The sequence below is a fragment of the Channa argus genome, chromosome 3 (assembly GCF_033026475.1).
Source record: "Channa argus isolate prfri chromosome 3, Channa argus male v1.0, whole genome shotgun sequence".
Taxonomy (NCBI): domain Eukaryota; kingdom Metazoa; phylum Chordata; class Actinopteri; order Anabantiformes; family Channidae; genus Channa; species Channa argus.
In genome coordinates this window covers 24,148,343-24,436,700 of record NC_090199.1, presented here as the reverse complement: position 1 = coordinate 24,436,700, position 288,358 = coordinate 24,148,343, and the positions used below count along the sequence as shown (strand labels likewise).

The 288,358-nt window shown below is 39.0% G+C and overlaps 6 protein-coding genes and 1 pseudogene across 13 annotated transcripts in view; 3 read left to right on the top strand and 4 right to left on the bottom strand.

The window, feature by feature from the left end:
* Positions 1 to 124,892: 124,892 nt before the first annotated feature.
* Positions 124,893 to 128,107, bottom strand: c3h4orf33 (chromosome 3 C4orf33 homolog). 4 transcript variants are annotated; one of them, XM_067498801.1, is made up of 6 exons: positions 128,013 to 128,107; positions 127,197 to 127,390; positions 126,150 to 126,210; positions 125,997 to 126,048; positions 125,718 to 125,917; positions 124,893 to 125,202 (listed from the first exon to the last, which is right to left on the bottom strand). In XM_067498801.1, exons 2-6 carry the CDS (start codon positions 127,375 to 127,377, stop codon positions 125,106 to 125,108), a joined length of 591 nt encoding a protein of 196 aa, XP_067354902.1. In that variant the 5' UTR covers positions 127,378 to 127,390; positions 128,013 to 128,107; the 3' UTR covers positions 124,893 to 125,105. The 4 variants fall into 4 exon arrangements, with proteins under 4 accessions (XP_067354902.1, XP_067354903.1, XP_067354904.1 ...); XM_067498802.1 differs by having other exon boundaries at positions 128,008 to 128,077; XM_067498803.1 differs by lacking the exon at positions 128,013 to 128,107 and adding an exon at positions 127,947 to 127,965.
* Positions 128,084 to 144,993, top strand: sclt1 (sodium channel and clathrin linker 1). 4 transcript variants are annotated; one of them, XM_067498797.1, is made up of 22 exons: positions 128,084 to 128,154; positions 128,559 to 128,606; positions 129,298 to 129,365; positions 130,395 to 130,447; positions 130,599 to 130,671; positions 131,061 to 131,116; positions 131,732 to 131,867; positions 134,073 to 134,195; positions 134,361 to 134,426; positions 135,145 to 135,215; positions 135,890 to 135,980; positions 136,145 to 136,236; positions 136,890 to 137,067; positions 137,254 to 137,352; positions 140,372 to 140,443; positions 140,587 to 140,661; positions 140,781 to 140,923; positions 141,033 to 141,225; positions 142,736 to 142,932; positions 143,600 to 143,678; positions 144,433 to 144,528; positions 144,661 to 144,993. In XM_067498797.1, exons 2-22 carry the CDS (start codon positions 128,573 to 128,575, stop codon positions 144,718 to 144,720), a joined length of 2,055 nt encoding a protein of 684 aa, XP_067354898.1. In that variant the 5' UTR covers positions 128,084 to 128,154; positions 128,559 to 128,572; the 3' UTR covers positions 144,721 to 144,993. The 4 variants fall into 4 exon arrangements, with proteins under 4 accessions (XP_067354898.1, XP_067354899.1, XP_067354897.1 ...); XM_067498798.1 differs by having other exon boundaries at positions 128,119 to 128,249; XM_067498796.1 differs by lacking the exon at positions 128,084 to 128,154 and having other exon boundaries at positions 128,165 to 128,606.
* A 169-nt stretch (positions 144,994 to 145,162) lies between these two features.
* On the top strand, positions 145,163 to 201,152 carry dnah6 (dynein, axonemal, heavy chain 6). The gene is made up of 82 exons (XM_067499205.1): positions 145,163 to 145,255; positions 145,566 to 145,658; positions 147,358 to 147,434; positions 147,581 to 147,760; positions 148,145 to 148,480; positions 148,650 to 148,784; positions 148,904 to 148,997; positions 149,095 to 149,161; positions 149,453 to 149,642; positions 149,737 to 149,841; positions 149,954 to 150,058; positions 150,180 to 150,266; positions 150,363 to 150,483; positions 151,397 to 151,548; positions 151,878 to 152,030; positions 152,232 to 152,483; positions 152,996 to 153,124; positions 153,221 to 153,334; positions 153,450 to 153,593; positions 154,003 to 154,158; positions 154,417 to 154,467; positions 155,478 to 155,570; positions 155,668 to 155,787; positions 156,117 to 156,297; positions 156,444 to 156,540; positions 156,778 to 157,006; positions 157,801 to 157,965; positions 158,329 to 158,439; positions 158,600 to 158,725; positions 158,872 to 159,027; positions 159,904 to 160,065; positions 161,335 to 161,472; positions 161,755 to 161,922; positions 162,008 to 162,156; positions 162,915 to 163,022; positions 163,210 to 163,336; positions 164,297 to 164,509; positions 164,598 to 164,819; positions 164,936 to 165,058; positions 165,599 to 165,781; positions 166,072 to 166,215; positions 167,318 to 167,539; positions 167,840 to 167,987; positions 168,236 to 168,393; positions 172,329 to 172,460; positions 172,774 to 172,945; positions 174,850 to 174,996; positions 175,174 to 175,247; positions 175,354 to 175,508; positions 176,209 to 176,440; positions 176,541 to 176,693; positions 176,946 to 177,086; positions 179,512 to 179,754; positions 180,014 to 180,181; positions 180,981 to 181,216; positions 182,670 to 182,814; positions 183,103 to 183,219; positions 184,907 to 185,030; positions 185,155 to 185,351; positions 185,594 to 185,797; positions 186,376 to 186,501; positions 186,670 to 186,834; positions 187,419 to 187,486; positions 187,688 to 187,868; positions 188,082 to 188,261; positions 188,398 to 188,631; positions 190,589 to 190,724; positions 190,915 to 191,087; positions 191,390 to 191,580; positions 191,793 to 191,953; positions 192,323 to 192,411; positions 192,950 to 193,096; positions 193,224 to 193,362; positions 194,975 to 195,094; positions 195,241 to 195,362; positions 195,592 to 195,721; positions 195,865 to 195,992; positions 196,538 to 196,723; positions 197,426 to 197,498; positions 197,702 to 197,853; positions 198,036 to 198,258; positions 199,549 to 201,152. The coding sequence occupies exons 2-82, from the start codon at positions 145,589 to 145,591 to the stop codon at positions 199,650 to 199,652; spliced, it is 12,129 nt and encodes a 4,042-aa protein (XP_067355306.1). The 5' UTR covers positions 145,163 to 145,255; positions 145,566 to 145,588; the 3' UTR covers positions 199,653 to 201,152.
* Positions 201,153 to 204,532: 3,380 nt separating this feature from the next.
* Positions 204,533 to 243,182, bottom strand: LOC137124266 (neuronal acetylcholine receptor subunit alpha-7-like). The gene is made up of 10 exons (XM_067499081.1): positions 242,377 to 243,182; positions 234,025 to 234,164; positions 227,081 to 227,125; positions 222,580 to 222,689; positions 217,404 to 217,483; positions 215,148 to 215,315; positions 211,648 to 211,842; positions 211,047 to 211,133; positions 209,367 to 209,476; positions 204,533 to 209,177 (listed from the first exon to the last, which is right to left on the bottom strand). Exons 1-10 carry the CDS (start codon positions 242,435 to 242,437, stop codon positions 208,581 to 208,583), a joined length of 1,593 nt encoding a protein of 530 aa, XP_067355182.1. The 5' UTR covers positions 242,438 to 243,182; the 3' UTR covers positions 204,533 to 208,580.
* A 4,691-nt stretch (positions 243,183 to 247,873) lies between these two features.
* On the top strand, positions 247,874 to 251,347 carry LOC137123229 (neuronal acetylcholine receptor subunit non-alpha-3-like; annotated as a pseudogene).
* A 5,509-nt stretch (positions 251,348 to 256,856) lies between these two features.
* LOC137124267 (neuronal acetylcholine receptor subunit non-alpha-3) lies at positions 256,857 to 272,392 on the bottom strand. Of its 2 annotated transcripts, XM_067499082.1 has the most exons (8): positions 270,917 to 271,356; positions 263,544 to 263,695; positions 261,905 to 261,949; positions 259,457 to 259,566; positions 258,858 to 259,371; positions 258,371 to 258,561; positions 257,634 to 257,847; positions 256,857 to 257,419 (listed from the first exon to the last, which is right to left on the bottom strand). In XM_067499082.1, exons 1-8 carry the CDS (start codon positions 270,987 to 270,989, stop codon positions 257,288 to 257,290), a joined length of 1,431 nt encoding a protein of 476 aa, XP_067355183.1. In that variant the 5' UTR covers positions 270,990 to 271,356; the 3' UTR covers positions 256,857 to 257,287. The 2 variants fall into 2 exon arrangements, with proteins under 2 accessions (XP_067355183.1, XP_067355184.1); XM_067499083.1 differs by lacking the exons at positions 256,857 to 257,419; positions 257,634 to 257,847 and adding an exon at positions 272,326 to 272,392 and having other exon boundaries at positions 258,367 to 258,561; positions 270,917 to 271,357.
* A 12,166-nt stretch (positions 272,393 to 284,558) lies between these two features.
* The window catches only part of chrna6 (cholinergic receptor, nicotinic, alpha 6), a 21,537-nt gene continuing 17,737 nt past the window's right edge, over positions 284,559 to 288,358 (bottom strand). The window contains exon 8 of the mRNA XM_067499316.1: positions 284,559 to 286,295. Coding sequence (XP_067355417.1) covers positions 286,170 to 286,295 — 126 coding nt within the window. The 3' untranslated portion in view covers positions 284,559 to 286,169. The remainder of the gene's footprint in view (positions 286,296 to 288,358) is intronic.

The window sequence follows — 288,358 nt, the reverse complement described above, 5'->3', positions numbered from 1 at the left end:
ATTCACAATGTCACAAAGGAAGGCAAGAAACAATTCTTTCATGTTTTTTTTAATAGTATTTCCATTTGAGGTTTTCTGGCAGCCTTTCGAGCATGTCGCAATGTTGCGCCTCCCTTCTCTGCAAAGGAACATTTCTGCAGTAGCAGCTAACTGGAAAATTAGCAGCACTAGCTGCTGATCCTGACAAAGAAGCTGTTCACATATAAGTAGTGGATCAAAATTCACTTATTTCTAATGTATTTTCTTACTATTTGAAACAAGCCAGAGAGTAAAGCTTTTTCAAATTGCTCTCTCCAATGCCATGACAACGGACAAATTTACAATTATCTATGATTCATTTCTTAATATTAATGCCAAAAATGAAAAATTAATTTCTGTCCTTTTTATTTGTTAATTCGTTTTTGAATATTAGGACAATTTCTAGTCGAACCCAATTCAGTCAAAGCCAAATGTTTACACTTACAATTTTTTTTTTATATTTCATATTTCTATCTCTTACAAAGATTGAGAAACAGAGGCTAGTCGAATGTTTCAAGTGTGCCAGGTTTTTCCGAAAACCCTCAGGATTTAGGAGGCCGTTTTTGGAGGGCACGTCTTAATGGGTTTACGTTTTCTGGATGAACTGAGTTTTCATGTCCACCTGCATGTTACAGTCAGCGAGACCCTGATAACAACCAGCAGCATCTTCATGCGGCAGAGTGCAGAAGTAACAGTTTGACATGAATTTCCTTTATTTGTAAAAACTGTGTATTTGAGGGAGCTAAGGCGGCTTGTGGTTGACCAAATGGATTTAATCAAAGCATGAAGAGGTGAGTTATTAGCTGCTAGCTGCTCAGGTCCAGCTAACTATGTGTGTTGATGTAGCTTCAGGCTCTGAGTAGCACAAACCAATGTTAGTGTCTGTGTCTGAGAGCAGCACAGTAGACTAGCACCATGTTATTGACCAGTCATAAAATCCATGAGAAAAATTGTAGAGATGTGTAGGTTATATTCTACAAGTATTTTGGGAACTGCGGTTTATTCATTTTTCTTTTATAGTTTAAGAGAGCTGCCAACTTAATTTTGCAATAATGAGTGCGTTTTCAGTTTGCCACCTTGTGAATGTGGAGATCTTGCACCCAAGGGATTTAAAACATTTAAATCTCTTTCAAAGTTTATGCACTCAGTCCACAAACAGGATAACTGGCAATATCTAGAAATATGTTAGTAGAGGTGCATCAGGGATAATATAAAGTGTTGGGCTGCCAAGTCACTTAGATCTACATGATTTTTTTTGTTGTCAGTTTCCCCAAAGTGCACTGCTGAGGGGCTCCGTTTCTCTCATCTCCATTTCTTCCCTTCTCTCTCACGCCAACCACGATAACCATCACATTCCCTATATGCTGTTGAGAATTAAAACAGATACCAAGATATCAAGTCAAGTGTGGCTAATTTGGAAAGGACATTTGGAAAAATGTTATAATATATTCAGATAAACCTTTTGCCTAGAGGGAGGGCTGCGATACCCCCCCCCCCCCCCCCCCCCCCCCCCCCCCCCCCCCCCCTTCACTTGCATAGAAAGCAATTTCAGAGGGATCTCTGTATTAACAAAAGGCATTAAAAAAAAATTTGTGTTCTTCAGGGGACCTGAAGGGCACCGGTGGAGCATGTTTGCAAGGAAAATAAATACATACATGAAGGAAAAGGACCTGTAAATGCTGTCGATGTGAATTTGTGATTTATTGTAATTGTGATTTCTATCTCCCTCTCTCTGTGTTTTCAAACCTTGGCTATATTTATTTCACCATACTAACTATAGCTCTGCCCCTTCACCTCATTTCCCTGTAGCACGACTTCTCCTGTAGTGCAGAGAAAGAACAGCATGGAAACGTCGCCACGGTTCAGGAAAGAAGTTACATCTTTACCCCTGCTCAAGGTGTTAACACACTCGTTTAAAGATGGCTGTAATTGGGTTAGAAAAGAGGGGGAGGAGGGCGTTGTTGCAGTGAACATGTGGTACATCGTTTGAAACCCTCTCCTTCTGATTTGAGGAGGTGTAAAAAGAAGAAAAGAGAGGTTTAATTGATCCCCTAGTGGTGTATGTAGCTTGGCATCCCTCTCAGATAAAGGTGGAAGAAATGTTACACTGGGCTGACTTAGCCATTGCAGTCAAGCATCACTACACAATAAAGATTCAAAAATGTTTCTCTCGTTCTGTAATGAAGTACTTCCTGCTGCTCTTTCTTTAGCTCTAATGAAGACTCTTAACCACCAGCCAACAAACAGGATATAACGCTAAATACGAAATTATTGTACAAAGATGCAACTTTTTTTTTTTTTTTACTCACAGAAATATCTATTTGCAAATGTACTGTGACCTGATCTAAGGGTTTGTTTGGGAATGTGAAGAGACAACATTGTGTACATTGAGGTAGTGAAGGTGTACACACTTTACAGAGGTGTTGTTTTAGCAAAGCAATTCATTTAGACATAAAATACTGCTGTAATCTACCATAATGACAACTCATACTCATAATGTTCAGCCAAGGCACCGAGGAGAATAAAAAACACATGATTTTTATTTGCAGATGCAGAGGGGGGAGAGGTTATTGCTTAAAGCAAGAGACTTACAGTCTGGTGTGTAGGTGTCTTGTGTGTGTGTTTTAAGGAGAGGGGAGTGTTGCCTTGTATTGAAGATAGAACAGCAATGTCAAATTTGTTTAGGAAATGTGTTTCTGTAACCTGCGACAGGCCCCCTCAAAGTCACTTTCTATTTAGATGCTCGAATTGATAAATCAGTTAGTTTGCATGGAAATGTGCTCTCTTGACACTTTCATGCAGCCTTTGCCGATGTACTGTAACACAAACACACATACACACACACACACACACACACTGCCTCTTTCTGTTTCTATGCACAATGTGTTGCTTCTCACTTCCTTATACGCACACAGTGAAGAACACACTATATATATTTATTTATATATAAAACACCAAGTAGAGTTGATAAGTGAATGATCAAATAAATAAAGTCCCATGTTACAGCAGCCTATGCGTCTCTGTGCTTTTCTGTTTTCCTCTGCTCTAATCATCCACTTAACTCCCCCACTAAGGGGGAACAAATCACCTCTTTTTTTTTTTTTTTCTTATATCAAAAGCAAAATCAAACGAGGAGGAAGAAAGAAGCAGCTCCGGTGGGGATTGCAGCCATGTGAAATCTCATCATGTGAAATAGGTGCTCATCTGGCCAGGTCTCAGTGGTTCAGGTGAAAAATCCCATTACAGGTTGACACCGAAATAACCAAAACACATCTTCCCTAAGCTGCTTTGCTTTTTTTTTTTTTCTCATTTCCACTTACACCTTCTCATTATTCTCTGCCTCATTCTCTCATCCACTTGTCAGAACTTTTTACAGGTAGCTCCATCTTACCTCTCCTCAACTCTGCAGCCTGGCTTCATCTCCGTTGATATTCTTATCACAGGTCTCACATCTAATCCCTTTAAAATACACCCATCTTTATCTACACTACCTCTCTTTTCCCCCGCCATCTCCAGCACTCCTGTCCTGCTCCTTTGCGCCCTTTTCCACTTCGTCATTACTTTCAGTAATTTCATCACTTCCCCCTCCTCTGCACCTCTGTCTTGCTTTCTTTTTGTGTTTCTCCTTGCATGAAGACATCAAGGCGCTAACATGAACCATTTCCTTGGAGAGATTTCAACACTTGCTAACCAGAGCTTGTGTATTAATTTTTGACCTAGACCATCAGTGCCAAAAACTGTTCAAAGCAGAAACTTTGATGAACACTGTTTTATACATGTTTATTTGTATCAGTTTACATGTGCCTGCTCTTTCACGTTTTCTATATCAATCCAAACTAAAACTACACTTGGCCAAGCAGCCCATATAATTATTTATCTGTTTAGTTTTTTTTTTGGTCCTTTTGGCTCATCCTGTGAGTTCAGGGTCGCCACAGCAGATCAATGTTGATCTGTATTTACGCCGGATGCCCTTCCCTGACGCAACCCTCCCCAGTTTGTACCAGGCTTGGGACTCGCACTGCGCGGCTGAGGATGGGCTGTTGGGGGTTCAGTGTCTTGCACAGGGATACTTTAACGTGTGGTGGGGAAGAGCAGGGCTTGAACCGCCGAACCCTGTGGTCTGTAGACAGCCACTCTGCTTTTGACTCTTCTGTATGCTACGTCATCTTCGTTGTGGAACAGTTTTTTCATAAAGTTAGAAAACCTAATGGCATGTTCTTTGTCCAGGCAGCTACCAGCTTGCTTGATTTTGTGAGGCATTCCCAAAAATGATCTTTGTATCTTTGACTGAGACACTCAAAAAAAAGCCAACGCTATCTTCTCCATCCGTTAGCCTACATGAACCGTCCTGTGCCCATCTAGGACTAAAATCAAATAGTGTCCAAGTAGTGAAGTATTGCAGCATTACTTCAGATTATTAATTGTATTAAAAATACCATTTGAGAACTATAATTCCAGTCATGGCTGAAAAGATATTACTGTAAACGGTTACTAGTAAGTTATTACTGCCCACCATTAGTTACAGATTTCCCAGTGTAATTTCTTCATTGCCACTAAGGTTTATTGAATAACTTGTATCACATTAAATCAAAGGTGTATCACCTTGTTCCTTGTGCTCATAAGATCTGTTTTTGGTCGCGTAATGCTTTCTACCTTTCTCCCACAAAGACATTCATAATTATCTTTTTTATACAGCACAAAGCATAGTACAATTTTATGTCAAAAAATTTTCAATTCTAAGATCTACAACCCTGACTCCTCTGTGACATTGAAGCCAGCAAATCTAAATAAAGCACTGATCAAACTCTAAACTAGTAAAATTCCGCCACATTTTCTTGTGATATACAGTATATGGTTGTAGCAGCTTGATGATGTAATGACTACTTGGGTATAGTCTTGCAAACTATTCTCAGGGCGATGTGGCTTCATCCAGCTACAAAAGATACTAAATTACACTACATGCAAATTTACATATTCATGATGTCATAACAAACCTTTATTGTATATTATATACAGTATTGTATTGTTTCCAGTATTGTCTGGTGTTTCCCAGAAACTGAGCAATGTTCTGACCTGTCACAGAAGTTCAATGAGTCTCATATAAATAGCACCTCCTGTCTGCAGATTATTATACTGTCTCCTTGAAAGTGGATATTTCCTCTCTTGTTGTAGCAAGTGGACTAATCTTTGTTTTGTGTGCGTGTTTTACAATTGGAAATGAACAGAGCGTAGTTTGACCAGCACAAAGTAGTAACCTAAACCTCTCTACACCGGTGCTGATGGTGCATTCAGGGACAGTACACGATGTAAATCATCTGTGTTTTAGGAAACAGTTCCTGTGCAAAGGCCTGTGGAGCCAAGAGTAATTCCCCTGGAATGGCAGCTGGATTTCTGTCCTGAAAAGTCAAATGAAACTCATCGACCCTGGCCTCAAAATCAGAGATGCCTCCGTGCATCAAGTGTGTTAAAAGTTATACTTATAAAAGTCTTTTTTGTGTCTCATTAAAAGAGCCAACTTCTACCTGTGCACAAGTTGGTACAACATTTGTGTGCACCAAATACTGCATTTTGTGTTGTTACAATATAAACTGCAGTTTCTAACCTAGCTCTTACTAGTATTGTTATAGCAACCTGGCTAGTGCATTGGAATGTAGTCAGCTTACACCATGTGAGTTGGCACTATCGTTACAACTCCTTTTAGCTCAGCAATGCTAATATGTAAAAGTTCAGCAAACTCAATTTTCACCATTTTACATTGTGGTGTTACCAGCTTTTACAGTGACTTTAACGTTGATCATATTTGGTCATGGAACAGAAATGTCCAGGTTCAACCACAAACGCACACTTATACACAGTATGTTCAGCGCACATACAGCACATCAAACATAGGTACAAACATCCTGTATGACCAGTCACTGTTCTGTGTAGGTGTCTAACCCGTTCATAACTAATCCAGTATTATATTTATATTTTGGTGCTTTTACCAGAGTATCCTTGACTTTACATTTTGTGTCTTTTTACAACTCTCATATTCTGTAAACAAGCAGTGTGCTTGAACAGCTATGAGTGGCACGATTGTTTCTGCCCATTGTCGTTCATTGTCTACACAAGGGGGTTAAGTGTTGTGTGTATGTGGGTGAGTGCAGTTCTGCGTGGGTGCTTTTAATGCGCATGTGCTACTCAATGCAAACTAGCACGTTATTACATAATCAGATTATGCCTGTGTTTATCAGCGGCATGATTAATGGACTGGCCTGAGCGGAAGCAGAGAGCACTAAGGATTCATTTGGGTTCCTGACAATTTTTATGTATAAGCTGTAAATTATGGTCCCTCTACAAAATGTGAGTGTATTATTGAAAAGGATGCTTCCACTTAAAGTATCTTTAATAACGGTGATGTGTGTGTGTGTGAGAGAGAGAGAGAAATCTGTGTATCCAAGAACCCTTTTTGTTTGCGCGCGCGTGTGTGTGTGTGTGTGGAATAATAGCAGTATGGGTGGAGCACATACATTTTTAAATTGAAAACATGACACACCCGCAGTGATGATTTAGTATTGGGCCACAGTGTTTGGAACAGTGAATGCAGCCTTTGAACAGACAAAGAATGGGCCAGAGCGTTATTCAGTACTACATGTAACTGCCACTGTGGGAGAGGCACTTATTACCAACAGTTCGCCGCATGCCAAGGCTCCTCATACACAAAGTTGAACAGTTTTGTTCGGCCCCTTTATTAAGGCGGCTCGTTGATATTGGCCTTGGAAATGTTTGAATAGTGCTGCCTTTGTGCAAACTGCAACACTAAAAACACACAACCACATGCATCCTCTCCAGTGACTTTGCCAAATCATATTAATAATAAAAAATATCATCAATTCTAATATATTTTTCATGGGGTAGGATAAGTATTTCATACAGTATAAATTAACTGAAATTACCTACAACTTTTGGAGCTGTATGCTAAAGTACACATCAATGTGTCCTTGATTTGTTTTTGCTAAACATTTTGAACGTAGCTGTTTTTGGCAAGTAGCTACTTGTGAGAGTACGATATTTGCACACTTACGTATTGCTACTTCTACTCAAGGCTGCTGTAGGTAACTTTATATTTTTACTAGAAATGTGCAACAAAGCATTATCTTAATCTGGAGAGGTGCTGTGAAGGAGATCAAGACCCAGTAAGATTCGATCGAAGAGGCCGTTGTAATACAGGTGTGGCTGTACGCTGAGTGTACTGAGCTTTGAAAACGGAACAGAGATGGGTCGAGATGAGGAGGCTTAGAGAAAGAGAGGAGGTGATGGAATTGAGAGAAAAAGAGCAGGTACAGTCCACTGTGCCCAGGAGAGAATTAAATTATATCCCTGTGCTGTTCACCACAAACAGAAACTCACTGACAATCACAGTCGAACTATCAACTGTAGCCTGATTATCACGGGGTAAAGTTATTTCAGTGGAAGTCTCAGAGTGTCATAGCTTCTTGTGTTAGGCTATTGTCTAAACATATGATTAAATTAAACATATTTTGCCTACATTTATGTTACAAAGAAAGTTTTTAATACATGTTGGCAGTTGCGATAAGCGAGCGGAGAAGAGGACTGGCAGCGAACACAGAGAGAGAGATGAACAGAAAGAATTGAACGCTAAAGACAGAGATGGGAGCAGTAAAGAGAGACAGGAAGCAGGTTGTGGATCATTAACAGCAAAATTTAACTTGATTCTAATTAATAACAGCTTGAGAGATAATTTATACTATTACCCACTGACATAATTTTAATGCTATTTTATGTTACCCAATTTTTGCCCCCCTCCAAACTTCGTAACTAAGTATATTAAACAGGGAAATCAACGTTTTTTTGAACACGTTTTTAAAATGTTATTCTTTTGGAAGCAAATTTTCTCTGACCTCTAAGGTGATACATTTTTTTTTTTTTAAATAGTCATGCGTACCATATTTTAAAATTAGTTTGCTGTTAAGTTAGTTGAAAATAACATTTTATATCATCGGCACGTGTGTGCTCAAAGACAGTCAAACCAGTTCAGCCCGCCAACGTCTGCTAGCTGAATTCATCGAGAGGCATAAAACGAACAGGGCCCAGTTAGGTGAGCATGATAGCTGTGCTAGCATTTCAATCAAGTACCCTGGAAATGAATGGCAGAGGACACAGAGGTTAATTAGCCTCCTATAGGGCTAGCCACATCCATGCTGCATATCGTATTATCAGCCGTTATAGCCATCTGGGCTCTCATAACAGACTGCTAATCCAGGCAGAGGGACGTCTGATGGTTGACAATAACTCTAGAGAGAGAATGAAGGAGATAAAGCAAGAGAGAGAGGAGTTCTGCGCCTGTGTGTACATCGTATACCTCAGGGCAGGTCGCGGTTCACTGGCTGCCGTCCTCTAGATAAGAAAATACAGTAGTTTGTATGCAGATGCAGTAAATGATGAGTGCCCTTGGTAAAACCAGCTAAGACGTGTCATTTATACATTTTGACATATCCTCTGCTTAATGCGCGAATTAAACTTTTTGGATCGTTGACCAACGCAACTTTTTTGGGGGTGTTCTAGTTATCTTATTGGATTTTTCACAGCCTTGAAATAATGTAATCACCACAGTCACTTCACTTACTACGTTCAAACCATGAAATCCCTTTGCCGCCGATCGCTGTCTCCCTCAGCAGATGCTGCTGCACTATCTTGTCACATGAATTAATGAATGGTCTAGCTGGTGCTGATGATGTTCTCCTCAGCAGATGCATTTTGACTTGTTAGGCCAAAATAACAAGTAAAAGCTGACAAACTTCAGCTCGCATCAAGAGCGGAACCCTCAAGCATAAAATTGCAGCACACTTCATCTTTTCCATCAGCAAGTGCCATGAAATATGTAATAATTACGCTATTAAACATTGGTATATTCAATAACGAGCTGGTTATGATTCTGAGCATGCAAGCCTCTAAAGTAAAGTAATGATCTCGCCAGGGACGGGTACACACTAAAAACTACGAGGCTGTCTGGAGACTGAAATCCTCGAACAAAGTGCGTGTGAACAAATGTGTGTACGCGTGTTTGTGTGTGTGTGCGCTAATGATTGCTGAAAATGTGAGCAAAAGTTTTTGTGTGCGTGCAAGCACGTGCATACTTGTCTGTGTGCGTTTTGCTTGCGTTTAGGGTAATTAAAAGCTAATATGTGGCAGAATCGGCTCCTTGCTCTCTCCTCAATTAGTAGTCATCTATAAAAAGACACACACTTCCATTCTTTATGCTGGGGCTTAATTATGATAGATTTTCTTCTCATTCTCCTTCGTTTACCCCTGACTTTTTTTTTCTACCCCATCTTCTCTTTTCTATAATGAAAACATAACTAGCTGAGTCATTTTTAATCGCCCGTCTTATTATGGATTTTGATCAAAAGGAAGGTTTTAGCTTACTACAGCAGCTTGATTTAAAGACTGTTTTCTTTTTGTTCTTCATCATTATCGGTTTAACTTATTAGGGCTCATTGGCTTATACACAGAGAGACAAATGCTTGGAAATGAACGATATTTTTTCTCTCACACTTTGGCTGTACAAAGTCAATGGGCTATGATATCTACAAATTAAATGTGCTGTGCATTGAAGAATAATGTTTGCATTACATTTCTGCAGAAGTAATGCATTAACTATAAAATGCAAATCTCTTTGCTACATAAAAACATTCACAGCTTAATTTGTTTTTTAATAGAGAAAAACAGTAAATTCCTAAATGGAATCATAACAGGTTGAATAAGTAGCAAACGGACAAACTCCACTTTAATCTTACAAAGTACCACTCCATTTGTACAATTACTTCATTTTGTTGGGATTTTCTCTCTCTACTGTTACTAAAATGATTCATACACTTTAAGACTTGTCTCCAGTGGTATTTTGTGGTCTCAAGGTGATTTACACAACAAGCACCAACATAAGAACCACTTCAGCTTCACTCACTTTTTATTTCTCTCTATTTAAAGAGCAGGTAGTGGAGCAATTGTAAATACATGTAGCCATTTTTTTCCCCCTCCCTTCTCACTTTTGACAGCGTTGATGATTAAATGTTTACTGTATTAATTGTGTAGGTGGTGTGATTCCATTCTGTTTATGAAGAGCCATTCTGAGGACGTACACAAGCATGGCTAAAAGGCTGAGGGAAACACACTAGCATCACACATCAATGCCAGCTCAGACACTGATCTGAGCAACGCGGTAAAGAAAAGGATGATAGAGTGGTGCGCTTTCTCTGAATATGTATATTACTTGTGAGGAAACTCATCATCCTCACAGCCAGTCACACACACACACACACACACACACACACAAACAGAGACTCAAACATGCTAATGCTTGACAATTTCCAGGTGAGCTCACAACTTTAGATTGATGGCGCAGAGAGAGCAGCATATGTTTTGTCATCTCTCCGTTCCTTTTCTCGGTTTCACTCTTCCATTATCGCCACTGTTTTAGCACGTTCTATTTGGCTCAATCATAAATCTCGCTGCTCCTCTTCAGTTTCTCTGGCCCTCCTCTTCACTCGCCCTACAACCCCTTACGCATCCCACTCCATTTCAGTATATTACAGGCAATCTTTATTCCACATGAATCCACTTAGCACAATAGGGACTAAACAAATATGTGTGTCAAGCCCAGATGGCGTGATCTCAATCTTGTTGGACAAAAGGAGGGGTGACAGAGATTCAGGAAAGGATGATGGGAGAAAAAGTCCATTAAAAGTGAAGCATTAGCTAATTGGTAATGTGGTCGCTAATAAAGGCAGAAGTAGTATGTATGCAGACAAACTCTTCTTGGACTTCATAGCTGTACACAGCATAGGATCTATATCTATATAATTTCTGTATGCAATGTCTAATCAATTCTGATATTTTTCAACATGTTTTATAAAAAATCTGGTAACTGTGGACACTGCATCAAAAGGAGCACCTCGCAAAGCTTTCCAAATGTGCATCAATTATTAGGAGTAGTTGTCTCCAAAGTCCAAAAGCAATTAGAAACAGGAATCAGACCCCTGGATTAGCTGTTGTAACTAAATTTGAACAAAATTTTTGTTAAATTAAGTTCACATAAAACTACTTGTGTAAAATCTTACTCGGGTCAAAGTAAAAAGTAACTGTTAACAATGTAATTTCAGGAAACTGTTTTGTCCTTTTTGACCTTCCAATATAAGGCCGAGCGCAATGTGGGCTACGATATTTCATATCAGGTTTATAAAATAAAGGAAACTAACTAATTAAAACATTAACTGGATTTTTAAAAAAAATTAAATTATATAATGTCACATCAATTATGAAACTCACCATTTCCAAAACACATCAATCATTGGAGAAGCGTTTCTCAAGGCACCTGCTTTAGATGTTATGAATGCTATGCCATTCAATGGCAATCTGTTCTTATCAGCAACATTGAAATGGGTGTAGTCTTACCTGCCACACCAACAGGTCTTTATCATATGGTACTTTGTGCCAAAGTGTCATTTGCTTTTGGAACAAAATTCATGCCTTTGGCTAGATTTAGAAACTCAGCAGTTAGGGTTAGGAAAACATTGTGGGGTTGGTTATAATAGAGAAATAATGATGACTAAATTAACAACATCAACAAAAAATAACAAATCTTATCACATATAATCTACACATTTCTACCATACCATAGTATCAGAATTGTGTACTTTCATTCCCAGCAATGCAGCTCACTGCTCACATTGCCAATACTGCAACTATACTCAGAATCACATAATTTTAGATAAATGCATGTAGATTTTGAGTCTAGTGTATAGGTTTGTTTTATCTCTGCTCCCCTTTATGCACTTTGTTTGCTAGGTTTATGTGTGCAATAAATTTATGTAAGTAATGTAAATTAGTTTCATCCCCTAAATATGCTTCATTCAAAACTTTTGTTGATCAGGTTTGATGGATAATGTTGATGCTGCTTCTTCATAGTAACAGCATCAAAAAACTCACCGATAGCTGAGTTGTGTAATGCAAGTTGTAATTTAATTAATCCTGACAGAAAATTACTCCAAACACTAAAAGATCTGTTAAAGGCATATACCTTCACGTACACTCACTCACCAGCCAGGTACAACTTGCTAGAACAGGGTTGGACCAAGAATTGTCTTAATTCTTAAAGTTCTAGATTCAATAAGGTTCTGGGAAACATATCATATCGATATATCATCATGCAATTGCTGAACCCATTATCATAATCAAGAAACCAGTTTGAGAGCATTTCTAGCTTTGTGACATAACACGTTGTTCTGCTGGAAGTAGTTGTCAAAAGATGGGTACACGGTGGTGCTAAAGGCATGGACATGGTTAGCAACAATACTCAGGTAGGCTGTCACATTTAAATAATGCTCAGTTGGTACATTAGCACCAGCAACCTCAATTATTGATGTAATGCAGGATGGATCCATCTTTCATGTTGTTTACACCTAATTCTGACCCGACCATCCAAATGTCAAGGCAGAAATAGAGACTCTGACCAGGCAATGTTTTTCCAACTGTCTATTATCCATTTCTGGTGAGCCCTTGCAAAGTGGAGCCTCAGTTTCCTGTTCTTAGCTGACAGGATTGGCACCCTGTGCTGTCTTCTGCTGCTGCAGCCCATCTACTTCAAGGATTAATAGGTTGTGCTCTCAGATGTTCTTTTGCATATCTCTGTTGAAATGAGTGGGTATTTGAAGTATTATTGCCTTTCTATGAGCTCAAAAAAGTCAAGCCATTCTCCTCTGACCTCTGGTATCAACAAAGCATTTTCACCCAGAGAACTGCTGCTCACTGGATTTCCTCTTTTTAAAACCATTCTCTGTGAACCCTTGAGACGGTTTTGCTAAAAATCACGATAGATTATCACTTTCCTAAAAACTCGGAGCAGCCTGTCTGACATCAACAATGATGCCACTTTCCAAGTCACTTCAATCACCTTTCTTCTTCATTATAATGCTCGGTTCCAACTTCAGCAGCTCACATTGACCATGTCTACAAGCCTTTATGCATTGAGCTGTTGCCATGAGCCATGCTGTTACCATGGCTCGTTCGATATTTGCATTAACAAGCAGTTTGTACCTAATAAACGTGTACCTAATAAAGTGGCTGGTGAGTGTATAACCATGCAGTTATATTGTCAACTTGAATGGTAATAGAACAGATGGGCCTACTCTATCTAGACTGGAATTATTTAAGAAAAAAAAAAGGGCCAGCTGGCACTCAACTGCCACACCGCTGTCACCACATACTGTATATATGTTTTGTTGTTGAGCTCGCTTTTGCTAGTTAAGCTAAGGCCTTTTCTCTCTGCCTACATTCTTTACTGTTACAGTTTTGTGATAATCTATCCCAGGCAGCCAGGCTGAGGGATGAGTCAATTGTAAGGGAGAGGAGGACAACAAGGGAGAGGAAGAAGAATGACCCTGAGTCTCTCCCAGTAAAATCTAAGTTTTACCAGTCAGAGCGCGTTCTCTATTGACCTCTGCCCTTTATCGATCCACCCTCTCTTAATGTACTGTGTGTGTGTGCGTGTGTGTGTGAGATTTTTACGCCGAGGCAGAAAGAAACAGAAAGTAGCTGATGTTTTTTTTTGTGTGTGTGTGTACGTGCAAATGTGTGTGTCTGTGTCTGATAATCTTCAGTAAGTGCCTTCATAACCATAAAAATCCAGTAGGGAATATTCTTTTTATCAGCAGCAACTAGCTGAAAAAAAGGGAAGATAGCTGGCTACAGAAAGTACTTCACGGTGTGTAATGTTTGCACGGAGGTAGGGTGAAAAATAAGTGAAAATGTGGACAATAGACTGAGGCATGGTGTGAGGATACACATGAAATATTGTCAAAGTGAAGGGAAGGAGGAAAACATCAAGAGAACAAGAAATGAGAAGAAAAGCAGGAAGATAATTTAAAGAGGTAAAAGGCTCCTGGGATCACCAAGCATTTATCACCCTCACTCTCTTTACTTCCCTCCTCGCTTTCTTCATAAACACTTCACAAATTCACACGCATACACACATGAACATCCATATATACACCATTCTACCCTTCATCCGCACAGCTGCATTTTTTTTTTTTTTTTTTTTATCTCTGGCCTTATTCCACAGCTTATGAATTTTAATAGGCCTCAATCAGAACACCTCAGCACTGTTTTTCTATCTCCCAAAGTAATGGACTTGAACCACCTGAGAGTTCTTAGACAGCTCTGTATTCGTAAAGGAAAGGAAGTCAAAATGAAATAGGGAGGAGTGGAGGGATGAATGATAAGGACAGACGGGATGTGGATGAATAAGAGAGCGGCGAAGGAATGGTGGGAAAAAGAACGTGCCTGCGCTGGGATCGCAGATTGCGGGTAGAGTGTCAGAGACAGACAAATTGTGAGATACTGGAGGAGGCCTTGGCTTCAAAATGGATTCCTACTGAATGTCAACATATGTGTTAGTGTGCATTCTATTTCACACACCACATACACATCTATGAAAACACACTCTCAAATGAGAGTATGATTGTTTCTGGGTTGCCTGCCCACATTCCCCCTTAATTATAATCTGCACAGACAAATGGGTCTGCTTAGTAATGCAGGAGTACACACACACACACACACACACATACACACTGTGAAGGCGAGAAAAAAAGGACAGCAATGCACTGTTTTTGCTGATTGTGACACTGTTCTTTTTGGACTTGGATCCTGTATTTACACACACAAATGCGCACACCTACACCACACAGTCCCCCTGCAGATCTAAAACAAAACTGCTCTGCATTTATTCTGCTGGAAATTGTCCCTATTGTACCATCTTCGCCATGATGTGTAGCCATTTGTCGAAATCAATGGAGCCCAGAAATCGGTATTATTCTTTCAATGGCTCATTCTCTGTCTCCCCCCTCGCTCTCCCCCTCTGTCTGTCTGTGCCTGTCTTTGCTCATGGTTGAAAAAGAAAAGGTGATTACTCGAGAAAGAAAGGGGCTCAAACGTTAGTGAAAGGTGGTAGTTGTGCGTCTGCTGTCTCTGTGTATAGAGTTGCACCTTTGCACGTCTCTGTACTCGCCTTATCGCTCAGCCTCTTGTTTCTGCTCTCATAGAACTACGCAGAAAGACACACGCGGCACAATGAGTCAATGGCACAATGTGGCATGCTGCAAATGCTCACAGGAAAAAAGACAATCCACACACTACATGTGCCAAAGTTGATAGCCTGAAAACAATGCTTCATCACCGCTCTCGCCATAATCACGGCACTTTTAAAGATCTCGGGCTGAAAGACGGGAACGAGGCACAATGCATAAACACAGCCATAAGCCAGCTCTATTCAGACGCTGTGTAGCTCTACCAACTGTTAAAGCCATTCCTATCTCAACACCCCAACAATAGAACTCAACCAAGAGAGACTAAGGGATTCTATTGATATCGAGTACTCTTGAATGGTCGACTGACTAGCATTCAATGTCAGAGCAGATGGATGGCTTAATTGTGGACTGGTGCAAGAAAAAAGGCGGGAGAGTGTATTTTGTGTGTGTTTGTATATTCATGTCTGTTTCTGCATGTGTTTGTGTGTGTGAGCCAGAGGACTTGGGGAGGTGACAGCCGTTATCTCAGGCCTACAGACAGACACTTAGCCCTCCGCCAACCCTCAACCACTTGTCCCTATGGCATGCTCAGAAATGTCACGCGCTGGTGCTGTGTGTGTTTGTTTGTGTTCACACCACATCAGACTCCTTTATGTGGGATTCCTTGCACTGTGCGCACCACTGTGGGTGTGAGCCGACGTTTCCATTAAAATTATGTCAAATCCTAGCGCAACCACACAAATAAACTCTCCACTGACAATCCCAACCGACAGAAATGAAACCATTAATGATGACAAAAACCGCCACGCGCGGTTTCTCAAGACACTCTTTTTATGACACTCAATATGTGCAGTGTGTTTATGTGAACAGGTGTAGCTATGTGTCGTTCGACATTTATCAAAGATATTGCCAAACCAAAGAGGTGTAGGCAGAATCAAACTGAAAAAGAAAAAAACAAGATCTGCAATAGCAACAGGTGAAATTGAGTCATATTTTACTCGTATGGCTTTGTATGTTTCATGATGGGGGCACAGACTGTGTTAGACTATTATACTATGTACTATAATATCTCATTATATTTTTTTCCCTTTGAGAACTTAAATTAGAGAAGCCAAAGGGCTTTAGATCAAATAATGATCAATTTAATTTTTCATGTTAGCTGAGTTAGACATTCTACAAGAAAGCTGCAGGGCTCTGTCCTTGGCCACCTTACTTTTGCTTTATACAACTACTCAAATGTTACAACAATATATGCTTTTTGTCTGTAGGACGGTATTGAGCCAAGTCACAGTGGACTCTATTCAATGCCACTTTTTAGACAACCTTAATAACACTATTTAATATTGTAACATGAATTTAAATGTGTGTGCTAAAGCTACTAAACTGATAAGAATTTGGGGCCTTTTTAATTTAATGTACGGTCGTTTCAATAAAATAACAACAGAGTGTTTCCTCGCTCACTGATAAATTTCACTTTGTACAGTAGGTTTAGGGCTTGGTCAGTGAATGACAGGTTAAACCGACAGTGCACTGTGTAGCTGCATATCCAAGATGGTGCAATTGAAACTTATCTTTTGGTTGTCTTTCAGTCAAATAAGTATATTCAAACCATAGAACAGCATTCTTATTGAGTGAAGGTGAACTTCATGTGTGTATGGCGTGACTCTTCTACAACACACACAATACAATGGTTCTTTAGAAAGGCAGGGTCAAATCTGTCTTATGTACCCTAGACAAGGTCAGTTGATATCCCTTTATGTGAAAAATTCTGTGTTTATTGAGGTTAGTGAAAACATTAAAGTCGGGGGTGGGGGGTGGGGGGTGGGGGGTATTGTCTTACCTGGGAGGCACGAAACCGCGATGTGGGGGTTAAGAGGAGCAAGGACTAAGTTGCGATCTGCCTGAATAACCCTGCCATGGGTTATTAAGAGTTGAACCTCTGGTTGTAAAGGCAACAGAGATAGAGTTAGTCATACGTGACAACCACAGAGGACAATGAGAGACAGCGAATGGAGAAGGTGACAAGACTCAGTTTTTTTTTCCTCCAAATTACGATGTGTCTAAATGGCTCAGACAAAGCAGCATTTATGACAGCAACTGTAAAAGTCAAATAAATTCTTATTTGAATCGCCATGTTCTCACAGCTTCGAAGTAGGTGTGAATGTGTCTCCTATATTTCTTCTGCAGCCACACACTGCAACTGCTAATCGGACAGGGGATTGCTGCTAAACTTTCACAAGATTCATTGTTATTCACGACAAAATGCACCATAATCACCGCCGCCTTCAACATTGCATCAAAATCAAACTGAAATAACAATAACGCACCTAAACGTGGCTTCTCGTCTCAGTCAGCTGCACAAATTCTTTTATTTTCAGTAATTCTTGTTTTGTTTTTTCCACCGTTACATCGCCACTTCAGGACCTTTGTATCCTGTTAACACGATCCATTCCTTTCCTCCATTACCTTAACCCCTTATCCTGTTCAGGGTCGCAGGGGGTTGGAGCCTATCCCAGTTGTCATTGGGTAAGAAGCCTGGTATAGGTCAGCAGTCAATCTCAGAGCCAACACAGAGAGACATACAGCCTTCACACCTACTGTATGGGCACAAAGGTGGAATATTACGCCTAATCCCACCAAACACGTTGCCGTATTGCTTAATTTATTTTCATTTAAAAAATAGATGAATAATTTAGGCCTACACGTGCCTCATTAGACCTCATTGTTTATAATGAATATGATCTGTAGAGTGAAAGATGTTAAATTACTTAAGTGACAATTTGAGGCAATTACCCTGCAGATGGGATGCCCTGTATGTTAACTGCACTAAAAGCACATCCTCATTATGATTTGACATTCGACATCCACACCACAAAAATGTATTGTACGACAAATAATGTAAGCATGCTCACTAGAAGACAAAAAAAAGATGTTTGTATGCACATAATATTCTCACATTATTGTGGGCAACTCACTTAATGGGGTTTTGCAGCACAACAGATGAAAGAGCTGTCACTCTACAGTATGTCTAGATCACCACCCACATCTGTCTGCGGTTTTTGTCTTGTGGCCATCTGTTTTGCAATACCACCATGCAGAACCACAGGAAGCAGGAACAGATTTCAAGCCAGATTTTCAGGAAGATCCTTTAAATTGTTCAGCATTAATATTCAACATTAATATTTGTATAATTACCATACAGCATGACAGGTACATGTTGGATTTATGCAAACCATGCTGCCTACACAAACATTAGATTTAAGATGATTATTGTTTTCAGTGCCTTCACAAGCTATTGTTTGGGCCAAATAATAAGGCATTTTCTACACAAAACCTACTGTTATGTTTTGGAGAAAAGCAGGAAAACAACTGGCTTTAAGTTTATAACTCCAATAGGGTCTGACATTGTTTATCTGTGATTCACATTTCCTACCAGCTGCCATCAAACACATTGTGAATAGTGCTGCAATTTTCTATGAGGACAGGGAGAGTAGATGCACTTCATACTCTTTGCTGGAGTTTCTCCCAGTAGTGGGTCATAAAGAGTTCTCTTCGGCTTTGAACAAGACTCAAGACTGCTGTAATCATAAAACTCATTGTTGATGTTCCTGAGCAAGGTCAAGCAGGAAAAGAGTATTAATGTCAGCAGCAGACAGCAGTCTCATGGGTGTCAGTCGCAGAGAGCAGTTTTAATGGCACGTACACTGCAGACTATACAGAAATATTCTATAGCAGGAATCACAAAAGCTGGCCTGCACTTCAAAGGTGTGGTCAGATCAGAGCTTTGATTCCTCGGTAGCTGTACAATACATGGTAACAAGAGGCAATTTACTTTTATTAACAGACTTTTTATCAATTCTTATAAAATGCAACCACTTGAGTCATTGAGAATCGTAATGTCATTTTTACTTACCTATCATTTGTTAGTATGACCCTTAAAATGACTTTCTAGGGCATTTTCATTGCTCTGGCCTGAATGAGTGGAGCAATTTATAAACTTGACCTTTATTCCCCTTGGTTTGGTTTTCTTTCACACATAAAAAAAGAAAAAGAAATCTAAGCTCACCAAAATGTCAATACAGAAGATGTGCTGTCAACTTGCCTTTTAGTAAAAAATGCTGCTTTGTGCTGAAATAATGTCAGATCAAAGTCTCACCACAAACTGCTCCTGATTTTGTTTGGGATCAGATTAAGACCACATCCAGTAAAAGGACCCATCATTTTTGTCTGCAGCAGGTACATTTGCTATATTCATACCTGCCCAAATGAACCACCCCAAGGGGGAAAACAAACCAGACTCTGGTTGATCTGGACTAAACAAGCCAGGTTTGAAAATGCTGTTATTTTATTTTATGCATCATGATGATGTGATGTACATTTGTCCGCTTTACAACGATACAAAGATTTGTATTTATGTGTTAACCCCATAGAAAAATTGGCCCGATACCCAAGCGTGATACGTCTCACCTCATGATGTGTAGAAGCTATCCTTCACCAGCTGAACTAACCTCAGTCTGCGTATTCTTCATCAACATTCAGTAAAAATATTCTACCGAATACAGTAACGTATTCTAGAAACTTCTGGGCTTAACTCACTGGCACACAGAACTCAGCAACAGATGGGTAGAAGGGAAAGTCTGTTTACTTAGTTCAAGCAGGTTTGTTAACAGGCAGGCAGGGAAGGGATACAAAACAGGCAAGGTATGGCAGGTAGTTAAACAGGTGCAGACTGAGGTCAGGATCAGGCGAACACAACAAGGAAACTGGCTGGAGATCAATGACTGTAAGAGTAAAGACAATCTGGCAACTGACTAATGCAAAAGGGCAGGTATACAGTACATGCTAGAGGGGGTAATGAGGCAACGAGCAGCAGGTGTGCAGGTGGGCGGGGAAGTCAGGTGATGCAAGTGGCAGAAATACGATGGTAGCTGCAGGGAAAGTGGGAGTGACAGGGTCTGAAGTGAAAGATGTTAATGGTTCACAACAACGAGAGTAAAATAACAAAGACCTAATCACATTGAAAACAGATTTGTTGTGCAAAGTGTGTATATTTTTAGTATTCTCAGGGTCTGATGTATGTAAAAACATTTACCGCTATACGCACACACTGTATTAGCCTCAGCTCTTACAAACACACACACACACACACACACACACACACACGCTCCACTGGCTTGCTTGCTAACCGTTGCATCTCTCACCACTTTATGCCACAGACCCCAAACAAGCCATCTGCACTTGTTCCTGCCTCTGCCAGCCTGGTCCCAAGAGACAGAGTTTGTAGGTGTGTGGGTGTGTATGTGTGTGTTTATGTGAGAAGGTTTGTGGAGTGCAGAGGGGCCAAGGGTTGCCAGGTGTAGCAGTGATTTAAGGAAAGTCTGTGAATAAAATTGAATTACTGGCTAAGGGTGTCTTGACACGAAAAGACAAGAGCGCATGACAAATTAGGCAGGATAAGCAGGTAAGCAAAAAGATGACAAGATTGATCACATAAAAACAATAGGTGCAAAAGGAGGAAAGGTTTGTACATTCAGCCCTGTCTCTAATAGCATCCAAGTGTAATTTCAAATTAGGCTATATGCTAATATCAGCCTGCTATTATTCTGACAGTGACAAGCAGGGGTAGTGTTTGTCATGTTAACCATCTTTGCTGAGCATGTAAGGATACTCGCATCTGTCTAATTAACACACAGAGCACAGCTGAGGCTGATGGGAACGTCATTAGTTTTGCAGTATTTGATCAATGTCCTGTGTGTCATTCTTTGATTAATGTCTTCTCAAACGCCCATTATAATCCCTCCAAAAGTTGATATAAGACATTTTGTTCCTTAAACCACAGATCTCAATCTTGTGGGGGTGCTAGAGGAAAAGTAAGGAGGTCATTGGACTCTTTGATTTGGCAACCATAAAAACCACGCATAAGTTCTGTGCTAAATTCAAGGTAAATGTTCATTTTGGTTTGGACCTCGTGGTGGACATGGAGAAAGGAACCCCAGGACATTCAAATACATAATATGCATCCTCCCGGCACTATGAATATCTGCACCAAATTTAATTTATAATTATCAAGATGTGAGCTATAAATTACTGTACTAAATGTACAAAACCAACATGGCAACCTCTCTTACTAGCACTAATGTATGGACCACTAATCAGCATTTTTGTGTGCTTGTAATATAGTAAGTAATAATTATTTTAAACTTCAGGGGCCGGGTTTGTAATTAGCTTTACAGTTCAAAATTATTATCAGTATTATACCTTACATAAGGTATTATATAAAGTATTATTATAACTATTATCACCTGCCAAAAAATAAATATAAATATTTATGTAGTCACAAAGTGGTGACATGAAACCAGAGGAAGACGATGGGGAGAGGCAAAAAGCAAACTACAGTTTGATGCTTCTCCATTGCTGCCATCCATTAAAAAAAAAACAACTAACATTCCTCAGTCGACAGCAGTAATTAGCTAAAAGATAATCGCCGGAATTTTACACGTCAGCCATGGAGAAAACACAACACAACCCCATCTCATCTTCAACACACAAGTAAACATACATGCACATGCCCACACATAAATCGTATAACTGCACATTGCTCCCAGCATGCGTACCAGTATCTGATATGCAAACAGCTCCATCCAATTATATCAAAACATGTCATTTAGAGAAGGAAAAAATAGAAGCCTACACCAACAGATTTTGACAAGACTGTTCACCGTCCCTCCCTTTTCCCAAATACATGCACCTGTTTTTGTAGCAGATAAACATCCGCAAACATTCCTTTCCCATCAGGATTTAATTTTTTTTTTTTTTCGATTGCACCAGCTCCATACAGAAATCTTAATTGCATGTTCTCTTAGCAGCTAAATTTATGTAATTACAGTCTGCAATCATTGTAACTTCTAGTTAACAAGAACAGAACAGGTGCCGCTGCAAACAGTGGCGTTATGTCACAGTGTCAAAGGTTCCTGTAGTTGTTCGTGCATTCACACATACATCATAATATAACATTATAATGCAATTGCATATTGTTTTTTTGTTTTTTTTACTTTCTGAGAATAGGTTGGGAACTATATAAGTAGAGAGGTGGAGAACACAGTTAACGCAGTCGAGTAAGAAAGGTCTTTCCATACATCCACCTGTAACTGCTTATCTCGTTCAGAGTCATGGGGGCCTGGAGCCAGATGTCATGGGATGAGAGGTGGGATAAACCCTGGACAGTTCAGCAGTGTATCTCAGGGACATAGAGACATACACAGTAAGACAACCATTCACTCTCACATTCACACCTACAGGCAATTCAAAGTCACCCATTAACCTAACATGCACGTCTTGGAACTGTGTTAAGAAACCGGCGTACCCGGGGGAGAACATGCAAAAACTCCAAGCAAAAAGGCCACAGCCAGCAGGAGGATTCAAACCAGGGACCTTCAAGCTGTGAGGTGGCGGCAGTAACCACTTTGTAGCCATGCTGCCAGATTTAAGGTGTTTAGATGATAGAAACCATGCGAATAAATGATATAAGAAGCAAAAGCTCCAGCTACTAAAATGAACTTTACATAAAGTGACCTGGCGCTGGTTCTGATGGGTGAGAGAAAGGGGAAGAACAACAGAATTTCGATTCCAGACATACCTCCGAATATCCGTGGGACAGCTTCAGGAGTTGTTGGTGCTGCTGACACTGTATTTGAGAAAGCAGAGTAATGTTTTCAGGAAGCCAATTGACCTGGAGCAGCACGTTGCTGTGTCTGAGGTGAAATATTGCACTTTGATAAATAAATCAGTGGATTTATCCTACAGGTCACTGGCGCACACTTGACAGTGCTGCAACTTGAGTGAAACTTAGATGCTAACAACAGCAGATGGTGAATAATCTGCATGACTGTGGGCAGATGTAATCTTGTCTCTGTTTTTGTTAACGTTTTACAAAAAATAAAAATCTGAGTCCCGCTATTTAGCTAAGTATCGGCCAATTGTAATGGAGAAATGAGTAAAACAATGGTAATAATAATTATAGGAACAAACAAATGTGTGTGATTGTGTGCATATGAGTGCGTGGGTGTGTGGTTGTGCATATCCCAGGCTTGAGTTTGCATGAGAACATGTGTTAGTAAAACCCAAGTGGCACAGACCGAGTGCATCCAGAAGCAGAAAGAGAGAGGAGATGGAGGGAGGGAGGGAGGTAAGAAGGAGAAAGAGAGAGAGAGAGAGAGAGAGAGAGAGAAAGAAAGAGAGAGAATGGTTCTGTGTGTGTGTGTGAAGGAACTCTTTCATCTTCAACCCAGAATCCCCGGTGAGGTCTTCCATGCCAATCCATTTCCCGGAGTTTGCTTCAGTCTCACCCAACGGGACAACACACACACACACACGCACGCACACACACACACTTGGCTGGCTTTACCCCACTGTGAAAGCTCTGCAATCTTGCTTCTATACACAGAAAGACACTCAGAGACGCACACACTCGGCCCATTGGGATGACAGCTAGGAAATGGCAAGCAGCAGCTGGGGGGTCCCTTCACTCCTCTACAGAAACTGCAGCACCCGGAGGCATCCCCTCGTCCTATCTTAACACTTAGTGGCCATGTGTGCTTTGGCGTAGGTGTGTGTTGTGCTGTGCATTTGTCTGCTGGCAATGTGTGAAGTTGTCCCCCCTAATCACCACCATGGTACCTGTCGTGTTTTTCTCAAGCTTTGAGCAGCGTATGTGTGTGTGTGTGTAGATGTGTGTGTGTGTTTGTGTGTGTCGCTGTGTGTAGTGGTTTGTTTTAAGCTTTCAGACAGACAAACTGAAGCAGAATTAACCCAACCAGAGTGGTGAAACAAACCACACAGACCTAAAAACTGCTCTGCTTTTTGTCTCCCTTTGTGTGTGTGTGTGTGTGTGTGTGTGTGCGTTTGGTATCATAATCAAATCCACAGGCATTTTTTGAAACCTCTCTGTGTGCATTAGTGTGTGTTTGTGTGTTTGTGTGTGATACTAACCGCAGGCGTCCAAGTCTGTTCATTAGCAGGCTTAGCTAGCAGAGGGAAGCATGTAAAGATGACTGCTATTAATTTAGCATCTCACTGGTCTCCCTCTCTTACTCTCTTCCTCGCACACACACACACACACACACACACACACACACACACACACGCACGCACACACACACACACACACGCAGATGACTGCCAATTCATTAAGTGAACGTTTGGAGCCCCAGACTGTACCAACTGGTAGAAGCTAACTAATCTGCACTGCGCCAGTGGAGGGAGAACGAGCCAGAGAAACAGATAACATTCACCGAGGGGGACATTCAGCCTCTGAAAACAACTATTAACATCAACATTTGAGAAGGCCTCAACTTTAAAAAGATAAACACACACTCACAAGTGCCGGTGTTTCATTGTGCGTGCAAATCATAAAACACCTGAAATCAGAAAGCAACAGCTGGGTGCAGTGGCTCTAGCTTTAGTCCATGTTCTTCAGGCTGTTTATTGTCATTAGAGCTTAACCTCTATTAGGCAACATGCGTAGATAGACCAGCATGACTGATCTGGTTTCAACAAAATGCCAGTGATTTCACACTTGAAAGTATTTTAGAGTGTAGTGTAGCAGTGGCACTAACACTGTGTATTAAGGACTGTAGTATCAATGTAATAATCAGTTTTTGTCCTTTCGGTTTATCCGGTGAGTTCAAGGTCGCCACAGCGGATCATTGTCCGGATGTTGATGTGGTACAGTTTTCACACCGGATGCCCGTCCTGACGCGGTTCAGTGTGTTGCCCAGAGACACTTCGACATATATCTGGGACCGGGGATGAAACCACTGACCCCGTGGTCCGGTGACGACTGTCAAGGACTGTAGTATCAATAAGCTCCAAAATTAATTGTCCTGTTGTCAGTACTTAAGTGGAGAGCTGGATCTATTACCCAATATTGGATAAGTACAAAATGAGCCTTAACAGAAACACGGTTAGTATTAGGCAATAAGGTCGAGTGGTTAGGAAACGCCATTGGCCAAGGCAATAATGGTAAAAGACATCTCCAAAAAAGTCCACAAGGTTGAAAGTTGACCATCTCGTTGCCACTCTCTAAACCTTGTCTGCAGCCAGTGGTGGACTGAGGCTTCCTGAGGGATAGGGGTGAAAAAAATGGGCACCTGATACATTGAGTGGTCCCTCATCAGTAGAGAACAATCGAGTCTGTTTGTTAAAAAAAAGTCACATCCCATATGCAGGATTCTGAAGTCTCAGCAAGATGTGTACACATCTTAGAGTAAACCTCTAAGATGAACAAACCAAGATGAAAACATGAGATCAACATAAAAAGTTGGAGCAGTTCTTTTTTTCTATTGCTGGTGAATAGTAACAGAGTAGCAGTACAATGTTCAATAGTATGAATTAGTCTGTATTATAAAATTAGATCACTTTTAAATAGACTCTGCAACTCTAAATGAGAAGTATATCTGTTCTTCAAAATTAGTGTGACACCTGTGTGACATAATGAAACTTGCTTTTGAGATGGTCACGTGAAACGAGGCTTTGAAACATCTTGTCGCAATGCTTCTGTTTCAAAAGCTCGATGATTCAAGTCTAACATCAGCGCTTTATTGTGTTAGCTCAACTATAATTATCACACACATACAGAGACCATGTGACCACTGTATTTAGTGACTGACAATCATTCAAAATTGTGGTTACATTTTACCACAGTTCATGATGACAATGCTCAATGCCAAAAATGCAACAAGTCCTTTGCATGTGATGAAAAGAAACAGTCTGTGGAAATGTCTAACACCAGCATCATTCTGTATGCAGGCAGGGAAATTCTGAGTTTTCAACTTCTGATCTCGTAGTTTATGTCCAGTAAGCTAGCAGCCTTGAGCCCACACACACAGAGGGTTAACAAAATGATACAAACATGGGTTAATGACTAAAAGTAATGGATAGAATGCATTTTAGATTGAATTTAGAAATTCAATCTAAAATGATCAGAGCATTATTTGAAATGTTGAGAAATTCACAGTTCCAGTTTCAGCACACTCACCCTCATCAAAATCTTTCAACGACTTAAAGCAAACTATTATCAGCATATAATGTTCTTACATTTACTAACATTTATATTGAAGGTGGTGAAGCTCTTAATTCCTATAGAAATGGAAGGTGTATTGAAGAATGATGCATCCTATTTTACTTGTTCCATTTTGGGAAAAATCAGTGACACTCCATCCAAAGTACTCTGATCTGAATTCAGATGCTCAGATTAAATTAAATTATCTTACATTACCGCAGAGCTGCATTAAAAACACTCGGATAAACACTACGATCTCCTGCATGATGGAATTCCTGATCTATGCCTCTTTTGTGTACGGTACAGTATGTTCCACTCTCCACTCGTTTGAGTCACTCTCCGGTCCTCATTGTTTTGCCTCCAAGGTGAATCAAGGGAGAGGAATCATCAATCCAATTTTTATCTATCAGCCAGCAGGGAGTAAACAGCAGAGCAGAGAATATAAAAAGAGGCTCCACCCGCTGCTGTATGGCCTCGGTTGCCGTCGTGTTAGCCATTAGCTCGCCAGCTCGATGCGATTTCACTCAATTTTGTCTGTATATTCGCCCTAATACGGATGTTTTCCTTGAGTGTCACAGCATTCAATCATCATACATGCATTCCGTAATACACTTAAATAGCATTTATGATGTCATTTACAGAGCAGTATGGTCTATGGTCTGAAACACTAAAGTAAACACAACAGTTAAAAATAAGACATTCATTCACAGATGCCATAGTTCTAGTGTTTATTCCTTTGAGGCATTTATGTAAAATACACTCCACTAGCATGGCACTTTAATGTCATTCAGACAGTAGTGTTTTATAGTATAGAGACATAGAATATGGCAAATTGTTACTAGGATACATTTTCTAAATGTTCTATAACATTTATAAATAGGAGCCTTTTCACTTATAATGCACGTATAGACAATCAGAAATCTACTCCCTGCACTGAGATACCTCAACTCAATTTTATTTGCACACTCAAGTGCCCCATATCATTTACAGCACTAAACACTACACATGCCTTTATATCTGTGAAGTGATTTTTAAAATTAAATATGAGAATACTATGTTACCTTGCACAACAGACAAAGGACTCATGTTATTCAGATGAACTCGGCCACATGAAAGGTTCCCTTTCTGAAGCACAGCCCAGTTTTCTTACAGTCGTTTAATCAAAAAAAGTAATCGGAAACATTTTATTAAAAAGCATCGCCCCCACATCATCACATAACGAACAATAGAGTATAGAATGGACTTTGTCTTCCATCTCACCTAAATCGCATAGTAAGCAGTCGTTTATCATCAAAGAGAGCAACCTGCCTGTTTCAATGGCCAGTGTTAGCGTCCCTGAATGCAACTGTGCACAAAGATTTCTTCCTTTTTGATTAAATTGCATTTTGCCCTACACTGTAGTTGTAGCTGAACAATTTGAACTCATGTAATGTTGCGCAATCTGTTTTGAAAGATAAGAAGTAAGTCAATTAAACAGTTTAAAGATTGCATACCTAACTTTTCTCTCAAACCATATTTGTGGACAGGTGCTTCTGTGACCTCGACTCAGTGCAGAGACATTTGTTTTTAAACAGACTCACTTTTCTAACCAATCCAAAAAGTTTAATTATTTCATTTGACTGGTACATTTTGTAGCTTACTGTAATTTCATAAAACTAATGCCTATGATTAATAAATGCTCTAACACATGCGGCTCTTGCTCATACCCAATAATTCCCTAAGAGACTGTCAACAAGTCTATTATGTAGAAGCAATTAATACACTTTTTACACAGTACTAATTAATCTAATGGTACTTCCTTTTGGACAATTTAGGGATAGGCATTGATGGATTACTAAATGGGAGAGCTGGGCATAGGTCCACGGGCCAGAGCCTTTGAAGTTACCTTTCGCATTTCCTGTTTAAAATAGGAAATCAACAAAAAATTACCACAAAGAGATCCACAACAACCATAGAAGATGAAAAGGGTATCAAAAATGAACCTGAAACTATTCAAAACAGGTGCAAAATGACAAAAACAGACATGAAATTACTAAAAACTGTCACAGTATGATTAAAAACCAAGCAAAATAATTCCAAAAACATATACAAAACAATCGAAAGCATTTCCTGTTTTTCTGTTCACTTCCATGTCTCTGTCCAGGGGCCCATTTATTAATGTCCAATTAATAATTGCCTTTTATTGCTAAGATATGACATTGCCAGCATCTTAACAAATCTTAAAAAAAATTAAATCAGACATCAAATATTTCCAGTGCATCATTAGGAATATTCCTGTTGCCAGTAGCTTTCTTACTTTGACTTTATTCTTTCAATTTTTTGACAACTTCAATGATAACATTTGCATTAAAAAGGGTTGAAATGCTAAAACATTCCATCACTCATTTGAAATTTTCTTTTAAATTAGCAATTTCTTCCAATTTTTTTATTTTTTCAAAAGGTTTTTAGACAGCGGAAATAACTAAAAAGTAAATTTCCTACCTTTCTACTGTAGTCTCACAGGTACGTAGAGAGCTGTACACTAATATTTGTTTGTTTGTGTCTGGTGCTGCTCGCGTTGTGAAAAGGTTCATCTCTTCACTTTGTTTACTGGGAATTTACCAACACTGCTGTCATGTACGCTGCTAACTCATTGCTGCAGTTACAATTATGGGATGTAAATCCCTTAAGAACATTTGAGCATATCCAGTCTTGATCCATAGCAGGGAGCCTGTGTGTATCCGTGTGTAAGTCTCTTTCACCATCCCCGTAGCTGTGTTAATCATCCTCGCTGCCACTCACTCTCAAGGTCTTAGCGGCCCTCTGTCGAAAACTACAACCCACAATTCAAACAGAAACAGAAAATGGTGTTCCAGCCACATTAAGCAGCTCAGTGAAGCAGTGGCCGTGGCCTGAAACAGGGCACTCTGACTTCAGAGGAGTAGGTCATTACTTTGCTAATTCGACTGAAAATTAGTTTATAAGTTAAAATGAATATTCTAGCTACAGGAGCGCCAGCATTTTGAGGTTGAGCTGACTCATGACATTGATGCACGGCAACACTATTAGTGTGAAGATAAGATGACAAGAAGTTTAAGCTGAGACATAGGTGAGATGGCAAGTTGTTAATTTACTTTTACATCCCTTTATTGGAAGAGATGGGATGACATCGCTGCAGTAGGAAAGGTTTACTTTTCTAAATGTAATTAAACATGCAAACTTTGACAAACTTTTTATGTTAATATTTCACAGTGTGGGCAGCACAGGGGTGGAGTGGTTCGTGCGGGACCCTCATAGCTAGAAGGTCCCTGGTTTCAATCCTCGAGTTCGCATGTTCTCCATGTGCCTCTGGTTAATCAGGTTCCCTCTCATAGTCCAAAGACGTGCATGTTAGGTTAATTGGTGACTCTAAATGTGAGCTGATTAAGCAAAGAGCCACAACATTAAAATCACTGACAGCTGTTTTGGTGACACAACGTAAACCTGCATCATACAGTATTAAGCAAGTGATTTTATGATGTGGCCGACTGGTGTTTGATCTCCCTTGGTTAGTCACCGTCTTCCATTTTAAAGGCAGATCCTTGACTTCTGATCTTTCGCTGATTATCATTTAGGTCCTTTATTAAAGCCATAGAAACCCACTAACATGAATATCTATTTCGGTGACTGACTCTCCAAATTTCCAACTTCACTGCAGGTAAACACAATTTTCATGATTTATTTTTGAAGTGTGAACTGATTGAGCCAAACATGAGGAAAACTCAATTTCACACAACATTGATTGCCAAACGTCAGAAAAATCAGTTTATTAACAGGGAAATCCAAATAAAGACTCACATTGTGAACAAGATGGTGGGTTCCTCAAACGTGTAGCTGCTTCTTACACTCAATTTGACCTCCTCCGGGCACTCTGAGACATTTTTCTGTTGAGAATTCATTGCCATGGTTCTATGGACCAAAGAGCTTCTTCTTTCAAAGTTATGAACCATGAGTGTGTAGGAAGGGACCTTTCAAATTTCAGTTGAGTTTGGTGTGTGTTTATGTGTGTGCAGGAAAGAGATAGAGAGGTAGAGAGGGAAACAATGAGAGAGAGAGAGAGAGAGAGAGAGAGACTAAGAGAGAGAGAGCTATGTGGTGCATGTTGGACATAATTAACTGGATAGTGCTGAGAGTAAGATGAGGGCAGGGCAGCTTTAAAGCCTTGTCAGACTATACTGACCTTGGTAACAAAGGCTTTTTGCCCAAAGTTATTAACAATAATTGGACCTAATTATATGATGTATAAAAAGAGGAGGAAATTGCAGAGGAGTGTTCAATTGAACAGCCATTACAAAGGCTGGAAAACAGCACAATAACAGGTCAAGTGGAACCAGTACTCTGTGTGTTTGTGTGTATGTGCATCTGTGCATAAACCTGGATGTGTGACGGTGTCATGTGTCTATATCCCAAGCTTGGGAAGAGTAAAGATCCCCTTCATGAGTAGTGCAAAGCAGGTCATAAACCTGTGTCCTGTGTAAATTTAGAATAGCTGGTCATTTTTTTGTGCAGGGTGGAAAACACAAAATCAATTCATTACACTATAAAAGGCAACACATCTTTGCAAAAAACTGTTTCAGGTCTGATTATAGTGAGATCAAAATAAATTATTGTAATGAAGGTCCACAGTTTGAAATGTAGCTACTTTGTCACATACTCCATCTCTGAATATGCTTTTTTATTGGAGTCAGGTTAATCACATTTGTTTAAAACCCATTACAAATTTCTGGGAAATTATGGATTGTCCATTCTGAGGACTTAATCAGACATTAATATATATAACAAACACCTTCAAGACTTGCATACAGACTTGCTCTTTAAGCACAGCTGACACATTTTCAGTAGGGTTGAGGTTAGGAATTTTGGGAAGACCTTTCCAACAGGCAACATTTTCAATCCAGCGGAAATTATAAATCAAAAAGTGGAAAAAGCTGATCACCATGTTTGCCCGATTGTTAATGCGTTAGTGAGTTTAATGTGATATGTAATGTAAATTATTGAGACAATGTTGATTCAAATGGAAACTCAAACAAAAAATCTTTTTACTTCAGGAAAAGGCAATGAACCGTTTCCTGATTATTAAGGATACGCGTTTAACGTGTTATACGTGTTATGGGACAGAATAATACAAGAACGACTTTTCACACCAACTTGCCACAACTGTTAGTGTTTAGAGGTGGCGGATAATCTGAAAACAACTGCTCAGTCTGAACATGAGCGTGTAGATAACATGCTTAGCACAGCACAACCTCAGACCTGAGGCTTTACTAGAGGCCAGCTTCTGTATACTGTAGGCAAATACATTGTGCTGTATGTGTGGACCCCCGGTCACATCTGACCGTAACATTTTCTTCTACAAGCCTTGTTATTTGTTTGTGTGGTCAAACGGGAGCTTGTTTCTTGAACAGCAGCCTTTCAGTCCATGTCTGTGTGAAACTGACTTGACTGTAGACAGGGACCCTGGATGTTGCCCTCTGAACCAGTGTCCTCTACACTAAGAGACATAGTTTGGGTCCCCTTCCTACCTTAGAGTTTAACTACACCTCCCTGTCTTTTATCGACTCTGTAGTTTTTTAGAAATGGGTTCATGGGGCATTGCTACTGTAACTTGTGCAGATCCACCTTTCTCTCTCTCTCAGACCTACACTATGCTCCTTTCCCAATGGACTGTTTTACAGTCATTCTGCCCAAGCAAAAGAAAAATCACTAAAATCCTGATAGTGTCATGATAGTCATGTCCATAAAGAGTGTATACTTCCACTCACAACAGTAAGTCATCTCAAACCATATTTTATGTCTTTAACATATTATTTGTGCATATCAATGTGCCTTAAATGTACAATAACATACTGTTGGATGCTAGTCTACAGTCTTTGGTGTAATTTTTTTTCAGGTGAATTTCCAGTTTCTTCTGAAGTAGAAAACAGTACTACAAGTAATTTCAAAATCCAGTTCAATTCTGGGTCATGCTTACCAACAGCTAAAGCGATTGAAGTCTGATGTTTTATCAATAAGAGCAATTCACATTGGCAGTTGCTGTAAGTCTATATCAGTAACATTAGAAGAGTTTTATGTATGAAAAATATGCTTGGGCTATGATAGTTGAATTTCAAACGAATTCTTTTGGAAGGAATTGTTTAATGGCTTTTTTTTTTTTTAATAATCTGTGTTTAGGGCTTTCAAAAATGTTTTTAAAACATTTTAATGTCATTTTGTGTGGTGAGGTTATTTATTGATAAAATGCCAGTTCTAGTAGACAGGCACTATTTGATTATTAAAGATTTCTAAACACAAATACCAAAAAAAGCATAGTTTATTTTAAGTCAAAGAAATGGGGAACGAAAGAACGAGCCGGACAGGGGAAGAAGTGATGGGGCAGTGAAGGTGTGTAGGATTACCTCCAGAATGCCAAAGAGTGCTTGCGTCAGAGGGGTTTAGGCCTTCCAGCATTAAGCCTGGTCTCTTAATGATGAGGCTCTCACTCCTGCACTGATTAGGGAAGGAGAGAGACCAGCGTCCGGCTAATTGGAGTCAATTTCTGCATGACTGGGTAAGTGTGTACGTGTATTTATACATGTGTATAGTCACGTGTGTGTGTGTGTGTGTGTGTGAGCGAGTGTGGTTGTTGGTCTGTCTGCAAGAGAGGCCAATTGTGTCTCGTTTTCAGCCACTCTATGTAAGGAATGGCGGATTTCAACTCATTTGACTGCACGTTAAAAACACCTTTTCTGCCTGTCTCTATCAGTCAGTTAACCTAAGGGGAGAAACAGACCAAGCTAACAAGATGAATTTAGTCTGGGAAGCAAGTGAAGGGCGGACATATTGACAGACACTGAACACAATTGAATCAAATTAGTCCACAGTGTATTTATTTAGTCCAATTAATCCCAGGCTAATGCCAGAAGAGAAAATTGCCAATAAACAGCTCACCTCCACAGCACCTGACGACTTTTTCTGTGAGCTAAAGGGCAGAGTCAGGTGAAAAAACAACCTCAGTTTAACAAATTATTTATTAGACCATTTAAAATACAGATCAAACCACTGTATTTTACCAAGCCCCCCTGACAATGACAGTGTTTTACACTAATGGTCACGGACACAAATGAGCCCTGGCACTGAACTTCAACTTGTAACTACTTACTGCTGCTGCACTTTGTCCCAGTATTAAAAGGCAGAGGTGGCTGAAGTCTGATTCATCTCTTACCACAGAGAGGTACAAAGAAGAAGCTCAGCCATAGCAGCAAACAGGTGACCCGGCTGTTATGTTAAATGTATGTAGTGTGTATTCATCACTGCTTTATTGCCTGTGTGTATGCTTTTAATATTCTTTAGAATGAACAACTTGGAGTGAGAAAAAGATCTCTACTGTTATTATAAAATGAAAGTATAATTATCTTTTTTTTCTTCAAGTTGTTTGCATGTTTTATAGATTTAAAAAAAAGTGTATCTGGTCATTTCAGTACGACGTTATCACAACAATTTGGGGGAAAGATCATTGTTTGAGTACAAATATCTACTCACTAAACATGTAGTAACAACACCGACACTGATCAGTATGGAGGTGTAAACACCTATGCAGTCTTTATTCACACTATTAGTGGGTTCAGTTTGCCCCTTCTGAAGCATAAATATGGGGAACAACATCTTGAGACAACTGAAATAACACTCTTTTGTTTTCATCATAAAACTTTATACAAATAATCTCAATAGCAGGTGTTGCTGAGAACAGTCACACATCTATTGTAATTAAAAATGGTAACACTTTGGAAAAGAGGATGGTGCACAAAGCTGTTGCCCTGGTTACTTAGTGTTTTGGATGGAAACACTGGGGAGAATTGGTGTGAATAGATGGTCCTGAAGTGGTCATTAGTGAGTAGAGAGACCTTCAGCGGTCCACAATTTTTCATGGATTTGTGTGAACAATTCTAAAGGCATCATCAATGCATCTAAATGTATCAGTCTTCAACATGTCTGCTTTCTCTGGAGTAGAAACAGCAGAACAAAAAAAGGAAATCAAAAGTTTGCTGTGCAGCTGGAACAATCTGGTTCCTGCTGCAAAAAATTTCATACTAACATTAATGCAATTAATAGAAAAAAAATGATTGTGTGTGGGTAATCACTAGCTGGGTAGGGATTGTAAAAGAAAAGTAGAAAGATAAACAAAAAAATGAGTAAAGGATTTGGTGTGCTTTTACCGAGGTTCATATCTGTGTGACTTCCTTAAATCAAGTGAACACAATATTATGGAAAAGTGAGCTGAGCTGAAGTGCACTGAGCTGCCGACCTGCTGTGAGTAGGCGGGTAGCGGACTGGCGGATTGGCTCCAACATTGCAGTACGCCACTGGATTGGCATCGCTACTCGCTCTACAGTGCCTGTCCTCCTACTGGTGCGCATGGTGAGTTACCAAATCAAAGAAAGAACTCAAAGTGTGCCCTCAAGAAAAATGCCAGCATGCAAGCATAGGCATAGGCCCCTACGTTCCGTTTAACCCTGAATTTACAGGATAAAATCCACCAGGCATAAGTGTGAATTCTGTAGAAATGTGCATGTGGATTTACAGATATCATATAGCCACACTCTCACCACTGGATGCTGGATGCCCCTTTTCCATAAGGCCTATTTTTGGTTGGTTTTGCTCTATTTAAAGGGAAAAGTTGTTTGTAATAAGTTGCTATGTCAAGATATGTTTAGGGACTCCTCTACACTTTTACTTGAGGCAGGTTTACATGGGGATTGTTCTCCCACTTGGTTGTGTGTTGTTAGAGTCACGTGAGTCAAAATGTGAATTTTTCGACGATATGGAGATGATAACACTGTTGATGTTGAGATCACAGCAGAGAAAACGGCAGCAATGACATTTACAAATATGCTGCTGGGACAACACTGCCCCACTGATCATATGTGGGATTACAAATTGTGACTACGTAGCATTAATTTCTGATGATGTGCAATACTGTCGCTCCAAATCAGGGAACGCAAATGATATACATGCAAATAGGTATTTAAACAAGCATATCCCCCATGTTGTCCGGGAAAGGATGTCAAGACTAAGTCATAAGTGACTTGCAAATGACCTTAACAACCCTCATGGTGTTGAAGTCAAAGAGAGGATGAATCCACAGAATTTCCATCAATCAGTTAGAACTGAAGGAAACTTTTAAACGGCAGGTCACACATCTTCAAGGACCCCTAGCAAGTCCTGTGGCTATGAAATAGGGCTTTTGGCAATACTTTGACCTGGATGACTGAGAATGGGTATAGAGTAAAATATATCTTCTTCCCACACCTACAATATATGTAAATTTTTTTAAAGGATAAAAGTTTAAAAAGCATATCCCCTAAGTAAACATCAAGCCAAAAGAAGGAGGACAGACATCTGAGGACAGCTCTCAAGGCCTGCAGTTATCCTAAGTGGGCCTTAAACAAGATGACATTCAGATCCAGCAGAAGGACGATGGACAGAGCAGAAATCTGGTGATTCCTCATGTTGCTGGAGTATCAGAGAAGCCCAAAAGGATTTTCAGAAAACCCCACATTACAACACACTGAGACAAAGACTCTTCCACCTGAAAGACGATACACCTAAACACAAGAAGAGCAATGTAGTGCCTGCAGCCCAGTGCAGTGAAGATTGCTCAGTGCTAGTAATCGTTGATGACTTCACCCTGTTCCCACATCCCACCTTAACCAGTCTACTCAGGCCGGGGTGTGGAGGATATAACTGGGTTCCGCAGCCACTTTAGTCAGACTGAAGAAGCTGCTTCGAATAGTAGGGAAACGTTTCTAAGCAAGAACACATGATTGTTGACACGATTCAATCTTCTGATAACCAAACCTGGATGAATGACAATTTCCACCAACAGAGGATAAAAACAATAAAACTTTGATCACCAAGTAAAGAGCTGTGGAGTATTTAACTGCTTTGTCATTTAAAAACTACACTTTTTTCACAAATGCACATTTGAAAGGCTTCATTTTAAACCATGCTTTGAGGGATGGACTTTATCTTCTTTGTACTTGCAGTGTGTTTAACCATCAGGGATCTTTTAATAATGATAACTGAGATATCAAGGAAATGGAGCTTTATGGTTAAGGTATGTGTACGGACGATGGACACAGCCATTGGTAATGTGTGAAAACACTCCTGCAATGCAACACAGTCAGTGAAAAAGCTTCCTCCTTTCGAAGACTGTTCATCCAACTCAGTAGTGGAGTAGGCACAAGTATTGATATGCAAAGTGGTGTTTAAGGGTGAATCTACTTCCATTCATGGCAAACTGTAGGTGTAGAAATAGGGCTCACACACGCGCTCATTACCAGAATGATTAAGATTTAGAAATCTATAAGTCTGACAAAAAGAATGAGTATGCATATTTGTAACTCTGCTCATACACATAGCTCTAGTTGTAAATGTGCACAGTGCATTTGGCCTCTGGTCTGAGGTTATTGAACAGTCTCCATCTAGTGATTTGAAACACTTTTATATTCATCTTAAAATCTATTTAGACTAATGGGCAGTTTATTGATACTGTCTGGCCCTGATTTCCTCTTTATTTCTAATCAATTTATATTAATTTTTTATTTGAACTTTTAAATCAAATGTCATTTTCTATTTATGTGCCAAGGACCTAGTAATGCTGGTTAGAAAAGTCTAGAAAAGTACAGTACGTACATTGGATCCCAACCTTAGACACGGACATGTGGTTAAGTGTTTAAATACAGCACAACTATATTACTAAGTTCCCGGATTCCAAGCCCTGGTTTTTGTTTGCAACTACCCATGTAACCCAGTTTACCGTCTCAGATTAGAGTTGGGTTAAGGAAGACCAAGAAAAATTGTATATTCTTCTGACAGACTGAACCCACATGGTCCACAAGAACCAGGGCTGGGAACAACTGACCTAGTTGATGTCCATGGCATCATCATTTGTCTCTGTGTGTTGGTGTTATGAATATTAAATTAAAGGCAAAGGGTTGCATAATTGCATTCAGGTTTTCAAGAAATAAAAGTAACAAACTTCCTTTCATTTTCACGGCCAGTATATTTTTTCTGATGCTCTGTAAAAAAAAAAGAAAAAACATTTAGGGAAAAAAAATGTGGCACTGTTAAAGTTTGGCTCCGTTTTCATTTAACTAAGATGACATTGCCAGATTGCAGGGTTTGTAGGAACAGACAAAAATAATTACAAATGAAATGAAGTGATGCAAAGGACACAGTAATGATATAAAAAAACAACAATAACAAAACAGATGGCACTGTAGGGCATGTTGCCTATCATCCTCCTTGAACTAATCTATCCCGCTGCCCTATCAACCTTTGGTCTAATAGCATAATAGATACAGAACTGTAAAATTGTCCGGCGATAACCAGGCATAATTTGTTACTCAAAAAACTGTTGCACACAGATAGAGTTGAGAAGGCCTGAAAAAAGAAGGTAATAGGTTTTTTCTTTTTTGTGCTACAGTCTGTTTTTCTATCCAATGCAGGCCAATAAGGAAGCGAAATTACACTATTATTTGGCAACACTTCTTTTGGAACAAAAAGGACACAGGGTTCATTTCTGGCTGTCTTGCTAAAGTTTAAGGAAAACTTCAGGAAATGTGGTTAAAAGAAATCCCAGACTGCAGTTTATTGAGTGTAAAAAGATTCTTTAATATTGCAGAAGATCCAATCCTTCATTCATGTCATGAACCTCCTCGGAAATTGTTGACCACTACAGTTCAGCAGGAATGTGACACTTGAGATTGATATTTGCATTAGCACTAAGAAAATCCATTTCCACATCAACAAGAGCACAACACAAATGGAAAAAGAAAAAGTCCCTGTCAGGGTCACTGACAGCCACATAATACAAATACCTGCAATATGCATAAACCTGGTTGTATACATTTACGTGGCATGATGTGTGTGTAATGTTGATTGGACGAGACATCAAGAAACTATCACTTACTCCAGGTGAAATGAATGAGTCCAGCACGTGTTGTGGTGCCCTCTGCATTAAAAAGGTAGGGAGTTAACCCAGGTTTGTTAATTCTAAAACCAATCAGGACACCTCTGTCTGAGGAGCCTTGTCTACCACCTATTACTTCTACTGAATAAGTGGCATGAAATAAACAGCCAAGTCTCAAATGAAGTGACAAGGGAGCATGTTATTTATTCCCTATTATGAGGCTGATCCTTCAGTGCCAAAAGCAGCAAAAGCTCTGCATCTGTTGTTGACTGATCCGTCTGATTTTCTTCCCTGGTAGTGAGAATATCTTATTAAAACTTCAATTTATTGCATTTACTGAGTTTAATTTAAACAGTGTTTTCATAAAGCTTAGTCACAGTCTCTGTCTGGATATTTCTATGTGATATGTGTTTGCAGCTGCAGTGGGTGTTTTACATAAAGTGTTTGGAATCTCTGAAGTCCAATGTAGAGTTATATCAGAATGGTCACTTTGTGTAATGCAGCATTTATACATGCTCCAGTGGCTAATGGCCAGTTATCCACCCCCTCATTGGCTTTGAGCTTTTTTTTTTGTAATTCAAAGAAAATAAAGAGAATGCTTACAGCCACTTATCAAATTAATTGCCTATAACACTCTCTTTTCGGTTTAGTGTTGGTTTTTATGTATTGTTTTTGTCCCAGTCACATCGCTTTCACCTGAAAAGCACAACCCCACGCATCATGGATAATACTTCTACTAAATATATATATACTTTTTAAGTTAGGCAGTGCAGCTTTTTTAAACATTTAAATATTGCACTCCTCAATTCAACAGAAAGTGATGTGAACAGTGACAGAGAGGGAGATAAAAAAAAAAAAGACAGCTGCAGTAAAGCAATTGCAGATGCTTCCTATTAAAAATGCTATCGAGGGAAAAGCATTTGAAGGAATTCCAGGACAATATCAGCTATACTGTACAATGTAGCTCTAATATGACAAAATATCCATGCATGTTGGGTATTAAACAGTTATAACTATTCTATTCAGTAACAGATTTCTGTACTTGGGTGCAGCAGAAACAAGTAATGAACAAATTCTTACCTTTTATGTGGATTTTAAGCAGCAATACGGCAACACTGTCAATTATCTTTACTCTTATTTTGGTGCACCTGGTGAATGTAAGCCCAATATTCATTGTCTTTGAGCCTTGCTTTTGGTCTCCCCCATCTCTTGATGGAAGAATGTTTTTTTAAGCTGTTTATCCTTCCAAGTTTGTTATTTTTTATTTTTTATTTTTTTAGTATGTTGTGTTAGTTTGGGCTGGAGATTACGGTAGTTCAGTCATTGATTAGTATTATGTCGTTTATGGGGAGACGCCAGGAGCAGCGACCCATTGTGTGGTTGGTCCTGTGCTTTTCAATGTGTTATTCTTTTTGCCTGGGGTCTCCATTTCCCTTTTTTGCCCCCTTTTTTGCCCCCTGAGAGGGTGTTTGATTATAAATAAAACTTGTGGGTTAACTTTACGTCTCTCATCATTTTTCATACGTTGCATCCTCCGATTCCCAGGAGTCTTTTTTTTTTAATAGTTGAGTCTTTTTATTAGTAAGGGGTGTACCATTAGGCAGTAGTTATAAAGAGCTATAAAGGCAATTGGGCTGCATATTCAGATGACTATACAAGTTCATAACTACGAGGAACCACCTGGCAAATCATCACACTGTTCACCCAAAACCACACTGGAATATAACGAAGGATCTCTTGAATTTATTCTAGTAAATGAACATCAGCTCTTAACTTGTGCCAGCCAATTATCACTAAATGCCACACATTGAGTAAATAATAATAACTGGAAATAAAATTTTAGCCTATAGTTCTAATAAATGCAAGTGGCATTTATCAGTCATTACATGCTGAGCTCCAATCTTAGTCATAAGTGTTCTATCAAGGTTGGAATTACCGCAATGAAATCTGGCCTTTAAAACATTAAAGGCCAGATTTCATTGGAGAAACTGCATATAAGGTATGAAAAGTAGTCGTAATGATGATCAATCATCCAAAACCAATTTTTCTCACCCAATGAAAAAAAAAAGCCCAATTAAGCACTAAACAACCTAATCTGGCAACAGTGCATGTGCAGACGAAGCAGTTACAAGTTACAACTTCACTCATTTAACACAGTGGCTGCCCCTCCACATACATCATCAGCATGAACTGCTTGTCCTTTTCAGCCTCTGTGTAGAAGATTTAATGCAGTAAACATGCATAATGCATATGTTAATTCCTGTAAAATCAATGTGCAGTTCAGTATACAAATTTAGAATTAATAGCAGGTCAATAATAAATAATGTCAGCTTTCAGGGTCACAGGGAGGGTTGGTAATGACAATCATGTTTTGATTAATCACATTAACTATGCTATTTCCTTTGGCTTATTTTTGGGTTATTAAAATGTATTTATATCTGTACTACAACGTATACAGTCACTTTTTAATGTTTAGCAATGAAGAGAAAGTGTAGTTTCAATGGTAAAGCTTCTGTAAATGTCTGTTCTGTTTATGTCAAGTTTAAAAATGCACTTCATTCTTCTAAAGCAAAGAACTTTTATCTGGATTAAATGCTAGGTACTTGTTTAAACATAGTAGATGAATATTAATGTGATTTGATTGTGACCAGTTGGTTCTGGTCAGTGCCACTGTGGCCTAGTCAGGGATGACCGTTGTTAAGTGTGTGTTGTGTAAAGATTTTAGTCTTAGGTCTTAAGACCCAGTCACTACCAGCCCTTCTCACAAAGTTTGTTTCAAACATGTTTAATATTTAAACCGGACATTGGCGACCGATGGCATCACAACTGCGGCAGTAACTACAGCTTTACCTGAATGTTACGTTAAACTTATCTTAAGGTAATTTGCCTCGACAGGCTCTATTGTCTGTGCTGTTTATCACTTTTACCCATGTTTTTGCTTCTTTTGGTTCACACACACAAATTGTCAAGTTAAAAAGTCAAAGTTCCCGGTTTTGTGGGCACAAGAACACGTGAGAATTTCTCGCTCCTGCAGGATTTGGGGTGTGTCTAATAGCAGCCTTAAAGACGGCCTGTTTCCACAATTAATGTTTTCTTTAAATTAATACAAAGAATATTTACTCTGTTTAGAGAATCTCACAAGCAATACATGCTTGAAAATCTATCTTCATACTAGTTAGTTAGTTAACTTAATATCTTGCATGAATTGGGCAAACCTTTAGAAAAGTTTTCATCATCTCATCATTTTAAGCTAAAAGACTAGTCAACTCAACTCATTTATAGGTTCTGACAATAGAAATATTATAATATTAAACTGTACCAACTTCCTGAATGAGAATTTACAGTGTGCTGGCTTGATTTGAAATCATACCTCGTTTCAAAGGTCACGACTTTGTATAATGTATAACTGAAACCATCTGTTAAAAAGGAAGAGCCACATTTCCATTACAGACACTGCACCCCAGCAAGTCTGGAAGCAGGAGACAACTGCTTCTGAATAGCTGTTGGACATTGAAATGAAAGGGAAAAAATAATTGCTTGTGCTTGTGATGTTGTGGGTGCTTGATAAGTAGTAAGAGCTTTCCCTTATTTCTCTCACTTTATCAAATTAATTACATTCTGTTTTATAGTGATATATATTCCAAAGTGAGACATCTAGCATTTGAAAAACACTGGCACATTCTCAAAACAGAGTGGCTTATCTACATTCTGAATGATGAAGAGGTGGTATTTTTTTTTATCTGAAATGAATAAATTTCATTCCATTGTGGGAGGAAATGTGATATTATTGGTTGAGGGGTGTTCATTAATTCAGTATGCCATTAAGTATAACTGGAAACCTCTTAGCGAGTTTGCCAGTTTTGGGCATTTATTCGACATTTCTGAAAATCCATGTTTTTATTCTAACCAAATATCAGTGATAAGCACACCTTCAGCTAGAGACGAAGAACTAATCAGTCTTAGCTTGGAGTCAAAATCTGTAGATCTGGCTCTACTGAACCACTTTACAAGGAGCTGGACATCACATTTTGTCTGTCTTGTTTTTGTCTGAGCTCCCTGGGGTGATGACAAAGCAGTTCAGGTACCACAGTGCTGTAGAATAATTGGCCTACAGTTGCACTACAACTGTCAGTCACTGTGACACCTGGGAAAGGCCTGTGTCATGTACTTGGCGTATGGGAAAATATGAGTTTCTCCCCACTTCAAAATGCATTTCATTGACTTCCATTGTAGAAAAAATAGAACACAAGCCTGTCCCCTGATTGCCTATTTATTTACTTAAAATACCTTTAATCTATTCTCATTTGTTTCCATAACTTGTATACCCAAACAACTGAGTGGTTTTGAGAAATACATATGTTAAAAGACTTTATTATTTTTATGCACTGACAGCAACCCATTCAGTACATTAGTGCATTCCAGTTAGTACAGACTGAATATGTCAGCACTGTAATTATTTATTGATGCAGTATCTGTATAGACAGTTTATATTACAACAGTTACACAGAAGGTAACGTTAGTCTTGCGCCTATTAGGCCACAGGTCAGAATTTCATTGTATGTGAATAAGCAAAATTCTCCTCATTCACTTCAATGGGTGTGTTTTTAAAGATTCATTTATGAGCCTCTGCCGTAGTCTATGCGAGAGGCCTATGCCTTTGTGAGCATTTATACTTGTGAGATGCTGAACAGCAATACCTTCTATTAAAATGAAAAAAGAGAAACCGTTGGAGGAGATGACATGTACAACTACTAATTGAGGCCTAGAAACCTGAGAAATCACAGTTATTGTGGTTCATATCACAGGAACATGTAGTTAAATGTCTGGGGAGGTGCACGTCGGGTTAGGTCATAGGGTGGAATCCCCGGCTATGCTGTACCTACGGTGTAGATTTGACACAGGATAAATCAAAAGGAATAAATCAAGTTTACCAGAGCACGTACTAGCACCATAGGGGCTATGTCAAAATGATGCAGGCCCATGCAAAGAAAAAGTTAGATTTAGTTCAACTTTTAGTGCAATGCGGTGTAACTCCATCTGGTAAGATGCAGAACTGGCCAGTCACATGCGTGCAAGTGTACGGTGCTGGTGGCTGACTGGCAATGAGGCTGGGATCCACACTGAAGTATTTAAATGTGTCTTATCAATCTTCAAGTGTCATTCTGCTCTGTAGATTTGATTTTACTGAAGAACCTTTCCTGGTGTTGATAAACCGCAAAATGGCAGCCTATAAGATTGCGTCGTGATGTAGCATCTTGTTCCTCTTTTTTTCTTGTAAAATATAATTCGAGCAGGGAAAAACACTAAACAGATTACTGGTACCTGGTATTTAGACAGATACGTTTGCCAGGAGTTGGTCGGGGTGGAGGGATGTGTCAGCAAAGCTAAAAATTTCTTACAGGAGACCAGAGTGTAAGTCCAGTGTGAAGAAGCTGTTTGTTATTTTGTTTACGAAAGTCAAGTGATGAATTGGTGAACTGAAGCAAAAGCACATTTTAAAACCACTTCAACTTTTATAAGAGTTAAGTATTGTTGTCGACTTCTTTTATTCTAGTTTCCTTGAGTTAGGAAATGACCCTGAAAAAACTATGCCCTTTTAGAAAGCTTCCAACCTTGGAATTTTAATGTTATCAACCAATTTTTAGACACCAAAGTCACAGTCAGATTATTTTGTATTATTATTTAGGAGGCATACACAATAAAATATGAATTTCTCTTTTCACATAATTATTTTCGAGCCTCTGTGGAGACACAGGCTTGTTTAAACTCTACATGCTCAATAGGAGTTTGTCAGTAAGACTCCAACAAACAAAGCAGCCAAGTTTTTATTCCTACAATGTATTGTTCACAAGAAAAGTCTACAAAAATCACTGTATTCTTTCACTGTATACACATGTTGCCCACGTTGCCCTGAGTTAATCCAGCCTACATATGAGTGTCTCTACCAGTTGTATGAGAGGGTGGGAAGTTTTCAGCAAACTAATGAGCCTTAGCTCATTCAACGAAACTGATGAGGGGTCTCTCAGCTCCGACAGAGGTCACCATTTCTTTTTTGGTGTCCAACATCCAATTTCAACTTTTACATTACCTTTAGTGACAAGGACATATTGTAATGTGTTACTGTATAGTCCTTTAAATAGTATCATGTGTAATGCAATAACGGGCTGTTACTAAATTACTGTACAAAGTAATATTATTGGGAAACACTGTGGTAAAGTGGTTGGTGCTACCGCTTCACAAGCAGCAGGTCCTCGTTTCAAATTCATATGTGACTGAGGCCTTTCTGGAGTTTGCATGTTGTCCCCATGCTTTGCGTGGGTTTCCTCTGGGTACTCCAGTTACTCATTCACACGATCCTGAACACGTTTACACACAGGAGGCAACTAATTTGGGGTTCAGTGTTTTGCTCAAGGACACTTCGACATGTGAAGAGAAGCCAGGGATCAAACCAACAACTGTGGGATTGGTGCACGTCCACTCTTACTCCTGCGCCACAGTCACAGATAAGCATTTACAGAAAATGGATGATTGGATAATATAACTAACTATAAAAAATACAGGTTTATTAATACATTGCTATGAAAAATATTATGTAATACTTTTCCCCAACAATGTCACAAAATGTTACATTACATCAGACATTTTAGTCAACAACTCTCACAAAAACAGCTGGAAAAGCCTTGAGGGACTGAAACAGATCCCACAATAGTTTTCTCCTCTGATGAATAACTGATGCTTTCACTGAGATTTCCTTAATTAGGTGATTTCAATTTTCCCTTTCACTTTAAATACTGTTTGTGTTGGCTGAAAACGGCTGAAGACGACTACTAGCACCTGCATAATGTGTCTGCTAGTTAATCAAGATTTCCTGACGCACCAGCCAGAGAAAACCAGCCCTAAACTCCCAGTACATTACCTCTAAGCCTGTTTCAACAGTGGGACAGACTTCGTGTGAAGCTCAGCTGCACACAGAGAGGGTGCGGTGTTGTCGGTGATTGTGTAATGTCTGTGTACTTTACAGGGATTGAAGATATAGTGGGTTTTCATAAATATCATCTCTGTTGTTATTTTGTGGGCCTGATGGATGGTTGTGTGCAACATTCATTTTTTAGCCTCGGCTTTCACTCTCAAATCAGTATTTGTGTGTGAGATGTGTATATGAGGGCGTGGCTGTGTGCTTCTTGCATGTGTGTCAAAAGCTGGACAACAGCCCGCATGATTGATACTACATGTAAAATGAAAATTGGCCACGCCTGAATACTGTAATAAATTATAGCTGGGGGACAACAGCGTGTCCTGAGATGACAGCAGGACGTGCCCCAATACCAATAAATCCATATTTCGCCTTGTTCTCTGCTCATTTACTCTCTTTTCTTTCTGCCGAGGCATCATCGCCAAGTCACACAAGAGCAGGTTTTATCCTGCTTTACAGAAGACGAGAGAAATTTTTTCAGAGAGGAAAAAAAAAAAAATATGAGAGAGAAAATCTTTCTATAGGGAGAAAGGGAGGGAGGCTGAAAACGAGAGAGAAAGAGCTAACAATACATCACTAACTGGAGCCCAATGAAACGAGTGCTTGTTCGATTTTTCACTTCAACTGTCAGTATTATTTGCAAAAAATCTGCCCACAACAAACAACTAAAGCCATAATCAGCTTTTCTGACTGTTTTTTTTTTTTTCTTTTTAAATAGGGATCAACCGAAGGGCAGTCTTATCACACAAACAAACAAATGTGGCACTGATGTAACATTTTGGCAACAGCAACACCAACAGCTACACGAACTAACGCAGATCCGTTGTCAACCTAATTGTATGCTGCAATGTAGAGCGTGCGCAGGGGTCCGAGTTCCAACCGAGTTTATTGTGCGTCAATTCAGGCCATGCAGCTTTATCACCTATCTGTGACTGAATACAAGCTGGCGTCTTATGGATTTCTCTAATCTGATTGTGTCAGTATGCAAAAGGAACCCTGTCTCACCTGCACTTGCTGTGTGCGCAGCGTTCTTCATCCGCCTTTCTCTTTCATGCCGCGGCTCATTTTAACTGACAGCCCACTGAGTGTCATTTGATGGCGAGCTTTATTCTGTATAACTTCTTGCTGGGTTGCTCTTCTGTGAACTAAAACTGTCAAAATTATATTGTGAGCATTGTACCTCCAGCCTACCCTAAAATCATGTTCACACAGTGCTTTATCTTTGGTTAGGTCTGCTTGAGTAGGCAAAGGCCCTGAGCAGAATACATTAATGTACTGAGCTATGTGTTTTTCACTATACACTGACTCAAACTCTTTGGACTTCGTTTGAACTTCTGGATGAGAACTTTTAAGGGACATGACACATTTTGAAAAGTTTAGGACCGAGAGTCATTCTGAGCACAACCGAAGTTTTAATGACTTAACAACAAGATTTAACTGCCTTATGTGACAGGAGATATAATGGCAGAGGCCTGTGTGTGAACACGCTAGAAAGATTTCCAAAGCCAATATCCAAGAAAGCTTCATTCTTATCTACATGTGTGTGTGTGTGTGTGTGTGTGTTACTGTGCAAAAACGCATACTGCAAACGCAAAGCCATGAAAACCAAGACCTCACAAACACACTCAGACACATCCAAATGACATCTTAAATACAGACACATTAGAGGGAAATATTCCTTTGTGGGTAAATGGCAGTGCAGAAACACACAGCCACACTTAAACACACGCAGCGATCTGTTGTCCTTGTTGTTGTTTTTCTGCCGTGCCTTTCATGTTCAAAGCTTAGTGTGTGATTCCTGCCTCTCCACTGAGGATAGAGTGAGAGAGCATAATCTGTGTGACGGGGTAGAGGTGAAGAAAGAGAAAAAGAGGTGGCAGAACGAATGAAAGGCAGGGGAGAATGTATAATTGAGCAACCTTGGCGATCTTGCATCCTCATAACATGATTAGGACTAACCTGGCATCTAAATATGGGAGAGAGATATGTTCCTGTAGGTTAGTGTTGCCACAGGCGTCCATATTTAACATGATAATATTTCATAGCATTTGTTGATTGCTTATTTCCTGTAGGTGGATGCAAACAGGGTGTTTCTGCATCGGCTCAGGCCTTCATAAACATCCCTTAGTGGTGCAGATGAATCCATATCAAACGGAAAAAAACATCCAATAACTAAAGAGGACATTTATTTGGTGCTAAAGCGTGAGAGAAAAATGTCTGCACGGGTGCAATGGTCAGATTGTAGTCATCAACACGACCGTCAGCGGAGATGATGGGTCAGTAGAGCCTGTTTGTGTAACCATAATAAAGGGAGTCAGCGTAAAGTAGAGATGATGCTGAGCAGATATTAACAGCAAATAGGCTCCAGACTCATCTCTCTGTCTCCACAAACACATACACACTCACTGCACCTCTGGTGTGAGGCCAAACTCAGCAGCAATGGGGTAGAGTGACAGAAGCAGCATTTGGCAATATACCGTTGAATGACAGCACATGTATGACATTAGTACACACGTGTGTGTGTTTTTGTGTGTGTGTGTGTGTGTGTGTGTGGTGACAGAGACAGCTGGGCTTTAAACAGGAGCAGGCTGTGGGATAAATCAATGAGGCAGTGGGGTGGCCACCACCTCCCCTGTTACTCAGCAGAAAGGACCCCTATTCATGTGCTCAGGACACATCTCAGTGTGTGTGGGGGTGTTGGTGAATATCTGCCTGCTGAGTATTTGCCAGCTAGTGTTTACAGATCCTGCTGTGGATGCCGTGGTTCACTCTGTAGCAATCAGAACGCACTTTTCTTCGTCAGAATTTCTCTTTGTCTGATCCTCCGTGCTGTTATCTTCAGCTTTCAACTTTACTCATTCATCCTATTAATGTTTCCCTTTCTTTGTTTTGACACATATTATGAGTAATAGTTGGGATCCAAGACCAGAAATCGATTGCAAATCCAAAAAACCCAACAAAAAAAGATCCCCAGGCCTGTTATAATACAGTAGACTCCAAATTTCACGGTGCTCATAGATCAGCTCAGCTAACTCAGCTAAACTAACTAAGCCTGATCTTCTTTTGTACAAAGTCCTGGGTGTGCAATGAGTCAAGGAACCATATTATCAGAGTTTGTGGAGTTTAAAGGTTTTAGGGATTTAGGGAGTGTTTTATTAAGGTAGACTGGTGCATTCCGGTGAAGATCATACAGAAGTAAGTTTTCTAAAGACTCTTAGGGCAGAGGCACACCAAGCCCACATTACAGAACTAGCAGCAACAAATGCTGACTTTTGCTTCACCGAATGTTTTATTTGTTTGAACACAGTGCGAAGACTACAACCAAAATCCAATATGTTCTGCGCCTGCGTGGGAGGTAATATGTCAACATACTAGCAGGTGGTGGTAGTTTGTATTTGTCATTCAAAAAGTGAGGAGAGAAAAAGTGGGAAAAAACGACAAATGGTAAACAAAGTAATGTCATGCAGACCAGGCCCCTCGTGGATCCTCTTTAGCGTCTTCATTTCAGATCGCCATGCTGTTTTGACATGACGATAGTGAAATATGAGGAGGGCAGTGTCTGCTTTCTTGACTTTCTTTTCTTGCCTTCTTCACTGCCGTTTGACTTCTTGTGCGTTGATTCGCTAAGCCGAACAGCTACGGGGTACACCGCCAAATCAACACGCTGACTCGGATAAAAAGCCACTGATGTGGGAACAACTAGTGCCGACAGCGCAGAAAAACGCCAATAACAGATGCTTTCTGATGGCCAACCGTGCACTTGGTGTGTTGCGGCCCTTAAGTTCGTTGCAGAAGTCAATAGTAGTATTTTTGAACTAGTGTCCTTGTATCACGTTTGAGACATTTCATACTTTTGATCCAAAACAGTTTTGGGGGAGTTTAAAAAGGTGTACTTCCAAGCCCTAAGATGGAGGAGGTTGGTAAGAGTCTAGCCTCGTTTGTAGTGCAGCTTCCTTCACTGACCAGCTCTATAAAAAACAGAAGAGAGAAGACCAATGTCCTCTGTGAGGATTTGGGCAATTCTTACATTACTGGGTTTCGAGTGGGCCTGATGACTCAGTGGTACCCCACCAGGTGTGGTCCCACCCAGCCACCAAGGGCAACCTCGGGGCTGTTCTTAAGCCCAGACAAAAATGGGAGGGTTGCAGCTGGAAGAGCATCCGGCATAAAAACGTATGTAAGTTCTATGTGCCGAACACGGTCCGCTGGGGGGACCCCTGAAGGGACAAGCCAAAAGCCTTTCATCTTTTTGCATTACTGTGTTTCGTAACAGTAGTGGAAAAATAAACCATATCTGTCAATGACATGACCAAATGTTCAGATGATAATGTGGCAGAGGACTGTCAGGATGTATGTGGGACCAAAGGGAAACAAATACTGATCTGCCAGATAGAAGGAAAGTGGAATAAAGCTTCCCATGGTGCCGCTGTTCAAAAGAATGTGTTATTTTCAGGGATACCCGCAGTGTGTTATTCTCTTCTGTTATTCTCTCACCACTTTTGTAATTAGTGGCCTGTAGGTTACCAGGCATTTCAATTTAATGTCTTTGTTCCCACACTAAAGTCATAATTACATGTGTATTTTGAATGAATGGGTGTGTGAATGAGGAGCTGGATGTGAATGTGTGTTTTGTCATTCCAGATTATCTCTAAAGCTGCTGTTCTGTATCTCTTGGCTGCATTTGGAGGAGCCTTTAAAATGGAACAGACCTTGTTGACCCAAAAGATATTCTGTCTACAAATGAACACTCTAAAAGGATGTGGTCCCTGAACTATATTTTGATTGCAGGGGCAGAAAAGAGGCCAGATTATGCTGCCAAACATCCACTTTATACACTGTGCAAATCTTTAAAGATTGTACTTCCTGCTATTGAGTAATATCTTTATTTGAAGAAGACTGCAATAACCTTCCCTTTACACTGGCAACGATGTTACTTTCATTCATTTCCTCATCAGAAACTTCAAATTGAAATTGATTCACCTTGTGGCTTCTGGGAAGTCCAGGATGCATTGAAAACACTCATCAGCAGGGGTTAAATTGGGCCGGAGCCCACTGGAGCTGAGCTCCAGCACCTAAAATCCACGTCACACGCTGGCAAAGCTCAAATCCATCTCACTAATTTTATCGCAGCACTGGCAACTCTCACACTTTGCCTTGAACATTCCAACTTTCACACACCGTCGCACTCTGACCAAATAAATTTAAATGTGTCTTTGACTTTTGATGGGCTTTGCAAAACTCGAACTCTGTGTAGACAGGAAAAAAAACTAGGCTTATTAAAGCTACAGTCTGTAACTTTCTTTTCTAGTATTTTTTTTTTTAGTCCAAATATGCTCTTAATGTGGAAAGGTGCTGTCAAAGGCTTCTATGACCCAGACTCATTGAATAACTTGGCAGTAGTGTAGAGATATTCCCTTCCAAAGGTTTTAGAGCAAGACTCGCGCTTCTAACCAACCATGGAGGGTCAATTATTTCTGCTCTTTTGGTGAGTATTGTAGCATGCTTATTTACTGCATTTTCTTAGGACTAATGCCTGAAGGGCTGAGCAAAGTGTGGTGGACCATAGCACAGCAGGGGGAGTTTGATTCCCCAAAGTTACATATTTCAGCTTTGCTTAAACACTTGCCGCAATTCTATTTCCAGCAAATGTTTAAATATCACTTGTTCCAGTGAATCACAAGCTCTTTTTCTGGCATGTCAACTTCTATTTCTAAACAGCTGGATACAGCTATTGATCCTGCATTTTGGTTTTTCTAATTTCGAAAAAAAAATCACTTGGTCACCACAAAGACAAAATCAATCAATGCCAAGACACTTTGACTATAAATATTAGACAAATAAATGACTCATTCGTTTCATTTCTGAAGCCCTATGTTAAATACATATAAATTAAACCTCACCTCATTAAAACTCACTTACTTTTTCTACCACAGCAAACTCAAGGCTTATTGAGTCTTTGTTATGTAAACTACATTGCTTCAACATCAAAGTGTATTATGTATGGCTTTGTAGTACAGACGGTTTCTAGCTTGTGCATGGTCTCAAAGTATTGCAGTATAAACCCTTCAACATCACACTACCTCTATGGAAAGCTGAGCATCCTGTCATATCCTTAGCCAAGCCAGTGCAACCTGTTACAAAAGCAGGGTTCTTAGTCAGCCACCTGTTGCTATGGTTACAAAGACTGACTACCAGATATGTACTGAAAAATGAATTTCCTCTTGACCAGCATGCGTTCTCTTTTTTTGTGACAGGGACTCATCTTTGCCTGAGGAGATGATGAAAAGCAGATTCAGGGTATGGGAGGTTACGAGGACAAATTGACGCAGAGTGCCACTGAAGGCCAGGTTAGCTCACCTGAACAAGTACAGTATGGTTCTTAATGCATTAAAGAGGCACTTGTGTCCTCCCTTTTGTAACTTGCTGTGGTGTTGTTCATGCCTCTGTTCTTCCTGTCTTTTTTGTCCGTTCACTTGTGCTGGAGGAGACGCTGGTGATGTCCCAGCGCTGGGGTTACAGATGTCACCTGCACTTCATCCTCTCCTGCGCTTCATTTTCTCTTACAGTTGGGGCATCATTTCAATCAAAAAAAAAGTGTCTCTCTTTCTATTTTGACACCTACATGCTGTCAAGGACAGGCAAAAACAACACAGACATTGGCAGCTGCTAAGGCACAAAGCACGCTTTGATGGCGTGTCATGCAGACATCAAAACGCTTGGTGGACCTTGTACATCAAAGCCCTCCAAGTTTAAGAAGTGGCAGTAGTGTTGTTAGAAAAAGTACTGTAGAGACACTTCAGATGGTCCAAGTCAGGTGCTCAATAACACTGTGGAAAAAGGCTTGTTTGCTTTGCTACCTTTACTCTTTGCCAGGGAACATAGTTTATTGTGGTACTTGGCACAATGAAGAGGTTTTAACTCAAATCAATCATAAGTACAGGTTCTCTCTCAGTTGTTACTTTCTTAGCCGTGCCTCTTGGCCCTCGAGCACTTTGTTCAAATCTCCATCCACCTTTACTTTAATCTTACCTTATATGTGTATTACTTCATATTTGCCACGTACACCAACTCAAATCAAGTCCATCACTTGTTGACTCTTGGTATGATTTATTCCAAGGTGCAAAAAACATGGTAAAATACTGCCGACACTTTTTTCAAGTAATTAGGAAAGGAATTTTAATTCTGGAACAGCGCAGCACAGAAGGATTTCTAAAGCTCAATGGTGACAAACAAATAAAAAGTAATTATGATATAAAATATTTTTTCTGTTGTCATCTGATGTACTGTGACAAACAACCGTCTGAAAGGTATTTTGTGTCCTTCGAATTAAAAGGTTCTATCTGACATTCTCTTCAAAAATGTGTAATTCATACAAAACTTAATAACATCTTGTGTAGATTTATATTTAGTTTAACCTTTCATTGCCATGTTAACAAGGAAATAAATGACTCATACAACTCATACTCTGCCTTTGTCAGCTTCTTTGTGAGTTTAAAGGAGCTATAGAAGCCACAATCTTGTGCCAAATCTTGAGTTGGCTTGACTTTATTTCCATTGTCTAGCAAAGAAGCAAGCAAAAAAATTATAAGAGTTGTGATTAAAATAAATAAAAATCCGAATTCAACCTTAAGTAGCTGATGTCTTTGTGCTCAACCCTAATCAAATCATTATGTTTGCACAATTTTATTCCGGAAAAAAAAATGTGGAGCTGGTTGACATTTTTGTACCTGTTGCCAAAAGGAGTGTGGGGGCGCTACTTCAACAAATTGTCCTGTTTGTCATATAAAAGGGTGGAGACAAATGACCTATTTGGTCGTAAAGGTCAGAGGACTTGTCCATCGGGGGGATTTTTCTGCATAACTGAGTACTTGTTGCCACCTAAGTGATTGTGTTTTTTAATATCCTGTTTGGCCTTTAGAAAACAAAAAGTGGGTTTTTTAACATAACCAATAGCTTAATGATTGAAATAGAATTTGCGAATCTTAATGCCATAGGTCATTTTTTATCTTTGTAGGATGCGACACGAGATCACAGCGAGTATGACCAAAAGCTTAGTCTGTCAAATTTGACAGGAATCACTATCCCAAACTCTATCTTGAGCTTGCAGTCAGTGCAGCAGGGCTGTGGACACAAGGTGGAGTTTGCCTTCAAGCTGAGATAACAATGGAGAGCCAGTGCTTGTGACATTTCCTCTGTTTAAAAGCAGCAAATGTCAGCCAGAGTAAAACAAGCATCCAGTTTACTAGTCTGCTGCCTGCATAGTGAGTGTGCGTTTTTTGTTAAGATTCCACGTAAACTCGAATTTTGAGCTGCACATGGACACATGTCCCCAAATATTTTTATTCTCAGACCTGAAAATATTGACTCAATTGACATAATGGGAGGCAATTCATTCAATTTAGCTGTAAATTCCTGTTTTCACTACTTAAAAAAAAAACCTGTTAATAGATTGTAATGTGTAAAATTGGTGCTTTTCCACATTGAGCTAATTTCTTGGCTGGATTTGCGACTTCCTGCAGTCATCACTGTACGGTTCCCAACTGTCTGTTGGTTACATATTGTTAATCAAGAAACAGTTACAGAATTTAATTTGCTTAAAATATTGTCATTTTTATGTTGTAAGTATTAATTTGTGAGCTTTAAGGAAGCCCATTTCAAAAATATGCAAGGCTACATTCCATAGTTTCAGTTCTACAAAAATGTACATTTTATAAAGTAATAAAAATTATATATATATATTTCTATTTTTTGTTTTTTTTCAGTGCTGGATCTTTACAGTAAATACTCCAGATGGCCAATCCACCATTGGCTAATAATAGTTGTCTTCACTTAATCCCTGTTTTTAAATGCTTATCAGGATGTAGTGGGGGACATCTGTTAAGAAAAAAGAAAAAAAAAATACTGCAACACACCAGCACTGCTCTCTCTCTCTCTCTCTCTCTCTCTCTCTCTCTCTCTCTCTCAACAGTGACCAATCAAGCAAATATAAAAGGTAAAACAAAATCTTCAAAAAGGTAATCAGCATTGTTTTAGATACATTCTTGATATCAATTCCACAATGAGTTATTTCTTTTAAGTTTGTCATGGTTTGATTGAATGATCACATCAGTAGCAGGGCACAGGTGGACTAATTTCAATGAAGAAGCCTGGGGCCACTGAGCTGTTGAACTGAAGTAGACAGAGTGTGTTTTGTTTGTATGCTGCAACCATAAAAGCCCAGCATTTCACCTACTTACACAGATACATTGAAGTAAATTGAGCAGAACATGTTGTTACCATCCTTAAAAGCCCGAATGCACAGTGCACAATGCACAGAAAATTTTCTGAAATAGCCACTGAGTAATGCACTGTAGGAAGCACACACATGCAGATCGAAAGAGATTGTTGTCATCAAAATGATGCATCCACACAAAAACACTGCATCTCGGGAGAAATGTTTATTTTCAGTCTTTTTCTCTTCTTCTCCGCTCTCCGTCAAAGATTCTTGCCTCATCCAAGCTGAGCGCGTCGCTGCCGCGCCACCGTGGAGAGTTTGGAAGTTAAAAGACGGTGTTTATTGTTTCTAAAGGAATACGAGAATACACAGGCATTTCCTGCCACTGTTGCCTTTTTTGATGTGCAATCGCTGTTTATCTTTCTGCAGGATTTTAGTTTACATTGGAGAATACTCAACTACATTTTCTTCATGAAATAAACATCAAATGTGATATGCCGCACTCTCATTATAATTGCACTGAGTAAGACCCCAGATCGTTTTCAAAGATGCTATTAGTGGAAATAAATTGGACATGATACATTAACAAGAATAAACAGGGTTCACGCAGGTACACCAACAATACCTACTGTTTCACTCATCAAAATAATATTGTAATAGCGTGTTTAAAAAGTGACTCTTAAACAACCTCGTAGTGTTCCCACTGGGAGACTGTCACACATGGTGGGCTTCATGCTTTTTATGTTTTCTTCCAAATTGAGATTTTCTCCATCTGAAAAATGTGGCACAGGCTTTTATAGAATTCTGGAAAAGGAACATTATTTATGACACTTCAAATCACATTTGCTACCATGAACTTCGAATTACCAACTTGGGATTTTTTTAAAGATACTAATCCCTGAATTTAATTTCGCTACAAAATATATATTTATGGGACCTAATTTATCACAGCATGCAAACAAGTTATATACTTGTGCACACGAACTGCCTGTACTGACAAGGAATTATTATTCAGGTGAGTTATGGCCCTGCTATTGTTCGTGCTGGCTCACTGTTGTAATTTAATTAATCATTATAATATTAATTACACCTGTGCTTTTCGCTGACAAGTTAAAGTGATTGCCTTACAAGATTAGCAATAAATGTTTCCCATTTACAAGCAGCCGAACGTGTGTGGAGGCACATTGCAACATTGTCAGGACATGAGCATGTTCACCTTTAAAGCCAGACACGCACACACACACACACACACACACACACACACACACCTGACTCCAATGGATCTGTTGTATACTGCATGACGTCAAATGAGATGGATCATGTTCAACATAGAAATCACTAACTCTCTAAATCTCTGTGTTTTGCTCGAATTGGCTAAACCAAAGAAGCACAAGCAGCTAGTGCTTTGTATCATAAGTGGCTGTTCATATGGAGGGAAAATCACAGGACTTTAAAAACACACAGGCAAACATGGCTGATGAATCCTCGTCTGTGATTAGAACAGTGCAGTTTGATAAAACTGGTTCAGACAGTGAGCCATTCGGTAACGGTAACTTTGCTTTGTTGGAGTTTGTAACCCTGTAACTGAACTACAATAGTAATAATAGCTAACACGTTCTCATCCAACAGCATCAGATAATGATGCTTTTTATATCTTTTTGCATATTATATTGACCGCACAGGTACCCTACTATTGGACGCTCCAGGAGCACTGGTACGACTTTATTTACACACAAAGACTGCGTTATGGTTAGGGGAATCTACAGGGTAGGGTTACGTTAAGAGACAACATCGGTTAGGATCAGGCATAAACACTTCATTAAAGCTCACAGCATCTCACACTAGAGTTGAACCCTGGTCTCTTGTCTTGTTGTACCATCCACCACTCCGTCCACCTCGCTACAAGACTTATTTACTTTATTTTCTATCTCATTGCTTTAAGCATCAAATATTGAAGTGTCTGAGTTTCCTTTGAGCTCCAAGCTTCGATCACCAAGGCTAACAGGTACCTTAACCACCAACAGGCTGTGATAAGACAGTAAATGTACAAGCAACTCAACTGCCGAGCACTTAAATCGAGTTTAAGAGCTGCACAAAAGACATGCAAATGCTAATTACCTTTCCTGCCATACAACTGCAAGGAGATGCAATAATTTTAAGCTACAGTAAAGACCTGGAAGAGCATTACTTGGGAAGAAACCCAGCATCTGTTGATTTCTATAAGTTCCACACTTCAGGCAGCCATTGGCTGCACATGACTCACAACTGAATATTAAAACTGACTATTTAATTTAGTTTGTCCCAATATTGGTTCCATTAAAGGTCAGTAATAGCAGAATGATGGGGGTAGGGGGAGTTTTTCAGAAATAACAGATTTCTATGAAATAATAAACCGATAGAGCTGCAAAGGGCTAAACTACCTGTTCTACATGCGTGGTATCATGAAATGCATTTTTAATCTATTCATAAAACTCCTAAGCCTAAAAGGTGTTCTTGTAGCATCTGTGACCTACTGCCGATTGCTTTATTATACTGAGAAAAGTGGTTGTGTATTTAGTTTTAGCTGTGTTAAAGTGGTCACAAATGTCTAATTAACAAATGTCTAATTGATGAAGAAAACATGAGGTCTCAGTGTTGATGTGACTTTGCATCACTGGTAACACTCTCTGCGTAACAACCCTAAGGAATCTAAATATAGAGCTACTTTTAAGGAAAGAATTGATCAAATTAAATAGAAACTGCAGACAAACCTCACAAGGTTCAGTTCAACCAAAGTGTTTATTTGCCACTTCTCCCACAGAGGATAAAGAAATAAATAAAATAAAATAATTGAGCGCGAGGGCAGGTGTCGAACGTTACTAACGTTGTCACCTATAATAAGAAGTGTGTAAAAAGTGGAGAAAAACTGGTTCAACCTGAATGTGACAACAATAAATAAAGAAAAGTATCACACAAAAGAAGCATCGTAGCCACAGAATGGAGCAGATATTTATGGCACATCAGTGTTATGTAAAGGTGACCGAAGAGCAGCGGTAATGATGGACCAAACTATGGTACTGAGCAAGTTTACAACAAAACTGACTAAAAAAAAAAAAAAAATTTAAACAACTGTGCATTTAGAGAAAAAACATTTCACGCCAACAAGATTTTATGTCTTTACCATGTGAAAACTTTTTAACCTAAAACACGAGTAGCTGGTTTTTAAATGTAACTCTTAAGGCATTGAATTCTTTCATGTAGAAGAGACATTAGGTCAAGAATATCTGCAGGCTGCACAATTGTACTCGGTTTTGGAGTTTGTATCTTTTATGTGGGAGTTTATAGTTGACCTGGGAAAATGGTACATGTAACATTAAAGTAAAGTCTGACAAGGTAAAATGTTCAGTTAGACGATCAAAGAGTTGGTGATTATGAAAGAAACATAAGATCAATGCATCCAGCATTCCAAATTTTATGGCCAGTTGGGGTCCAACATATGTTGGAGATAAAGTTGGAGAGGCCAGATTGCAATGACAAAAAAATAATTCTCAGTTTGTCAATTTCTTTGGTTTGTCAACTTGCTTGAACTTAAAAAATATCTGGGTTTTTTAGTGCTTTCATCTATCAAGTTAATTTAAAACAAATAGAGTTGGGACAGAAGCATATTTACCTTTATGTTACCGCCATTGCTTTTATTTAATGGTTTCAGCCATATAGGAACAAATGAAAAGACAAAGTTTTTCACTTTTTCACAGTTCAGCAAATTACTTCCATTTTCTTCTAGGTGACAATCTCTTATGCAATACCGAGGGGTTCAAAGGTCACGCTCATACCACCCTTGGTCTTCACGTACTGAGATTTTCCTGGGGCCCCAACAATATTTTAAACTGTAGCTGCTAAAACACCTCCACTTTTTGATGCAGCATTGATAAATATACTTTTTGAACTGATCAACATTCTTTTATTGTCAACATTCTCTTACGGCGCAAAGTAGTGAGCCACAACCCATCTTTGCTTACAAAGCCTTTTAGTGGATGCTTCTTTTATACCTCACTTCTTACTAATTAATCTGCTAGTTTTGGATTCATCCAAAGAGGTGTAAATATTTTACTGTTCATTGTTTTTTTGCCTCTGCTTTAAATGTGCTGAAGGCTTTAAATTCTAAAATTGCTCATAATTAAAAAATACAGTTAAGTTGATTTGTTAAAACGTGTTAATTTTTTCTTCGTGCTTTGCCTTGTGCCGAGATGAATCAAGCTTCGGGCGAATTGACAAATTACAGATTTTAGACTGTATTGCGTTTAAGAAAGAGTCCTAGGATTTGTGGAAATTGGTTTTTTACTTTAAAATGCCGTTCACAGTTTCCTAGAGTCCAAAGTTACATATTGACAGACTGAACTCACTGACAGCACTAAGCTATTCAGTTCACTATCAAAAAGCAAAGAAAAGCAGCAAATCCTTGAGCAGCTGGAGTTACCCAGCTTGCTTTTTATTCTTGTTAAATGACTTACAGCAAAATCCTTTTTGTTTAATCTGCCTCTAGATTTACCGGATCAGATTTCATGCCACTTTAACGCTGGCACAACTGAATCTACCTAATATTTTAGGTGTCATCAAACATCGCCAAACACTGTACTGGTGCAGGTGCAGCGGAAAAGACACATGATCACTGCAGTCGGTTTTACCTGTGTAAACTTTTCTCATCCACTGTTTATCTGTTCATAGTCTTGGTTGGTTGAGAGGCTTTATATTGTTTGAAATTGCTCAGGTCATATTGCTAAGCTTTAATTATTGTCTTTGAATTTCAACGCTCTACTCTCGTATATGTGTGTGCGCGGCTGAGTCAGGAGGTATGCAAACTTAAATTATCTCCAGACAATTATGCATATATCATAGGTTAATTGAGCTAGAACTGCATAATGTGTTTATCTGTTATTGTTGTGGGGTTTGGTACTGCACTACTTTATCTTCGTGCCTTTGCATAATTGCTGTGTATGAATTTGGTAGAGGACTAGATGGACTGATCTGAGGCTGACTCATCTGTAATCATCTGGTGCGACTGCTGTGAACTGATCCACAAGTTCTGTTGACTCCATAAAAGAGTGTGCGCCTGCAAATGTATGGATACAGCATACAGTATGTGCTAGAAAGAGCAAAACAAAGAAGCATGTTGGCATTTATCAGCTAGATATGTTGGTTTTAGTGAATATAGAAAACTATACACACATCAACCCTCGCTGTGACGAAGCAATTAAGTAAAACAATGATAAGCTGTGATGAAAATACTGTTCCAGCCACTAGGTTTTGTCTCTAGCCTTTGATGTCCCCAAACTCCAGCCTCGCTCTGCAATCAGGCAATGACACCACAAACGAACCACTATCTCCGCTCGGAGAACAAACACATTCACCGAAACACACATAACCGCTCGCACAAACACACACAGGAACGCGGTCTCCAACAGACAGAGGGAGACAAGCACACAAACACACAGCCATGTTCTATCAGTGCCCTGGAATGGCAGTCATCTAGATATTGTGAGACAAAGCGGAGGGAGAGTCAGAGGGAATGAGAGCTTGTACATCAAAGCCAACTTGGTTGATAGTTATCGCAGCTCGGGGGCTGCATGGAAACGTGTGAAGCGACACATCACTCTCAGCAGGGCTTCATGATATTGGTGTTTGTCTGTGTGTCAAATTTTTTATCCGGCAGTTCATCCATCAATCTATACATCCAGTTTACCACAGGTTCCCATCAATGAAGCAAATGTGTGTGTGTGTGTGTGTGTGTGTGTGTGTGTGTGTGTTTGTAAGCATATACCTTCTCTAATGACTGCCCACGGTGAAAGGGCCTAGGGCAAATGTGATGCATCGTGTGATCCTTTACAGATGTCAGATGTGGAAATACACACATGCAACACACCCACATATTCAAATATGTAAGTTTAAAAAAAAAATCTGAGCAAGAAATTGTCCGTCTTAGCTTCCAGGCAAATGAATTAAATATAAAGCAGCCTATGGTAAAAAAATTGCATGAGAATGTTGTAAGGTAAATTTGAATATTTGATACCTTCTTGATGTGTGGTTTTACATGCATCTAAATGGCTCTAAAACTGTCCTTGAGCATAATAGTAGTGAACTGACTGCTAATGTCCACATTCCAATATATTATAAATAGAGCAGAATATAATAACATCAGCTTTATTGGGCAGGTATGCTAACATATAGAAGAAGCTAAATGCAGACAATATGAGAATCTTCATAAAGAAGACAGGTGTGTGTGTGTGTGTGTGTGTGTGTGTGTGTGTGTGTGTGTGTGTGTGTGTGTGTGTGGCAGTCCCAACAGCCATCCTTGTGTAACTACAGTACAGTATGAATAGCACCGATGGTGCAGCAAGTTTAAGGTCAAACAACATAACCATTGCTTACATGGCACCAAAATGGTGGTAAGTGCAACACACGTTTTAAACAGTCCACAACCCAGGACTCAAAGTGTCCAAAAAAAACATCAAGTTTTTAAATACTAATAGTTTAGGTCGGTAAAAATCACCTCACATCACTTTACATTACATCACATGACGTGCCTCACATGACTGGTTGTAACAACCAATGATCATGTGAGATCATATCAGTCTTTCCCAGTGGACTAGAACTCTGTGGTCCTGTGTGTGTATATATTGGGCACATAATTGCTATGAAACATTGAATTGACACCTACAATATCACGCCCTTGTCCTGTGAGTACTACAGTAAGAAAGTCTGAGGGTGTCTCTTTCACTATCAAATATACTACACTGACGTTACTACTAACCATGAATAGTTACTCACCTTGATTATTTAGCACTTTCAACAAATCTGGGTGAATGTGTGATGGATGGTTGGATGCGATACTGTGAGTAATTTTGTCTTGTCTGTGCTCCTGCGTCTAAGCTACACTACCCATGGTTGGTGCTTGCGGTTATGTTTTAAAGCCGATCGACACAATGGTAAAGGTAAACAAATAGCTTATGCCCACTTTCATGCAGATCATCGAGGAATTGCCTTGCATGCACTTAAGCAGTATTTTTTTTTTCTCCAGGAAGTTCTCCTTTACATTCATATTGTACAGAATTTGATGGCCACAAATTTTCTCTCTCTCTCTTTCTCTATCTTTCTCTCTCTCTCTCTCTCTCTCTCTCTCTCTCTCTCTCTCTCTCTCTCTATATATATATATATATATATATATATATATATATATACAGTATCGCTTTTCATCAGTGGACTATAATGGTGACAACAGCAATCTGTCAGAAAACTGTGAAACAATTTTTTATAAAACATATGAAAACAAAATGATGTGACACAGGATTACCCCTTCACACTCAATACTGAATTAAGATTTAGCCTCAATACAAATAGAACATGCGTAGTAACAAAAACAAGATTTCAACACTTTGTACTCAATAAAAGATAAAAGGAAAATGTTTTAGTTATTTTATGAAGTTCAAGGCCTTTTTTTTTTATCTTTGGAGAAGAGAGGTTTGGGCACAATAAGAAATGGTGAGTGGAGCATCTGAGAGAAGTAACAAGAGCTTTTAAATGAGCCCATGGCTGTGGATGAAGAGGAAGAAGAGAGCGGGAAGAAAAGGAAAAAGCAAACGGAAACCTTTCTTCCTCAAGGATAAAGAAACTAAAAGGAGGATATAGTTTGCTTTCAAGAAATATTAAAGGCACTTCTTGCTCAGCTCTAAAATTTAAATGTGCATATGTATTTATATATGTGGCTTTTATATGTGAAGATCAATGACTCTCACCAGCCTGGATGACACATTGACACATGATCAAACCCCGTATTCCTGAATATTAAACAATAGGAGGCTAAATCACGTTGATTGTCATGAAGAGACAGAGGCCGGTTGGGGCGTTTTATCGCTTTGCAGACGGTAAAAAGAAGATCGAGTTTTTAAGCGTAGAGAATTTACAAACTGCAGCAGCAGCGAGCCAAAGTGACAGAACAGAGGGGCAGATTTGCGGAGAGGGCAACACAGATGGGAAAAATAGTACTTTAAAAAGGAAGTCAGAGTAACAGCAAGGAGTCTGCAAAGGAGAGAAAGAAAGGGGTCAACGCAGACCAAAGCTGTCTTTGAGTGTATGAGATGGATGGTGCAAGGAAACATGTAATCTGGTGCTACAGTATTCATTTAGCTCCTGTTGGTGATGCAGCCATTTACTTTTATTTGACATATATGAATAATGGCACTCAGACACCACACACACGGTTCAGGGACGGAGAAAAGCAGTTGTGCTGAAGCAATGGTTGGAGGAGAGAGTAAAATGGTGACTTAATGAAAAAAGGAGATGCAGAAAAAGATTTGCGTGTTTAACACCAGTTGGGAGAAGGTCACCAGGTGGGAGGATGTAAATTGGGAGCCAATACATCTGTGAATGTAACGACTGAGCGTGATAGTGTGAATGTGTGAACGTGTGTCTGCGTGTGCTGGCAGGGCCGAGTGAGTGGATCTATAGAGAGGTGAAAGAAAAAGCTGTGATCTTGTATTTTAAGGACAACTTGTATATATCCTACTTTATTTGGAGTCTTTTGTCATTTGCTTCGAAACCAGTGCCTCGTGTGCCCAATTACTGTGCCACAGTCTTTCGACTCAAAATTGTGTCTGTGTGTGTATTTGATAGACAAAAACTCACAAATACCCGGTAAACATTTCATATGTAAAGATAAAATCAAACATTTTCAAAATCAGCTGTTTGAATTTACACCGAATGCAAATAATCGCATAAACGCCAGCAGTCTTCTTGACATTGGAGTTATCACCCAGTTATGGTCTCCTCCATCTCCTCTGAGAAATATCTGTGTTTAAGTCGCTGAATGCTTAGCTGTGTTACATAATTGTTAGTTGTGTCCTTTAGAGGGTTTTTTAGAGGGCTGCCTCCCAATGATGAGAGAGAATGAACCTTTCCCCCGGACCAGTGATGTAGATCTGAGGACGACTGCAAAGTATGGTGATCATTGTGCGGCTGTCACTGTAGACAACAATGTTATTATTACACAGAGTATTTAGATCAATTTTAAATATTAAACTGTGTATGAGAGCTGCTTTATTTCAACAAAGAAAATTAACTAAAACTGGGAAATTCTGAGACCTTACCTAGAGAGTTTTTACACCAAACAAGCACTGTGGATTATTTTTTTACCCACCATTTAATGACAATGCAGTCGCCTTTAAGGAATCTATGAAATCTAATCAAGTCCCAAACATCTTTTATGTTTTAGCTGCTGATATTGTACAGGAAGGAAAACCACACAGTTTATTCAGCATTGTACTAAAGGGAAAAAGTAATTTCTATGAATATGCTTATGTGCTTGTTGGTGGATCCTTCATTCTGATCTGGCACTGTGGATGTGTATTGACAAAGATCCATGGTTTAAAGCTGACTGTGACCTGGACTCCACCTCCTTGTTTCATTTTTTTCTCCTTTGTGAATATTTAATGTAAAAAACTGAGTTCCTGAATAATAAGCCTGTGCTAAAACTTTGACCCATTCCGCCACCTCTGTTTGTTAAAGTAAGCTAAAGAAATGCAGCCTCACCTTAATTGCATGGCAAATGCTTGCTTTGGTTGAATGCCAATTAGAAGCATCTGTCAGCTTTTAAAGAGGTCTGGCAATCAGCTCTTCCAGAACTGGGCATATTTCTTTTTAAGGCTTTTTTTAAAGCTGGTACTTAAATCTTTAGGAAACTCAGAACAGTTATCTTCTAACTGGAAAGTCATTCTTCTTTTGCACAGTTTATCTAAATTACCTTGGGTTTTTCTTTTTTCTTTTTTAGTAATTGATCAAAACTTGAATATAAAAACTTCATGATAATTTTCTTCCACTAAACTGCCGCTGCCTCTAATCCACAGAGCACCTGTGGGCTGCAATAAGGGGGCTTCTGGCTATGGCAGTGGGGTGTGGACATCTGTCTGGGTTGGCATGCAGCTGTAGCTGGCATGGTGTGCTGCAGTCGCAGCTGCAGGTACTGTAACTGGGTCGTCAGTGCTAATGTCTGTTTATCACTCCTGCAGTGAAGCTGGCGTGGCTACCTGCTGGTGTCTTCACGCATGAGCAGAACGCTCTATGGACCGCATCATAGTCCACTATTAGCCTTAATATACAATACTGAATATACAGGATGGCAATACTCCTGAGCTGATCCACTGTGTATTGTGAACTGCATGCACGCACCTTCAGATGACCTGATTCTTCTTGCCTTGTCGCCTCAGTCTTATATTTGCAGGAACCACATTTGTATAATCCCGTGTTCTGGGGCAAAATGTTGTGATTAAAGATGATGGACATACTCTGTTGAGGTGGCAGCCAATTTGAGCACTATTGTGCCACTGAATGGCAAAATTATCAGTCATTATAAGCCTTGAATTTTGGTTTAGAAGGTCACCTACATCACCTACCTACTGAGTATAATAGTTATTATGATCAAGACGTGGGAAATTGGCTACATCTAGCATTTATAATAAATATTACAGGAATTAGAGTTGCATTTGCTGACATCCTTTAGAGTCAACTCATTTTTCATAGCAAGGAGGTCAAAGAGGTTAGATAGGTGACAAAGCATTGGAATTTGCGATGCAAGACACCAGTTCATATCCTGTCTGATGGTGTTACTCAGTATTGTTACTATGTTCAATGTTACTTCTGTTTTTTTAACGGAGTGGAGCATCAGAGTTAACAACAGAGGCACATGATCACAACAGGAGACTCTCATTGTTCATATGGATTGTCAGGATCAGAATAACATACTTTGTGTGAATTACAATAATGGATTATTATAGACAATTTACACTTTGATGGAATCAGCAGTGTGAGTCGTAACACATTTGACCTTGACCTGGAATGGAAACAGATAGAAAAACATTCGACTGCAGTTTAAACAGTGTGAAAAAGCAACGCTATTAATATGTGCAAGTAATTTTAGATGTACACTACAACTGCACCACATAGCAAGCATACTGTATGCAGTAGTAGTACATAGCATGCACACTGTATAGTACTGTACAGTATGCATGCAATATAGTACAACCACATTGAATAAACCAGCTATGTACTGCACCATGAGGTCAGTTAGGCTGTGTCACAAAATTCTTTTTGGTCTATCTGCTTGGTTTGTATAGAGAATGTTTGAATTGAAATCCATGGAGAGACACCATGAATGTATCCTCTTGATTGAAGCTGGGTTCAGTCTCACAAAGAGGAGGAGAAGAGGAGGCAATATAGAGTGCATTCAGAAAGTTTTCAGACCCCCTTTATTTTTTTCAAATTTTGTCATGCTGCTGCCTGAATCATTTAAATTCTTTTTTCACGGAATAATCTACACTTAGTAACCCGTACTGACAAAGGGAAAACAGAATGTTAGAAATGTTAGCAAATGAAAAAACTGCTCACACAAAACTAAAACATCACATTTGCTCAAGTATTCGGACCAATTGAAGTTTAGCTCAGGTGCCTCCCATTTCTCTTATTTGCTGCTTAGATGTTTTTACACCTTGACTGGAGTCTACCTGTGGTAAGTTAAACTGATTGGACATGATTTGGAAAGGCCCACTCCTCTCTATCGAAGGCCTCACAGCTGACAATGCATACTGCATCAGAGCAAAAGCCATGAGGTCTGGAGGAAAAAAGGCACCACTCCTCACCTGCCCTATACCATCATACCTACAGTGAAGCATGGTGCTAGCAGCATCCTAAGCAAACAGCCAAAACAACAAGGAGTGGGTTAGAAATAATTCTGTGAATGTCCTAGAGTGGCACAGCCAGAGACCTGACTTGAACCCTATTGAACATCTCTGGAGACAACTGAACATGATGTCGGTCTGTCGACTGACGGTTCCCATCCAACCTGACTGAGCTTGGGAGGATTTGCAAAGAAGAATGGCAGAAAATCCCCCAGTCCAGGTGTCCAAAGCTTGTTGCGTCATACTCAAAAAGACTTTAGGCTGTAATTGCTGCCAGAGGCGCTTCAACAAAGTACTGAGCAAGGGATTTAAATACTTGTACTTGTAATAATGTGGTTGTTTTATTTTTTTATTCATTTACAAACATTTCTAAATTTCTGTTTTCACATCGTCATTATGGGGTACTGAGTGCAGATTAATGAGGAAAAACAATATTTAACAACTGTATTATCAGGCTGCAACATTACAAAATAGAAAAAAGTGAAGAGGGTCTGATTAAGTGTCTGGGCAGCATGTGCAGCATGTGCAGCCATTCAGCTATGGAGTTTAACGTTAGATTAGAGCCATACAACACTGAACATCGTGTAACATCACAGCATCCGGAGCAGACAGATCCTGTGATGTTGTAATTTGGGATAATCTGGTCCAAGAGTATGTGAGTGGTTCATCAATACAGTAGGGTGCAAAGGTTTAGATCCCCTTGTGTTTAATTAGGGTTTGTATTACATTACTATAATATTAAATGCAGAATTGAGCTCGTACAAATGTAAATGACTGCTTATATAGCGCTTTTATCCAAACGCACTTTACAATGGTGCTTCTCACTCACCCACTCACACACAAACTCACACCTATGGCAGTGGCTGCCATGCAAGGAGCGGGAATTGAACCACTGACCCTGTGGTCCATGGACAACTGCCCTAGGCATTAATTTCTGAAGCGACTTCATCAGAAATAGTTTACGGGGGAACTTTAATTTTCAGTATTTTACTCTTTTGGGTACACTCCTTGACCATTTCTATTGCTTCTGATGAAAATGGACCATATGTATATGCTGAATGTGGATCATTAGAATGTTCGGTTTAGGGTTAAGTTTGTAGACCCTTCCAATGGCATTGAAGGGGATGTTAAATGTAAGCCTCGTTTCATGAATGTTTGCCCTCAACCAGACTCGGAAGACTTTTTCTTTGCATGATGGTGAAAGGTTTATGACCTAAACCCCTATACCAGGGAAAATCTCCTCCTGTCAATATTCTACTCTTATGTGAAGACATAAGAGTGGAATATTTTCAAGGGTGGATTCGGCATGCCAAAGGATGCTTTGCCCGTTGCCTGGCAAAGGAGAACATTGCCATTGATCTAGATGAAGGCCAGAGGCATGATGCTGAGGCAGATTGACATTACACACTGTAAGTACAAATAAAGTCATTGCAGTTCAAAAATTCCTTTTTCTTCCTTTTTTATTTTTATTTATTTTTTTTGTCTCTTTTAGCCTACACATTAATTTGAGACAGGTTTATATGCCAGATACCTCCTCTGATTCAACCCTCCCTCCTTTTGCCAGGCTTGGTACCAGCACTGGCTTGCACAATTTCATTGGCTGGGGTTGGAAAGGTTCGGGGTCCAGTGCCCAGGGACACATAGACATAAAGCCAGGGGAGTCAGGAAACCAACACTAAGGCTTGTATTGCAGTTCATATATTGCAGTTTGCTTGTTGTCTGGAGTAAATATGCAATTATTTTTGTGTCCTGCTATGTTAGGAGCAAAATGACTGCTGTATAGTGTTTGTATGAATGGTTTTGTGTATCATCTGGTAGCAGTGTTTGGCTTTAAGCAAAGTTAAAATAGTTTTGAGTTGATTGATTTTGCTAGACAAGCCAACAATTTTGTGAACATAGCTTGAAGTTCAATTTGTGTTTTAGGGTTTTGCGAAAGGGAGAGAATATTTCAGGAAATGTGTTGTATCAATTCAAACAAACTGTTATACATCCATAGTGCTGTAAAGCAGAAAACCTAAAAACATACTGCCAAGGATGGTCTATTGTTGCTTTCAAAGATAAATGAATGTTAGTGAAAAGATCGAAAATGACGTTGAGTATTAGTTGTCCTCACTAAAATATTTTCATTATTTCTATATGTCACAGAAACACTGTGCAAGTTTGCAATGAGACGTACAGTCGTTTTCTGTTATATACTGTAAAGTTTACTTTTCCCTCCAAATCAAAGTTACACTGCACACTGTAAAAGCTTCTGTCATGGAATTTATTGTCATTTTCTTTCAGGAACTGTGAATAATTTCACAGCCTGATTATGAAAGCGGAACACACAGCCAGTGTGTCCACATGTTGGAGGAGAGGGCAGCTCAAAAGCAAAAGATGTTTTAAAGCTTTTCTCATTAGCTTCAGCATTTCCTCCTTACTGACAGGTATGTGTATGTACAGTAAGGAGGGAAAGAGCTTCCCCCCTTCCTCCTCACTGGCAGCTATTGATTGAGTCTGTGAAGCTAAAAAACAAGATATCACACAGCAACCAATCTCAGTTTGGATTATGTCATATCTCTCTCTTTCTAGCTTCCCCCCCCCCCCCCCCCCCCCCACTGCATCTGTAGTACAGATCCCCTTCACTCACATGGACAGATCCTTGAGGTGGAGAAAAAAAAAACTCACCGCACATCCCAAGTTATCGAGGTGCCAGTAAATCTCAACAAATCATTTTTAGGGACTGCCAATTATACAGAGAGGCTCTAAACTTGAATCACTTCAAGGACTTTTTTAAAGTCTCGGGTAAATTTAACTTTGGTAAGATGTTGACAGCACTAGTGAACTGTTCTCTGTAATATGCCATAAATATCTCAGCGGAATTGGCTGCTGTACTCAGTTCTGTCTAAAAGTGTTAAAAATTTAAACACAGGCAGCGTCGTTCTTTGTGTAAATCTGTAACTTCAGTAAATGGACCGACATTTGAAGGGTTGTGTCTCTGGCTTCACCATTGTACAGACCTACAGTTTGTGTAGCTTTGCAACTTTTCTTTTACCCGTCAATGTCACTGTGCGACCAACACCACTTGGCAGTTTACATAGCCGCCCACACATTTTAGCAGAACACCTCAGATAATTTGCAAAATGGGCAACTTCATTCAGAACTATAGTATAAATTACAAAAATGCAATTTTGCCATGTGGCAAAGACGCATGATTGTGTGAGTAGATTCTGTCTGAACAGAATCTACTCTCTAAAATTAGAGAGTAGATTCACTGTTACACTCTCTAAAATGCTCAATATTTCTACTTTTCTAATAAATCTTTCAACATTGCAAAATTGGCCAATTTATCAATGCATTTCCAAAGTTTGCATTTTGCACATAAATCATAATCAAAACATAAACAAATCAAGAAAGGAATGAAAAAGCCAGCATCATCTCTTCGCCTAGCTGGATTTGGCCGTAGCACTTTGTCTAGATCGCTGGCTAAATGCTTGCTCAAATGAGGTCTATACTGACATAGGGCCATAGATCCTGAACCTTTTACCTCTATAACAAAACAACATAAAAGTCCTTAGCGGTATTTCAGTAGTTCAACATTGTCTTCCTTTTGTTTTATGAAGGCAAATTCCCCTGTTGCCTGTTTATAGTTATACACATGATTGATGAGTTTACCATTAAGCGCCAAACTGCCTGCACACCTTACATCTATCTTTGAGTTTGTTTATACATGCGGTATTTAGAAATGCAGAGTCTTTAAGTGGCAAAGTGACATATTAGATTTCAGTGTCTAATGTAGAGAAGTGTGTTTATTGATTTGTAAAACACTGCGTATAGCGTTTTACAGAATGTGCGAGACTGAGAATGTTATTATAGGTGTGCAGACCCTCAGCGGAGGTTTTGATCTTTGAGTGTCAAGTTTCACCAGTTGTGTGTTATTTTTATTCTAAGTGTTTGAGCAATTTGTTCAAATCTGTAACAAATATGTTGCTCTTTATTGCATTTCCATGTCAGGGCAGAGATGCATCACCGAGTCAACATCAAAGAACTGGTGGCAATGAAGGCCAACTTTTGACCGGGCCAAAAAGTAGCACTTGAACACACCGCAAGACTACAGCCAACATCCAGCTAATAAACACAGTCTGTATAACTGGGTAACAGATCAACTGCAATTGTGGATGAAAAACTGTACGTAAGTAAAAGTACAAATCTGATGCTTTTTTCATTCGTTTTATTTTTAAACTACTCATATTGTAACATCACATAGAGACATTAACACCCTAACAGCACTGTAGTTGAAAGAAATAAAGTAAGGATGCAAATTTAGGGGAGTAAACAGTACAGATATATGATCTTAGATGTATCAAAGTGAATTAAATCTACAGTGCAGCCAGAAATGTATCCCAAGCACTTAACATGTTCCACATTTTGTTATCTTACAGCCTTATTTCAAAAAACGGATTAAATTTATTATTTTCTTTAAAATTGTCCAAACAATATCAAATAATGACAACGTGAAAGAAGTTTGTTTGAAATCTCTGCAAATTTATTAAAAATAAGTATTCACGCCATTTACCATGACTGTCTAAATTGAGCTCTGGTGCATCCTGTGTCCACTGATCATCCTTGAGATGTTTCCACATCTCGATTGGAGTCCACCTGTGGGAAATTCAGGTGATTGGACCTTATTAGGAAAAGCATACACCGGTCTATATAAGGTCCCATAGTTAACAGTGCATGTCAGGGCACAACCAAGCCGTGACGTCCAAGAAATGATCTGTAGACTGGGACACAGGATTGTGTAGAGGCACAGATCTGGGGATGGGTACAGAAAATTTTCTGCAGCATTGAAGGTCACAATAAACACAGTGGCCTCAGTCATCTTTCGTAGATCGGGCCGGCCGGACAAACCGAGCGATCGAGAGAGAAGGGAGGTGACCAAGAACCTGAAGCATTTCTCAGTGGAGAGAGAACCTTCCAGAGGAACAACCATCTCTGCAGCACTCCACCGATCAGCCTGTGTGGTAGAGTGGCCAGACGGAAACCACTCCTTAGTAAAAGGTGCATGACGGCCCACCTGAAGGACTCTCAGACCATCAGAAACAATATTCTCTGGTCTGATGAAAGAAAGTATGACCTCTAGGGCAAGGACCCTCAGCACACAGCAAAGATAACACAGGAGTGGCTACAGGACAACTGTGTAAATGTCTTTGCATGGCCCAGCCAGAGGCCAGACTTGAACCAGATTGGACATCTCTGGATGATCTGAAAATGGCTATCCCCATTAAACCTGATGGAGCTTGAGAGGTACTGCAAAGAAGAATGGGAGAAACTGCCCAAAAATAGATGTTCAGGAAGCTTATAGCATCATACTCAAAAAGACGTGAGGCTGTAATTAGTTCAACAAAGTTAATACTTATGTACCGTACATGTGCTTTTTTTTTTTTTTTTTGTAATTTCTAATAAATTTGCAAAGATTTCAAAAAAACTTTTTTCTTGTTGTCATTATGGGTCATTGTTAGTAGAACTTTAATAAATAAATAAATGAATGAATGAATGAATGAATGAATGAATGAATGAATGGACTAAGTAAAGAGTGTCCCAGCATATTTTTGCATTGGGCGCCATTTTCAATAGCTGTGCCATGTGCCCATCGCAACACATAATAGAAACATGTCAAATCCATGTTGTCGAAGCAATGTTACTCACTTCCTAACTGCACAAAAATGTTTATATAATTTAAAAAGCAGTTATTGGTCATTTGTTTTGCACTTTAAGGTGTGCTTTATTATTAGTTTGTAATTTTTCTGTACACATTTGACCTAATTTAGGTTAGTTCATTTATTTTTCTTGGTTTTGATTTACCTTCCTAGTAAGTTTATAGATTGGATATGACGAAAATGTAATGTAATGTATGCCGAAGTACTCACCTGTTCTGATTGAACAGGTGAGAAACGCTTTTTCATTTCCTGGATTCTCCATCGTTAAACGATTTTACAGAAAGTCATGAGGCACATGGGATTATTTTAGGGTTGATGAACCTCACAGGCATTAGTGCTAGGTGAGAAGTGTCACACGTCAGCGTGTCAGACGTTGCATGCTGTCAGTAACTTCATAGAGAAATGTCACAAAAATCTCTGAAGGTATCTTAGAGGAAAAAACTGACACTATAAATAAAATGTACTACTTTATAATCTCGGATACACTACATGATGGTGTAGCTGTTTCATACTATAATATGAGGTGTTGAGTGAAATCATAATAGTCAGTTATCACACTGACGGGCTTTAAACCCTGTTGAACGCACTTTATCATTTGGCTGTAAATTCCATATTATAAGACAAGTCGTTAGTTTGGTTTAAACCTGCAGAAGTCAGCAAAGAGGAACCAACTAAAATACAAGCACTTGTAGTCCGCAAGCAAACAGGTGTGACATAATGACCCGAGAAAGATAATAAATAAAGAAAAAGGAATGGAAAAAGGAAAGAAAGATGGATGCTGAAAGATGTCATGGTAGAATAAAAGGTCAGGGGGGAGGGGGAGTTGAGGCTTGTTAATATTGATATCTCCTCTCTTCAAAGGGCTCGTCCTCATCATTACAACACATCTCTCTTACTCTTTGACTCTGACAGAAATGAAGCAAAGATATTTTTATACCCTCACTTTTTTCAGCAAAGGGGGTCTTTATTTTTTTAATAAGAATTTCTTGAATATTAACTGAAAAATGAAACTATGTTAACATAAGGGAGATTCCTTCTTTTCATATATGGCAATAATTAGGTCCCTTGAGTCGAGTTGTGCGCACGTGTGTGTGTGTATGTGTGTGATATTAGGAGCCAGAGGTAGGGGACTTGAATCACATGACTTCACTCTAGTCAGGCTTGAGTTGCAATTTTGAGCACATGAGACTTACATTGATAAAAGCCTCTACTAGATTTTAATGCAGCATTTATGACTTCAGATGTGACATAGACTTGAGGCTTGAAAGGACTTTAAATATTAAATGCTTCCCTTTTTCTACATATTGTTTTGTTTGTTTGTGAGACGTGTTTAGGTTTTTAATAAAATAATGCGTGCAAACCTGGCAACCTAACAGGAGGCTCACGGACGAGGCTTGTTGAAACGTAATACAATTTAAAATAAAGAATTTTAAAATCAGTGGTGGTATGGAAGGTCTGCACCTTACAAATCAGTGACACCAACCACGTAACAATCCAACTTCACCACAAAACTCACATAAAACATGTGTGAATGTCCTGGCTGCCCAAAAAAGTGTAAAGGTCACCATAGCCGCTGCTTTGCATTTGTCTGCCTGGGAACCGCTTTTATAAAACTTTGGGGTTTCATTCAGGTTAGCAGAATATGTGTAGAATTTGATAGTACACACACTTTAACATGACATGCTAACATGTCAGCATTTCTACAAGCTGTTAGTGAACTTCTTTTGCCTCGGTTCACTGTGTCTGCTCGCCTTTTTTTTTTAGCTCCGACAAAGATTGAGACAGTTTAGCAAGCGTAGTTACACATGAGAAAGTTTTGCCTAATTTGCTGGGTAAGCAGGATGAGGTGTGTAATATTTGGCTTTAACGCATGTTAAAGCTGTAAGAAAAGGCAACGGCTGTAAAATGTTTCCACTCGCTGCAAAATGCCAGAGGGGTGCTGCAGGATGGGCGCTTGTGGTTTGGCCGTAGTGCTGTAGATTATTAATCAATGCGCATTATCTGCTGTCACGACGCTTGTAACTGCGTCACTAGATGCATATCATCAATACTGTCCTCAGTGTGTCACTGTTCACAGGGTCCTCTGCTCCTGCTCCTTGTATCCACGTGACCTCTGCCTCAGCACTGTGGTGTGAAAGGCGCTGCCACGCTTTTGTCTTGATGATTGCAGCTTCTCTTCCCTAACTTATGTCAGTTGCAGTCTTAAAGCAAGATGGATGTGTCTTTCTTCAATACGTGTGAGACAAGGACAGCGCACCGTTGTGCATTTGAAACATCTATGTCATCCCCATTCAATTTTTTAGTAATCCAAATATTTTCTCTACAACAGCAAATAGGTGACCTGAAGTGAAAGTCTGTTTAGGTTTAGTCTAGAAACAGTGAAGCTGTTAGTACATTTTTAATTTCCAGTAAAAGGCAAAATATTGTTTTCCCTGGAAAGTCCCCATGTTCTTTTTCGGTGTTTTAATTAGATTACCACAGCTTGTTTTTAGTTTTGCCTCATAAATGCAATATTATTGGATGAAACAGCGCTAAAGTACATCAAAAAGACACATAGTGGCTTTATTAATGAAAGACTTTGTTGTACTTTTATGACAAGGATTATGTCTGTTTTCAAGAATTTCAGTGTTTGGTGAATACAAAATAAATAATAAGTCAGACACTAGCAGTTTATTTGATAAAATTACTGTAAATTTAGAAATAATGTTTGTTTTGCTTTACTCAAATCACATCAAAAAAAATTTTCAATTCATTGCTTATTTACATTCAATTAGAAATATTACTGAAACCATAGCAATAATAAAGGAGAGGACTACATTGCTGACCTGTCAGGTAATTAAGTGTAATGTCCTAGATATGTGTAGATGATATTTAGCAGTTATTTTGGTAACTGGGAGTTAGTCATTAGTCATGAGCAAAAAATTATTGCACCTTCTTGAGACTCTCTGCTGAGAGTAATTAAGGGAAATTACAGTTTCTTTCCTTCTTTTTATCATTAATACGTCCACATTTTCTCCAACCCTTCATCTAAATTGACATCTGCAGACTGGCAGCTGGATCAGGTGTTGACTACGTCAAATTCCAGTGAGATTTAAAAGGTGTAAGTGAGCCGCAACAGTTTTGTTAATGTTGCAAATACAGACTTTTAGGATTGTGGCTTTTAATGGATTTAAATGTAGAAACTGGGGGAAATCATCAGAGTTTCGTGTGACTTTAATGGGTTACTTGACCCTTAGCAGGGATTCGACTTGAAACTTGAGACTTGAAGGTTGTGACTTGAGAATTGATTAACTCCCATTTCCACTATAGGCACACATGTAATAAAGCTTTTCACCGGGTTCTTTATCTTCTTAAAATCCTCATTCAGCCTTTACTGTCTGTCACACATTAGATACATTTTCCGATCGAGACAGTTTGCACTGTGTGCAGTGGTAATTTTATGCATAACTCACTTGCAGCCGCACCTGCAGTTAATGGAAATCAATTACATGCCTGTAGAGAGACTACAATGAGAGGAAGACTAATTGCTGTCTCAGTAACAGAAAGTTTCCACAAGTCATAAATAGATCATGGGATTTTCAACTGTAAATATGCAGCTTGCACCGCCACCGCCGGGTCCAATGGCACGAATGAAATCAGGAACATGTTAGAATCAAGCCCAAATTAAGTGTGGGCTGCTTATGGATATGCATCACACTTCTAGTTTGAGGATAAAACTGGCCACGCATAGGTAATCCTACCTTAATTGGAGTTTGGCAGAAATTTATATGGCGTACACAATAATCATCTGTGAGCTTGATTATGCAGATTGGGTCCAGAAACAGAGAGAACAGGATTTTACAAACAATGTACCTTTGTCATGTGAGGGGCCGGTCAATTTGGATGCTATAAGCTGTGGATTTGGCCCAAAAAAAAATTCCATTTTCACAAAAAGAAGGTAGAGCAAATATCATCATTTTGGATTCTACCCAGTAGTGTCCTTCAATTTCAAGTAGTGGTAATAAACTGATTAAAATGCCACAAGTGTTACGTTAAGTACACTTTTTTTTTTTTTTTTTTGGCTGTTGCCAAGATTCAGACGCATGATTTTATTTACCAACATTTAGCAACATGTGAATTTAAATCTGATGACAGTTTTAGGGTTATTTACTTAATTACTGTGATAGCACTGTCAGCCAAATGTAATTAAGCTTCTCTAACACAACCCTGTGTAGAACATACAGTAAGCAGCATAAACACGCAAAGAATTTTTTTCTATCACACTCTCATCTTCTCGAACATCCTTTCCTTTCTCCACAGACAATTCAATCAAGTTCTTTGATTGGTGGGGATGCGTAATGCCGGACAGCGCCGATGTACTGGGACTGACTTTTAAAAAGTCCAATATGTGATCAGAACCACAGACTCATCAATGAATGCGTGAGCTAATGTAAGTGTGCGAGTTGGGACAATTATACTTTTAATATTTAATGTCACAGAAAAGTGCTTAAAAGTTTAAACTCAAAACCTTCGTCTTTTTGAACACTTAACTGAACCACATGTTTTGTCAGCAATAAATGTGTGGGTGTAGTGTGATTTTCAGCCTTAAAACAATACAAATAAACAGTTAGAAAATAGCAACTGTTAAAGAAGTGTTTCACCCAGAGTATAGTTAAAGCTGAGTGAGGGGAAAAAAAGGAGGCACGCATAAAGCACGCCTGGTTCTTCTGCGCTCATATGTGCTAACGGTATGCTGATTCCCAGTTCTCCTGGGGATAGTGCTACTTTGATGTCAGCACTTCCTACATTAGCACAGAAAGGACCTCTGTGATTTTATCACAAACATGATGACTAAAACAATTTGATAGCACTTGGTTTGAAGAGGATGTAATATCCAGGAAAGAATATCAATACTGGTGTACTAATTGAGAAACAAATGACACAAAGCAATAAAAGAACGTTAATAATAAATCACGAAGGTCCAGTGATGAATAGATTTTATTTTTTGGTAGAAGGTGTTTTTGAATAAACATGCTATTGCTTTTCTGTTGAATGAAAATTCAGCCCTTGCTCTTGGGGTTTTAAACACAACACATAGTCCAATTAAACCATCGCATTTTGGCTTCAATGATGGAGCAAGGTTCACTTTGATGTGAGCTGCTGTGCTTGGACTTGTGGCTTGGATTTGTTAGCTCATTCATACTCTAAGAAATATTATATTGGTGGATGTGGTGGCACAGCTAATGAACAAAACTCACTTAACAGGGAACATTATTAATCACAAACAATGCATAGTCTTAATCACAAATTAGACTAAATTCACACACAACCTACTGTATTCAACACAGCTCCACAAAGTCTACAAATGCTAGTGAGATTGTGTGTTTTGTTCAAAACCAAATCACAATAAAAGCAAGAAAGAACAAGAACCACGAGAACAAACTGGAAAAACCTGTCAATCTTACACTGCCTCCTCCCTTCAGCCATCAAAAAGACAACTCTATCTGCTAAATATAGAATTTTAATTAAAACATTAGTTTTGTTTACTAAACTATATGCACTGAATATGGGCTACATGCTCCTAGTTCAGTATGAAAATTGGCTTGAATGGAAAAATGTTCCATCTTTCTCGCCTTCTGTCCCTTTCTTTTTAATTTTGGTATAAAACACGTATATGTTGTCTGATATCCTGAACAATTCATACCTGATAGAAAGAAAAGCAACAATAGCTGTTTTTATAAATGAATGCATACATTGTAAGTAAAATAAGTTGTAATACATATGTCTTAATGTATGACTTTCACAGTTCTGAAATTGTTGAATTGTTAAACTGTATTAATCTGTGTGTAAATTTTGGTGACCATTAATCAAAACACTAAATTAATATCTATTTGAAATCGCAATCTCAAGCAACAGCATCCCTCATCTCTGTTTTAATGTCTTTAAGCTTGTTGTTTTGGTTTCATTGTTGCTAACCTCACTGCTTCGGTTCAGTTTTCCTGCTCTTATCTTCATGCTATAGTTCCAATTCAGCAGGCTTTTGACTCAAAACATCCTGCTTAGCTATTGGTCATGCAAGTTTTTTTTTTTTGTACAGGTACAGTTCAGTTTTAACATTTTACAGATGTTGCTGTTTTTGTTGCAGCTTAAAAGGTCTTATTTCACAACTTCTTTTCTAAAACAAAACGTGATGCATGTAGCAATGTATAAATTGCAAGGTCGTGCAGAATTCATGGCCGATTGGTTGAATTAATTGTTGTAATCTTGGAAGGGTGAGTTGAACTTAGGGCAAGCTTGTACTGTACCTCACTTGTAATTCCCTTGGATAAATGTATCTGCCAGATGACTAAATGTAATTGTAAATGTAAAGACTGGTACCCAGTGCCCAGCTCTCCCCAAATAATGAGACCAGTAAACATTACTTCCCAGCACAGTGACTCAAATAAGCTTAATCTGGACCCCAAGTATAACCGGAATGATCAACAGGTCTTTTAAATTAGGTTCATAGCAAGTGCCTGACGTTTCACTTTGCCATAAACACTGGAGTCAACACTGAAGTGTTACCAACCTTTGGAAAGTTCAAATTGTAGAAAAATAAATTTAAAAAATTACTTTTATTTGTTTTAACATACATAGTTTATAAACGTAAATCTAAAATGGCTGTTTCTTTCCTTAATCTATCACATATTTAGAGAATAAAAGTACTTCTGTTAAACTTCTAAAGACTGTTTCATTTACAGCTGGTATATTTATTGATTTATTCATTAAAATATTACAGCCATAAGCAAGAAAATAAGAAAGTCCTAGTTTTTTTTTATTCTATTTGAGCTTTCACATAATTTTGTATCACAGCTCAGATGACCCAGTTTTATAGAAAGGCTGTTTTGCTTTCTACTTTGTTTGGTGAAATTTCATTTTTAGAATCAAATTGACCATTTCAATGTTTAAATTACACCTATCTCCAGCTAATATTGGCATGCATGATAAACTCTTTTGAATCTCTCAGAGCTTACAGCTCTTTATTTTCTCTGCGAGTCTTATTATCCAATAGGAACAGTGGGTGTTTTGTTCTAAGTGCCAATTACTAACACTCCAAGGTGAACGGGCCAAGCTATCCCATACTCTTCTCTGCACTTTCTCTACAACAAGAGTCCAGCCTCCAGCCTTCTGTCTGTCACTCTATCTTTCCCGAGCCACTTCCTGTGCCTTCCCCATATCTCCCCGCTGCTCACATGCTCAACTTTTCTCATACTTTCAATTATTAGCTATAATATCTCTGTCTATGCTTAAACGATGTGCATGTTCATTTAAAAGTACTAGAGCGTTGTTGAATAGAATAGATCCAAGAACTGTGCTGAGTTCCTGTATATGTGCATATGGATCAGTGTTTTTGTGTCTGTCTGAGTCTTTGTTGATCTTTATGCATGCTGCTTGTGTGTGTGTGTGTGTGTGTGTGTGTGTGCATTCAAGAGGATCTGACGTATTGCAGGAATAGCAACTTTCTCTTCCTTCTGTGTGTGTGATACAGTGATACATGCCGTATGCTTCCCCTCAGCGATCAAATCAAATAGGCCCTCATCTCCCAGTGAAGCTCATTCAAAAACGACAGTGGTGATTGACAGGTGCCGTGGGCGCTGCATGAACACACAGACGTGCAAATCCACAACTCGTATTTATCTGTCACAGCAAGGCAAAACAGCATGGCTGTGAGTTAGATCTCCACTTGGCTTGCATAATGCATTCAAGCATGTGTACACTCATGAGCGCTAAAGAGAGAAAGGGGACTGGCTCTACTTAGAAGTCATGATATTGTTGATTTTGCAGCAGCAGGATCCTGGTCTCCTTCTGCCCAGCTGCCCTTTGTTTCCTGTTTCTGCAAGACAGGAAATGACCTTGTTCAAGGGAAATTAAGATCCTCGCCTTTGTGCTAATAAAACAATATTGTCACTATGTAGGTATGAATACACACAGGCAAAACACATTCATCCACATTATTACCAGAATAAAGACAACAGAGCCAGTGTGAAATTGTGTGGGTGTGAAGAGTAACTGACATTAGCAAAACTTTATTCACCAGGATTTGAGCATCTACACAAAGGAAACTTATGTAGTAAAAAGAGAGAATGGATTGAATAGGTTGCTTCATAAAGCAGACTAAGAGAAACTGGGTTTGTTGTAAACTTTACAACAAAAGCGTGTGACTGGAGTGAGAGTCACCACCCGAGGCCATGGTCGTTTGCTTGGGAATGGTGCATTGCTCCCCTTATTCTAGGAGTGAGTTGCTGCCCCAAGTGAAGGAGTTCAAAGCCCCTTTCACACTTGCAATGGAATCTTGATATTCTCTGGACTTTATCTGGAGGTGGGATATCTGAGTACGCAAATGTCCGAGTGAGTCTGTATTATGTGAGTGAGCCCGTGCATGGAGCATGCTGGGAGGATTTAAACCGAGTGGACCAAGTGGACGTGTTGAGGACGTTTCACTCATATGCCACGGCGTCTCTCTTTTTCTTTAAATGTACTGCTCAGATGTGCTATAAACAAAACACTGTTTTTCACAGCCTAAGTTTTCTATTATGTGCCCCTTTACGCTCTGACCCCATACAGGAACCAAGCGCAGTTTGTATGTGAAAGAGGCATAGGTGTCTCGGGGTCTTCACGAGTCAGGGTAAAAATGGAGCATGAAGTAGACAAGGGGATTGGTGCAGCATCAACAGCAATGCACTGCATCACTGTGGTGAAGAGAGAATTAAGCCTGAAGGCAAAGCTCTCAGTTTACCAGCCAATCTACTATATGTTTCATGTTCATGAGGTCTGGGCAGTATCCAAAAGAATTAGTTTGTGAATACAAGCAGCCAAAATCCGTTTTCTCAATAGGATGTCTGGGCCCAGTCCTAGAGATAGGGTACAGAGTTCAGGCATCAAACAGAACCTTAGAGCTGCTGCTCCTTTGTGGTAAATGGAACCAGTTGAGGTGGTAAAGACATCTAATTAGGATTCATCCTGGGCACCTCCAATTAGAGGTCTGTCAGACACATCCAACTGGTAGGAGGCCCAGGAATGTCTCTCATACCCTCTCGAGCAGGAGCTGGATAAACAGTGGCTGAAGGAAGGGATGTGTGAACCACCTTGCTGAAAGTGTTGCCACAATGACCCGACCCCAGATAAGTAGCAGATAATGGATGGATGGAGATTCTACCTTAAAGCAGTATTAAGTGGTGTTTCCTGTCCACTTAAGACAAACTGTGACCGTGCGTTACCCAACAGCTGCCCTATTCACACATACAGCAGAACCAGTACCACAGCAATCAGTTGGAGTCGTGCGTCTTTTCATGTGATTAAGGTAAATGAGCAAATATAGGCTCTCTGTTAGCTCGGATTTCAGTCTCCACCAACTAAAAGAAGATGTAGCACTATAGTTGCTAAATGTTTGTTGTGTGTCTCGTTATGTGTCCTCTCCATAGCGGGAGAGGAAACCTAATAAATATCCCACTATGTTTACAAGAAAGTACCGTAGAGTGGTTGATTTCTTGGCTTTGTGTACTTGTAAAACCACTCAGATACTGCACCCAAGACATATACAGACATATACAGATACACTAACTACACCTTAACCCGCACTTCTCTTTGTTTTCCAATGTTATTTTACCTCGATATTCCTCTGTAGAGTCTATAGTCTGTGTTCTCATGCCTCTCTGTAAAGGATCTCAGCTCAATTCTGTGCTTTGTTCAATTTCTTTCATCTTTTGTTCTTTACAGTTTCTCCAGGTTGCTGCCATAATGGTTTGACAGAAAAAAACGCATGAGAATTTTCATTCTCGTAGGATTTGTTTAGGTGCTGTCGACTGATGAGGATTTAATGTCCAGTAACTCTATAAGCAAAACAGTTGAGGACTCGGTATCTGCAAGCCTTCGATTGTAAGTACTTTTAGGGAAAAAGTGGCATTGGACATCTCTAGTAAAAACCTGGATGATGTGAGCAGTGAGACTGAACAGAAACATAAAAGTTGCAAGACATAAAGCCAATACAACCAGCCGAAGGTGTCAAAACACTCACATACAGCTGGACTGTAGAGTAAGGCGATAACTCTTTGTGGGTTCAACAACAACAGCGACGCATTTAATAATAATTATTATTCACTCATCTGAGATTAGTTTGCTGTGGTTCAAGCAGTCAACATAAACATCTTCATATCAAACTCAGGATATCAAGAGAGATCACATAACTTCCCAATGGGATTCATTACATGCACTTCCCCACTCTCCCACCCTGATTTCGGAAACCAGTTCTCTTGCTAACATCACAGTTAAGAAATCAGCTGACTGTAACCTTGTTACCTAAGTCCATTTTAACGCACTGATAGTAACTTAGAGCTGAAAATCCAGGCTATTCTCAAAACCCGGCCAAATATATCCACTCAAAAAATTCATTGTTTCTGGAGTAAGGCACTTATCCCAGTGTCTGGTGCATCTAACCTATCTTCCAAACAAAGAAACCCGTGCACACATAAACACACTAGTGTTTTGTTGTACTGTAAGTCAACCTCTAATGCTGTGTTACATTTCTTTAATGACAAAGCTGTGACACTGGAGGGAATAGAGCACTGCAATATACTGTAGTTAACTCAGCTTGTGGTCAAGTAAAGCTTGGTATTTTGTGCACCGTGGGATTTATTACACTAGCTGTGCAAAACATAGGCCAAAAAAACAAAGGAAGAAAAAACTGCTTAAACAGTCCAAAATTCACATATTTCCTATACTCATTATTGATTTACTGTAAGAATATTTGCATTTAAATTAGAATAGTTTTACAGTGGCCAGCTTCCAGACAAATAGATCATTTTCATGTTCGCTTTGCAGCACCTCAAGTCTAAAAGTTTTTGCTATTTTCTTCTCCAAAGCACAGCACTAAATCCTCCTTTCAGATCTTTGCAGGATGAGAGTCTAACTCCCCATTTAGTGATTTTGAAATAGAGAAAACATGCAAGGAGCATTGAGATGCATATAAAATTTGACTCAGTATGCCACTGGCCTGCCTTTTAACTCTCCCACACTCTGCGGCAGAATAACTCAGACTCGGCCTACCTGGGGGAGGCATTGATCTCACAACTAGAGGTTGAGAGGGAAAGAACAAATCAGTGTATGTGTGTGTTCATGTGTTTGGAAATGTTAGAAAAAGATGCTGAAAAGGGAAAAAGGTAATTCCCCTATAGTGGGAACAGAAAATGAATATAAAAGCCACACAAATGGACCAACGATGAATACGAACAAGTGAGGAAAGTAGTCGAATAGTACAGTAAAAATAAAAAAACATTCCGCCTGTAACAGGGCTAACACCAACCTTTCTGATGATAGGAGAGAAACTCAGAATCTAACAGGATCCATACGCTTAGTTAATAGGGACACACAAAGCCATGTTGCTCGGCCTGAACGCAGAGAAACATTTTGTCCTGAAGTTATGGCTTTTTTGTCTTCTTGTTTTTTCCTACTCTCCAATACGTTTGCAGAGAGTGGGCTGCTTGTGAAGTGGGGCCCTCGTTAGCGAACACCTGTCTTCGCCTCCACATTAGTAAAATCGGCAAAGCTTTGAAGGAGGAGCATTGGTGCGGAGAGGTTCTTACCATCACGCCCTCACAGGCTCCTTCTTAATTCACAAGACACTCGCTGGACCACAAGCGTTGCTATAGCAGACAGGTTTAGTTGGCCTCAGCCTCCAGATGCCACTGAGCTTTCGGATTGTTCTTCACCAAGCTATAACCTGCAGCTTACTGTATCAAACCCAAATTTGCAAATGTGGTGGATTCTGTTTTGCTTTTCCACTGTGTTTTTTTCCCTCTTGTCCTTATGTTGGACACTGTTAACACCCCAAGTGAGTATGCATGTATGATTTCACACCAAGCCTGTTATGCTAATACTCGAGTCAAGGCAGCGCTTTTATTAACCAATCACAGGTGACAGCCCCACAAACACCCATGTCTTCTTTCTGCAAGCACCGGGAACTTGATTTAGTTCCACCTCCTTGTCCAAGGCTTGTCTCCAAATCAGACAGAAGACAGTGGAAACAAAAACGAAAGAGAACGTGCAGGAAGAGTTTAGTTACAGCTTGTTATAGTATGTTAATGCAGTGGAAAAGACCTAAGAGTGAGTGGAGAAAGGTCTGGGACAGCTTCACATTGTATCAGACAAAGTGTTTAATGGTGCCTAAGGCTTGAATTATGCTTGTGTGCGATGCTACGCAAGTGGTCTACACCTTTGAGAGCTTTTATACTTGTGCGATGGGGCGTCTGTGTCATGTTGCAATTAGACTGCCCAACTGCTAGTAGCTGGTGGGATTTCTGTGCCACCGTGTGGAGGTTTTTCACCGCTGTGGTGACTTGTGTTTGATGTTGAGTTAGAGCTACATTTCTGTGGAGCTGCTCGTCAGGCTATTGCTGAGGGGACGGAGTACAAATGCAAGTACTACACTGTTTTGCTTCTAGTCTAAGTTGACGGACAGTAAAATCCTAATAAATGCATTGTAGTTAAGCAGATCTCACAAGAATAGAAATTGTTGTGTGTTCTTCTGCCAAAACAAGTATGGCAACAACCGGTGTTTAATAGTCGGAGGAAGTTTTGCTGAAAATAACAAAAAGAAAATGAAAAAAATTTGTGCTGAGATGCTGAATGGGGAATTGCGGACAACGCTGACTGAAATATGATGGTAAAATAACTTTTAGCGAACTTCAGTACTGCCTATTTCAGTAGCAAGTATTGAACGTTCTTAAAATATTCTTGAGAAACATGGGTATGAATGTTAGTAATTAGACCTTAGACCTTTAGCACAGCAGAGTTTCCATTGAGAGGTTTTACAAGTACAGGTACACAAAGGCGAGATCGGGCCTGGCTAAAACCGAAAGCTTGAAAACTGCTAGATTACCCATGTGCAGTTTTGAAATAAATGTAATCTTATACGTGAATTTTAATAGATCACAGTAGTAAAATCAGTCTTAAGTCAGTCAGCTTAAGCTTTCCCTGTTGTCAGATGGTATATGAGTAGGAGTTTCAGTGTTATGTTGCCTGTTAAATACAACGTCAGGACCTCAAAATACATACACAAGTGAATATCTCCCATTAGTTCATACATTTTAGGTAATGTGGTTCAGAGTGCCCCCAAAACATGACTTCCTACATTCTTTCCACCATCCTTCCAAATTCAAATTTTGCAATTTACCTTAACATGTGCTACTCTATATTCATGTAAATAAACCAAAATCTACTCACATATGCTGTATCTTTACAGTTGCAGAACCACAGTAAAGATCAGATTTTAACAGTAGCTGACACAAGCCCGGGCTAGTTGAGTTTATAGTTATTAAAATGTTGGACATGCTTAGTAAAAAAAAAAAAGCACAAAGCCATCATATTCCCAGTGACCACTCCTGTTTAAAGTGAGCTTCGTCACACTGTACTCTTGCGAGTTGTTAACACAGTTCAAGGGCTCCCATCTAGTTTGAAACCTGTTAATTGTGTAATGCATTAAAGCTGTGTAGGTAGGAGAAGGAGAGTGTTTTAGCTAATAATCAGAGTAGTGACTTTGACTCATTTTTGTTAAACTATGAATTCAAAGATAATGAATATTGGCTATATTCATGTTATGTCCTTTAGTGCAAATTCTATTTAGCCATACAGTACACTGTAATTTATATTTAATCTTTAGAGGTTACTTGGGCCAATCCTGATCACCTGTAACAATGGAAAAAGTCAGAGACATGTATTAGCTAACAAAGAAATGCATTCACTAAAATAGTTGAGTCATCCAACAGAAGACAGAGAACCATCAGCACTCAACAAAGGGTCAGCCATGGTGAGTAAACCCTTTTCCACAGCTGAACAGTCTATAGAGACAGAGAGGCCATAGATGTTAGAGACTTTTGAGTTTGACAATCCCATTATTGGATCATTGTCAGAGTATGACAGAGCAAAGCAAATATACACAGAAGGGCCAGAGGGGAGCATTCGTGAGTGGGAGATTGGGTGGGAGTGGGCAGAGATAGAGAGTCATATAGGGGGAATGGATGGAAGCAGAGGCTTCCCCTGTCACCCTCTGTAGTCTTGGGGAGAGCGTAAATCCTGCTATCTGTGTCATACATACAGTAGTGCCATTGCCACTGCATCAGAGATCATCAGCACAAACATAGACACACACACACACACACATAATCATACACTCTCACACAGATGGACACGACACACTTAATGTCTTCCACCCCTCTTAGCCCCATCTGTCTATGTCTGTTCCTCTGCTCTTCCTTCTCATGCACACTCATAAACACTGTTGTCACTGTGACAAACAAACACAGAAATACACACCATCAACCGAGCAAATCCACACACACACACACGCACACACACACACACACACACATTTCAGCATATACTTTCCAGCACTCAGAGGCTGAATGTATTCTTCATTTTTGCTTCCATTTTTTATTGTTTGTATTGCAAGGTGTGTGTGTGTGTGTGTGTGTGTGTGTGTGTGTGTGTGTGTGTGTGTGTGTGTGTGTGTGTGTGTGTGTGTGTGTTGTTTTCCATTTGTCTGTCCTCACACTTTTCTCTCATTCATGCCACCTCATCAGCATCATAATCGGCTCTTCAGCATTTTCTTTCTCTTCTATTTCCATCCATTCTCTCCACAGTTTTTTCTACTCATTTTGGTACCTCAGTGTCCACCATGTTGCCTCAAGTAATTACACCTTGCTAAATGCCTACAGGATCGACTTGTTCCCCGTGTAACCCATTTAACCTACCTTCTGTTGTATTAAAATGGCAAGCATGACTTATTCCGACTCTTTCACTTTCCCTCCTATTTTCTCCTCTGTTTTTGTGTTGTCTGATTTGTTGCTCTTTTCAATTCCAATCGTGTCTCTAAAGTTCTTCTTTATCCCTGGCTTCATTTAGGCATTTTCACTTTCTTTGTATTCCGTAGCTCATCTTTTCTCTTCTTTTTAAGAACTCTTCTCTTTCTTAGTGCCTCCCACTCTGATCATTTTCTTGCTTTCATCTACAGTCATTAATTTCTCCCTCTCGTAAATTAGCCTGTCTCCTCTTCTTCATTCTTCTTGTCTTTAAAGCTTACCCTCTTTTTTTCCCTCATCTTTTTTATCTTGTTTACATTCACCCAATCCCATCCATTCTCTCCTCTCTTTACCTTCTCCCCCTTTGCAACATCAGATCAGGGATATTTACATTCAGCACCACGGACAGCTCCTGGTGCTGAGAAAAAGAGTTCCATTGCCACCTGTTGGCCAACGTGGACACTGCAACACATTCATGATGCTGGGGTTGAAAACAAAGGAGTGTTTTACACATAACACAGGACAGATAACTTCCACAAGCTCATACATATGTGCATAAGGCTGGGATACAAGAACAGAGAGATGGTCGTATGCCTGCACTCACAAAAGTCGCCTTAGGAAAAACAAGCTTTAACTCAAAGTACAGAACATATAGAGGATATTCCACTGGGAGATCTATGAGAGAGGTTAAGCTGGCCGGCCTCGGGGTAATGGCAACCATATATTACCGTGTAGTTTCATCCCACTACATGTCGGGCCTCATCGATGCAGTGCAACTGCGAGGCGCTTGAGCCAGAATGGGGATCTCAAGTCTCATTCCGTTTATGGCAGCCAAAGGGAGGAAACAATAGCATCTGCTCTCCTCTGAGACAAGGAATTTAATCACGAGCACAGCCAAGGTAAGATTTGAATGTAAAGTACCAGAGCAGTGGTCCGTCTGTGTGTATGTGTGTGTGTGTGTGTGTGTGTAAGAATGTCGCTATAAAAAGGAACAGAGATGTTTATGTTGGCATTTAAACTAATTGCAAATGTCAACAAGGGAGGTAGATGATACTCATGCTTGCGGTGTAGGAGTGTGGGAAAAGTGGAGGTGTGTGGTGGGATCGAAACCCAAAAGTTTAGCAAATGAACACACACACACAAACACGTCTACACAAACACACAGACACACACAGGGGAACTGTAGGGATTACCAGTGATCCATGACTGGGCTCACAGTGGGCTGAACTGGTGTGTGTCTTTGTCTCAGTGTCCCGTCCTTTTGGGACACCAGTTTGTGTGCACACGCTGTATTTGTTACTGTGAAGTTGTTTGTGTTTGTGTGTGTATTTTTTACGTCTGTGGAGGGTTTTCAGAAAAAGAAGAAATGGAAGAAGACAGCACGAAGGAAGGAGGGGGAGAAATCAAAGCAGAGCGGTGGTGAAGAGGAAGAAGGTAACGACACAGACACGAAAATGTGCAATCTTTCTCTTTGTCTCCATCACTCCCTCCCTCACTCGCCCACACACAGTAGTAAGTACAATGATCACAGAAAGGTGATCTCAAAGCTTAGCCAGTCAGTAGACAGTGAGCCGACAGAGAACTGCAAGAGGAAACACAGGGACAGAGGGAGGTTTGGTTTAACCGCTCTCCAGTTTTATATGTTTACAGACATAATGTGTAAATGAATACCTGAATACAGCACACAAATGTAGGCACAAATTTGCATATATTTACCATACTGACTTTATTATTTCCTAAATGTTTAGTTTTCACAGTTTTGCATGTATTTTTCTTAAAGTTGTGTTGAAAAATTCTGGAAGGTAAGTGAGAAGTAAATATGACATTTTGATAATTCAGCATAGCTTCACTATACAAATCCTTCATCTTAAATATTTGAGGAAATGCATGAGTGAGATTGATTACAGTAAACACATGTGCTCACACATATGTACAAATACACACACGTCTACCCTCCCAGTCATGCAATCGCACAAGCATAGACAAACATAGGTGGATTCAAATGCCAGTGAAACACACATTTTCACATCAGTAATGTCAATCATGCCTCACCAAAAAAAATAAATAAAATAAATAAATCTCAGAAGATGAAAGGGTTAGAAAGTAATGTCAGGGCTTAGATTCAGTTTACACTTAGACAAACTGTCTATATACGTAGGCACCTAAGTATGACTCACATCTTAGGGGTCAAAAAAAGCCCACAGTAACAGTTAACGGCTTAAATGACTCACTGCAGCTGGTTAACCCCTCTGTTAAGGACGGCGCAAATCATGTGCATGGTTGCAGGGAGTAGGATTTCAATGGGAGGACATTGTGAAGGAAACCACTGTTGACCACAGTGAAAACACCACTGCTCACTGAGGAGACCACGCTGAGCTAGTGCAGGCAAGAGGATATTCTCTACCTTCTACAGGTACAGAGTACAGGAGTCATCACAGTGGCCAAGCACATCACCATGTCTGAGCTGCCATCCATGCAAGACCTTTACACCCAGAGGAGCAGAAGGGAAGCTAGAAAAATCATCAAGGACCCCAACCCACCTCAGTCACAGACTCTTTACATTAAAGCTGTCAAACAGTACAGGTGCACCTGAGCCAGCAGACTCAGAAACATCAAACTGCTGAACTCAGGAACACTATGAACATACACACACACACACACCCTTGGAGATTAAACAATGTGCATTACACCCACAATGACACATGTGATAAGGGATGTCTCAATACCACTTTTTCCCAGACTGAGTACAAGCATTTGCATTTAAGTTCTTGTTGAGACTGCAGTACAGATACAAATACTTGTACTGCTGTTCCAAATACACACCTGAGTACTAGCTAAGAACTTCAAAAACTAGACAGCTCATATTTATACATCGTTTCCACAGAGTGCCGCAGATGTCTTGAATCTGAAAAGGAGCACGCAAAATTGCAACTATCACAAGGAAAAGAAAAGAGACTAAAAAACGAAAACTGCAACGACAGATTGGGGTTGAGATCCTGACTGGAAAAACATGGACAACACAGACTGTAGAGTCTACAGAGCAATATGGAGATAAAACAAAGCAAACCTCAGGTAAAGTTCTAGTTATTGTAAATATCTCTTAGTTGTAAATATGACACATGTTTAAAATCATCTTGAGAAGTATGAGAATTACTGTTTCCAACTAAATCTTGAAATGTTCGCAGAGCAGAGCATACAGTTGGCTTTATTTTTATCATTGTTAATTATCTTTAAAAAAAAAATACAATAGATACTGTTCTGCATTCACCTGCCTGCTCAACAAGTATCAGGTGCAGTATCAGAGATCTTTTCAAAGTATAAGTACAAGTACAAAAAAGGTGCAATCACATTTTTTTCTTTCTCCCACAACTGGTCTGACATTAATCTGATTCCTTAATAGTAGTTTGATTTTTTAAAGAGTGGAGCTCTAACAAGCCTTGCTATACTGTTGTGCAATTGACAATAAATCTCTTGATTCTTGAAGTTTACCAAAGAGCACTTTCCTGACTTTCGATAATACTACTGGGAAAATCCTTTGTGGACTCTAAGGTTAAATTGTCCAGGAAGAACCGCAGCACTATGCATTATTGTAAAAACTGGACAATGGCCAAATCAACCCCCTAACCTGAGTCCAGCTGACCAAGCATTTCAGTTGCTGCGGTCGAAACCAATGGCAAAACACCCCCAAAACAAACAGGAACTGGAGAAAGCTGTAGTAAAGGCCTGGCAGAGCATCATTAGGTACGAAATCTCCTTCTTTTCCTTTGGGCTGTTCCCTTTCAGATGTCACCACAGCGAATCATGTGCCTCCATCTAACCCTGTCCTCTGCATCCTCTTCTCTCACACCAACTAACTTCATGTCCTCCCTCACTACATCCATAAATCTCCTCTTTGGTCTTCCTCTAGACCTCCTGCCTGGCAGCTCCACCCTCAGCATCCTTCTACTGATATATTCACAGTGTCTTCTCTGAACATGTCCAAACCACCTCAAACTGGCTTCTGACTTTATCTCCAAAACATCTAACATGAGCTGTCCCTCTGATGTCCTCATTCCTGATCCTGTCCATCCTCGTCACTCCCAAAGTGAACCTCAACATCTTAAGCTCTGCTACCTCCAGCTCTGCCTCCTGTCTTTTCTTCAGTGCCACTGTCTCTAAGCCGAACAACATCTCTGCTCTCACCACTGTCTCAACATCTTTCCTTTCATTCTCGCTGATACTCTTTTATCACACAACACACCTCACACTTTTCTCCACCCGTTCCAACCTGCTTGCACTCACCTCTTCATCCTCTTCTCACACTCTCTGTTGCTCTGAACCATTGACCCTAACTACTTAAAGTCCTGCACCTTCTTCACCTCTGCTTCCTGTAACCTCACCGTTCCACCTGGGTCCCTCTCATTCACACACATGTATTCTGTCTTGCTGCGGCTAAGCTTCATTCCTCATTTTTTCAGAGCAGACCTCCACCTCTCTAGATTTTCCTCCACCTTCTACCTGCTCTCACTACACATCACAATGTTATCTGCAAACATCATAGTCCATGGAGATTCCTGTCTAACCTCATCTATAAGCCTGTCCATCACCAGAGCAAACAAGAAGAGGCTCAGAGCTGATCCTTGATGCAGACCCACCTCCACCTTGAACTCCTCTGTCACACCTACAGCAAACCTCACCACGGTCTTACAGCTCTCATATATGTCCTGCACCACTCTAACATACTTCTCTGCCACTCCAGACGTCCTCATACAATACCACAGCTCCTCTTTCTGCATCCTGTCATACACTGTCTACTGAAGACACAATGCAACTCCCTATGATCTTCTCTGTACTTCTCCATCAGCATCCTCAAAGCAAATAGTGCATCATTAGGTAAGAAATTTAGCATCAGATTTTTTCTTTTTTTTTTTTTATTATTACATTATGTCAGTCTGTCCAAATATTTTTGAGTCTCTTAAATTTGGGTTCATTTACTAAATTAACCAAACCACTATGCTAGCACTAGCATCAACTGTCACTCTCCTACCTTTTCTTTGAATTCACATTACATGAGTATATATATATATATATGTATATAATTTTACTTACTAATCAACCAGAAAGGTTTGAACTCACAGCACTGCGCATTAAAATACATTTTGGAGCATGATTCTAGTAAAAAGAACATCAAAAAAGTTTAATATGACTCAAATCTATTTAATAAAAATGTACAAATGAGGCTAAAATGCTACATTATTATTCACTTCATCATACCATATTAATCATCATGCCTGCAAATTTATTGACAGGTGGTTCTTACATGTTCAGATTGTATTGGTGTATTCTAGCACAGCAGCTTCAACATTGCTGTAAATTAATTCTCTCCCCTCTCTTGATACCTCTATGTTTTAACGCAGGTCTTTGTCCAGCATCACCTAGAGGTGTTTTTCAGCATCTAACCGCAGCCTGAACCATCCGCTCTGTATGGCTGTTGCAGTGTAGCGCTGCACTGATCACACAGCACTGACAGATGTATTATTTACATTTTCTAATTGTGTTGGCTCCTCGATTGCGACTAGCTGACTCTGTTGAATTTGTTGTGTTATTGTTTGGTGACCTCTGACAGAAGATTTGATGCTCTACAGTGTGAAATACTGCCTTTGGCCTTTTTAAATGACACTTTTTTGGAATAAAATCTCACAAACAAAGTAGAACATGCAGACTTATATGGCATTTTTAAGGAAAATGATTCTGCTAATATCAACTCTTATAGATGCACAGTTGGAAAAGGTTCAGGTTTGTGAATTTAAGACAGTTTGCTAAATGTAACATGGAAAGAGTCATAGGTCATTTTTAACCAACCTCCAGTCCACAAAACAGGCTTTTGTTTGGAGGAAGCTCAAGGTAACCGATTAGTATTATATGAAATTCATTGTTTTCTTAATGAAGTGCTTTTACTTGGTACTTTATATAACATATTGATAATCTGCTTAGTATCCGCTTTTTGCATGAGTAAATGTCTTGATGTGCATCTTGTAGTGGAGGCCAATACCAGCACTTTAACCTAAGTATTAAGTTTGTGTACTTGTACTTCCTCTGCGCACAGTGAATCACATTTTGCTGTGTATGGGGCTCTGTTGCCTGTCCTCAGTGATTGCGTTTACATGCACTGAAGTAACCAGGTTACTCAGAGAGACCTGCTTTCTCGGTAATCGGGAGCAGAGTTTACATTCACTTGGCTACTGAAAATCTGCATATACCTGCACTAGAGAAGTAATGTGATTTTTCCTTGACCTAAGACTTATTACAAATGCATGTCTCACATATTTTAAATGTATAGTGACAGAAACTGCTGGTTTCTGACTTTGAATGGAGAGGCAGAGTGACAGACAGTTCACACTGTGTTTTAACATTGTGTGTGAGTAAAAAAAAATAGCAGTGGGAAGTGATATTGTACGAGGGGTAATATGCAAAATCCCCAATGGCCAGCAGGGATAATAGGGGAGCTTCCAGCTGTGAAGCAGCAGCGCTTGGCGCTGTAATCATTCCGGCACCATGATCCCTTTATTTAGGCTACTTCTGTTATTAGATGTTTTAAGCTTGTTGTAATGGTGCAGATATTACTGCATTTAAGCACATTCTAATAAACCACTCATCACGCGAAAAAACAGTAATTCTCCAGACGAAAATACATCGTAAAAAATAAAAATGTAAACAAAATTAAAATGTAGCAACAGCCTGGTCTCAATTACTTGTTTCACTGGAGGATGTGTGAATCTGTGTGCAGCAGCAGTCACTCATAAGGTTCATAAAGCTACAGTAAGATCACAACTTCATAGACTGAAATAAGTTACTGCCTCTATATGACCTGCATAAAAATGTGCACTCCGTGGTTCTGTTAGGGTTTCATGGCTAGATCGATTTAATGACATCATTTGTTTGAGTGTGAGATAAAGTCTCAAGCATTCAAAAGCAAAGCGCTAGTGCTTTGATGAAGGAGAGCTCAGCTTTGTCTGGGTGGTGTTTGCAAATCATTATATTTCATGATACCAGATTTTAGTTCATAAACTGAATTATAACATATAGCAAAACTCATCCTACAGCAAAGCCAGCAGTAAATTCACACAGAGCTTGGTGACCACATTTCGAAAATCGCATTTGTTGCATTTCTGGTTTGCTGCGCATTTTCTTTTTTTTTTCTTTTTTTTTTCTTTTTGTGATTGTGAGTGCGAATGGGTGAATGAGAAGCAGTGTAAAGCGCTTTGAATACCAACAGGTAGAAAATCTTTATATCAGTGCAGACCTTTCACAATTGAAATCCAGCATTTTAGACTATTTCGGGTAATGGATAGTGTTATGCCAGTTTGTAAGACAAGGCAATTTTTTGTGCTTAGCATGAAAACAGAACTCTGCCACTCTTTATGGCAATGCTCTTTAAACGAACGATGCTATTGGTCGTACAAGGACACCTAATCTTTTTGGATGGTATTTGTTGTTGTTGTTTTGGTAAAGCTAATGATGATATCACACAAAAACTTATATGGACAGTTACTGTTCAGGAAAGGGTCTGGTGAGACCGTGAGCGAGCCGCCAAATGAATGAGTAAGACTCAGAAAGTAAACAGTTAAGTGAGTGAGTGAGTCAGTAAGTGCCTGACTAATCAAGTGAGTGAACGAGCAGGTAAGTGACTATGCGTATGACTGATTAAGTCACCAAGCACTTAAGCCAAGAAAGCTTGAGGCATTTTATATGTTAATGTGCGAGAGAGGAAAGTTAGGAAAGAATGTGGTGTGAAAAGAAATGAGGGGGCAAGCAGTGGTGACAAAAGGTGGAAGCTAAGTGAAGGTTGGATCCAGAGAGGGAGAGCTGAAGAGAGCAGGGAGGAGGAGAGAAAGAAGGGAGAATTACCAGAGTGTGTAGGAGGGATGGAGAGAAGGAGTGAGGGTGGCTGTGGAAGCTGGTGGTAATCAGAGGGCAGTGATGGGTGGTCAAGCTGTGTGTGTGTGTGCGTGTGTGTGTGTGTGTGTGTGTGTGTGTCCCACTGTGGTCAAAGCCCTGTAACAGACCGACACCGAATTCCTCTGCCCTGCGAGTGTGTCGCTCTCGCTGTGCACAGTTCTGTGTTTCAGTGTGTATAAGTTGTATTTTAAGGTGGCTGAATGGATTTTCAGACAAATTTTCTTTCATCCTGCTGATTTGCTGGGTGCCTCTTCCACTGGAGTTCCTGTACCCTCCAGTCAGCAGAGGGGTATGAAGTTTGCACCAAATCTAGTTTCACATTACTTGTTTCAAGTAACAACTGGTAAACACATAAACACCTTCATTTTGAGTGATATACAGACACCAACATTTTACATCAGTACAATTAATAATATATCTTATTATAAATATCTCACTTCTCATTTGTGATTGGAGGATCTCAGCTACTAACAAAGTGGGTTAATGCTTATTCCCATCATGGATGGGTTCACAAACACTGGTGGCATTTATTCTTCCTTTGTGTGATGTTAAAATCACTACAAAAAGAAAGTGCAACAAGGTGACGCAATTATAAAAGTGGCAGTCAAGCCTTAAACCACAGCAGCTTCTCTTACAGTAAATGTGAGAGGTGGGAAGAAACAACACATAATGCAACCACACACCGGAAATACACCACACATTCTCATCCCAGAGTGTTAGATATTGATGCTCCTAAGGCATCAAATTGTGCCACTTTGTACATCCTTTGGTGGATCATATTGATGCCAAATGCTCCAGGAACACCACTGTTTGATGCCCTGGGAACAACTGCACCTGGTATTGACGCTGCAGGTGCACTGTGGCCTCGATATTAGACGCTCCAGGAGCGACAGGAACAACCTCATATGCACCAAAATAACTACATTAGTCTTAGGAAAAGCAGCTTCAGGGTAAGTTCACATTAAGAAACAACAATGGTTAGGGTTAGGCACAAAAACATCAGGGTCAGTTTTAGTTGGAAGACATTACAAACAAAACGCTACAAAAAGTGACAACAGCACACATGTGCTTCCTTACTATAGTAAGCAAGTGTGTCACGTTGTGAAACAATTATCAATACAGCAAACAACATCTCGAACCCCAGTCTCCCATGGAAAAGGCCTGTGTCTTGTCGTACCACCCACCACCCACCTTTTCTTCTTATATTACGTCATCGATTTTGGCATCAAATATTGACGCCCCGGGGTTTCTAATTAACTACACTGAAAGCTCTGAGCGTCAATCACCAACACGAATGGGCGACTTCAGCGTCAGCGTGTAATGTCTCTTGAAAAAGCCTCCGGAATGAGAACGGGCGAAAATATCTACTTTTCAGCATATCGTTATTTTTACTTGCGTGTGATTAGATAGAAAAGTCAGGCCATTTCAACAGTAATAAGTGCATTATACTACAGTCAATGAATGTCCAATGCATGCAGACATTTTGGAGTGGTATTTGTTTAAGTTCTTTAAGTTTAAGTTGCATGTTGTAGCTTTAATATACCATCACTATATTGATTTACACAAAGTCACATGGCATGGTACTTGGCAGTAAATAAATCTGTTTTTAGAAGTGGTGCATGAGACCAGATGAGGTTGTGTGCTCTGATGTGCAGACGCGAAAACATTAGCATGCTTAGCAAATTAGCTTTCTACAATTGAATTGCTGCTCTTAGCTGAAAGGGCCTTTTTCTCTGCAGCCAATTATCAGCCAGTTTCCCATCAGTATCCAGCCACTCCTTTTCTCTGGATGCCAGGCTGATGGACATCACATGTAAAAAGAGGCTATTCATTGTCTGTTGTAAAGTGGGGCGTTGGTAAAAACTCAACTTATTTATAAAGTGACCAAAGTTATCATTTAACTGAAGAATGGATTTTTAAAAAAGTGATAGAACTAGTGTTAGCACAGTTACTAGCTAGCTACATCTGATATAATTTAATAAAGTTCAAAGAACAAGTAACACACACTTTCTTTCTGTGTACACTGGCTGCAGGGTTTTGTGTGTGTATGTGTGTAAAAAGCTGAGCGCCATGGTTTGTGTGTGGCCTGGTGTGTTCATTGATACATGAACGTAGACACAGTCACGCTGAGATGTGAAAGGTTTTCCATCCCTGGTGCTCTCCTTAGGGTGTGTGTGTGTGTGTGTGTCTGTGTGTGTGTGCTTGTATGTCTGTTTATACCCATCTGTGCATGTTTGTGTGTCTATGGGTCTTATTTGTCTTATTGCATTTGAACTTTTCTCCTGTGTACGCAGCCCTTAATTGCCTAGGAGTGTTGTCACCCAAATTAACATCCACTTCGAAAGCCTCCCACTAATATGCCGTCGCTCAGAACGTGCAAAGGTAATGTGGAACTACAGTAAGATACCTACGTGTGCTTTCTCTCGACAAAACAAAAATGACACGTGACAATTATGCACACATACACACCTCTTCGCCGTCCCAGAATCCATCTCCCTCGCTGTGTAATTAATCACCAATCAGTTACATTAGTAGCATCTCCACTGTACTGCTCCACGTGTCTGCTTGTCCATCACCGTGTAGCAAACCCTGTGATAATCAGGCTGTTGCTCCGCCATTTGGGATCTTGGGTTTGTCCTCGCTGAACTCCTCAAGTAAGAGAGTTAGAAAGATGCAGGAACAAGATAAGCAACACAGTAGCTGAGAGAGACGGAGATATACGGAGTGAATGAGAGGCGAGTCGGAGGCTGAGTCATTGACTGACATACGGAGTGAATGAATGATCAATAAATGAATCAGTTTGGGGCAAAGAGCTGTTCGCTCTTGTGATTGACAGAAAGCTGGCCGAGAAAATAAGCAAGAAGGCACTATGTCATGTGAGGGAGCACAGGAATACTGTATATCAGTGAATAAAAGAATATGCTCTCTGCATCAGCAAGTCAAGCAGATCATATTTGCAAGTCTGTATAAAAATATAAAGTCAAAGGGAAATATAGGTGCACATAAATACCATTCACTCATCGAGCCATCCACTTTCAGTACTCACTTATCCTGGTCAGGATGTGACTCGTAGAAGGGCTGGGGCCTAACCCAGGATGCTTTGTGTGCATTACAGGCATTAAAGCTACCAGTTTAATACTACGTTGACAAATGGAATTCATTTCAAATGATGTGATAAAGAAGCTTCTTAAAATATATAATTTAAATACCAGTTTATTCTTGTTCCGGTATCATGGGCAGGCTAGAGCTTAATCAAAAAATAAATGTATGCATCTGTCATGCCCAGAATTAGTTTTTGGTGTGTTGCCTAGTTATGCAGTTTAAACACATTTAGTGCTCAGTAAATCTCCAGCTTGTTTTTTGACCGTGAGGAAGCTTAAGGTAATTGATCAGCCACAACATTAATACCACTTGGTGGTTTTAATATAAAAATATAAAATATGATATACACCAGTCTAACTCAGGGCCAACACAGAGAGACATGAACAGACAGACATCCCTCCACACTTAGATTCACACTGGCAATTTAGACATGTATGTTCTTTGGACTATAGAAGGAAAACGAAGCAAGCAAGTTAAAAGTCTGAAGCCTGTTTCCCCTCCCCCACAATTTTCTAACCTCACAACTGGTTTTCTGAAATTTTATAACAGCAAATCCAACAGGTCATTCATCCTATTCATTAGTGTGCTTATATAAGGCCGTATGCAGGATCTGAACTTACAGGAATATTCCAACAGTAAGTCCGTAATCAGCAATCATTAGATTCTGCTGTACAATGAAGATATTTGGCTTTAAGATCAAAAGATCGATATCAGATAAAAGTTCACAATTTCTTTCTTTTGTTAACCCTAATATGTTAACGAGCCCATATTTTATACAAGTTAGGGCGTTAATGTATTCTGAGGCTCGATTAAAAGAAGCTTGTTTAATTAACAGTTAATAAAAGGAGCTTATTCGTCTTATTTATCGGGTCAATTGAGTGAAATGATTTGGTTCAGCTCTTGTAAGTTTAAGGCTCGATTCCTGCTAAGCCCATTCTGTTCTGATTGGCCAGTTTGCAGATGTCCACCTTGTTGGTGTGGTAAGTTGGCATGAGAACCCATAAAACAAGGCCATTTATGGACCGCGGCACTGGCTTGATTATATTTTATGGTACTCTCAAGACCCGCCCACCAGGAGGCTACCTTTATGTCTTTGAGAATTGCAAGCACACATAACTAATTAATAAAAGAGAGTCTGCAAGAGATTGATTAGTTTTTTTTTTTGAAAACATGCACCCTCATAAAACTTTCCTACTGCATGCGTTTCAGAAACCATCCAGCAAGCCTGAAAAAAGTACAAGTCAGCAGACAGTAGACTCTGTCCCCTACACCACACCAAACAACAGACAAAAAAAACAAAAAACAACAGACTCCCCAAGATCTGTTAGGCATAAAGTTTCTAAAAACAATATTCAATAAGGCCAAACCAAGGTGCTGCAATAAATAAGTAAATGGCAGATTAAAAATATTTTAGTATTCCTGCCTGTTTGAAGTTCATTCTACGCTTCAAACTTGCAGATCAGCCTCTGCATCAAGTACAAGTACTTTTTTACTGTACTCGTGTAAATATTTCACTTATCTGTACTATATGTAAGTAGATTTAATTATGGTTACTTTGACTTTTACTCCACTACATCTAAGAGCAAATATCTATACTTTTTAGTCCACTACATTACATTAGTAATGCATTAGCAGTAATTCTCTTCTTCTCACTCGAAATAATTAGTTTAGAAATAGAACTCAAAAAAGCATCAGATCATATAGTTAAAACAGCTTCACCCATCATTTATACCCATTACCCTTAAGTAGTTAATGTCCCCCCAAACATGAAGCAGCACTGGTCCACAGAAAAGGACAGAGAAAAAAGATTGTACTTTTACTTTTAATATTTTAAGTAAACTATATATCATGCACTCACTTCGTTTTACTTCAGTAGAACTTTCATTGAATATCTATACTTTTAGTGTAGTATGTTATTGTTGGTTTATTTATACTTAAGTACATTATTTGAGTACTTTATCCCCAACTGGTGCTGGAATAGATAGACCGGCTCTTTCCCAGACAACATGAAGAAATCCAGCTATGTACTTTCTTTGCATTATTCCAGTCATCATGGAATAACAAGAGGCTTTGTTCTAAAATCATGTCTCTTGATGAGATAAGCATGTAAGCTACACCGAGTTAATCTGCCTTAACGCTGCCAGTATCATCTTGAAGGACTGAGTCGTCACATTCCATGGGTATTTACTGCTGTGAAAACTGATCAGAGCCTTCTGGGCCTGCACAACAGTCACAGATGGTGGGGGTAGCTGCAATGGCAGATTCCACCCAGCAGGGTTCATCACTTTGCAAAGTAGAAAGATCATTGTCGCAGTGTTGCTAGCACTGTTGTTAGTGGACTTGGTGGTCGGGCTGCTCTCAGCAGAATTTTCCATGGTTAAAAAAGTTTGCTTTCTATTTTCAAAAGCAAACTATCTTTCTTTTGCTCATTTCTACGTATTCACTCGATAACACAAAGATAAATTAGTGGGCTAAAGCAAACTTAGCCAATTGCCAGAAATGTTGATCGTGTAATGACTGTCAGATCTTTATAATCTTTACTTTATTCTGTAAAGTGCCCTGAGATGACTTTGTTGTGGATTGGTGCTATATAAATAAAGCTGAATTGAATTGAATTGAGATGCAATTGATGAAAAAACGGAGTGAGTTCATTAATTTAAAATGTACACGTGGTTCATACAGGATTACGGCTATGAGGCCACTGACTGCCGCTACTGTTGCACTTTATTTTGGGGGTTCTTCCCTCGGTTTACTTTTCAGCAGGTGAAATTGTGCTAAGGTTTGGCGATAGACTTAGTCAATGTAGAAAGTTCCCCTCTTCCCCTCTAATTGTGATCTTTGTTGCGTTGGCACTGTGTTTGGGATCATCTTGCATGATTAAGCTCCTTCTGATTAGTTTTGATGCATTTCTCTGTATATTTGCTGACAAATGGTTGTGTACACCTCCGAATTAATGCTGCTGCTACCATCATTTGTTATGTCATCAATAAAGATTAGTGAGCCTGGTCCAGAAGCAGCCATGCAAGCCCAAGCTATGATATGACCTCCACCATGTTTCACCGGTGAGCTTGTACGATTCTGATTATGAAATTAAACACTAAGCACAAAAGGCCTTCTGGTGTTCATCAGTGAGATTTCAGTTTAGGGATCGTCAATTTAGTGTTTAGTCTACTGAGCAGTAAATCTTCTTGCAATCCAGAAATTGATGTTTGCAGTGCAGTTAATTAAGATTGAATGAATTATCATTCAATGCAACGGTTGAGGTGGAAAGGCAAAATAAACTATCACACCTCATTGCTTTTGTGCAGTGAATCAGTGGACAGTATAGATGATAACCAACGACTGTATCTGTTGGTTGCTGCTATATGTTAAACAGGAATAGACACTTGCTTTTCTTCTGTTACCACTACTGGATTTTCTGCTCATTGTGTACTATATTAGTTTAAGTACTTCATGTCCTGCATTTTCTTCACGCTCTAAATAGCAGCTGGTTTAATATATTTTTAGTTGCAACCAACACCAAACTGTGTCTCCTCTTCACTATGTCTTAGAATCCAGATCCTGATTGAGCTTATTTGTCTGTGGCACAAGACTCTATTCTTGCTCAGAATTACTGAGCCACACTGCTGCACTTTGACACGTCACTTCAATACAATTCGATAATGTGGTGTCAGCCTATTGTGTTATTTGTTCAGCATTTTAAATAGTTCCTATACCACAGTCATTTCCAATGGGCCTGATTCTGCATCACTAATTGTGAAGACAGTTTCCTGCGTTGAGCTCAGTAGTAATCAAGCAAAGGGATGCAGATGTTTTAATGTCAGTAAAATAGTAATCCTTGTGAGTCGCTTTGGATAAAAGTGTTTGCCAAATGACCAAAGGTAAATGTAAATGTAAATGATCACAGTTTACTCAATCCTGTGAAACTTATTAGTTGACAACAGGGCAGGACTTGTTGATGAAGCTGTGTGGGTGTGACATTTACACGTCTAGGATGTCGGCAGTGTCAACAAACAACACGCTAAAACAATGTCGGATCCTGCCTCACACTCTGGGAGGTGAGAGAACACGGCACATACAAGGAAAATGGGTGGGGGTGTATGAAAGGAATACAAAGAATGACAGGGTGTGGGGGACAGCGTTAAAAAGACTTGGACAGCAAGACAAGGAAAGTGATGACAGCTGGTATTCAAACTGGTACGTCAAACCTGACAGCCTGAAGTGTGTGTGTGTGTGTGTGTGTCTGATGTGTCTGTGTGAGTATGTGTGTGTTAGCGAGTGCACGCATTTTGGGAGTGGACACAAAATAAATCAACAGCTGTAGTTCGTACCATTCCATGGTAACAGACATGACCTTTGTCTGTGACCTTCGTCTGTACAACGTCATGTTAAGTTTTGAAATGTATGTTTGGTTTGCAGAACATACTGTTCACAGCATGGTCCTCACCCTTTTTGGCTTTTGGCTCCTTAAAATGAAGCCATGTATTTATGAATCTAACCCTATGACAAGTAAAATCAAAATGAATGATAACTTCCTCTTAGACTGGGATTTCTAGAGGCCTGGAAAAAAAGGAAACCAGGAAATGTTTCTTTCCTTCAGAAAAAGCATTTTTAGTGATTTCTTTTTACTTTTACATAAAATAAGAAATAGACTGAATTGCATTGTTAGGCATTATTCAAAGGTCATAGACGTGGAATAAAAAGATCTGAACAGATTCTGTTAGGAACAAATGAACAGAAAATAACAAATATTTTAAACTGACCTGAACACATTCTAGCACTGCTTCTCATTGGGACATCAATATGGATTATTGGTTTACACAATTAATCATTACTTTCATTCATTTGTTCCTTATGCTGTTAACTTACACAACACCTCATAGATAGATCACATTGATTGATTTCTAATTGTTGTTTTCTTTCACTTTTTTGTTAATTCTGTATGTTTTATTGACCAAATGCTCAAAAATGAAAATCCAAATATTACAAGTAGTAGTTTATACATGAACATAAGATTACAAGGACACAACAATAATAACAATGACAGGCAAGCAATAGAAAAGGAAGGTAACAAATTTATTCAAGACTCATTCTCATAAGGTTTTAAAGCAAAACAACTCTGTCTGCCAGCCTTATGTCCTCAGACAGGATAATCCAGACTCAACTGGCTCTCTCAGGAAAAACCTTGTCACATTAATTCTTTAGTGTGGACTGTGGAAAATCCAAGATGGCTCTGCACTGGGATCTCAAGCTGTACACTGGCTCAGAGGGTCAAGAAGACACAGACATAGACAGACACAGACACATCGTTACTGTTTTTGCCAGAAATAGGAGTATTTGTGAAGTCATAAAATATTGAGTCAGACAGGTAGCGAAAACAGGCAAGCAGCTATGGTGGATTTTCGGTAAATTTATATAATCACATCGCCTCACCTTATTGACAGAGCTGCTTTGCGGATTCTAGATATGATAAAAATGCAAGTATTCTTATTTCTAAATCCACAATCCAGCGTTTATCATTTTCCTTAGTAAACACTAGAATTACAATTGTTTTTCAGTTTGGTGCTTAAATAATTGTTGGCAGCAGAATTTCCAGCCTCTCACTCCGGCTATAGTGGCCAACTTAATGAGGTCACTGAGTTTTACTGACAGTTACAGCTGGGTATTGCTCATAGCTCTGAAAATAGAGGCAGCAATACTGAGCACTGCCACAGCATAAAAAGAACAAAATTGGCTCCAGAACTAAACCGTGTGGCACACCATTTTTAGGAAGTCAGTGGGATAAAGCTCAATAACCTGGGGCATAATGTGGGGGAATAAATAAATCTACTAAATACCAATTTAAAGCTGTTACACATATATACCAGTGGATTAGAGTGTCAGAAGGAATGCCATGGTCAGTAGTTTGAATGCAGCTTTTAGGTCAACCAATACTAATGCAATGCATTCACCAGCATTGGCATTTATCACGAGGTCATTAATGATCCCGGAAGGTATATGTGCTGCTGATGAAAGGCAGGCTGTGGCTATTTAACATGCCTGTAACAGCTGTCAGACGTCCAGAGCAATAACTAAAGTGTCGATTTGGGCAAAGAAAAGAAAGGCATTTTTCCAGGATTGCTTTAAGAACATTAACAAGAAGGTGTAAGATGTGTAAGATGACCTGACACAGGCTCAGTTTTTTCAAATGTGTTGCTACTCTATATGCAACTATCTTAGGGGAAGTGAGTTAAAGATAAAAAAAAGACCTAATAGTAAAAGAGGGTATATATATATATATATATATATATATATATATATATATACTAAATACTCTCCCGTTCAAAATGGTGTTCGGAAGCCACACAGTTCGTAGTTAACCTGGCAGCTTTTGGGTTCATGGGTCAAATATAGCAATTACTTTGCTATTGTTAGCATCCATGTTAGCTGTAATCATGGGAAGATTTCCACACGGGCCTATTGGAAATAAGCTCAGGGAAACAAGAGCTCAGCGAGCCATGGATTCAGCTTTGAGTCTCTGGAGCCCACTTTTTTATTATCGACCCCAGCTGTAATGTACAGTGATGCTGCAGTGCCCAAAAAGATGTCAAACTGTTATTAAATGCAGGGAGCAATCTAACTTTATCATACAAAATATGTACAAATCACAGAGATAAAATAAAGGGGCTGGTTCAAAGGTGGAGAAGAGAAACAAAGTAAGTAAGTAACAAAATCAAGTAAAAAACCTAAAACAAGCATTACTAGAAATGCACTAGATGAGAGCCTCATGGCAAATATATATACCGAGGGTACTGCTTCTCAAAGGCCACTCATTGAGTGGTGACCTCAAACCCAATGCTGACTTTAGTCTTGCAACAACTGTGAAAATGGTCTGGAACCACCACTGCTGCTAGGGTGGAACAAGAAACAAAAGTTTAAAAAATGAAATACATAAAGGTGAAAAAAAAAAGATGCACAAGAAACTCAAAAAGTGCTGTGGCTGCTTAAAAAATGTGCGTTACAAGTGGGAATAAAAGAAAAAGAAACATAAGCTATTCTACTAGCCACTTAGCACTGTGTTATAGACCCAAGATTAGAGAGGAGCAGGGAGTTGAAATGTCAGGTTTGGGAAGAACGTGCTCAGATTGAGATTCAGCGCCATCCTTTTAATCACTGAGTCGCAGTGCTGCGAGGAACACTGCCAAAGTGTGTTCCTACAAGTCCAAGTGTGTACTTGTGTGTATATCATGAAAAGTGAAAGGAACTGTTAATGGAACCCCACATCCATCTCATCGTCGCTCCAAATTTAAATGAGACATTTTCCCTTCTTGCCTTTTAGCGATGAGGCATATTAATAAGCCGGGACAAGATGCTGAAAGGTTGGACAATGTTTTTCATGCCAGTAAGAAATTCTGTGTGTATTGTCTAAAGAGCTGGGAGCCTTTGGATGTATCGTGTGTGTGTGTGTGTGTGTGTGTGTGTGTGTGTGTGTGTGTGTGTGTGTGTGTGTGTGTGTGTGTGTGTGTGTGTGGAGGTGAGGCAGGCAGAGCATCAGAGATTACACAGAGTTGTGTGGATGAAGAAGAGAAAGGTTGATCAAACATACGTTAAAGGTCCATTCCTGCGGTGACAGTTTCAGCTTCTCTTCCAAGTATTTCTACGTGCCTGAAAACAATAAAATATCACTAGGCGTCCAATTCAGTTATATCCTCCTGTTTCTTCCTCCCGCTCTTCTCTCCTGTGTCTCCCCACGTACCTCATCTCTTTTCATTACATTCCTTCTCTTCCTTCCTTCTGTCTATTGTATCTGTCCTGCTGCTTCCCTCCGTCCTTATCAGAAGGCGGCAGAATGGTTTCGCAGCACAGCTCAGTCTCTCTGCAAAAGGCCATGAGCAACTCTTTCCCTTTTTAGAGAGCGCTTGTCATTCCTTAATCTCTTTTAATTCTGTCATTCCCTCATTTGCAGGTGGAAGCAGTGGCGTATGAAGGCGGCAGCATGCTCTGATGTTGTTTTCACTTATACATCGGATCTTGTTATCGCCTTGCCTCAGTGTAAGGGTGCCTTACTTGGCAATTTCTCACATGCATGATAAAAGCTTCTATGTAATTCATCCCACTCTGGCGATTTTTATAGTGCTGATGAGATCGGCCCATGTGTTGTATGTGCAGATCTGTGACTGCATGTCTATGTGAACTGTTACTGTGTGTGTGTGTGTAAATGCTTCTTTATTTTTTATTCTTTATTTATTGAGACAGAATGTTGGTACGACAGATAATGTTTAAAATTTTAATAAAAACAGAATGCAATGATTTGCAAATTTCATTAACCAATATTTTATTCACAATAGAAGATAACCAACATATCAGATGTTGAAACTGAAATATTGTACTTTTTCATGGAAAATATTAGCTCAGCAACACATCTCACAATGTTTACTATTAGTGTAGCATCCCCTCTTCTTTTGTTGCCCCTGTTTAAACTTTTTTAAGGTGTATTGCTGCCATCAAATTCAAAATGAGCTAATATTTTTCATGAAATGGTAAAATGTCTAAGTTTCAACATCTGCTTTGTTGTTTATGCTCTATTGTGAATAAAATATGGCTTGATGAGATTTGCAAACCATTGCATTCTGTTTTTTTATGTGGCTTTTTAAAATTGGGGTCGTATAAATGAATGAATACATGAACGGGTATAAGGAAGTAAAATCCCACTTGGTGTTGCCATTTATCTATCTGGAAGTCGTTCCACAGTGCCATATTTATTTTATCACAAATTATGAGGGAATAGGCTACAAACAAACAAACACACAAAAATTAAAAGCAAATCTTTATTAGCTAGTATCATATTATGACAGGCCCCAAACACTTATATAGAGTGGTATGTCATCATTGTTTACTGTTATGATCACTGTAAACATCTGCTGATTAATTCTTTTCTAGTTTTCTATTATTGAGACAGTAATGCTGAACATAATTAGTCAACATGCAAGGCTGACTGACTCTCCACAAATCACCGTGTTGCCAAGCACGACGATGTGTTTGCACATAGTTAACATGCACACAAGTGTGTATATAAGTGTCCAAGCTTCGTGGACATCATGAGGCTATTTGCATGTGCAAACCGAGAAGATGTGAAAGCAAAAGTAGTAGGAATAGTTGTAATTATACGACTTTCACTTGGAGACCAAGGTGGTATTAGGGTACAAATGACAAGTTGTGAACAAATTGAGAAGTAGTTGGGGGAGGAGAAAGGCACAGACAGAGAAAGCAGAGCCTGAACACCCTGCTAAGTGAAACTCCTATGCAAGAGACTTCTGTGAAGTCTGTGAAGGATGCGCCTCTGCTTCCCCACCTCTGCATTTATTTAAAAGCTGACACTTTTGAAAGAGATGTTTAAATCTTTTATTCCATATGGCATTTTGAATCATTTCCGCGTTCTACGTGATTTGACGGGATATTGAATGTAAACACAGTCCTGCGCTTGCTGTGGAAGAGGCTTTAACGATGATCATCACTAATATTGATTTTCTCCTTTTGAAAATTATTTTTATAATCACAGGCGGTCTATATTGGGCCTTCACTTGTCCCTTCCAGTAAAGACATAACTGTCTAATGTCTACTCCAGGCTTTAGATCTATTTTCTTTGACACAAACACACACACACACACACACAGGTAGTGTAAGCAGTTACTTGGGGTTGGGTAGAATTTTGGTGGGTAAGACTTTGATGTAATTCTCATGAGATAATGTGAGTTTCAGCCATGACAACAAAGACAGAGAGTGTGAGAGAGAGAAGAAGGGAAAGTGGAAAGAAGGAGGTTAAATATATGTTCAGATAGTTGATGCCAGCTTGTAAATCTTGAGACAGAGAGCCAAAGAGATGTGACTGTATACAGTATATGAAGAGACTGACTGCAGAGTGAGAAAGAAACTGTCAGAGAGCTGAAACATGGAGTATGTGCTTAGAGCGAAGGAAAACTGACAAAGAGGGACTTATCTCAGCGAGGAGGATTTAATCATGGTCCCAGCAGTTAACCAATAACATCATCATCCTTGTTCTTACCCTCTGTCTTGTTCCCTCCATCCAGCTCTGCAGTCTTCCCCCAGACACAGGCCACTGATTCCAGGCAGCTTGCCTTCGCTTAATGCTTTCCCCTAATGAAAAACTAAAGGTGTTCTGGCTCATTCGACATGCATCTGAGTCTAACACAATAACTCTCCAAACAGAGCTTGTTATTCCATTATCACCACTGTGCGTGTGTGTGTGTGTGTGTGTGTGTGTATCTGTGTTCGTTATTCTATAAGAAGCCTCGGCAGAGCATTATATTTGAGAACAGTCCCATCAGGTGTCACAATGAAAGTGTTTTTTTTTTTTTTTAACTGTGTTATTCACAAAAGATGAGTCACTCATGGCAGGAAAGCTGATTGGAAAGACACGTGTCAGACATCAGGTCTCCTGACCGAGTCAGCCTCTCGTACACAGACCCTCAGGCAACCCCCTGAGTACTCTGGAAGAAACTTAAAAGATTTCCCTTGCAGTTTAGAGGATTGAACGTTTGCAAAAGAAATGTGAGTGAAATTTGGGACATTTTGTCTCACAGTCATTGATTCTAATTGAGCTGAATGCAGTTTCTTTCATAATTCAAATCAGTTTATCTTGGAAGAACAAAATAAAGCAGCAGCTTTCAGAAAACAGTTACTTTTTGCAAGTTCTGTTTGAAACAAAGTTAAATAAATCTGATTGAAAAGTGATAAAAGAATAAAGTGGCAAGAATGTGTATCAGAGATGTATTAGTTTATTATAGTGCGATGTTATAGTCATAACATCACACATAGAGTGAATTAATTATGGGTTACTCTAACATACTAAAATGGGCCAAAGCATCAATCACTAGGCCAATAACATATAATTAGCAGACAATGATTTACATATGGAGCTGGTCACTATTATGAATTTAGTGCATTTGTACATACATGCACTAATTGTGGACCAAATACACAACTTAGTGCTGTAGAACTTATGTCCATTTATTTCCATTTCTACAACTTTATTTATACAGTGCCAATTCACATGAAAAATGATCTTTATGCATTTTACACAGAAAGGTCGAGACCTTACAGATTTATAGAGAATATTTAGAACAGAGAAAAACCCACAAATCCTTTTTGAGAAAGAACAGATCGACTGTGTCAGTTAAGGCTGCAATGTTCTGTGAGTCCAGGCTCGTTTAAAAGGCACTGAGGTGAAGTGGAAAACTGTCCAGTGAACTGACAAGTCCAAATTGTAAACTCTTTCTGGAAATCATGGACACTATATTCTCCTTACTAAAGAAGAGTGGGACCATCTGACTTGTTATCAGAGCACAGTTCAAAAGCTGTTATCTGTTATGGTATGAGGATGCATTGGTGCACACAGCATCATCAATGCTGAATGATAAATATATATACAGGTTTTGCTGCAATCCAGATAACATCTTACGACAAAGGAGCCTTCAAACTGTTAAAGCGTGAAAATCCTCTTTCAGAAATCGGAAAAAGGTGCTTCCAAAATACAAGTAGTCGTTCTATTCTTTTCCCAAATGTGTTGTTAATAAAATTCCACTAACTAAACCATTTACAATTGAAAAAAGTTTCAAATGACCTGCAGATAATTGCAGGTAATTTATTTTCAGGGTCTCAACTTGGATGAATGGACTATACTTTACTATAAAATGACCAGTCTAATCCTAATTTCCAGTTTAATCCACTTGAGGCCTTTTTCACAGAGTAGCAAAAACATACAGAATAATTGATAATCAATAAATGAGGCCATCGGAAGGTAACTGTATGTTTCTGTACCCTGAAGTAACACACAACCTAATAATGGACGTGTTTACATGTATTTACTTCCACCTCCACACTTTTCATTCTCAAACTTCTTGCCTTGCTTTTGTGTTAATATAATTACTTCATAAGTGCATCATAATTACTTATTAAATAATCACAGCGTAGTTTTCATTCTGCGATCGGAAAAAAATGTAAAACCAAAACCTTGAAACAATTCTAGTAACTAATCCTTTCATAACATCATATTGCTTCCCACTTCTTTTTTTTCTGTTCTCGAAGACAACTTTTGCACACGAAGCATGTTTTCTTTTTGTATGGGTGACGGATTTAAGGCCAAAGTATGAGCCTGGGGTGAATTTGACTTTTTAAAAGTTTTTTTTTTTTTTCCTTTCTTCACAATAGTCCATTGTGTAAATGCTGGAATAAAGTCTTGATTTCTTCAATTCAGCATTAATATTCGTTTGGAGTGTTTGGGGTGAAACAATCCTTTACTGGCCAGCCAAAACACATTGAATTATCTCTTCATACAAGGCAGAGTTTATATAATATTCCCACAGCTTAGTACAGGACTAAGAGAAAATGCGTTCCTCTGTGTTCCGCTCCTCTTTTCTTCTGTCCTCTTCCACAAGCAGAGTCTGTTCATCTGGAGGAAGATGAAAGGATGACTTTTGCTCATTGATATAAATAAATGGAGAGAGAGAGAGGGACGAGGCGAGGCCGTGTAGGAGGGGAGATATCCTTGGGGCAAAAGGAGTAGGAGAGAGGGATGAGCCGACCACAGGGAGGAGAGGAGGTGGAGGGTGAGGGTGAGAGGGAGGTGGAGAATGAAGAGAGGAGATAGAAGAAAGAAATGGAGAGAGAGGAGCAGTGGGAGACAACAGGGACAGGAGGAGAGAAGAAAGATGGTGAGAATGTATGATGAGGAAACAGAAATCACTTTGAGAAGATTTCCCACCACATACGGTTGCTATCATGCATGTGTGTGTTCAGAAATGTTGTCTCTCTGTTGCTGCCTACACCTTTGCATGTGCACCTTTACATTGAAATGCACGTGTGTGAGTGTGCATAATTTGTCGCTTAGCATTTTTTTGCTTTTATGGCCTCATCCGTCTTCTTTACCTACAAACCTGCACGCTTGCTTACAGTATCCATGCATGTGTGTGTGCACAGAGTCTTAATCTCCACCTGTGCTTGTTGAAGTACATTTATATGAAGCACCAGTTAACCTTTCTTTCCTGTCTAAAGCCACGCCGTCGTGACATTTTATTAACTGTGGCAGGTGATATATTACCACACTTCCCAACGTAAGATTACATTACCCTCTCTCCTCTCTCCCTTTATTCCACTTTCCAACTTCTCCCCCTTATCTCTCGCCTGTTCTACTGCCTTTTCCCTCTTTCTCCTTGTCCTTTTCCCTCATTTTTCCTTCTCCTTTTCCTCTTGGAAATATATCTCTTTTCTTTCTAAGATTATATTAATAACACTAAAGGGGGCAGCAAGGGAGGACGAAAGGAACCAAAAAACAAAACAAAACCACCGTAAAAAATGGAGATGATTTCAGTGTGAGGCACTTTTTGAGAGGAACATAAAAAAAACAACATAAAAATTTAACATAAAAAAGAAAAGTAATCCCAGAATTGCAAGTGACATAGGAGAAGAGCAGGGTTGGGAGGTAGGCGGACAGGGAAAAGGGCGTGGCAGAGTGTGGGGGAGGGATTTAAAAGCTCTTTAGTTCACCACGGAGTGCTCCTTTCCATGTAGGCTGCCAGGGATGACTTTGTCACCATGGTCTCCAAGATACATGGACTTTAATTATAGCAGCTTCCAACACACAAAGGCGGAGAGGGGGTATGGAGGTGAGGGGTTAGTAAGACAGATGTGTGGGGGCCATAATGATAGAGTACGTGAAAGAATGAAAGGGAAGGATGTACAGTACAAGAGCAGTGAGATGCACTTATTGTTGTTATTACCCAGGTTAGAAGTGGTTCTTAATGTTCAGTGGGGTAGTGTGACTGATGAGATTGAGGAGGGTGACATTTTAGACACCCACTCATGTGAAGAAGTATGAAGAGATAGATGATGGTTTAGATGCGCAGATGGGGGAAAAACAAAACATGATGGATGTTAAGTGTTGCGGTCAGGGTTGTTATTCACCTGTTGATGTAACCAAAAAAAGTCTTTCATTTTTAATTAAAGAAAAGATCAACTGTTGGTATATTGCCAAATGACAGAGAGAATATTTATCTATGTGATGAACATAAGGGTTGGTATGCTATAGTGCCCCTCACTCAAAACACAGAGCAGAAAAACATAAGGAAATGCATAGTCCTCTCCCAGAAATGAAATATGAACTCCAAAATTAAAGACATTAATATTTCAGGCTTCAGGTGTCTGATGAGGGTTATAAAACCAAAACGTCATGCCTTACTTTGGTTTTTTTAAATTGCCTTCGAAAGGGGCCTTGAAAGTCTTTCTTTTATCACAGCATTGCCAAACCACAGTGTATCAGGTTGCGTTGCATTTTGGACCAGTGGAAGCTGTCAGCTGAACTGAAATGGAGCATTTCAATCATTCTAGGAAATGAAAAACAAAATGTTTTGCTACATGTTTATGACTCATGTTTTAGATATGTTGAAAAAATGTCATGTCAAAATGCCAACTACAGTTGGGTGCTATTTGTCATGTGTAACTATTTCGTTATTTGATACAAATGTTGCAGAACAAGCTCATTTTGTTGTGTTGACATCTTATTTCAAGACTAGTTTCAGTAGCACATTGTAGCTTTAAACAGATAGATATGCATCATAAAGTCAGAAAATTGACTCAGTAATATCAGCTACTATGACATTATGACTATGACTATGATTATGATACGAAAGCGTGGCTTTTTGCAAAACACATGCGCCCTAACCCTGGGGCTGGATGTAACTTTTAGGATAAATGTCATGCAGATGAACAGACTTTCTTCAACATAATGAGTCAAAAAGGTTCATGTAGGGCCATTGGAGCTATAGCGTAATTAATATCTGCTGAGATGCTGCCCCCGCCTAACTGTTGGGAGGGGCCTACCTATCGCGCTAATTTGACAGACAGGTTTTGGATGGGATTTGGTCCACTGAGAGTCGTCCGCTCACCAGTCCAGGCAGTCACCTTCATAGAGTCTGACACCAGACTGCTTTCCTTTAATTCAAACTTCACATCCAATCACTTTTCATTTTCTCATAAGTCCTGTTAGATCCCACCTCCCTCCCTGTACTCCCATTAGGTGACTGTGTTTTAATTTAGAGCAGCGAATGAGCTATTAGCTGTCGCTGCGACATAACCCATGTAATGCTGGAAAGGAGCACAGCAGCTGTGACAGTTTATCTGTATTCACTCATTCACTCACTCACCCACTTTTCATTCACTCACTCAATGTGCCATCTGCACACACACCAGCCTTCCTAACAAAACCTACTTTTGGAAACAAGATTAGCCAAGCTTCCCAAGTCTGACTGAACACAGACAGAAACACTGAGAGACACAACATACACAGATCTGATGAGTGAAGCAGGCTTCTTCTCTTTTTGTGCTGTTAGGTTTCAATATTAGATGTGTGCCAACACTCTGATCACATATTCACAAGGTGGCTCACAGAGAAAGTAAAAAGGACAGGGGGAAAATGCAGGCAGATTTTTTTCTTCTTTTTTTTTCTGAAAGGAGACAGAGCTTTAGTTAATTGCAGTTGCTGGAGATGTCAGAGCATTATCAGTGTCTGCTTGGCAGTGGAGTTGACTGGCAGCTAGATAGAAACCTTATCAGCGAGATAAAAAGTGAGAAGAGGGTGCAGAAATAGGGAGAAGCTACGGAGAGTTCAAGTGATGAAAGTGGGTGTGTCTGTGTGTGCGTGGTGGGGGGTGGGGTTCAAAAAGTGAGAAGGAGCCAAAAAAAAAAAAAAAACGGGACCACGAAAAGGATAAAAAACAATGAAACTCAAATTGTTTCTCATCTGTAGAAATCAAGATTTATCTTCTTTACTCACTAAAGCAGTGGGACTGGTTGCCAGTCAGCAAACATCAGCAGTGATACTGTGTATACACAGTATAATGATTAAACCTTCTCTATTGGCCTCGTTTCTGTCTCTTCCCCCTTTGCCGACCTCTCTCTTCTGCACATTCCCAGTAGTATCCCAGTTCTTTGAGAATGATTCCAGTTTTGTAGTATTTAAATCCATCTAAGGTTGCCCTCTATTTCTCTCTCCTGCGCAAATTCTTAATCTTAGACAATTTTTTTTTGCTTGCCTTCATCTATTTCCTATTTTTTCCTCCCTTTCTGTGCTGTTTATGCCTTTTCCTCTTTCCCCTTTCAACTCTCTCGCTTTATATTATTCTGTACCACCTCTTTGTATATCATCCCTCCCTTTGCTGTAGTGTGTACTACTCTCATCAAATTCTGATCACATCTTTATATCAAAGATGCCAACCCTTCAGGAGGCACTACTTTCATGTGATGAAACTTGCTTATAATCCTTTCAAAGCTGTAAAGCCAAGGCTGAATATTAACACTCCACAATATTGACCTCACCTACTTACACAACACTTCTTTGTCAGTTTTCTGACTCAGAAAGTACTGTGTGCAGTGTACGAGCTACAAGCTGCAGAGCAGAAAGCACTATATTTAACATTTCCACATGAGGTCAACAGTGGAATATGTTAGAGGAAAAAGGACACACTGTCAACATGATAAAAGTGCTGCATGTTCAGAGTCCACTATTTTTTAATACATTGCATTATATACAATCTATCTCCTTCCCTTGGCTGCCTCAATGACCCAGTTAAACCTATGCCCTTAAAAAAAGTGGATTTTTTTTTTAAATAAATCTATCTCTGTGAAATTCTAAGCAGCTTATAAATCCAATATGATTTGTTCAGTCTTTCTCAATGTTTGAACTTATTTAATTTAATTAAAAGCTTTACATCCATGTATCGCACACCAAAAGGTTGTCAGCCATGTTTTTTTGAGATGTTTGTACTTAAAATGGAGAACATGGAAACACAACATGTACCTCTGTTTTTACTTCAGTGGTACTTGACTATGTACTATGACTAAACTCGTTGAAACTGAGGTTACAATAGCGAACGTTGTGCGTGTTTAGACAGATAAACGTGACAGCGCTTTTAGTAGCTGCTTTCAAGGTTGCAGCTCAGGCGTTGTCCATGGTGCCCATCTCAGAGCTGTCAGCAGGATTGGAACCGTCCGCGGTTTCTTGAAGTCATTTACAGTGACTCAAATTCCCATGATGCAGGAGAGCCTCTGTTGTTGGGGGGGATGTTGCTCTCCCTATTTTACTTTCATCGGAAAAATCCAAGGTCCAACATTAATCTTTGTCCAGATTGTAGATGTTGGCTTGACGGAAGAGCAAGGTCTGTTATGTCAGCTGTACTGTCTTAAGTGCACCCAAGAGACTACAAAGCTGTAAACGTGCCCAACATGCCACCAGCATACAAAGGACTGTGTGGGGGAGCACTTTCTTTGCACGGCATAAAAATAAATGCACAATAAACCATCTGGCACATGTCATTTGGGATTATCTCTGTTTTATATGCCACATACAGTATCAACCAATACAGTAGAGAGGTACAGGTGTTTTGTACATATAGGTTCTGGTGTTTTTCATCATCGGGCGATTAGCTGACACACTGTGAGTATTTTAATCTTAGCTGTAGCTGAGGAACCATTAATATTAATACCATCATAAAGAAAAGACTCTTGGTTGTTGAAACTTTTCCTTCTCTCCAAAGTTTTCCGTAAATGTTTCCAGCCAGAACTTAACTGCACTGGAGAAAGAAATGCCACTGTACAGCCTGTAATTTGTGAAACATATGCACTACAATGTTTACCTGACACTCATATGAAATTTCCGCCGTCCATAAGCCAAATTAAATTGGAACCTATCAAAGTTACAGCATTTGAAAGTAAAATTGGCTCTTTTTTCTACCCAGTAGTCCTCTGGTTGCTGCTGAAGTAAGGAACACAGTCATCATGGCGTGTTTGTTGTTGTTCCAGTGACTGGTTTTCTTCACAAGTTGTGAATGGAGTTAACTTGGAAGATGATTTATACTTTGCAGATTCAAAAGCTGGAGTTTTTTTTTTGTTTGTTTTTTTTTGCTGTTTGAGTTTTAGGACACAAATAATTTGCCAAAACTCACTCCCAGTCTGTGTTTGGTTTATATTTGTGTAAGTGTGATTTGCTCCAGCATTTCTTCAGTTGTCATCCAGACAGCATGGATTTGTTCTCTAGAACATGGATCATGTTTGTTTTTATCTATTGTTTTCAAAGAAACAAGCAAAAGATCAAAACAAAAGTAGAATATCTTTATATCCTATATTAATAATAAGCCACAAAAACGATAAGTTGTATACAAATGAAACATTTCAGAAATACTGAGTGGTCATTGCATTTACGTAATATAGAATATCCAATATAATATGATGATATATAGTATAACATAACAGATACCGAGAAGCTGAAACAACATTAGTGAATTCATTGCAATTTGTTTTCATGCGACTCAGTCGTGATCTTTGCCCATGATCTGCTGAATCATGATCTGCTAAATATACAAATAATAGAAATGACCTCTTTACAAAAGCCATACAAAGATTTTCTATCCATACATTCATCCATTATTTGTAACCACTCATCCTTTTCAGGGTCGCAGGGTGGGTGGAGGGTCAGGTGTGTGTGATCTGGAGCCCATCCCAGCTGTCATTGGGCGACAGGCGAGGTACACCTTGGAAAGGTCACCAGTCTATCTCAAGGCCAACCCAGACAGACAACCATTCACCCTCACAATTGCCACTACGGGCAATTTATAGTCACTAATTACCCTAATATGCATTTCCTTGGACTGTGGGAGGAAACCCAGGTTCTCAGAGGAAACCCACGCAAGTTCAGGAAGAAGGGAGCTGCCCTGTGCCAGAATCTGTTTTGTAATTTTGTGTTCTTTAGTAGCGATGTTGTACTAGTCTATACTCATACTGTACATGCAGTGGTAATAACACAGTACCTTGTAAAAGACCAGTTAAATGTATCTGTGAAATAACTGAAACCTCTTAACATACTATGAAAACTAACTCATTCAAAGACATCTTGCCAACAGACTTTACTCAAGCCTAAAATCAGTATTCAAAATAATATGTGTGCATTTTAATAACAACATGGCAAGTTCATTGTGCATATTTAAAGGAAACCTTCACTGATATTAAACTTGCTTCTTTGGGATCTAGTCTGTAGTTCATGTACAGTTGCTCATACTTTGGAGGTTGTAATCATGGTCAATGTGCTGCTCCAGAGCTCCTCCAGATGACATCACATGGAGGAGTGAATGATGAAAAACTCCTCCATGTGATGTCATCTGAAGGAACTTTTTAGCAAGAAGTAGAGACATATTATATTATATTAATAAAGGGAGGCCAGATTGAAGTTTAAAAGCATTAATGTACATTTACACCCTAAAAACCCTAGAACTCAAGTTGAAAACATAAAACAACTTTAAACATTGATGCTATGTTTCACAAAATACCCAGTACTATAAAAAGCTTGTATTCAGCAAATGTAACCTCTGACAGGGCTACGGACTATTTAGCTAGGCTAAAAAGAGAGATGCGAGCAATGTACTGTAGCCATGGTTCCCTGTTGGGAAATGCTACAGTAATATTTTACACTGCATCAATGTCTTTAGTAGTTGGCTTCTAATGCATTTTATGGTTGCATAACATTATGTAACAACAACATTAGTGTCATTTCAGCTTCTGTGTGCTGTACCTTTAGGTGTCTCTTCATGTAAGTGGTATTGTTCGCAGTGATTTTGTGGTTGCAGGACTTCTCACCAAGTACTAATAAACACTCACTTTTTGACACCATGGAGTCATTTTGAGATTGATTAAAGGGAGTATAATAAATGTAAGGGATAACTAAGTGGAATAGATAAAAAAAAAAAAAAGCTGAAGCAATGTGCATTTGCAAAGAAACACATTTTGTCACATTTTCTTTTGACCTAAAAGCCAAGCATGTTTACTTGTACTGAGGCACGACTGTATTGTAGCCTCACAGATGTCATTTGTGCTGCCCTGCTGCTGCGGCACTGCACGGCTCACTAGGATTCCTGCGTTTAGCTGCAAACATGACAAATTAGTATCTTACTAATCTGGTAAGGTTATTAAAAAGGAGTTATTTTAGTTCTTCTGACTGTTTATGGGTATGAAACTAATGCAGTAATTAAAAAAAGAATAATGGCATTTCCCTATAATAAGGGGGAAATAGAGCCTTTTAGCCTAGTTGTCAGTTTGTTGCATTGATTGATTTGCTTAATGATAGTGGTAAGTTAATTGAGTGCGACAAATGACTGATCCAGTGACTTTCTAGCCATTGATTTGTGCCTTATCTGACTAATATAAGCAGTTAGTGGAGGACCAGGAAAGTGGTTGCCCAGACCTAAGCCACTTAGTGTTACCTGATCCTGAGGCTGCAATTGATTAAACCAATAACAGTGTAATTATATAATTCAATTAATGTGAGCTGCTACATTACCACAGCCCAACAATATGGAAGATTTTTTTTTTTTTTGACATGTCACAGTAGGAAAAGCCCAAGTGTAAATCGTTTAAACTTTAACTGAATTTCATATGTCTGCTAAAGTTCCATAGTCCTATTACTGTGTGCAAGATGGTTCAGTGTCATGCTGTCACGGAGCGATCCTCACTGTTATTAGTAGGAACATCCGTGCTCGCAAATGTGTGCTGCCAAAGAGGTTTCTAGTAAGTAATAAACTGTAAAGAAGCCCCATAAAATGTTTTTATATTAACTTAATTTTGCAATAAAGATTACAGAGGTTGATATTCATAGAAAATGTATTTTCACGTTTTATTTCACACGGATTTAATTATTTTTGTTATGTCTGCTGTCATATGTATTGTTAAATTATGTAACATAATATGTAAACACTAAGTAATCAAATCTGGATATTTGAGATTTAGTGACAAATGAATGTGATTTGAACAAAAAGGAAGTAAAAGTTTACTGCTCTTCTACTGCTTGGACACAAAATTATGATTCTCATTTCAGCCTCATTTTAGTTTCTACTTTGTCTGATATCTTTTCCTAAAATTCACTAGGAGAAACGGGTGAGACATGAGTCACACTTGAACGAGATTACTAGGGGAGAAGAAAATGAACAATTTATTATAATTTAAAATTATAATTCTTGTGAATGGAAGGATTCATTGCAGGGCTACTGTATTATATTTACCTAGGTGTGCCTAATAATGAGGTGCTCCATAATACTGTAGCTCTGGTATCATTTTCTTCTCTAAGGGATACAAAATCATCTATGGGATGTATCTCTCTTATGTCTCAACATACCAGACAAAACTGAAAATTAAATTAGGCTATAATATTTAAAAAAAGTTGTGTCTCATTATGTTTCCATCTCTCAAACTATTTTGTCTCAGAGCAGTAATATTTATATCTCAGTCTAACTAAATAGTAAGCTCACATTCAGTTTTGTAATATTCATTTATTTTTTAAAAATTTAGATTTTTTTAATAATTTTAAGTTTGCTGAACCTAATAGAGGTCAGGACAAAGGGAGTTGATACAACCACAGGTACAGTAGCTTATCAAACAGACTTACAGTAGCCTCAGTTGCCTCTTATGATCCGATTATACTGATGGTTGTCGTTAAAAAAAACAAATTGCAAAATTACATTCTTAAAATTTTGAGGTTTTTGAAGTTCAATCAGAGGAGCATAACACATACAGGCCTTCTGTTTTGATTTTTGATTTATACCATAAGATAGACCGTATATTCATAATGACATGAATACCCTTTTTCAGTCTGCACATTCTACATTTGAAGATGTTCACTTAAATTATACACTTCATCTGTTTCCTGTATGGTGTGCTTCCTCCAAAAATGTGAGGTGCAAGTGGTGAAAGGATGGAATGCATTGAAAGGCGTTTCATCCTTTTATTTGTTCATAATGCAGCATAGGCAGCCATGACACCTAACCCAGATAAATACTATAATTACCAGTTCAGCCTCTCACTGCTCACCCGTCTGCTGATCGTCTGTTGTATTCGTCATGCACACACACACACACACACACACACACACACACTCTCCGTTTGTCAAATCTGTATCCATCATCTATCAGCAAGTCAAAGTGAGATTTAATACAGCACCCTGGTGGTAAGGTAACCACACTGTGGGCGAGATCATATTAAATTGAAGTGGGCCAGATTGTGTTAGGCCAGCAGATTCATTCATCTACACTAACACCCTTTATGCCTTCATCCATTTCAAGAAGTAAAGGAAACTGGAGAGAAGGGGGACAGGGCCCAGAAGAAGGACAGAAGAGGGAAAGGAGAAGCAATAACAAATCATAATAATGGAAAAGAAGATAAAAGAGGGGAATCATGAACATGGAGGGGAAGTAGAAGAATTGCACGGGCCGACCGTGACACCGAATGATGAAACAATTGTTTTTACATTTTTTGTTTTTTGGTTCCCTGTTTGTCATTAACTACATTGTTATTTCAACATTTGTCACGGTTTTAAATGAGCAAGCTCGTAGCTCCTTCTATAAGAGCAACGTGGACAAAACTAGACCTAATCGAATGAAACAGCCTGCCATGTAGAGCACATAGCAGCAGCTATACTAACAAGGCTCTATGGTAATGAGCTTGAGGAGGTAAAAATACACACGCATGAGTGACCATGGACACACACACACACACATACACCAAACCACCTCAATGTGCTGAGACACTATCAGCATGCTCTCATTTTGCCATTACCACTTTTAAGTGTTTGTTGCTATGGAAACAGTGTGATTTATTTCCCAATTAAGAGTTAGTGAACTTGCTCACTTACAACCAGTAATATCAAGCAGCACATAAATTACCTTCAAGCATAATGTGGTTTGTTTGCTGCTAAAAACAAAAGATTATCACTATCTTCTATCTCTCAAACAACTAAACTTCTTTGTCGAGAGTTAGCTTCTTTGTGTGTTTATTGCACAAACAAAAATTCTCTAATAATTCTGTGCGGCACCTAATTGGCAATTAATGTGCCTGCTAAAAAGGATGGAATTCAGCAGGCTTTGCATCCAATAACAGCCTTTTTCATCCATCTAGCTTAAAATGAAGATAAACAATACACGGATGAATGAGAGAGTTGTCAGGCAGGTGGGAATGGAATCAATTAAGCAAACACTCATGATTTATATTCTGTGTTGATAACAAAGAAAGCTTAATTTACTTTCTTTTTGCCTCTTACTGATATCATTTGTTTCTAATGTTTATGCAATGATAACATATGAATCTCCAATCCTGCTTGTGACAAATAAATCGAGCAGCAGTGCCTGTTTCTGTCCTTTTCTGTGCACGCACGTGGGCTCGTGTATGTACACATATATACTTGAAGTAATTGTTAATGATTAACTCTGATTATAAAATGTTGATTTATTTAGTACTGATTAACAATTGAAAGCCATTTATATATGTATGTGGTTGGAGTTGCTGTTTGTGTGCTCCTGCATGTAATTTGTCTCTATGTTGACATGACAAATGTTTGCACATCTCTGGGTGTGTGGATATGAGAAAAGAGACCCTCGCTTGCTTAAGTTTGCTAATGGTTGTCTAACATTCTTCTGTAATGAAACTCCTCTGTTCCTCTTTCTTTTTTTCTCCATTCCTCTCATTCGCTTTCCTGCCGCAGTGTTATTGAGAAGTAGAACCCGTCTGGCCCTCATTAATGTCCCTGGCATTCGCTTGGCTTTGCGGCTCTTTTTTCCCCCTCTCCCCAGCCTCTTACAGCTTCATCCCACATTCTACCCATGCCATCCTCGTACGAGAAACACTAGCAGGCTTCAACTGCAATTAGCACCTGAGCCATCACGGATTTGCATTCACTGCAAGAGCATTTAGGGCTAGGTCTTTTTTGTGCCCAGCACCACTCTTCCCATCCCTCACCTCTGAGGTCCTCTCGCTAATGATGGATGTGTTGGACAATAATTAGACAGAGTTAATAAGCATTCACTTGATCCAGGGAAACACTGGGTTGCCGTGTTTGTTTTTACTATGGGCCTATCTACTTTATCCTTAGTGCAAATATATGGGACTAATAGGACATGGGACTTGGTTGGTGTGGAAAATAGATTGCGGACAAAGGCCTGTTTGCCTGTTGAGGCCCAAACAGCACTTTGGAGATTAGGTAAGATGATGTCCTACATAAAAATTATACAAGTTGGTTTTTGTTGGTGCAAGTGTTGTGTATTGGAAACTGGCCGTGCAAATATGTGTATATCAGTGTGTTGAAAACTTCTCTCGCATTTGGCTTTTGGTGTTACCCTGCAAAGGCTAAGAATTGTCCCAGTATCTTGTTAGCTCGAGTATGAATCTTTTATTTGGGCCTCTGTAACAGAAAAAGTAGGCAAAGTCATTACCGTTTCCACTTTTTCAATCTTTCAGACTTTTCATGTTCCAAGATCACTCGTTTATGCCTTTGCGTTCTATTTTTCATTACAACTTTATCCTCATTCATACCCTCAAACACTCTTTTAAACTTGAAGAAATGAGGCCCACATTTCTTGGAAGAAAAATAAAAAAGGAACTAGGTCCAGGGTGATCACCAGAAAGTTTCTGACACGCAGAATCACCCTTAAGCTGTTGTTGAATGTTTCAGAGCAGCCTGGTCTCTTATTTTTCTGAGGGGGATAAGAAGACTCTTGTGTCTCCCCGTCTGCCGGGGCTTTGGAGGTAAAGTAGAGGCAGCTACCTGTTGTGCTTTCCCCTCTCATCTCTTCACACTAATTAGGGACAACTGGATTTAAATCTTAGTGGGGACACAAGTCCTCTGCCTGAACACAGGTGAGTGTGCGTAGTCATGTGTATTTATCAAAGTGTTTTATGAAGATCCCCTTTTTGTCTGAATGTGTCCAGAAACATATTTTAGGTTAGCATTTTATTGGTAGGAGACATCCTGGCTAAATACACCATCTGTGTGTACGTGAACAGTGTGCAGTGCAGTGGCACAGCACTGCAGGCCATGATAAGGAGGAGGCTAAACCAGTGGCTTTCTAGGTCTAATCACTGCACACATTTCAAAGGCAAGAACACCAATTAAAACTGATAGGGCTCAATATGGGCTTTTGGGCTGCTACAGTAAAGAGTAACACATCCCACATGAAAATCAATTGGCCGCCCATCTCCTGGTCAGGTGGAGCGGTTTGCCAGCCAGTGATCCAAGAGAAGCGTCCAATAAATGCATGGGCTCTGCATGGAGCTATAGAAGGGGGCGAAGGGGAGACTTGCAGGTTCATGAAGGGAAAGATTTGTAAGTCCCCTGTCATCATGTGTGTATGTGTGTCAGTGTATGTTGGAGATCAGAGACACTGTGATCTCAACTTCTAAAAGTAGGTGGAAAAGTAAGAGAGAGGGACTTTGATAAAGCTATATGAGAGGGACTGAACTGTAGAGTGTCAAGATGAATCAACTTAATATTTTATACAGCTTTCAACCTGCTTTATTTGTTTGTAATGATACGTCCCTTTTATACAATTATTAAACATGATGAGATGTTAAAGACATTGTTGGACATTTTGGTTACTATGCTAATTTACTGTTGCTGAGAGCTTGATTGATATTGTGCTACTTTTAGGATGCCCAAAGTGGTCCAAGGTAGGCTTATAGGTGCAGGTGGAGAGCTAAGGCTGGAACATGCAGTCTGATCCAGTAGAAGAGATACTGTAGCTCAAACTACTAAAAAGGTTCATGCTGGTTCTGATAAAAAGGTGTGATCACATTCTAGTATCTTTATAGGGCTGCACAGCCACTGCCAAAAATGCCTACAATGGGTATATTAGATGGCAACAGGATGAACTACTGGAAGGAGGAAACCTTGGGTCCTGCCATTCATGTGGATGTCTCTTTTAGCAGGATAATGCACCCTGCCACACTGCAAAAATTGTTTAAATTGTTTATGTTTTTAACATCGGTTTAAGGAGCACAATAACACGTTTGAGGTGTTGACTTGGTATGCAAGTTCCCCGCATCGAAATCCAGTCGAGCATCTGCTGGATGTACTGAAAGTCAAATCCATGGAGACACTACGTCACAAATTACAGAACTTCATGGTTCTGCTACTGACGGCTTGGTGCCGGACACCATAGCATAACTTCAGAGGTCTGGCGGAGTCCATGCCTCAAATGTGATCATAAATGCTATGGCTGATCAGTGTATGTAGCTAGGGCTCATTTAACTTAACTTGGGAAAAAGAACAGCTGGCCTGGCCCGTTATCTTTGAATGGTCTCCGTTTAAGTCTTTGTGCAAAGTCCAGCTTCAGATTAAGTTACTTTTGCTTCTTTAATCTGTGCAAAGGTCAGTTGCGGTTTTGTGGTGATGTGCAAGGTCATTTCTTTGGGGGATGCAGTCACTTCCTGGAGCCTTGTCAATGTGAGATTGACAGGCAACCCGCTGCAACTCCATACTAAACAAGATTTAAAGTGTAAATGTAATAGCTTTGGACGTGCAGGTTGGAGGGATTTGTTACTACTGGTCAGTCTCAGACAAGCTCTTTTCCCCTGCTACTATTCCATATGCTGAACTAAACTAAGGTAACATAACAGACTGCTGGCTGTAGCTCAGGTAAAAATAAGCAAAGTTATAGAAAAGACCAAACAAACAAACAAACAAAAGGAAATGTATTAAAGAAATGTAGAAATTATAAAAAAAATTCTACAATAACTGGTCCCATTAACCATCTCACACTTCACATTTACAGTATCTTTTGAACTGATTTGATCTTTTGGAGAGGCCTAAAATCTGGGTTGGGAGCCCATGATATAAACTGTATGTATACTAGTTAAAATGGCCTTTCACAGGAGCTTTTTTTTAACCTTAAAATTCGCTTAAAATACTGTAAGTCTGAATGCAGGACTTTTAATTTATTAGTTTAATATTTACCTGGTACTTTACTGAAGTAAAGGATCTGCCACTGCAACTTTCTTATCTGATTCTCAGCAAGAAAGCCAAAAAAGCATATCTCTGTCATTAATATTTAATAGATAACCATGATATTGAAATATCAAATTCTAGCATCAGCTGTTAGAATAAAGTTAATAATCACTGACAAAAACAATTCACTTCACCAGCAATATGTAATTAATTTTTAAACAAAATTAATTTTAAAAGGATATCAAGAAAGGTATAGGAATGACTGCAAAATAAGTTATCATCACTTAAAAGTCCATGATTATGTGAGAATTTACACTTTAGTCTTTGTATTGTTGTTTGCTTGGATGTAAATCTATGGAGGTAATAAAGAAATCACAAGAACCTGCTGTGTTAAACCCGACCCTCAATGAAGTGAAAAACACAAGCTTCACAGGAGCTGAATGTCAAAGTGAGCATTCCTTTCCACCATAACTGCTGGAGGTCACATTATGCCAAGGCAATACATGGCGACATCCAATGCCTTGTGATGTGCATGTGCCTGTGTGATGGCCAATGTGCTCAGACAAGCTGATAACATATTTCGTGTCATATCGTTTAACATCATTAACTAATAAAGATTGATTGGCCTTTGTTCCTCATCAGTGTCTGTGCTATCATCCTTCTTTTATTTTATGTACGTGTGTGTGTGTGAGTGTGTATAAAAGAAAGAGGGGGATAAATGGAGTGTTTTTGAAAAAAATTAGTGCTTTCCCTTCCAGAGATCAGACTCGGGCTGGACCCAACCTTCTCCCATAATGCTTTGCAAGCAGAAACTTTGGAAATACTCCAGGCGATGGCTACGAGACAGAAAGAGAACTGAAATGAATGACCACATACCTCTATACCTGTAAATATAATATTTGCTAAAAGGCTGCTTAGTCCAGTCCAGCATCTCCACATGCACACTTAAACATTTACATACACATGTACTCTGTTATTTTAGGTGTAATTGTCTAGGTGTTGGCCAATACGTGAGATAAATAAAAAACAGAGCTTGATGTTTGCCCTGTCAATACTTGGAGCTTATCCAAACATAGAAGTCTAATTACAAAGGTTTCAACAATTAAAAGGCACTCCACTGATTTCCATCCATCCATTATCTGTGGCCACTTATCCTGTTAAGGGTCGCGGGGACTTTACTGATTAAATAGATAAAAATTAGTTAACTAGTCATAGAAAGTATAACATAAAAAGTATAAATCCATCATAACTATGATGTCATCAAAATAATTTTCAAGTATAATAAAAAAATTGCACAACCTAAAAACACAACCTGCATTATAAGTATACTAGTAGGAGTCAGCATACTCACAAGTTGGGTTTTTGCCCTTCTGCTATCTCCTCCTTAGGAATTGGAAAGAGAGCCTCGTATGTGCGCTTCTCTCCTGAGCCGTGGATGGCGTAGGAGTTCATCTTGTTAACATTGGGAGGGAAGTATGACCAGGGGATGAGAGCCTCACCCATCCACCTGTCCCCTGTGATTGTGGCACTAAAAACCATGGGAAGTTGTTGCTGGAGAAAGAAATAATCTTATTGTAAAGATGCCTATTATGTAATACGCAGTGTAATAATCCCCTTAATGTCTGCTTACCTGGAATGCTTGGCCGACTCCTGACAACAGTAATATCAAGTGCTGTCCATGTCTAAAATAGAACATTGAGAAGATCTCATTGAGATATTGTGACTGTCTATGAAAAATATGCTCATGGACATGAACAGCGCAACAGCTTTGCTCTGTACTTACGGGCAAAGCTCCACTTCCAGGTAATTTTCTGTAGTGCTATCAAGAAAGAAGGACTCCACAACTGAGGAGATGATGGAAAAAAGATAATGATGTGTAATCCTTTGTGAATACTTTGCTTAAAATGTGCTATTAACCTTACAAGCACTTAAGAAAATAATTAAATCAGTTAAGCAATTTATTTTAAGTTACAGTTTAACAATATCATTTAAAAGTAACAGATAAATAAACTTTTAAGTATGATATAAAGCACAGTGCACATGTTAACCTAGCATCTTATTATCTAACTAGAAGATAATGGGGCTGGTTTCCAATCTAATAAGTAACATTAATTAGGCCAAATATGTGGGGCTCATTAATCAAAAACTGTGCTTACTTAAGGTTAATTAGATAGGATTGTTATTACTCTACTTCATTACAAGGTTTAATTGCTGTGTCCCCATAATAATGATAATGCAATTACTATTATCACCTCCTAAACAGTTACTTGCATCATATAGACTGAATCAAATCAGTTGTACTGTTGACTATATAGTGCTTATTATTGGGAGGCAGGACTATAAACTGAACAACTGTAAAATATTATGAAACCTATTAGAATAGGCCATAAATGTGACCTTTGTTAAGTTAAGAACGTTTAAATGGGACATGACTTGTAGAGGGTCAAATAAAAATTAGTCGACACTTTTGGGTTCTATTTTTCCCTTGGTTGATTGAAAATAGTTAAAGGAACAGCTCAACATTTTTTAAAAGTGCACTCTGAACTTTATCTCCAGGATTTAGCATTGGTGTCACTTATGTCTGTCTTAGCTTAGTATATAGCAGAGAAACTGTTCTAGTTGTTCTGGTAACCATTCTAATTTTTGCACAAATTAAACAAATGGAATACGGCAATTTTTGATTTTCAGAAGTGTTTTTTTAATCATTTATTTAGCAATGCATTCAAAAAGCATGTCTACACCTCTAAATCTGTATATACAGTTTGCTTGACTAGAAACCTTCTCAGTATGGTCCAGTATCTCATCCCCTGGCTACTACCTTCTTACCCACCTTCATAATCCCAAAGTCCAGGGAAGGGCTGACTTGGGGGGCCTTTGGGAGCTGCTGGGTCATTGAAGAAGGGACCAAAGACCTCCATCTTCAGCCCTCCTTGTCCAGGAGAGAACACTATCCTGATAGGGTCATGGTTTACAGGATTGCTGTCCCAGGTGTGTTGGATAGCAAATTCCATTTGCGTACGAGGACTAAAAGAAAAAAAAAGAAGGAATCAATGTGAGACCACGATCACACGGTACAACAATAAATAGCAAACTTACAGAGATTCACAGCATAGCAGAATGTTTATGAGTGCCACAAACTGTAGCCCAAGAGCAACCCTCATGTTGTCAAAAGCTTCGACACTACACTGGATACAATACATCCCCACTGTTCGGTTATTTAAGCAGTTTGTTATCAAACTAGGTAACATCAGATACAGTTCTGTTATTCAGTAACCTGAGATAGTTAATCTGACTTCCTGGTAGAGGATACTTGGGACTGCCATGGTAAACTTCTCTACTCAATATTTTGGTTATATTGTAAGAATACACCTCTGACCAAATAAGACAACTCAGTGAAGAGGTTGTTGTCCAGCAGAAATTTTGTAACTTTGTCTACACACAAGTCTCATTCAGCAAATCACACAAATCACATGATCAGTTGGCTTTGAGCTAACCAGCATAATTGTATACAAGCACGTTTATGTACGTTTATTTTTGACAAAGCATACAAGTTAGACGTGATGAATACTAATCTTTTTACATTTGAAAGCTTTTATATATGAAACAATGGCATTTTGATAACGTAAAATGCGATATCCTACTGTACTTTTCCGACTGTAGCCTCCACGCACAGAGCGGAACCCCTTTACTTATCTGTTACACAGACGGAACAATTTCAGCGTTGCATCTCTTTCTTGCCATTGGTTGTTATTGTTTGCTTTAAAAGGGCGGCGGAACCGAGAATTAAAGTAAAAACATTCATAGTTTTGTGACTATTTTACTATCGCCCGGCGGAACATTCATTTCTATTGTGTCGTGGTACATTGTGTCTTTATATGAAAATGTATGTCAACCATTTTGCCAGTATTTCGGCTGATTACTTAGCTAGTCAGTTAACCTAATGTTAGCTGAGATTGATTAGCTGGGTTACTGGGGCTAACGTTAGTTGCCTCGGGTAACCAGAGATTGCGGAAGCTAACACTGTTTTAAAAGCTTTAAATTGTTGTTAACTGAAGTTATGTATGGTTCAGCAACAGTATTTTAAACACCCGCACCGCTGCTGACGAATTGAAACGTTGCCTACTTTGGTACAACGCTAATGGTTTTTATGTTGGAACGTTAATGCTGATGGTTTTGCCTCTTTTGACGTTAGACCACACCCTCAGCATGGAAGCAGAAGTCGATTTTTTGCGTGATCAAGGTAAGAATAAACGTGAGAGGATGGTTAGACCAGGTCTAGCTCCAAAATAGTAATAATAAAAAAGAAAAACTAATTCAAGTATTTTTGATAGTGCTCAAATGTAGAGCAGCTACAGACTGCACATTTTAAAGAATTTGCCATGATCCTATGATACTGTCGAAACCGTGAAAGGCAGCTAAATGACGTCTTGGCTATTTCATTTTTATTTTATGTCTGTATGAACACATGTTCTTACATTGTAGATAATGTGTTATACGTGAATTAATTTTTAACAACAAGACAATAACACAATATTGCTATTAAAAATGAATGGTGAAGAATCAGCCCTTCAAGTTATTACGGGTCTATTAGTATGATCTTCCTAAATGAATAAAAAATGAAAAGGGCATAATTTTGGGGTTGATTACAAGCTATTGAGGAGATAAGGACTAGTACTATACTTTTGGTTGCTGTGACTACTTTCCTCCCAGAAAAGTCTTGGGTCTTGATCACTGTCATCATTCATAACTCTGCTCCTTTTTCCTTCTTTGCTGCTTGTTTCAAATATATTGTATGTCTCTATTTGTTGGGCCATTCATCATCTTTGAACTCTGTATAAAACATTTTGTTTTGAAGTTTTTGAAAAGTTTTGACAACAAATATTGGCACAGTATTAATGGGTGCACTTGACTGTATGTCTGTTTGTTTCCAGTACACAGGTTAAATTCTGCTCTGAGTCAGTATCAGGCTGAGCATGGCACTCAATCTGCATCATCTCAGGTACTAAGACATCTTTAAAAATCTTTGTAAACTGACAGAGGTTTAAATTATTTGGTTTAAATGTACGATGATAATAAAAATAGACATCATGGAAGAACACTTTAGTATTCTTGTTTTAGTTGCCAAATCTTCTTAAATGTACAAACTTCTTGTAAAGGCTCTTTTACACTAATGAATGCTGCCTGTTGATGAGAAGCTGCAATGTGATTATTAGTATAATCATCAGCCATAAGATAGTCACATAAGGCCTGTTCTACCCCATTTATGGGTAAGTGTCATTAGCAAAAATGTCATATGAGAAAAATAAGGACTTTCACACATTGAAGCTTGAGGTATTAGAGAGAAAATATTTCAGCCTCTAGTATATGATGTTACACCGTCACATGTTTAACAGAGTATGATAATGGAAAGAGACCTGATTAAGAGACCATTTGTTATATACTGTATACATTCAATAAAGGCCAATCGAATTATGTCAGACATCGGTTTCCACCTTCTGAAGAAAGCAGTATGTTCACGGTTAATTTTTACAGGTCTAGACCACTCTTGATTTTTAGTGAGTCACTCATACATTTTACTTAAGGACCTAAATCTGTTACATATCTTACATAGCTGGTTCCTTTTTCTTGTTAGGAATTTATGGAGCAAGATAGACTGATCAGCCACATCATTGATACCACCTGGTGTTTTTGCTTTTGTGCTGGAAAAGGGTCAGTCTGGGCACTCTGACAGATGTGTGGCTATGCAGCCTGATACATGATACACTGTGTTCTGACACATGTGGATTATGAGTAACATTTAATTTTCCCCAGGCTAACATCTGACTACCAAACATTAAAACCACCAGGTGGATTCAATTTTGCAGGTGGTCTGTGTATAACCTACATATATGGGGAGTTTGATTAATGAAAAATCTCCATCTCCATCAGTGTTCTATTTTATTGATACAGAACAAAGAGTATTATGTATTAGTTAGTACTGGACGCAAAATACTAACCTTTTTCTTTCTGCATATCTAATGTACATTAGGTTGACGGGGTGAGACAGACAGAATCTCCTCCACCCTGGATTTCAGACAAAAGGTCAGCCTTAAGAGAAGTCTGTCTTGCATAATAGTAAATATATTCTTATTTTTAGTCTAAGCCATGGGAGAAAACAACCTTCTTGTGATACAAATGCACTGGACAGCGAATACTTTCCCATAAATTACATAATTATTCATCTGTGTTACAGTATAATGGCTCCTCTCATAGCAGAGTATGATCGGCACATGGATGAAATGACTGGACAGCTGCAGAGATACCAGGTGAAAAACACTGAAACAATGAGCCACAAAATCCAATTCTGACAGTGATATGAACTGTGGAAAATGAAATGTTGTTATGAAAAATCTGTGCAGACCTGCCAGTGCACACTTCCCTACAGTTTTGATACAGTTTTGATCGTTAGCTATATAATGAAATATCTTGGCTCCTTCTGTTAAAATATTCTGTAGCTATAAACTGAAGTAATGAGACCCAATACAATTGATCTGAGTTTGATTTGATGAATCACACATTTCTGTTGGTTTTCTAAAATCAGGACTTAAATTTGATTGCAGCTGCTATAAAATGTCGGCATCAGGTTAACTGATTTATAACTTGTTAATCTTAAGTGGATAATAAAAATGCGTGTTCTGCTTGTTTAAATCAACAGGCACTGATGACAGATGTCAAAATGAAGTTAGAGAGGGTTGTCAAGGAAAATGAAAGGTAGGAAAATTCCTCTGGTGTCATAACAAGGTGTATGGTTACACAACAAGAGACAATGGCAAACAACTATCAACATTTACCACTTGTCAAGCTTTCCTATTATGAAAACCTCAGATATTTAGTTTTCTAACTTGAATTATTATACATTGAGTGACTATGAGTGTATTGGCATCCCCCACATTAAAGGTTACAGTTAGTAGTGTGTTATTTGGTGTGAAATTAATGAAGATATCTACAGTCCCCCCCCCCAAATGTATTGCAATTTCAAGGCCAGTTTTTTTGTTTTTGCTTCGGATGGAAGACATTTGGGTTTATGAGGTCAAAAGATGAATATGAGATACTAGTTAAAAATTCCAGCTTTTGGTATTGGCACCTTAACATATTAAACAACTTTGACATCTTAATTTTTAGGTGTGCAAAGTATGTACAGGAAGAACAAATCAATTGGTCTTGCTATTAGAATTATTTTGAACAAGACTGTGTACCAGTTCGTTACAGCTAAACATTTTTAAAACATTCCTCTAAACCGTAATTAAGGTCAAAATCCAAAATCTAAAATAAGTTATATACGTTTAATTACATTTCTAAATAGCATCAACACCTCACCTTTTCCAGGCTGCATGCAGAGCTGAGGGAATCAGTTGAGAAGCAGCTTCAATCCCTGCCGGTGGCTTCAGGAATGGAGGGCATCACGCTGGAGGAGGAAGCAGTCATCCGGAACCTCCAAGAACAACTTCAGCTGTCTCAACAGGTCTGTACATATTTATGTGGTGTCCAAACTTACTATATGTAGATTGAACACCACAATTGCAATTAAACGTATATGATATATGTGTTTTTTGTTGTAGTGTTTTATGTATTGAGTATGCAGCATTCAGCTACATCCTGGCTGTGTCATGGCCGGCTAAGACCATCTGCTGCCAATCTAGACCGTGCATGTGTTCACTAGATCTGGAGTTCCTCACATGGCTCGCTTCCCTCATCTGCTATTTTTACATGCCAGGTCTTTGTTTCCCCCAGAGCAGTTCATATCCCCGAAGTCCATAATTCACCTGAGTGTAAATGTTTTTTATTGGCAGATCAAATGGAGAAAAAACAAAAAAGAATCGTGCTATTTTTATTTTTTTTTTTACTTTCACTTTCAGAGCAGCAATGATTGTTGGATAAATTAATTAAGTCAATTATTTGTTGACTGTTAGACAAAATAAAGACAAACACTAATTACACGATTACATGGAGTTGTTCTTTTTAGAACTATGACATGGATTTTCTGTTAGCTAAAAATATTCTAGCTTGCACAAAAAAACTGCTGCAGAAAAAGCTTTATCTTATTGTCTTTCAAATGTTATACATGAATCCATGTTAAAGGCTGCAGCTGGTCTTTTAGATCATCTGGACTGAACCTTACAATTAAAGACAGCAAGGGAAGGTTTAGGCTTGTTTAGGTAAATTGTCTTGCTTATAAATGTGCTGTTGATGGAAAGACCCTTTTGCTTTCTGGGTATCATTTCTGTGTGTTATTTAGAAAGCACAGGGACTTTAGCTTTTAATTAATACATCTTAATAAATCTTGCATCTAATGAGTCTTGGTTTATTGAGCTTTGGACTTCAAACAGCAACGACAGCAGTCTCCATACTAAAGTTGCCATTTTTTCACATAACTGAATAAAACGCAGGTAGTTATTGGATTGTCGACTTAGTAACAAGTTGCCATACGAAAATGTAACAGTTTTTGAGGCTTGTTGAAAGTATTATTTCCAGTGGTGGAAAGTAATGAAGTAAAGTATTTTGTTGTAAATTTTTCACATATCTCTACTTTACTTAACTAGATTGAATAATGTCTACTTTGAGTTTTAGTATCTCTACTTTTTTCTCTGCTACATTTCTAGTTCTAGTACTGATGATCTATTTTTAGACGTAAACTACTGAATTTATTGGGAAATGTGCCTTCAAATGGGATTGTTGAATGCAGTTTCAGAGTCGATCAAACAATATAACGACCAGCACTTCAAACGCTTTCTTAACTGAACTTGGCGTCGCCTGCCTCTCCATCTTTTTGTGATACGTTTAGAAAGGAGCAGTAAAACAGAGCTATGCCAGTTCTCGGTGCAGTAACACCGAGAACTGGGACAGAGCAGGTCTCTGCTGATTCACACATTAATATGATTGATTGACCGAAGTGATTTGTTTTGTTGTCCTCTTCTTCTGAACGAAGCGGCCACATGCACTAGTGCTCAGTGAGGTTATGCATGACCCTCCACAGTGTTTACATGGATTAAATTAGGTCCAAATAACAACATATTGCTACAAGACAACCACATACATTTACTCTTATATCTTGTCCTTGTTAACAGATTTCTGTGGCTCTTTGTTCTGTGCATCCTGAGCTTATTTTTAGCTCCCTTGGCATTTCATCAATGGTTCCGTCACTGTTTTAATCTTGAAATTACAGAGCTGTTAGTTAGGCACTTACTGTCACAGATCATAGCTAAAACAGCTTTAACTCATCATTTATGTTTATTACTGGACCATTAATTAGTTAATGCCCCCATAACATAAAGCAGCACTGGTCCACCGAAAGAGATGGGGAGAAAAAAATAGTCAAGTAGTTTTACTTTTAGTACTTAAACTAATGTATAAATTATGTACTTACTTACTTTTACTTAAGCAGAAATGGCACTGGCTACTTTTACTAGTTTACTAGTTTGTTTGTTTATTTGTATTTTTACTTAAATACAGTTTTTGAGTACTTTTGAGTGCTTCCTCCACCATTTCCACCTAATTTGGCTTTTTTGCATGCTTCCAGTTTATATCTAGATCTACTGAATACATACAAGATGTTTGGTGTTGTTCTTCTTATCTAACTCCTCATAATCAAGGAATTTTTTTTTTTCAGCATGCATTAATGCCTCTAAGTAAGTTGAGTATATCTTTATGTGTGTCCGTGTGTGTTTAGGAGCGGGTACAAGCCACAGAACTGTGGCAGACAGCAGCGCAGGAATTGGAGCACCTCCAGCAGGTCTACCAGAAGACCATCTCTGATGGACAGATCAACGATACTGAAAGACAGCATATCAAGGTTGAGTATTCCTACATCACATAAGCTTTTCACCACTAGATGGAGCCGGTATCATAGCCATGAGGTTAATTAGAGACATTTGTCTCCGGTTAATGCTTGATATAAGGATGAGTTAATTACAAGTAGTTAACTTTTATTGAGCGCCCCCCCTTTTTTCTGTCGCAGAATCAGCTTGTTCAGTTTCAGCAGCACACACACAAACTCCAAGTGGCCAATCAGAAACTGGAATCGGTAAGCAACAGTTAATTTAAAGTCTGTTAAATTATGGCCTTCCAATTAGCGATTGGATCGAAATGCTGTGCACTGGTCTGAAATGAAACCTGCCCAAATAATTAATATTGTAACTAAGTGGATCCATTTCTACATCACTGTGATAATCAGCCAGAACTGTCTTAGTTGTATAATGGGCTCACTTGGTGATCCTCTAACTATGTTAGCATTTTCTTTTTCCATGCTGTTGTAGACTACTCTGTTTGTGTCTCTCTCACATCCTCACCTATAAACCAAACTGCTTAAACTCCATTTCTTGAGACAGTTACTCTGACGCAAGCTTCCGCCTTGAAAATGAATGCAGCATACTGTGCTTATATTTATTAACACAAAACTCCATGCGCACACATGCGTGCTGGTGTTCGCTTAGGACACAATACAGTGTGTGAGGAGAAAGTAATACTATATCCCTCTAATGCATTTTTAATGAGCGGGCAAGCCTTGGGCCTTCCCCTCTCTGACTTGTCACTGAAGCAGCATTTTTCAGTCACTGTATGTGAAAACGAATGACTTTGTAACAATGAATGAGTGGCAGAGCCTCCTGAGGGTTTGTTCTAAAAGGACATAGAAAGTTTGTGAGAGAAGTTTCATGGGAAAGTTGGTTTCAGCATATAGTTCGAGGTGTGTGTTTGAAGCCATGACACACAAATGGCAGTGTTGTGTCTCTTGCCACACACAGACTAACCAGCAGTTCCTAAAGATGGTGACAGAGCAGAGCACGGAGATGGAGGAGCTACACAGCCAGCTTAGGTAACCAAATACCTCAGGGAATTAAAATGGCTGCTACAAAGTTTTTGCTCTTTGAATGTAGAATACCTTGTAAGATCCATGCGGAGTTTTTTCTTTCTTTTTTATGCTAAAAGTTTTTTTTCACTCCTTAAACATTTTTGTTTTTACTCTGTTGATTAAAGAACATTTGTAATATCGGAATTGTCATTATTATCTTGTTGGGGCTAATTTGAAATCCCTCTACATGCCATTTTGCTGTAAGCAGATGCAAACATAACCCTAACATAATAATGCACATTGAGCTAGAATAAACGATCCTTAATCATCTGAAGTGACAAAAATGTTCAAGTATTGTATAAAAAAAGTTAATTAAATAATGAAAATTACATTAGTGCAGAGGTTGGCATTCACCTTGAAAAGTTAAATCCCCTTGATAACTTTCATTTTGTCATTGAGAAACATTCGATTAGCTGAATGGGCATTAAAGATTATGCCTGTGTTTTGAAGCTTTGCTGTTATTTTAATATGGACACCCACTGTATGATCACAACAGATAAACATACAGCTAAAAAATACTAAAAAGCATAATATGACTCCTAAAATAGACTTCACAATTAGAAATAGAAATTTGAATTTCTTGGCATAAATCAGATGTGTTTGCTGCTAACTATTGGTATATATTTTTCCTGCTATAGGCAAGCCAAGGCTGAGCTGCGGACAGCCACAGCCAAAGTGGACGAGATGACCAAATTGCTGCAGAATGTTCAGGACCAGATGCAGAAACGCGTGAGTGAAGAATTAAAATGATGGTAGTAGCAGTAATATTGTGTCACTAATAGGAATCAATCAAAATAACATTTATTCTGGGATTTTAGTAGCCAATTAAACTAATAAATAAATAATCAGTTACTTGCAATCCTGCTCTGACCGTGACGTGTTTATGTATTTAGGAGGAAGATGTGGCCGAGGCTCAGAGCAGGGAGGACGCGGCAGGCAGGAGGCTCCAGCAGCTCCAGTCGGCCTTGAGCCAGCTAGAGGCCAGGTGAGCACAGATGTGACTGTTGCTTTACCTTTAATCGCTGCTCCATTCATATCTGACTTTGCAATGGTAAATGGTAAATGGTCTGCACTTTTCTACCTGTTGGCACTCAAAGTGCTTTACACTGCTTCTTATTCACCCATTCGCACTCACAAACACACACACAAACACACACTCATACACTGGCGGGGGAGCTGCTATGCAGCTGGCCAACACTCACCGGGAGTAACTAAGTTGGGGTTCAGTGTCACTTCGACATGTGACCGGATTGAACCAACAACTGTGAGATTGGTGGAAAACCGCTCTACCTTCCTGCGCCACAGTCGCCCTTTGCAAAGATTGTAGTAGTTTATGAAATGTATTTAGTATCATAGAATGTAATGGAAGGAATGTGTATTCCAGACTAGGATGATTAAAATCTTTAAGTTTCTTAAAAAAAAAAGAATGTTGGCATGTTTTGGCAGTTACACACTCCTTTTGAAACTCAATTAAAACCTAATTTATCTATACAAATATCTAGCAGCAGCCCAACACTAACACTGATTTAAGAAGAGTAGTTTAGCTTGTGATAGCAGTGCAGCTTCATTAGTTGTATGGGGTTTAGTTTCTTGTCTTTCCTGCTGCTGCTGGCTGTTACTCCTTTTTTCTGTTCTCAGGCTAAAAGCTGCATCTCAGGAGTCAGAGGCCGTTAGAAGAGAGCAAACTGTGTGGGAGAGGAAAGTGGGGGAGCTTCAGGCTCGTTGCACCACCCTAGAAGAGGAGAAGTATGAAGCGCTGGCCAAAGTTCGGGAGAACGTTCAGTTGGCTGAGGAGGCTGCATTGCAGAAGGACCAGGTGACCACAGTCACTCGTCATTTTCTGAGTTACTCTATTTTTTTCCCATTGTCTGTACTTTTTTCATCAGCTAAGCTTTTATCTCACCTTCTGGAGCTGTACTTTTCTCTGACAACTCTTCACACCTCTTTCAGCATCATCAAACTAAAATGTGCAGCTGTGTCTGTCTTTGGTCTTTCCGTTCAGGCCCTGTTAAGAGAGAAGCAGAGGGCAGTGGAGCTGGAAAAGACAAAGGATGCCATCAAACAGTTGATCCAGGATGCTGCGGTCCGCACCAGGAAAGAGGTAGGGAGTTATTGAACATTTTTTTGGGCAAGAGCTGCTGAGGTATGTCTACTTTGCCCAATGTGTATAAAAAATAAATAAATCTGCTTTTAAGCTACTAATGAAAGAGCCACAGCATGACTTAATATCACAGGGTGATGTCACATATCAATCCTTTATTTTTATTTATTTTTTGATTCACTAAGCCAAAAGTAAGACATTGCTCATTCCCCCTGCCTATGCAACACGGCGATTAATGCTCTATTAACGGGTGTTTTTTTTATCAAACCCTTCAACTGTGTAATCCTGTTAAGGAGTAAGACTGCAGTGCTGACTGTCAACTTAGTCGCTGGCGGGCTTTTACCAGATGACAGTATTTTAGAGATGCTTTGGACTTTCTGTAAATTATAGGCTTCTCTGTTTCATTGCCTTTTTACCTTCCAAGTAATTTTCTGATAGAGTTGGAGGTTGAGGTTAAACACAAGTCTTTCTTTTCTCTCTATTCTTTTACCTTACGCTCATCTCTCTCCCCCTCATTTTCACTTAAAGTCTGTGTTGGGAAAAGCATGTTTAAGGAAGAAATTGTCCCCAAACTGCTGACAATAATGGTGAGACCTAACACTCACCAGAGGATTCAAAGAACTGGCATGATGAAAAACAAAGAAAATGGGCTTGGGGTAGGTCAAGTGATGACAGTCACCCTGCTGTGATGTCAGAGTTCTGAACCCTGTCTCCACTATGTTTTTAGGCAATTTAAAAATTTGAGTCTCTTGCCTGGAGAATATGGTGTGTTGAAGCTGCTCCCTCTGTGACATCACAACAGGGACACACAAAGATAAGCCCTCCCCTGCCCAAAGCTATGCTGAGGGCCTGCAGGGTGATACACGGCACAAAAATCTTTCTCTAGACAGAGTTTGCTTTGCACCTGGATAAAAGCCAAGGCAGAATGTTGGACGTGCTCCACCTGTCTTATCTGACCATAACCTACAGCTACAGCCAATCATAATAAAGATTTATGAATGATAAAAATGTTTTGGGGCACATATGGAAATTAATATTGTAAACAATCTTATTTTAGAACTGATGTACTGTAAACAGTTAATTCTGAGTGAGCTTAGTAAAGAATATTAACCAGAATGTCAGAATGTCATGTTGATTGGACAGAACAACAGTATAGCTAAGACTATACAAGACTCCAACAGGAATGTTGCTGAGCTTTTAATGTGATCTTGCTATAGTTATATTGTTCTAGATTCTTTTAAGACCTTTGTTCCTCTATATTTTCAAGTTGTACATTACATTAGGTTACTGCTTGATGTTTATTTGCATTTTGACCTTTATTTCATCATCATACCTTTGGCTTGCACTGAGCTCAGGCATTTATTGCTTTTTCAAGCAAGATGACTATTTTCCTCTATCGGTCTGATTTTTTTATTTATTTTTTGTTTGTTCCAGGGCTTCAGTAATAAATGCAAATACTTGCCTGAAACTGTGAAAGACCTTATAGCAAGAAAAAGTTCCCATAAAATTAATCTGTATATCCTCAAAGGTGCAGATTGCTAATTTTGTGTGAGTTTTAGTAATCTGAATGTGCTTTCTAAAAGTCAAAGCAGAATTTACAATATTAGCAACTTGTCTTATGTCTTAGATATGCTTACATTTTTAAGCTTGCACTGTTTCTCTTAATCAAAGTCCCTGTTTGTCTTAATAAAAGTTATTGGCCCCCTATGCAACAAGCACATGTATGAACACATTGGCGATTTTAGAGAGATTTTTTCACTCGGCTATAGTCACAACTTGTGAGACTTTCCAGTGGCTTCCTGAGACTTTTTCGGGACCTTCCAAAAACTCTCCCTACAGTCCAACTTATGAACATGCCTCCTTTTGGGTCCACACCCACAAAGTTCACAGCCTTAGGGTTGTTGTCAAACTCCAACTACCAACAGTGAAAAATCACCTTCTATAACTGGAACTTTCTCTGTTCTAATATCTTAGTTATATTCCACTGTGTGACCGCTTTGTTCATTAGATATTGATTTATTTGGTTTACGAAAATGTTTTTAGGATCCACTCCCCCCCTTTATATTTCCATTTCATTTCAGCTACTCTGATCACACAACACTGACTGATTTGTTATTGACATTTTCTAGTTGTTTTGGGTGCTTCTACTGCAACTGTAGCTCAGCTTTTGTCTCAACCCAAGATTTCTGACTGTAGACTTGAAGTAGTAGTATGAAATGTGTCTTTCTACCAGGGCTGCCCTTTGAAGTCAATAAGTCAAACCATCTGTTGGACACTCGTCAGTCAACTAAGATACTTCAAATTGAGCATTTTCCCCCTTTCTTTCAGTCAGTAACAACAAAAAATAGTCAAATGCCTAAATGATAAAATACATCAAACAATAATTATAAATATAGGGACTCATAAATAGATTTTAAATTCTTTAGCAGCTCTTACCTACAAGATGTCCTGTGACAACATGCACTCATGATTAACTGATGACAGAAGCTAAAACCTAAGGTAAGGTGTTTGAGCTAGCTGTCAGAAATCATAGACCTACATATTTTATTGTCTGGCACTCTACCTGTGCTAATCAATATGAAAACAAGCCACCTGCAAAATGTGACAGGTCATCAGTGCTGACAGGGAGACCTCAAAGCAGAAGATACAGTGTAATGGTAGGCAGGCAGAGCCACAGATTTGCTGCCTATATCATTAGCCAGACATATTCTTCTGGTAGCACAACATTATATATTGGCAATTTAAATAGATCTTAATTCACATAGAGCACAGTTCTTTTTACTCTACTATGATGTGAGTTATGTGATTTAAACAGATATGTTGTTATTTAGAGGTGTTGATCCAATCTCATGGATGTGCAGACTCTCCTTAAAAAGTTACATTTAACAGTCTCACGCAAAGTGACAATTTTGTGCTGTTAACATGGAAATGTGAATCTGACGTAGAATTAGTTAAATTAAAATGCAAGACAGTTACACTCAGATCCTGATATCTCGGCTACACAACTTTATGTTAACAGGTGGAGAATGTGCGCAAGCAGTGCAATGTTCAAATTCACCGTATGGCTGAGGAGCTCTCTGCACTTCAGCTGGTAAGAATCTGCCCCGCAGAGGATAAATTTCTTTTGAAATAGCATTCAATCCTTTTTTAGCCTCTACTTGTCTACTCATCTTTTTCCTGGCCTCCGAACGTTCTTCCCCTGACTCTTCTTTTTCTCTCTTTCCACATCTCTAGGAGTGCGCAGATAAAAAGTCCCAGATTGAGAGGTCCTTGCGAGAGAGAAAAGCTGTAGAAGAGGAACTAGAAAAGGTGTATATATGAAAGCATTTCAACCACATAATGAAAAATTTTGCTAGTTAAGAGTTCTGACAGTGAAAGAGTATAGGCTATGCTACTTTTTGTTTTAATGCAGCCTGTGATGCTTTAAGGTGTATAAGGAGGGCAGGGCAGAGCCAGAGTTCAGGAAGATTGATGCCCTTCATCAGAGGTGTCTGGATGCAGAAAGAATGAAAGAAGACTTGAGCCTCACACTACAAAGCACCCAGAACAAACTGAAGAAGATGGATATGGAGTAAGTGAGATGGATATAGGATAGTTACTTTATTTTTACGTTTCACATCCTGGAATGCACACAATGAAAATAACAGAAAAAAATAACAATTAACTTTATCTAACTGTAGCTACAGTGAGGAGCTGTCCAGGTGCCAGGAAGAGGTGCAGAGGCTGCAAAGCTCTCTGGCTGCAGCCCGGGACGACTGCGTCAGTGTTAGTGAGGAGCGGCTCCAGCTGCAACAGGAGAACTTGCAGCTCCGCAGGGAAAAGGATGAATTGCACAAGGCAACTCTGCTAGTCCAAAAGAGGGCCAAACAACAGGTGACCTAATGATAGACAGAGATGAAAGGAACTGGACAAGTTTTGAGCCTTCGAACATTTAGAAACCTTTGGCATGTCACTACCCAATCTGTACTGACCATCTGATTTGTTTTTATACATGTGCAAAGAATCGATATTTTTCTGCTTCAGTTTCTTATTGCCTCATCTAATTGTCTTGACCTAACCTTAATCAATCAGGAAGTAGCTACATTTTAAGTTGCACAAATACAGTTGCAACAACGTTTAGTCCAAAATATCTTGCAGCAGTTTTTCCCATGGGTAAATTTAATTTGAGTTCAGTGGCCTTAACAAGCTGTTGCTTCTGTTTAAAATTTTTTTTTGCATGACCCTCCAGCTCATTGACATCCTAAATCTACTCGACCAGTGAGATGCTGCAGTCTTCCTGATTCAATCATTTTTTTAAAAACAAACAGAAAAGTTGGTGCTACCATCTAGTGAATGATAGTTTACAGAGAAAGTGGAAACTATGATCTGCTGATAGCTCCAAAGAGGATCACCAAAGTCCTTAGGATGTATCGTCTGGGTTTCATTAATTTCTTCATGGAAATCCATTCAAGGTATTTAACTAAACACCAAAAAATTTAAAATTAGTGGTTCTGGATCACCACAGTCACCCTTGTAAGTCCAAACCAAAGTGGTCAATGGGCTGAGCAAAAGATATAACCATCCACTTGATAGTTAGGCTACAAATACCTAAATCAAGGATAAAACAAACAAACAGAATTGCTGCAGTGAAGGCCAGATTTCCTCACTTTTATTCTCATGTATGGGTAAACTTTTAAATCTTGTGTGTCGTACAATACTCCAAATCAAAGTTATCCTTGCATGGTAAGTCAAATACCTTATTTCAACTCTGGGGTGAACGTGGCCGCATCATTGCAAATTCTACACATTCAGCTGGAGATAGAGGTTTTCTGTTATACTTTTTTTTTCCAAGCCCAAGCTGAGATAACCATGATTACAACATCAGTGTTATTTTGTCAGACTGCCTCTAAAGCCATACAAGACATCATACAACTGTTTTCACTGGCTTAGTAGTAGTTCTCTTCACCACAAGTAAACTGATTTCCGCCAGTAAAAACCAGTGGAGTGCCCCTTTAACAATAGTGGGCTAAACAATGAAAACAGTGGGGAGAGAAAAATGTATTTGTTCAAGCTGCTGATCTGAAGTGAAGCCAAAAAATATTTGGGTTAACAGTGGGAGAGCCATTACTAAAAAGAAGGTTTTTAAACCTGCATAGAAGGTGGTGTGATAGTGGCAAATACTGAAAACAATACAAGATGAAAAGGAAATAACATGGCTCAAACATTATGTAGAATATAATGTTATGCTATTAAGTTAGATAGTATGAATAGTTATTATGTTTAATAGTTCGCATGAGATTAGATAAGTAAGTCTTCTTTTTCTATTAAATTTTTTATTTCTTGAAGGTATTTTGGTCCAGCTGAATGACCTTATCTATGCAAATGGTGTGCTTCACTCCACCAGGTGTCACAGATGGAGCAAGAGTACAGCCTGAAGGAGCAGGGCCTCGATGCAAGGATGAGGGAACTGGAGGAGAGCAGTCGAAGTGCTAGTGCCGATCTGACACGCCTCCTTACAGCACAGCAGAAAAGCACCCAGCGGTGGAGGGAAGAGGCCAAAAACTTGGTTCAGACCTTTGAGACTAAAATCACAGGCCTTAAGTAAGAACCTCTAAAGGCAGATTTATTACTAAAAAAGAAAAGAAGGGTACAAATACTCTATGAGCAGAGAAATTTGCTTTGGCACTAAATTGATCCAAATTGATATTCTTAGATAAATGTGAAACGATGCGCTGCTTAAAAAATAGCAAGCGAGCTAAACAACAATGTTCTGGTTAAATAAACCCTGCTAAATGAAGCATAAACTGATACCTGGCATAATGGAAACTGGTGATTATTAACAGACTGCTGTTAAAACAACAGTGGTTCTGATCCCTAGCATGAGACTAATTAAAATAAGAAATACAATTATTAATGGTTAAAACAATACTCTTTATAGTGCAATAAAAAGGGCTTTCATTAAATGAGGAATAGAAATTCTGCCTTCCCAACAAACATCACTGCCTAGGGACTTTTTTATATCACTTTTCACAAAGACTAGATCAAAGACTGAGCAACAGCTGAGGTGGAGCATTTTTGATAACAGTCAAAACAAAAGTTGACTTACCACTTAAAGTTGTTTTGCCCTCAGCGACAGCTGTACTACGCTGAGATGTATTGGAAAATACATTGGAAGATATGGTAGAACACTTGAAAATAAAGCTTTATTAATTTTTCTTTTTTGTATGAGGTCACTTGGCTTTTATTGTTTTGTTTTGTTTTGTTTCAGGGCAGAGCTGAATCGGCAGAAGCAGCGTTCGCGTGAACTGGAGATGCGTCTTGAAACCAACCATAATACTATTGCTGAGGTAAGGGCAATACACAGAACACTGGCTCTTCAATACAGGATTATCTGCTGCTCAACTAAAGATGGGCTCTATTCACATAAGGGGATATACTGTATAAATAGTTTGTCTGGCTTTGTAACAGCTCTTCTACCTGACAGAAGGTGCTGTCTTTTTAATGTTCATGTCTGTTCAGCTGTTGTTAGCCTCTGCAAATGTCAAGCCTACTTTGCAACAATGTGCTCAGACAAGTAACTGCAAAAGTACAAGAACCATGTGGCAATATTAGCACTAGGTGCCAAGAAACATTGCAGAGACCATTGGAAAAGGTTTCACTTTATGCTGTCTGTCCAACCAACATCAACAGAACAGTTGAAGACAGTTTCTACTGTATATATGTACTTTAAAGTTTGAATAATTTAGAATGGTCTCTATTTCTGCATAAATATGACACAAAACATGCTCAGATTTTTTTGCAACTCCTAAAAGGAGATAAAGGGAGCCAAACAAACATCATGAGACAAAATCCTTACTTATTTGTTCAAATTGGAAAATATGTATTTATATATATTTCCTTAATTTATTCATCAGACCTGCACGTTGGCTTTGAGGATTTTTAGTCATCCTCCTTACAGAATGGGATGTTAGTTGGTTTAATTGGATTATATGAGGATGTGTTATGGTCCGTGGTAAATGAGGGTGTTGCCAACAATAGTAACAACGTGGTGACTTTCATCGGTATTAGCATCACTTAACAGGTATATGTGTGTTTGTGCAGTATGACAGACAGCTAACAGAGTATCAAGAGAAGACAAGTCGTCTTCAGAGATGCCTGACACAAGCTGAACAAAGGGCAACTACTGCAACACAGCAGGTATGGTTAATTATATGCCCTGCGTAGTGATATGTGGCATATGCACAGATGTGGGTTTTTTATTTTTGTTTCCTTGTTATATGATTGAATACTGACATAATTTATCTCTTGTGCATTTTTTTTTATTTGCAGCTGCATAAACTGACATCACAGCGAAGGAAAACACCCATGGTTGATCCACAGAATGTATAATGGCAAGTTGTCATTGTACTAAAGAAAAAATAATGTAGCCGTTTAATTTACAGCACTTTGTTTTTCTATGATAGCAACATTTTGGCCAGAGGCACAAGTCAGCACTGTTCTTGTCACCTCTGTGCTGACTAAATGGCAGCAATGTTTCAATTCTTGTACATTAATGTTTTACAACTGTTTTTTTAGTGAATACAATTTGTAAAAATGGACAAATGACTGATGTAGATGAAATTATCTTTTTATAATAACAAATAAAAACTTTAAAATACACAACTGTCTTTATTGTATGCATTTTTTGTCACACTCAGATGCTTTGTGTATAAACTGTTTCATTCATGAATCTGCATGAAAACACAGAAAACACAATAGCAGCAACATGCCTCAGTTTGGCTGCGTTGCATGCTGGGAGACAACATCGTTGCTAGGAAACCGTAAACCTTGGCTGCGAGGCAGCAAACCTTCCTCAATCATAGCATAGCGCTAGCTTGTTTTATGAAGGTTTTCATAAACATTGCGGACCGGAGTTTTTGATGCGGTAGGCATGTTTTAATACATTTAACAATGCTAACTCGATAAGACAACGTTGACGACATAAGGAAACACGTGTGCAGTAACGCCAACTAGTTAATTTACGTGTAAGTCGTGTGTTGCTGTTGGCTAGCTAATTAACTACGTTCACTTTGAGCGTGTTGATTGGCTGAAATAGCCTAAGCTATTAAAGTTCTCCACCTTTTTGCACAGTAAGTTGCTGTGTGGAACATGATACAGTAACGTTCTTATTATTTGTTATTCATTTGTACTTTGTCTTACTTTACTAAAATGAGGTGACCCTTTCTTTCTCACAGACTGTGAAAACACATGCTGACATATGGCTTCTGCATCTACTACGCCCTCTCTGCCCAGCCTCACTGGACAAAGCAAAGAGAGAGAGTCCAGAGGTGGGTAAAGCTGAAAGACGGAAAAGGGACATGGGACATGTGCTGGTTAGGTTTGTCATGAGACACATGAGTACATACATAATTATACAGTTGCAATCAGAAATCTTCAACCCCCCCAAAGATTTTAAGGATCTCTCTCTACATTGCTGATGCCTTTCCAGATGTGTAAGCGGCCCATGACATAGGCACTTATGCATCCCCGTACCATTAGAGATAGAGGGTTTTGAACTGTCTGCTTGGAACTAGATGGATGGTCCCTCTCCTCTAGACTGCGGGACACGACGTCCGTGCTTTCCAAAAATAATTTCAAATTTTGATTCAACTGACCATTTTTAATGACTATTGGCCCAAAGAACACGGCGGCGTAATTGGATCGTCTTCACATATGGCTTCTTCTTTGCATAATACAGCTTTAACTTACATTTGTGGATTGGCCAGTGAACTGTGATGTCCATTAGAGAATCATGACTGTTGTTTTTAATGCAGTACTGTCTGAGGGCCCAAAGATCACATGTATCCAGTTTTGACCTTTGGCCTTGTCCCTTGCGCACGGAGATTCCTCCTGATTCTCTGACGAAAAATTATTCTGACATTGTTCCACAACTTTTTGATGCAGTGTGATTGATGAAACTCTCGTCATCTTCACATACGAGAGGCTGTGCCTCTCTGAAATGCTCCTTTTATACATTCATGCTACTGACCCTTTGCTAATTTACCTAATTTGTTGTCAAATGCTCCTCTATTTGTTTTAGACTTGTGGCAATTACTTTTCCAGCTTTTTTTTGGAGTTGGGGTGATAGTTGAGTGATACATAAAATCACACGGAAAATGCACAATGTAGTATTTGTATGTAACAGTATATTTCGTTAAGCTAGCCATGCCATAATTTTTTAACTTCTATATAATATTATTGTTTTTAAAGCTGTCTGATAGTCTGATAGGGCTTAAGTGTAGTTGAAATCTAATTAAGACTTTGTGAACTCTATAATGATCTTTCATTTGCTTCAAGGTTTTCAAGGTGTGTTGCAATCATGGGAAAGATAAAGGGCCTCCACAAAAGCTGAGAGAGGAGATTATTTCATGACAAAATGTTACACAAAATGTAAAAAATGGTACATTCCAAGAGACACCATTGGGAGCGTTATAAGGAAGTTTAAAACCTATGGAAGAGCTGCAAACCAGCCTGGCAGTGAAAGAGAGCCCAAAGTTTCATCAAGGGCCCTTAGCAACCTATACAGGACAACTAAGAGAAACCCCTGCGTGACTGCAAGACACCTACAGGATGACCTGATGAGGGCTGGTGCAAGTGCTTATGTGGCAACTATAAGATGTGCACTGAGTAAACAAGGGCTTCCTTTTTTGAGCACAAGGAACATCGAAAGTTGACTAGAATATGCCAGGAGGAATTTGGATAAAACTACAGAGTTTTGGTAGACAGTTCAATGGACTGATGAAACCAAATTGTAACTATTTGGACATATGGAAGACCAGTATGTCTGGTGTGCGAAAGACCTGGCTTATGGTTACAAAAAATAACCTCAAATATGTATTAATAATTTTTTTTTGTTGTTCTGATGAGGTTTTTTGTCATTTATTATCATTATGAATCACTATAATGTCTTTTGAGGTGAGGGGGTTGCATATATTCGGTTGGCAACTGTTCACATGAACTTGCCTTCAACTTGACCTCTTGTTCCAGAGCTGCTTCACAAGCTTCCTGAATTACAGCCCTCCACCACTCAACCAAGACCTCCTGTCCATGTTAAAGACCCGCAGGTGAGAATTTACAGACAATTTGAAAAGTGGGTTCTGCACAAAAAAAAGTATGTGTCTACCCTCATAAGGGTTATAGACATCTTGGTCTAAAAGGAGAGCCTAGATAACGGTAATATTTAGATGTTGTCTTTTTCCTCTGAATGTAGGCTGTGCTGAAGCGACGTGTAATACGGAAGCAACCCAGTCTCAACCACTTAAAAGCTCAAGAGCAGATGTTATTTCCAGGCTGGTACACTCAGTCACCCTCACCTCAACAAAAACAGCAGCCACACAGGCCTCATGAACATTTGCCAATTCACCTCCCTCCTCTGAAACCCGCGACCAAGGTCCGTGACATATTTGAGATGAGAATTAAGATTACTAGAAATTACTAGAAAAAGATGTCTCTAGAACAGAATGGACATTTTCTTACTGTAAGCATTTTTATGATTATAAATAATAGGAAGGCAGTGCTAAAACCCAAGACTACAATAGAAGAAAATCTGTAGTATATGTTTCTCACTTGTTCTGTACCCAAAGAATTCTGTATCAAAACTCTGACAAATGAGTAATGCATGATCATTTTATTTTCTTAGTTATGATCACTAGATATGACACAAACCAAACTTGTCTAAATGGTCTTTGTAAAATCTGGGTGTTAAGACAAACTGATGACAAAGCTTTTGTTAAACAGTTACAGTTCATCGTTAATTTCCTTTCTCTCCTCCCAGAAAGTGGTATCAACCCCTAGTCTCCCCAGACGACCCTTCTCCATCAAGAAACAGCTAGATACACCCTCTAAAGTTCAGATATATGAGTACAGTAAGGATGAGTTTTTGATGATCAGTCATGAAGGTGTGGTATCAATGTGTAAGGACGAGCTTGACTTTATAACCCTTGAGCGCTGGGAAGAGGAATACGACTACAACTGCAAGATTCTCCACATCCCCTTCTTTGCCCTATTCAAGAAGTGGAAGCCCTTTTATTTCTGGCGTGCCTGGGTTCGAGCCAAGAAATTTTATCTGGCCAAAGGGGCCCTGATAAAAGATTTGTTTTTTGTCAGTCAGGTATGTGGCTATGTGTTTAATTGGGCTCTGCATGTTTTCTATTATTTCTATTATCTAGTATTAATCTTGAATATGGAATACCACAGAGAAACCGTGATTGCATCAAACACTGAATTCACGTGAGTGGTATGGATGTTATTTAGTTTATTAATGTGCTTATGTCATACAGTCTCTCGGCCCTGCACTAATAGACATCAGGAAAATGTGTCATCAAATCAGTGAAACGGGCTTGTTTCACACTGAGGGGAAACGCACTTGGACACTTCAGGAGTTCCAGGACACCCAGTTCAACCAACTCCGAGGGGTACAATTCGTACAGAAATTGGCCTAGATGTATAAACTGTATGTGCATAGATTTGATACTGTCTGCCTTTTTATGCCCCCTCAGAAACTTAACATTCTCATTTGTTTATTATATGTCAGGTATTAAATGACTTGGAGAAGTTTCAAGATCTGGTAAAGGAGTTGACAGTTAGTGCATGCCACAACTATTTGCTAGAGCCTCGATCCAAATCTGGTAACTCTAATATACTATACTGTACGAACACACTTGAATATCATATATTGACCACAATGTTGGTCTATTGACTCATAGAATTTTCCATTTGTCACAGGTACTCGAGTGGAAAAGAAATTAATTTCGCAGATCAACAAGAGTTTTCTCTTTAGCCGTCTTGCCTGGTGTGAAATATTTTGGTTTTTACTTCCCTGCATTCTGTTTGCTTTCTATTTTTGCATCTACTGTACCGGTTTTTTCTTTTTTTTAAATAACTGAAGACATTTTTTTAATTAAGAATAAGAAAACTTTATAAACAATGAAATAACTAATAATAACTGGATTACACTGACTTAACATAGCTTTTCAGTGTCCTTGAAAACAACATTGTCTTAGTAACACCTATGCTTTTCTTCTACTACTGCTGTAAAAAAGACAAATCAACTTAGTCCAACCTGTTGCTGTCTCTTATCTAGCTTTTTCCGTCTCGTTGACTATTTGGTCATGAACACCTCGCACACACTCATGGTGAATGCAGTGGCTAAACTACTGGCAGTGCTGCAGGAGAAGATCAGTCAAACGCCCACCCATGACACACGGCAACTGACACCTGACCAGCACTCTGTGGCTTCCACTAACCATGGTGATGAAGAGATGGATAAGAAGGTATCATTAACAATAAGCTCAGTAGTTATTATCGACAATTAATTGTCAGAGAAAGACCAGAATTGAGTTTGTTTGGTTGGTGTGTTGTTGTTAGTCTGTCGAGTCAGAAACTCCATGTGATACCCAGCCCATGTTCATCTCTGAACTGATGCTAGACACCAGGGCTTTGACGTACAACCCCTCTGAGGAAAACTTTCAGGTTTGTTTTTCAAACCGTTATCATCTATTTTACTTTGTTTAATTTGTATGTAATTGCTGTCTACACTGTATTTTAAACATAATGTGTTTTATGCTTTTGGTTTTTCATACAGGAGTCTATGGAAGAAGTTATTGGGTGGTTTGAGAAAACAGTGAAGTCAGTTAAAACACTTACCGCACACGATTTTGATTCAGTGACACAGGCTGGAGTTTTTGAGGTATTAGAAAAAGTGTGAAAACATGAAAATGTTAATTTTGAAATGTTGAAAATGCTGATTTTCACTGTAATTAGTCTATGCTATAGTTGTTTTTTTTATCTCTGTGTTTATTTATATTTAGAAACTTGAAATGTATGAAAAGAGCCCCAGTTTAGAATTCGTTATAGAGTCTGATGGATACCTTCAAGGCATCATCCAAAAAATTAAGGTCAGTTTTAGTTTAGTTTAAGTTCTTCTTCTGTCTCTGGAAGTCATACCTTTCCTACCTAATGTTTTATTTATGGGCTTTATTTATTTTACGTAGGAATCACTCCAGTTTGCTTTTGATGCTGCAAAAGTATACTCACACACATTTGAGCATTTCCGACAGTTCTATCAGGAGAATGAGAGCCTGGATCTGGATGCAATGCGGCAACAGGATCACGGTGATGTGCATTTCCCACTCAAAAAACAACATGCAGTTCAGTTAGAAATTGTGCTGTTGTTTTGTTTTTTTTTTAATATAAGAATGATGCTTTTGTTTCCAAATGTGCTGGTGTTTGAAGGATTAGAAACAAGTTATGGCAAAAACCTTAAATACATAACCCAGCTCTGAGCCATTAGTGAACAGGGGATAAATGTTATAACAGACAATTCTTAGCCTTCCTCTGCTGACACTCAAAAGAGTTTTCATTTAAACAAACAAGGTTTAACTTCTGCGATATTACTCTTAATGCGCTGGGGGTATTTTTAAGGTGTGATGAATGTGTTGAATTCCTTTTTTTCTCAAAGTACAGTACATTTGCAAAGCCAATGTTTTTAATAGTTAAATCTTGCATTCTTTACATATGTTTTGCTTCTTGATCGCTTTGATGGCTCACTGCAACCCACTACAACTCACAAATTGACATTCAGCAGTTTAGCATAAAAACCTCCATCAAGAGTGTGCATTGATTCACTGCTCTCTCATACACATCCACCTGTATCCCTGTGCATGTGGATGGTTTAACTTATATACAGTTAGCTATATACAGTGCTACATATTGTTGCAAGTGATCAAAACCTTCTATATTCTAAGATCATATCACAGTCATATCATCATATCTTATCATTTGTAATGGATGAAGACTTTTATACATACATATATAGAAACCAACTCTCAGAAAGAATCCAACATCTCAGATGTGAGAACAGGTTTCTTGATGTATAGTACATGCACATGCCTAGAATCAAACCCAAGTGTAACAACTAATTTAACAATAAATTGGTTAAATAAAACCAATCACAACATTGTAGTTAACCATGTTAAACAACAACTATGGTTATTTTAGATTGATGACATTTGACTTTTTCTTATAGGTTTATCCTTCTTCAGAAAAGCATTGGAGTTATACCACAGTGAACATAAGGAGGCCTTGACCATCACACAGAAGAGCCATCTTGGTTTGCTGCTTGTTGACAAAACACAGCTCAAAGAGAAACTTGTGTCTTCCCCACTCCGCTGTCTAGATGTAAGGCCAAGCATACGTTTACACATACACACACACACACAGCTGATTTATTTTTCACAAAAATTCATTGATTCATTTATTTTTTATTTTTTGTACAAGTTACAATTGCCAATTGTATTCTTGGTCTAGGCATAACAGAGAGTTTTTGAACAAGAGAACAGCCTGTCCGGGTTAAGTAAATGAAAACATAAGGAAGTTCTGGTGCCACCACTAATGATCTGATTAGAATAAATACTTTTCAGTATAACCAAATATTAAATGCAGAAAACACAACACAAATGTTAGAGACATGTAGAAGTAATTTCTCTGTCCCGAACCTTCTTTTCCAGGTCATCAATGAGATACTCACCCAGCTGGCTAAAAAGAAGTTAGATGTCATTATTGCCGAGACTTGTGAAGCCCAGTTTAAACTAGAGTTTACTCCCTCTACTACAGCTGAATTAGCCAGCTCCCTCATATTCCTGGATGAGATACAGGAAAGGGTAAAGATACATATTTCACTTTGAGACCACTTTTTTTTTTATTATTGTTTTTAACAAAACCAAAAAAAATACAAGTTACATTGTATAGTGATTAATTCAACCCCTTGTCTTTTCTTTTATTCTTCTCTTGTCTACTTTTTTACATTTGACTGCATCCGACTTAACTCAACTTTCCCACTCTAATCTTCTCCCTCTTACCAGATTACAGTGTTAGAGGAGGAGCAGGAGACAGTGTGTCAGATGTACAATCTGATCAAGCTGTACTCAATTCCCACGCCACCTGAGGATCTGGTTGTTTTTGCCACCTTGCTACCTTCTATTAACTCATTGCACGGCATCATTGACCAGGCAGTTGCAGAGAGGGACAGCAGCATGGAGAAATTCTGCACTTCCCTGCAAAAGGACATAAAGGAGCTGGACAGTGAAGTCATACTTATCAAACGTAAATCACAGGTACGTTCAAGAAATTCAATAAAATATTGTTTTCATTAATGTAGGTTATAATATTTTAGAGAGGGTTGTAGATTTTGTTTACAAATTATGGATACATACTTCAATTAAATTAAATTCAACTTTATCTATACAGCGCCAATTTACAAGATGTCATCTCAAGGCACTTTATATTTTCAAGTCAAGCCTTTACAGATATGTAGAGGGAACCACACAAATCCCCCTTGAGCAAGCCTTAGGCAACATTGGAGAGGAAAAACTCCCTTTAACAAAAGAAACTTATAGCAGAGCCTCCAATCCTACTTTTGGAAACTTTAGGAACAACAAGTAGGCCTGCATTCTGGGATCGAAGTGGTCTAATCGAACAATATTGCATTATGAGGTCTTTCAAATACGACGGATTATACAATTAGTTGTTAAATGATTAGGGATTTGTATGTAAGGAAAAGTTTTTAAATTCTATCTTAGATATTATGGGAAGCCATTTTTACGCTCCATTTTTTCTTGTTGTGTAGGATCCACAAATATTAGACATTGAAGCTGATTCCTCTAAAGTGCGTTTGCTGCTGAAGGAGATCCAGGTTTCCGTAGATGCATTACAAGCCCAGGCCTCCACTTACACTTCCTACCAGAAGAAATTCAAGGTACATTCTCGATTTAATTAAATGATGCTTTTAGAAGACATAATGCAAAATAATTCTTCTAAATAAATAATTTCTTCTAAATTCTAATAAATAAAGGTGGAGGTGACTAAATATGAAAGCCTGGAGGAGTTAGCTGCAGAATGTAAGCTAAAGCAACTGTTGTGGGACTCTCTAGAGAAATGGGATGATTTACAGGCGGGTTGGCGGCAGGTGAGTGTATTGGTTGTGTAAATCGGAACATGCTTGCAGTATATTGTACAGGCCCATGTAACCAGCTCTTCCTTTTTAAGCTTGACTGAGTTCATGCATGTAACCTTCTCCCCAGACCACACTCCAGCAGCTGGACCTGGAGCAGTTCAGCTCACAGATCAACAAATACACCAAATATGTCAACCAGCTGGAGAAGGGACTGCCACGTAACAATGCAGTGCCATGTCTGAAGGAAAAGGTGGAAGTCATGAAGCAAAGGGTGGGTTGAAAAAAGCGTTGTTAAATGCCTCTTATATAGTACCTTTATCCAAAGCACTTGCACAATGTCGCTTCTCATTCACCCATTCACACACACACACGATGGCAGTGACGGCAGTGACTGCCATGCAAGGTGCTGAACTGACCCCCGGGAGCAACTTAGGGTTCAGTGTCTTGCCCAAAGACACTTCGACATCTAGCCAGGAGGGACCGGGAAGCGAACCACTGACCCTGACGACTGCCTTATTAACTGTGCCACAGCCACCCATATTGAATGACATTATTTGTACAGTTCAAATCTGTTTTTGAAATATGTCACATTAAAGTGCAGTAGAGAGCAGACACTTATTGATGATTTAGCCAGTTGGTTCTAGACTTTGTCTACGGGATATTAATGTGTTTTCCTTCAGCTGCCTGTGATCACTGATCTACGCAACCCATGTATGAGGGCTGAACACTGGAAGACGCTGGAATCTATTGTGGGGACATCACTGAATGTGGAAGAGCTTACTCTTTCTCTTCTGGAGGAGTATAATGTCTTCTCCTATGAAGTGGAGATACAGGAGGTAACACATAAATAGAGCTGTACATATGAACTTCTCTTGCTGTACTTTTAAGACTTCGGTGAATGCTGATTATTAAGTTGATCAAAGGGTAAGTATGTAATACTACTCGCCTTCAACGTATCTGACGTCGTAATGACGTCTTGCATTAAACTAATCTTTCTTTCATATGTTAATGTCAGTGAAACCAACAGAAATACACCAGCTTGTTACATTTAATGTATCTATCTTTAGGTGTCTAACTCAGCTTTTGACTTTCAGGTGTCAGGAGAAGCTGCAGGAGAGGCATCAGTGGAGGCCATAGTTACAAAGGTGTGTGCACTACCTTTTGATGTGTGTAAAGATATTACACGTCAAGCTGCATTTACTAAAAAAATAGTAAAAATAAGCCTCTCTGTATTATATTATGAGCTGCTTTTAATCCAAGCATTTTTGTTTGTTCCCACGTATGCATGTGTGACTCATGCGACTTAGCAATAAGTTTTGCAAATACAAAATTTCCTATCTTTTAAAATACAGCATATGAAATCAACTCTGTGTTTTGGAAGCCCACATCAACAAAATGTTGCTGCAATTAAATGGCACTACCTACATTCTTCTTCTTTACAGGCAGTGCCTTTTCCATCATAGTAGACTTACAGTTTAGTGACAAAGAGTAGAGGCCAGACCACCTTGTCTGAGGAAGTGTATGTGTGTGAGTGTGTGTGTGTTGTATAGGACATACACAGACTTAAAAGAAATATGGGGGAAACAGCTACCTTGGTTTTTGTCAAAAAAGAAATATATCAGCCCACGTTTTGTACAGATTAAAAATATAGATAGTTAACAATATTTAGCTTTAGACATTGCTAATAGTCAGATTTTTTTTTAACCTTCTGACTGAACCAAAATAGCTATGTACTCCAAACAACAGGTCTTTGCTTAGCTAAGTATTTATAGTATCTATATATACAAGTAGGCTATTGAGTAGTACTAGGCCTTCTCCCCTAACTAAAAAACTAATTTATAAAGTGTATTTACAAAAAGCTAATCTTTTAGACTGATTGTTGTAAACAAGAACTTGGTTACCACATTTCTATGCTTATATGGTTCCATTTTTCAATTTTAGTCTAGACAAAACTGCTACATATAGTATATAGTAACTTTGTACTACACAAAATATATCTAAACACCTACTGTATACATATGGTATAGAGTCATATACTCCTGTAGAGAAGCATTTACAGTATACATAAACTGAAGTGATTAGATTTACTACATTAATGTAATTGGAGTTAATATTAAAACCTGTTTGCTCTTTGCCCACTCAATGAGCCATCCAGGTGGAGGATTTGTGGAAGACCACAGAGTTTGTGGTGCTGTCTCACGGTGAATCCAAAGAAGTTTTCATCCTGGGAGGCACAGATGATATCCAGGTAAGAAAATCCACAAAATCACCCAGGAGTCTGCTGTAAAAAAAACAGTAGTGATACAACATCTTTAATTATGGTTGTTTCCATATTTGCCACAAAGGTTCTCCTTGATGACAGCATTATCAGTGTGGGTACGGTGGCATCTTCTCGATACGTAGCTCCCATCAAGCTCAGGGTGGACAAATTGCTGAAACAACTGACACTCTTCAGCCAAACATTGGTAAAGGCTTAGAATAAAATGGCATGGACTCATATTTCATACACTCAGATATTGCTGGCTTGTCTGCCTTACTAAATGCAGATTGTGATTTGGTACACTGGTAAAAAATAGGATTTGGTTTCAAATGTTACGCAGTTGCTCTCCCTAGTGGCTGAAAAAATACTTATACTTTATTGTGTATTGAGTCATGTATTTTGGGCCACCTAATATCACATTTTAGGACTGCTGCATGTTCATGTTAATGTATCTTTTATTCTCCCTGCCCTCATGTTGTCACTACTCCTTTCTCTACCCTTGTTTATGTTCCTTCTTTCAACCTTCCTCTCCAGGATGAGTGGCTTACTTGCCAAAGGAACTGGCTATACCTAGAGAGTATTTTCTTGGCCCCAGACATCAAGATGCAGCTACCTGCGGAATCCAGGATGTTTGTTAAGGTGGACAAGTCTTGGAAGGAGATAATGGGAAAGGTCAAAAAGATGCCTAATGCCCTTAAAGCAGCCACACAGCCTGGTAGGCAACCGTACAGTATAGCTGGAAAAATGCACAAAAATACATGTATATTCTGATAGCCGTGGACAGATATGCATATTCTCACATTTATAGGTACATAGGTATTGTCATATAACAGACAGACTTGTTTTTTTTATCCTACACAGATCTGTTGGAGACTTTCCAGCAGCACAATGCTCTTTTGGAAGAGATACAGAAGTGTCTGGAAGCCTATCTGGAGTCAAAGAGAGTCATTTTTCCCAGGTACACACATGCCTGGTTTGGTGCATATTAGAACAACAGAATTGAAAGCATACATTATAAACTTTCTTTATTTTTTGTCATAAATTTGAAATCTAATGGTATAATATATAGGCGTGTTGCTCTCCAGCCTAAGAGGTTGTATTCTAAACATTTTTCTCAGTGAGTGCTGAGTGATAAACACTATTTCTGATGTTTACTGATATTCATAATCTGCAGTATACTGTATGTCTCCTGCAGGTTTTACTTCTTATCCAATGATGAGCTTCTGAAGATCTTGGCCCAGACAAGAAACCCGCAGGCTGTGCAGCCCCACCTCAGAAAGTGTTTTGATGCCATTACACGGCTAGAGTTTGCATTGTTACAAGAACAACCTTCAGGTGCAATAGGAACAGCTCTGGATGTTGCAGAACAGAAAACTATTTACAGCAAAGACATACTGTATATGGTTTCTCCTGAGGGAGAGAAGGTCAGGTTTGATTAACCTTAACATCTTTGGTCATCATTCTCTCAAACTGTGTTTTGCTCCCCCTGTTATTCCTTTGATTTAGTCCTTGCTGGGAATGAGGCTAAATGAAAGGGAAAATATACCCGTATGGTACTTTCCTGTTAACACACACTCTAACAGTAGTTCACCTTGTCATACTGCTTGAATGACACCACTTTCCTCACACTTAACAACCCTAAAGGTGATTTGAATATAACAGATTCTAAAAATATGGAAGAACGTGTACAAGCGGTACTTAAAGCAAAAACTGGACATGCCAATTTCTGATTTGTATTGTTTAAGACATAATGAATGCATCAGAAAAAACAAATAACTGTAGAAACTTGAGATGGTAACTAATTCCAGTCTGCCAGGGTGGAATTAATAGACCCTGTTTCTTCAGTGTAAGTCTGTGGCAGCTAGTTGTTTTTGTTCTGGATTTAGTTTTCTTTGTACCCAATGGAGCCTGGTCCCTTCTCACTTAATCATACCACAGCAATCATTGTGGTATGGTTGAGATCTCAAGTTTCGCAACAAGGATGATGAAACATTTTTGAATGTACTGGCAATTTTGCTTGCATTGATTACTCATTCACTCGCCCTATCACACATGGGGCTTTTTAAATTTAGTTATCACCGGTGCAGTTCTTTGATCATAAAGGGCAAATAAGGGCTGTGAACTAACAATAAGGAATCACAGTGAAGCTGTAATAAAAATACACGGCAGACGTAATCACATCCTTAACTGCCACTGATGCTTTCTTTCCTCTTCGTAGGTGGGTTTAACTAAAGGTCTGAAGGCACAAGGCAATGTGGAAGATTGGCTTTGCAAGGTTGAGGAGGCTATGTTCTCCTCACTGCATCGCTTCAGTAAAGCTGCCATTGCAGACTACCAGATGAAGTCACGGGAGGAATGGGTGGTGGCTGGGCATCCAGCGCAGGTAAACACACATTCTTGCACACTTAGGGGTGGATGAGTAGAACCCAAAGTTTTGTTTACATGTAGGTTAAAATAAATAGGTATAATCGTAAATATTTAGAACTACAAAACAGACCACATGATTCCATGTTTTTTGAAATTTAAAGTGTTATTAAATGCTAAAATGATTGAGCTTACAGTGCATATGTTGCTTATGTACTAGAAACAAACTTAGCTGCATTATGTGGGGTCAGACACAAAATACAATGTGCATCTCAGCCTCGGATAGGGGTTGGGTGAGGTTCAGGAAGAAAAATATGGCCTGTTCCATGCTCTCACATGACAGTTTAGTTTAGTACTTAATGTTTGTTTGTTGGACCACCAGGTGGTGCTGACCATCTCACAGATGATGTGGTGCAGGGACATGGATGCCTGTCTGGAAGGAGATCACGACCACTTTGCTGCCCTGCAGAAATTCGAAGTCACCAACTTTCATGTAAGCCAAACATATTACTCTGTTGCTGGTTTTTGTCTTTATTGTTTGTTAAAAAAAATTGGCTTAGATAAAACTAATGTGTGTTTGGCTGTGTTTTGACTTTTGAATTTCAAGTTTATAAGCCAAGAATGCTGGTGTATTTCTTTGTGTGTTTTTCAAGAGGCTGAATGCCTTGGCAGGACTGGTACGTGGACAGCTCCCTACTTTACATCGTAATATCATCACTGCCCTCATCACCATCGACGTCCATGCCAGAGACATTGTCACTGATCTAGTACGGCAAAAGGTAGAGTAGTACAAATACACATGAAGACCTGCTTATGTGTATTTTACATGTGTTTACATGGTTTGGTATGATGCATGTATTGACTGGGAATCACAAAGGATTTGTTAGACTACACATCCTCAAAACTACTTTATCCTTCTTTTTAGGTGGACACCAGTTCTAATTTTGAATGGCAGAGACAGCTACGCTATTATTGGGACCTGGACCTGGACAAATGTGTAGCCACTATGGCTCTGTCTACGTACATTTATGGCTATGAATACTTGGGAGCCTGTCCTAGGCTGGTCATCACCCCACTAACGGTGAAACAAAATTTTATCTTAAAGCCGCACATGCTAACTGTTAGCATAAAGTTAACTATCAATTAGACAGGATTCCAGTATAAAAGATAAAAGTCCTGCATACAAAATGTTTCTTAGGTAAAAGTAGTATTAGCTCCAAAAATACTTGCAGTACCAAAAATAAAAGTGCTATTTAAAACAAAATGAATCCATTTCAAATCAGTGAATATATTATCAATGGATTATAATTATTGATGAATTAATGTGTTCACCTTTTGAATTTTGCAGCTGGTAAAAGTGGAGCTTATTTTAACCATCTTATATGCTGTTTTGACTCTGAACCTTCCTGGTTTAAATTTCACTCATTGTTGGGATAATGTAGAACCCACGCAGTCCTTATGTTAAATTTATCTAGTTGAGTTGAGTAGCTTTTTTATACAGCTCCACTGTGTCTCTGGGTTAAAAAAAACTTATCTTGGATAAATTTGTACCCATGGTAATGAGTAAGCGTAATGTTTGTGTAGGTGTTATGTTGACCCACCACATACGTATAATTCTTAGATTCATACTGATTTGAAGTACCTTGAATTGGAAGTCTTGTCATTATATTTTATTTTGTATTATTAATTAAAGTATCAAATAAATCTAGTGGTACAATATTTAAAATATTTGAAATAGTGAAGTCATGCATGGTATGTAGAATGTGGAAATTCTTAGTAAAAATACCTGAAATGTGTACCTAAGTGAAGGAGTTCAGTAAATAAATACTATAAGTGATTTTTCTAAAATACCACTGTGCAAATATTAGAACACTGAATATTTTGGGTTCGTTTGATAACTTACTGAACTTTTTGTTAGTCACAATTGAAATATTGCTCATTCTGCTCTAATATGCAGGACCGTTGTTACCTATGTCTGATGGGGGCTCTCCAATTGGACTTGGGAGGTGCTCCAGCTGGGCCAGCAGGAACAGGCAAAACAGAAACCACCAAGGACCTGGCTAAGGCCCTGGCCATCCAGTGTGTGGTCTTTAACTGTTCTGATGGGCTTGACTACAAGGTCAGAAATAACAAACTGCATTTATCTATAACTCACATTTGAACATTCCTTTGCTCCTTTATCACGGTAGAAGGTGTGTCTTTGCCTTTTGTTTCCAAAAACTTCACTCCAACTGCATTTGTTTGCTCTGTTTAAATCAACCATCTTATTCTGATTGTACATACGAGGTGATGCCATAAGATGGCAGTATTACAAAAGTATTCGAGCCACATACCCTATGCCAGTTAACGCACTTACTCACTTGGCCCTTAACTGTAGCCTTAAGCTATATTTGAGCATTTCCTCTGTAATCTTAAAAAACATCTTAAGGCACATCTTGTGCCTGCCCTATCAATAAGGCAGTCATATGTGATAATGCAACTTTCTGATGATAATTTTGTTTAATTGCCTGAAAAACATGTATTGCCTTTTTGTAGTGTGTTTGTAGTATTTATATTTGTTAAATTTAGATCTTAGTGAGAAGATCAAACTGTGATACAAATCTAAACAACGTGAGATTAAAGATTCCCCACAGAGGATTGGATCTTGCTATCAATCCAGCATTGATTTTAAAGCTCTTTTTATTGATCTAAATCATTAATTGTTTCTGTGCGTATAAATCTTGCACACAATTTGCTGATGTCACCCATAAGCGATAACCTTAATTTATTCTTTATGTCAGAATAAATATATATTGTATTAGCCTTAAAACTTCAGTTTGGGCCTTTAACCTTGAGGCACTAGTCTGCATTCCAATTTAATGTTAAACAGTGCCGTGTCTTAGAGTCACTAGAGCTTAAAGCACATACTGACAAGCCAGCTAAAAACCTATTTTGTTTATGTCTGCTGTAGTTAGGTACTGCTAGAACACACCTGAAATGTACAGGGCTTTAATTTAGCCAGGCTAGTATTACAGCCCCCTCTGGTTTTTTGCTTTAATGTGCAGCTATAGTATACTGTGCCTTTGAAACATTTAATTCGCAATTATTACTTCTGTCCATTAAATGTTATTAAGTTTGACCATTGTTTTTTTTATTGCCTATGGAAGAACATAATGCGTATAAAGTGAAATGTGTACACCTCCAATAGCAAACAGGGCTGTTTGCGATGTTTCGATAAAGATGGGAATTACCTTAATTATTTTACTGTAAATATGCTACGATTTATTTTTTTTACTTATTTTCAACAGAATGGTTTGATCCTGAGCTCATTGTAAATGTGTGCAGCAATGTAATTATTAAAAAGGGCACAAAAACATTTTGCTCATTTAGTCACATTTCTCTCTTCCAGATGATGGGACGTTTCTTCAGTGGTCTTGCTCAGTCGGGAGCTTGGTGTTGTTTTGATGAATTTAACCGAATAGACATTGAAGTGTTGTCAGTCATTGCTCAGCAACTCATTACCATAAGAAATGCTAAAGCTGCAAAGGTATGCTCTTACTTAGAGAACCAGTTACTCGACTCTGTAGTGAAGTTATAATGTTCTGCTTTCTCACCGTAAAGTCTTTTTTTTCTATAGGTACTGTGTCTAAATGTTTTGCCCACAACTATACATTTTATGCCATTCTTGCCCTCGATGCATACATAAATGAAGGCAGAAATTTAAATCCAAAAGTCACTGCCACACACACTTTACCTGCTTGTGAACATGTTTAAGGCATATACTGACTCATAAACAAAAACATCTTACCCAACTTTGGTTTCTATGCAGCTGTCAAGGTTTCAATTTGAGGGCCAAGAGATCAAGCTTGTGATGACGTGTGCCGCATTCATCACTATGAACCCAGGTTATGCAGGCAGAACAGAGCTACCTGACAACCTTAAAGCTCTCTTTAGACCCATAGCCATGATGGTACCAAACTATGCACTCATTGCTGAGGTAACGGGCCCTGTGAACGTATCTGGTTATATACATTATGCTTGTCTATTTTTAATTCATGGCAGTTTATTATTCCTCCCTCCAGGTGATTTTGTATTCAGAGGGATTCGAGTCCAGTAAGACCCTAGCAAGGAAGATGACCCAGATGTACAAGCTTTGCTCCGAGCAGTTGTCCCAGCAGGACCACTATGACTTTGGCATGAGAGCTGTCAAGTCTGTCCTGGTCATGGCTGGGTCAGAGCATCACACTAATATATGCACTTACACATGTGCATTCAGTTATACAGAAAGATGAACAACCGTTCATTCATCTAGAATGTTTTAGATGGACCACTGAATTTGACAGTCGGCAACACACATAAATACATTCAGTATATGTAGTATCAATATACGATAGTGATTGTATTGTGATTGTACTGTTTCAGTTAAAGTGTAATTTCACTGTGTATTATTTGTGTAAATTCCTTTTCTTAGTTAAATGACCAGCACATATCTTAAATGGTTGAGCTTTAAGAGAGACAAAGAACAAGATTAGGTTGACAAAAGACATGGCGACAGTAATAAACACATTATTCTTTATTTGCATGATTACAAAAAAAGATTTGAATGAGTGCTCCTGACCATATTTAGAGAAGCTCATGCTTTCACCAGTTATTAGCTGAAGCTCAGAGAACTGTTGTAATTGGCTTGTAATTCATTCTTTGTCTTTGCCTAGATATTAGTCTTCTGGGTTTGCTCCTTCCACGCTAAGCACACATTCATTATCCATTGCTGTAGGGTCTCTAATGTTTTTTTTACCCTGCATTATTTATTGAGTGGAGCCAACTTGTTGTGAAGTACAGGTTGTGCAATATTGAATTATCAGCTTGTGGTGACTGCTCTTTCTTTATTACATCTGTATTTGTAATCCATCCAAGTCCATTTGAAAAAAGAACATGTTTCGTGTATGACCAAGTTTAAATGAAATTAATATAAATTGTACATGTTTATAGGTCTCTAAAGAGAGAAAACCCCCAACTTAGTGAGGACGTGGTTCTCATCAGAGCATTGAGGGATTCCAACCTGCCCAAGTTTCTCACTGATGATGCTGTGCTTTTTGGGTAAGCCTATCAAGCTTTTTTTTGCAAGAAAGTATAGTTGACTGTTGTTTCCCCAAATGCATATATACTGGAAAACAGATCATCAATTTGATTGGTTGCCAACACTTAAACATTTTCTTTACATTGTTATACTGCATTTGAGTGAGTGTGAGTGCATATGTGCCCAATATATCACTTGGCATCCCAGTGGTATCCTGTCAGACCTGTTCCCTGGTGTGTCTATCCCTGAGCATGACTATGGTGTGCTGCAAGTTACCATCATGGATTCTCTGGTTAAGCGAAATCTGCAGCCACTACCCAGTATGACCAAAAAGGTACTGTGTGATTGTAAAAATAATGTTTCTTGATTAATTTTAATTGAATTACAAACACTTTTTTCCAGAGAGGTTGGGACTAAATGTGAAAAAAAATGCAATTTATTACAGCTCTATTTTTGATTGTAAATGGGAAAGAGGCAATATATTAAATGTAGAGAAAACGACAAAAAATTGATTGTTTTTTGAAAAATGTGTGCCCACGTTAATTTGAGGCCAGCAAAACATAAAGGAAGAGTTATGTTTTTAGGGTAGTGCTGCCTAAACTTGAAGAGTTTTGGCTTTATTTTGTTGTGTACACTATTTTCTCTGGATTGTGTTAATCTTATAATGATTTTAAGTACTGTAGATGTTGAATCCCCTATCTACTTGCTATTTCACATTATTTTTAAGTTGTTAAACTATTTGTCCACTCAGTCTTTAAAAGAGTGGTACCAAGCAGTTTTTCTGACACACTTTGCTTCTCTGGGATGTCCTGATACTGACCTGTTGCCATGTAACCGCATTAGATGTGAGATGTTCCAGTAGGTGTTTTAATTTTTTCAACATTATGAAACCTTTCTAATAATTTTTTTTTTTTGCCAATCCGAACTTTTTTTTAAATGTGGTGCTGGCATCAAGTTCATAATTAAAACATATTTTAAATAAATTATACTATTATATTTGTAAACATTTTTACAATCACAAATACAATTTACATTCTATGCAACATCCCAACTTCTCTAGAAATTAGGTTTGTAGCTATACAGTAAATATTTTACTCTTGGTAAAAGCACAAATTACTGTATATATACCTTAATAATAAAAAAGTATACTGTATATTCATTTTTCATACTATCACTCGGCCCCATAAGTGCAGTTTGTTTTATTTGGAAAAAGTATTGAACATGTATACATTGGATTTTGTTATGTATGACAAGCCTATCATTCAACCACTTGTCTTTGCTTTTTCTTTTTTAGGTGATTCAATTCTATGAGACCATGTTAGTGCGTCACGGTGTGATGTTGGTCGGGCCAACTGGTGGGGGTAAGACCACTGTCTACACCATCCTGGCGGACACACTGGATACCCTTCATCGCGCAGGGCACAACGCTAACAACCCCTTCTATCAGCCAGTCAAGACCTATGTCCTAAACCCAAAGTCTGTCACAATGGGAGAGCTCTATGGAGAGGTACCTCAGTATGAAAGGGAGCTTAAATTATAAATTGCATCTTCCATTCTTTCTTTGCCCACATTTATTATTCACCTTCAATCCTTAGGTTAACACGTTGACACTAGAGTGGCGTGACGGGCTGATGGCTCTGAGTGTCCGTGATGCAGTCAGTGACACAAGTGACGACCACAAGTGGGTGATCTGCGATGGGCCAGTTGATGCTCTATGGATTGAGAACATGAACACAGTGCTCGATGACAATAAGATGCTCTGTCTGGCTAACAGCGAGCGTATCAAACTAACTTCATCCATACATATGGTGTTTGAGGTTAGAGCTGAACATAATTGGAGTGGTGTATGATCTGTCACATTTTAAAGTGGTTCCACTGTATTGGGCTCCTAGATCAGTGTATTCACTCTTCTTCATTAACTGTGTTTTTTTAGGTCCAAGACTTGGCTGTGGCATCTCCAGCCACAGTCAGTCGCTGTGGGATGGTATATATTGATCCTGATGAGCTCAAGTGGATGCCCTATGTACAGACATGGATCAGTGGTCTTGGAGACAAGGTATCTCTGTCATTTATAGGTGTTGATTTAAACATCTATCCAAACATCAAACAGAATGTCAAATGAAAGTTTTTTATCTCTCCCGATTATTGCTCTTGTATTTTTTGCATACTTGCATGTTTTTTACTATGTGTGTACTGATTTGTGAATGGTAATGCAGTATTACTTCATTTTGTATTAATTGCCATGTAGCCAAATTACCTGACAGTGTCTGACTCTTGAATATAAAGACCAATTTGAATATTTATTGTAATTTTGTTATTTGCAGAGTAAATGACTAGAAAACACATTCTATGTGCACAGATTTAGCCACACACACATGTGATACAGTATCATCCCCTACAAAGTATACTCGCCTACACATTTCAACAGCTAAACAATTCACGATATACAAAAAAATTGTGCAAGAGCAACAAGCTCCTATGAGCTTATACATTGTCATCTGTCTAAATAACAACATAATAGCAAAACGGCAACATTACAATAAATGAAAGATGAAGTATGATTATCTCACTAAACTGCTTTCTGCTTTCTCTCTAGCTCCCAGATACAGTGTGCCAATACCTGCTCGAGCTGTTTGAGCAGTATGTGGAGAAAGGACTTCATTTTGTGTCCAAGCATTGTTCCCAGGCAATTCACCAGGTGGACATAAGTAAAGTCACCACTCTGTGCTCCCTGCTGGAGGCACTGCTGTTGGGCACAAGAGGCCCGGACCTAAAAATGGTACATTAAAGTCTACTCTCACTTTATCTTAAGACCCATCTAGGAGCTTCAGATTATGACAGTTTTGCTCATGTTTTTGCAAAGATCTTGATTACAGTCTTAGGGTATTAAGTTTTATGAGAAAAACCCAACCCTCCTGCTCAACCCATGAATTTAGCCATATTCATATGTCTCTTTTGAAAATTGAACCCTACAAATACAGCGTGTATTTGACAAGGCCACTTAATTTTGGTCCATGTTGTTACTTGCTGATTGAGCTTGTTTCTCTTTTGGGTTTGTGTCCATGTCAGGATCCCAAGCATCTCAACAGTGTACTATGTCAGACCTTCATATTCAGCTACCTATGGGCAATAGGCGGCAACCTGGCCAGTTCTAACTGGGACGCTTTTGACAGTTTTGTCACAGGGCAGTTTGAAGACAACAACAATGCTAAGGTATATACCTGTGCACAGTTACATACAGATATATTAAAATATATTTAAACCTTTTAAATACCACATAATTTCATAACACAATGACACATATTAAGAAAAGAGTGCCACAACTCCAAGCCACATGTAATGTTTTGCTGTTACGTCTTCTCTTCACTCACTCACACTCAAACCACATCTCATATCTGTATTGAACAGTTCTGTTCAATAGTACTGTCCATTCTCTTTTCCAACTCATTTTCTGGTATTAGCATGAAGTATGGGGGAAAGCCTTAAGGTTAGTTCATATATAGTACAAAATGTATTTCACAGTGGATGTAGAGTATGTAGTTTGGACCACAGCTTATCTTAAAAATGATTCTATTCTGTAATATTAGTTGCATGTATGAAATTAAGACTCAACGTCCATTTTGGACATTTTAAGGGTTACAAGGAACATATTGGAGAGGTAAATCAAATCAAAGGATGAGCTTTGTGTCAAAGTTATTGGTGTATATGATATGGATAAAAACTGTAAATAAAGGCACTTGGAGGCTGATATTATTGGTGCTTTAGGAAATGGAAATTGTATTGTTTGCAAGGTCTGATTTGTGTTGTGGTTGGGGAGATGATAGAAAGAAAGCCTTACTGAAAGAGCTGTAGAGAACAACCATGACTTACCTACCTGAAGGTGAGATGAGCAGCTAACTGAAAGGTTCATAAAGGAAGCATCTGCAACTTCTGCATGTGTCAATGATCCACATCTGTTTTATCTTTTTGTGCATAAGGGGGTTATGATGTTGTTGGTTTTGTGATAGAGTGAGTATTGTGAATGTACAGCTCTGAAGCTTAGGGGGGATATTAACTACACCCATCAGTAACAGCGGGATCCAGGGAAACATATATATTCATGCCACAAATTCACGCGCCAAAGAAAAACCCTGCAAAGCGATGTTATTACATAACTGCAAAAGAAATCATCAGTGGAGTAAAATTTGTTTGTTTAATACCTTGTTTCTAAGAATTCTTCTTATAGTCTAATGAAGGGACTTAGATGCATTTTAATTAATTTTATTAATTTGTGCGTAAAAGTGCTGATTATTGTGCATTTATATGTGCTTTTTAGCTCCCGAAGTATGGTACCCTGTGGAGCGTGTATGTGAATTTTAACTACAAACGTCTGGAGCCATGGGAGACAATTATCCCTTCATTTGAATACAACAGCGAACAGCCCTTTTTTGAGATGCTGGTTCCTACCACAGATACTGTCCGCTTTAGTTACCTGATGAAGAAGCTGCTATCCGTGCGACGATCTGTACTTTTTACTGGTGATACTGGAGTGGGAAAGGTAAGAAATGGTAGATACAGTTAAATCAGTTGTGACACACTAGTATACAGTACTTTAGATGCTATCAGAATGAGCTAATGGATAGAAGCAATTTACATTTTTATTTAATAAATGGGCAAATACCAAAACAACCCTTCACAGCTGTTGTATTATAATTCTAAATTTTAAGAGAATTATTGAATCAAATTACACTTGAAACAAATGGAAAGAAATGTTACAATTGGTATTGCAATCCAGATAGTGTAGACAAGAAATAATTGGTGTCAACATTATTTAACAGTTTCTATGTGTGTCTTGCAGTCTGTGGTGGCTCGGAGCCTCCTTAATACTGTACAGGAAAAGGCAGGATACCTTCCAGTATACATAAACTTTTCTGCTCAAACCTCCTCTGCCCGCACGCAGGAGATCATTGAGTCCAAACTGGAGAAAAAAAGGAAAAACATTCTTGGTATTGGTTTTAGGTTTTCATTACTACACAATCAATATAATGAAAAATCTCTAAAATCTTTGAAAAGGCCAAATTATCTTCCATCTCATCTTTATGAGCTTTTGCAAATATCTTTGCCTTTGCTAAAGAAACTGCTAAATGTTCCATTAGACTGGTTTCGTGATCTACTCCTATTTTGCCCCAATGGAGTTCAAAAGGGCCAAACCTAAAATCCTTACCTTTCTGCTGTTCTTCTTCCCCTTTTGTAGGTGCTCCTGGTAATAAGAAGTTGGTGGTGTTTGTCGATGACCTAAATATGCCAAAGTTAGACAGTTATGGGTCTCAGCCCCCCATAGAACTTCTCCGTCAGTTCCAGGACTTTAATGGCTTCTATGACAGAAATACCTTCTTTTGGAAAGAGATCCAGGTACACATTTACACAAATGAGATGAGCTAAGTCAGTGTTTTCCATACATACAGTACACTTGGGTGGGTTAGGGTTAGATTTAGGGTTAGGGTCATGTTTTTTTAATCTGTCCAAGAGAATGATTATGTCTGCGATCATTTGATTAGGGGAGTATTTCCCCTTCACTCTACTGAACCTGTAGACTACTTCCTTGCTGCTTAAAATGTTCAACAGCATCTCACATCACCTGTTGGTAATGTTTATTCAATGATTAAAAATGATTGAAAAATTAGTGACGGGACAAATTAAATGTATTGTCTGCGTGTTTGTGGAGAAACTGGGCTCAATACAACACTGGTGCCTGTGCCAAAGATTGTCTATATGAGGTAAGAAGTACAGTATCACTGTAAAACAACTCCGAAAAACCATTGGACTAAGTGTAATTTAATGGGAATAGGGACTGATTGATTTATTCTTCATTGTTTTTAATCTTTCCCTGGTGAGTTACGTAAGGACTGTGATTTTTTAATGTACATACACGTCTTCTTTTCATTTGGGCTGTTCCCTTTCAGGGGTCACCACAGCGAATCATGTGCCTCCATCTAACCCTGTCCTGTGCATCCTCTTCTCTCACACTAACTAACTTCATGTCCTCTCTCACTACATCCATAAATCTCCTCTTTGGTCTTCCTCTAGACCTCCTGCCTGACAGCTCCAACCTCAGCATCGTTCTACCGATATATTCACAGTGTTTTCTCTGAACATGTCCAAACCACCTCAATCTGGCCTCTCTGACTTTATCTCCAAAACATCTAACATGAGCTGTCCCTCTAATGTCCTCATTCCTGATCTTCCATCTTCATCCCTCCCAAAGAGAACCTCAACATCTTAAGCTCTGCTACCTCCAGCTCTGCCTCCTGTCTTTTCTTCAGTGCCACTGTCTCTAAGCCAAACAACATCGCTGGTGTCACCACCGTCTTGAACAGCTTTCCTTTCATTCTCGCTGATACTCTTTTATCACACAACACACCTCACACTTTTCTCCACCCGTTCCAGCCTGCTTGCACTCGTCTCTTCTCCTTTTTTCCACACTTCTCCTCCAGTCCTCAGGCATCCTCTAACTCTCCACGATCTTGTTAAACAAACTAGTCAGAAACTCTACTGCCACCTCTCCTAGACACTTCCATACCTCCACAGGTATGTCATCAGGACCAACTGCCTTTCCACTCTTCATCTTTTTCAACGTCCTCCTCACTTCACTCTTACTAATCTTTGCTTCTTCCTCCACAAATCAACCTGTACAAATCCACCTCTCTCTCTTTAGTGTCCAACCTAGCATACAAGTCCTCATATGCTCTTTGTTTAGCCTTTGCCACCTCTACCTTCAACTTAGATTGCATCGCCCTGTACTCCCGTCTACTCTCTTCAAGTCCTCTTAGTGTCCCACTTTTGGGACTTAAGACTTAAGACACTTTTTTGGCAACAGACTTAAATTAGATTAGATCATTTTTTTGTTTGGTTTGAAACTACTATTGAACTGTGGCATACAGAGTGTTTTTGTATGACCCTGTGTACAGGGTGTTCCTGTACTTGCTATGTAGCTTCATTAATACAAATGTGATAAATAAATAAAGAAAACTCCTGTTTATAGAACACAACAAAACAGCTTTAAACACTACAGTTTCCAAGATGATCATACAGTTGAATCAGCACATATGAAATGGGTGAGGATTTATTAGAGTGGATTTGTTTCAGCCATGTGTACCCAAACTAGTCTATATTTTATGATTTAAAAATACAGTAAATCAGAAAGGTTTTTTGCTGCACTGCAAATAATGTTTTTAGAATAGAAATTAAATCACATTTTATGTGATACAAAAAGAGAGACAGAGAAAATAAAATGTCGGCTTCCCTTCTCCCTCAAGATCAGACACTGTGTTGGTGTTAATATTTGTAATATTTACATTGAGGTTCTTTGCCTACCTCCTTCAGGGTCAGCCACCACCACATTTATAATTAAATTCTTTGGGAAACACTACATCATCATGCACATTTCACATGAATATCTGCATGCATCTTACTTAAAGTTCTGCAGACTTCAGCTGATAAATGTTACTATAGTTCATCGACATTAAGACATAATTTATCATGCAAGACTTATAAAATTTTACTTACATGTAATGTCTTATAATGTAGTTGATTATCTGTACTGTGCTGTATGTGTGTTGGTGTGTGTGAACCATACTAGTCTGCATGATACATACTGTACTCATGCACAGTACATACAATCTTGTGCAGTAATGCAGTGCACCACAGACAGACAAGGTCATATGGAAGTAAACAGCATATACAGTATATGATGTGACTATATTCTTGTAGCATTATCAGTATTTTCTTTGGAAAAGAAATGCTTACAATGGCATGAGAGAGTTTGTGAACCTGTTGAATTTAGCTTGTTTTCTTCATTATTTGGTCATAAAATTGATCTTCAACTAAGTCAGAGTTATAGAGAAGCACTGTGTGCTTAAGCTAATAAAACACAAATAAGTCTTTTATGTCTTTATTGAAAACACTGATTAAACATTTAAAGTGCTGGAGGGAATAAGTGAACGCTTGGATTTAATAACTGGCTAAACCACCTTTGGCAGCAATAAACTCAAACAAGCTTTACTTCAGTTGCAGATGTAACCTATACAAAGTTCAGTTGGAATTTTGGGGCTTCCTTGATTGCCATATTCTCAGGATTTTTGGTGTAAATAGTTCTGTCCCAAAGTATCTCTCTTTGAACAACTATCTCTCCCAAAGGCACATTTATCTTTTTGAAGCCATTCTGTTATTAATTTATTTAGAAATCAACAACTACTAAGGTTTTGCTGGCAGATTGTCACCCTAACATTATCCTGTAGAATACTTTACTGTTGAAATGATGTATGCTGTTTCCTTTGTATACCTATGTAGTGCTGCATGTTCTTCTAAAACAATTCCACATTAGTTTCACCAGTTCACAAACATGAATCAACTATTTAGCTGTTAGTGCTCTGTCTTTTTTACCCTATTAAGCTTCTGCAGTGCACCTTTGTAATGGTGGCAAGACACACACTTCTACTGGGAGCAGTCACGCTAATAAAGTACATTATCCCTATTAATATTTTAACTTTCAATGAAAGTGTTTGAATAGTTTTATCATGTAGGTCACCTTAGCCCTAACCCATGCCTCCAATGTTGTTTTATCAGTTGGACTCCAGGTTTGTTAACTCCTGACTAATTAACTTTTTATAGCATTTGTAATGGGTGTGGCAGAAACCATTCTAGTTCATTGTGTATCCTTAGTTTAATTAGAATGTCGTTGCTTCTCTTTTGGATTTAGATCAGATCACATTTTATGACTAATTAATGCAGAAAACCAGGTGATTCCAAGGGGTTCACAAAATTTGTTTCCCTATTTACCCTGAAAAAGACAACCGACCTAATATTTTTCTTAATATAATAGTTTTCTATTCACTCCTCTCACACTGTGAAATATCATTTTAATTACAAGTTTTAGTCTTAGCACACTGTATACCAGGGTCAGAGCCAGTACACTGTCTAAAACATTAAACCGGAGTGTTACCAAAACCAGTGCAGCATAAGCCACCTAGCAATGGCGGGTTTATAGATTTCTACACCTGCCTGTGTAATACCTCTCTTTGATGCACCAACCCACTCCTGTCTGCTCAGATGGTAAATGTGTTGTCTTTCACTAACGTGTTGGTTTCTTTGTCCTTTGAAAAAAAATACACATGTAGATCTGATAGATTTTTTGAATTTAAAGAGAATGACAAGCTTCAGACCAGCAGAGATACTTATATTAATTAAAGCTGGAGACATTTGATAATTAGGTCTCTGAAAGGTGAAATTTTCATATTTTTGTGTCTTTTTCCTTTTGTTCCTATCGATTGTTCCTTCTGTCACTGCAGGAAATGACCATTGCAGCAGCATGTGCTCCTCCGGGAGGAGGGCGCAACCCAGTGACCCCCCGATTCATCCGCCACTTCAGCATGTTGTGCCTTCCCACACCTTCAGAGCACAGCCTCAAGCAGATCTTTAGAGTGAGGAGACACTTATATACACACATACACACACACACACACACACACACCAGACCTGCACGATATGCAAATAATGACAGTATTGCCCTCAATGCCCTTAACTGCTTCAACAACCGTATTACAGTATATTGCCAGAATACAAGTTGTTCATGTATCTCTTGCTTTATGATATCTCACTCCTGCACTACCACTTGCTCTCTTACTCTTTTTCATTTCTCCATTTCCCCCCAGTCTCCATTACAAATTTTCTTTAATCACACTTTATTCCTTTCATGCTTGTAATGACCTCTTTTCCTTCCCCTCCTTCCTTCAGGCCATTCTGAATGGTTTCCTCAGTGAGTTTTCCCAGGCGGTGAAGGACTGTGCTGGACAGATTGTGGATGCAGCTGTAGAGATTTACAACCGTTTGAGTGTGGACCTGCTGCCCACTCCAGCTAAGTCCCACTATGTCTTCAATCTTCGAGACCTCTCCAAATGTGTCCAAGGTGAGACATTATAACATAGCTGTTTGTAGCAAAGACTCACACACAGTTTATTCAACAACCATCACTCTGCTAACAAATAACAGCCCTAGGGCACTACAGTACAGGGGCCTGTTGTAGAAATTTGCATTTTATTGAGTTTTATAATTGTTATAGATAAAAAGATAAGATAAGAAGACATAAATATAAAAGAACAAAAGGAAGACGTATCACAGAAAGTCCTGGTGTATGTGCATTGTCACTGTTAGTGGAAAAAAACAGAGGTTCTCTCAAGATATTCTTTTAAGCGGTTTTATTACATTTACATATTAAGTATAAGAGAATAATAAAAGCACCAACACCGAAATACGACTATACGAAATACGATAGCACTACTCTCATAAGAGGGTTTAGCAAAATGAACAAAGTACTACCTGTTACTTAGCTGTTTATTACTGTTATATCTTACACACTTTCCTATCTTCATGGTCAAGGCCAGAGGCAGTAATTTTTCGCATTCTCACATATCTGCTTGTCTGTCCCCCAAGAGAGTAATCAGAACAACATGTAATATATAGAAATACATGAAGGATACATAACTTTAACACAATATTAATACAAAATCAATAATTTCTACAACACCCCTCTCTGTGATCATATTATGATAACATAAACAAGAACACCATAGTATGTAGTGTGTGTATATACACTATATTGCCAAAAGTATTCGCTCACTCATCCAAATAAATGAATTCAGGTGCACAAAGCAAGGTCCATAAAGACATGGATGAGTGAGTTTGGTGTGGAAGAACTTGACTGGCCTGCACAGAGTCCTGACCTCAAAGCGATAGAACACCTTTGGGATGAATTAGAGCAAAGACTCCGAGCACTGTGTATTATGTATTTCATAAACACACTCCTAAACCTCTTGGAAAGCCTTCCCAGAAGAGTTGAAGCTGTTATAGCTACAAAGGGTGGGCCGACGTCATATTAAACCCTATGGATTAAGAATGGGATGTCACTAAAGTTCATATGGGTCTAAAGGCAGGTGAGCGAATACTTTTGGCAATATAGTGTATAAAACACGTATGACCCATCAGATTTGTTAATTCACCAGATTTTGAATTAATCATCATAAGTGATATGCTGGAAACCAATTGCTGTTTTCATGGATATAGACATCCTAACATAAAGCAAGCTATGACTATCATAAACACATAACATTCTATACAATCACTATCCTCACCATCAAGAGAAGGGATCCACTCAAAGTTGACTGAATCATTGTTTTCAATATTATCAATCTCATCTCTACATTATACATATACCTTTACCACAACACCTTTCCTCATAAGTATAAACCAAATTTTGGCTTTGCTGAAACAGACTCACGCAAACAAATCCCCCTCAGAGCATGAGCGCAGCTGTGATTGGTCCCTTTCAATCCACATTACCAACACTTATAAGCTCTGTCTCAGACTCATACTGTCACATTGTCTGAACCATCACATCCTCTACAGCCTTTCCTTTCCCCCCCCTCCTCTTCTCTTTAAGCAGGCATAATCACAGCATGAAGGTGAGCTGAAGTGACTTATACCAGTGCTTCTACACACTACTTGTTCCATACAACTAGTGTGGAATATTCAAACACATAGTTTAATAGCAATTCAGCCGTGGTGTATACAGTATTGTTGGTTAGAAAAAAGATGATTTGACACCTACCTTACCTCTCTCTGTGTGCACCGTTGTCTTGTAAACGCTCGTAAATGTGTGCATTACCATTATATGATGGCCAGCAAAACCTTGTTATTTTGAAAATACCGACGCTAACACCGCCTAAGTTATCCTCTTCAAAAATGTCTTGGCTTGAGCTAAAGGTGGAAAATTGCAATTTCTTTGTATACATATTTCCCTCTGTTGATGTTTAGGCATATTACAGTGTGAGCAGAGTCAAGTGAGAGACACGAACCAGATCTTCCGTCTTTTCTGTCATGAGTGTCAGCGGGTATTCCATGACCGACTCATCAACAACCAAGATAAGACCTATTTCAACGTTATCATCTGTGAAATGGCCAGTAAGAACTGAATCGCAAAGACATAGCGCACAAACGCACACACACCAAGAGTGTGAATCATGGACATGTAGTACTGAATATCATTCTGCTTTTATTTACACTTATTTTGCATCTTTCTTTATTCTGCAACTACATGAAATATATTCCTCTTTTTTATCCCCTCTCTCATATTGCCAGGCAAATATTTTAGTATTAATTTGGAGCCCTCATACTTTGTGACTAAGCCCATCATATTTGGGGATTTCATCAAGGTCAGATTGTCTCACAAAAAACATTTGATAAGATTATAAAACATGTCATTTCTATACTACACTACATTCATTTTTCCCATTTCCCTCCATCTCATTATCCTTGTAGGTCGGTGCAGAGAAAGAAGATCGTCTGTATGAAGACCTGAAAGACATGAGTAAGATCCAGATTGTCCTCCAGGACTATCTTGATGATTACAATCTGACCTTCTCCAAGGAGACCAAGCTGGTATTCTTCCAGGATGCCATTGAGCATGTCTCTAGGTGCGTGTATGTGAAGTTGCTTTACTGGGTTTCTCATTTTTTTTGTAAAGTGGGGTACAATTTGTGAAATAAAAGTTATTACAAAAGTAAGCTAGCACCTTGGAAAAGACTTTGCAAAGGATATATTTATATCTGAATTATTTAGTTATGTGCTATAACTGATTTTCACTTTTTTTCAGATTTCTTACAGTAAGTGTAGATTGCCTCCATGCTAGGGGACATACAATTAATTCTAGCAATTCTTCTTTGGTCTGTCTAATACAATAAATGCCAATTACACTTTAAAAAAAAAACAACACAAGTATAATTCTATTAAAATAAAATCATTGTTCTTTTTTCCAAACAGTAAAAACAAGCAAATAAAGACAGCATCGATATTTGGTCTGTCAAACAAAAGTTTGGATTAATTATTTAGGAAACTGTGCCTAAATTTAGCACAAAATGCCTTGCACCTTTTTTAATATAAGGTTATAAACCCTAGAATTTATTGAGACAAAAAGAAAATATACCTGTAATATTTAGAATAACTGTGTTGGAATATGTGTGCATATAGGTATCTGCCTATCAACAGTGTTGTATCAACACATTTAAAGCCACACATACTGTAAAGCGTTTTATTAAAAATAAGGAGTTCTTGTATATGCTCCAAAACACATAAATGTTTTTACAGGTATTAATAATTTGGCTTTTTATTTTCCAGGATTGCCCGAATGATTCGTCAGGAGAGAGGCAATGCCTTGCTAGTAGGAGTGGGAGGTACAGGCAAGCAGTCCCTCACTCGCTTGGCAGCCCACATGTGTGGGTATCGCTGCTTCGAGATTGAACTGAGCCGAGGCTATAACTATGACAGTTTCCATGAGGACTTGAGGAGACTCTACAAGATGGCTGGTGTGGAAGGCAAAGATATGGTGTTCCTGTTCACAGACACTCAGGTTTGAAGTTGCTTGAATAATGTGAAAACAGTGGACATGTCTATGTTTGTTTGTTTGCATATCTACATCACAGCTATCTACTTTCACTTGGCTGTTGTAGATTGTGGTGGAGGAGTTTTTGGAGGATATCAACAACATATTGAACTCTGGTGAAGTGCCAAACCTTTTTGAAAAAGATGAGCTGGAACATGTACTAGCTGCCACCCGCCCCAAAGCCAAAGATGCAGGAATCAGTGAGGAGAATAGGGATGAGGTATGCACGGCACAACCACATAGTCAAAGACAGACTGTCATATCATCCAGGCAGTAAAAAATGTATGACAGTGCATCTATAAAGATGATCAGAGTACTCATTTGCAACATGAAAATAACCTCATCTTAAACATTAATGTAACATATTAAGAGTAAGACTCTAACACTGAAGCAATTATGATTGTATATATTTAACCAAACCTTCAGAAGGATCCAGAAATATTGAAAACTTCTTTTTTTTTTATGCCCCTAGGTGTTTCAGTATTTTATTTCTCGTGTACGGGAGAAGTTGCACATTGTGCTGTGTATGAGTCCTGTGGGTGATTCCTTCAGGTTCCGCTGTCGCATGTTTCCATCGCTGGTCAACTGCTGCACTATTGACTGGTTTGTGCAGGTAACACATCTATTCTGTTGTCAAAATATGAATACTTTGTTGTGAGTTTGGGAAAATGAAGAATATTATTGATAATATCATATTATCTTACGATAGAGAATATAAATTATAAATATGGCCATGTTGATCAAGGGTAAAGGACAAAAACAGATGATCACTTACAGTTTTCTTCTTCTTTTCCTTTGGGCTGTTCCCTTTCAGGGGTCACCACAGCGAATCATGTGCCTCCATCTAACCCTGTCCTCTGCATCCTTTTCTCTCACACCAACTAACTTCATGTCCTCTCTCACTTCCTCTAGACCTTCTGCCTGGCAGCTCCAACCTCAGCATCCTTCACTGATACTCTTTTATCACACAACACACCTGACACTTTTCTCCACCCGTTCCAACCTGCTTGCACTCGCCTCTTCATCCTCTTCTCACACTCTCTGTTGCTCTGAACCATTGACCCTAACTACTTAAAGTCCTGCACCTTCTTCACCTCTGCTCCCTGTAACCTCACCGTTCCACCTGGGTCCTTCTCATTCACACACATCTATTCTGTCTTACTGCAGCTAAGTTTCATTCCTCTGTTTTCCAGAGCAGACCTCCACCTCTCTAGATTTTCCTCCACCTGCTTCCTGCTCTTGCTACAAATCACAATGTCATGTACAAACATCATAGTCCACTGAGATTCCTGTCTAACCTCATCTGTCAGCCTGTCCATCACCAGAGCAAACAAGAAGGGGCTCAGAGCTGATCCTTGATGCAGACCCACCTCCACCTTGAACTCCTCTGTCACACCTACAGCACACCTCACCACGGTCTTACAGCTCTCATATATGTCCTGCACCACTCTAACATACTTCTCTGCCACTCCAGACGTCCTCATACAATACCACAGCTCCTCTTTCTGCATCCTGTCATACACTGTCTACTGAAGACACAATGCAACTCCCTATGACCTTCTCTGTACTTCTCCATCAGCATCCTCAAAGCAAATACTGCATCTGTTGTTCTCTTTCTAGGCATAAAACCATATTCCTGCTCACAAATGTTCACCTCTGCCCTTAGCCCAGCTTCCACTACTCTTTCCCACAACTTCATTGTTTGGCTCATCAGCTTTATTCCTTTGTAGTTGCCACAGCTCTGCACATCTCCCTTGTTCTTAAAAATGGGCACCAGTACACTTCTCCTCCAGTCCTCTGGCATCCGCTCACTCTCCAAGATCTTGTTAAACAAACTAGTCAGAAACTCTACTGCCACCTGTCCTAGACATTTCCATACCTCCACAAGTATGTCATCAGGACCAACTGCCTTTCCACTCTTCATCCTCTTCAACATCCTCCTCACTTCACTCTTACTAATCTTTGCTACTTCCTGCTCCACACCAGTCATCTCCTCTATTCTTTGTTCTCTTTCATTTTCCTCATTCATCAACTCTTTAAAGTTCTCCTTCCATCTTCCCATCACACTCCTGCCACCTGTCAATACATTTCCATCCTTATCTTTAATCACATCCTGCACATCCTTCACATCTCTATCTCTCTGCCTCACCCACCTCGCCCACCTCGCCCTCCTTACTGTCCAACCTAGCATACAAGTCCTCATATGGTCTTTGTTTGGCCTTTGCCACCTCTACCTTCACCTTATGCTGAATCTCCCTTTTGTCCTGTCTTGTCTCTTCAGTCCTCTCAGTGTCCCACTTTTGGAAAGTGTTCACTATAACCATTTCCATCCTCTTTGCAAAGTCTACCACCATCTGTCCTTCTGATTCCTGTCCTGAAGACCAAACCTGCGCATCACATTCTCTCACCTCTGCTCTGCATCACTTCATCTAACTCACTCCAGAATTTATATTTCTCCCTCTCTTCTAACTCACATCCTACCTGTGGGGCATAACCACTAACAACACTGTACATCACACCTTCACTTTCCTTATTTGGCATGCGTTTTATGCCAGTTGCCCTTCCTGACACAATCTTCTGCATTTATCCAGACTTGGGACTGTTACAAGAAGACACTGGCTTGTGCCCCTTGTGGTTGCATTATGATCACTTACATTTCTAATGGCTTTTAAATGATCTGGTTGATAGGGGTCTTCTTCTCTTCTTTAGTTTTTACATAACTCCATACTGCGACTTTCTTGTGGCATTTTTGCATTTTGCATTTTGCATTTTTCTTATTATCTACCATCCACCATTCTTATTATCACTAAATAGTTTTTGTTTTAACTCGCATAACTTGCATAAGTAATTTTTTTTATATTGACTTTGTGAATTATTGCATTTTGCAAAATGTATGCCTTTATTTCACCGTTCTTTTGAATTGCTCAAATTCAACAAATTCAAATTCAAAGCCCAAGTTACATTTTGTTGCCCTTACTGCTAACCTGTTCTCTACTCTCGTGTCTTCCCCACCACCCTCTGGTCCTTTTGATGTCCAGTGGCCCCGTGAGGCACTACTCTCTGTCTCCCAGGCCTTCTTTCAGAACGTGAGCTTTGGCAGTGAGGAGCTGAAGCAGAACTTCTCAGCCATGTGTGTGGAGATTCATGTTAGTGCCACTGACATGGCAGACCGCTTCTACACAGAGCTGAGACGCAGATACTACACCACACCAACCTCCTACCTGGAGCTCATCAACCTCTACCTGGGGATGCTAGAGGAGAAGAGACAACATTTAGTGCTTGTAAGTCTAACCAGCAGCATGGATGAATAATTAAGTAGTATTAAGTCGATTAGTTATCAATTGTAAAGATCTTAACCAGACATTGACAAAGAGTCTTGCTCTAGGAAGTGCTTATCAGTAGTTTTAGTGAATATTTTTCTCTAGGATTGGATTCTGTTTGGCTATGTCTTTAATGCAATTTTTCAAATTTTTTAGGGGATGTATGCAGGCTTTATCCACTATGTATAATAAATATTTTGGTGGTGGTATTTGTGTGTAGGCCAGGGATCGTGTGAAGAATGGTCTGACCAAACTGTTGGAAACCAATGAACTTGTGGACAAAATGCAGGTGGACTTGTCTGCTTTGGAGCCAGTCCTAAAACAAAAGTCTATTGATGTTGATGCACTCATGAAGAAACTGGCTGTCGACAAGGAGAAAGCAGATGAGGTCTGTGTGTGTTTTCCTGTGTGTTTGTGTGTGTGTGTGTGTGTGTGTGTGTGTGTGTGTGTGTGTGCGCACGCGCGTGTGTGTGTGTTATGGCTAACCCTATTTGTAAAGAATTAATAAATTTTAGATATAAATCGCCGCCGTTTTAAAAGTCTGAAAGTGTATCAAGCACCACTCAAATGAAGTGGGGATACCGGTTTTTAGGAGCTGTAGAGTTTTTTGGAAGCCAAATAAACTATAAAGCAACAGAATGACCAACTGAACATTTAAAATGACGTATACAGTTACTAAGGTATCATAACTATTTACTTTGTGATCTTTTATTTGACATGTTATTGTTTTAATAATGAAGAATCTGTCCTTTTGATCCACTTTCCAGTCTATCACAGCAATCTGTGGTGAATGAATAGTTGATCTGTGTTAAACAGGATTCTGCGGTCCTGAAGTGGGAATATAATGTTTTTTTAAAAAAAACATGTGCTTCTGGATTTTGCAGAGGAGAAATGAAACGCTTAAAAATTAAAAGCCACACTTCTCTTGCGGATTAGTCATGGGAAATGAGAACCATTTTCTTTTCTTTTCTTTTGTAACAGCACAAACCACACATCCTGCAATGTGACTATTGTGTGCATGCTAAAACTATATCTCGTGTAGCCCTAGTGGTGTGTTCGTGTATGAGAGAGACAGAAAGGGAGACATATGGTAATTTATACTATAGTCAATCTATTTTCACCTATAAGTTCCTCAAAGAAAAATTACATACTTTTGTCATGATGTGCATAACATATCCTTACCACAGGTACGTGAAGTAGTAAAAGGAGATGAAGCTTTGGCAAAAGTCAAGGCTGAAGACACCCAGGCGATAGCCGATGATGCCCAGAGGGACCTGGATGAGGCTCTCCCGGCACTGGAAGGTGCCAATCAGGCCCTTAATTCTCTTGACAAGGCTGACATCTCTGAAATTAAGGTGTTCACCAAACCCCCTGATCTCGTCATGACTGTTATGGAAGCTGTCTGCATCCTGCTCAACTGCAAGTCAGTATGCTTCTGTCTAAATAACAAGACTTTTCTTTTTTCTGGAATTTATTAGTTATGTAACTTTCCAAATTTCATTTGTTCAACAAATGTTTAGATTTATTTTAACACAATGGAAAATCTGTAGTTGGTGTCAAATTCTGTCTGGACTAAATAAATTGTGTGATATTCAACCCCATGTCTGTCCAGGATATGTAAACTGACTAATGAAAAAGCAAAAACACAATAAAAAGAAGAATCGTTATCCCCTGATTCCCCTCCAACTGCACTTGTCATTCTGTCAACACTTTTTTTTAGCCATTAATCTACTGCCTTGCTGCACTAAATCCAGTCCTGTTTTACCCTTTTATTACTACCCACTGTTCTTCCCACAGTGTAATGGCTCTAAAATATTAAGACCTTTCACTTAATGAATGTGTAATATTTTTGTTGAAAGTTTACTGTGGAAACAGAGAACGACCATGGGTGCAGTTATCTTTTTTTATGCCATTATGTCAAGGTAACAGAAAAACTATCTTGTTATCTCAGGGAAACAATTTTGTTTTCTCATGATAATAAAATTATATTTTCATGATCTTTCTCATGATAACAAGATAAGTTTAACAAAATACAGTTGAAGTCTCAACTTCCGAAGATGTTTTATCATTCGAAGTTGGTATAAAAAAAAGGGGTTTTGTTACATTAGGTATTTTGTTTTTCTGCATGAATTTTTTACTGAAGTAGTTATGTTATTAGGTTGCAGTAGTTGACGTTCAGCACCCCACAGCCCGTGGAAAGCATCAGTATCCTGCACATATTGATGTGTTAATAATGTGCCCCACAGAGAGCGTAGTGAAACTAAACATGACCATATACTGTGGCTTGAGAATAAAAAAGAAAACCAAAAAACCTATATTCAATGTTAAACCACAGTAAAATCACAATTTTAATCAGACAAACTTCAAAGGATAAGGCAGTAGTTGTGATCTACAGAAGCCAAGACCTTCATTTGGATTTTGATTATTTGTCACATTATCACGAGATAAATTATCGTTATCATGAGCTACTGGAATAAAAATAACTGCATCCATGGCTGTTCTCAACCTCTGTAGATTAGACCCCCCTTTTTTGTTTCTTTTTGTCCTGAGGTATGATGCCTTATTGTTGAACTGTGTTATGTAATTTCTAGCCATTATGATCATCTGAGCAAACTTACAGCATTTATGATACCATAACTTGCACTTTTTGGTTATAAAAAAGAAGTATTTCATTTTTTATATCATTGTAATTATTATTCACAGGCTGGGTGTTCTTGTTATGCTTTTTACGGTGTTAAAAATGTGTAATGACTTGCTAGACCACTGAGTATGAGCATCTGGTACATATCATTTTTTAAGGTTTTGCCAACCTAATAATTATCAGGAGATAAACTAAGTACTAAGTAACTAATTGTTATATTCATTTCTCTTTACAGACCAGACTGGGCTGGTGCCAAGCAGTTACTTGGAGATTCTAATTTCCTGAGACGTCTGACAGACTATGACAAGGACAAGATCAAGCCTCAAATCCTACAGAAACTGCAAAAATACATAAACAACCCTGACTTTGTACCTGAGAAGGTCTGTTTGGATTTTACGTCAAAACTCCTGATATTATAGAGAAGGACACAGAGTAACAGATTTTGGTGAAATTGGATTTCAAACTCTCAAATGTCGGATTTAAAGTAGAAACAGGAAAATACTACATCTACATGTAGTTATACATGTTTACTAGATTATGACTATATACATGCTATTGCATGCATATTTATTAATTAAAAACCTCGGCTACTAATTATGAATTATCATACAGTATGGTTCAGTATCTGGTACATAATAGTGTAATTCTTCATATGTTCCTGCTGGTAGGTGGAGAAAGTATCAAGGGCCTGCAGATCAATGTGCATGTGGGTCAGAGCAATGGATCTTTATTCCAGAGTTCTCAAAGAAGTTGGCCCCAAGAGAGAAAAACTGGCCAAGGCGCAGGTCAGTAACATAAACTGCAGTATGAACACACACAGTAAATAACTTTTATGAATTTTATTGATATCACTTACAGTATATACTCTTTAAATTGTCATTGCTTGCTATTTCTTTGTAAAGTCTATTACAGTCAAAGCGTCCATAATTAATTGTCTTTTTTTCCATGTAGAGATTCTCTGCTTATATTAGATGTAATGATCAAAATGAAAAATGGCCCAAATGTTGTCTGAATGGTACAATGCCTTGAAAAAAATGTTAATACCCCTTGAAAATGTCCATATTTTGTCACATTACAACCACATATTTAAATATATTTTATTGGGATTTTATGTGACAGAGCAACACAAAGTGGTACATTATTGTGAGGTAAAAGGAATTTGATAAATGGTTTTCAAAATGTTTTACAAATAAATATCTGAAAAGTGCGGGGGGCATTTGTATTCAGCCCCCTAGAGTCAATACTTTATAAAACCTCCTTTTGCTGCAATTTCAGCTGCAAGTCTTTTGGGATATGTCTCTACCAGCTTTGCACATCTAGAGAGTGAAACTTTTTCCCATTCTTCTTTTTAAAATAGCTCAAGATCAGTGAGATTGGATAGAGAGCATCTGTGAACAGCAATTTTCAAGTCTTGCCACAGATTCTCAATTAGATTTAGGTTAAGGTTAGGTCATTCTAACACACGAATATGCTTTGATCTAAACCATTCTATATTAGCACTGGCTGCATGTTTGTGGTGGTTGGAAGGTGAATCTCCTCCCCAGTCTCAAGTCTTTTGCAGACTCAGACAGGTTTTCTTCTAAGATTGCCCTGTATTTGGCTCCATCCATCTTCCCATCAACTCTGACCAGCTTCCCTGTCCCTGCTGAAGAAAAGCATCCCCACAACATGATGCTTTCACCTCGTGTCTCAGTGGGGATGGTGTGTTCACGGTGATGTGCAGTGTTAGGTTTCTGCCACACATAAAGTTTTGCATTAAGGCCAAAAAATTCAATTTTGGTCTCATCTGACCAGAGCACCTTCTTCCACATGTTTGCTGTGTCCCACACATGGCTTGTGGGGACTTCTTATGGCTTTCTTTCAACAATAGCTTTCTTCTTGCCATTCTTCCATAAAAACCAGATTTGTAGATTGCACAACTAATAGTTGTCCTCCGTGAGATGTTTAAAGCTTGGGATATTTTTTTATAACCTAACCCTGCTTTAAACATCTCCACAACTTTATCCCTGACCTGTCTGGTGTGTTCCTTGGACTTGAAGATGCTGTTAATTCACTAAAGGCCTCTAACAATCCTCTGAGGGCTTCACAGAACAGCTGTATTTATACTGAGATTAAATTTCACACAGGTGGACTCTACTTACTAATTAGATGACTTCTGAAGGGAATTGGTTCCACTGGATTTTAGTTAGTGGTATCAGAGTAAAGGGGGCAGAACACAAATGCACACCACACTTTTCATTGTTACATTATTTGTACAAATGTTTGAAAACCATTTATCATTTTCCTTCCACTTCACAATTATGTGCCACTTTGTTTTGGTCTATCAACTAAAATCCCCATAAAATATATTTATGTTTGTGGTTGTAATGTGACAAAAAGTGGAGAAGTTCAATGAGTATTAATACTTTTTCAAGGCACTGTATATAAAGTTTTGTCCTCCGTCCCTTTCACCCCATCGTTTAAACCATGCAGGAGGAGCTCGACATGACAATGGCAACCCTAAAAGAAAAGCAGCAAAAACTTCAGGAGGTGGAGAACCAGATCATGGTCCTACAGAAGCAGTTTGACAGCAGCATAAATGAGAAAGAGGATTTGGGTAAGGTGATGTGCCCCTATGTATGTAGAAGTGTGAAAGTAGGTTTTATTACTGTTCATTTATTACTGTAATTCAATTATGTTTTAATGAAAAAAAAGCATTCAACTTTTTTTCTTCCCCAAAGTTAGCACAATGGCTCTGACACAGGCACGGTTGACCAGGGCTGGGAAGCTAACCTCTTCTCTAGGTGATGAGCAGATACGTTGGGAGGAAAGTGTCGCCCGGTTTGAACAAGAGATCATCAATGTTGTCGGCAATGTCTTCATTGCAGCTGCCTGCGTGGCCTATTATGGAGCATTCACTTCCCACTATAGGCAGCTGGTAGGTACAGTTTAGAACATTTAAAGTGACTTCAGTTTGAGCACACTGTTCAGTCTCAAAACCAATTTTAGTAAACTGCACTCACCAAAACAATAATTTTCTCAAATGTTCTGTTTACGTGTGAAATGCATTCTCTAGAACAGTACTAGTACTAGACTAAGTTCATACATTATATTTAAATTCGGACTAAAAGCTTTAAAGATTACACCCAGTTAACTTGAATGTCGGTTTCCTCTCCTCAGCTAATTGACCAGTGGACAATACAGTGCCAGGACCTTAACATTCCCATCAGTTCCAGCTTCAGCCTGATCAACATCCTGGGTGACCCCTTTGTCATTCGCCAGTGGAATGGAGAAGGGCTGCCTCGTGACAATGTCTCTACAGAGAACGGGATTCTGGTGACCCAGGGCCGCCGCTGGCCTCTTATGATTGACCCCCAGGATCAGGTGAACTAGAAACCAGGATCGAAGACGTTCTTATTCAGAATCTTTTTATTTCTTTGATTAGTTGATTTATTTATTTTTTGCTAATTAGTTTATTATTCAATGATTCCATTTTCCATTCATCGATTTCCATTCATCGACATTTTGTTTCATAGATTTTTTTTTTGTCTCAGAACATTTATGGATTTCATGTGATTTTTAAACAGTGGCTATATGGCTCAATATAAAAAAACCTACATGACGGAAATATTGTAACAGCTTCCGTCGTTAACTCTTGCGAATACCAGTAGCAAGTCTGACCTTCTCTGCTGTTCTGTTAAACCTTTTCTTCTCCTTTTTCCCTTCAATTGTGCTGTTCTGTATTTAAGTCCAGCTCATCGACCTTGCTGCAGACAGACAGAAATTTTGACAACTTATGTATGAGATTTCCTATTTCTAAATATGTCTTACAGACACAGTGATTTGTGTACTCCCACTAAGCTGCATCACAAATGTACTAAGATTTTTCCAAGATGTTCTACCTGTGGGTTAGTCACCCTTTGTCAGTTTAGGAACAAGCAAATTTTTTCTCTCCCCCTCAGGCCAACCGATGGATCCGCTCCAAGGAGGCCAAAAATGGTCTGAAGGTGATCAAGTTGACAGACCCAAGCTTCCTCCGTACTCTAGAGAATGCCATCCGCTTGGGCATGCCTGTACTACTGGAGGAGGTACGAATACAGTACATAGAGAACACAGCTTATCATAAAAAATTATTTTCTTATACATTTAGAATATCAATAAAATTACACAATAGTACTGATTGATATAAGATCATATATTTAATTTGGGGGTTGTATGTGTTCATATTCTGGTATCTCTGTACTGTTTTTGGATAGTTAAAGGAAACCTTAGATCCAGCGCTGGAGCCCATCCTTCTGAAGCAAACATTTGTAGCCAGTGGACGGACATTGATAAGACTTGGTGATTCAGATGTTGACTATGACAAAAATTTCAGGTTTTACATGACCACTAAGATGGCAAACCCGCACTATCTGCCAGAGGTAAACACCACATGCACACACACACTCACACAAGCACACACACATCAAAATGCTGGTTGGCATTAGTGTTTTGTTAAATGAGGTCCCGAAAACCTCCTAACTATGTCCCCCAGCTGTTTTGACGGTTGGGGGAAAAAAACACTATTTTTGGAATAGCTGGGAAAATTAGTGTTTGACTTCTTGCAATGTCACAGAAATTGTTTTTTTAAGGTGTTAAAAAATTATGTATTTACTGTGTGTACTTTGTGTTATTTCAAACCAGCAACCAAAACAGTAACTGACAGAGCAAAGTGTAAAACCAATTGACAATTGTCTTTGAAGCTTTCTTCTTAGACATTAACTCTCAAGTTATCAACTGGATACATGGCAATAAGGCTTTTGGCCTTCTTTTGAATATATTCAGGATAATATGCATTGTCACTGTCAGATACAGTCTTGTACAAAAACACCAAAATACAGGGATTGAACTAGGAGTTTAATTGTTTTAGGAACCTGTAGAATTGCGCGTGTGATGTCTATTTAGTGTTTTTTAATGGTTTCTGTGTAATGTGCTTGCATCTGTGTGTTTTCCTCTCGTTTTTTAGGTCTGCATTAAAGTTACAATCATTAATTTCACTGTGACCAAATCTGGCTTGGAGGACCAACTGCTTAGGTACAAAGATACACATGAAATACACTCATCATATGCAAGCCAAATAATTCACATTTACAAAATGCAGTATGACTCTGTATGTACATAATTAAAACTATTCACAATTTGTGTGTTTTAGCTGCTGATTTCTCAATTAAATGTTTCTTCCTCGCAATTTTTTTTTCACCCTGGTTTTCCTGCAAACCCTTATCCTCACTTCAGCGATGTAGTGCGCTTGGAGAGTCCACATCTTGAGGAGCAGAGGAATGAACTGATTGTTTGTATCAATGAAGACCGCAACCAGCTAAAAGCTATCGAAGACCGCATCCTTAAGCTTCTCTTCACTTCTGAGGGGAACATACTTGACAATGAAGAGTTAGTTCAGACTCTCCAGGAGTCAAAGGTAAATGTAGGACTAGGCAATTTTTGGGTGTATGTTTGTCTTTTACTTTCAGTTAGTGTCATGAATAAATGAATGAATAAATCATCTTTAAAGGTAGTTTTTCCTAAAATGTTACCATTATTCCTTTATTTTGACATCTATTTGTTTTGTTTTTTTGTTCTTTTTTTTTCTGTTCCTCTTTTTTTGTATTTTTCTATTTCCACTACCCCACAGGTGACATCAGAGGCTATAAAGCATCGTCTGGAAGAGGCAGAGACCACTGAGCTGATGATCAACTCTGCAAGGGAGTGCTACCGACCTGTGGCAACCCAAGGCTCAGTCTTGTACTTTGTCATCGCCAGTCTTTCTGAGATTGATCCTATGTACCAGTTCTCTCTCAAGTACTTCAAACAGGTGAGAGAACATAACCACATTTTATATTACATGACAGATTTCCATAATACTTACATACAAATTTTTGAGTAGGCACATGCTATAACCCCAAATGTAACATAATTATTTTCTACCTGTTTAATGTCCTGTTTTTTAGCTCTTTAACTCCACTATTGAGACATCGGAGAAGAGCAGTGTGTTAGAAGACCGTCTCCAGATCCTGCTGGACCAGATCTTGCTCAACTCCTACATCAATGTGTCCCGTGGCCTCTTCGAGCAGCACAAGCTCATTTACAGCTTCATGTTGTGTTTAGAAATAATGAGGCAGCGTGGTGAAATTTCTGATGCAGAGTGGCAGCACTTTTTAAGAGCAGGTGCTTCTTTGGAAAAGGTAATGATAGGGAATCAAGTCAAAACACACTGATAAATGAAATATGTCAAAAATGCCTTCTGATTTCACACTGACAAAAAGTAGTTTTTGTTTTTAAAGCAATATTTCTGGTGGGGTGGGGGACAAATCAATCAGTGTATCTGAAATCCTTTTGTTCACATGAAACTACTGTGAAGAAGCAAAGATCAGTTAATAGTTACGTTACAAGCAACTGAGTAGTGCCAGTTACACTTTCCAACCCTGGTGAAAGGTATCATACAAAGCAGAATCACTATTGGTAGATTAGGACCAGTGTTAAATCACTCAAATCTAATTTCTAATCTAAAATCTAAGTACATTCACAACTTCACAGTACGTTCAGTTTTACTATGTTATAGTGTAACTTTCCCACTGTGTTAAAACTAAGTTCTGTTCTGTAAATGTATTCATACACTGCCTGCAAAACAGTCATCCTAAGCACAGATTTTAAAAAAAGGGGGCTGAGGCAGGAAGGGTAGCCCAAAAAAAGCATCGATACAAGATACAAGTCACTGAATATCCCTTAGAGAATGGTTAAATCCATCATTAAGCAATAGACGAAACATGACATGGTTATAAGGGAGGCCACCAAGACACCTATGACTCATCTGAGGGGGTCACAAGCTTCAGTGGCTGAGATGGGTGAGAATGTATAGACAAGAACTTTGTTTCTCTTAGATTACTTTGTAGAGATCTGTTTTCACTTTGACGTGAATTAGTTTTTTTTTATGTAATTTGTTTTGTCAAAAAACCCAATTTACATCAACCATAATTCATACAAAAGGTGAAAACTTCCAAAGGGGCAAGTAGTTTATATAGGCGCTGTAGCTGCTGAACCGTATTAGCAGAACAGGTGCATTACATCTGTTGAGCTACTCAGAGTTTGAATATACCAGCAGTAAGAGGATTTTTCCACTGATGCCAGAACAAATCATAAGGCATGAGAATTAATTGCTTGCAGGAGCAGAGAGATAACAGTTCAGTTTTAACTGTGTCATGAGTTTTGAATGAAGAAAAACAATAATTTGTTCCCCTCTTTTTTGGCTCATGAGTGTTGTAATTAGCCAAAAACTGAGAAATTTGTCACAGTTTGTTGGCAGGGTCCACCTCATAACTGCAGATAAACAAGGTGTTGTTTTACTTTCCCCTTCAAAAATCCTTCCAGGTCGGCCTGTTGACAATCTCTTCCCTCTCTATTGTTGAGAGTGAGTCGAGGACCAGTCTCAAAGTCACATCCAGGCTTTCCCTTTTCTTCCTTAGCCTGCTGATAGAAGTGTCAACAGCAAGAGAGTCAAAATAATGTATGAGAACATCTTTCTCTTAAGAGGGAGACAAAATAAATGTTTCTGTGAAAGAGAGATAAGACGTAGAGAGAATCTCTGTTTCTCAGCTATCCATACAACCTGCATATAGCATGCTAATATGCTCTGAGCAATATGTAAAAGCCACACCACATTATGTCAGATATAAGACCCTTATGTAAACTTTCAGGGGCTAAATAAGGTCTGTAGAAGTGTAGTCGAATTCAGAATAGTCCAAATCTCTTAAATTTGAACGTTTATTTTTGTGTTCACCCACCTTTTGGCACTCATTTATATGTTATTAGTAGGGCTGGAAGTGGTGCCGCTTGGCCACCATCATCCTCATGCCAATACTGTCTATCATTTCATCTCTGTCCCCTCCATGTTTGTGTCTCCTGTCTTTGGTGTCACAGCTTTAATATATACATTAACAACATTTCCCTGGCTAATTGTGATTGCTTTCTAAAAACACTTTTGTATCTTTTTATCTGTTTTGTGTATATTTTGTAGATGTTTTGAATCATACTCTTTACTGTAATTCAAATTTATTGCCTCTATGTACCAGGTGTGTTATTGTTTTCCCCAGCCCCTTTCTTTATTATTGTAATCACCTCCTTTTCGATTTCCCCTTCTACCAGGTCTACCCAGAACGACCAGATGTACCATGGCTAAGTGATTTTTACTGGCAGATGAGTTGTGAGCTGGAGGACTCATTGCCCTGCTTCAAGGACATCTCCAAGGAAATTACCAGAACCCATATCCACGTCGAGCTAGGTTACACAACCCATTTGTTATTCTGGCTAATCAAGCAAGAACAACCATATTTTAAATATTATATCTGTAAATTTTTAAAAACTAGAATGGTTAAGCTAACTACAACACTGAGTGCAAGTATTATTGGGTAAAGCCATAAAAAATTACTCAAAGATTTTTTAGCATCAAATCCCAGTTGCTTCTTCTTTAGGGCGTTTTAAAGCATCTGTCAATCCAGAGACATGGAAAGATTATGTGACAGAATTGCCACCCCTTGGGGATTCCAAAGAAACAAAGAAGGGGAGTGGGGTCAGAGGCTACTGGAATGAGAGGTTAAGCGCCTTCCAGAAGCTAGTTCTTATCAAATGTTTTATGGAAGAGAAGGTAAGTGAAAATGTGTTCTATTACAATTGTTCTTCATGTCTTTTTATCTTTTGCTCTCCCATAGAAATCCATATGTGGATAAAGGAAATTGATTTTAGAAAATTGCCTTCTTGTGCACTTTTTGAGTTAAACTAGCTATTGCCTATTACATTTTATTATTTTTGTAATCCCTATACCATCACTTTCCTTGGTTGTCAGATTACTATTTATGTCCCTTTTCTTCATTTCACTTAGTTTTTTTACATTTTCCTTTCTACCACTTGTATTGTGCACATACTGTACTTCCTCTGTTTGCGGCCTAGGTCGTGTTTGCAGCAACGGAGTTTGTGATTGTCAGTCTGGGGAAACAGTTTGTGGAGAACCCTCCCGTTGACCTGGCAAACCTTTACAATGACATGTCCCCATCCACCCCCCTGGTCTTCATCCTCAGCACAGGATCTGATCCTATGGGTGCCTTTCAGCGCTTTGCGAAAGAAAGAGGCTGTCTTGACAGGTAAAAAACAAATAGGAACATAGGATGTTAAAGTGTAGCTAAAGGGAAATTGTGAAAGATATTGTCTAGTTGAAATATTGTACCAAAAGCCAAAATAATAATGGAACTTTAGACTCCATCCATCTTTGCCTTCTCATAAATTTACCAAGCTGAGTATAAACAGCTGTATGTAGGTGATCACAGTGGTATTTCTATCTGTCTCTGTCTGTTAGAGTTGAGTCCATCTCTTTGGGTCAAGGCCAGGGGCCAATAGCAGAGAAGATCATCCATACAGCACTGAAAAATGGCAACTGGGTCTTCCTGCAAAACTGTCATCTGGCTGTCTCCTGGATGCTAGCCATGGAGGAGCTCATCAAAACCTTTGCTGAGCCTGGTTTGTAACATAAACAGTTAAACAATTACGTAGAACTACTGTACATGCATGGTCACATAACAGCAGGGTAATTTCAGATGTGGATACTGTGCCATGCTTCGTCTCATTTCATGCTTTTTCTCCGGAAAATAAAATCCAGCGATGCATTTTAGTTTTATATTTAGGGCACAGTTACTGGACAAAAATGAATTAGTCATAATAAATGGGCAGTTTTACAGGAACAGGGTTTTTCTACCAAGGGTTTTATATACGTAACAAGCTCCGAGTAGCATTAAGTGGGATTTCTGTATAGTTACTATAGTCACATATCAAGCTGTTTTTATTTCTTTTGTAACTGTCTTTCTTTTGTTTGTCTCTGTTCCCATGTAGACACAGCAATCCATGAGAGTTTTCGTTTGTTTCTCAGTTCCATGCCTACCAAAGTATTCCCAGTCACAGTACTCCAAAATTCTGTCAAGGTAAACACAAACAATACAGTACCTCGTGTCACTCTAAACTCACCTCAGTTCAAAATTTGCTTTTGAGGATTAATGTTCTCAATAAGATGAAATGTGTTGTATTCACTTCTGCTGTGAAAAACTGAAAAGGATCCTCACACCCACATGCCTTCAATGTATATTTTCACAATAATTATACTAAGTGGGAAACCTACATTTGATACTGTCAAAAGTGCAGATTCCACGTACCTACAAGAAAATTATGTTTGGATGATGACAATTAAGCTGTAGTTTGCAGTTCCCTATGTTCCCACCACTCAGTTGTTAAGATAAAAACTTCATCCTCACATGAAGTTTGTGCCCACATGTCTTTAGCCTTCTATGGTTCATGTTCAGTGTGTGGTGCATGTGATACATATATGTTTGTGTGTGTGATGCTAATAACAAGAAACACATATAACACAAAGTTTAAAATATTACGATAATCCAACCATGCTGGCGATTCTTTTGGCGGTTTTAGCAGGACTCACTGTGGTCACATGTGTGTTGTCAATGTCAGGTGACTAATGAGCCACCTAAAGGCCTGCGAGCCAACATGCGACGGGCCTTCACAGAGATCTCAACCAATTTCTTTGAAGACCACCTTCTGGGACGTCCATGGAGGAAGCTTATCTTTGGAATCTGCTTCTTCCATGCAATAATCCAGGTTACATATACATAATCATTACTGCCTTGTGTGACTTGATATATTTTACTCTCGCATGCTGTCGCATGTGTTGTGTATGCTTGTCATTTTGTATTTGTTCTTATTTGTGCCTCATCATGTGTTTCAGGAGCGGAAGAAGTTTGGTCCTCTGGGCTGGAACATCCGTTATGAGTTTAATGACAGTGACAGGGAGTGTGCTCTGCTCAACCTTAATCTCTACTGCAAAGGCGGCACCATCCCCTGGGACGCTCTCATCTATATCACTGGTAGGAAGCCCACACATATCTAAATTTGTACATGCACACAAGTTGATATGTTGGAATTATGTATTTACCCATTTTTTATTGTTGCGTGTTATGGGTGTTTTTTAGTTGTCGTATTGCCTGTGTGTGACACGCTATTTTGTCAACAACACACACATTTTTTTCATTGAGTGAAATGGGAAAAGCAGGACAGTTCTGTAACCTGATTTCACTCTTTTCTGCAGCTGTGATCCCATGTATAATTCTCACTAAGTTAACTCTTGCTGCTTTTTTCCTTTTAGCTGCATGTTTACAGAAATGAAAACCCCTAAGCTTGTATTATAAAATAAAAATAGATTAATGGCACATGCGTGTTAACCACATTTATACCAATGACTACATTTTAGAAACACCTGTCATTATAGTAGTTACATGTAGTTCATTTATGTAAAACTAGGTCCTTCAAAATATAACTAATTATACAATAAAGTTAGTTTACCTGAAATCATTACCATCATGAATGCAAAATACAGTATATTACAAGACTGTTCGACTACATTAGGCTTAGCTGGTACATAATTAAAGGTTTGCATTTTCTTTTTTTAATTAAAATACAGTTGGTCAGTGAATGTTTACCAAAACGTTTACTTCAATTAATATCTGATTAAACAGCACTTGTACTAGCTTTTAATTTTTAATTTTATAAAACATTTTCATCAAGTAATGTGTTTTAAAAAGTAAAACTTTTTCTCTTTGTATAAATATAGACACTAATGAAATTTCAGTTGAATTGAATTATGTCACACTAATATTGTTTTTCCTTGACTTGCATAACAGACGTCTTCAAAGTACTTAAAGATAAATAAAGAGGAGGGAAGGATCCCTTTCATTAACAATACTCATCAAATCTTTAAAGTTCATTTGTTTCCATAATCTAATTTTTAATTACACCTTTAAATGATTATGTCCTGCATTGTGTCTCAGTGGAGCAGACCACATCAAATTGATGTCTCGCATTGTTGCTATGACACTACTGTGTTATTAGTTTAATCCTTAATTCTGACAGTCCTTGAGAGCCAAAGCTGCACACTATTTGAGAATTTAGGCTCAAACCAAGTATGATATTGCCTTTTCTTTTTTTAGAAGGAGCAGCTCAATTTATCTGGCATAAAAAATAAAAAGGCGGGGGGTGGGGATATCTGCTTGCTTTAACCATGCCTGCAGCTTACTAAAGGCGTCAGCATAGATTTGTCTGATTATTCAGTCCTTTCCTTACTCTTATGTAACTTTGTGGATATTTACAGAAAGTATGTATTTTAAGTCTAAAAGGTGCCTTTTATGGTGTTTTTTTCTTTTGGCTCTTTTGGTAATATTTACTGTATACTTCAGTTATGCCTGTCTCGATTTTTTACCTCTTTTCTGTGTTAATACCTTTGCCTGCTGGCCACACAGGTGTTTGCCTCTCTGTGCTGTGCATAATGGGATGGCAAAAGGAAAACACTGAACGTGTTCTATTGTGCTAATTTGGAATAATTTGAGCGTGGCTAAAATTTGAACATGGACAGAGTCAAGGACCACATCTTCCAACATTTTTAAAGAAATAATGTTGTTTTTGTCTTTGTGTCTGTCTTTCCAGGTGAGATCACATATGGAGGCAGAGTGACAGATGCCTGGGACCAACGCTGCCTTCGGACTATCCTCAAAGGCTTTTTTGCCCCTAATACTCTGGAGTCTGGCTACACCTACTCCTCCTCAGGTACTATTTAACCATCTTTGCAGTTGTTTTCCATCCTTCTTTACATATAGAAGACCATGGCATCACTGTGGAGTATAGTAGAATTCCATCCTGCAAGTTCAGCAGTCTTTCTTTCCACTTATGTTTCTTTTCTCCTTTGTGTTAAGGTATCTACTATGCCCCAGAGACTGATGAACTAGAGCAATATAGAAAGTATATTGAGAGTCTTCCAATCATAGATGATCCTGAGGTCTTCGGCATGCATGAAAATGCCAACCTGGCCTTCCAGGTTAGAAACAATACTGCAATAATAACAGCAGTGTCTTACAGAAAAACCACACAAACTGTAAAAAAACGTATCCAAATGTTTAACCCTATCTTAACAAGTATGTTTGATTTTTATGGTGTTTTTCATGTTATAATCATATGGATGAAGGTGCCCAAGTATGTGTGGCTTTCCTTGTGTGTGTGTGTTTGGGTTTGTACTTTTGTGTCTAACATGTGCTTTACCCCCTTAGCGCCAAGAAACCATGACTTTAATCAATACCATACTGGATGTTACTCCTCGCTCTTCCGCCCAACTTGGAGCTAAAAGTAATGATGAGATCGTCTGTGAGCTGGCAGAATCTATACTAACCAAGCTACCTGGTATATACACCTACACAACTTGACGCATTCAGTGTAAATTTGAGTAATTTCTGAGAATATGCATTGCTATTAAACTGCTATTTCGATACCAGTGATCCTGTCAGTGTGTGTGTTCATTTATCTCCCTGCTTGTCTGTGTGCAGAGCGCCTGGACATGGATGAGGCAGTTGAAATTTTGTTTCTACGAGATGAAAATGGTCGCCTTAACTCCCTGACAATTGTGCTGGGCCAAGAAGCAGATCGATTCAACAACCTGCTGAGAGTCCTTAGGGTAACACATTAGGCAAACATAGACACACATATTTAAATGGCATAGATTTCATAGAAGTTAAGAATTTAGGAAGATTTTCTGGCTAAAAGGAAGTAATTGTTGTACTCTGAGATGCTAAGTAAATACAAGCCCACAACTTACCTGGCACAACAGTTATCCCAAGAGAGAATAACAGAAATAGGAAATAAGACTAAAGCTGTTTTATTTCTTGCATGCTTGAATGCATTCTTAAAAAATAGTTTTATTCGTGAAGCTGTTTTCAGGAGGACTCCCAGGTGTGACTTTCAGTTTTATCACAAAACAGCCACGGCCACCAGAGGCCAGACCACCTGGCTTCACCTATGGAATTATGTTTTGAGAGCACAGCGTGGGCTAAAGTTTATTACTTTCATTACTAAAAAAAGCATTACTATTAGAGATGTAGCAAAAGGAAATAAAATGTGGGCACATTTTGAACATATTTTAAAGAAAAAGGACTTGTGGTGATCTTTTATGCCCTTCTTTCCTCCTCATTGTGCTAAGTGATTGTCTTTTGTGTTTCCCAGGTGTCTCTTGTCACTCTTCAGAAGGCCATAGCAGGTCTAGTGGTGATGTCAGAGGAGATGGATTCTATCTACACAAGCTTTCTTTCCAACCTGGTCCCAACTCACTGGGCAAATTCAGCTTACCCTTCTCTCAAAACCCTGGCTTCCTGGGTTAAGGACTTGCTTCTCAGGACTGCCTTTATTCAGGTTTGGAATAGGATGCACATATACAAGCAGAAACAAACACCTAAATAATGAATATATCTGAAAAACACTTGTCAATTAAATATACTAAGGGAAAAATGTATGATAACAGGATTAACTTTCTTGGTTAGAGTTTATCTTCACATCACTGTCTCACACACACACACTGATATGAAAGTCACAGAAATGTGACTTTGATGTGTTTGATTAAACGTGTTTGTTACTTCTTTAAGCTGAAAAACACAAAAAACATGAACATTCTGCAATGTTCTCTCAGGCACACACCATTCCCCTGTCTGTTTCCTCCCGTACTCCCTTTTTTCAGCGTTTGGTTCATCTCCCCTTGTTCAAGCTGTTCTTCCGTAAGACTGGTCTGAACAAATGCCTTGCATAATCACAAAATTCACCCTCACATATCTCATGTATACACAAACTAGACAGACGGGAGTGTTACATGACTTCATTAAGTGACGTATAGCGGAGTCAGACTGCACATGTTCACTACATCAGAAGTGAACCTCACTGCGCCAGTGTAACTTAAGTCACTGAGTCACTTTCAGGTCCCATAAGTAACAAGATGCCTCTAATGTGCCATGGCTTGTTTAACACTGAACACAACGCATTAAAAAGTTTAGCTATTTAAAGATACACACTTTTACTTACATCTCTCCCTCTTTTTCTCTCTGTCAACTCCTCTTTTGCTAGAGTTGGATCACACGTGGTCAGCCCAGATCTTTTTGGATCTCTGGATTCTTTTTCCCTCAGGGCTTTCTTACTGGTAAAAAAATGTACCACCAAAAATGTTTTCCATTTTTCCATTTAATGAACCACAGCATTAAATTAGATAAATACATGTAGAATACATTTTTGTGATCATGCTAACTATTCCTCCAAATATAGATTCAAAATATTTGATTAGCTTTTAACTACTCACCAATATGCTTAGTGGATATGTGTTTTCATGGTCTCATCCACCTGTAGGGGTGCTTCAGAATCACGCCAGGCATTACAACTTGCCCATTGATGAGTTGAACTTCTGCTTCAATGTGCTGCCAGCATATAGAGACCAGGCAGCAGTCTGTGAGGCTCTACGCACTCTGCCCAGCAGCGCACAACTGGTCATGGATAACGAGGTACTGCAGTGGGGGTGGATGTTTAAGGATTCTGATAAACTTAGCGTTTTCCATTTTCCCTAAGTCTTTTTAAAATATGGCTTGTTGTGGTAGTGTTGAGGTTAAGATGGTTGTAAACAGCTGGGAACAATTTTTGCTTGGATCAAGTACTGTGAGCATGTTTTTATTTGTGTATACAACAGTTACCAGAGCCACAGGACGGTGTGCTTGTGCATGGTATGTTCATGGATGCCAGTCGTTGGGATGATGACAACATGGTGATTGAGGATGCACTTCCTCGTGTGATGAACGCCATGCTGCCAGTGGTGCACTTTGAGCCTCAGCAAAACTATGTGCCTGAGCCTGACCTCTATCACGCTCCTCTGTACAAGACCTCAGCTAGAGCTGGGACTCTGTCCACCACTGGTAAAAACCGATCCATACAGACATCTTCGTTCACTTTAGGGTCTTTCATTTAAAGTATTTTTGTGACATATTTGTCTTACTTGAAAAAATGTAACTGGTATCAAATTTGCCAAAATGTCTGTTGTGTTGTTCGGTGCCAGATTCAAAGGTGTAATCGCTCTAAGTTAGTTTTATTCAGAGCTGCCAATTCCAGGCAAAACAAAAATGAAAACAACAGGGGTTAAACATAATCTGGCAGGTTATGTAGCCTGATATGATACCATCATCAACTACACTAGTCCACACTAAATGGTCAGACCACCAAAGATACTTGTTTAGTGGCGATTCTTGGGTCTGCTGGGGCCCTAGGCAAAACTTTATGCATCATAAAACCGCTATGCTTAAGATATGGAAAATACAATAAAATACATCACACTGCACAATAAGATACAGTATCACATAGTAGTGATTTATAGTACACTGTCAATTTAAATCTAAATTTCATAACTTAGCGTTCATAGCTTGACAGTTAGCTTAGTTGGACACAGCTTTCATTAGTTGTCTGCATTAGCTGATTATTTGTTGCCATCTAGCTAAGCTAACAAGTTGACCTCTGGTGACTCCAGCAATGCTTGGCACATTAGGCTGCTCTGCTAACTTAGTTAGCTAAGTTAACTTGTGTTAAATGGTTAAAAGTAAACCAAAGAAACAATGTGATACCAGAGGAAGTTGTCTGTCATGTGGTCTGTTCACCACAACTACAACTAAACTAACAGCACTTAGCTAACGATTTTTAGTTTATTATTTTTATGCTCCACTTACCCCTATCGGCCTTTCTCCTGTTTTTCTTTTTTCGCTCCCAGAATAATAACTCCTTTTCATTTTTGTCAGCTGGTTTTAGTTGTTTCATTAGGCCTGTTGGTTTACGGCGAATCATGTGCTACCTGCAACTGAGTGACAGTCGGGGTCCTCTTAGGGAGGTCTGAGTCTGATAACACATTCAGTGCTGTACATAGTTTAACCTTTGCCAGCCCTCAGGGGCCCCGCACTGGCCTGGGGCCCCAAGCAGTTGGCTGGCTTGTGTTCTGGCATGGAGGGCGTCTGGTAGTAGTGTTGGGGGAGTTATTGCTGGACCACAGCATGATCTTCCCCCAATTAGCTTCAACTTTGGCTTTAGCAGAGTCTAATGTGGGTATGAATAAATAAACAACACGATTGGAGTTATGGGTGTACAGAGATGGTCCTCTCAAGACTAAGCATTGTAAATAATATTTATTTTGATTCATAGCCTTCATTTTTATCTCCCTGCAGGCCACTCAACTAACTTTGTTGTGACGGTACTGCTTCCCTCCAAGCGACCCAGCGACTATTGGATATCAAAAGCATCTGCTCTCCTGTGCCAGTTGGATAATTAAGTTTTATTCACAGACCAAAAGGAATTTTAAATGTGACTGCAACATATACTTCCATGCACTACCTTGAGTTACCATTGTATCGTATGTGTAATTATTTATAAAGGTTTTCACAGGCACAATTTATGCTGCAAGTGCACTTACTTCACATACACTCAAATAAAGGCTTTTGTGCTTCGCCTGATTGATCTTTCTGCTTTTGTCAAAATAATATCATACCTTATGCAGCAACAAAGTTTTATACCGCTGACACTTGATAAGAGTCTTGTAGTACAACTAGATCTTTAAAGATGAGACATTACAGCTATACAGTTTTAACACCATGCAATGTATTTCAATACTGGGGTGTTCTAGTCGCACTGAGCATAAATTTAATACTTAAATGTGCTTATTGAAATTTACAGTACCCATATACTGTAGCCTTGGGACAAGGGAAGCCAAAACGATTGTCACCAGAATATTTACAGTGGATTAAAAAAAGAGATGTGTAGACACATTAATGTTAATGCTTCACTAAAGAAAAAAAAAACATAGCAGAGCGATGAGTTGAGAAAAGAGAAGACATGATGGTCATGAAATGATGAAATGCTTCTGCCACAGCCTCCACACACATCAGCAGTGTATCTGTGTCACAAAGGACATGTGTTGCTCACACACATAAAATATAGCACATTTAGTGCACCCACTGTAGTATTGGGGTAGGATGCAGACGCATTCAATTTCACACGCACTACCTCCTCCACACCTTGCTGCTCAAGTAATGGCAAGATGGAATTGTCACAAGTCTGTTCCCTTAATTCAGTTTGTCCCCGTTTCCCCCAGCTTCCCTTCCTGCTGCGTGCTTTTATTTCGTAGCCCCTCAGCCTACACCCTGTCCTTCAGTTCTCTGTACCACCTGTCATCAGCCCTGATTATTTCCCCTGTGGCCCTGCCTCCTTAACCCAGGTTTCCCCTCAGTTCCCTGTCCATTTGTTTTTGTTGTTAACATTGTGTTGCAAGCCACTGGACAGCAAGCCCCCAGATCTATTCCCCGCTTGGACTCCTTTCCCCCCGTTTCCCTCTTTCTCCAGGTCATGACTCCTGTATTTAAGTTTATGTTCTGATTCTTAGTTTTGGTTTAGTTCTCACCTTTTACTGCCTGTGTTTTTCTGTCCTCCAAGTGCAGTGACTTTCCATTGTTTTCTCTCCCAATTATCCAAAATAAACCCCTTTTAGTTTGAAACCTTGCCGTCTCCTTAGTTGGAAACTATAGTTGCACATAACCTTATTATTTAAAGAACAAGTTTTGCACAATTTATATTTTCAGATTTTGTCGCCTTTGGGCAACCTAACTGTTTCCTAATCCAACCAGGTGGTCTCATTTCTCAAGATCTCAATCTAATAGAGCACCTCACCTTTGACATGTGGTGCAGCAACTAATATGTCTATATGGACCAAAAACTCTTAAGTAATGTCCCCAAGCACCTTATCTATGAATCTATGCCACAAATAGTTAAGGCAGTACTGCAGGCAAAAGGGGGTCCAGGCACAGTGTACCTAATTAAGTGGCTGGTAAGTGTATACAGTCTCATTTACTCCTAATCACAAGCATGTTATAAACTGGACTGGTATCTCTTGTTTTTGTACAGGTTTCTAACTCACGTTTTACCTCCAAAAGTGGAGTTGAGAAGAGGTAAAAACCTACCTCTTAATGTCAGCTTCATGCAGATATAAGCAAGGTAAGTTATACTTTTTCCTCCCTGAAATGTTTTGCTTGCATTTTGAATGCACTAGTTCATTTGACTTCAGTTTTAAATTAGTTCTGGCTTGAACTAGTGCATCCACAGTGATCGCACACACAGCTTCACACATGAATGATTATCTGCAGCTCTTGTATCATCAACAGCAACATTCACTGACCTCCTCTTTTTATAAACTTCCTTCTGATCCTTTTATGAGTCAAGTTTATGCACTATGAATAACTATGAATATACTGTATTATTGTTAAGATTGGAGTCATAATGAAGAGGGTGGAAAAGGATTTAAGGAGTAAATGAGATTATATGCCCCAGTCACTCTTAAACCAGATTAACAATGTTTTATCATCCCACACGCACTTTCATCCCTGTGGATTAAGTCAGATGGATGAGGACATGGCTGATGTCTGAAACAGATGGGTTCAAAGGAAAATTGAGATTTTGGAATTCATTTTATTTTATTTTTATTGTTGGAGTGGGCTGGGGACACAATAAAAGAGTGTGTTATTGTGATATTAAGCAGAAATAGTTGATGGCAACAGCTTTAGGACAGCAAAGACAGCTGTTCACATGAATATTTAATGTCCAGTTGACATGTTAGTAATAACAAATAGCACAGATTGATAGCCCGTCAGGTTTGTGCTCCAACTGAAGTGATGAGTAATTTGGTTTAACGAGGCTGACAACAGTTATTTGGGCTGAACAGAAAATGTGTGATTACCCGGTGTTTGCTTACACCAGATTAGACTTTGTAGGTCAGACAGGTTATTCGGTGCCAAATGATTTCATTAAAAGTTCCACCACAGCAGTGACTTTCAGGTTATGACTCATTTAATTGTGACTGCCTTGCTTCACATTTAAAGGAATGGTAAAAAAAAAAAATGTAGATCTATATATCATTACCTTCAGACAGAGATAATTGGCTCCTAGCTGGCTGTTTCCCATGCTTTCCTGTATTTGTGCTCGTTTTAATCTCAGCAAAAGTATGAAATGTCAAGCTCTTTTTTTTTTTACAGATTCTGAATGTGCTGTATGTATGCGATGTTTAATAATGATGCAAAAAAAAAATTCCAGTCTTCCCTATATGAATTTAAGTTCTCGTCTTAAAACATAACTATTTCGACTAATACCCACGTTTGCATGCATAACAAGGAGCTATGTAAAAGACAAGACTGAGTATGAACAGTATCTCACAAAAGTCTTATACTTCTGTCATGCTGAGATATAAAGTCACTTGTACTTGACTTGAACTAGTGCAGAATCCCCACTTGAAAACTAGAGACGTGTGAATGTGTATTTAATTTATTTACAACGTAAACGCCAACTTAAAACTCTCACTAACTGCATAAATTGCAGAGAACTATTCCAACAGTTCCACCAAAAAGAGCAAACATTATTTACCAGAATGGCATAAACCTCTCCTCACAGCTCGAGTGATCTGTTCCACCTCTGGTCCAAAACAGGGGAGCAGCACTGAGACAGAATGTGGGGAAGGGTGGAGTGGGGACACTGACTCTGTCACTTCAGCTTGTTGGCTAATGGGAGGATTGTGCATTTGTTTGTGTGTTTGCATGGCATGATGCACAGCTGTCTGTCTGCATGTGGTTAAGCTGGAGATTAGATTTGACCAATTGTAACAAGTCATCACTCTGCTGAGCACCACAATTGTTCTGTGTGTGTCTGTGTGTGTGGGTGGGTGGGTGTCTGTGTGTGAGCTGCCAAATGTCCTGGCTAAAATCATAGGTTAGGGAGATTGGAACCCCCCTGATGTGGTCTAGCCCAGACATTCATTGCAGCAGGGAAATGAGGAAGGTTGCGGAGCCTCAGTGACTGTGATAGATGTCCACACACTGTATCTGAGCTCAGGTCAAACTACAGCACCAGCTCTGGGTGCAGAGATGCATTTTGTGAAAGGAAACCTCTGATGTAAAGGTATATGAAATGTGATAATTTAGCCAGGGCGAATTAATATTCCTCTCCAAAGACACGAGGCAGTGATAGAATAGGAAAATATGTCAGTTCTTGTTGATCAATCAAAAGGGAACATCAACCGCAAAAAAAGTGATCAACATAGAAGAGCTGCCTGGTTTCATAAATCAACACATGCTGAGCTCAGTTGTTGACATTTCTATTAAACTTTCTATTAAATTGCAACAAAATGATTGTCCCTGAACACACACATAGAATTTGGTGATGAGAGTTAGATGAGACTGGCACACCGTCAAGAATGGAAAGGGTAGAAATTGCTACATAATTCGTAGAGATTACATTTATGCAGTAATGTGTTAATTGGTGACCAATACATGTGCACAGGTGTGTTACCACTGAATGGTCAGGTTAGCTGTTTTACAATTTTTTGGTAATCTGACTGCTGGCTTATGAGCTATTTCTACAAACCTGTAACAAGATCCGACTTTGATACTGAGGACCTGGATTTCTTCTCTTTACGTAGAAGAAAAACAGCCAGACTCACACCTGATTGTCATCCCATTAATTCAGACTCCGATTTCCCAAATTACAAATTACATGTTTTTAAATATTTCATTGATCCAAGAGGCTTGATCAAGGACACTGACGTGAGGCCAGGGCCAGGAAATCACTGACCCTAGAGTTTGAGGACGACCTGCTGTACCAACTAAGCCACAGTGGTCCTTAGAGGTCCACATGTTTTTGTTACACATAAATAAGTGGGATTGGGCAATTTGTTGTTAGTGAATGGATTAACAAATGTCATTTTGTACCCCGTGTATTTAAGTTCCCTTTGTCTAGTATTACATCTTCACTGAAAATTGGATTATGTTTTAGGTCATATAAATAGAAAAGTAGAGAAAAATGTAAAAGTTTCACGCTACGATAAACTAAAGCAATGTTTTTTAATCTTATGTAAAGTAAAATGTGCATTTCCTGTTTTTTGTCAGTGTCAGTGTCACATTTTATGTAACTTGGCAATAACATGCTATGATTAACCAGAGACATCAGATGACAAGCTGTCATTAGACTGCCTGTCCACTTAGACCGACTACATCAACCCTGTTGTAACTGATTCACTTCATGAAAAGAGCAAGAACAATCTGACAACTTTTGGTGAGCGAAAGTATTTTCAAGTGTATTATTTAGTGAATTAAGATGTCAGCCGCTCAATGCCAGCAATTAGCACATTTTTCCTTTATTTTTCTCAAAATAGTCATGTACACTGATCTTTTTGTACACCCTTCAAATGAAAATAGATCAGACTTGGAGAAAGGCCAAAAAAGAAAATGCCACAAAGAAATACACTCAAGTTGACCAAAATACAGCACTAGTTATTAAAAAGAACAAAAAGCCTGTCACACCCTCATTTGAAGTGTCCTTTCAATATTAACAACCCCGTTTCACATTTGCGGCACAGAGTTTTGAGCTAGTTGTGTGGTACAGTCTTAGAAACACACTTTGTTCAGTGCCACAAATGCTTCTTATGTGACAAACTAAAATACTATAACATGAACATGACTGAGTACAAGACCACACTTGTCATCCCATGAGTCATTGCTAGTCTCTTTTACAATTCACATTTTCCAACATGTGCCAACGATCAAGGTTTTGGCAGTTTTCCTTGACATCTATTACACAGCATAATTATTTGACTAGCAAGACCCCCCCCCCCCCCTCCCCCCGTATACTTGGACAGACAAAAAACAAAACAAAAGAGTGTATCAAAAAAAAGTTGTTTGTTCACACAACAAGAACTTCAAAACATGGAATGTACATAGATCAGCCATAATATTATGATCACCTGTCTAATATTACATATGACCCCTTTCACTGCCAAATCTGCCCTGACCTGTCAATGCATGCACTCCACCAATCCTCTGAAGGTGTGCTGTGGTATCTGGGAACAAGCTGCCAGCAGCAGATTTGTTTAGTCCTGTAAGTTGTGAAATGGGGCCTACAAAGATTTTTTCCCATACATCCCACTTGAGGTGAGGTGCTTGATTAGATTTAAATCTGGAGAATCTGGAGGCCAAGTCAATACCTCAATCTATTGATCTTGATTAATAAATTAGTAATGATCGATGGATTAAATACATTAACGCTCTGATGTCATGAACTGAAGCACAATTCCAAATGAGCAATAAATATCACATCTGCTATCTATCTCTGGTAGGTCCTGAACATTGCAGACCTAAACACCCACAGGAGCTGCAGTTTTGGAGTTGCTCTGACCCATTTGTTTAGCCATCACAGTTTAGGGCTTATCAAAGTTCCTCAAATCCTTACGCTTGCCCACCTTTTCTGCTTCCAACACATCTGCTTCAGGGACAAAATGTTCACTTTCTTTCTCCTAATATATCTCACCCACTTCCTGTTGCCATTGTAAGGAGATAATCTATGTTATTCCCTTAGTGGTCAGTGGTCATATTGATATGGCTGATCGCTGTTTCAGCCAACATTGGCTTCATCTTTTGACATGGTACTACAGACAGTCAAAGGCTGGCAGATATTTGTCTGCATTTGGCCACTTGATTAACTAACAACATGAAATACATTTTTGTGACTAATTCTGCAGCAGTCAAATACTAAACTGTGTGTTATTTGTGTGCCCTTCTACATGCCCTCCTGGTGATATTTCATTTCAGATGGTCAATTGCCAAGTCTAAGACATCTCTGAGTTCTGTTGCTGACATAAAAGTGAGAATTTACATCTTATGTACTGCTGACAATCAGAGGGGACACAGGGTGTGAGAGGAGACAAGATGTACAGTAACACACTTCTGCTACAAAGGGTCATCCAGTAATCCATGTTGCATGTTGTTGCTAGAGGTTATAGAAGAAAGTGTTTGCTTTTCACTGAGTATTAGAGAGTAAAAACAAAAAGCACTCAGCACTACTGAAGACAAGTACCAAATGCATTTCTACTGCATCTCTACATAAACAAAACTCACAAGAATGTATATTGTCTGTCAGTATTTATTTGTTATGTTCTTTCTTCATCCTTGTCTAACTAACACACAAGTCAGGTTACACTAAATTACTCTCAAAAGATAAAGTCATTGTGAATGAATGTGAGAGATTTACGTGAATCACATAGTAACAACGCTAAATATACTATTTAGCACAAGATGAGTTGAAGAGTCTTTTGGGGATCACATCTGAACTGATTCATGGCTTAATAACTTTCACATTTATAGAAACATGAACTGAATCTGAGCTGTACATGAGAAAAATGAGAAGCAAAACCAGAAGGGCAAGGAAACAATGAGGATGGCTTGGCAGGCAAGTAACCGGTGAGAAACTGTACATACGGTGTGTGAAAAAGATGCACAATATCCAAAATTTTAAAGCAGAAAACAAAAGCACATATTTGCATTTTCCGTTTTCTCAAATTTGAGAAAAGACTTCTCTTTGCCTCAGAACTGGCATTAAACTAATCATCTCTGTGTTTGGCACAAATTGCAGAATAAAATAGGTAATCTGCATACATCACCTTCACCTTTAATCTATACCGGACACTGAAAAGGAGAAATAATCATTAATGACTCATTTCTTTTTTAGTTACTCTCAAAAACGCCAGAACCAGTCTAACTGCGGAACACATTAGGACATGGTGAAAAAAGAAAAGTCTGATGAGATGTAAAGCCCAAGTTTTGGCAGGTAAATGATGTGGTGCAGCAGAGATGAAGATTAAAAGTGCATCACTGTGACTTTCTACATCACTAACTGCTGCAGGTACCGTTTAAGGAAACCGTACACCGTTGCCTTAAAACCAAAAACCCATACACCTTTAAAATGGATGACCCCTAAGTATCCAGAAATTACTGACAAATATGAGGAAAAATTTGGTTCTGAGGTAGGGCTGGGCGATATGTCCAAAAATATTATTACTTAGTTGTTTTTTATATTGACTGATATTGATCAGTATCCATCCATATGTACATTTAATACAATAAATGAAGAAGACCATACACTTAACATATTTGTTAGACCTCAAGCTTAAATGCTCTACATGGAGGCCTCTGCTAAAGAGAAATATCCTGATCAAATTTTTTGGCATGAATTTCAATCCTTTATTACTAATGAATATATGTAGACTCAAAGACATAGTAAAATAACAGCTCTATCCAGCTCAGTCTGATACACTTATTTTTCATAGGCTACGTGATCCAAATACTTAAGGTCCTAGTCCAGTTTGAACTTTTATAAGTTTAAGGACCCAAGACATAAATAAAAAAATAAAAACAGAACCTCACTTGGAGAATGTGCCATCTGAAATTGGCGTGACTGGATCCTCTAGAGGGAAGATGTCTCCCTTCACTGGATTTCCTTGAGCTACATTAAGACTCGGTCCTATTAAAGTTTTACAACAGAGACGGTTGATGTTCGTCAATAACAGCTGAAGTGACGAGACGGCAGCAACTTTTGTCATTTTGAACAGTAAATGCAGCATTTAGCACAGCATAAAATGCGATGCTGCTAGCTGGATGTTGTCATTTTGTAATGGGAAATAGCGTCAGTTTAGCACATTTTGCCAATATTAATGTCTGAACACAGAGTCACTTGTATGTCTACAAGAATTATTTTACAAATTCAGCTCTACAGTACCAGCGGGGTTTCGACCTGACTACTTGTCACCACAATTTGCTTGTCTTGTCAGGACATCTGACTGTAATCAGCAGGACTGCTACTGGGCAGTGAAGCAATTTTGGCACCATAGAACATCCTTTTCCCAATGCGAAAATCAAATGCTAAATAAATTGCATTTTCATCATCAGAATTGGATTTAATATGTCTAAAATTATTTGGAAAATCTAGAAGAACCTTGATATTATTTTATATTATCCACAATTATATGTTCAGGCATCTGAGAGGCACAACTCAATGCTTTATCAGCCAAAAATGTGGAAGTGTGAGGATCGTCCAGCTAATTTTTATGGTTGGATGATTGTTTAAAAGAGTTGACTCAGGTGAAGAACATTTATTGATATAAAATGACTTATCAGTTTATCATCTGTACCAAGGGTTCTCTATCGTAGTAATTACTGAGGTTTTTATCGCCCGGCCCTATCCTGAAGTCCTGTGATTAGTAAAAACACTTAAATTGCCAGGATCTTGTTACTTAATAGCAGGGAGGCTTGTGTGCCACAGTCCTAGATGTGTCAGGATTTACAATGTTAGCTTTACCTCTGTTTTTGCATCTCAGAGAGGGAAGAGATCAGCCTTATGTGAAGTCTTTGGACACAGCCTCAATGAAATTGGGAGCTGACATGAGGATGGTGAAGGTGCAGATGATGGAGAAGAGCGAGAAGGCCACCAGGCATAACCTATCCACCACCGCCGCTGCAAACTTCCACTCGCTGCAGATCGCCTCTCCCTCGTCCTGCTCTCGGAAGCGCCTGGCGATGTAGTGCACTTCCTCTAGGATCTGTGTAATTTCCGGAATCTGCTCCAGCAGCAGAGTCTGTCGCGTCTGCTCCGAGTGCATGTCGTGTGGCGAGGAGCTGTTCAGGTGGCTGCCTCCTCCACCGCCGCACACCACCACGCCTGATTCCGTGCTCGGCGGAAAAGAAGGGTTGTCTGTGACCATTGCGTGATATCCAAAGTACAGATTCATGTTGCCGTTGGTTGTGGTTGACTGGGTGGAGGCCTGGCCTGGTATGGTGCTCATCTGAATGCTGCTGGTGCTGGTATGGTGAGGAGGAGGGTGTGTGTATTTGTAGGTCCCAGGTGTACTGGAGCTCACAGCTGTTTTGCTTTCCTCTCCAGGCTTCTTCATGCGAAGAAACCAAGCGCACCAGTTAAGGAGGATGACTCGAACCTGGATTAAGTATAGGCAATAAGGATGGAGTATGGAATTGGAGAAAAAAGGTGAGAAAAGCAGGAGAGATTATGTTGGATTATAGATGAGCAGATCAAATGTTAAAATGAACTGCGTTTATTAAGTAGTGCGTTGGGCAGCTCAAATTTTACCTATCTGTTCTAAACAGTTACTGGCTAGTTAACCTACCCATTTAGGCATCTTCCCGCCATGGGGGTCATGATGGTGAAACTGTAGTACCAGGACTGTGACCACCACAGACAAACCAACAATCATCATTGTGCTAGCAAAGTACTGCGCTGAAAAAGGAAAAGAAAGTTTATCAAACTTTCGGTACGAGGCAATGAAGAGTAGTTATTTTAAATGTGCAATTGAATTTGGAAATACATGTGTCCACATATTAAGAAAACAGGGACAAGTGTAGTATGATGGCAGAGCTGTTGCCAAATCTTTCAGTTGGATGCTTTTTCCTCTCAACAAACCTAAGGTCATAATACCACAAGGGCTGGTAGAAGGATGACTAACACTTTATTTCTTAATTTTCAAACCCACCAAAACACAGACAGACTTGGAGGCATCGGAAGCCAATAGGACATGAAAATGCAAAACATATGCTTGTAGGCATAGTATGCTACCGGCACCACACACCCCGATACACACAAACACGAGATATTTTCCCCACAGAAAGAAAAAGAAAAGTCACATTTTGTTTGGATCCAGCTGCGATGTCAGCATGATGCTGCTGACATCACAGCTGGATCCAAACAAAATGTGACTTTTCTGTTTTTAATAAGGGGGACCAATCTCAATATTTAATTTACATTTCTGTGTCATGAGTGTAACTGTAGCTCTATGAAACTGGCTGAGGGGCATTTTATTTAGTCTTGAATTGATCTGTTCCATGTGGAATGGGTCATCTGCTCCAAAACATGTGAGTTTGCTAACGATTTTGTTTTATCTGTGAGCTGCTAAATAATCTGGATCAGCTTTTGTTTGTAGCCCCTCCTCCCTCATCCTGGCCAACTGTTTTGTCTCTTCTGGTCTTTATCACTATGGTCTTAAATGAGATAAACTTTTGGTTTTGTGCACTGAGCATAACCTACATCCTGCATCAGCAACCTACCACTGCCAGCCCCTCCAGCCCCCCCAACCCCCCCTCTGCAGCCGCAGCACATTGCTCGGTCCGTGGGAAGATGTGGACATTTTTCTGCTACGAACTGCCATGTGGTGTGAGTTTGGGGTTTTGAATATTGTTTTGACACCACAGCCTGTCATGGCCAGCCCCCTGCAGGGTAAATTATTTTTTGCATCCATCAGGTTTTCCACCTTATCTGCCTGTCTGACAAAAAACTAACAGTCGATAGGACAAATCTCAGTGGCACAAATTTCCCAGTATATACCTGTGGTTATGGTGTGTGCTCCTCTCATTTTCCCGATTATGTGTTTTTAACATGTTACATAATTTCATCTACCAGGACAGAAAAAAAACAACTTCTAAAATCAAAGCACTGCCATTGTTAGTGTGTCTAACGATTGCAGATATGTTGGAAAATAGCAGAGGATGTAAATAATGAGATCAACACATGAACCAGAACTACAGATTCACCAGAGGCCAGATTCTGCCGACTACTTTGTGAACACACAATGAACATCCATATGATGTTCAAGTTGTGTTTAAATTGAACTTTAATAATATTTTACTTCTTTTTGCTATGGGATTTCTAAAGTAAATGGAAACTTTTTGCTTTCTATCCAAATTATGGATGTATTAAGAAGAACTGAATAGACACATGTACTTGTTTGAAAATCATTGCTTAATCATTTTCAGAGTCACATAATCAGAAGCGTGAGCAGTCACTAGTGTCTTACCAATTAGAGGAACTGAGTCTGAAGTGGCAGGCATGATCTCTGCTACCAGCAGCATGAACACTGTTAGAGAAAGCAGCACTGTGATGCCTGAAGAAGAAGAAAATGACAGTACACAGTGAGATGAGCAACACCTAAAGGAAGAAGTCGGTTGTCATGGGCTAATTTTCCCTTAAATGTTGAGTTGCGAGTGCTTAAAATAAATGGAGCTGTGGATTTATTTTGGAATATTTCATCCTCTAGGGAATACTCACCGTTATATATTTACTGCTGTCTGACCTTGTCTCACTGAATGGCATTTTGAAACAAGCTGACATTTTCAGGCCCAGGTGAAAATCTTTGCCGTGTTTATTATGGAGCTGTTATTCATCTTCTGATGAATTAAATCCAACACAAATGCTAATCCACAACCATAATGTCAGAATTAGCATAGAGCAGTGACAAAATAAATGGGTGAGCAATAGCATAAGGACCTAGAGGGCTGTGATCACCATAACAAGGGGGAAAAGACAGTTTTGTTGGCTTGTATGATTATAATCAGGAAGGATTTTGCTTATGTGTTAGTGTGAGACAATGTGTGTTCATGTGTTATGTTATGCCATACCCAATGAGATCTTCTCTCCAGAGTCAGCAGGGAGCAGGAAGACCAGCAGGGCCAGACCAGAGATGAGAACACAAGGGATGAGCAGGTTGAGACCATAGTAAAGTGTCCTACGCCGCATGGTGACAGTGAATGTCACATCAGGGTAGGGTTCTTTACAGCAGTCGTAATACAGCTCATTGCGCTTAGCTGGAACACCTGGGGGGGTCAGATCCAAAACACATAGAATAAAGTCCCAGTTCACAGTTCTGCTAAGCTAAATCATTTTCAAACACATTTTCACATTTCAAACAAGCATTTAGCTTTATGCCCTACATACATGGCACTGGTTGCTTAGTTGTAACAATGTTTAGCTGTACTGTCACTGGGGGGGAAAAAGTAAACTCAGCCATTAATGCTTTTAATGTTTATTGTTTTACTGTTGGCATAGAGAATTGGTTAACAACCATTACAATATAATTTGTAGTGGTAAATATTGTTGAGAGAGGAAGTTTTTTAATCAGTTGGAATCCTTGAAAAGAAAAACTGAGAGTCAGGGAGAAAATGAAATGATAAATGCTTCCTGTTGCCACCCTGTTGTCAATTTGTTCCTAAGGAAGATAAAGTACAGTATAAAGTACTGACACCTTTTTCTAAAAGCAAACATGTTGTGTCTTCATATACAGGACGGTGGGTTTAGATTTTACATCAGTTTCTCCTAAATAACACAAATATGCTGTTTAATAGTTCCAATATTTAAAAGTCAAATTCCAGGTTTTATTTGAGCACAGACATGTTGTATTGTGATGTTTGGATTTAGTAAAAATGGGGATTTTACCATAAGCATATGTTCTCGGTAACCATGTTTCCACATGCTTATTGTAGAGAAACAATTGCACTTCTGCCTTAATTAATATCATATGTAATACAGTGATATCATAGTGTAATCTTTTATATAAAAGAATAATCTACTCAAGTCTGTTTAACCTTGTGTTTAACAAAGCTGGATGATCTAAAATCTATCAAGCACAAGTGATTTGTGTTTTGTTGTCTAAGCAGATGCCTCAAGTCAAGTCCAATTTTAAAGTAGCAGTCAGGCCCTGACTTCCTGCTTACTAATGCAGACACTCTCAGCCTAGACACGCACATCTACAGACACATAACCACTGACATTCACATTCCCAGCAATCTGAATGTTACAGCCTTCAAATTCAATGACCCTAAGAACAATCCCTCATCAATTGCCTAATGACGGCCATTATGGCTTTACTCCAATTGATCTGTCTTGTTGGCATATTTACATGTCCTCTGCTAATCTGCGTTGAACAGCAGATTAGCAACAGAAAATGCTATCAGCGGCTCTATTTTCATTTATTTTATCACTCAGCGTGTTCGTGTGTGCAGCCTTTTGTTATACACATGTGCAGCTGCAGAAAGCTGATTGGAATCTTGGTTATGCGTATATGTTGCAGAGAAATCAGCATTCTACGATGGAAATCCACCTGGGGAAACCAGGTTTCCCAAACCCCCCCTAACCCAGTTTAAGGACACTGGCCAATTCTTACTTACTCACATCCCTTAAAAAGCCTGATTGAGGGTTAAGACTTGGATTTAGGGTTTGGGTTAGAGGAATGGTGGGGGTTAAGCAGTAATTGAAGTGGAACCAAAAAAGAGATTGTCTGCCAAAAAGTGCTTTACTAAACTAACCTCACCCTCTTCCTTAACCCTAACCACCCAGCTGGATGATGAGTTTCCTTTAGAGAATCACTTTTTGGGCTTTTTGTCCAAAAAAGTAACTGTCTGCCGTCATTTCTTTAAAAGCTAAACAGAAAGAAGTATTACAGTTAGTAAGACCTTTTGCCCTATACAGTACGTATAAGCACCTGACTTCTGTTTTAACAGCAGTTTAAAAAATGTGAACTTGTTTGTTATGTTTAGGGTCATTTTCCTTACAAACAGCTGTGCAAATGTGTGTGTGTGTGTGTGTGTGTGTGTGAGAGAGAGAGAGGTACATGGAGGGTCATTTGACTCACAGTCAATAATCAATGTTGAGCAAAAATCTACCTAAAACCCAAATTTGATTATAGCTGGACCACCATTGTACAGCTGTATCAGCCTCTCAACATGAACCTTGGTACACGATCAGCAACATATTCAAAATACACAACTCATTTTTGTAGCAGGAAATGTCACAAAAAAGATTTATTTTTTCAGCCCGAAGACAGAAAGTGTGTATGTGTTTGGAAAGCATTCATTCACTTAGAAATCAAATTGCACCGTATCATTTTCATTTAATTTAAACTGTGTCACCTGAACCCTGAAGAGAAATAGCCTCTTTTAGTCGTCTATTATTTGATGGATTGCACTCGTGTGTGCGTGTGTGTTCTTTTTATACACATGATGGCATTGGTATGTTCTGAGGCACCAGGACAGTGTGTGTTCTTGGCCAGTGTGCTGCCTGGCTGTCCCTAAATTAAGTGAACCATTCCAGGGCCAGCTGCCCCCAGCACCCCCCCACTCCCCCCCAAAGCCAGCTGGGAACACTCATTTCATGTGCACGTCTGTCTGAATGTGAATTTGTCTGTTAGCCTCTGATAAACACACAAAATTAGGTCTGAGATTATGAGTTCTTCATTTGCACATACCACCACATTTGGTGGTAAAAAATAAAAAAAATGATGGAAATGAGAAAAGAACCAAGAGAAGACATCAGCATATTTATTCATTGTAATATCTAAATTTTGTGACTTTGTTTCATGGCAAGACACAAACTATAATACCAATTGAAAATCCCCATGGTGTTTTCAGTCATACTGCTCTGACGTGCCTATCAACACAATTTCTTCAAAACAGTCGAGCCTGTCTTTCCCATAATTTTCTCATTTATATTATTTAGTTAGTCAAGACCATTTTTGCATTATATGTAGAAAATATACATATACATATAATCTAAACTTCTTTTTTTACTTTACATTCCTAAACCTAAAGTTGCTTACTTACAGGTGGAGTATTTTGACTTGTGATAGTCCACCTCTTGCTATATAGTTAAAATGAGTCTCACCACAGCAAAGGTTCAAGCTGTAGCGTCTGTTGGATGTTTAAATAAAAGATGTGTGAATACAGCGGATTCTAAACAGCAGCGATATTCTCCAGGTTATATGAAGCACTGTTTAAGCAAGACTGATAGACAGGAAAATGTCAGTGTGAATGGCATCTTACAAGGAAGATGCCATCGCTGAAACATCTGCTGTCAGAGCTGGGTGACATTGACTGGATGTCTAAATTTATTGAACATGACACTAAGTTTTTGATGATCAAGTATATCGAAGAATTGTACAGTTTTTATATATTTCCAATCTGTCTCTGCATCACATTTGTAAAATAATGTCATTACAGATTCTTATACCTGTTTAAAGCTCACTTTGCTCTACAGGAACAACATCCCTATTTTTAACTACAGTCTTTGCTTATGACAGATTTTGTTTTACTAGCTGAGTCTGTGTCTTTCTGTTTTTTTATCTTACCTACAAGGTCCCACTCCCCGTTGGGTATGTAGGTAGAAATGTCCACGTCCATCATCTGGAGGTCCAGCAGCCAACCGTTGTGAGTCCAGGAGCCAAACTTGAGATCGCACTTCTGCACATCGAATGGGAACCATCGTACGTCGATGTAGCAGGTACTCTTTAGAATGCCTGGAGAAAGGAGATGCAGAAATTGCTTTTGTCACGAAACCCTTAACGCTGTTTTACTACTAGCTACTGTCTCCTCTGATGCCAAAGTACTGGCCAAACTGTCAGTTAACACAGATCAGATATTCCTTTAAGTTCAAAAGTCAGACTAGCTGGAGAAACATGTGCCAAGGTTCTGATGCATTCTGGAGAAATACATTCAGTTACTCTAAAAATGTCTTCATTCTGTAGATGTTGACGTTTTATCTGCATTACAAAATGTTATTGCATTTTAGTTAGCAAAACTTATAACTGTAAAAGAAAAAGTAAGAATCTGATACAAATGAAAAACAGCAGCAACAACAATTATTAAATTAATTCCGCAATACTATTTATTCACCATGTTTTGTGACAAAACAATTGCTTTACTGATTGCAGTACTTCAAATCTGTTGTGTTCAATGGCTATACTGATTTGTGGAGGTGGCAGTGGCTCAGTTGGTAGAGTGGCTGCCCACTGACCATAGGGTCGGAGGTTTGTGCCCCACTCTTCCCGACCACATGTCGAAGTGTCGATGGGCAAGACACTAAACCCCCAACAGCCCTTCCCCATCCCCAGCCCCAGTCGCACAGTGCCGGTGCCAAGGGCGTTAGAAATCGGGCAGGGTTGCGTCAGGAAGGTCAACCGGCATAAAAAACTGTGCCAAATCAACATGTGGACATATATATATATATATGTGTGTGTATGTGTATATATACAGTCGTGGCCAAATATATCAGCAGCCTTGCAATTCTGTCAGAAAACGCAACCCTTTTCTCAGAAAATTGTTCCAATTACAAATTGTTTGGTATTCACGTGCTTTTTGTTTTTGTTTGCACTGGATCAACAAAAAAAACAAACAAACAAAAAAAACAGAGGAAAAGTCAAATCTGATACAGTACCACACAGAACCCAAAAAATGCACTGGACAAAATTATTGGCACCCTTAACTTAATATTTGGTAGCTCCCCCTTTGGAAAAATAACTGAAATCAATCACATCCTGCAACCATGAACGAGTTTCTTATACCTCTCTACTGGAATTTTGGACCACTCCTCTTTTGCAAACTGCTCCAGTTCATTCAGATTTGATGGAGGCCTTCTCCCATCTGCTGTTTTGAGATCTCTCCACAGGTGTTCTATGGGAGTCAGATCAGGATTCATTGCTGGCCATTTCAGAACTCTCCAGCACTTTGTTTGGAACCTTTGGAACAAAGTCATTGTCCTGCTGGAAGACCCATGACCTCTGGTGGAGACGCAGCTTTCTGACACTGGCCACTACGTTGCTCCCCAAAATTCTTTGGTAATCATCAGATTTCATGATACCGTTCACACAGTCAAGGCATCCAGGGCCAGAAGCAGCAAAGAAAACCCCGAAACATCTTTGAACCTCCACCATGTTTGACTGGAGGGACTGTGTTCTTTTCTTTGAAGGCCTCTTTTCTTTTTCTGTAAGCGGCGCCATGATGTCCTACTTTTGTCTCATCTGTCCACAGTACATCCTCCCAGAAGGATTGTGGTTTTGTCAAACAAGTTTTGGCAAACTCCAGTCTTGCTTTTTATGCCTTTGTGTCAGCAGTGGTGTCCTCCTGGGTCCTTTTATTCAGATGGTGACGGATAGTGCGAGCTGTCACTGCTCTGTGCACTGTACCCTGTGTCTTCAGATCAGCTTGAATTCTTTTATTAAGATTTTTAAGATTTAATTTTGAATTTGTTTGTTAAGATCTCTGGCGATGGACTTGTTGCCTTGAGAGTGTTCATGTTTTTCCACATTTTTTTCTCTCAAATCCACAGACACCTCTTTACACTTCTGTCTTTTATCCATGCTCAGTGTGACACACAACACAAAGGTTGCGTCAACTTTTTGACTTCCGTGTGAATTTCTATCAAGTTTAACTTGACTTCTCTGTTTTTTTGTGTTGTTCCAGTGCAAACAAAAACAATAAGCATGTGAAAACCAAAACATTTGCAATAATTTGGTGGTGATACTGAACAATGATGACTTGGGATATGTAATAAAGTGTACAGGGAAAGAGAAGACAAAGACAAATACATCAAATCTTAAAAGCCTCACCTGGTGGAATGTATTGGCAAGACCCTGAAGCATTGACCAACACATTTGTATGGAACGTGGCATCAAACCTCTCATCAGCACTGCATGGAGACAAAAGTGCTTTATTTCTGAACAAGACTTGAGCATTTAGAGTCCAAAAAAACAGAAAATAATTAAAATGTCTATATAAAGAAAGAACAACAAAAGCAGAGGTCAGAAAGTTGACTGAGAGTACAAAACTACAAAAGTAGATAGATAAAAAGAAAACCCAGACAATAAACAGCAGGTGCGAATGAAGGTGACAGGCAGCGCAAAGACAAGCAGGATTAGTGCCGATTCAGACTGATAGTGTTTAATTTTACTGATCATCTTCAACAAACATAGTTGTCCGCTATCAACACGTCCTTCAAACAGACAGGGATTATGTACACTCAGAAACAGATATCATAATCAGAAAATTACACATTTCACACCAAAGAACAAAAGCTGAAAATGGTGTGGGAAATGAAGCATGTCAGAAGTATGAGAGATTCAGAAATTCCAGTCTTCAATTATTGAATACATTAAAAAAGAAGAACTGATTTTAAAAGTACATTCAGTTGTTTGGTCCTGCACATTCCTTGTTTTATTCATATAAACTATTGAGAAATGTTGAACCTGTATCTACATTGAAATACACGTAGTGACACACTCGTACCTAATTGGCTGTTGGTAGCCAGGCCTAAGCCTCAGGCCATCTTTTGCCAAGATTAATGGCTTCCACTTCAAATCAACTACTTCCATCTTTGTCTCAAACCAGTGATCCCCTGCTTTTTTTCTCTTGCTACAATAAAGTTCACATTTGTGGTATTACGTTACAAATATCTCCGCAACTATTGGACAATGATACACACGAGTAAGATGGCATTGACACTGCAAGCTTGGAATCAGCATTTAGCTCAAATTTTAGAAGACTCAAGGTCTTGTGAAAGAATAATAGAACAGATACATGAGCAAGCAAACATGCTGGAACCTTCTAGACCGAAGTACTGGTGCAGTTAAAGGCTTCCTGCTGTATAATGGCAACATAGTATTTACTCATTTATTTATACCTAGTATATTTATTCATACTTTTTGGGAGGCTGTGACCCCTATAAAATTCTGCAGGCAGAATGAACCTCATTCCGAGCAATAAATAAATGCTCATTCACATCCAGACAGTAGTCAGACTCGCAACATCATTTATTGCTGTCCTTCAGTGCTTTTCCATCACTTACAGTATGAGACTGAAAGCCGAGAGACAAGGTGAGGGGCATATAACTCTCACTCAAGGCTTTTTGTTGAAAAGGTAGAACATAAATTTTGGAAACGTGCTTTGGGCCTGTGCCCAGGAGGCATTTAACAGGACAAGACTATTGCCCAATGCAAATGTGTATACATGAATAATCTGAGTCTATCCCTCTTTTCACTTAGCTGAAGATGAAAAACAAAGTGGCTGTGAAAACATGTTGAAACAGCATAATCACTCTTATCCACTGCTAGAAAAAAATTTGAGAATTTGCATTTAGTCTTTTAATAGTATATGAAATACATCCACCTGCAATGATTGGGTGGCATAAGCATTCGAAAGAGAAAAGTTAGATTTCTCATTCTTTAAACCATCTATATAAACACAAAATTCATATTTATAAAATGCCTGACTTAGTATCAGATTTAAAAAAATGGTTTGCTGAACCTTATAGTTGGAAGGTGGTGCTGTACCTTGGCTACAGATATGCGTAGTAAGCACACGAGAATCACAGTAGATATGTTGATGCATCATTTTAATAACATTTTGATTACATCACTAAGTGGAGCATTTTTCCAAAGACCATATGCCATGTGGAAAAGAGAAGAGCATGATAAATTGGTTGAATTGGAAGTCTGTTACTTAGTGTGTATTTCTTCATGAACCATTCCTCATTCCTGTGAAAACACTACTACTGAATGTGATACAGCATCATTAGTTATATCCTGCTGAAGTCAGGACACACAACGAGAGATGGCTTCTATTTTTTACATAAGATACTTAATGGAAGCAGCACTTTGTGTCCCAGCTACAGTCCAGGAATGAAATATTCAGACCAGGCGCTTTCCAAAATCGTTTTAAGAACATAGTTCTGGGGACTCCCCAGTGAGGAGCTTCCACCAGAACAAACACCTTTAAGCATTTTTTTGTACTCCCAGTGGGGGGCCCGGTGGCTCACTGGGGGAATATTGGCTTTGCAAAATTACACAAGTTGCTGAACACACAGTTCATTGTGTTATCTGATGAGTTTTAATCTCTCTTCTTGCTTTCTTGGTTCATGAAAATAGAAATGAAGTATTTTACTCATGATTTATTTCACATGCCTAAGAAATGTCACTTTCAATCTGTGTCTGTGTCAGGACCACGCTTTTGTTATCATTAGTGGTTGCTGAACCCCACTGTAAGCTGCTTAATGTCCTGTATCATCCTTTCAGAAATCCAAACTTCACAGTTCTTCCCCTTTACCTCTCAAGTACACACACAGAGCTCAAGCCAAGCTGGAAATCTTTCACGATCTCCCCCCATAAAACACTTCTCAATCACCTTGAAGTTAGCGTTGAAAAGCCAGCACCATCAATCAACTTCAGCTCTGCCTCGTATCATGTTGCCTTTGCCCCTTAACAAGTGTTATTCCCTTGGTGGATATTTGTGGAAAAAGAAAGTGTGTGTGATTCTTTAGAAGCACAAGAACAATTGATGCACTAAAAACTGTATCTGTATCTTATTCCCCTACTAAATACTCTCTATTGGGGCATGACAGTTTATTAATGGTGCAACCGTCACACAGCTTCTCTCCTGGTGCCTTTTACAACCAGACAAGTAGATTTAGTGACATAAAAAGGCCCTAAGTACTCTAGGTAACAGACCACATGTACAGCACCTCATTTTTCTCTCCTATTATATTGATACTATTAATCAAATCATTTATATGTGCTAGTTGAGGTGTTGTGCTTCCACTGGATGTACTGGAGTATTTGTTCTAGATGTTATTCATTTACCAGGGAGGCAGCTCTCGATGAATCAAACAATTGTCTCAAGCAGCTTGTGTTTGAGGATAAAACTGGTGCCACAGAAAAGGTTAAAGCACAAAAGGCTCTGGAAAGTGATCAATTGCTGATTGCTAGTAAACTTGCGAGGTCCTTAAATTCTTATTAAAACTGAGTGTGTTCAGACCATATTGTGAAGTATCATGAGCCTCTAGCACCTCAATTTATTCACATCCCTGCCATCTAGCCAAGCAGTGACAGCACAGACAAAGGCGCCTCGTCTCGAGACATGTAGTAGAAAGCCAACATGGCTGAGTTGTTTGAATGGGAGGGAGTTTTTTCTTAGAATTAAAGAAACTGTTGTGGTGTTCAAATGACAGATTGTTGTCCTTCTTACTAAGCAAATCCCAATCTTTGACGAAGGAATGAAAGAAACTGGCTTAGCCATCTTTAGACATTTTCAGTCACAATTCCTACTGTGCTGCCCATTACAAGCAACAGATGCAAAGCCCCCTGGGAGTTATGGTGCATGTCCTCCCAGAGGGAATCAGCCTGATCTTCTCATTAAACGAGGCTATAACCAAGAGTGAATGTTCATGTGAGGGATTTGTCTTTCCACTGTGTTTTGGGGTAAATAGAGCCCAGGCAATCTGCATGTGTGTGGTAGAAATCAAATGGGTGTAAACAGAAGCAAAAGAAAGAAGAAAAAGAACAGAAAACAGAGTGGTCATAGATTACCCACTGCGGTCATTGTGCCAGCAGCCAGTAGATACTGATATGATTGACAAAAAAATTACAGTTTCATCCTTTCGGCTGTCTTTCTTTATCACTTGCTTAGTCAGTATATATTTTTTAAAAACACAGTTTGAAATACAATTGATCAGTAAATCTACACTATGGGGCTGACTTTAAGTGCAAAAGGGTCAAACAGAAAAATGGCCCTGTCACTACTAAATAGTGAAATTAGTTTGTTTTGACCAGTCTAATTAATGCCTAATTTTTAAGTGATGATATAAAAGATTAATGTTCAAATGTTTTTTTTTCTGGGAACAAGCTTGAGACTCGTTATATTATTGTTTTAACTGGTGATTATTTGAATTTAATTATGTTGTAGCTACTGAGATTAATCAGTTTTTTTTTTACATGAAATAATAAGTGATTTTCGCTTCTTTAATTCATTAGATTGTAAGGTTCATTAAAACATTTGGTTGAAAATGAGTCACTCACATGACAATATTCTTTGACAATTCTTGAACTTTTTCTGTAGATTTATTTAATTTAGTTGTACCCCCGTTATTGTTCAAGGCAATAAAGTCTATTCTAGTGGAAAGTATTTATGTATCAAAAATCAATAAAACCCAATTTAACTGATGCATTTTGACATTAGATATTTATAGTACATTAAGGTAATTAGTACATTAAATCCTCATATACAGTAAACTTTTCTTTAAAGTATTTCAACTTTGCAACATAGCATTTGAAAACTCGCAGTATTTAACCAACAAAAATACCCCACAATTTTTTTCAGCTTCTTCTGTGACACTTTTCATTTTCATAGATAGAAATAAACTAAATATGTTTGGTTTTTGACTTTTGACTAACAAAATGTGCAACTTATGTAGAAATAATCACTAACTGTGTTGTTTTCTCAACAGTTTTAGTTTTCTGTTCAGGACAGGTCCATGTAGACGCTGTGTAGTCTAAGGAGTGGGTTGTGTCATTTGGACTTCATTCAGTCAGCAGAATTGAACAGATCTGGGCTGGATGTTCTGGGGGGTTATAGCTTTTCGCTTTCAGGATTTAACAAACCCCGTAAAACATTTTAAAATGTCACCATGATCACATTTTGTTGAATATGCCAAGTAAAAAGGTTGATTTCATCTTTTCCAGAGTAGGTTGTGTAAAGTCTTGGGGCAAAACGTCTTGGAGGATCTGAAGATCCTAGACTGTCCTGTTTTGTATTTGGAGATTTGTGATGTTACCTAGTGCTAAATCGAGTTCAAACGCGGCTCTAATCAGTAAAACTTAAAAATCCAAATTCTACACCAGTCAGTAAAGGGGTTCAAGGAATGTGGTAGGCGTGTGATATATTTATTACTAATATGATATAAAGATGTGACGAGAGGGGAAAAAAAGATAGCAGGAAGATGTGAGATGAATGTACCTGTTGTAGAGAAGTATATCGGGGACCCATATCAGATTGGAGGGGAAGCGAAGGTTCTGAACCCCGGGATAGCTCTCAGGATTCCATGAGAGATAAATATCTGTCCAATACTGCAACAAACAAAATACACAAACAATCACTAAACAAAGATATTTTTTTAAAAAAGTAGCCACTGGTGCGAAACACAAAAAGAGGCCAAACACAATTGATTGACAATGATTATAAAAGTGAAGTGACAGAAGAGACATGACTGGTATTTTATCGAGGCATTTTATCGTTGTGTATTTTTTGTTTTGCATAGGCAAATCAATTAGTTGTTGTTTATGATGAATCAGTCGGCAAGCTTGAACTTTAGCGACCTTCACAGCTCTGACATCTAGATGAATGTCACATCTTAAATACTGCTGATACAACGACACACACTGCACGCATAATTTGTGCATCATAGCATCTTTTCTTAAAATATATGCTGACATACAACAGTTTTCCAAGATTAAAGTCTTTACATTGATAACCAACTCTCAATTAACACGAGCTATTTTTCATAAATCTGTTGGCTCCTACACTTTGGCTCCAGCTCTGATAATGAAGTCTGGCAGTGAATCCTTGCCAAGTCAACAGTTGTTGGCACTGACCCCTGCACTCCCATTTGAATCAGGGCCCATATTCAGCAAGGGTCACAGTGAGTCCAGCATCAAAACATTTAAAGCACAAAGACAGAGACTTTGTTGTGTGTCAACACTGTATGTGATATGCAGTACACAGTAGTGTGTGTGTTTGTGTGTGTGTGTCTAGTATACACACATACACTTACGTTACGTAAGTGACTTAAGTTACTTACTGTATAGAGGCACTCAGGTGTCACCATGAGATGTAACTATGAGGCACATTACCAATGGAACCAATGGAACACTGTGGCCACATAACATACTGAGCACCACTGTTTGTGCCTATATGTATGCGTGTACAAGCACACGAACAAGTGCATGTTAAGTTATTAGTGTAAGGTGTATTTTTGTTTCCATAAATAAGCTCTAGGTATTGTTTATGTATATTTGGATATGATCATACGCATGTAAATCTGTCTGTGCTTACGTGCCTCTGTCTGTGAAAGTGGTTGAACAATCAACCAAAAGTAATTTTCTCTTCAAAGAGATGCCCTTTATATAAAATAAGCCTGTTGCTATGTCTCCACTCACGCAGCTAATGACTTAATCACTACACTTGACATCTCTGGGACTTGGCAGTTTGGTACTAGAAAGCTTTTTTTTTTAATATTTGTTGGCTGGCAAGGCACAAGTAACAGCCATACAACAAATTACACCTCAGTGACTCTGCAGTTGGGAGCAGCTGAGGAGGATACCGGGCTACATAAGGCAACGGCTGTCTAAGAATAGGTTTGTTGTTACATAACGGTAACTAAGAAAGCATCACTAATTTGGGGCAACTAGCTTTTTAATAAGAGTGTAAAATTCAGTCACTGAAAGCAAATCTAGGTACATTGTGAAATACCAATGTATAATATACAGCTGACCTCAAAAGTTTGGATCTCTATAATTTCAAAATGGGAAACAAAATTAAAACAAAGCTTGTTTTTTAAATATAGATAACTTTTAATGCACATTCAGCTCCTACAATTGTTCCCTCATTCCAGAAAATTGAAATCCATTAGATTAAAGTCACAGGCTGGAGCCTATCCCAGCTGTCATAGGGCGAGAGGCGAGGTAAACCCTGGACAGGTCGACGGTCTCAGGGCAAACTCAGAGAGACACACACACACAGAAACCCATTCACGCCCATGCACAATTTAGTCACCAGATTAACCTAAGATGCATGTGTTTAGACTGTGGAAGGAACACGAAAGTGTAGTAGTTGAGCAAATAATTGTATAATTAGCACTGATTGATTTTAAGTCAAGAATGAAGGTACTGTGAATGGAATCTGTGTTGTGGTGCCTAGAGTAATGAAAAAAGAAATTACTCTAATACGACTTTTCATTTATGCTGGATAATCAACAAACTTTACTGTAGTAAGCAGGTTTTTGGGGGGACATTGTTTTTATAGAACATAGTTTCTGTGAAAAGAGTGACACACACAAAAAAACACACAGATACATTGCTGGATGGATTTTTTTCATTGTGGTGAACCTAGAAACAAAATGCCATTCTTATATATAAGACGGATCTCTTCCAAATTATTTTGATTGCTTTGGGTTTTGATAGTTTGGCCTTTAAAGGCTACTCTTCCATCAGCTACAAGAGCTTGTCCAGGAGGACAACGAAATATCAACTAGTTCCTAGAAAATCTAAGCTCATTACAATTCTCACAGTTAAAAACCATATAAAATCCTGTCCATTCGGATGTGAGACATTCATTGCCTGATAAACCTCTAATCCTAAAATCCTCCTTAATGCAGCCAAGGTGAAACAGTCCCTTCTCTGTGTGAATATCTGTGAGCTAGTTTATGTACTTCTTGGTTCTACTTCAGAATCTGCTGCGTCTGCGAAGCCCCCGTAACACCAAAGTGGATGCCAGTATCAAAGAAGTGGTTTACTAAATAATTGACTGATTGATAAATAGTAAGCCTGACTGTTGGAGCCTACTGGTCTAATATAATGACTTCCCAAAGCTACTAAGAATTTTAATGCACACTCGTACACTTCTTGGTTTCACATCCATTCACCTGTTTCCAACTTTCATTTATGGGATAAATGTCCCGTAGCTGGCACTACAATGGTGGAGTGGTTAGCGCCGCTGTCTCACAGCTAGAAGGTCACAAGTTCACATGCCTGCCGTCTGCAGAGTTTGCCTATTCTCCCTGTGCTTGTTGGTTTTTCACTCTGTGTGAATAGTTGTCTGTCTTTGTGTGTCTCTCTGTAATGGCCCTGAGACAGACTGGAGACCGGTCCATGGTGTACCTTGCCTCTTGCTCTATGACAGCTATATGTCAGAATGAGGGTACATGGAGCCTGTTAGAAACACTAAACACTAAACACTACACTAAACCCTGAACGACGATTGGCTGATTACAGTTACAGCTGAGCAGCCAAGTGTCAAGCAGTGTAGGGGTAATATTAAATAGTCTGGGTGAGTGTGAGTTCCCGGTAAGATGACTTCTCACATCAACCAGGGAGGCCACACCTTCTAGGCCAACCCTGTATGCTAAAAAACTAAAGTGCAAATGGGATTACAAGTTCCGATGCAACACATAGTTTTTATTTTTATTTTTTTAATGATTGAAGCGCTACATGTACCAATGAGTCAGGTTGGGGCTGGTGCTGGACATACAAAGTGCAGGACTGTAATCCCAGAGACCTCGTGTTGTTAGGTTGAGGCAAGAAAACCACTTATGTTAGAATTAGAGAAGAATGGTGGATTTTTGTAAAAGCAATGAATCTACTTGTATTTTTCTTTATTAAGCCAGCCCTTGATCTTTCTCTTTCCCTGTTGTGAGTGCCTAAACATAACCATAAAATTGTTTAATAATGCTGTTGTCAGACAATTGGATGTTGTACTGCAAGAGAAAAGGCGGGCAATCCTGCTTCTGTGTGCATGTATCAACCTAGTAGATTAAATTTCCTGTAGTCAGTGTCCGAATTACAGCGACTCTTTGTTAACATTAAGCTCTATCCTGAAATTGGAGGTTTACACTCCACCAACACTCTACAGTGCTACCTCAGACAAAATTATTTTTGCCAAATATAATTAATTCTCAACCTAAAAGCGTTTTTAAAAGCAGAACATGTCATTAGAATATAATGTACTTTAGCTTGTAGTTCAGGTTTTAATACCACTTTTAACTTTTAAAAAATTCCTATCGCACAATTTCATACAGTTCTTTCTTGTTTTGTAATGCTTCCCCCCCTTTTTTTCCTCAAGACACTATTTTTTTTATATTTTACAGAGGCGAAAATTGAAAATAATTCCTAAGTTGAGAGACAGTCACACAGGAGTGTGCTTAAATTTGACCCTGAAGGATAGATTTAAATACAGTAGTAAAATTTGCAAGAGCTAGGATTAGCTAGCTAGCTACAGCTGATAAATGCCACAGTAACAAAAGGTCACTTGTCACTCAAGACAAACTCAAAGTGTCATTTTGTAATATAGCAAATGAACAATAAAAGCAAAAGTAGTCTAAGAAATGTCATAGGAGAATACTTTTGAAAACACAATATACTGGCTTAATAAGATGTTTTTACCCTTATCATAAAAAATAATACCAAAAAAATAACACTCCCATTTATCGTTCTTTTTAAATTGCAGGAAAACCATCTTCAGGCTTGCATGGTACATTTTGTCACATGCCCCAGATAGTCACTGAAATATTGTTGCAGAAACAATTTCAGTTGCAACACAAGAGGTTATTAACTTTAAACTATCATACGTGGGTCTATGGCTACAAAAGCACTTTCTTCCAAACATCACATACACTTTCCAAAAATACACTTAGTGACAATTATCACAAGGTGATCACACAGAAAGTGCAGATTAGGAGACATACCAGCTGCAGCCAGGCGTTCGTGATCAACACTTGGTTCTTTTCATCCTGGCGGGGGAACAGGAAGAGAGAGAGAATAATCAGCAGTGAGTAGATGTGACTTTAGACAGATAGTGAATGAAATTTTTCTGCAGGCAGAAAAGGAAAAATAAATACTGCATGTCTGGTAAACACAGGGTGGGATTATGAGAACAGATCAGTTATGAAGTCAAACTGCACCCCAGATGATTCAGAGCTGGCGTGCTCACTGAATGACAATGATGCACTGCAGCTTTTTTTCTTGCAATGCTTGTAATGTTACACAACAGAAGTCATGCTTAGCTGTTTTAAACAAAATCCTAAATAAGAAAACGATAAATAAAATAGGGCAAACAGCAATTTGCATAGGAAGCTGACAGTGACACTGAGCGAAAAGGATGGGGCTCCTCATGAGTTCACAGCAATTTCTATCTGCACCATGAAAATGAAAATACGCAGTGACTCCAGCTGCAAGGGTCAGTGCCTGGTGAAATGGTCAGAGAGATGGAAAAGTGGAGAGATGAGAGTGAGAGGAATCAAGACTGAGGCAGAGTGAAGCAGAACAGACAGACACAGATAGTGCAAGAACAGAGACAGAACGAGGTCAGATGTAGAGGCACAAGGAAGAAAAGAAAAAAAAAAACAGAGGTAGGCAGGGACTTTACAGTGTGTTTAGCAGAATCCTACATGACAGCGACAGGTTTTGCTCTTTGTTATACACAGATATGCCATGTGTCTGATGTGTTACCTCAACTTTATCCCTCCAAAGGTGTGTTGACAGTGATAGTGGATGATATTGTGGCATCTACTCTATGTTTCTTTGTGCACGAGTCTTTTCTTTTATTATTTTCATAAAATTACTGAAGTGACTTACCACTTATCTTCTACCCATGACTGAAGCTGGAATAATACAGCCGGGTCAACCCTTTGAAAACTTTTCCTTGAATGTTACTGTGGTAAAATTGAATCCTAAAAGCACCTTATGCACTTCATTTCTCTCCGTTTCTCATCCCACCAGACCATATCATTCCCCCTCCTTTTTTTCTCAAGACACTATTTTTTTATATTTTACAGCAGTGAAACATGAAAATAGTTCCTAAGTTGAGAGACGGTCACACAGGGGTGTGCTTGAATTTGACCCTGAAGGATAGATTAAATGCAGTAGTAAGGTGCCTATATGTATGTCTGACCAGTTATTAAATCTCATTGGAAAAAAAAGAGCAGCATTATGGGTTAGGCTGCCAGTGCAGGTTTATATAGCCAAAATAATGCAGTAATACAACAATCCTGAAAACTCCCTTAAAGATTATAATATTCAGTTTTTCGTGATTTAGTGTGTTGATTCAACTTTATGTCCATTTTGGAGGCTGCAATTTGTGGTGCCGTTGAGCTGAACTGCATTATTCAGATGTGTAACATTTTAGTTCCCCTTCCACTGATGGGAATGGGATGGACAAATGTATGCTGATGCTTGCAAATACATTTCCAAGCTTGTCTTACAGTCACAGACTATTAGTTGATCGTATCATTTAATGTGGATCATTTTGTTTTGGTTGAAACACTTTTAAATTGGGTCATTAACTGAAGCCTTCAAAGACTGAAAGATGTAGGTGATTGGTCAGCAGCCTACATATACATGCAAATGTAAGTGTGTAAATGTATAAATGTAAATGTATTCATCACTGGAATGTTTATTTCTGTCTCTAAGCAAAGGAGTCGTCAGTTGACTTGAACATAGTTTAACTTTAGACACAATAAAATTAAATGCTGGAAAACAATCTAGATTTGATCGACTGGATGAAATTTGCTTATTTTTTCACGATTATGTGTATCCTTCAGGTCCAGTAAAAAAACCATGTTCATTTGCTGAAGGACAATACTTCAGGTACATGTACTTGTGCGTTTCCATTTCCTGCAAATTTATACTTTTACTCTGGTAAATTGAAATACATGTATTGCATTTTGAGGGCAGATTGTTCCATATTTTGTCAAGGTATAATGCCACATATAGTGAAATAGTGTAAAGCCGACAGTGACGTGAGTAAAGAAGGAAAATGGGACATTATTTGTAAAAGTTTTCCTCTATTTTAGTGGTCAAACACTCAACAGGTTCCCTTTAACCTAAAGAACTGTCTCAGGGTTTGCAGCTGGTCTTAATGCATTATTGAGATGAACAAAGTACAAAATGTACAGCAAAGTTCAGCAAAGTTCAGCAAAGTTCAGTGCAAAATGCACTTTGTAGTTCAGCTGAGACTCATGAGACAGAAACTGTCCTACTAAGCCAATTTCCATCTGGAACTTTCAAAGTTACGGTGTAATTAAGACAAATTCCTTTTTTCAGTTTTCCTGCAGCCCAGGGATGTTATTTTCTATCAGCTACATGTAGGTTTGTTGTTGTAGGACTGTGTAAGATGGTAATGAAATCAAATTGGAAATGATTTAATAACTGGATAATTTTGCAGTTTGTCTGTGTGTGTGGTCAGGTGAATAACCACAAAAATGCATATGAATAAAAGTTGTTTGAAGTTATAAATCCAACACTACAAAGGCCATTACTAGCTTTCTGTTTGATCCACAAGATCCTCAAACTTGAGCCCCTTTGAGACATGCACTGGAATTCTGACTTTTTCCAGACTTTCTCTGGGGTGGGTGTGTAAAGTCTGTTGGCCCTGACATTAACCCGGCTTTAACCAGCCAGCTCCCTAGTGCAAAGTCTGCATTGTCTCCAACCTAGCTCAGTTGTGAATACAGGAGGTGATACTCTGGAGAATTCACCATGAGTTGGTGTGCGGGTTGTTGACATCCACTGCCGCGAAACTGGGCAAATCCAAACAACAGAAGGTGAAGAACTCATTCATTTATATGACCGCATCAACAATGTCGAAATGGAAGGACAACCAAATCCGTGAACGTCTGTCGGTGAGGACACACCTGGAACTTGTCAAACAAATACAAGGAACAGCGCGAGATTGTGTGGTATACGAACACATTACAAAGCAAAACACTGTCACTTCCGCAGCTTTGTTTCTGCATCATGTCCAGTCCCCTGCTCAAAGTTCCCAGGCCCCACTCCTTGCCCAGTTGCAAGTATTTCTTCATAAGTGAGAACGCATCTCGCACAGATTATCTCCCGATGTTGGCTACAAGTCTGAAAGGGAAAATCCAGACAATATCAGGACCTGATTCTCCTGACATCCTCCAGAGTTAATTTCTGAAACAGGCTTTGGTAACCTCATACAATTACCACTCGTACCTCTCATCCCATCTCCTCCCCAGCTCCCTCCTTGCTCCAGTCTTATCTCCACCTGTCCGTTCTGATCTGTCCCTCTTTTATAGAGCCTTCTTTTCTCCTTTGCTGAAACAGAACAGCCTTCCATTGTGCGCTTCACAAAGCAACGTTTTTTAGTGGGAGATCTGGTGCACAATCATGGAAATGTGTCTTTGCTGTGAGGCTGAGCTGTGTTTTTTTGCTCTATGTTGTGCCTGACCTCTCTTTTGTGGTGTTTTGTGGGATTGTGCTTAGCTGCAGTGTCAGGGCAGTATCAGTCCTGTCACACCCACCATAAACACAAACATAATCGCCTCATAAATCTGCTGTGATTGGTTTTAAACTGAATGGAAAGGGATTGGAGACTTTTCACATTCAATGTAAGCTCCTTAGCTCTCTTTAGTTGCAAGTCATCCGACATCATATGGCTAGAGACAAAAACATGATGATTTATTGTTAATCTTTGTATATTGTTCCAGGAAAGGCTTTCAGTCCATTTGATTCTCAGCAGGAAACAATAGAATAGCTTATTAAATGTTTTCTTCAGTCAAAATCAGAGTATCGTGTTTAAAACATAGAGGATCAAATATCAGTAAAGAAAAGCAGCTCTGAAAGTGTAATTCATATCTCTACTCTCGTGCTTCCTGCTTTTGACTATACCTTATATTTTACTCAATTTCCAGCTAAACATATTTAACAGGCCATAGTGACAATAAAGATGAACAGGATGCCCTCTTATTTTAACAGTTCAACAGATCCAGTTGAATTTCTGTGCAAAACGCATTGGTTTGGCAAAAGAACAATGAGAAGCCTCTTCTATGTTTCTAGAGCTGGTGAACTAGATGTAACCATTAGTTTCTATGTTTTTAGATTTGACTGTCTCTTTCATTCCTCTTCTCTCTCTTACGCCGCTTAAGTGTGACTTTCAATACATGAAACCTTAGAAGTGATCCTTTCCTTACAGTAACTACTATATTTACTGTACCAACAAGCAAATAAGTGTATTTCCACAAACTGTCACACTCTTGCTTTAAGTAAAAGTAGCAAAGCTGCAATATAAATATACTATATATAATACTAAAGTATGAAAAGTAAAAGTCATTATATGGCCAGGGGCAGGTTTAGGTCTGCCCCCCTAAACCTCATAATATTTTGGATTGGTCAGAAACACGTGCAGCTGCTAATTTATACTTTTAAATTATGTAATCAATTCTTTAAAATAACTTAAAGAATAAATAAATAAACAGATATAAACAGTATGACTTTTATATGCTCATCATGCTGTTTTTTGTCTGTAAAGTAACTTATAACTAAACCTTTCAAAGTACTGTAGCTGTCCCTCTAAACTGTAGTGTACAAGTACATTAAATGTGTACTTAAATTAATTTTACATTTAACCATTAAACATGAGTGGTTTTTTGTACATCTCATGGTGGCTCCTCTGACTGAAACAGTCATGTGCTGGTTAACCAGTCTGTCATTATTCATGGTGATGAGCCCAATCAACCTGCCCCAGTTCCCCAGTTACAGAGTTACCCAGCAGCAGATGGAGGAATCAAAGGCCGTATTACACACACACACACACACACACGCGCAACCACCTTTACATTATTTACTATTAACTGTAGCATTATTTCATATGGTCCTGCCAGTTTATCCATTATCTATTGAGCTGGTGAACAATGTACACACCAACAATATTTATTTATTTTCTATATTTAAAAGACAACACACACATTTAAATCACACTAAAAAACATATGGTCAGTAAATGCATGTTTGACTTTGGTCTCTGAAGATAAGCACCAAGTTATCAACATTTTAAATGGAACCATCCTTCAAAAGAAGCATTAAATAGTCTCATTACATTGTTTTTTCAAGAGCACCATATGGTTTTATGAGAGATTGCCCTGGCTCCTTTCTGTTGTTGTTGTTTAAAAAAGTGTTTTATATGTTCTACAGAAAACTACAATAATGATAAAATGTAAACGCTATCTTACAGGCCAGCGTATGGCTCTTACCACCATGCCCTTATCATGAGGAGACGTGCAAGTTTTGTGACAGGGCTGGCTCAGGGACGTGACGGGGTGTCGGCTTGGGTTTTTTGGATGAGCGCTCTGGCTGTGTGGTGGGGCTAACAGGCAAGAGGTTATGTGTGAGTTTGTGTGAATGTAGGTGCATGAGACATGGAAAGCAGGAGAAAAGCACGACAAAGCGAAGGGCAAACACAGACAGAACAAAACACCAAATCAGATGTGACAGAAAATCAACACAAACTACAGAAGTGTCAGTTTAGGAGTTGATGTGAGAAGGAGTGAGGTATGACAGACAAAGGGGAAATGTTGGCGGCATTGAACTAAGTGGTGTGTGTGTGTGTGTGTGTGTGTGTGTGTGTGTGTGTGTGTGAGAGAGAGAGACACAGATAAGAAGTGAATTAAGCTTAGCGTATTTTAATCTTATACGTGACAATGAAGAAACACAGTTATTGCATTTGATTTAAAGTGTTAAAAGTAATATTTTGACATTTTGAGAAATTCTTATTTGCTTTTATAAAAAAAAAAGAAAATCCATTAAGTGAATGTCATGCTTAATGTAACATGCAAATTATTTGTTCAGTACATTTAAATTATGTTTACTGTGGTTTAGTTGTGTCAAAGTACTGTACCAAACCTTATAGAGTGGGAGTTTCTGACTGAACTCAGAACTCACAGGAATTGCAGTTCTTTATGTTATTTCCCTCTGTTCTCTCTCATTTTTTGCTTGACTTTACATTAACTGTATTAAAGTAATAAGTATATTTACAACGTGTTTTGCAAATCTGCAATTAATGGCAACTTTGCATACATTGGCAAAATTTAATTTGCCTTCTGTACAATCACACAGTACATATAAAGTTCTCTGTGAGGTGACCAACCAGTAGAGACTCCTAGAAACAGTCCAGCAGATAACTACCCTTAAACTTAACTTGATATTTTTGCTGTTGGAGTCTTTATGCTAAGCTAGCTGTCTCCTGGCAGATAGCTTGAAATATATTGGACATATGAAAGTGATATTAATTGTATCATCTAACTCTCATCAGGTAAGCAAATATTCCCAGACACTTGAAATATTCTTTTTGATGTGGATGAAAAAAATGGCCACTAAATGTGGGGAAGGGGACTGAGGAGCTGCTGGGTAGAAAGCAAAACAGGACAAAAAGTGAGAGGGCATTTCTCAACCCTGGGGGTTAAAATTCTTGTTGAATGACAGAAAAGACTGGGGGCCTGTAGAGCTGCAACGTGAAAAAAGACAGAAGGGAGAAACAATAAACTTGCTCTTACAAAGACAAATATTCTCACTGGACTTTCTGCTTTCACTGGTAGAATTAGAGTTTTGAGGAAAATGAGCTGCAACCAAAACAAGGTGTTTGCATCAGCAGGAAACACAGTCAATCTGGATAAATCACATGGGATATGTTATAATGTAAACAAAACAAACAAACACAAAATCCCCAACAAATATTTCAATATGCAGAAAGTTTCACAAAGAGTGTTCAACTTAGAGTAACACTGTGTTGACCTGAAAACAAATTCCACTCACATTCTCACTTCTTCCTCCTTTCCTCAAACACACTTTATCATCTGCATTTCAAGAAAGGCAAAAACACACATACACACACTCACCACATCAATGATCTGTAGTAGCGTGAGGCCGAGGTCCACAACGATGGGTGCTGAGTCATTTTGCACGGGTCTCTCGAGCCGGTTGTAGTTGACCATCAGGTCGCGGTACAGCTTCCTCTGGTGCACACCACCATGACAACCTGGAGGAAAAAAGATGGATAGTGAAAAAGTGAGCAGAGAAGGTGAGAAAAGGCAGGAAGTAAATCATAGAAAGTGTTTAAGCAAACCAATAATACAGAATAGAGCTACAGGCGTAATGAGTAACACATGAGGAGGAAAAAACATGGAAGAATTGAGATGGTGAAAGGAAATGACAAATTCTGCTGTTTGCATCTTTAAAAAAGACTTAATCAGCCCAGTAGTTTTAAAAAACAATCTCAAAATATTCTCCCACATGCACCAAAGCCAATTTTAATCAACAGTATTTTCCGACACCGTTCCTGTAGCCCACAATCCCTCAAGAAATCTTGATTAAGTCATGATATACTGAATGTAATGTTACACTATTAACTCAGTCAACTTTAATTGTGTTGATTGTGCTTTTGTTTTGTCTCTCTTGTATTCATTAGGCCTCATCAAAAGGTTTACGCTGAACAATGAGACATCCGTCTTTAGCTGAAAAGACTATTACAGCACAGTCCCTGGTGCAAAGTCAAACCCAGTCAGTCGTGAAAGCAGCATGTTGTCCTCTTTGGTACTGTACCATATTGTTGTTTCTCCTTTGCCAATGCTGCTGTCACTATAAAAGGCTTTGACTAATAGGAGAGTGTATCTCATAGAAGGCAGGACAAAAAATATAAGGTACGCTGTAAAATATAAATTTTTTGCAGGTCAACACAATTTGTTTAAACTCAAAGCTGTGATTTAAAAGGTTTTAATTGTTTTAGGTTTTTATAAAATCAATTAACCACCAGTAGCCTGCCTAGTAATCAGAGACCTTTAGTTATGGTTGAGTGACAGAAATTTTTGCAATCTGTGCAAATCGTGTTTTGCAATTTTTTTTGATGAGCAAACCAAACAGTAATGCAACATTCAAATGAGCAAAGACACCAATAATAGACACCAAAAAACAAAAAAAAAACAAATAAAAAAATAAAATTGTCTCCTTGTCGTTGGGTGTCTCATGTCAGCCAAATGTGAAAAGGTCTCAGTTTGCATCTTCCCAGTGACCCTTGTCCAAATTAGATGTTGTCTCTAGAAATACCAGCAATTACTGAGTGACAGCCAAGACGTTAGCCCACCCTCAATGACTGAGTGGATGACTAATTAGCTAATGAGTCGAAAACAAACAAAGACAGCTCGCTGTGTGTTTGTGCATGAGAGTGTTGGTGAGTGTCAGATGGGGTCCCCCTTAATCTTGGCATGACAGGGAATCTGCCTAATGGCTAAGAGTGGCAGCCAGCAGAAGTGTTGAGAATTGATGGGGTAAAGCGAGCCAAGCCAAAACAAGCTGAACACTAAAGAACCCTGTCATAGAGCCACTTGAACACATCACTGAAAAGATGGCAACATAGAGCATACGGCTGTTGATCTACGGGAGTATAATCAAATCTATCCCCATCTTTCCTGCTTTACTTAAGAGGGTGTCATTACTGTTTCCAACAATACTGGATGCATCAGTTTCTTGTACTCATATACCTCTTCCCTCTGAGCCCAAATGTGGCACAATCCAGTATGCAAGTTCTGAAGAATTGGTTTTATAGTGGAAAAACACACAGGATACTTCTTTTCCAGGAAGAGAGATATCTTATAATCAGCAGCTTCCGGTCAAATCAAAAACAAAATCAAATTGATATTAATCGGCTTCATCATCTCCATATGGTCTGTTTTTGAAAAGAGATGAACTATTTCCACTATAATTTGGGACACTTGCACTGCATCTTTATTATATAATGCCAAAAGAGATGCATCAAGCCAGACTTTTACTAGGGATGCTGCAGGTCAGAGTATCTTACAAAATTCAAGATTATTAGTCTTCTGTTAATAATGTTGTTAACCTCTACAGATTTGTTCTCTCTGTGAGATTAAAACAGATATTTCTAAAGAACACTGACAATCAAGACTGCCAGTCAAATCAACAACAGTTCATGCTGTTGGACAATCAGGCTTCATATAGCATGTGGATGACTTGATGACTGGAGAAGACGAACTGACAGATAATTGAGTAATTAATTGACTGAAATGAAGCCTCAATGTTGTGACAAAAGTGCTGTTCCAATTGTTCTGAAGAATAAAATGTGATACTGTAGAAAAGAGGAAAGTGCACTTGCTTTACAGGGTGTACTGGCTGACAGTGTGACCTGCCACATTAAAGGAGGTCACAAGGGTTTTAGGGTAGACTGGATTACTGTCTCATTATGTTGTGTAGACCTGAGGGCAACTACTGGAGTCTGGTAAATATAAACAGGACAAAAAGTCTTTACTCTGCCTTGTGTCCCTTGAGTTTGTGTGTGCAATTTATGGCTCCTCCTTATGGCTCCTCACACCATAGTGGTCTTTCAATTACTGGCAAGGGGTTGTGCACAGTATGATGCCCCCATTTTCCTATTTTGTCTCTGACCTGAAGAGTTCCTATAAATCCCTGGTTGGCTTAATAGTAACGGGGACAATGAATGACCGAAATTCTTCCATGCCTCATTAACTTCCACCCACTCTTTAGTAAACAGGTTAAACTGAACAATAACACTTAATGGATCCAAATTACACCTAAATGAAGCCATTAGGGCTGTACTACTACTGTGTTGCCTTCAAGTCATTTATTTTGTTGACCAAACAAATCTTTAAAGTAGTTTATTAGTAGAAGTGTTAGAATAATAAATATAAGTTAAAATATTTTGTTACAATTCATTGTTTAATCTGCTTACATAATGCAACTTCCTGTTGAGCAAAATATGGAGGACTCAAGGCTCATGCATGAGGCATGTGAATCCAGTTCCATCCACTGTGAAGTATATTAGATGGAACGTCTGTTCACCAAGGTTTTAATGAAGAAGTGTGGGCAGTTAATAGTCAAACTTACTACAATTCCCTTTTATTGACTCTGGTTTAACGGTGTTTAGTCATCAAGAGCATTAAACTACACTAACTTCTGGCTTGTCTTATTCATTGCTTTGTTTATTTTTTCTTCATTTCAAATAATATTTTTATCTATTTTCAGTTGCTCTGAGACTCAATTCCCATCTAGTGGTTTTTTTATGATATTTAATTTGTTCCAACAATAGACTGTGGCTGTCAAGCTCATCCATGTAAAGCCCGGCTGAGCTAAACATGATGCTCATTGTAAACAGAATTCACATTTTCAATTGACAGTCAAAAGCTAAATACATTAGTCAGCACCTTTAACAGATGCCAATCCTTTCCCTCTTTTTAAACATCTACATCAGAAATGCCTCTGAAGGGTGTTGTTCAACTGGTTTTTATGTAAGAATAAGAAAAATAAACACTTGCTTACTGAAGTGACCCAAATCCAATCTTTTTACACCCAAGTCGCTCAGATGTTGTTTTTATTCACAGAAGTGTGAACAAACCAAAAATGTATTTTATTTTTTCAAATCCGATCAATGTCTCTCTCATATGTAGTCCTAGATCTAATTCATAATGCTGTCACATCAGTTAGTTCAGAAATCATACACATCCAAAAAAAAAAAACACTAACCTATCCAATTCTGAACAGCATCACAACCTGCAAGTAAGAATGTCACTTTCAAACCTAACTTGTTTGGAGGCCAGTGTTTGAAAATTTACACCTATGCAAGGAGGAAAACATCAATTAAAGCCAGCAACACAGTTATTGGCACTAATTCGAAGCTTAGTGGCCCAGTATAATGGAAGGCACTGATGTGCATGAACTGTGAGATTTGGTTTAGAAATGATTAATGACTAATCACAAATGAGTACTGAGGAATGATTTTGCACACCGCTGCCATTCCACTAGGAGTTACCTTCCATTGTATACATACACCATATCTCATGATCTGGCCCTGGTTTTCATTTTATCTTCACCAGCTTCACTTCCTCTTTCAGACTTTTATTTTGTAGCCCCCATCCCCCACTGGTTTTGTACTTTGTTTTCCTAATTTTTGGTAAGTGCTTTCTGTTTCTGTTAGTTTACTGCCTCGTTTGTTTTATTCTTTATTCTGGTGTGTATGGGTTTACTTTGTTACTCAAATAATTTTGTTTTGCCAATTCTGGTTCAAATGTATTTCATAGCATAGGTGTCTGTATTCACATTGTGATTTTCTCTACTCCATTCTTGTGCTTTTTGCCCTGTGTGAATATCGCTCTTCAGTTGATCTAGAATCATTAATCCCAATTAGTCCTAATTTCTCAGTTCTTGTATATGTGTATGAGTATTCTTGTTCAAGTTATTTTGGTCACTAGTCTAGTCGACTCACACCCAGTTACCTTGCTTTCACCTCCCTGGTTTACTTACATAATTCTACTGTGTTTATACTAGGTGGGTAGTGGAGTTGTTCTGGAGTGCATCCTTCAGAACACATGGTTCTAATGTTTTGGCCACCTCATTCATTTGAAATAGGGTGACCAAAACCTTGTAAAAGTAGAATTCATGGCAGACTCACTGTGTTGGATTGCATTAAATTTCACAGGTGGTCATAATTTTATGCCAAAGTATATTGAATCTTAAAAGATTGATTTAATATGAAGTGTTACACCAACTCTACAATGCACCCAATGATCATCCTCCTGCTTCATGAAGGTTTTCATGCCAAACCCACAGCAGCTCAGGAACTGTGCCAAAGATCTCTGCTGTACACGAGTTGATTACTCGTGTGTCAAGTAAACACGGTCTGTTTTTATCTCAGCATCACTGATCACTGAGCATGCAAGTAGAATATGTAACTTCGAGCATTAGGACAGCACTCAAAGAAGCATAAAGTACAGTTACAGGCAATGAACATTAAACTAGAGTAAACGGATGAGTTTCTGTTGCTGACCACAACCTGTACACATGATGAAGAGTCTTAATATCTGAGTTAAGATCTAAGATCTTATAATTATATTGAATTAGATAGAGTAAAGTACAGAGCAGCTGTGGAAACCAAAATTAAAGTTAAACCCTCCAACAATGTTCTATTCTGGGCTTTACCATCTTAGCGAGCACCATAATGGAGCTTTAAATGGCCATTAACCTCAAACTGAGACTGATGTTTGAGGACAGTAGGTCAAAAACTGAAGGGAAAGGAAAGGAAAATGAGTCTCTAATGCCCCAAGAGCCAGTTTGGTTTACAGACAGTATTCAAACAAAAAGCACAAGGAAAACTTATAAATACCCAGCCTGTCCATATGTAGATGGTAAATGGTCTACACTTATATAGCACTTTTCTACCTGTTGGCACTCAAAGTGCTTTACACTGCTTCTTATTTACCCATTCACACACACACTCATACACCGGAGGGGGAGCTGCTATGCAGCTGGCCAACACTCACCAGGAACTAAGTTGGGATTCACTGTCTTGCTCAAGGACATGTGACCAGAGGAGCCGGGGATTGAACAAACAACTGTGAGATTGGTGGACAACCGCTCTACCTTCCTGCGCCACAGTCACCCTAATGTCACTTATAGTTTGCTGCTCAAATACTAAAGATTTGAGCAGCAAACTTTAGCTGCTGAGTGGTGCCATTTGCCACTGTACATCTATATATGTTGTCCTTTCAGGGTCACATGTTGATTTGGCACAGTTTTTTACACCGGATGCCCTTTCTGACATAACCCTCCTCAATTTCTACCGGGCTTGGACCGGCACTGCACAGCTGGGGAGGGGAATGTGCTGTTAGGGGTCCAGTGTCTTGCCCAGAGACACTTTGACATATAACCGAGACCGTGGACCACATTATTGTGTTACACCTGTAATTATATTCCTCATCTCAAACCTTTCTTAATTCAGTATCCAAAGAAAAGTAGACAAGTAGGCAACTTTTGGAGCTGCTGAAGTTGCTGAAGGAACTTCCTGAAAACTGCTGTAGATACCGTTCAAGTCAGGAACAATTAACATGACAACACTCACGCAGACTAAGCCACCACAGAGACAGATTAAATATTGATTAGCCTCAGGCACTCTAAACATCTAGGCACTTTTTCCAAGTTTAAAATCGAATCACATTAAAGCAGCTGGTTCACAAATATCTGTGAAAGATCAATACATATCCAGAATCTAATTGAATCAACTCATTTTAAGGAATGTAAAACAAGGTCAGTTGTTTGAAGGTGGAATTAATTTGAAATAGAATTTCCTCTGACTTGGTGGTACAGCAGAAATCAAGATGTTTCAGCGTGTAAAGGTCCAATATTCACATTTCTAAAGCGCTTTTGCTTTGATTTGATCTCAACCCAATAAAGAGCTGCCTGGTACGACTAGAGTTGGCCAGAGCAGTGGTACTTAATCCTGGTCCTCGAGGACGTCTGCTCTGCTTCTTTTCCAACTTCTCACAGCTGATTATCTGGATGAGGTGTGTTCAGTCAACCAGAAGCTGGCAGATATCAATCCACTTTGTCTTCAGCCACTCCACCTCTTAGATGGTGTGTTCCAGCTTCAGACACATTCGATGCATGTGATTAGAGATAGTTGGCAAACAAACAAAGCAGGGGTCCATGAGGACCAAGATTGAGAACCCCTGGGCAGTGAGATTCAACCAGAGCAGGAAGTGTAAGGCCCCAAAACTAAAACAATAAGCTGAAAGATGCTAATTCTCAGTATAGCAAAGGGGAAATGCAACTTCCGGTAAATAATTGTCACTTTGTCAGTTTGAGAAACTCCTTACCAAGTAACAGTACATATTTGTTTCCATTGTAAAAATAAAAACATAGGTTAGTATAGCTTTTGAAATAAATGTTGAGTCCATTACTGTGACACAATAACCCATGCTTTATTAAGAACAGCTTAAAATGTAAAAGTGCAAAATAAATTTTTAATTACCCAGCTCAATTGTTATCAGAGTGACTGAAGTTGTTTAAAAGTACATTTGTCTGAGTCAGCCTGGATTTAGAGGAAAGCTTAATTAAATACCTGTTATATTTTTACTTACATTCATTCAAAAATGCATGGAATGGCTCACTTTTTGACCTAATGGCATCATTAAGGGAGATTCACAATCAGCTGCAACTATAAAGATTTAAAGTTAATGTATAGTGTGATTGTTTTGTAGTAAACATGACACACTACCTCCAAAGTTCTGGAGAAAACGTGTCTTGAATAAAGATTGGTGTCAAAACCAGCTAAATATTTTAACCTTTAGCCAGTTGTAGTAAAGTGGACTCCTTCTTGAAGATTCAAAGATGCTCATAACTAGGGAATATTAATATGTTAAGCATTTGGGTAGAAGTAACTTGATAACAACTACCTCCCGATCATACTGCATGATTATGCAAATTGCCTGTTTATTACTGCAGTTTATTAAAGCCACTTCTTAAACAGGTTTGTTAAGCTCCATACCGTTATAAAAGTTGCTCAGAGAGGCTCTGAAGACACACACTCCTTGTTTTACCCATTTACATGTTGGAGCTTCTGAAATCTGGTCCAACAAAACCTTTCATTACTCTAATTGATTTCTGAGCCTAGTTGGTTCCATCTTCCCGAAACCGAAAGAGCAGATTCCATTAGTAAAAACATATGTAGATTAAAAAAAGAATCCATCTGTGGAAGATAAAGCGCAGATTGAAATATATTACAGAGGTTTAGCCTCCTCTGAGGGTCCTCTAGCCCTGTTCCACTGGCATCATGCATCTAACAATCCTTTAGGAGATTACACCAGAGGGATGAACGGCCCCAGTGGGCTTTGTGCATCAATGCCTGGACGGCCTCCTTATTGGGGGCCAGATGTTGTTGGTCTATTAAAGAAGGCTCACTGGCCTAAACACGCAGTGAACCACACAAGGCAAGCTCGAAAATGGAGTTGATTACGCTCTGGTTGAAGGGATTCTGCGCTTGAACACACAAAAGTCCTCACACCACTAACAACTCTGATAAATGTGGTCAAAGATGCGTTAATGCCATTAAGTCACGTACACGTTCCGTTAAATTAAGATCACAATAAGAAACATTTAACACCAGGATGCTGAGCTGCCCTGTGCACACGTCTTTTACAGTGAATACAGATGTTTTGTCGAGTCAGATGTGCAGTGAACGGCTGAACTTAGACCAACTAATTTCAAACTGCAGCTTTTATCTCTCTGACAAATTGTTTTTTGTACCTTAACATTAATTATGCGCAATGCTAAAACAACATAACACATAACGGATAAAGTGCCAACGGCCATTTTTCTCTTTTGTTGTCTTTTGGCATCTGTTGACAGACGTGAACAGAGAACAGACGAAGGGTGCATCAGTGACCCACCTTGACAGAAGAATGTCGCCCACAGGTAAACTCCAGTCAACACTGATGCAGTACGGTCCATGGCAGCGGCGGAGCAGAAGTCCCTCTGCGGCCGGTGGAGGTCTCAAACTTGGATAGAGCGCAGCCTGCCTCGTGCTGCTACTCTCTCTCTCTCTCTCTCTCTCTCTCTCTCTCTCTCTCTCTCCTGGTCGGATGCTGGATGAAACGCGCGTGCCCACACACACACACACGATGTCTGTCTCCTTGCGTTTGGGTCGACTGTCGCTTCAAAAGTCCCTTGTGGTCCCGCTCTCCTCTCCTCTCTTTGCCCTCAGCCGTGTCTTTATAACAAACATGTCGAGCTTGTCATCCGCGCGTCTCCTGTCGTTCCCGCGCAGTGATGATGGCAGCCACCTGTCCGCTGGAGGCTGCAGCTGCTGCTGCTGCTGCTGCGCAATGTCGTCAACTTCGTCAAGGTTTGTCCCCTCCAGTCAGTTTGGGCTCATCCTCATCTGTTTTATGAGCGATGACTAAAGCGGCGGGTGACCAGTCTCACACCCACACACACTAAACACTACAGCGCAACGCGCCCCCTTCAACTTTGGAATTTTCCTCCTTACTGATTAGTTCAGGCCCCAGTTTAGTCTCATTCCTACAGGTGGGCTGGATGAGCCAAATGCAGCTGATTCACACTTAAGAATTTCCTTAAAAAGTGCACATATTCTGAGGTGGATCATTTTCTTTCTCTTCGTTGTCCTTCATCTTTTCCTCCCGCTCCCTCTCCTCAGCCATTTATAACTCATATTTACTAGTTACCTCTTTTGGCAACGTCAGTCCAGCCACAGACTCACAGCACCGTCATATCTCACTTTCTGCTCCCTTTGTGTCTCTTTATGGTAGTTTTCGTCTCTTTGTGCTCATTTTGTAGTTTTTTATTTGGCCTACAATAAAAAAGCCCAATCACTCCTTCCTTCTAGGCCTGTAGCACTCTGACTTAATAATTTAGAAAGCCCAGATAGACATATGGTCGTATACAGGAAAAGTTTTGTGATAAACTGTGGAAAATAATCTCTATTTTTCCAACAAGTCAACATAAGCATGTCTGAAGTTTGGCATCGCCCATTCATCCCTTCGTAGGATCACATTTTCAACTTTTGATGTATTATTATTTTTGATGTATTAACAAATAAGTAAGTTATAAGGAATAAGTTATTTAGTCTAAATTAAAAGACATTTTTTACCTTCAGGTGTTCATGTTTAAATTTAAAGCAGCCAGAGTTCCATATTTTAACATCCCACACTAATCCATAATTCTAGCATCTTTCTGCATGTATGACCATAATATTTAGTTAGTTAGTTAGTTATATCAAGTTTGTCTTCCTCTTAAATTAGGGACCTGGCCTCTAAACATGTATATGTTTTTCACCATCTCCCTTTGGGATTGATTAAACAAGCTGCTTTTTCAATTCAATTTTAAAAAGCTTAGAATTTCACACTGGTGATTTTAACATTTTTTTTTAAACATCGCCATACAGTCAGGTCCACATGTATTTGGACAGTAACACAGTCGTCATTGTTGCCGCAGTGAATTTGGAAGAAAACAATGTGGTGAACGGTCAGCATTAATGTAATTGTAACCTTTGCAGAACATAAAACTGTCTTGCTGCCATGTAAAATATCCATCGTCCAATGAGTACAATAACTACAATAACTACAAATGAACCAGTTCTTTTGGTGGTCACATATGCCAACTCCATATGTCATGAAGAGTCTGAAGCATCCTCTTCTCTTCCTACTGTTCTCGTGCAAGATCGGCACATCTCTCCTTTAAATGTTAAGGTTTTTTAGCCTAATGGCCTTTTGCACTGGCAGACTATTTGACTTTGATAGACTCCACAAATGCAACACCTAAAATCAGTTTTGAAACTTTTATCCTTTTACTCGTAAATAAACCGAAGAAGGAATAAAACACACCTGGCCATGTAACAGCTGAGCAACCAACTGTGCAAATATTTATGAGCCACCAGAATTCGGGTTATTGGACATAAAAAAAATAATCAATTTCAGCATGATTTGTTAAGTATTTTCACCCAAGTCATTAAATTAGAGCTGTCAGTTTACACTTTAAGCATGTATTGATTGTTTCAGTTTGAACCACTGAGCCAAAATGATAAGAACTGTGTCACAGCCCAAACACATATGCACCTGACTTTATATTTTCCTGCTTTCAGTTTTGACCATTTCTCTGCAGCAGATAATAAACTAAATTAGATGAACACAATTTTATCTTTGCACAGACGCTGAATGCATCTTTAATCAGCGTGGCAGTCGTCCATTGTGGTGAATTTTGGGTGCATGTGGCCAGTTGTTAAAACATATTGCATCACATAATTACCTCTAATGAGACATTAGTCTGAGCCCCGGTGTGGTGCTGTCAGCATGAGGAAAAACATCTTCATGGCTCAAAGGCAGCACACCTAACACCAACATGATGGGAGCTGGAGCCTTATATACAATCGTGAGCATGTGGGGGGGTTATTGTGCAGCATCATTAGCCTATATGACACGTTTCAAGTTGTTGGTTGTGTGATTCAGTGATGATCTGTTAGTTTACTCATACATCCTGCCCCTGACTTCTTTGCGTCATCCTAATGTTCTTCTCTTTATCCTTCTGTCTCACTCTTACTCACCCTTTTACTATCTTGCAACTCCTATAACTGTAGTTTTCTCCTTTCTTACCCTCTACACATCTGCTTTCCTCATCTGCCTCCACATTTCCTGTTCATCCTCATTTCTCTAGTCGTTCCATCTCCTTTCCTCCTCTCTTTTTCTTTCCTACATTTCCTACACTTTCCTCTGCCTGTGAAAATCACATGCAGCAAATGTCCTCAGACTATTACAAGAACGCCTGCAGCGCTTCTTCAGCTCTCACTGTTTATCACTCTCCTTGTGTGAAGCACCACCAGCACCACCCCTTCTCCTTCTCTTTCTCTGCCCCTCTGGCTTCAGTCTGGACGCAGTGTCCAACATGTATGTAGACTGCCATCAGCTCATATTAAATAAATGTCCCTTTGGCTGAGCTGACAGCGATTTGGGACAGTATGTTTGTATCTGTGAGAGGCGTGTGGTGGTTTTATACGTAAGTCATCTGAGTGTGTGCCTGTTTATTTGCAGTATAGTGTAGTCTACTGTGTGTATGTTGCCTTATCTAGTCCAGCTGAAAGAGACCCCCTTCTTCCTTTACCTTAATACATATACAGTAGTATATTAGAAACATATAAATAACATCTCATACAGGATCATCAAGCATAAAGCTGGAGATGTGATTCCTGTTTAAGGTTAAACCACCGCAGATGTCTCAGCATACTCCATCATAGCACAAGTGTACTAAATATTTTAAATTAAATGAAATGATTTCTTTCATTTGTGTTGTTTATACAACATTTATGGTAAATTGCTACAGTCGCTGAGAGGAGCAGATCAGGCTTAAAATGCAGCAGTATGCAGCAGCAATATTCACCCACATGAAGCTCTGTCACCCAGCTGAAAATATCAGACCTGTTCTGAGCCATTAATACATGAAACACACATAAATAATGTTTTCTACATCGTTTTCCCTGGTTGAGCTTTGACTGATGCTTTTTGACTTGTATCATCTCTCTACAACCTCTTCTTTGGCTACGGCTTCACGGCAGCCAACTGTAGAATGTAACAGCCAGTTTAACTTTTATCAGGTCATTGGCCAGTGAGCTATCAGTCATTATCAGCCAATAGTTGTGGTTTCGTAGGTCACCTACTTTAATATGGAAAAACAATGTAGGGAATGGGAGAAATTTGCAACGTTTAGCAAGCGTAGTGAATGTAACAGGTGCCAGAGCGGCATTTGCTGACATTTCCTAGGTGAAAAAGTCTCTGTGGAGGTAGATGGGCCACGAAACACACCAGTTTTTGTCACATTTGAAATTGTTAGTCAAGGTTCTTGTTTCTGGTTTTTATCCCACCCCATACGTTTTCTTCAACCTTGTCTTAAACAAAAAAACAAAGTAAAAACCAAAATTACTTTTTTCTGTGGCAAAACCAGCAACAATGCAGTGCATAATATCAATGTAGAATGATTTACTGAGCCTACTGGAATCAGCACCTACTGGCCCATAGTTATGGGGCTAATGAAAACAGACAACTCCCATTGAATGCCCTGGTCCTGAACATCCAAAGCGGGCAAATTTGACTGCTGGCAGATTATCATACCATTTAGAAGCTGATAGAAGCACACATGTTTTACCTATGTTGTGATGATTGACTGGAAATTTGATTAACATTCATGCTGCATTTAGATGGAAAGTTATGAAAGTAAATCTATACTCTTTTTAAGTGATCTTCACCAGCTCCTAGAAATTTCCTGGCACGTTAGCTGCAAATGATCCACTATTTCACCTTGGCCTGTCGGATGGTGCTGGACAGCTCCTATATGATGGGTTCATCAAAGCCTTTTTGCTGACAAAAGCTTCCTGGTGCCAGTAGAATTTAAAATCCACAGCACTCTTTACACGAATACAAAAATATAATGTGACACCATATCTGCTGTGACTACATTTTAATGACTGTAACCATGTCTTAAAATCCGCAACAATTTACAGGGTTTAGCTTTTTACAGTAGTCCCTCCATTGTCCATTGTAATGTATTGACTTGGTCCCTGACAGTTCAATCAGTAAATTGATGCATGATCAGTTCATGTATTGCCCAGAGCTGCCTGCAGCCACTGAACCAGAACTCTACCCTGTAACCTCCCCATGATGTACAACCACAGGTTTCTCTATTAAGAATGTATGTGAGACTGACCTTGTGTGTTCAGTCTCTTCATCAATATGAAATTCAATTCACAAGGTGATAACAGATGTGAAGCAGGAAATTGAGCCTCTTTATTTGTGTGGAAATTCCCTCCAAGTGATCCTGTGATCACCTTTTCAATCTTGTCTGGTTCTACGTTCCCAGAGGTGTATGTCAGTGTCACAGAAAATAAAGTATGTACATCCAAAATAGAAGCAGGTAGAAACTGTTCATTCAGTGATTGTTTCTCAGCAGGTGCTTTTCATGAAATTTTCATACCTGTCAATGCCAAAACTTTAATTTGAATACGTGACACGTTAGGGCAGGTCAAGCTGGGCTGTGCCTGTTAAATATCTAGTTTACCAGATCAAATAGTATTAACCAAATACTATACTGTACGTGACTCAGACTCCCAGTTACTATTAAAAAGACTGGCAACTTATGTATTCTAAGTATTCCTCTACTTTTCACTTGATGTAGATATTGTACATAATACAACCACGAATGTCATGTTGAGTAATAGTACAACAGTACATTCATTTGCTTTGTATCTTTTAACATTTGGCCTAAACGTGGATGGAATCGTGTTTATTTATATGGGTGATGTCAAACTGTATAGTCCATACTTGTTCTAGTTTTTGACCAGAAATATCAGACGTTCCTTTTCATAACATTCAGCTGTATTAAATTATGAATTTACCAGCGCCACTAGAGAAGGTAAGTACATGAATTTTGTTTCTGCTGCCTTCAAAAAGTTATACAGATTCTTCTGCATCCAAAGACTTTAGAGCTGGTTCATTTATTTGGGATCCTGAAGGGTTCAAACCCTCCTCTGTTGTTGTCTCTCTGTATGAAACGCACACACATTCATATAAAGTGCCCTCTCATTCTGTCTTATGCTCACACAGACATACTGAACTAATGCTCTCACAAACACACATACACACACACGCAGACACACACCTGTCTGCTTGAGTCAGATCTGTAGCTGTAAATAATGGAAGAGTGGGCTGAGGTCAGACTGTTCAAGTGGAGGGGAAACAGGGGAGAGGCTCTCACTTAAGGATGCCAGCCATTTTTAATGAGTCTGACAACAAACTCACATCTCCCAAATATAGGCCAAAGCACGAAATACCTGTGATATATCACCAGGGACTGACAAAAGCCTGAAACAGAAAGTTACAGCAGCTACTAACCAAAAGGTTTGGACAGACAAATCTTGCCAGCTGGAAAAATAATTTATCAAAGAGGCCAACTCAGGGAAAGTTGAACAGATTTCCAACCCTCCACCACTCCAACATATGTGCTCAAAACAGCCAAACCTAAGCGAAAGTCAGACTAGTTGCAAAGGTAATAGGAACCTGTACAGGCTGTGATTTTTTATTTTTCTTCCTGTTCATCTGCAGTGCAGGTACAAATGAATGTAACCTCAACAACACTGCTGGTCAGCCAGGTTGGTAATATCTACATAACAAAAATCTAATAAAGACTTTCTCTTATTTACTTCTTAACTTCTTATTTGTGTGCTTTTAATTCACTTGAAAACGTCATATTACATCGTTGTTTTTTGTGAAGACAGGACAACTGTTCAAGTAAGTCCAGATCTTTTTCTGGACTAAGATGTTTGCTTCCACTTAGTGGTGAAACAATGTCATTACAGGAAAAAAAATAGTCTTGCTGGTCCTACGCCATGTGGTCTATTAATTGATGGCTCTTACTTAACAGGATCAGGACCTATACACAACACTGTTAAAGGTAAAAAAAAGGGACCTATGTTTAATTCAGAAATACCACTTTTTCATTTTTACTCCTTTACTCTCCTTTTTAAATCTGTTCAACTTTCCCTGAGTTGTCCTCTTTGATAAATTATTTTTCCAGCTGGCAAGATTTGTCTGTCCAAACCTTTTGGTTAGTAGCTGCTGTAACTTTCTGTTTCAGGCTTTTGTCAGTCCCTGGTGATATATCACAGGTATTTCGTGCTTTGGCCTATATTTGGGAGATGTGATTTTGTTGTCAGACTCATTAAAAATGGCTGGCATCCTTAAGTGAGAGCCTCTCCCCTGTTTCCCCTCCACTTGAACAGTCTGACCTCAGCCCACTCTTCCATTATTTACAGCTACAGATCTGACTCAAGCAGACAGGTGTCTGTCTGTATGTGTGTGTGTTTGTGAGAGCATTAGTTCAGTATGTCTGTGTGAGCATAAGACAGAATGAGAGGGCACTTTATATGAATGTGTGTGTGTGTTTCATACAGAGAGACAACAACAGAGGAGGGTTTGAACCCTTCAGGATCCTAAATAAATGAACCAGCTCTAAAGTATTTGGATGGAGAAGAATCTGTGAAATGAATATTAATTTTAATTAACGAACTAAGTAAGTGAAACCTGCTAATTTAACTTGAAAAAAACTTACACCTGAACCAAATCTAGAATTTAAACCTTTTCCTCAGGCCAGGCTCCTCTCACTTCTTCCTCCTTCTCATTCTGCTCCTTCTCCAGCCCTCAGAGGAGACGTGGAAAGCAGTCACTCCCAGAGAGTCACACTAAGCCTATAACTCAGGGTGTGGTCTTCAAGTCACAAAGATGTCTTTGATAATGGAGAATGGGAGATCCTCAATGCCACAGGAGCAAAGGGAAGCAGGAGGGACGTGGTGTACTGGTTCCCATTTATCACCTACTTCATTCATGTTCTACACTCTCTTCATCATCATCCCATGCCTTGTCTGTCCTTTCTCACTGTGCTGGTGTTTTATTTGCCATCAGATGAAGGAGAGAAACTGTCCCTTTCCACATCTGTACTGGTGTCTCTCACTGTGTTTCTCCTGGTCATAGAAGAAATCATACCTTCATCCTCAAAGGTTTGTAGCCTGGAGAGTTTCAACTAAGGGCTACTGTACGTTTATTTCAGTGTCTACTGTTTTTATATCTACCCTGTGTTCAACTGTCCTAATTCAGTTACTAAAATATTGACTTTAGATACACCTCAGTTCAATAGACAACAGCAGAACACGAAGGGACATAAAATGACTGTGTCCAGTATCTCTGAAAGAAACTATTTAAAATTTGAACATCAGAACTCTAATATCATACAATGGTGTTGTATTCATGAAGCAGGCAATTATAGTCACATTTGTGATGTAGCAATTGGCCTCCTTTGTTCCTTTTTGCATCCCAGGTAATCCCACTGATTGGAGAGTACCTGTTCTTCATCATATTCTTTGTCACCTTCTCCATCATTGTCACAGTCTTTGTGATTAATGTCCACCACCGCTCCAGGCCCCCTGGGTGAAGAGCCTGTTCTTTCAGAGACTGCCCAGACAGTAGGTCTTCACAGCACCTACGGACTTAGAAGAGACAGGTAAAGATGCTCTCTGAGGAAGAACGAGCACCAAGCCTGGCTGACCATGCCAGAGAAAGCGAAAGCCTCAAATTCAGTTCACTACATCAGCCATCACATCAAAAAGAAGCCCTTCATACGAGAGATGTGGGGGTGGACAAACATGAGGGTGGGATATGTACAAGACTGGAAGTTTGAGGCTTTAGTGTTGGACAGGATTGTCCTTTGGGCCTTTCTCACAGTGTCCATACTGGGAACTATTCTGATCTTCCCCCCTGGTCTGCAGATGTATCTCTGCATACCTTCATGAGCACCGAGCCTTCTTATTTTTCTTGGCTGTCTTTGACTATGATTTATAGATCAGGTTCAATAAAACATTTACTACATTTCGATTGTAAAAACAAGCTCAACCTACAAACTTTAACCCCCCAACATATAGCGGGCAGTTCGTATTGATGACCAGAAACTATTCTAAATGCAAATGTCACTTATGGTAATGTGCATGCACTTGAATGCAAAAGAGTAAAATCAATAAGCAGGTTGTAGTTATGTGTATGATTTAAGTATCCATGTTTGTATAATTATAAACCAATTATAAACAATATGTCTGTTTTTTCAGTCTAACTTCATGCTTACAGCCTGGAAAAGTGGCCACATACAGTACCAAACACTTGTTTAAACATGGAGACTGCATGAACTCTGGTGTGAAATCCATGACTCACAGCACAAACCTTGTAAATATTATAAGAGTGATTAAATGGTGGCATTAAATTGTGGATCAGAAAATTGTTATTTCTAAACTAATTAAAATGGATACTTTGCACAGTGACAGCGAACTTGTAGTTTAAAGATGAATTACTAATTAATGAACAATAAATGGCTTGACAAACTAAAAGTGTACAACTTAGAACAAATAAAATAAAATAAAAACTTGATGAGCACTTAATGGAAACCAGAACAGCTTATTACAATCCAGCAATAATATTTGTAAAGCCTATGGAAAACACTGTTTTTCCATCTCATAGTTTGTAGGGGTTGAGCGGCTTTCCGGAAACAGGGTGGGAGCTTTGTTGTTTGCTTCAGAGTAAGCAGCAGAAGGATCTTAGTGATGGACTTTTGTTTCACTTTTTTGACTTAGATTCTTGCTGCCTTGTACCTCACTTGTACGTCGCTTAGGAGAAAGGCGTCTGCTAAATGACTAAATGTAAATGTAAATGAGTGTAGTTGCAAAATAGAATATGGCCTTGTAGAGCCCAGCATAAACTGATGTACATAGCAGTGGGGCCCTCATCTTCTTAGTGAGGCAGAAATTATATGATCAGATGATGAGAGAGAGGAGGATGACTTTGAATCTATGACACAAGAAGAAGAGGAAGAAGGTGAAGGAACCTCCGCTGAGCAGGCAGATACAAACAGACAGTGAGGGATAACCAGGAAGGACCTTGTCTTCTGTGAACAGCATATTGTGCTATTGTTGTTCAAGTCCAAAGTTTGTGTGTACTCACAGTGGACAGGGAGTTCCATCCTTGATGAGACAAAATATTCCAAGAATTAGTTGAAGAGGTTTTGTTCTATTTGGATTTTCTGATGTCAACACATACAATATACCTAACACTTGGTTAAATGTTCCTTAGCAAGTTTTGCCTTTAGCTGATGTTTCTGGGATCCATCAACAAGCTTGTAACAGCGCTGTGGTTGGATATTTTCTTCCAGAATTGGTAGAGTTCAAATAAATGTGTTGATTTTAGGATACAGATGTGACTTTGTATGGTCCACATAATTTCTACAAGGTTGAAGAGATTCCAAATGTTTTTTGGCTTTTTGTCCATGTGGTGACTTTGGTCGAGCTGTTCGAGGATGCTTTTATGAGATAAGTAAGTAACTGGAGCTACAGTTCACATGTCTGTCTAATTGGTCGTCTTTGAAAATCTGTCATTACTGTCAACTTTCTTCTCTTATAGAGTTTAAAAACTAATAGGATAATTCTCCTTGTTTCAAATCTCAAAATAATGCTAAATCTATAAAAGCCAAGGTGTAATATGTTTTCTAATGTGTATTTTCTTGCTGGGTGATTTTGTTTTTTGGTTTATGTATAGTCATTGTTTTATAATTCCCTCTCATTATCTTAATAGGTGGGATTCGAACCCGTGGCTTCCTGCATGCCAACCCAATGGTCTACCACTGAAACCAGGACCCATTTAACAGCCTTCTACATAACAAGGAGCTCTTTGCCAATTACTGGTGAATACAGCCTTTTTAGAACCTTGTATTTATATATGTATGTAATAGATGTGGAAAAATATGTAGAAGAACAGGAAAAAATGCAGAAAACCGTATTAAATAGTTTGATTCGCGGAGAGAGATTTGTTTCTAAGTGCTTTGTTCACTTCACTAGATGGTGCAGTTGTAGCTTTATGTGTTTTTATTGTACACGAAGATAGTGACTGGATTTCTTAGGAATGATTTGTACTCACATTTGTAAACATATGAAACAAAATGAATGAATTTTGGCCCAAACCAACATTGAATGAACGTGAACGCTTTCCACAATCACTTAAGATGAGGTCAGTTTTTTATGGTAAATTTCGTTATTAAAGACAAATGGAAAACAAGAAGCAATGTTAATAATAACGTTCAGCAGTCAGAGGAAACATTTCTCTGTAAGAGTATTCTGATACTAACACAGAATAAAAGCAGAGGTCTTCTCATTCCTTGTCTGGTCGGGTCTGTTTCCTCCTCATGTCTAAAAGACAAACAGCAGACACAGAAGGTCAGAGTTAATGAACAGCTTTAACAAACAGGAGAACTCCCAGTGTGTGGGGTTAAAATCATAACTCATGTACAAATGTACAATAACCTTTTGTAAATGAGTGGCTTTACAGGGCACTGTGAGCCGTCTCCTTTCTTCTGCTTTCGTCTCAAGGCTCCTCTCTTCTGCTTAGATAAGAAGAGAGTTCATTTCATCATCAACAGAACTGTTTTTCATTCTGGTTTTGACGGCTTTCAGTTTGAGTTTTTTTACTCTTGATGTTTCAGACTCCACCACTGGACTGGGAGAGAAGTGTAGGGGGCACTGGCCTCTCTCCTGCTGTCCCTGTCTTTTCCTGCTTCTTCTTTCTGCCTGTGTTTCCTTGGTGACCTGCTTGTCATTGGTGGATTCTGACTCTGCCCCTGCAGCTCATGTGATGGGGTCTCATCATGTTAAACATGGATCTAAAGCTTGTGAAGCTTTTGATGAGTCAGTGCTTGTGTTTTTAGCTCCAAATGAAACAGTCCTTTGCTGCTGTTGTTGTTCAAGGGCTGTAGCAGGACTGGTGTCTGTCCAACTACATGTTTGATAAGTGGGCAAATTAGGATTCTCTGTGGAAAAATAAAGTTGATATTCTTTGAAGAGGGCTCTTGATTCCAAAGTTCTATATAGCTCCCTCTGATTTACTACCATGTCAGACACAGGCCAGCACAAAGAAAGAACTCCCCGTGCGGTACACAGTGGAGATGACCCTGGTGACAGATGTGTCAAACTCCATCGTGCGGACACAGTTCCTCCAGTCGGCCCTCAGCGAGCTCTGCTTTCTCAGGATGAACAGGAGTGATAATTTTCAGAATGTGCTAGGGGTGGGCACCATTGAACCTGCTGGTTGGAGGTTCAGAGGAGATGGTCTAGCATTCCCCATCTCTCTCTGCCCAACAAAAGGAGAATGTGAGTCCATCCAGCGAGAGTTGACGAACCCTCTACATTGAGTTAAAGAGAAATCCTTCGAACCTGTGACAAGGTTGTGGAACAGCCTCAGGGTGGACTCAGACATGGTGTTTCTCGGGATGGTGAGCATCTCCTGAAAAATCTGTAGCCATCTCAGCAGACCAAATACATGAAAAGACAGGACAGGAAACTAGTTTTCTAGTGAGATTAGGATGAAATTGCAATGAAGTGTTCAACCGTTAACTCGGCTGAAATACTGAACAATTTCTGCTATTGGATTTTGAAGTGATATGAATAAAACATTTTAGAAATATTCCTCACGTTGGTGTTTACGTCTGTTGTAATTAAAGGCTGTTTTTAAAATGATTTTTGACAACAATCTTTAAAAGACTAGATGGAAAATAAAATCTTCAATATTTTTTTGTGGATTTGACGTTCTGTGCAGAGATTTATGAAGAGATTGAGGTTGTGAGCCCATTTTCACTAAAGAACTAATTGACTTTAGTGACGAAAAATAGACCAAATAAATCAACACCATGTTCCTATTGTCATATTAGTGGAGAAACTCGTGCAAACTATAACACTGACTGTTGCACATAAAAATCCAGCATTTGATTCTCCAGAGAGACTTTTTCACTTGTGTCATATTTCATGTACACTAACAATTCAGATTGAATCATCAGCGCTAAAAACAGTGAAGCTCTTTAAACTGAATTACATCAGGCCTACAGAACTCATACATCTATACACCTCAGCTGCAAATTGAGATCTGACAATTGAATATAATATATAATTTATTATTATTTCATATTTTTTCTTGATTTGATACTCTGACCAACATTTGAATGAAAATAAAGGGACTACAATGCCAACGGATGTCAGCCTCCTTTAGGTTTCAACATGTGACATAATTTCCATGGTGGGTGCAATAGCCCATATTTGAACAATTTTATTACAAAAAACATCTTTTTCCTATATTTTAAATGATAACTCTACATCACCACCACAATGAATAATAAACACATTAACACTCAAATATTTATTATATATCAGGTGTAAACTATTGAACTTTAATCTTCCAGACACTGAGAATAAAAAATGTCATTAAGATGCCTGTTTTGTCACTTGCTACCTTTTTAAGGTTAAACAAACGTTTTACAATGTAGCCTTTTAAATGTTTTAGAAATTATACAACATGTCCATGTAGTGGACCTAAGTGGCTGTAGATCAGTTGGTAAGGCAGTCATCTATGGACCACAGGGTCAGTAGTTAGATCCCTGGTCCCGGCTACATTTCGAAGTGTCCCTGGGCAAGACTCTGAACCCCAAGTTGCTCCAGGTAGGTCAGGTGAGCAGCTTGCATCGCAGCCATTGGCATCAATGTGTGTGAATGGGAATCAACATTGTAAAGCATTAGATAAGTGGCCATTTACCACAGGATCATTTTTATGTGAAACGAAAAACTTGAAATACAAATATTTAACAGATTATGGCTGTAGATATTAAACCAAAAGACTGAACTGGAAAATCAGTACTGGAACTGAAAATATCCTGGAACTACTCCTTAGGTGGTGTTGAAAACCTACATATACTCACCACTGCAAGCCTGGTCCCCAATGATTTCAACTGTTGTACAACATAAATCTTTATTAGAAAACAACTTCAACAAGTTGTAATTTTTTTACTTTTAATTTACTTTTTAATCAACACGGGGTCAAAATTAGATGCAATTATTAACCCAGTATCATGATTTGTATTAGGACGACGCTAGTAAAGAGATGGCGAGAGGGAGTCGACTGGTAACAGGTTTTATTTAAGTAAAACTCAAAAAAGGGGTCAACAAAAGAACGCTCCTAAAAGTAAAAAAACAAGGAAAAAAGCAAGAAACGTAACAGGTAACAATTACTTTGAACAAGAATGTGAAACAAACTATAAAACTCAAAATGAACACTAGGAAAACATGAGAAATGAACTGAGAACAGGAAGTGGAGAAAATGGGTACAAAATAAAAGTCCAAGACAGCAAGTGGGCCAGATCATGACACCCAGTGATGCTGACAGTTCTGAAATGTCTCCTAATGAGTCAATTCTAAAATCTCGTAACTTCCTGTTGGTGATAATGTAGTTTGTATGTAATCATGCAAACCTTTGGTTGTGTGGGTTGTTTGTATGTGTTCATACACAGAAGACAAAGTCTTTCCTGCTTATCACTGTCTGTCATTGGGTGAGAAGTGGGGTACACCACCAGTCTATCTCAGGGCCAATGCACAGAGATATGCACAGACAAACAATGATTCACACTCACAGTCACACCTATGATTAGAGTCTTTGGACTGTGGGAGGAAACCAACACAAGTACGAAGAGAACATGCAAACTGCAAACAGAAAGGCTGCAGCCAGCATGTAGAGTAAATCCAGGGACCTTCTAGCTGTGAGCTGGCAGCGCTACAAAAAATAAGGCATTAAAAATACAAACAAAAGACAAAGGACAAACGATATTTGACTTATCTCTCATTTTTACCTAGAATTTGTATTTTCCTTTGCCAGACATTTTGGAAGAACACTACATGTTTGAATAAGTGTTTGTTATGCGCCCACTTTGGCTGGTGGTGAGCATCAAAACAGACTGAAAAACAGGGTTGAACAGATGTCTTTTTATTGTGGTCATCATTCTCAGAGCACATACTTCTGTATGTGCAGCTGCCTGAATAAAATGGTTCATGTGACACACAACTCATGAGTCATGAAGACCTATTGTGAAATATATTTGTGTGTTATAATTATAACTATACAAACATGGACACTCAAATCATACACGCTATTACAATCTGCTTATTGCTTTGACTCTTTTGCACTTCAGTACAATAAGTTGCATCTAGAATAGTTTCTAGTCATCATTACAGGTTGCAAACCATATGTTGGGAGGTAAACGTTTGTAGGGTTGAGCTTGTTTTTACAATTGAAATGAAGTGAATGTTTCATTGAGCGTGATGTATAAATCATATTCTTAGGCAGCTAGGAAAAACAAGATGGGGGTGTTGGAGGGTGTTTGTGGAGGGGTCGGTGCTCATTAAGGTGTGCTGAAGTACATCTGCAGAGCAGGGGTGAAGATCAGAATAGTTCCCAGTACTGACACTGTGAGAAACGCCCAAAGGAAAATCCTGTCCAACACTTGTGCCACAAACTTCCAGTCTTGTACTACCTGAGAAGGAGACAGGGACACAAAGACAAAAATCAAGAAAGTTAAAAACAACAAAAAACAAAGCACCATTCCATAGCTGATGTGAAACCATGTCAGCCTAAAGACAAGTCAGAAGGTGCAATGAGTTATAAAATATTTTGAGCGAATGTAATGTAATGTGCATGCCAAAATAATTTATCCCACACCTTCCCCCCAGGTTTGCCCACCCCCACACCTCTCTTATGAAGTGCTCCTTTTTGATGTGACGGCTGATGTAGCGAACTGAAATGGTGGCTTTTTCCAGCATGGCCAGCCAGGCTTGGTGCTCATCCTCCTTCACTCCCAGAGGGCCTCTCTGCTGACTGCTGCTGGGAGGAACACCCTTTCTCCCTGCACCTTTGTGAGGCTTCGGCTCTGGGCTGCGCAATTCAATATCTGGGTAATGGTATCTGAGGATAATGGACAAACACTTTTATTTGTTTTTCCAGATGTATCTTCTAATGGAATTGGAATATATATTAATCGAAAAAGTCAGACATTTTGGCATAAACAATTATTTTAAAAATTGTCTAGCTAACAGTTACACTGTTACCACTCTTACTGGATGGTTAATATGAGTGTGTTAGCTTAGCCTAGCATGGGAACAGGAAATGGGAAAAAAGCTAGCTGGACTAACAGCACCGCTAAACATCAAAAATGAAGACAACACATCTCATTTATTTTTTCTGCAAAAATAAATGTAATTAATTATAAAAACACACGTTTGTCGTTTTTCTGGAATTTATTAAAATAAAATCTTGGCAGCTGCTAGTGATTTCTTCCTGGTTGCCATCTTGACGTTAAGCTAAGATAAGCTAACAGTCTCCTGTCAGTTCATGTCTCCTGTAACGATCTACCATGACAATGGAATCAATTTTTCTCTTCAAATACTTGGTAAGAAGACAAATAAACATATTTTCCAAACTGCATTACCTGTCAGTATGTCCCCTCATGCACAGCAGTCTGGGCAGTCTCTGAAGGAACAGGCTCTTTACCCAGGGGGCCATGGGGTGGTAACTGGCAGAGGAGCGGTGGTGGACATTAATCACAAAGACTGTGACAATGATGGAGAAGGTGACAAAGATCATGATGAAGAGAAGGTACTCTCCAATCAGTGGGATTACCTGGGATAAAAAAGAGACAAAGAAAACTTGCTACATCAAAAATGTGACTGTATTCACCTGCTTCATGAATACAATGCCATTGTATTATTATATACATTTTGAATAGTTTCTTTCAGAGATATTGGACATTTTATGTCCCTTCGTGTTCTGCTGTTGTCAATTGAACTGAGGTGTATCTAAAGTCAATATTTTGGTAACTGATTTAGGACAGTTGAACACAGGACAAATATAAAAACAGTAGACACTTTGAAATAAACATACAGTAGCCCTCAGTTAAAACTCTCCAGGCTACAAACCTTTGAGGATGAAGGTATGATTTCTTCTATGACCAGGAGAAACACAGTGAGAGAAACCAGTACAGATGTGGAAAGGGACAGTTTCTCTCCTTCATCTGATGGCAAATAAAACACCAGCACAGTGAGAAAGGACAGACCCAGGCATGGGATGATGAGGAAGAGAGTGTAGAACAAGGGCAGCCTCTTGAGGATGAAGGAGTAGGTGATAAATGGGAACCAGTACACCCCGTCCCTCCTGCTTCCCTTTGCTCCTGTGGCATTGAGGATCTCCCATTCTCCATTATCAAAGAAATCTTTGCGGTCCACATGGTGATCCACCAGGACCAGGTCCACCATGTTTCCATCGTAAGTCCAAGATCCAAACTTCATGGAGCAGTTCTGACGGTCAAATGGGAAGAAGGTGACATCCATGGTGCAGGAAGACTTGTAGCTGGCAGGTGGGGTCCATGTTATGGTGCCATCCCACCGCACAATAGCTTTGGTCATCAGGGAACCCTCAAAGCGACCATCAGCGCTAAAATTGCAGCAATTAGAAAAATTTAAGTAAATTTAAAGTGATTTTACTATTAAAGAGAACTTTAGTGCGCCATATAACTCACTTTTCATACAGGACGATGTCAGGCAGCCAAATTGTCTCTGAAGGTACTCTAATGGAGGTAATACCCCCATAATCATCTGGGTTCCACTTCAGTTTCACATCAAGCCACTCCTTTAAAAAAACAAAAAACAATGCATGTCACTATTATCATTTCATGTAGCTGGTAAAACAGACAACTCAGTAACGAGTGTGTGTCACGATCCGGTGCACTTCCTGTTCCTGGACTTTTATTTTGTGGCCCCTTCTCTTTACTTCCTGTGCCTGGTTCTTTTGCCCAGCTTTACCATCATCGTCCCTCATTGCACCTGTTCCCTCCTTTATTTAATTTCAGTCTCCCCCTCACTCCCCTGCCAGATCCTCGTTGTCATTGCTGTTGTTGTTACCCTCATCAACCCCACAGTAGACTCTGGACTTTTGGAAAAACCTGACTTTGTGTTTCTTGGACTTTTTTGGCTTCATGGACTCTAATCCTGGACTCTGTGCTTTTGTGTCGTTTTTTGGTCTGAGGTTTGCCTTCTGTTAATTTCTGTGTGTAGGTTTAGTCTCCAGTTTTCACTGCTAGTCTGGTCCTGGGTTTTGTGTTTTAGGTATGCCTTGCATTCTTCAGTTTATCAGTGCCTTTTGTTCAGTTTGTTCGTGTCTGCCTCCCTTTAGTTTGTGTTACTTTATGTACTTCTGCCAACGCTGTACTTCAGTTATCTTTTCCCTCCAGTGTGTTTTTAGTCGTGGTCTGTTTTTACTTTAGTTATTAATACATTTGTTCAGTTGTTTGTATATTTTCATATTCCGGTCAATCTCTTTGGCCTTTTCCCGAGAGTTCGTTTTGTTGAAAGTTTTAGGTTTCTTTGATTTAGATATTCTCCTGTGTTTTTTTTTACCCACCCATCAGTTGTGTAGTTGTGTTCCATGTTTCTTAAGTGTATTTTGTTAGGACGATTCCCGTAGTCTTCCTCTTGTTTACCTGTTTAGTAGTTCTTGTCATTTGTTTTCCCCTCATGTTCGGGTCCTCTGGATAGTTTGTCTGTGTCTATTCTGTTCTGCACCTGTTTCTTGTACCCTCCTGTTAGGAGCGATTTCCGTTGACCATTTTTTAAGTTTCTGTAAATAAAAGTCCCTTTTCTTTCATCTCTCCCACTGTCTCCTCTCTTGGGTCCATCCCTTAACCAAAACCCTGACCGTGTGTGAATCTTCAGCAGTCCACTTCAGCACCATGGAGCAGCTGTAGAGAGCCAATGGCCAGTTACAGTGCCGTGTTAGATGTGTATGAATAGCCAAACATATATTTTATAGTATAAAATAAAATGCAAACATAGGAAACATAAATATTTTTAACCTCAATTTGAGAGAGTTGAAAGTAACTTTTCAACTTTTTAGTGAATGTTTTCTAGTTATGTGTCGCAGAAAGACTAAATATTTCTCTGTGTTTAGTTATGGTGCTTAGGAACAGGAAGCAGACCTGTATGTTTTTTGATTGACTGTTGAAGTAACAAAATAGTCACCACCTATTTAACTCTTGTTATGTGTCACTTGCCTCCATAGTTGTAGAACTATGAGTTCGTGAGTCTGGGGCCTGTGGGCTTGTGTGGCTATGCAGTTCTTGTTAGTCAATCTGTGAGAGCCAGTGGACCAGCTGCTGCAGAAAATACTGACAAGATGTTTACAAGCTGCTGTGTAATGCCTGGAACAGGATGGGAGCAGGAATTGAATTAAACAAGATCTATCATCTTGAAGAAAAACAGATGGGGACTAAGTTAATCATGCTACAAGGTATGTCTCGCCTATGTCATAGCACTACTTTTGTTAAAATTTGTGTTTAAATACTTACCAAGTGTCTTTGGATAGCCAGATATTTTAGTGAGTGCATACCTTGGGTTTGTATAATTACTAATGCTATACGAATGAACGAACGAACGAACGAATGGAACAAAGTCAACGTATTTAACGTATGTAACGTGTGTAACACTAAAAACTGAAAATATAGCTTTACAAGATATTCAAAATTAGTTTAATTTGTAGAATTATTGAGAGAATCCTGAGAAATCTCTGTTTTCAAAGGGGCAAGGCCAGAAAACATCACCCTGGTCTCAGGGCTCTCAGTAAATGTGTTATTAAATGCATATATTATTCTGTAGTGGAAATCACTGCATTGGCCCAAGAACAGCTCTAGAACTGTCTGTGAACTGCATCCACGAATGCATGATAAATCTCTGTAGTCAAAAACAGGTTTCAAATTTGATAATCATTACATTCTTTATTTAGATTTCTGGAAATGCTGTATGTTATTCTGTAGTTTTCAAAAATGTATTGCACTATTTTATAAAGGCTGCAGTATGTACAGACGTTGGCCCTTAGGAATAAAGCTGTAAAGGAACTGTATCATAACATGACAGTATTTATATTTTTTCCAAAAAGCTATGTTTTAATTAGCAGAGCTAGTGTTCATCTTTACCTGCCAGAGCCAGACATTTGTAGTCATCAACTGGTTCTTTTCATCCTGTAAGAAGAAAGAGAGGAGAGTTTTGTTCACTATTTATAAACCTTAGTAGCGCTTACTGAGAAGGATAAGAGAGGCTAATGAGGAGGTGAAGAGCAAACCTGAAGCTAGAGACAAAAGGCTGAGTGGGATAAAAGAAAAGTACTCAAGCCTCGTTAGAAATAAAAATGAGTTTTTTCGATGTGGGTAATTGCTTCTTTTGCTTGTCTCTAAGCAAGTGCAGTGGAACAGCTCGTAGCTTATCTACAGCATCTAATAAGAGCCAATTGCAAGTTACTGTTTAGTGGGAAATATACTGAGTGATACTGCTATACAGAACTGCCAAAGACTAGTGACAGAGTCAGGGAGAGAGGGCGATGTGAAAGAAAACGCAGTAATGCATTTATGAAAGCTGTTGTGTTACTGTACATCAAAAATCTTAGAGGGAAAATCCAAGTGCCAAATTTCCCCCTTCATTCAGGTTTCTCTACTCTTAAGAGCCAAAACTGTTTGCACGCCCTTCCTCGCTGAACGAACATTGATTTTTTATTTTTTGAATTATACAAGTGCTTTAGTTAGAACACCACAAGATGGCCCTGTGCTAAATCTTATGTCTAAGAGTGGGAGTATGAACATCAAATGCTGATGTAGTGAGAATTTGGCCCCTGTGGAGTTGTGGGAGCAGCTTTCTGAGTGTGTGTCCTTGTGTAAATAATAAATGTGAGTCAGTTCCTCTCAGTCTGATGCCCTCATTATTCCTCTGCTGCTATGACCACTCTGGACCTTAACCTTTTCTTTGTCTCGCTTCTTTTATACTGACTTTCTCTTTATGTTTCTTCACACTTATAACTCTAGTGCATCCTCACTGCTTTTGGTCTCTCTGTCAACTTCCTCCAATGACCATTGTGACCTTTTATTATTTCTTCTCAACATAAAAAAAAACATGTGTCTCATCCTAAACAGAGGAACTAAACAATCTCTATCACATTCTTGCCATGGACATCTTTTTATTCCCTCCGTTGCCTCAATCCTTGTTCTACTTTCTGTCAGCGATGTTGAATTGTAATACTTCCTCCTTCTATTTCTTTCCTCCTCATTCTTTATAAAATAATCAACAAGCCTATGAAGACTATGGAAAGATTTTATTAACCGGGTTACATAAGGTCATTTTAATTTCTTCAGAGAGCTTTCTTAACAGGAACATTCTGCTTAACACAGTGTGATGGGTGGGGTCTCCTGAAAGAAGTAGAACCTCCATGTTGGGTTCCAGTTTGCTCGAGGATGCTGAGGATGTGATCCCTGCAGAGACAGTTTAAGGACCCACATCTATCTAATATTAATATAATGCATATTTTATGTTAGGAGAGGGCCAGCACTTCCATTTAGGATACTGAAGTCATGTACTCAGTATTTTTGGTCTATTGTGAACACTGACGACTCCAGTCTACAGATATTATTTTTTTCCAGCAGTACAATAGCACAAACTACCCCAAAAATGACCACACAGCTGCAAACAAACTCAACCAAGTATGATATATTTAGTAAAGAAAGTGTTCATGTAGCCTTTTGTCAGTTTGAGTAAAGTGGGAACTGCAGAAAAGAGAATGGAGCTCACCACATCAACAAGCTGTGAAATCTTTAGTCCAAAGCGTACAGTGATGGTGTCATTGGCGTGCTGGACAGGCCGAACCCACTTCTGGTAACCCCTGAAAAGATTCCTTAACAAGGTATCCTCCATCTCAGCCAGTGACACAAAGTCCTCATGACCTAAAGGAAGTAAGATAAGAGAGACAGGGAGTATGTTTAGGGAGGAAAAAAAGTAGCTGTGGATGTCGAAATATGTTCAGTAGTACAGTACCTATATTCCTCTCTGAAGTTCTCTGAAAGTTTCTACCTTTAGTTTTATTACAATATTGAATCATGCTTGGTTTATTTGCCTTTAAAAACATGGTGACTTCATGTCACAGTCAAAATGTATCTAAACAATTAAAAATTAAAATACAAATTAATTCATTGTGTAATTAAAGCAACTTACATCAAACACTGTTCAACTGGTTACAAAGTTTGTTACATCACCTGAGTGCAGTGAATGTGTTTATAGGATTGCAGTATAAATACAGCTATATCTGGAAGTTCCAGTCGCTGGTGAATCAGCATCTTGGCCAAAATTTACACCATGAAGGAAAACAAACACTCTACTGTGCTCTAAGTAACTCTGAGTAAGGGTTATTCCAGCACAAGTCAGGGATTGGACACAAGAACATTTCCAAGTCAACGAATAATCTTTTAGAAACGTAAAGAACATGGTACAGGTATAAATCTGCCTAGAGAAGGCTCTACTCAAATGCAACTTCACTAAGGAGACGAGTGAGGGAGACCACTAAGACACCTAAGTCTCCTCTGAGGGAATTACAGGCTTCTTTGTTTTACATTAATTAAAAATGTGGCTTGAACAAGCCACTTGATGATAAAACTGTGACGAATCAAATGGCCTATGAATAAATGATTAAATAAATAAAACAAGACCACGCAGAATATCTTTAATGACATAATTTCATACTCTAATTGTACAGTTAGTTTGCTCACACGCCTGTAATATTCATGTGCACACACCGATGTATGCATAATGTCGACCTCCTCCAAGTATTCCATGTTTAAGAGCACAGACAAACACAGTCACGCATGAATAAACTGAACCACCTCTGCAGTTTCCAAAGTAAGTGGAAGGAAAAATTAAGTCAGTGGCTGTGTGTTCCTTAGAGTCACACACACACACACACACACACATTCCCAGCCCAGGAATGACAGCTGGTCATGGCAGAGCGAATGCATCTAAGCTCCCAAGGCTGACAAAATAATCATGCTGACATGATCACCTAAGACAGAACAATTGCCAGGGGAGACGAGCTGAGCTCAGAGCGCTTTGTGCAGTCAGGCACAAGACATAATAGTCAGTTAAAGAGTGATGCACACGCTGAGCAGGAGACAGGAGACAGTTGAGGTGCAGCCAGCTGCCAGATGCGATGGTTTCTTTGGTAGGCAATTACAGAAAACACACTGTGATGTTGCCCAGATATAAAATTTATGATATGTAATTTTGTTTAGTTTATGCCATGTGTCTGTTGAAACTACTTTACATGCATATAGGTGTAGCTTATCTGTCCCCCACGACAGTCTCGAGGAGCTCCTTGTATTCAGTGCGATACTAAGAGTCTAAGTAGTTCAGATCTGCTCAGAGACTCTCTAGTGACCTAAAGTTCACATGCTTGATTCTGATGACAGTCAGCGTGCTCTTCAGCAGCTACAGTATAAATCCTGTTGAGTTACCCTTTAGCAAGACATTGAATCTCTCCTCTTGTAACTCACTCTGAATGATGCAGATGACAATGACATTCACTGGATGCTCACGGTATTATGTGGTATTTGTACTTGAGCTGCAGCAGATCCTCCCTCAGTTACACAGCTGCTCTATCGGCTCAATGCTCCCAGCATTTGCCTGCATAGGCATGGGAAACTTGGCACTGCCAGTGGTGGTGTTGCAACAGACGCTGATAGACAGAGAGGAGCAGTTGAAATCCACTGCCTCTCGAACAAGGGGAGTGGAGCAGAGGAGTGGAGAGAGCTGATAAGGAAAGGAGTGAGAGAGTGACCCAGAGCAATTCCCTGCAGTGTCTGAGAGAGACAGAGCGAGGGGGCAGGGTGGAGGTTAGCACAGAAAAAGAAATTAACTGGGGCAAGGAGGACGAGGACAGACAGTTAAAAACAAAGAAATGAGAAAACTTGTCTTAACACACAGACAATGTTCCAGCTTGTTCAAGCCAATCCTACTGTACATGCTATATACAGTATAATATACAGTGCTACTGCTACTATAGTTTACTCCAGTAAGATAAGAATCTGTATATGGTTGGTTCAAACACTTGTGGCTGACTCATCTTTTTCAGATTTTTTTAACCCTAAACAAACAATACTGGCCTTATATGTCCAGTATTGGCTGGGCTACAACAGGTTATGGACGATTCTTTCACACACAGAAGAACAGTAAAGTTTGTATCATACAAGGTTTATACTCCATTTTTTTCTTTTATAATACTGTGATAACAAATACACAAATGCAACTATGTTCCTGGCTTTGGGTTGGCTTGTAGAGGTATGTTTGTGTGAAATGGTTTAATAAAATGATTTACTAAATCCTCTATTTTCATTCTCCTATACCTAAGTTGAGCCTTTGATGACACTGATTATGCATTACACTTTGGTGGATGGCATCGACAATGCCCCACAATGGTTTGCGTCCCACTTTAAAAGACAGGCATTTATATGGGTTGCTATCATCTGGTATATACAGTGAAGTAACTCAGCGCTTGGTACTTAGTCAACTTCTACTTTACATGTTTGCTTTAGGGCATCTAATAAGATATGTAGCATTACTGTGCTGTTTTTCACATCTCAGAAACGTTTAAAAGATCATACAACTTCTGCAAAAAATTCAGCTACAAAATACAAATCTGAAATTCAGCTGCAAATATTTTAACTGCCACAAAGAAAACTAATTACATTTTACTGATACTTGCTTCTTTACACTAACTATCTTCTTGTCATTCCAAAGTTCACACACAGACATAAAGGGGACTTTACTGCTATAGCTCCTGGACGTACCTGCAGACATTAGTGTTGTAAACTTTGTTTTATCTTTGTTTTATGTCTTTTAAAGAGCCATGTTTTAGAGCTGCTTTTCTGGGACTTTTTTCAAATTCAGGCTGCAGTTGATTTTGTGTTCTGGCAAAGTTCCCATGGTTCTATATATAAAAATGACCACAGCTGAGGTAAAACTGTCTCCACTTTTTCATGCATGGCTAACAAGTAGAAATGATGAGCTCTTACCGTACAAGGTTTGGGTTAGAGGGTTTGGTTTATGTAGACTCTCATGACAGATGGGGTTAGGGAGTGGTGTATGAAAACATTCAGTGATATGTCCGTGCAAATAGTCAAATAAACATGCACATGCACATTACTGCATTCATACGAATGCGAGGAAATGAGAAAACTCTCTTTTTGCCATGGGGTATGTGTGCATGGACACAAATGATGTCCCTATTTTGACTGTCCTCAGTCTCCTCCTGTTTCCACACACTGTGTACACACCATGTTCAGACAAATTACTTCTTGTTGCATCAGATCCCCTGTTCAGCATTCAGTTTGTAAAAGCCTGAAACGGGGCATGGGTACACTCAGTCAGCTACAGGAAGCAGCTATATCTCATGATCCTAATCAACAACAACACAGGAGCCAAGCTAAGCAAACACTGCAGACAGATTCATCTACAAGAGGCTGCTGCCTACCTCAGATAGAGGCTGATTGACTCTGGTTGGGTTGATTCTTATGTGGGCAAATTATGATACATGATTGTGTGTCTGTGTGTTTGTAAGTCTGATAATGTCTATATGTATTTGTTGTATGGAGGTCATAAGGAGACAACACACTACAAGTACTGCCTTCTGTCTGCCTGCATGAGTGTGTAATAGATATAAACTTGCTAATGATCAATACAGACACAGGGGTGACCCAGCCCTCAAACAAACACCCTGTCTCCCCCTCGATCTGAAACATCCCATGGTGGTATGATCATGTCCACACTGCCACCATCTGTTTGCTGAGGAATCACAGCGGGATGTACCACTGTAAGGGGTAATAGGATGAGAGCGAAAACAGAGGGGAGCCCCCTTTTTCCTTTACATACTGGTGCAAATGAGCTGCAGTTGAACATTGTGTCTCTATTTTGTTATTATTATAGTTTCTCATGAGATGCCTCATGAGATGCCTCTAGACAGTGGGGAGTGTTTGGAGGCAAGAAACACTAAAGAATAAAAGGTAGAGCCGTGCTGTTGTTTACCCAAAATACAATGAGAAATTTGGCTCTTGCCAAAACAGTACAAAATGGTTAACCCCATCAGTCATATGCATGTGTCCACGTATGTCCACACATACATGATGTCAAAGACATTGACCAAATGTAACCACATGTGTAATATGACAGTACACATGTTTCAAAACTGCACTGTAAACAGCTTCCCGTGGAGCTACAGAAAGAAAAAGTCCCTTTGGACATCTGTTACCATAAAGGTTGGACATGTTGTCTTGACACGACTAGAAAGAAATGTTGTGGTGGGAAGCAGTAAGCACCACTCAGGTAATTTTATTACAGTTTTCCTCCTATTACAGTTTTCCTCATTTGCTTTGTTACATTCCTCAAACCATACCTGCAAAAACCTTTGACTTACCTAGAATCCATCCTTTACACAAAAATGCAAGTAGACCCGATAAGTCATAGTTAATGAGTAGTTCCTGGAAAAAAACTTGAGTATAGTACACAGCAATGAGTTTGAGAGATAATAAATCAGAAATGCATGATTAGTTCATAATGACCTCCTTCAGTCTTCATATGCATTACAGGTAAGTAGCTAGAGAATACTGTGGGAGATACTACATTATATTGCTCATTACTTACTCAATAGATATCTTTTTTTGTGTACCCAGAGTAAATTGAAACATCATACAGTGCACATTTTCTAGGGGAAACTGGGGCTAAAGTTTTGTTAAGAGTGACTGAAAGTGCACAAGGCTGCATGTTATATGGAAAATACAACAGTACAAAGTTTCACATTTGGGAGATTGGTTGCAAAAGATTGGACATTTACCCATTTTTACAGCACAGGACGAAGGAAGAAATAAAACATTAAAAAAGTAATTGTCACTAATGGTAACACATATATGCTTTGTCTACATTCGCTTGCCAATTGAAGGTTTCACATATTCCTCTTAATTTATGACAGACAGGATTCACCTGAGTAGCTCATCGGCTTAGGACACAAACAAAGTCTAATAGAACTATATATGCCGGACAGATTATGATATGTCTAATCATTTTGCATGTACTGACTTCTGTAATGAACTGTTATGCCTGTAGTACATGGTACAGATCATTTGCATATAAGTTTTTTAGAAATGTCTGTAAATTTATGTAAAAAGAAAAACTAAAATATCACCTTGGTATTCTGACACTTTGCAACAACAATTAAAGTTTAGCTCAGGTGCCTCCCATTTCTCTTGATTGTTGCTAAGATGTTTCTACACCTTGACTGGAGTCCACCTGTGGTGAGTTGAACTGATTGGACATGATTTTGGAAAAGCGCACTCCTCCCTATCGAAGGCCTCACAGCTGACAATGCATACTGCATCAGAGCAAATGCTGTACGGTTAAAGGAACTGCCTGCAGAGCTCAGATACACGGTTTTTGGAAGGCACAGATCTGGGGAAGGCTACAAAATAATTCCTGCTGCAACTGCAGGTTCCCAAGAGCACAGTGGCCTTCGTAATTGCCAAAATGAAAGCAGTTTGGCACAACCAGGACTCTTAGTAAGAGGCTTAGTAAGAGAGGTGACCAAGACTCTAACTGAGCTCCAGAGATCCTGCGTGGAGATAGGACAAAGTTATAGAACGGCAACCATCACTGCAGCCCTCCGCCGATCTGGGTTTTATGTCAGCGGGGCTAGACACATGCCTTTCCTCAGTCCAAACATATGAAAACATACTTGAACTTTGCAAAAAAAAAGCACCTGAAGGACTCTCAGACTGAGGAACAAGATTCTCTGCTCTGATGAAATCAAGATTGAACTGTTTAGCCTCAGTTCTAAACATTGTGTCTGTAGGAAACCAGGCACCGCTCCTCACCTGCCCAGTACCATCATTCCTACATGGGGGTAGCATCATCATGCTATGGAGGTGTTTTTCAGCACCAGGAACTGGGAGACTACTCAGGGTTAAGGGAAAGCTGAATAGAGTACAGAGATATCCTCAATGAAAAATTTCTAAAAGTCTGTTTTCTCTTCGTCATTATGGTGTATTGAGTGTAGCTTAATGGAGCTAGTATCAGGCTGCAACAAAGCCAAATTGAAAAAAGTAAAAGGCCTCTAAAAACTTTCGGTACGCACTGTAAATGTGACAAATTATTTTCAATTTCTTCAAGAGATTAAGAAATAGCTGGATGCGAAGAATGAACAAACTATTAGAATTTAATTTCTGAGCCAAGAAAAAGGGCTGATGGGAGAGTGGTTCAGATAAAACACCCCTGACACATATGGGCATAAAAATAGCTCGAGAGTTTGAAAATGAAAACTGTCTGATAATATGCTGAGCATGACATCTCATATAGGTCATTTATCAAATCTCTCTTGCAGTGTCAGTTCAAAATGTGGCTCCTTCTGAGTTTGCGTGCAGACTGACTTTGAAAGAGCAATTTTGTCACTGCAGATGGATCACTTTCAGCGACTCCTCATCACATCTCTGTCCTCTGTTTTGCTTTATCACTCTGAGAGACACACATACACAGTCACCTGTACAGGAGGAAACACTGACAGCGTGTGCTGCCAACAGCTTAAGGACTTCAGCGGTGTAAACATCAACGTACAGGACCTCAGAGAGAGAGAGGAGCAGGCAATACTCTAGATTTCTGGTTCAGACGGTGACAAAATATTTACTTCTCCTTACAAGATATGAGACGCGCCTCAGCCACAATTTTATTATGTAAGGGAATTCTTTCCTAGTTTATTTCCCTCTATTAGATGTAATATGCTCCCACACTATCCCCGGGAGGGCGCCACGCTCCCATTCTTTAATAAATGATGAACGGGCTCCTCTCAGCTGACCCCATGATTCTGTCATCCTTGCTGTGTCGCGCACAATTAAAAGTGCAACCACCATCTGAATTATACTGTCCGACAAATTCTTTCTAAAACTCTTCCCCCGGTCACAATCCGTGTGCAGGGCGGCGCACACTGCCCAGTTGAGATGCTGTGATGCCGAAACCTTCCCCAGCGTTAAATGTCCCTGCATCCTGAGTCAAATTGCCCTTTGTCTTTGACAGAGAGGAGATGCTACCTGGCACTTGCTCAGCTTTGGTAGTACAACGATGAATGTACCGATTCTTACCTTGCGCAGTGAGTTTCCCGAGAGCTATGGAGAACCACATCACCGCAACCGCAAACTTCATGCTCCTTGTCATGATCAACAAGACCGAATGGATCTATCCACAGCGAAGATCAAATCATTGTCACTGTTCACACACTCCTTTAGGGTGCATGACCACAGCCGAGTTGGACCTCAGGAGGACCACCACTATGATGTCCAGTTCACGCAACGGAAGACAGCCGTTTTTTCTGGTTGCTTTCCACAACACGGACTGACTTCACCCTGTTGAGCAGCAGCTGTTTGTGCCAGTTTTTTTTTTTCTTCTTCCTCCTGTTCCGTTTCTTGCAGCCTCCTGTTGTTGTGCGTATGGTTATCCCGGTGCAGAGATGGATGTTGGTGGTGGAGCAGAGGGAGGGACGGAGGAGGGCTGGCCCATCACAGGATGGAGGGAGGAGGACAGACCTGGTCCCCATCCAGAGGAAAGCGGATAGATAGATAGACATATAAACAGATAGATATATTTTGCGTTTACTCCATCCGTTCAGTGAGCAATATGAGGAAATGTGTACAGTCCAGCCTTATTGTCACATATCTATGTTGTGTATCTAAATTGTGTTCATTAGTAAATGCCAAGGCTTTTAAAATTCTAAAAAGTTTTTTGCACATAGTGTATTTAAAGTGAGAACTCTATTTACAACTATTGACTAGTGTTGGGGATGGAAGCCTCCAGAGGGAGCTGTGTGAAGTCTGGTACATTAGTAGACCAGGTGAAATCAGAGTGAGGGTATGGAGCTACAAAAAAATAATCTTAGTCTTCTGCTTCACTGCACTTTGGCATTCAGCTTCACACAAGACGCAGATGAATATGCTCAACTACAGGACTTACTGCTTTATTAACAATTAACTCTTGTAGATGTCTTGAAGCCCTTCAGTTTATGACAAATGGCTTCAGATCCTCTTTGAGGAAGCAGTGACCTGCAAGTTTCCTCTTAGAAGCCTGTAACGTTGTTTAATAGGCAGTGAGTCAGCACATTACCATAAATCATCGGATGGAGCAAATTGATGCTTCATTCATTCAGCTACACAGTCAGACACTAATACATGCTGTGCTGTGCCATGTCCTTTATTCCTAATATTATTTTCTCTTCTGTGGCTATAAACACAAGCAATGGTTCATCCCAAACTGAATCCATGCTAATGATATAGGATGCCATGCACTGGATTGACCCACTGCACATCACATCCTGAATCCAAATCTGATTAGAGCCTAAAATGTGTGTGGCCATAATGGATTCTGATTAGACTTCGATTCCAGTACAAGTGAATCCACATGACTGGAGTTGCTTGTGCTTATTATTTTGTGTATGTTGTTATTGCAAAGCTATCACCTTTCGCTGCTAAAAGCTAAAGTGGTGAAGATGGACACTTACTGTTGCACAGTCTATCTAATTATCCATTCTCCTGGCCCAGCGGATGAGGTGATTCAGCCATTGATCTTGCAGAGAGTTTCCACACACTGTTGGGAAATTGAGAAATATGCACCTGCGTCAATTCAATTCAGACCTGTGAACAGTTAATGGTGGCATAACAGGGAGAAAATAGGACCTAGGAACTACACAAATATAATCGAGTCTAAGCAGGTTTTTTTTCTAACATGTAACATAAAATGCATTGTGCCACTGTGTAGAAGAGAAGTAGCAGAGAACAGATAGAGTGTGAAGAATGGGGGTGATTTATGGAGGTGCAAAGGGCCGACAGCCAGACCATCTGACGGAGAACCACATTCATTTGCTTTGTGTCATTTATTCAGGCAATCAAATAAGCAGTTTGTTAACTTGTAAACAACTATGGGGAGCTGGTGAAGGCGATGGACCACCCCCCCCCCCCCTCTCTCTCTCTCTCTCTCTCTGTCTGTCTCCTAATTATGTTTGAGCAGCAGCTGGAAGAAGAAGTGCAAGGTGAATCATTCTGCACCTACGCTCTAACACACACATTTGATTGATTATTCGTAATCGGTATGAACACACACTTCGCTGCTGGAAACATGCAGGTCACATAGTTGAAATTCTGCCACTTGGCTTTTTTCCTTGGCTTTGTGTAACTCATTAAATAGTATGTTACTCGGGCACCTGATCACTGCTCTGTTATTGCCAAGACTTGCCCAGGGGGGAAGCAGCCTATCTGCATCACACACACATACCAACACCTATTAAGTAAGCACATTCTAACTGCTTATCTAACACCCAGATGAACTCTGCCTCTTCTGTGTCAGTGCACACAAACGGATGGCGAGTGCTTTAAGCATCTTGTTATCCAAAGCTGGAAGTAAATGTAGATTCTGGATGTCCTTTAAATTGCAGACTACTTCAGTAATTAGTCTCATTCCACTTTCAATCCCAGTTAATTAAAGGAATGAGTTCACATTAAGGTCATCAGTGGTGAGTGGTGGTCTGACAGCACAAACCGTGTTTAATTATGAAAGAAATGTAAAAAGCCCAGGCTTTTTAAGGCAAAATTCTCAAGATGTTATAGTATTTTGAAACAGTGGAATGAACTCTTCGTTAGTCCTCACATCTTTCTTTCTTTCTCCTTTTCTTTCTCATGCTTTTCTTCTGTCCACTTATTCTTGTGTTTTGAGAGTGAAAATAGGATATGAGCAAAGACCATCTCTGTGTTTTTTTCCCCCTTGATTGCAGTGCGTTAAATAACTGGCACGTTTGTGTGTGTTTGATAACATAATGCATTTTTTATGTTACAACCACTGTGGAATTGCTGCTGCCCTTTACCTCAGCCATAAGAGACAGGAGTGTAAAGCAAAAACACAAAGGCACATTCACCTGCATGGCTGCTCATACACACAGGCAAACACACTAACCAATGTCTGCACACAGTTTAACAAACTGCAGCAGTCCATACTACCATTTAGCAGTAATGCTCCAGTGTGTGATCAGTGACCTTTTTTAATCCAAACACTCTGAGAATGGCAAACTCACATCAAAATAGGAACATTTGCCTGCAGCTGTGAAAAAATAGTAAAAGAGAAAAAACATATTAACTTTTTCACTCAGTTGCTCTTACATGCACCGCACACGCACACACACACACACTTGCAAATGCACACGTGCTTGGTTTCTCACACAGAGACAAGGAGGTATTTAGGCAGTCAATTGAGTAAAGGGTGGCAACACAAAACTGGTGCAAAGCCTCACCCACTACTAGTGATCCAGCATGGCTGAGTGACCAATGATTCTAGGAAGGAGCAGGCCGTTCCCGGGAGAACTATTAGAGAGAGAACAAGAGAAATAAAGAAAAATCAACACAGGATAGAGGACACACTGTAAAGAATGCTACCATAAAACAACAATAACATAGAGTACATTGTATATTACTGTATATCAAATCATAGTAGAATAGTGTAAGTTATTACATTTTTTATACACAAAGTGAACCAAATCTTGAACTATATACTCTACAGTACATGTGTACACTTTGTATATTTTAGTAGAAAAAAACAACTGCACTCAGAAGAACATCCATATAAAAATAATGAGAGCATGTTCTTAAACATGCAGCCACCACTGGGGCTCTTAATGTCTAGTGCTGCACTATTAAGCCTCCCAGGAGGAAGTGTCTACACAGTTGTGCAGTGCTAATGGCAGCTTCAGCGAAAAGAGCTGTTTGTTTGCAGAGACACTCACACATGTATAAACTCAAAACAGCCCAGCTCAGATGCTTTAAGACAAGCACGAAGATTCCCAAAAACAGACATTCACTGCAAAATCATTTTCAAGAGAGATAGAGCACAAAGAAAGAGGCAGATAAAAGAGAAAGTGGACAGAGGGACACAGAGGGTCAGAGAGATGGAAACCACGATCCATTGCTGATTATGACAAAGTGATAAGAATGATTTTCTGCCCCAGTTGCTGTGGCAGCCAGGAGCAGCTGCAGTGACAGGGTAGCATTTGCTCCCTTCCCCGAGCCGGTCGATTATCAATGATACGGAAATCCAAGGAAGATCCTGCTGGGCCCACTGCCCAGTACATGCTGGGGCCACAGGAGGTGGGAGGGGGGAGTATGAAGCGTGGACTGAGAGAAATGGTGACAGAGAGAGAGGAGGACATGCTGTTGGCTTTGTTAGTTAACCAGTTCATGTTTGAAGGCACGAGAGACAGAAAGGGGAAGGGAGGATAATTACACACACACACATCACACACACTACAGACGAGGACTAGCTATCTGGCTAACACTGGCACATTTTCAGAGATGTCTTCCACTGACACTAACCATATTTGTAATGCTTTCCCATGTCAAATGAGGTGGATGGCAGATATGGCAAAGATTTCTATGTTAATGACAATGTCATCTGACTATTCAGAATGTGTACATGAATACAGAATTGGTCATGCAGGGATTAAAAATAATGTGCATGTAAATTATAACACCATATATAATGTAAATTTTGCATCCGTGTTTAGTTTGTAAATGGCAGTTTATTTTTAAATGTAGATTGCAGATGGCTTTGGCTGCCATGCAAGGTGCTCACCCGAGCAACTTGGCGTTCAGTGTCTTGCAAACGGACAACATGCAGCCAGGACTGGGGATTGAACCACTGACCCTTTGGGCCATGGACTGCGTGCTTGCCACCTGAGCTACAGCTGTTCTCAAGCACTTTCATATTGTTAGATTTGAAGCGTCAGATACTTCATGACCTGACCTTTGCCCCATGGGACTGTCCCATTGACAGTATAGGAGACAGTCATTGATGCCTTAACTATACAACCTTAAGTAACTGGCTACTTTACTCTATTTGTGGGGAGTAGACCCACTTTGCCAAATCATTCCCTAAAGAACAATTATCTTTCTGCAAAAATACGCATAAAATTTAATATTAACCCAAAGAAAGAAGGGCCTTTAGGTAATCAAAATGCCATTGCCAAATCAAGTACATACACACACACACACACACACACACATTTCTGGTGAAGCGGAACATTTCGAATGTTTATCTTTACATCGCAGTAGCAGATGATCAAATAAAACTGCTATCTCTCTCTCTCTCAAAATAATATAATCCAGTGGTTGGATTCTAGTATTTGGCTGGTTTTGATAATACCTGGTTTGGAATGAAAGTGACTGCAAAGTTGCAGATGTGTTTTTTTTTGTTTGTTTTTTTTTTGGATGTTTATTCCCTGCTTTATTTTATCAAGAGAAAGAGATAAAAAATGTTATCTGCCTGATGCCAATCCCAGTCTCTGACAAAACCCTAACTGTAGAACAGGTATGAGCCTGTAATGGTTTGTCCTGTGGGGACCGCAGTTGGCTGGTGAGTCTCTTGTAATATGGAAAAAGTCTGTGGGGCCGATACACTGTCATAACCTGTAAGTCAGATACAGAGTAATGCAACCAGAGCTAAACTGACATTTTGCTTGACAAACATTTTGTTTGTTGTCTTACAGTGAAAAGCAAAAGCAGCACAAGCACATACACAGCACCCACTCTTACACTCAGAACGAAGGGACAGAAGTTGGCATTAAATAAAACCAAGTCTGTCATTTCCACTCTAGCTCTCTGCCGCTTCTCTACTGAAGCTGTCACAAAAATATCTTGATATGCAGACAGAGAAGTGACTCAGTGCAACTCACTGCCTGTGCTCATGAAAGCTACGTACCTTGATAGTTGCACACATCACACGCACCGTCTGCACATGCTCCTCTAACACTGAAGTTGTCACAAAAATGTTCTGGACTGAGAGTTAAAGGTATGACTCAGTCAGACTTATTTTACTTCCTATACTTTTCACGTCTCTCTCTCTCTCTCTCTCTCTCTCTCTCTCTCTCTCTCTCTCTCTCTCTCTCACACACACACACATGCATGTCTTGATTTATGTTTTCTTATCCACATGCATTCACAAACACCCACACAGACATTCATATACAAAAGTTATGCCGTCACTAAGGTACAGACACTTTCTGACTCATTGAGACTTTAGCATTTCTGTGTCTCTCTGGCACACACACACACACACACACACACACACACACACACACACACACACACACACACACACACACACACACACACACACACACACACACACACACAGACACACCCTACCACCCTGAAACAGGCCTGTATTTTAAGTCTCAGCAGTATCCTCAGGGTAAAGCTCTGGCAGCTATCAAAGAATAAGGATTCATCTCTAATATGCTAACACACACAACCACACACACAAATGCACTGTCCAAGCGATGTTACTGTATGCACAGTAAAAATAGAACCAAGTGCTTTGATTTGTTAGGCTGTTGTGTGAGCTTTATCATTCATTTTGTCACAGAATTTTAACGTCTGTTAGCTGCATATGGGTTCATGTCATACATGACCCACTCCGCTGTGTCCCACCATAATGGGAATTCAAATGAACATTCTTTGTTACTGCAAGCTATCAAACTGTTTGTGATGAACGTATTTGGGAAACGAGACCTTTAAAATGCTTAGCAAATATCAATTAAAAGAAAATGTGTGGCGGAGATGCTTTTGTTTCATGGCTTTACTAGCATTGCAACAGTTGTTCTAAAATATAAAAATAAGACACAGATGACACTCAAAGATGATGAATGTGTTATTATAAAAACATTTCTCATGCTGTGCACTCCTGATCTCTGAAGAGCTCTTAACGAGTGATCTTTAATGAAATTTCTAATGAGTGGATCATTAAATATCCATAATTATGTCACAGTACTCTCAGAACAGTTATTGCCGCCCCACTGAGTCATTATCGAGGACAAAAGGTAGGATGTTGTCTCATTTGTCTTTTGTCAGATCATGTACTGTAGATTAATATCAATAATATAAAACCATGTGTGAGTAGTGGGTGACTCAGTTTATTAATATAAAACAGATCTGATATCCTCTGCACACATCTGCTGTATGTGTACTGTATGTTTAATGACGGTTTCATAGCAGATGCTTGAAAATGCCACTGTATATATTTTTCCATTAACTACCATGTTTACACTATATATGGTGTGTTTTCACCATCACAGCACATTCTTTTCGTGCATTTTAAGGACTAGTTGACCATTTTGACAAATGTGTTAATCACCCTTGTTGCAGTGATGAGAAAATGCTAGTATGCTAGACATACAACTACATGGCTGCTACTGACTAGTTTGACCCCCCAAAAATTTCAGTGGACTCACCAAAGTAATTCTGAAGATCTTGTTTCAGGTTTTTCCATCAAGCCTCGTTTCACACATATTACACATAACTATTTTAATGTCCTGAAGAAATCCCGATTTCCCTGCTGACTCTGTCAGGTGTTGATCAGGTGTCAACCTGTTTTTCAGTCATTGTCTTATGTTATTTGAGCTGATCTGACCCTGTGTCAGATCAGCTGTGATCAAAATGTCTATGTTGCTTTTTTGTGTTCAATCATTATATTATTTTTTCAATTTTATTCTTGATTTTATCGTAAGCCTATAGCTGTAGAGTGAACACTGAGATAGACTCTTTTTATGTATTTGTCCATACGCTCTTAACAGGATGGTTTGTTGAAAAAGCACCTCCGCATTCCTTTAGGGGCCATGCAGCAAAATGGTGGATTAAAGCTGGATTCAAACTGTGCAAATGTAGTGGTTTAATTAGGGTCACACATAAAGCCATCAGAGTTAGGTTTGGGTCACGTGACTCAAAAAACAATAAAGAGTTGTTCCATACTACAACTTTGTGTTTGGTGCTTCTTTCACGCATCCATCCACTGTTCTGTGTCTAAATACCAGGTATTGTGTTATGTTTGCTGCAGCTACTGTGCATGACCCCACAAGTAATATGTTTATGTTGGTTGATTTTTATTTCTCAAATAATTGACTTGACTCCAAAAGTCACAGTCATATTTACGCTTTTATCATGGAAATTATTTTATGCCACTACTTTTTATAACTCATTCGTATGTGTGATTCCTCCGCCTCGAAACAGCTATATCACGAAATATTTTGCACTGAAATCCCAATACCAATGCAGGTATGTCCTCCCACTGTTCTGTCTGAAGTGTGCCTGTGAGATTTGTTCAGTTTAACATTGAACAATAAATCTTCTGATATCCTGCCTCCGCTAGCCATCAAAGAAATACCTTCCTCCTGCTGTGGACTGCATCTCTATCTTTCTTCTTTTCACTCTCCTCCGGTTTTCCAGAAGCCCTCATGGGTACAGCTAAAAAAAAAAAGTTATCTAAGGATTTTCACATATATAAATGAAATAAGACTCTTTAAAAGTAGTTTTTTTATTGATTGTCATTGCACACATTGAGTGCAAATGTCTTCTGGAATGCATGGTTAGTGAAAGATGTAAAAGATAAGAAGTGTATCTTTATCTTGCATGAATCAGGATCCTACATTTGTTGATGTGTATAAATGTGTGACTAACAAAGTTAAAAACAAAAATCCAATTGAGAAACTGTTTGTCTGACTTGTTTTCCATATTTCATTCCACATAACAACTCTTTATACCTGCTGACTCTGGTGTTTACAAAAGATGTTCAACTATTCCAAATGAATTGAAACACATACTTAGCTGTTTCACGCTCTGTCAGCCACTATATCAGTATGAGAGCAACTACGCTTCAGAAACAAGATTTGAAGATCACCGTATGGAAATATGTTTTATTATTCTTTTAAATTTTGGACATTTAACGCAATTTTCAACACTTCCATAATCCTGCTCATCAATCATTATCAGATATGTTTTCTCATTCACCCCCTGCAAGCTTCTTCTCAAATCTAATTGTTCAGATACTTCATAAATCTGTGGCGAGCTTGAAAGCTTGAAAAACAAATTATGTATATAAATGGTACACCAGTGCTAAACCATGCACTCAGTTGCTTTTCTTCATCCATTTCCAAAACTTGGCTTTTCATAGTCATATGACGTGATTTCATATTGTAGTACAGCACAGAAAGGCAATTTTCTAGAGGTACTCACATGCCTTTGTATTACACATGATAATGTTTCATATTGGCAAATCCCTGTGAAAATAGAACATGAATCCCTAAAATGTAATTCCAATTCTGCTTGACATCTCAATTTTATTTGACCTCCTCTGCTCACAGCCTCCTACAGGACATGCCACTTCATACCGTGTTATGCTGTTTTTTATTTCTCCATGTGTCTTTTGCCTTTAGGTATAGAGGTAAATTTGTTATGAATTAAATCTAAATCCAATTGGAAGCTTGTGCATAAATTAGGAACAGAAGTTATAAAGCACTTTGTTAACTTTATTAACTATGAATATCTACTACTCTCCTTTCGGCTTATGCCGTGAGTTCGGGGTCGCCACAGCGGATCATTGTCCGCATGTTGATTTGGCACAGTTTTTACGCCGGATGCCCTTCCTGACGCAACCCTCCCCAATTTCTACCGGGCTTGGACCGCTGGGGAGGGGGAATGGGCTGTTAGGGGTTCAGGGTCTTGCCCAGGGACACTTCGACATATAGCCAGGGCCGGGGATCAAACCACTCACCCTGCGGTCCGTAAGCAACTGCCTTTACCAACTGAGCTATAGCCGCCCCTGGGTTTATTAACTATGAATATCTCCTGTATTAATGAGTCAATCGCCACCAGGATCCAAAAAACACTCTAGTTTTTGTGGACGTCACCTAGATTAAAATCAGTCAGTAGTCACCCACAGATGCGTATTTGCCAGCCTACCTATAAAGTGAGTTTTAAAAGGTCAGATAAATATTTGTCTTTATGTGCTTCTGTGTGGTTGTATTTATGTGATAGCACTGCTCACCTATACACAGAAGCCACAGTTTTTGTGACATGCTCTCACTGGTGGAATGCTGCAGGATTAGTTCCATTTCTAAATGAAGTAGATACTTCATTATAAGGATCAATGCTGTGCTTGGTGGAGCCCTTTAAAGCTAATGTTTGATTGAGATGTTGGGTTATATACAGTATATAAAACTGATTTGAAATCACGGGGAATCATCATGGATGGATTACTGAATGGGTATCGGACCAGGGACCAAAGCCACTAAAGTTAGTCTTATTTCTTGTTTGCAAGAACTCAGAAAATGAAAAATGAACAAGTTGCAGAATGACTCAATAATGCTGAATGTTCAAAATTGGACACAAAATAACAAAACGAGACACAAGTTTGTTTTCTAGGGATGCCGGAATTGCCTCTTTGCTCTTTCCACAAAGCCAACACTGGTAAAATGCAATTTCCAGAAGAAAATGTCAGTATGTGCTAAATTTGGCAAAGGGAGGAGTGTGTTCATTTTCTTTTGAATTCCAGCTTTACATTGCGCAGTGTACAATGTACAGTGCATGTGAGACTGCTGGCATCAAGAGAAATAGATGGAAATTAGTTTAGCAATTACTTATTTTTACCAAAACTCTGATCTTTCTCTAAACCTAACCAAATACGTTTTGTGCATATTTTACCCTAATTACATACTTTTAGTGCCATAATATTTTATATTGTAAGCATGATGATAAAAGTTCAGCAATATGGGGCTGACTATGAAGCAGGCCCTGACTCACACCTTTTATCTATGTTGGACAAACAGAATAGCCACTGTATGTTTTACTCTCCAGGGTGGACTCCTTAAATGGAAAACAAGTGAAATAGCTGATTGTTTTACATGATAAATGGTTATAACATTATCCAACAGCTGTCTGAACAATGCCTGTGGTCCATGCAAAAATTGAATTGACTTCACAACATCCGTCCAGTGTGTCTGTTATTACACACTGAGTCTGTTAAAAGATAACGATGAACACACTGAGGTTCATGCTGCATTAATTCTCAGTGATGACAAATATTCAGCGTTATCCCCAGTGGGATGTTTACATACAGCACATGGACAGGGGTGAAATTAAACACTTATTTTTTAGAAGGATAGACTATTATGTTTATGCCCATATCACTTCAAATTAGGCAGTTTACTGTATCTGACACTATGTGTCATTAGACATGTTTTACGTATTTCTTTGTTATGCTTATTAGACTAGAATCTCATAAAGTTGACTCCAAATAATAAATTAAGTTAACAGTTAACAGAACATCCATTACTTTTATCTGTAGCTTTTTTGACCAGTGATCATATTGAACAAGCATTTCTACTGCTTTGATCTTAACCCATCATCCATATTCATGCCAATATACACTGCCCACATTGAAACATGAACCCTCACACTTACAAATAATTAAGACTTCACTGGAACCTGAGGCTTTAACTTTAATATCATTGTACCACACAGTTATCATGTTAAGACAATATTAGCCTTTATTTGGGGTCTGTATCCATGGTGCAACAATTAGTGTAATGTAATATTTTGTCCAGGTCAGCATGTACAGTATGTTCTCTTCAGACCGGCCTTCATGTCCCAGTTAGCTCTCTCCCTGGTCTCTGCTTCTACTGCCGCTTCACTACGGCGTCTCCAGCCTCTGGGCTCCAGTCATGTGTTTCATGCTCTGATGACACCATAACTTACCACAGAGGAGATTATCCAGTCAGTCCAACTGCTCTCTGATCTCTTCCAACTGTGCATCCATGTGCAGCCCTCTCTCCCTTGAATTATGTTTGTATACAACTATTCTGCATTACAGATTTATGTTCACTATTCATTGGCAATGCAGGGATTTAATGAGATGTATAAAGCCTTGGGTGGTGGATGGGCGCATACTATATGTGTTTGCTCTCTAATATTTATATTACTATAAAAATACAACTGTAAATTGTGAAATGTACATTTCCACACTAGTAAAAGACATAGGACGTAAACTACACAACCACATGAATTACATTTTGTAATGAAAGTATTAAATATCTCATTCCAAAAACATGGGTATTATTCTGCTGCTATACCTATTTTTAAAGCTGTAACAGCTTCAACTCTTTGAGGAAGGGTTTTATAGAATGTGGCTGCATGGATTTTCTCCTATTCATAAGCCTCCCAAAATCTGGTTGGTCATCCCCTGCACCCCCTCTCCCATAAGGTACGAGGTAGATGGCTTGTTAGGAGCATAGATGGTTTACTGAATAGGCTTACCGAATACTCAACCTTTAACTCAAAGACAGTATTAAAAAAGTTCTAAGAGATGCCAAAAAGCTAGAGAGAGATCAAAATTGACCACAAACATTGATTGCTTCGAGGGAAAAACTTGCATTTGAACAGAAAAAGCAACTAGATCTTTGAAAGTAACAACAAAGCTTAGAGGATGTATACCAGGACCATGGTCTGAATTTATCTTACTTATGCAGTAGGCAGAACAGAACTGTGTGTCACATGGTCACATGGTTTTGAAAGTGCCCAGAGCCTAATACACAATACTGCGGTTATGTAGTGTAAAACTTTTAGTATAAAAAATACACTTTGAGCTGTGCATTAAAGGTACGTATGAAACCAGAGTAGAAGTCACTGTATGATCAGCAGATGATGTGCCATAGGTTCTAACATCCGGATTCATTAAAATAATATCTGTTCTGTCAGATGCACACGATATGGATGACACAGAGTTAAAACATTTTTAGTCTAGACACGTTAGGCTCCAACAAGTGGGCCAAGTGGTTGAAGGAGTGTGAGGACAAAAACAATGTCCTGGGTAGATAGACTGATGTAATGAAAGCTTACCTCCAGGGTGCAGGGCAACACATTATAAAAGTATAGGCTTCACAGAGATGGAGCCAGATAGCGGAACTGTTGTAGTAGCAAAAGAAACACATCAGCAACGGCTGAAGACAGAGACAAAGCTCCCAAAGAAATAGTGAAAGAGGATCAGAAGCTGTTGCTGGGGCTAAGAGACAAACTGGATGCCCTGTTGTTTGAAAACAACAGTAACTGACCTCAACCAACGCGAAACTTGCCACTAAAGTTACGGCTGAGACAACATTTAGTCAGTGAGACTGCAGAGTGAAGCTGTGCAGCTGATGAAGGGCTGAAGGAGCAGGAGAAGTTCCTTGCTGTTTTCTCGGCCCAGTTTGTCTAGTGTGAAGAGACTGATTAAGGGCCGACAGCTGCAGGAAAAAGGAGAGATGGGAGAAGGAATTCACATCCTAATGAAACTCCTACACCTCAGAGTCTCAGTGGACAGCAGTGAAGTCTTGTGGATGGACCTCTTGTCATTGTGGGTTCCCTCAATTACTGTAGTCATTACATTATAGTGCAACTTCTAAAAAACAACTGACTGTGTCACTGCAACATAACTAATTGACCTAATAGAAACCTTTGATTATGTGGCAATGTCATGCAAAATGATGTGTTTTACTTATCTAACTCACTCTTGTCCCAATTTTACTTACACACAACTGAAGGCTTAAATATACCTCTGATGGAAGTTAGTGCTTAATGGTGTCAAATATATTTAAAGCAGGGTGTGTGTAAATATGAAATGTTCATCCACCAACCATGCGACTGGTGGTTTGATCCTCACTTCCTCCATATCTCAAAGTGTCCTTGAGCAAGACACCGAACCCCAATTGGCTCCTGGTGGGTTAGTGGCAGCTGTTCTTTGTGTGTGAGCGTGTGTGTGAATGACAAGCAACTGTAAAACACTTTGGCAGTAAGGTAGTAAGGCATCATAAAGGGCGCAGAGCATTTACCATTTACTATTTGCAGTTCCCTTCATGAGGAAGCTATTGATTTCATAAACCTCCAGCAACACTGTTGTTCACTTTATTTCAAGAAGTTCAAGGACAAACATTGCTTTTCTCAGCATGAGGAAAGGAGCATCAGCATCAAAACATAAGAAATATTAACAGAAATGACAAGGAGAAATCTAATTAAATACATTAGGCAGTATTGTTCTAGTGCTGTAATCCATAGACAATATACTTGTGGTCAAAGCAATCAAAACGTCTTTCAGTACATGTTTGCTCTTGACAATAAACTTAATCAAAAGTGACAAGTAAAAAGAGATTAAATTAAGAGCCATGGAATCGGATGATAGCATCCCCTCATGAATTAATAAATGTACCGCTATTTCAGGAGCATCTCATCAAGTTCCATTTAATCCAATGTTTTCCAGGCCAACCAATTACCTTGTGGAACATTAAACAGAGAAAACATTTATAAACGAATGAAAACAAGAACAGCCTGCCCTTATTTGTAAAAAGCACGCAATCAGCTCCCGGGGTGGAGAGAAACCTGATTGCTGCAGGGTCGAGTTCAGTGAGTCACAGTCATGTAGTATAGTGGATGTGTAAAAGTTCCCAGATCGCTAACATCTGCCAGATGTTCAGATTACCGTCCTGAAGGACTAGATGATGTGCCACATTTTGATCCCAGGCAGGTTTTAACATCGGCTGTAAATCAAGCACTAATCAGTGAGATTGGCTACGGATATGTACAGTTTTGGGGTACTGGACTCTACCGGAGTACTTTTACTCTTTTTACAGGTGTATAGTCGTCTTATAAATTATAACATATTATTATGAATTTACCACTTGTCAGTGATGATCAAATGATCAAAATCAGCTCCACCAGCTTTTGTGCCACATTAAGTCATATGTAACACTCTCTGGGATAATATTCACCTTCAAGAGTCTGTCAAACTAATCTGGATCAGGCCTGTACCCTTAGTGAAAACAAACCATTTTGAACTGTTTAAAATACGCAGTTTTGTCAGTTCAACATCTGCACTTAAATACATTTACAGCATGTACAGTAGTTGTAACCTCAACTTGAGTGGTATTTCTGCTTGTATTGGGAAAGTACTACTCTGCTACAATAGTGGCTTATAACTCAGATATGTCTCTTGCGGTTTTTGTTAAATTTTGATTATGAACTTAATTATTCCACTTACACATGAGGCAGTAGAAAAATCCAATCATCAAGCAACCGGCTCAGCTTTTGACTTTAATGATATTCATGATAACTAGTAGTATAAAAATCTCAATTTATTATGTTTAACACTATACCTAACTTATGGTACATTTGATCTTGATACTGAATTATTAATGTACGACACTTATTCCAATATCACATTATGCTTTGTTTTATGAGCTTATCCAAATGCAGAGTGCAATGCATTGTTGTGTTTTTTTCTGTAGGTTATTTTATTTAGATTGTAAGCGGTGTAAAATTAGGCATCACATTATTTCTATCTGTTATGAAGCTGATCAGCCAGTTTCAAAAGCTTTAAAATCCTCCTTTGCTTTCTGTGAAATGCGAGAAGCAAAACTGGCACATCCCATAGTGCTTTAGGACTCAGAACTCTTGTGAGAGTTAATTGGTGGACACAGGGTGGCAGCGAACCCTGACTGGTCAGCGGTTATGAGACAAATCCAAAGAGCGGCTGCAGGAAGAGGCCCACGGTTCCAAGGACGCACACGGTCACAAACACCCAAAGGAAGATTCTATCAATCACCATAGCAACGTACTTCCAGTCATCCTCCACCTGTGAGTGAGGAAAAGGACACAAGGAAAAGTGTGAAGAGGCAGAGATAAGTGTCAGTGGTGACGAACGAACGATGAAAATTAAAGAGAGATTTTTTTACAAAGCATGCGAGGAGAGGTGCAGAGTGAGAGAAAGAAGCGGGAGATTCAGAATCTCAGAAGGTGGGAGGTTGTGGGAATCAGTGGGATGAGAGGAGTATTACACAGCAAAGGTGGAAAGAAGGAAAGAGAGAAAAGAGGAATAAAAAAAAAGAGTTGAACATTTCTTGTAATCCAACAGAAAAGTGGCACATAATTTACGCAGGAGGAAATTACTATGATAATCTCAATCAAACCACAGCATCAAAAGAAGCAAGTGGACTTTTTGACAAAGCTGATGGAGACACAAGTTTTGCATATCAAAGGCTGCTTTTTCCTTCGGGGAGATTTCACCCACTGTATTTATACCTGACAGAGAGTGGATCCCTCCTCACTTTCAATTCAAATCTAAAATTGTTTGGTTTCAACTTTCAGTCTTGTTAACTCACAAAGCAACTTAACAATGCAATGCAGTAACTCAATTTGTGCATAATCTTCAAAGATCGTTCTTGTCGTGTGTTTGCTTTCATGCAGTCATGGTTGATTTCTAAATTTAGAAACCCTGGGAGTTTACGTTTGATAGGTATTATAAGCAGCGTGTCTTTTCTAACATATTATGGTCGTCTTGTCTGCTCAGATGTCGATTACTCGGTTGATCATAATTTGGGGATAAGGTAACAGCAAGCACAGGTTTACAGCAGACAGTTTTAATAGTTTTACTTCTTTTGTCTTCTAAACACGTGTCAGATCTACTATATATCCTTTGACATGACACAGTAGGAAAACACAGGTGTAAATAATATCAATGACGCCTGAAATATTTTAAGCTTCTATAGTTGCGAGGTGGGTCTAACTGGATTTCACACTACACAGTAATTTGACAAACGCTGCTGATCACATTTTTAAAATGTGGTCTGTTTAGCAGCTTTGGAAAATTTCTCTTTCTGAACACTGCTATTTGTTTCAAATACCACAAGATCACAGATTTACCTGTGTGGTAGTAATCTTGAATGATTTTTTGTTGTATTTAAGTAAAGTTTGGATCTTATGTGAAGGTGCACTGTGTGAAATGGAGGGATCTATTAGAATAAATAGAATACAGTATTAATCATTCTGTTTTTTATACTGCTTAGAAAGATATTTGCAGAATGCCATGTTGCACTGTCAGGCCTCTACAGTGGCCTGGAATGGACAAAAACCAGAGGGAATTTTGCAAAGAGGAAAGAAAAAATAATTTAATTTCAGTTAGGAGTCGATGTTTTCAATCAATAACGATCATAACCTGCCAAACATTTACGATTACCAAACAGGATATTGTAACTCATCTTCCTCTGTGTTGCTTAGAACAGACCTGGACATTTCAGTTCAGTCTTCAGGTGGCCCAACTCTAAAAATAAGAGGTGTGCTTCACAGTTGGTATCCAATTTTTTACAAGCTTCTGGGTCAGAAAAATATGTTTGTGTGCACTGTAGCTAATATGATTAGTTTGTGGTCTTGTGCAGTTGGCATCCTGCTGGTCACAGAAAACCTGTGGTGACTGTACACAACTGGCTGTGAACAAATTTTGAGACAACTGTGACTTTGAAAGACAGACACACTGAAAACGTTAAGGCTGCAGTAACTCAGTATCTAATTAAACCGCTGATGGTTATAATTTTTTTCCTGTTTCATTTCACATTAAATTTCCTTCCATTTCATTAAAAGCATTTTTTTTTTTTTTCAAAACAGCAGTTAGCTCTTACTGTGAAGCAGCCATGGGAATTGTCTCTGCCCTTTGGGAATTTGAACCTTCGTACATGCACATCACAGCCTGCCACTTTGCTGAGTGCAGTGACAAAATGCTGTTGTGTGGTGAAGCCATTGTGTGAACTTTCAAATAGCTCCAGTCTTAGTTGAATTTTATTTTAGTTAAAGCAAATATTGGCTGTAAGTTTATAGCATCCCATAAGTTCATTTTTTGCTGAAAAACATTTTTGTCTTAATTGC

Excerpts from the sequence above, each read along its gene's own strand:
- c3h4orf33 (XM_067498800.1), bottom strand. The coding sequence starts at position 127,614 with ATGTTACCTAGTTTGATAACAAACTGCTTAAATAACCGAACAGTGGGG. Across the intron at positions 127,391-127,462 it reads CTGCTATGCTGTGAATCTCT|TCCTCGTACGCAAATGGAAT; the intron begins GTAAGTTTGCTA and ends TTTTTCTTTTAG. Across the intron at positions 125,203-125,717 it reads GAAGGGCAAAAACCCAACTT|CCATCGCCTGGAGTATTTCC; the intron begins GTGAGTATGCTG and ends TCTGTCTCGTAG.
- sclt1 (XM_067498796.1), top strand. The coding sequence starts at position 128,528 with ATGCTGATGGTTTTGCCTCTTTTGACGTTAGACCACACCCTCAGCATG. Across the intron at positions 136,237-136,889 it reads TTGAGCCAGCTAGAGGCCAG|GCTAAAAGCTGCATCTCAGG; the intron begins GTGAGCACAGAT and ends TTCTGTTCTCAG. Across the intron at positions 140,924-141,032 it reads CTGAAGAAGATGGATATGGA|CTACAGTGAGGAGCTGTCCA; the intron begins GTAAGTGAGATG and ends ATCTAACTGTAG.
- dnah6 (XM_067499205.1), top strand. The coding sequence starts at position 145,589 with ATGGCTTCTGCATCTACTACGCCCTCTCTGCCCAGCCTCACTGGACAA. Across the intron at positions 167,540-167,839 it reads GTGATACTGGAGTGGGAAAG|TCTGTGGTGGCTCGGAGCCT; the intron begins GTAAGAAATGGT and ends TGTGTCTTGCAG. Across the intron at positions 195,095-195,240 it reads CTACACCTACTCCTCCTCAG|GTATCTACTATGCCCCAGAG; the intron begins GTACTATTTAAC and ends CTTTGTGTTAAG.
- LOC137124266 (XM_067499081.1), bottom strand. The coding sequence starts at position 242,437 with ATGGACCGTACTGCATCAGTGTTGACTGGAGTTTACCTGTGGGCGACA. Across the intron at positions 227,126-234,024 it reads TACTACAGATCATTGATGTG|GATGAAAAGAACCAAGTGTT; the intron begins GTGAGTGTGTGT and ends TTCCCCCGCCAG. Across the intron at positions 209,477-211,046 it reads AGACTCAGTTCCTCTAATTG|CGCAGTACTTTGCTAGCACA; the intron begins GTAAGACACTAG and ends TTCCTTTTTCAG.
- LOC137124267 (XM_067499082.1), bottom strand. The coding sequence starts at position 270,989 with ATGACAAGGAGCATGAAGTTTGCGGTTGCGGTGATGTGGTTCTCCATA. Across the intron at positions 257,848-258,370 it reads ATGAGGGGACATACTGACAG|ATACCATTACCCAGATATTG; the intron begins GTAATGCAGTTT and ends CATTATCCTCAG. Across the intron at positions 257,420-257,633 it reads AGGAGCACTTCATAAGAGAG|GTAGTACAAGACTGGAAGTT; the intron begins GTGTGGGGGTGG and ends TCTCCTTCTCAG.